We start from the raw sequence: 257,300 nt of genomic DNA on the forward strand, positions 1-257,300 counted from the left end.
TAAAAAATGGCCAAAACAAATACACACAAGAAATGTTATGTACAAAGTGTCAAACGCAACCTAACTATTTTGAATAATGACTGTTGTTATGATGACCGAGCATTCATTTTCTTAATTTGGATGTCATCGAACCCCGATCAAAAGAACTTTCTACGTAATTCCACTAATTGGGCATGAATTAGCCGACATGGAATCACTGCTGACGGACATGACGGACAGATGTATTTGGGAAGGCATTGTGTACTCGAACTCATATGCGTACGTCAAGTACATGTAGTACAAAATGTAGTGGTAATAGCAGTAGTATATTCCACCAAAACTACCTGGCAAAGAAGGAAGAGAATGGTCAGCGAATAACACTGATTGAAAGAATAGGTGTACATTATATATGTATATTATATATATATATATATATATATATATATATATATCTTGGAATTTTCCACGTGTTGGACTTCGAATGTTGTAATTATTAGAAGAAAGAGTCTCAAGTACGCCATGGATCCAACGATTACACAAAAAATTTTATTACAAATTTTTCGGTCTGCCTCATACCTTCGTCAGTGCAAAGACAATGATGTTGTCCATCATTGTCTTTGCACTGACGAAGGTCTGAGGCAGACCGAAAAATTTGTAATAAAATTTTTTGTGTAATCGTTGGATCCATGGCGTACTTGAGACTCTTTCTTCTTATATATATATATATATATATATATATATATATGACCGTGCATCACAAAACGAACGTAAAGTTGCACCCCTTGATTTTACGTGAGGATTCAATAAAGGCGAAGTGGGTCAACCGAGTCAATTTTGAGTTATTCATATTTTCTGAAAGAGCAATCCTATCATATTCTTTAGTTTGGGATCATAACATGAATGGGAAAGTACGTTTTCAGCAGTTTTTCTACAACCCATTTTCGGGGGGAAATAGAATGATCAGGTATGTCTTAGATTCCTCTTTTCATTTCTTGAAATCCTTTACACAGTCTTTACTTTTAAGTCTAATAACTTTTTAAAGGATAACTCTACTGCTTTGAAAGTTGGCATTAATCATGGACAGAATGTGTTAATAACACATGCTCAATTTCTGCTTAATCTGATAATCCCTTCATTGTTGTCGCTCCAGTGGTTTACATCCTAAGTTTTCTTCCTTTCATTGCACAGCTAGCACGGCTTGGTAAAGATTAAAGGACAAGTTCACCTTCATAAACATAAGGATTGAGGGAATGCAGCAATATTAGTAGAACACATCAGTGAAAGTTTGAGGAAAATTGGAAAATCGATGCAAAAGTTATGAATTTTTAAAAATTTTGTGTTAGAACCGCTGGATGAGGAGACTACTAAGGCTCGTGATGTCATATGAGTACAACAGTATAAAGAAAATATAAAGAAAATTCAACATATTTTCACTTTTTTCGCATAATAAAAGAGCACTTGACTTGCCCCTCTCTAAAGGCAATGGGAAAAATATTACCCATAACATATGTCAGTAACGAGTCAAGGGAATGTGTACTTTTTTCAAAAGATGAAATTTTGTGAAATTCTCTTTATATTTTCCTTATATTGTTGTACGCATGTGACATCATACACTGCAGTAGTCTTCTCATCCAGCGGTGACTGCACAAAAACTTCAGAAATTCATAACTTTTGAACGGATTATCCGATTTTCCTCAAACTTTCAATGATGTGTTCTACTAATATTGCTACATTCTCTCAATCCTTATGTTAATGAAGGTGAACTTGTCCTTTAACCCCTTTGAATAGACCCTATACTACAGACCCTCTTTTCTCAGTTCACACTTTTCCAGAGTGTGTGCTTTCTTTCTAGTATTTATATTCATTTCTAGTGTAATTTAGTCCATTTGAATTGCGTTATACATCATTTTAAAGCTTAGAGTCTGCTCTTTAAGAATCTACCCTCAACTAAAAATCCATGTCTGGCGACTCTTTGTTGGCTTTGTGATGCAGGGTCATATATATATATATATATATATATATATATATATATATATATATATATCATATATATATATAATATTATACAGATATTGACTTACCAGAGGTGGAATATAACATTTGAGATCCTCGCGGGAAGTTATATTTTTGTCGAGGATTATTATATTTTTCCGAAGCGCGTAGCGCTGAGGAAAAATATAGTATTCCGAGACAAAAATATAACTTCCCAAGGGAAATTAAATGTTATATTCCTACCGAAGGAAAAAGTCAATATCTGTTATATTATATGACCTATAGTACAAGAAATAAACTGCTGTATAGGCCCTAAAGCAAAACGACTAGGTCTAGAAACACTACTCCTTTGCATGAACGCGCGTACCGCATGACAACAGTGCGCTAGTGCCAGTGGTATTCAATCGAGCCACAAGTACTAGTAACCTTTTGATACGTAGATCTAACTCCGATGGCTTTCCCGTAGGCCTACCGGGAATTCGTTCTTCCGTGGAGTACGACCGTTGCCTGCTTATCACAAAGTAATTTCTAGAACAGCCGTTAATCAATCGTACGTAGGGCCTAGTTTCGTAGCGGTAGAGCCAGATTTTGTAATGAGAGATGTAAAAATAAGAAGGCTAGACCAAATGCCGCTTTTGGTCTGGGTAAAGCAAGCTTGTTGACATAACATTTGTTTGTGGTGATGTATGAGAATGTGAACTTTCTGATAATGTAGGGCCTAATCTCTTCTGCCTGCGGTCACTGGTACAAGGGCTGTTTAGACTACGGACCTGGCCCTGGTCCAGGTCCTGCGCTAGTACAAGTAGCATAAAAACTTACTCAGTTCAGGCTCTGGTAATGTAATGGGAAATCCTTTGGCTTTCCTGTCACGACTGTCTAACATTGATTGGAGTAGGAGCTATCAGGACAACAATTCTTTCTCTCTCACAAGCGAAGGGCAGCTGCTCATCAAAGCTGCCATGCCAGTTTGATGAAAACAAATCAGTTGCAATTTCGTAATTCGCGCTTGCAGTGTTCTAGCGTGTGTCAGTGTGATGCTCATTTAATACCGCTAGCGCATTCTGTAAATGTAAGTGGTATGGTGCGTGTGGTCGGTCGACCGGTCACGATTACATTCGTAAGTATGTGTGTGTGTGTGTGCAAAGCGTCTCTGTGTATGTTGCGCGCATCATAACAATTGATTTTTGATTACGTCACCCCTCCAGATATAACGCCATTTGTTTAACGTAGTCGCTGTTATATTCCATGATTGTACGTAATTTACGTCATGTTATGAAATATAACGCTTCTCATCCTTGTGAACATGGTCACGTGACAGCATTTTGACCAATCACACATTGGTATCTATATAGGTCATATAATATATATATATATATATATATATATATATACATATGTGTGTGTGTGTGCGTGTGTCCGACAGTGACAACCTTTCCTTTCATCCAATTAGTCTCGTCTTCTCTTCCTACATATCACTCATACCATCACTCTTAGTTTTTGCTCTCTTCTATGACGTGAATGTACCACTCATGCATTTTTGCATGTTTATATCAAAATTGTGGTACTTTGCGTACACGTTTTTTTTTTTTTTTTATCGAGACACAAGCATCACGTGAGGTTAGATTGAAAATGGTTCTGTAACACTTAAATTTTCTTTCTTAGTGTCCAATGAATATATACTCAGATAAAATGCGCAGGAACAACAATGCCGTTACTTTTGCAATGATACAGGCTCTAACACAGGCTTATTTTGATGTTTATTGGAAAATGAAAAACACAATATCCACTTAATATATTTATTCCGAATTACAACAAAATATTAACATTTATGAATGCATACAAATGTTGATAATGCATACAACGCGTTGGCACTGATTCGATTTCACTATTTCGCACTAGTTTACCCTCTAGTTTTAGATACTTTGTAATGTGTAGTCCTCTTATGATCCGCGTGTGTTCAAATCAATACAATGCAATTCATTTTCACATTTTTTTTCTACACAAAGCATAACATAAGAGAATTACAAATGATCTTCGTTACACATTGGTTGACTTGCAAAGTCAAAATTTAAAGTGATTAAGTACAGATGTAAACATAGTTTCAAACCAGACTTTTGTTATAAACGTTATCTATATTCAGAGGGAAAAATAATAATAATAATAATAATAATAATAATAATAATAATAATAATAATAATAGTGGCTACTTGTATAGCGCACAGCTCCACTTTTCAGCGCTCATGGCGCTTCAAAAATTAAAAGATATATATACATGCATATATACAGTCATGTTTAAACATGTCAACAAAAAAGAAAATGACAAACAAAAAACAAATATATACCAAATAAAGAATACAGCATATACCAATTACAAATACAATATTGTTCCGAACATTAATGACATACGGCAAGTACAGTCCTCAATGTGGGAGGAACATATACGTTTTAAGTTTGGATTTGAATTTCTCTGTAGATGACAGTTTCCTTAATTGATTAGGTAACTAATTCCACAATTGGTCCCATAACGGAGAAAGCACGATCACCCCATCCATGTTTTACTCTGGGTGTTTGGATAAACAATGCATCTGATGATGAACGTAGACTTCGCGTCGGATTGTATTTTTGAACTACTTAGGTATACGGGGGAAAAAGAATGAACTGAATGATGTACCAATACTAATAACAAAATCTTGAAAATAATCTTCTTTTTTTTTCTACAGGTAACCAATGTAAGGAACGGAACTGGTGATATGGAATCAAACTTATTAGTAAAAGTTTACAATCGGGCAGCAGAACTTTGCAACAGTTGAAGTTTTGTGACATCTTTCTTTTTTTTTTTTTTTGAAGATTACACAACAATGAGTTCGAAAAATCCAACCAAGAAGAAATCAAAGCATGAATAAGTATCTCAGCTGCAGATTTAGACAAATATTTCCTTATGAAACTTAAATTACGCAGCTGATATCGAACATTCCGCTGAATTTTAGTTACACGACTTCGAAATAACATTTCCTGATCAAATATATGACACCTAAATTACGGGCTGTTTTTGACGGAGTTAATGCAAGTGCTACCTATGTTGACATGATATGATTGATAATCAAATTGAGGGGTCCGCTAAAAAGCAGTGCTTGCATATTGTGAAAACTCATGCTATCGACGCCTACTAGCTGCTGATGAGGGATCTCAACAAGGATGATCAAGAAAGTAGCTAGGCATAGCTGATGATTCAACATAAACATCATCATAGTTTTAAACTATTCTTCTATCTATAGATGTTCCTTACTCCAGAGGGGTCCATATTCTACGAGCATTGTCTTTTCACTGGATCCCTCTAGTTTTTGCACATTGCATATTGTTTACTTCACTTCTGGCTTAGGAGTGAATTTTACAGACATTTCAAAACGGAAAAACTAGTATAAATCATGCTTGCGTCTCCTTGACTCCAATATATGATGAGTATCTAAGTTTCCTCTCTACGAAAAAGCAAAAATCAGAAACAACAGTTTCTTAATCCGGTCAGGAACCAAAAAAGAACTTTAGATGACAAAATCTTCCGTGAAAAGCAGGTAAAATTTACGCAAATTCAACTGATTATATAGTCATGATAAGATCCGATGTTATAGGCAAATTTAGTATCAAAATAAAGATGAAAGTCTGGAAAACAATTTACCGTGACTTGTAGCCATGACGAATGTATGTACAAGTCGCTACACTGTGAAAAACATAGCCCTATCAAAATCTCGCAAAATCTCGCACGACGAGACACCTTTCGAACGCAAAGATCGTCAACGAGAGTGCTGAATAAATCTTGCCGGATCGGCTCATTAGCATACGTGCTGCGGACTGACTGACAAGCAGCACAAGCAGCACAAGCAGCACAATTTGTCGCCAGGCGACAAATTATGCAGGGACGACAATTTGTGCCGTAACATACAAATATGAGATCGAGTACACAATGCTTTCCCAAATATATCTGTCCGTCAGCAGTGATTCCATGTCGGCTAATTCATGCCCAATTAGTGGAATTACGTAGAAAGTTCTTTTGATCGGGGTTCGATGACATCCAAATAATGCTCGGTTTATTTCTCCGGCTTTCTTGTGATTCCTAAAAATTAGTCATTATTCAAAAGAGTTAAGGTTGCGTTTGACACTATGTACATCACATTCCTCGCATGTATTTGCTTCGGCCCGTTTTTTATTTATCATTCTTATTCTATAGGATTTCCAAGTCAATATCAAACTTTCCCCAATCAATATAATGTTTCGAGCAATCAATTTCATCCAAAATGCGATTTCCATAAAATAATCAGCGTTCAAATTCGTTTTTGGCATAATAAAAAAAAACCCTCACCAATCAAATAGCAACTTGCGTCGAAGAATTTGACACTACTTCAATTTGAATTTCAATTTCAATTTACATATGTACTTTCATATTTCTCACAAATAGCACAGAAAAAATTTAATTATGCAATACAAAAATTGTGCAAGACATAAATTAGATGAAACTTCACGCCGGAATGTACAACAGTTTGCCTCGGTATAAACACAAAGGTCTGTATACATTACAGTTGAAATATGGTCATAATGCTAGAAATATGATGGGGGCTTGCGTAAAAGTAAGCTCGTACAGCCGCAGGCCCCGTGATTAATCAAATTAGGGGAATTATGAAATACATTTTCTTTTAGACCATACTACGACCGGGGGAACCGATTAAAACAAAGATAAAAAAAGATCAAATAAATGTTACTAAAATTAATAAAGCACAGAAAACCCACATGATGCAAAAATATGAATAATTAAATTACCTACTACAGGTAAGGATATTCTTGGGAAGAAAACGACTGAGATTGTAATGATTCAAGTGGGTGTTATGGTATAGATAATGGCGTAACAGTGTGGCCCCTTCTATAAGTTTATGCATTGAGTAATTTCCAAGGTATGGAGAAAGGGTGTTATTTCAGTATTACATAGTAACATTAATTTTTAGCATTTCAACCTGGCCTTTGACCCTTGACCCTATGACCCTAAATTTCGAGGAGAATCATTGTTAGGCAGGACATGCATAAATATGTACTTAATAGCTTTACGATACCTTGAGCCACTTCCGAGATACGGAGGAAGGAGTGAAATTAAGCATTTCATTTGACCTTTGACCTTTTGGCAAAAACCCTTCCCAGAGAATCTCTATTAGGTAATAGGCCTACATGCATACACTAATTTTCAAGAGAAATCCTGCAGGCATTGCACAGATATGAAGGAAATAGTGAAAGTTGACTTTGACCGTAGACCCTGACTTTTAACCCCATGACCCAAAAATTCTCATGACAATCACTGCCAATCATATTATGTTCATGTTCCATTAAAATTTCTTGAATCATTTCCGGAGGAAAAAGTGAAATTTCAACATTTTCCCTTGACCTTTGACCTCGCGGCTCGAAACTCTCCGTGGAGAATCTTTGTTGGTTAATACACGTATACACTAAGTTTGAAGAAAATACCTTCAGGCATTGTATATATATTGGGGAAATATTTCTTTATTTTCAGCATTTGACCTCGACCTTTTACCTTTGACCTTGAACGTGTGCACCCAAAAGTTGATAGGCGTAACTAACTCGCCCACTCATACATACATGCCAAGTTTCATTAGCATACCTCAAATGGATTTTTAGTTACACTGTCCTCAAAATTAATTACAGATGGAAGGACTGACGGACGGACGGACAACCCGAAAACAATAACCCCGGCGACACTTTGTGGCGGAGAAATAAAGAGTGTGCTATTGCTGAAGAAAAATTAATACGGTCCCATGACTGATCATATCTGCGTTTCCGACTCTCAGAGTATATAGAGATTGCGTTTCTTTGTGTTTTTTCCTTCCATTATCATACAAAAATATATCATGTTTTTAATGACCATACTTTTAGATTTTACACTTGTCTGCTATCCTTCAGAGAAAACGAGATTTAGGAATTACTACTTCAGGAAGGTTTCTTGGATCTATCAAAGTAGTACATAAACGTGTATAGCATCGGATTCAGAGAAGAGTTGATAGGAAGAATGAAGATGACACTCCAGGCATAGAGGGATGTCGGTATTTCGAGTGAGTTTGTCTGAGTCAAGACACCCATTAGAATGATGGGCATCCAGCAGGCAAAATCAGTTCCGATCAGAATCGCCATTCTGCGAGCCATTTTGATCTCACGTGACCGAGAGGCGGTGTTTGTGGTCGCTTTGCTTGACCGCCTCACTTTAACGAACATGACGATATAACAAACTGCTATGAAGATGAACGACAGCAAGTTTATGCAAATGAACACAATGATAGAGTAAAGCCAAGGGGGACGCTTCTTGCTGTCTAACGGTACGAACGTGACTGTAAAATCTCTGCTCCATTCGGTTTCTTTGGTTGTGACTAAAACACCCGTTTCACCAGATTTCAAGTGCAGAGGAAGGCCTATGCATACGTCTGACTGTCCATAAAAGTCCGGTATCTTCAAGTTATCGATAAAGGTGGGAACAGTGATCAGAAATACAGTCAGCCAGGTAATACATAGCATAATTCTACACCCTCTGCTAGTAATTTTCCGACCCCCGAACGGGAACACAATGCATACGAACCTATCAACAGTTATCAGTGTCAAACTTATCACGGATGCTTCACTTGAGAGAAATGCCAAAGACCCTGCAAACCTGCATAGATCTGAATTTCGCCACAGCGGCGCGCTCAGGAAATAATCTAAACCAAAATGTAAATCTGCTGATGTTATAATCAACATGTACACCGCCATGATACAATCAGCCAAGGCAAGACTTGCGATCAGTCGATTCTGGACCTTGCTTTCCTGTTCGTGACAGAGACGCAGGTATAATACTGCGCAGTTTCCAATGAGGGCAGTCAATCCCATTAACCATCCGAACACCCTTAACACGTCACTCGGGAAAAGACTGCCGCAGGTGTCAAGGGGATTTGTTGGGACTGTCGAGGTGCAGGTGGTGTTCGCTCTATTTGTCACAAGGCAGCAGAGCCGAGTATCGGAAGCCGATCTAGGTATAAAAAGAGAGAAAACCCCGATAATGCCATACTAATATCCTGGTAATAACAATAAACGATAAAACAAAAAATAGTAAGATAAATGCAGGCAATCCCTAACTTTAAGAGAGAGAGAGAGAGAAAAAAAAAAGAATGGTCATGGAGTAGATGAAGGAGTAATAACCCTCGTCCCATCAACAACAAAAAAAAACAAAAAAAAAAAAACACACACATACACAGGTACAGGTAATCGCATGATCCTTTCAAAACTAGCGCAATTTTTACAGTTTCGGCGACGCCATCGCTGGATAAGAATGCTACAACATTTCATGACACGTTATAGTAGTTGAATGATATTGATTTTTATAACATAATGAAAGACTAACTGACTTATCTCCTTCAAAAGGCGGGGGGGGGGGTAATTGTACTCCTATACTATGAAATCAGTTATAAGTAGAGGAGATCTGTATTTTTAAAGAAGATATGATTTTTTTTTTATTCTATGCATATTTACTCTAAAACGTTACACTGATATGGCATCAGTACTTCTTGAAGCTTGCCATTTAGCAATGACGGAAATTATGTTTAATCTTTTTAACATTATTGTCCGATTTTCCTCAAGCTTCATTGGTGTGTTTTACTACTATTTCCTTTCATGATCTTACAATATTTTGTAAACTTATCCTTTTGTAAAAACCTACATTTTTTGTTGTATATATTTTTACAATATCTTTCCAATATTTTACAATATTTGACAATATCTTTACAATATTTTATGAAATATAGTATAAATCTCACAATATTTTGTAAACTTATCCTTTATTTTGTACTACGATGAAATATATGTATCCAATTTCTGTAAAATATTTATTAGTATGTTCCTGTTGGAAATGGAAAAATGAATAAATGAATGAATAAATAAATCTTCTAGCTGTTCCCTACTGGAAAGACCCACAGTGTTAGACATTGTGTTGACAGTGTGTTCACATAGTCAGCTATGTTAAAACGCTCGAATTTAACAGTGTGAAGATGATTTCACGCTGTGGTGTGGTTTTCACATAGTGTTCACTTAGTAGTGCTTTCACACTGTGAATTGATGACTCATATTGTGTTCACACTATGTTCACAGTGTGGTTTCTCACACTGTGGGACACTGTGTTCTTTCCAGCAGGGAATTGCGAGGAGAAAAAGAAAAAACATAATCCTTACATAGCTGCCAATGACGTTAGCGGTCTTACTGTGTTGCTGTCAACAACGTGCAGCTCAACATTGTTTAGGAACCTTAAAGGAGAGCAAAACAGAGAAGCACGTTAGCTACTTTCATCAATCTACTTCACAGAGTATATTCTTTGAATCACACAATTTAACCTGATGGCGAAGTGCTTTGTAATTCCGGTGGAAAAGGTAGATTTTTGTTTTGTTCTTTTTGTTTTGCTTGTTTGCTTGTTCGATTACTTTTACTTTTGATTTCTTGAAATGGTAGATAAAGTAAAGACCTTTAAACATTTTTTATCATAATAAATGTCTCAGACATTAAGTTATTGAAGGGATATGAATCCATATTTCTTAAGTACATTAGACATCTTCGAGCTTTGATAAAAGATTAAAAAAATAACTAGCAGAAGGTTTTGTCTTTTTTCTACTTACATATATTCCAGTCTAGAAAGGTTGAAGAACGCGTCTGGTTCAAGGAAAGTTATTGGATTATTATCCAATGCTCTGTGATAAACAAAGAAACCAAGATATGCAGCACAAGTCATCAAGATTTCATTCTTCAAAACAAAACAAAATAAAGCAAGTTTAACAATAAGTTAATTTTGTATCCAAGTTTCCTTTCTTGTTAATCTGTATGCGAAGGTAAGTTAGAAGAGGCTGACTCCTTGTGGTAAGTTGAGCAAAAAATCAATGCTAAGCATAAAGGGCCTGCATGACTGCATGTGATTGACATAGTAGTGAGAAGCCGCTGTGGCTCAGCGGATTGCGTTTTAGAAAACCGACTACAGTGGACTCCCTTTGTAACAAAGTCTTCGAGACAGGCAGTTTTCTTTCGTTACATCGAAATTTCGTTATAACCGAACAAATAAACCACTTAAGACATACAGCTGACAATGAATTTTACTTCGTTGTAACCGTGTTTGTTACAACGGGAATACACTGTATCAATCACAAAGCCCTTGGTTCGAGTATGCAATGGTTGTGCCCGTAGGCATGACACATATGTAGTCCTTCGGAGGAGATTTCAAGCCCAAGTTTGAGTCTGCTTGCTTATGGATATGCATTAGGCCACATTTCATTAGCCGTAAGGTAGAGTAAAAAGATGAATTCAAATTAATCAAAATATGATATGCAAAATTTGTTAATGGTAAAATTCTGAGTGGGCTATAGCTTAAGACAAAGATATTTGTGGGGTCCAAAGATTATACGTTTGTTTTCACATTCAGCATAATCTTCTGTGTCATTTTTTTTTTTATTACGTCTGATCTGTTCATGTCATTCATGGCAATAAAAATACTAATAACTGCATGCAATGATAAGAAAAATTAGAAAAAGTATAATATGAATAGTACCATTTACTGCCAATGACAATCATAATTGTATTGGGTCTTACAGGTACGTCAGCATTGCCTGGCTTGAGAAAGTGTACGACTGAATAAGCTGGATGGCGTTGGTCGACAGATTCCTTCATGAAAACAAAATGATATAAGAGAATTGATGTAATCACACTAGCTAATAGATAGTACACTCCGAAGTTCGTAGAGTAAATCTCAGCTAAAGAAAAAAATATATAAGAATATGTAGTTACGTAAGCGCGTATTACAGTCATATTTGTAAAAGGGAGCTTTGCGTGCATATTAGGTATCTGTTTTAAACCGTCTGCTTGACACATCATAATACAATGTCCATAGGTTTGTGTGTGAAATCTATTCACATTGATTCATTGACATAGAAAGGGTTGATTATCCTTTTTGACACGTTTGCTAGTCGTTTGGCAGAAACTGTGTATAGAAATACCATAAGCATATATTTACGTAAGTAGTATCAAAATATCGTCATGGAACAGAAATATAAAATAAAGTCTCAGGACATATTCCTGCTGTACTTACAAGGCATAGAGGCTGATCAAGTCACTGAATACTCCACTGCTCAAGGCGCCAATCTTATTGTGCGAAAGTTCCCTAATAACAAAGAAAACATATAGATTTTAATGATAAATAAGAGTGTTATAACAAAACGTGATCCCGCGAAATGAGATTGCCAAACGTGATTTAAAAAAGTTTTTGAAAGACTGTTTATGGAGAAACGAACGGAGGAGATGACTGAAAGTGTACTTACAATGGTCATATCATTCAAGCGGTTGCTTTCATGTAAATTCGTATTCAACAAAATGTCTTCTGAAGTTTCTGAAGTATTCAATCATCGTACCGTTTGTTATGAAAAACGCGTAACTGATGCACATTTTTTTTGCAAATAAAAAAAAAATCTTTTGCAAATAAAAAACATTTTATAGGAATTTTCATGGATTTATCAAAGGCTTTTGATACCATAGATCATGATATATCAATTTACAAATTAAAAAGATATGGTATTCGTGGTTTAGCACTTTTTTGGATTATTGATTATTTATCCAACAGAAAGCAATATGTACTATTCAAGTCATCTAAATCTCCGAATTCTAATATTGTATGTGGTGTTCCCCAGGGATCAATTCTTGGCCCCCTACTGTTCCTTGTATATATTAATGATATAATAAATACATCAAAAACTCTTAAATTTATACTTTTTGCTGATGATACTAATATTTTTTACTCCCATGAGAACCTCGAAACACTGTTTAATACTCTGAACACGGAAATAGACAAAGTCTCCCTATGGTTTATATGTAATAAATTATCCCTTAATGTCTCTAAAACAAATTTTATACGTTTCAAACCTACTGCTTCACAGAACATTAACAGCAGTTATAATATCAATATTGATGGATTATCTTTAACTGAAGTAAGATTTACTAAATTTTTAGGAATCACAATTGACTCGAGTTTAACTTGGAACGATCACATTCATAATATCCACACGTCTGTCTCAAGAACTGTAGGAATTTTATATCGACTGAAAAACTTCATTTCTCAAAATTCCCTGACTATTCTATACAATGCATTGATCTTACCACATATTACATACTGCAATATCGTTTGGGGAAACTGTGGCTCAACTAAAATTAATCCAATTCTTACTCTCCAAAAACGTGCTGTACGTTTGATTACCAATTCCCGTTACTTATCCCCATCCAATCCCCTATTTCGTCAACTAAAAACATTGAAAATTGAGGATCTTCACACCTTTCAAACTGCTGTTTTTATGTATAAATATACATTTAATTGTCTTCCAAAAATTTTTGATGGCTTCTTCACTCCAAATTTCACCGTTCATTCATATCCAACACGTCAGTTGTCCGATTACCATCTCGAAAACCCCAGAATCATTTTAGCTCAAAAATCTTTAAAGCACAATGGACCAGATATTTGGAATTCTTTACCCCCTAATTTAAAACAACGTACGTCGTTGAACATTTTCAAACGAGAACTAAAAAACACCCTCATAATCCAGTATACTTCTGACACATAAATATTCATACCACCTGGTCAACAAACACCCTAAACAATGAGTTCACGGCCATAACTGAAGTAACATTCACCTCATCACACTGATACACAAAATAACACTCAACGTACAAACCAAGATTCATCCCAACACAATGCACACCGCACTGCACCGCACGCCCTTCGCACAATTACTTCCCACTCAGTGAGTGGCAAGATTTTCTTTATGTATCTCTTCGTTGTGCCCTTTGCACAATTACCCCCCACTCAGTGAGTGGCAAGATTTTCTTTATGTATCTCTTTACCTGGGGCCATCTTCCTCGTCAAGCTTAGCTTATGATGATGGTCCCCTGCATTTCATTTTCATCATTTCCTATTGCTTCCTTTCATATATGATATTCGTTCTTGAAAAAAAAAAATGTATGTAAGATCAAAACGTTACGAATATTAGCTGTGTAAATGACTATGTAAGTATTTTGTTGATTTGTGGATTTGTATTGATTTTGAAATGCAGAAATAAAAACTGAACTGAACTGAACTGAACATTTATTAGCATCAACATGACGGTTTGGGATACTACCTTCGGAAGTTTTGTTTTCAAATAATATAGTGAACCAAAAATCTCATTCATGTTTCTTATCATCATGCTAGAAGTGGCACATATTATTTAGGATTGTATATACTGTGCCAGTAAAAATACACAGGCCCTTTTCCAGCCCTTTCAGGGAATTACGTAGGCAGACAGAGTCATGGCAAAACGAAGTTATTATTTTATTTCAAAGTAGCATGGAAAAGCACAGTTTGCATTGAAATTGTACACGAATTCACGACAGTTGCGACATAAATTTTCGCCCATCACAAATTGTTGTCTGGCGACAATTTGTGATGCTTGTGCAGCTCAAATTCATGAGATTGTGTGCAAATCCAATGCAAATTGTGTGTGTGTGTGTTTTTTTCTTGCTAAATTGATCAAAATTAGATTATTTCAACTTTGAATCATTGAAATTAATCAATTCTAATGGAGATAAGCTTGAAAGAGTGTCTGCGACAATTTTTGGCAAAAAACAATAAAAAACAAAATGTCGAAAAAACAATAAAATACGTAAGAAATGAAGAAAACAATAAAAATAAAAGAAGTTGATTTTGATTGTGCTATTTTTTACAAAAAATTGTTCTATGTGTCTTGAGGAATTCTGACAGAACAATTTCAGTCTCTTTAATGGAGTTACAGGTGAAAATATGATTTCATGCATAAATTTGCATAATTAATGAACAAAAAAAAAAATTTCTATTGTATGACCATGTAATCTTGTAGTTGACATCCGGCTCTATGTTTAGGCAAAATTTTTGGGCGATCGCGCCATCGGCGGCCGAGATCGGGAGGGGGGGGGGGATCAAATTGACCCCCTCCCTGTAAAAACTTTCAAATAGCCCAGTTAGAATAGGGTTAAACCTGCCAAGGTCTTTCACCAGCATTCAGTTCTCAATCCAGGCTTGGTCTAGTTGTAAAGTTCAATGGCAAGCCCACAAGGGCCTTTATAGACCAACAAAAAGGCCATGGTGAAACAGTTATCACCGATTATTTTACAGACATCAGTGAGAATCAGCAAAGAAAGCACTGCTTTGTGTGATGTGTGTGAAAGAGGAGGATAAATTTGGGAGGAACAAAATGGCAACTCCATATAGTAAGCTCTCCGGCAATAGATGAACAAAGCACACTGAGGGTTAAATGACACATGCACTTTCATACATGTCTCTTTTTATATTCAAGAGGTTTGTAGGAACTTGTATCAGCATACTTACAATATCTCCAACTGTTTCAAACCAGCGAACGCATCTGGATTTAATTCTGCGATATCATTGTGACTCAAATCTCTGTTGAAGGATAAAGTTTGAAAACAAACTACAGCAATTGTCATGAATTCCAATGGCTCGGAGGTATTGTGTGAGTAATTTGAAGTCATAGCCTTTCTTTTCAATAATTTGCCCAAGCCTGATTGGTTGAAATTGGCACATTAAGCTTTACTCCATGTTTTGAGAAAGGAAATAATCTTATACAAATAAATCAGCAGGCAATCACTTAGTAGCTCGTGTACATCGATATCAAATATGACACTATATTTATTTCTTTTAAAATAATTCCTTTTGTGCCTTCTTCCTGTGTCAATTATTCATATCGTAACAATAATAGATTAAAATCATTGTACTTACAACTCTGTCAAGGAGTCCAGAACTTCAAATGAACTGTTGTCAATATTCCGGAGTTTGTTGTAGGAGAGATCCCTAAATTGATACGAGTGGAAGAAGAAAAACCTCTCACTGATACAAGACTGAAAACTTTTCAGCATGTAAATGTAGTAGCTCAAACCTGGTATTATGCGAAACAAATCAATCATATCATTGTACATATTTTTGAAAATGTTGGTCGCGTAAGATAATTCATGAAGTGAATAGTAAAATTGGTTTAAGAAATGTATGATATTGACTGAATTGTCTGCTTCCGTGTAAATTCAAAATCTTAGCTTGTAGTACTTACATTGAATATAAATTAACAATAAAAATGATAATGACAATAATATTAATAATATTAATAATTACAATAATGATAATGGTCATAAATGCCCACTGAAACTGCAACATGTTGCAGAAATTGCAGAATCACAGAGTGGAAATATGCTTGAGTAAGAGCAAATCCCCACAAATGCAATGTGCCTACAAATTTACAGGTTTGGTAACAAACTAGTGTTTGATTTTCAACAAACCTTTTCCTTGACGTTGTTTTCGGTCAACAGTGTATACATATTCAATTCAATTCAATTCAATTCATTTGTTTTCATTCTTCTCTTTTTTTTCCAACAGAACACAGCACAGTATAAATTGGGAATTATATCACAAACGTATACATACAATTTTGCAAATGATATCAAATGATACAAATAAAGTTATTTATTATATATAATGCATTGAAGAATTGAGAGGTCCACTAAAAAGCAAGCTTGTAGATTGTGAACCACTCAAAGGAAAATCTAACTAAATACTTATTTGCATATACTTAGCACAAACATAATTTAAGACAAGACGGAACAAAACAGGAGACACACAGCAACATGACACGACTAGACAGAATGGATGGAAAAATGGAAGGAAAAAAGGAAAAAAGAGAATGCCTACACGCTGATCAAGGAAACGAAAGAGGGAATTCAAGAGGGAATTGAAGAGGTGCTTCAAACAGCTGGTGACTGCACACAGCCGTGCAAAGATTATGATGGCTATTTCATTATAATGAATTCAGAGATTAATTGATTGATGGTTGGATGATGAACCCTGTGGTTGATGAGACTTAGCTAATGAAAACGAAACATCAGAGAGGGTTTAACAGAAAGGATTTCAACTTCCGCTTAAAAGAATATAAAGATGAATAATTTTTTATTTCGCAGCTTAATGAATTCCAGAATCTAAGGCCTGTGTATATAAATGTATTCTGAGCCAATAAAGTTCTCAGAAGGTGTCAATGAAACTCATTAAATTGCCTAGTGGGATAACTACGAAAAAAAAAAACTGGTTACGTGTAAACACTGAATTGAATATACAGGGAAGTGCATTTGCGTTGAAATTAAACATAAACTGACCAAGTTGAAAAAGATACAAATCTTTGATTTTTAAAATCTTTCTTCGAATAACCCGTCTCGTATTCTGGCAATCCCTGCCAAAACTTGAATGAATTCAAGCATCATCCATTTTGGTTCGTTTCCTGATGCAGAGATAACGAGTTCAATATAGACCCAGTAAGTATCCGATGTTTTCTAGTCATATCAACCCCATGAGTCAAACTTCAAAGGAAATGAACATTTAGGTTAGGTCTGTTTGTCTTTTGGTTACCTTATTTTTTAACCTGATTTATTTTGGCATTAAGCGGTTTAACTCGGACATAACCTATGTCCTGAATGTACTGGGGTGTTGTTTTTTTCGATGTCAATATGTCGGTCGAATTCATTTGGAAAGTTAAGACAGGTAAGAATAGGGATCATATTCAGGAGCTAATTAGAAAGGACAAAAATAAAACTAGGACGACGAGGAATACCCGAATTTAACGTTCACACGCAAAATACAATTTTCCATAATTTAGCATTAGGTAATATGAAGACAACATTCTTTTTACACTTACAAGTAAGAAAGAGTGTTGAGACCGAGAAATGTACTCCCATCAATGGCATTTATGCTATTGTTCCTAAGTATTCTGTCGAGAGAAGAAATAAAAACGTGACCTTTTAAGATGTAATGAGGACATCATTCAAATCCTACCATTGCACGAGGAAATTCATATGTGACCGCCAGGCTCAAAATCCACAAAAAGTTGCAGATAATCTTTATCTGCAAGTTTAATCTTTAAATCTTTAAAACGTCTTTCTCTCTCTTTCCTCTGACAGTTGCTCCTGCGACAATTGTTCAGGCGTCACTTATTTTTCTCCGAGGACTAATAGGGTAAATATCATGGACTCAAGGTCAATCATTGAAGGCATTGAACAACGATAGGTAATATGATACATAAAACGGCTCGTCCGCTTCTTTTACAGCATTGGCAATGGTTAGGACGGCACTTCTGGGACAGGTTATGTTATTAAAAGGGAGGTCGCGAAGTGAAGACTTGAATATCTGTCAGGATACCTGGGTATCTTTATAATCATGCACTTTTGGTGTGGGATACTTACAGCCACCAGACGTTGCCTAAACCATCGAATGCACCTGGCTCGATGAATGATATGATGTTGTTTGAAAGATATCTGTTCGATAGGAATTTACAAGGGATACCAGGATGAACGTAATGATTCTTTTCATTTCATCTCATTTTTATTCCCTACGAAAACTCAATCGCAATCAAACATTATTTTGAATACACATAACGACACAAAATCGATTCAACAATGGAATCAAGGAAAAAACTGTAACCTGGAGTGCAACAAATATTGTGATTCTTACTACAAATACTGAATCAAAATTATTGGAAATAGGACAGCTAAGAAGCAGGACTTGCCATGCTTGTAGTGTGTATTCATCTGGTAAACAAGAACACTATTGTAACACTTGCACTGAAAAAAAAAATGCAGGTTCATGCAGTTTCCTCGAGTTTAGTCATGAGTTTACGTTGTTCGAACGAGATCTTTCATTAATAATTCTTTAAGAATGACAAATGATTCTATTTATATTAATCAACATAAACAGTACGTTGTTACTTTGTGTTTTATAGACATAATTATTCTAAATCATGACTTATAAACAAAGTCTTTCATCAACAATACCTTGAAACATTGTTTTTATCATTAGTTAAAGAAATCAATAAAAATGAAACTGAAACGTATGAATTGTAACTAAGTGGTTTACAAGCAAACTCCAAAATAAGACCAAAGAAGATACGACATTCGACCGGGAGAATAGAAAAGAAAATCTGTTGTTCAGTCTTGTCTATAGACAACTGATGACGATAATGATACTGACGCACATGCAAACGTTGCAGATATGCAAAATAATTAAAAACAAGAAACAACGTAATAAATATCGAGGCAAATGGAATCTAAGGGGATGCAAATATTCGGCATTTGCTTTATACTTACAACCACCATAATCTCTCAAGTTTTCTGAAAGTGCCGTGTTCAAGTTTAGAAATGTCGTTGTTCAATAAGTATCTGCATGCAATTACATAAGAGAATGGCAACAGGTTAAAAGTAGTGATCAAGATGATGTGTGTGACGTTGAAGTGAGAAATACGTTCTTTCATACTTTTCTTTTTAATCATTATCACTGAGAGCATTTGATTTTAGTTCAGACAAATACGTCCCTTTAGTTTATTGCGTAAATCAAGTCCGATGATGTGCATTTTTTTTTTGGGTGCTCAAAGTCGAGCTCGTGGGCATTGTTTTCGTATTGTCGAGGTCATGGGCCTTCATTTGCCTATAGTACACTGTATCGAGCTGGTGGACCATATAGATCGTGGGCCCATTTTATTTGACGTTGAGCTAATGGGCCTTGTGAGTTCACTCGGTGACTAGCTCGTGGGCTGTATGGCATCATGGGCTGTATGACTCGTGGAGGTGGAGCTCGTAGCGTGCACTTGTTCATAAATGTGTGTATACAATTATTGGACTTAAAAGTGAAATGACACTAACAAGTTTTATATAATTCTGTGTTAATGGGGTAGGGAACAAATATGTCATGAACTTGACAATGTAGTCTTGTTTGGAGAAACTGTACAGATATGATATGTACTGCGTAAAAGTTGAAATTATTTTGTAATACCATTGTTATTGGTAAGTACATATACATTGTAGGTGTAAACCTCGAGACTAAGAGGGCATGTTTCCTGAAAAAAAAATCCTTTTATTAAACTTAATATGAAGTTGAGGTCTTCACAATGTTTATACATACAAACAATATATCTATATATATATATATATATATATATATATATATATATATGTTTCCTTTCTCTATTTATATGTATAACTATGAATGTGATGTATATGCATAAGTGATATATATATATATATATATATATATATATATATATATATATACAGGCAACAGGTATGTATATATACCTCGAATCTCTTCAGGATTTCTTGATGTATAACAATAACTGCAATGAAAACATCACTAGATACCTTTTGTTTCTTCTAATTTGAATAGAAATTAAATACTTACAGTCGCAATATGCTGTCATGACCATCGAAAGCTGTTGCCTCAACACTTGAAACGTTGCTGTTTGTAAAATCTCTTTTTTTTATGGAGCAATCAACAAATTAAGACAAAGTGTAAATGTTTTTTTCAAGGTCCACATTATTTGCAACGTATTCATTCATAAAAGCAATTGTGCATCGATTACTCTAATATGCTGTCGTCCGGTATAGACATGCATTATTAAATAGTCTAATTCTAATCAGAGAAGAAATCATATACAGTTGTAGTTACAAGTAACAAATTGATGCAAGGGATTCTAAATCAAGCAAAAACTAATTATCGGAATATTGTGTTTATTTTGTAGGGATTATGAACTTTGTCGCTAAGAATGACCTTGGATCCTTGTTTGGTGAAGTTTAGAGAAGACATTAAGCAGAGTCCACTTAATACTTGCCTATTATTTTCTTAAAACTTTTCTGGCTATTTTTTTTTTCTGCAACAATACTCGAATATAGACAACATGCAGCAACAAAACATGACACGATGGTTAGCGCACTTACAAGAAAGCAAGCTGTGGTAATCCAGCCAACATATCTCCTTGTATTTCAGTGATGTTGTTTTTCGAAAGATCTCTGTATAAACAATGATAAAACCGATAATGGGACCAGTTTTGTGATAAATATCACAGAATGATAAAATTTAATGACTTACACAGTAAACCTATAGGCGATTGTTCAATTTTTTGTTGTTGTTACGAAATAGTGTCTTGCAATAATCTTGCGAGATAACAAGAATTTGGAATGAAATGCAATGAGATAACCTACGGCTTACCCTTCAGTGGATTTTGACTTGCAAAAGAAGGCATACAATTACACAATAGTGACCTTTAGTACCCTCCAATATATGAACTTAAAGATAATGAAATAAAATATGAACTCATTTTTTTTTTTTAATGGTGAAAGTGTTTGTCCTCGTCCAAATGATATTTGATATCATGAACATACAGTATCTACAAAAGGAAGAGACATTTGTAGTTACACTTTGTGCATGTAGTAGCAGGTAATGACTGTTGTTTGGCAAAAGAAGGCTAAACAGGAAACAAACTTTCAAATCACACATAATATGAATACTTAAGGCAAAAAAAAAAAATGATCAGATATATTACAATATTATAAGCCAAAACAGACTCTATATCATGAACATTATGAAGTCAGTAGGCCTATGATTCTTGTATTCGATTGGAGAAAGAGACGTTTTCCTGAAGCACTTACAATCGAAAAAGTATGTGGAGTCCATAAAAAGCTGGCCCATCTATCACTGTGAGGCAATTCCCTGAAAGATCTCTTGATTTGCAAATGAGAATGAAAGGCACATGAACGAAGCGATATAAGGGCATTTGATATAGCAATGCATTGCTGCTTTCGTAATATAAAGTAAGATGTACAATTGTATTCAATTACACACAAACCTCCTCAAATTACAAACTTTATGTCTGAAATCCTTTTTACATTGCATTGTCTTCATACTAAAAAAAAAAATACATGAACTCGTTGGGATACGTCTGTAATGATGCGATGAAATGGATTATTGTTAGTATTTAATCTCTCTCTCTCTCTCTCTCTCTAAGTATATTATTTCCTTTCTTGTCATTTTCTATTAGAAACGGTAGCGTTTCGGATACCGTAACTTCTACCGCCATCGTCCTACCAAATATGTGCCACATTTGTTTGTTGGTTTTTTTTTTCAATATTGAATTCGCGCTCTCTCATTCCCGTAACCTATACAGAAATCGAGAAATCTTGAAACCCGTTCTCTATTATTCCAAAGCACATGACGGCATAGCAGAAATCTGCATCCTAAACTCATAACTGATAGAGTGAATATGTTATCATCATAACGTGAAAATAAAAAAAGAAAGGAAAAAATCTACGCACACAAATCAAAAAGCAGTTCCTTAACCCGGACATATGAACGTCTTGTTTTCTATACTCACAATTCTAACAGTTCACTCGGGCCTGCAAATGTGTTGTTCTTGATGTGATGTATGCTATTGCCTGATAGATCTCTTTTGTTCAGAAAAGGGGAAAAAAAAGGAAAAACAAATGAAATAAGACAGAAAGGAACTTGCTAGGCTTACTATAGGAATCATGGGCGAAACCTTCGGGATAAGCAAGGGAAATGTGGTGTAAATGTAATGCAAGTTGTATGCAGGAATCAAGTATAAAGCGCCTACGGTCAAATAATGAATTCCGCATGACAAAAACAAAAATCAAAGTCGAATAGAGGATGAAGGAATAACACAGCAAGTTTGCTTCTTGTCATTTTTTCACGTTAAGAAATAAAACTTATGAATACTTTATGGACATTTTGCTCCTTGAATATTTCGCATTTGTTATCATATCAGATATGTTGCGACCTCGAATTCTTTATTTGTAGACCAACTTTCACTTAATGTGCATTGTTTCTGGGGGAGGGGTATCGCCACACTCAAACACACATATACATCTAAGTGTGTATATATATATATATATATATATATATATATATATATACATATATATATATATATGTGTGTGTGTGTGTGGGTGTGAGTTATGGGTGTGGGTGTCTACAGAAAACTTACAACTTCGCCAGGCTGTCCAGACCCAAGAACGCGTTCATTTGAAGATCCACAATGTTGTTATTTGAAAGATTCCTGTTTCGTTTGCAAGGAAAATTATGTAAATTAAAAGTCAATCTGACTACTTTCGAAACATTGTATAGGAGGAGAAGTAAATGTATAACAGTAAGAATAGCATAAAATACAAGAGAAAAGAAATAGCAGTGAAAATAACCCATTTGCGTCCTTTTCATGTAAAAGTGAATACAATATCTTGTCTATGCGTTGTCGTGTTTTGTTTTGTTTTTTTAGCTTGAATGAATAACCTCCTGTTCTCTTTACTGCATGTAAAAAAAAAAAAAAGATGAAATGTGGTTCTTCACGTTGGTTGACTTCTGAACATTTTGTGTTATTTAAGTATTCGCTTTTACTTTATGTTACGCGTAATTAATCTATTTTCACTTTGTTGGTATTGTTTATTCCATTTGTTTGTTTGTCTGTGTGTTTGTTTCTTTATCGTGTTTTTTTTATTTGTTATTCTGGAGGATATGCTGCATCTAATCTTGTATCCACGAAACTTCTACAGTCTAGAATCGCTGATACTCCTTCAAGTCTAACAATCCATAGTAATATTGGACGAATGACGCGCGTCATAAATGGCATTAATGATGATGAAAGAAAAATAAATTACCCTTCCTTAACTTTCTATAAGTCTCTTTGTATGTATGTACGTATGTATTCATTAATATATATATATATATATATATATATATATATATATATATATACATATATATATATATAAACATATGTGTGTGTGTGTGTTTACGTGCGTACGTAATGTTTTTACATTGAATTCCTTGTTGACTGAGTGATAAGAACAATGAAACAGCCAATCACTTTCTTTCCTGTAAACATGATGTTGCTGTGTAGGTTGTCGCAAATGTAGCGTTCAGTTCAATACATATATGTTGTTGAGGCAGCTTCAACAATTGATATCAAATCAGGAATATATCATCTATGTGAATGGCATACACTTTGTGGGAAAGAACATCATGCGGAAACAACTAAAAAATACATACATACTTACAAGACTGTCAGGTTGCTTAGACCAATGAATGTATATGCCTCGATTAGCGTCATATCATTACCAGAAGCATCCCTGGAATGACAAGATACAGTGGCTACGCTGTAATGCTTTATGCATCGTACGTAAATATTTGGTGTCAAAGTGATTGAGGAGTATGCTTCGGGATACCTTTTTACAGTAACGGCAATGGAGCACCAGGTAGCCTATCCTCAAACATTACATGACCACTGGGTAAAGAAAAGCCAAGACTAAAACAAAATGAATTAGAAATGAAAGGGATCGTATAGTTTGGGTTGGGACCTAAGTTCAGGTTTCTAACATTTTTTTTTTTTTTTTTTGGGGGGGGTGAGATCTTATGAAATATAAAGGAGTATGTAATTTTAAAAAGAACTCAGCATTTATTTCATATTTTTTTTTTCAAATGGCTGAGATATTAAAAACAGAGTGATTCTAATAAAAGGCGGGATCCACGTTTTATTACGATCGCTTTGATTTACCTTTGTTTTGGATGTCTCAGCAATTCCAAAACCGATTTACATCAAATAAACTTTGAATTCCTCTTAGAATGGTACCCTCTGTACTATGTCATAGGTGGTTTCTTGGTATCTCGCAAAAATTTAAAAGCCCAATCCTCATTTCCATCAATACTGTACCATCCCTTTAAACCATCGCCAATAAAATCACAATATTCATTCATTTATTTAAGAAATACTATGGTCAATCAGCAGGTAACAATGCATTCTGAACAAGGTATTCTTCCTCTGTTTTCGTAGTACACGTACTGTTTAATTTCAAACATGTCTCAGAGCATGACTGCTTTTCATTTCAAAATCATATGAATGAAAGGAAACCAAAGCCCAAATAGGCCTAAAAATGTGAATTGAGTGAGTAGCAGAACACATCAGTGAAAGTTTGAGAACGACATTAGATTAACAGGTTATGGATTTTTAAAATTTCGGTACCGTCATTGCTGAATAAGAGACTGTTACAGTTGATTTGTTATACGATATTTTGGACAACAGTTTTGATATATAAAAATAATTCCACAAAATTTCATTTTTCATGAAAAGTACACATTCTATCAACTTGTTACTGATAAATGTGAAGCATGATAATATTCCCCTTGTTTTCTGAAAGAGGCAAGTCAAGTGCTCTTTCATTACGCTAGAAAAGCGAAAATATGTTGAATTTTTCTTTACATTTTATTTATAGTATTGTCTATAATAAAGTCATAAGGTTTAGCAGTCTCCTTATCCAGCAATAGCGGAATCGAAAATTTAAAAATTCATAACTTTTGAACCAATTCTCCGATTTCCCTTAAATTTTCACTCACTCATGTACACTACTTGTATTGCTGCTTTCACTCAATCCATATCTATATTTGGGTTTTGGTTTTCTTTAACTTTTCACTGATAATCTAATTCTTCCAATTATGCCCAAAAATGTGTTTGTACTTTCTTTTACAATACTTACACATACAGAACCGGGGGAATGCCTTCGAACACTCTCGGTACGATTGATCTAATAAACAAGTTCGAAAGATCCCTAGAATCAGGAAAAGAAAAAACACAGATAGATAAACCGGTGTATTCTACGTGACGGTGATGGAAAATAACCATTTTTTTTTTAATCAATACTATAGACTCACGCACAAGCGTGTTACATCTAACCAGTAAGAAAAACAGCAACATGTTTCCTGTAATGATAGATCCCACTTATCCCACTTACACGAAAGGTATAACCGGAAATTTTGGAATGAGGTTGATCCAACTGCCTGGTGAAATATCAGTAATGTGCCACCGTAGGATTGTCCTGATACAGAAGAAAATGAAGGTAACACAGAAAAATAATTGTATGGGGAATCATGTCATTGTTTTTCAATCGCAGCCAGTTTTACTGCCCCTGGCATTTCCAATATGCATGATATGGCTACTTTGTTTCACCTTTGAATTTCATTTTTATTTCATTTCAATTTATTATATTTCTCACTTGTCATATAGCACAATAAAGCACATGAATACGAAAATTATGCAAACCATCGGATATTAGATGAGAGTTCACCGGAATGTCCAAAAGTTTGTCTTGGTATAAACACCTTGAAGGTGTAAAAGATAGTTGAACTATGGTCATAATGCGAGGAATATGGTTGGGCCTGCGTAAAAGCAAGCTTGTACAGCCGCCGGTCCCGTGATAAATCAGATAATCAAGGGGAACTATGAAATACAGATATTTTTTAGACCATACTATAACTGGAGGAACAAAAAAAAAAAAAAAAAAAACACACGATCAAATAAATCTTACTGAATGAAATACATACAAGCCACATGTTGCGACAATATTATACCCTACTACAAGCAAGGAGGTTTTATACATGGAGTTCCAACTGGCTATAATTATTCAAACAGTTGTCAGATTTCTATTGATGTACAAAAGAATTCCACAGGTGCACTTGTGCCTTTGATGATCGATGTTCCAAGCCGCCGTCTTGCTGAGCAATCTGAAGATTCATTTTGAACGTTATCATAATGTTGGCCATATTTTGCCTATTTATTTATTAAATGGAATGAAATTTCACTTAATAATAAAGCATGTAAAACAAAAGTAAATTCCGTTCGGAAATTTGCGCAAAAGTGTAAATCAGAGCTGTATTATGTGAAAATGTTTAAAACTGTACCATCCTGGAAAGCTGCTTTTATCACTTTTCCACTTAATTTCCCCAAATGAAACTAATATGTAAAAATCTTCAAGTATAATTCTTTATTGATAGATATATCAGATTAGTGCCCGGGTATGTCCAGTCGAGTAATTTTCATCTTCATTTCAGCATTTTTTCCTCAATTTCTGTTCGCGCATCCTCGTGTCTGTACCACCTACCTTTTTAAGAAGGGATAGTGAAAAGTAATTATCATCACAAAGACATGTCTTCCTATGAAAGTGGCTGGTGATTTTATGCAATGAGACACGAGTCGCGGCAGATTCTGTTTGGCACATGCTTCAAATATTTTTGAGCGGCGACTTCGAACATAGATCAAAGGGAATAACTCTCTTGTTTACTCCACCTCTTCAACCTCCTTGGTGCAACTTATAGTTCTGGGGAGTTCATTCCAATACTTAGGCCCAGTGAACATAATGTTGTTGTTTTTTTCGCAAAAATTGTTCGGGTACGTGAATTTGGTCAACCAATCATCACAGTACCACTGGTGCTGAAGGTAATATGTCCTGTGCTTTTTGTGTGATTATCTTAGACATTTGAAAAATATTCGACGCACCTTTATTCATCTTTAAGCAATATAGCAATGTTTCTAATCTTATTATGGTGTTTTAAAATCCTTAAAATGAGTTAAAAGATTATGCATATTTGTGAGGCAAGAAGATTCTTCCGTAGCGGTGTGTCGATATTTCTACACCTATTGAAATACTTAAGGTGGTCGTTTGTCGTTACATTGTGTGAATATAAAAACGAAACCTGCTCATAGAATGATAATTTCTAGGTTGGCATGATAGGATTCTGTAGTTTATGCCACATCCATAGCGCCGAGGAGTTTCCTACAGACGTATAAAGTGGTAGAAGCATACATACGATCGCATCCAAGAGGTGACAAGGCTGAAATCATTTTCACTGCTCCTGTTGCTAACGTATTCTTGTTCCCTTTTAATAAAAACATAGAATAGAAATGAACAGAAAAATATACAGTGATAAAAAAATCACTCTCTAAATGGTTATTTGAAATAAATGAATAAATATATAAGCTAATTGAAAATACGTGTATGTATACGTACTATAAGTATACATTATTATGTGTAACGATCAACAGATGGAGCCGGGACTCTTCCCGAGAATACATTTTAACTTTAAATACCAATCCAACGACGCACATTTCTACGTCATTTTTCCCTCCACCTTTTCTGGCTGGAGGGCTATGAGGTCATAACTTGACCCAAGGAGGGCAGAGAGTGGACTTTATGTCCAAATTTGGTAAGTAAAAGTGCAGAAAGTGGCCGAAAGGATTGCACTTCCTGAATGACGCAGTATGACTCATTTTCAAGAAAACTTATTTCTTTGTTACCGTTTGTTTTAACTTTGATTCTCAGGAATCGTACTTTCCTTTTGTTTGAGCATAAACCACAATGTTACATAATGTATACATTTGTCCATACATATATATATATATAATATATGTATATATATATACATGTATATATATATATATATATATATATACGTATATATATTTATTTATATATCTATATATATCTATGTATATGTATATGTATATGTATATGTATATACAAGTAAGCATGTACAAAAGCAATCGATGCTGTTACAATTGCATTAACGAATGAATGCTGTTTTGATAATTTACTGACAATTTCAGCTATCAGCTTTGAGTGTGCATCATAGGAAGTCAAAGCAATGTACCTCATTCATATGTCATTGCTTGTGTCTTATGTCTGTGTGTGTTTGAAGTTATATGTTCATTATGTCCTAATACTCAGGTTATACCTATTTTAATTTATATTACCTTTCATTCGGCTTGTTACAGTACGATTGAAATGCACCTGAAGCAGACTATCAAAACATTTATTTTTACGTCAATGAGAGTAACATCACAATAAGCTGCATTCTCATGTTGTAGCATACTTACAAAAGAGAAATTGCAGCCAGTATCGTAAATGTGCGCGCTTCAATACTCTCGCTTGCAACCGTCAAAACGAGCCTACAATCAAACAAGAAAGATGCCATTTGTTTTACGGATTGGAAAGGAAGTATATTGCACATGAGATAATGGCAAAGTTTACGCTCACTATTAAGAGAATCAACAAAGAAACATGCATACAAACGTTTAAATTAAGACAAAAGAAATCCTCTAGAATTGGCGAATGCCCAGCAAGACTCACCATCGGGCAAGAGGGACCTGACTGTTAACTACATCCATGGGTACGTTTGGCAGGCTGCCACTCCAAAGATTGCTGCAGAGTTCGTCGAGAATAAGAAATGAATAGAAACAACGATAGAGGACGTATATCTTGAATTTTTATTGAATTAAATGAAAGAAAAATATGACATTACTATTTCTATTACTTATTTTAAACGCATGACTTATTGTTTAACGAAACGATTTCAAACGGGATTGTATGCATTTGCCCCTCCCCCCCCCCCATGTTCGTATTAAGAGTGGCCAAATACACTTACCTACAATAATCACAATAAGGGGAAAAAGCGTTGATTCGTAGTTTTCTTCTTCTCATGAAGATATTGATTTGCTTATTAAAACTTTCGTGTTGCAGGTAAAACGAAAAAAAAAAAAATGTCGAAGTTATTATTGTGTTTTGAAGAGTATGTGAGTTTGCAAATTAAAAAGCGAACCTTAACAGGTATTATTATCAAAGGGTTATTTTCTAAAGAACAATGTAGCAGTACTTTCTGTTTTAAATACACTCACAGCCTTGCAGTGCTTATGGAGTTTATGTATCCACGTTCTTGTAGCCATGCTTCAGTGCTTTCTCCGTGATACCTGTGAATAATAAAGTCATGAGATACGAAGCAAGTTGCAGAAAGTATTTCAACAAGTTATTATTTACATTATCAGTTAACACTAAGGATTTGCACGATAACATAATATTGATTAAGGCATCGAATGTTAACTTTTTTCAAAGAAGCAATACATTTTTATGTTTGTAGAACATGATAATTCTTGTTGCCGTTCTATGAAAAGGCATTGTTTACTGTATATAGTTATCTATAAATGAATAAAACACAAACATACAAACACACTCACACACATTCTGCCATTCGAAAAAAAAAAATCAGAAAATAGAATAATCATACTAAAGAAATCACAAGAAAGTTTATGATTTTTCGAGGGTAAATACCGTCCAGAAATTCTCTAAAAGATATAGCCCTTCACATCTATAGTCCTTCGTTTAACCATCCCCCCCCCAACACACACAAAAGAGCAATTTGCGACCCCATTGTAACTTCAGTTCTTGAACATTAGAAACAAATCAACAAATAGTGACTGGTGTCATCACACGGTCATTATCATAGGGAATTTTGAAGAACGAATGAAATATCACATTATAAAAATGACGTGAAAACGCTTAAGGTTTGGTATAGTATTGGTTGAGGTGAGAATTCAGCTTTTGACTTTTTGCGAGATATTCAGAAATTACCTTATTTGCTTATGGACTCCAATTCTAGGAGGATTTCAAAGTTTATTGGATGAAAATTGGTTTTGAAATGGCTGAGATATCAAAAAAAAAAGAGTAAAACAAAGCGATTCTAACAAAAAGTGGATCCCACATTTCATAAGGATCATTTTGGATATCTTAGCTATTTCAAAACAAATTTGTATCAAATAAACTTTGAATTTCCCTTGGAACTATAATACCTTTCATATTTTATAAGATGTTTCTCATTATCTCTAAAAATCATCATCAAATTAGTTAAAAATCTCAAACCAGATCCCAACCAAAACTATATCATCCCTTTAACTTCATTATGTTATTCCATATCAAATTTCATATCAAATTACTTATTTGTAAAATCTATCAACGTCGCGTCCGATTGACTTTGGCAATATAGAAAGGATGAAACATTTATAATACATTTGTGGTCATTGACACGCAATTTATTCACCCTACAAGAGGAACAAAGAAAAGCCTACAACTGCACATGTCGCGACTTTAGCCCCATAAATGAATTTGTTACAAATTGCTTAACATTGTGAACTTGAAATATTTAAGCACATAATCTATGTTAATGTTATGCCATGTATTCTTATATACGCAGTTTACATCTTAAAACATAGTTTTCATGAGGCAATTTTCTATTATGTAGGAAAAAACGAACAAAAAACTATTAGTGAAAAAATGGGCAAAGAAAATGGGATTCCATTGGGATTCGAATCCGAGATCTCCTGCTAGCCTGGTGCTCTACCGACTGAGCTATAGAAAGCCCTAGTTCAGTGTTCGTCCTAGAAACCCTTAATTCTCAATGCTCGAAAGGTCAGAAGCTATAGCAGTGTGTATGTGTGTGACACATACGCACACACGCACACACTTGAACCTGGCATAAACCCGAAGTATAATTCAACTTAGGGATAAATGCGAGGGGTCACCGAACAGATGCAGCTTTTTGAGTATGTAACAAACGCAAACAGAAGGAAACTGACCAGAAATGAACATAATTTATTAGTGGAAAAATGAGCAAAGAAAATGAAAAACTTACAATAAGAACAGACTTGTTAGACTTTCGAATGCTCCTCTTTCAATGTTCTTGAGATCAATGTTCCAAATGTCTCTGGGAAGGAAATTAAGAAGAAATAATCATGCACTCTCTCCAGTTGCTTATTCCCGTAGACGTATATGAGCCTACAAAACAACAACAACAAGGTTAGTTGGATAAGAATTTCCTAGGTATTAAAAGTCATGTGGTGAAGAAAGGATTTCATGCTTTAGAAAATTACTGATCTTTTCATATTAAAAGACAAACTAATAAGGAAAAAATTAACGTTTGGTTAAAAGAATAAAATATCTGTATAAATTACAAAAGCTGTTTTTCATAGAATGGTTCATTGAAGGTATTTTTCCATTTAAATGCGTAATCTCATCCTTTATGAATTTGTATGTATCATAAAATAGAAAATTTAGAACGTCATGGAAGCAACTCCAAAACGATTGTCAGGTTAAAGGACAAGTCCACCTTCATAAAGTATCTGTGCAGTCACTGCGGGATGAGAAGACTACTACAGTCTATGATGTCTCATGTGTAGAAAGATATAAGAAAATATAAGGAAAATTTCATCAAATTTCTTTTGCTTTTTTTTTTTTAAAGTGCACATTTCCTTGACATGTCACTTACGTATGTTAAAGGTAATAATTCCCCCTGCCTCCTGAAAGAGGCAAGTCAAGTGTTCTTTTGGTATGCGAAAGAAGTGAAAAATATGTTGAATTTTCTTAACAATTTCTTTATATGGTTATACACATGTGACATCACAAACTGTAGGAATCTTTTCATCCAGCAGTGATTAAGCAGAAACTTCAAAAAATTCATAACTTTTGAACGGATTGTCCACTTTTTCTCAAATTCTCACTGATGTGTTCTACTAATATTATTGCATTTACTCAGTCCACATGTAAATGAAGGTGGACTTGTCCTTTAAACATTAAGTTGGTGCATTGTGGCCTGTACAGGCGAACCATGCTTACGATTCTAAAATTTATAGGTTGTATAATGTAACTTTCTGTGTGTAATCATTAAAGGGACTGTACAGTAGTGGTTGAGGTGGGGATTCATGTTTTGAACATTCTTATGTGAGATAATGAGAAACCTCTTATGAAATATGAAAGAGCATGTAATTTTCAGAAGGATTCAACGTTTATTGGTTTTCAAATGGCTGAGATATCCAAAAGAGTGATAATAATAAAGACGACAGGCCACAACTTTATTAGGATCTCTTTGTTTCACCTTGTTTTTGGATATCTCAGCCATTTCAAAACCGATTTTCATCAAATAAACTTTTGATACCCCTTAGAATTGCATGCTCTTTGACATCTCATTGAGTGGTTTCTGAATATCTCGCAAAACGTTAAATGCTAAATCCTCACCTCTACCAGAACTGTACAAACCCTTTAACCTGTTAACACGTTCATGAACATCATAGGTTGCACTATGAAGAAAGCTAAACTGCAGGAATATGAAGGTTGGCTCTACACACTGAAGCAAAACGAAAAAAAAATACTGTATGTTACTTCATTTCAGATCGTTGAACTTAAAAATACCCCAGCCGCAAAGCAGCTGAGAAGACTCAAATTCAAATTGTCAGGCCTGATGAAAAACTAAACTTTACAAAATGTATTCCTGAGTGCATAGATATTTACTGTTAAAAAGTAAAAAGTAAAAGAACTACGTATAATTATGAGAAAAACGAAAAGAATATTCACCAAACAATTCCTAGAGCCCGTCCATAATTTTCCTTTGTTGATCAGAAAGCTAAATGTCATACTCACAACATCGATAAACTGGCCAGATCATCAAAAGCATGTCCACTTATCACAGCATTCACGTTGTTGGACAGATTCCTGTTATAAAGCCACAAAAAAAAAATCCTCTTTTAGAATTGGCACACTTATTCAGGATGAAGGGATTTAGCATGCAAACGCAACGAGGCAGAAATGTTGGTTAGCACTCGCCCGCGCGAGCGCACACACACACACACCACACCGTGTTTGATATATATGGGTCAGAATTTTGAGCGATGTACAATTGAGCCAAAACAAGGCAAAATTTAAAAAGTTGGAAATTCTCCAAATTATTCGTCTTACCTCAAAGAGTATAACTCAAGCTTTAATATGAACCCAATTATACTAGGATTTTCCCAGAGGAACAAGTTTTTATTCACCGCTGAAGTTTACCATGTCCAGAGCAGCGAACGTCCGTGAGGAATAGTACAGCACAAACACTTGAATACCATTTAACATAGTTTGCAAAGATCTGATTCAGTTCAAAATCCTAACGAAATATCTTAAGGGACATGTGTACGTGCTTGCAGAATATTAAGCTTGTACTCTTAGTCTGTACGTAATGGTAGACAACTGATGATTTAACTAAATTCGTCGTTTCTGTTCAAATATTGCTCTTCCGCTAAACACTTTCTCCACTTTACGCGCATTTTACAGAAACTCAATATTTTTACCTCTTATTTCACTATCCAATACTTTAATCCTCACTCCCAAATAATAACATACCCTTTTAAGATGTATCTGATCTAGGCAGTCTCTATAACCCAACGAACATAGTATAGTTTTCATCACGGAGGTTCGCATGTAGCTCACGGACGTTCGGACCAAACAAGATGCAGCTCTCTTGAGTTGGAAACGCATTCTACTCACAACAAACAGCAATTTCATATCGAGAACAAACTCCTCTGCAAAATCCTGAATAGATATTACCAATTCTCAATTATGTAAGCTTGTTTATCTTCTCATACTGAGGAATCAAAGAAGATAATTTTTCCATCTCTCGTAAATGAACGTACAAACGTACGTGTAATCTCAGTGACGTAGTCCATCCTTGAGAACAAATATATTTATCTAAATTTCGTTATCATGAAGTAAAGATTCAGGTCCTAAATTTGTTATCTAAAGTCTATAATGCAAAATTTGCTTATAATGAACATGGTCACAGCTAAAATTATGACAAAGAATTAACATAGAAAGACAACAGAAATGTGCTCCGTTATAGAAGCTTAGCTGGGGAGGGCAAACGAATACATTGGGAAGAAATCCCTCTATGTTTGCTCCTTGTGTTACACACTGTTACCGAAGAGAATTTGTATTATTATATTTGTCAGAAATGATAATAGGTTCGATACTGCGAAGTTTCGCCATAACAAGACACAATTAGTCCATATAACTTGGATGGATGTTTGTGACTTCGATATTATAAAATATGGTTCGTTAAAACAAACATTTTGTATCGCGTCATTTCGGAGGCTCGTTATTCATACAGTTTGTCAATACGAAAATTGATAGAGTTCGTATAATTATGAAGCTTTTTTTACTCGGTAAATGATAGGAATCTCCGAAGATTAATCGAAAGGTTTATTAATTGGAACATGAAAAATCATGTTCGCTTATCCAAATGTGGAGACACAAGTTAACAACTAAAATCCTCCAAATTTCAAAACCTCGTAATAACCGTTTTCACCTAAACGAATATCAGGCCCTTTCCACTTTTAGAAGAACGGACCTAAAAATAATGATCCTTAATATTTATTTTTCGGACTAACAAACTTTCGGAATAAGAAAATTTTTAATAACAAACCTCCTTAATTAACTGCAAACTTTTTTTTTTCATTTTCGGAATAACAAACCTTTGGACATCGGAGTAACGAATCTTAGGAAGAGCGAACGTATCAAAGTGCAACCTTAAACCTATTCGTAATCATTACTTTTTTAACATGTGTTTTCAAAATAAGCACAAAAGCACAAACAAATTGACGATCTCTCTGCCTCTTAAATGTAAAATGAAAAAAAAAAATCTTGGAAAGAATTACAAATGAACATTGCTTTTCATTGATGAGTATAAAACAGCACCATGTGATGATAAGCGGAGGATTTGTTTGTTTTCATCAGACAATAATTGTATACTGCATTATTTTTGTTCGCTTGTGACGGCATTTCGATGAATAAAAAACATAAACAAACAATTTGGTACAACGGGAGTGCACTGGCAATTCTTTTCTCTGTGTGTTGGAGCTCGATCCCTTCTCTGTTTCGCAGTCATTTTCATTCAACTGCTTCCACGTCCTTTTGAAACTTTTCCATTTTTTTTATTCAACACATGCCCATTACAGACTTCTTCAGTCATTATCCTACAATATGTGATTACGTAGCACTTTTCGGATTTATTTTGGTTTGTTTTGTTTTGTTTTGTTTCTGTTTTCTGTTTGGTCGCAGCATGTCCAGGCTATTGAGGGAATGAGAGAAAAATCGTCATGAAGAGAAAAATAAGAATGAATTAAGGCATTTAATATCATGACAATTACAGCGAACGTCCGTTGTGGAGACCAAAACTGGATGTGTTCTGTTTGAGACGGCAGCTACCATACTCAAAAAATAAACACTTGGCGCACCTGTCATTAAAAAGTGGCACTGATCATCTTTCTCCTACTATGTACACTTGTAATCCATTGACTTATTCTATATACCAACGAACATCCGTGACCAAAACGTTTTCCTTTTGTTATTACAAGTAAATTGAGTGCTGAACGTTATTCACTTTTGGGTATAAGCGGCTCGGTGATTTGGTAATATTTTCAACTAACATTAACTTTATGTGCAGTAATATATTTGTAATTATCAGAAATTTCCTTTCTTGGACAGAACGTCCGTGAGAGAAGCTTTCAGAACCTGTAACAGTACAAATTGTCTCCAGATCCTCATTAGAAAGAAATTTAAATGCACAGATATTACAGATTACGCAAACTTCCATTTTCCTATAACTTTGTTTTCAGTGTTTAGCTGTTTTTGTATAATTAGAGTGAAAACAAGCGTAAAATTGTGAGTAAATTTTCAACTGTTTGTTCATCATGATCACATAACGCCATAAAAATTCTGAAACTACTGCCCTAAACTCATTGTTTACTTTGTAAAACTTTATTTGTGGCTATTGGAGCTAAAAGTTTTAAAGAATACAGGACACTTTCCGGACAAGTTATCCCTATCGAAGGGATTGCATACGTCACGGACGTTCGCTGGAATTGTCACGGACGTTCGTTCTACTGATAGGGTCATGTTCCAGGACGGATAACTAATCGGCAGAGAGTACCTAGCCTTCCTAACTCTTTCAAAAATTTGAAAAGGTATTGTCAATGCAAATTATAAGAAATTTGACATCCTTACAACATATGTATTGCTCAGAGGGGGATCAGGAGATGAATTTTCAGAGAAAATATTAATTATTTGCTTGGTTTTCGGTGAATTGCATGGTCCAAAAACTGCGGACAAGCCTCAGTCCGCTCCCAAAATAACATGCAGCTCCTCGGCTAGAGAGCCAAAGGTAAAATGCACCTTCGTCATCAAAGCAAGATGTTTCCCACTCGAAAATATTTTAATCATCACGGACGTTCTTTTTTTCTCGGAGGTTCGTCTAAAAATATAATTTCGGTTCCTATTTGACAAAGGATGGACAGAAACTCAAAACAAACATATTATTATCGTGTGGCTAGATCTTAGTTGATTACGACTCAGAACAATATCACCAATAACGTTTAATGGTATACGATCTTTATTAGAAAATAGCGGAAGCACGTCCGTGACGAAAAATGAGTATAATTTTGCATAAAAGAATATTACGTCCCATGTACAGCCAGCAGACGTACAATTTTTGCAGGATATGTTCATTAGGTGGAACACCAAATTTCCGTATACATTACAGTTGGGACAACAAAGTATAATTTGCAGCAGCGATAGAAATAAAAGCACCACGGACGTTCGTCTGTTTAGGACTTTGATATTTCAATTGTTCTCTGTGATTTTATACGTGCTCATAAAGTTCTTATAATTTTGTGGTTCATACCCATGATATGTCAGATCCAGAACATGGTCAGATATTAGATGCCACGTACGCTTAAAAATGCACATCATTAGTTTGAAAAGCAGAAATTATTGTGAAAATAGCGTTTTTACCGTATTTTTACGCTTTAAGTCCTTGTCAAATGAAAAATATCAGGCAAAAGTCAACCAAACCATATATTTCCTGAAAGGAAATTTACCAATCTTTGAGATGACATGAAAAAATCTGGTTTCTTAGATCATCCTGGCGTCTTCTAAGGGAAAGAATGTCACAAGGTGCGAAAATTGGCAATTGTACATCGTTCAAAATTCTCACCCATATATATATATATATATATATATATATATATATATATATATATATATATATTTATATATACATACATCCATATATAATAGTATGCATGACTGACTGATGTATATACCGTATGTCCCAACAAAATTACAACGGTACCCTACGTATTGATAACTTTAAAAATAGTGAATAAATCCAAATACAATTTCAGGGTATGAAACTGCCATCCACATCTTACATAAAATCCCATCCGATATGCTTCAGTGGTCAAAGAGAAATGAAAAGTTTTATAGAGCATGTCAGGAATCCCATCCCTCCACGTTCTGTCCATTATGTTCGCACATTATGCAATTCTAAGAGCATTCAAGTACTAAACTTGAAAGACATATTGGAATTGGAAAGAACATATTGGAAGTTATCAATGCAAAAATCTGATTGTATTTTTGGGGGAACATACTGTATATGGCTGTTAGTAGAAAGCGGAATGCTTTCTGGTAAATCAGACAATATGACAAATACGGTGGTCGTTTGATATACAGTAGAAGTAAAACGTAACAAAACGATGTCTGAGAACAAACATTTGCCATTATCACATAACGTTATCACATAGGCAAATGACGTCAGAGGTACGTTACAGTACTTACAACATCATCAAGCCATTGAAATGATCAAAGAATCCCCTTTCAATCTGTGTAAGGTCATTGTCAGCGATATCACTGTGAATCAAAGGGGAAATACAAAGTGAATGCATTCCGTCGAAGGCTTTTGCCTGTTTGAACGTTTTCGTTACACAAGCGTATAATATACGTCCAATGCTTATTGCTTCTGAATCACTGTGTCCACAGACCGGAAAATGTTTTTGGGACTCTTTTGCTTTAGGATAGAAGAGGAGAGAGAGGGACAATTTTTCGGTTGTGTATGTAGAACCCACCGTGTCATTTCCTAGCGCTTTCACAGTGACAAGAGCGGGAAAACGCAGTGAAAAATAAGGATTAAAAAAGATGTATAGGCGTATACTGAGTATCCCTCGTTTATAAAAAGACACATGTACCAATTTGGCATATACCATATAAACTGTTGATTTTGTTGATGACAGAGAAATTATGGCAGTTGAGGAAGAGAAACCAAATACAATGGGACTGCCAGCAGTACGAAACCTTGCAATTTGACATGTTTTGCAAATGGTGTTCTTTTGTTGAGTCATTATGATTCTTTTTTTAAGATGAAAAAGGCGTGATATTTCATTATTTATTCATTTATCTATTTATTTATTTATTGTAGTGCGTCAGTCATGACGTAGAAAAAACACAGTCCTTATATCTGGGTTTCCCTAAAGGTACATTCCCGTGCGAATTTAAAATGCACGGATTGTTTTTTTTTTTTCTTCTTCTTCTTCTTTTACTTGATAAAAATGGGGAATGAAAGACTTACATTTTGCGCTGGGATGTGTTTGTGTGGATCTTGCGTGTCATAGTACGATAAAGTGAGTACAACATAAAGAAACCGTGACCCCTCCCCCCCCCAAAAAAAAAAAAACAAACAAACAAACAAACAAACAAACAAATACGAGCGACAAGCAACAAAAGCGAATTGTTCTATATTTAGAGCCTGTAGTTTTCTTTTGTTTTTCGTAACCAGTGTTTCGTAGTTTCTGTTCACGAATGGATCATGTTATGTGCATTTTTTTGTTTCTCTTTTTTTTTTCCGTGTTTTCGCTGATGCGGAAGTAGAAAAGGGCAAAATGAAAGGGGAATAGCAAACATGTCATGTCATATCAATTGCATTGACACATTTGTTGTTGTTGTTTAAGTTTGGATAGAATAATAGGAGTAGGCCTACTTCGTACTCTACAATCACCACCTATCAGGTATTGCGACTTTTTTAAACGACATTGACTCAACGATCAATGTTTTTACTGTCAAATTCAAATTATACTGTGCTCAATTAGCTCGTTCAATTCACTCTGTATTTCATTATTATGTACGAAAAAAAAAATCAGAAATAAAATCAAAATCAAATCAAATCAAACGACTTCTGCAAACTAATTATATAATCCACGGGCTAAAATGTAGACCTTTCTAGAAGGAAAAGAGGAGCTCAAAATATTAATATAATGCACATGTTGGTGTTCATTTCATAGATATATACTATCGAAATACTGGTGAGTTTGATTGGTCTAATTACTGAGTAATAGATATCGATTTCTTTTCTATCCTGGTGCGACTTATGTAAAACACACAAACACACACACACACACACACACATATATATATATATATATATATATATGTATATATATATGTATATATATAATTATAAATTAATATCATAATAAGTCCAACATAACATACATATCATGGGTATTTGCTGTGGAAATATAAACCTTTGATACCTACAGTGCTAACAGTCTACCTAAGCCCTGGAATGCTCCGGGTTGGATTTCTGTTATACAATTATATGCAAGAAAGCTGTTGAGAAAATAAAAAAGGAGAGATGATAAAAGATACATTCAGTATATGAATGAGGACATAAGTATTCACAAGAAAATTAACAGGTTTCCAATTTCACAGATTACCCAAGTATGCCAATACAATGACATGAACGTTTTACGTATTCAAACGTCATTTAATCGTCATAATTAATTGTGTATATTTTTATAATTATTATAATATTTATATTGTCACAAATGGCCACACTAGTAGTTATGTACATGGATGATGTACTGTATGCATGGTTGTGTATGCATTATGTGTATGTATACAGGTTGACCAGATTAATGGAGAATTTTCTATTTGGTATAGCTACAGTACATGCACGTGACAGGAAATACATTTTAGCTCACTCAATCTAGAATGATCTCTCACCCAGTCTAAAATGATCTAGGAAGTGCTTACATATTTGGCTGAGTGATGAAAAACAGGATGATAAACATAAATTCAGGGTTCTGGAAATCTCTTGAAGTCACCAGTATATGCAAGTGGTAGAATAGTGATGTAGCCCCAGGTTTGAGCAAATTACAGATCATTCCAGAAGGGGTGAATGGACCTATATAAGCCACAAAAATTCTGAAGTGGGCAGAGTATCCAACACCTCTGCTCTGAGAGTTACGTCACTTCTGGCTCTGAAGCGACTTCTGATAGTCAGTCCTGTGATACCTGCTGATCTGTTATATTTGTGGAGATAAGGCTTGGGAGACATTTTGCCTACAGAGAATTAATTTGCCAACATTGGATATAGACTCCAGTTTTATGTTGATGGACATTGCGGCGTAAAAGCTGTGACGGGCTGGATTCCTAGCTGGATATTATTAGCTGGATCATCATTCACGCATCGACTGGACGCGGTCTTCATATAACGTTTGGATTCTGCACGTATCGCTGTGGACTTATACCCTGGATTTTTACCCTGGATCTATACCCTGGATTATTGTAACCTGCGCCTCTTAATTTACGTCGGAGGAATCATTCATCGGTGCATCAAAGATCATTCATCTGTGCATCAAACATCGTCTTTGGACATTTCCAGGGAATTACATGGACCTTGTGATTTAAGAATTGCCTGTAATGCATGTAAATTGTCTTTTGTGCGATCATTCTCAGTGTGATTTTGGTCGTAACAACATGCATATATATATATATATATATATATATATATATATATATATATATATAATGTATATATATGACCCTGCACCACAAAACAAACAAAAAGTCGCCAGAAATGAATTTTTAGTTAAGACCATATTCTGAAAAAGCAGACTTTAAGCTTTAAAATGGTGTATAACTCAATTCAAATGGACTCTTCTAACCTGTCTAAATATTTGAAAGAAAGCGCAAACTCAGGAAAAGTGTGAACTGAGAAAAGAGGCTCTGAAGCACAGTGTCTATTCAAGCGCTTAATCTTTACCAAGCCGTGCTGGCTGTTCGATGAATGGGACAAAAAACAGGAAGTAAACCACCGGAGTAACAACAATGAAGGGATTATCAGATTAAACTGAAATTAAATATGCTTTATTAACACATTCTGTCCACAATTAATGCCAACTTTCAAAGCAGTGGCATTATTATTTCAAAAGTTATTAGAGTTGAAAGTGAAGAGTGTGTACAAGGTTTTTCAGAAATGAAAAGGGGACTCCAAAGACACACATAATCACACAATTCTACCAAAAATGTTCAAAATAAACTGCTAAAAAACACACTTTCCTGCCCGTTTTATGATCCCATTTTTTTTTTCATAATGTAGAAGAAGACTTGCTCTTTCAGAAAATATGAAAAAGTCAAGATCGGCTAGGTTGACCCATATCACTTATTTTCAGTCCTCACGCAAAATCAGTGTGTGCGATTTTTTGTTCGTTTTGTGATGCACGGTCACAATTATATATATATATATATATATATATATATATATATATATAATTGTGTATATATATACGTAAGTAGAGTGTGAACTGCAATATGGCTGACAGTGCTCAACTATATAGGAGCCCATGTAGTACAATGTATAGTAGGATGGAAGGCGTTGCTTTAAGCAACGCCTTCCATCCTACTATACATTGTACTATACATATATATACATATATATATATGTGTGTGTGTGTGTGTGTGTGTGTGTTTGTGTGTGCGTGTGTGTTTGTGGATATAGTGTACAAATTAAAGCAAACAGACACACTAACATCGCCGCAGCGGTGTCCAGGCCCTTGAATGTCCCACTCTCCAGAGATGAAATACGATTATGCGACATATCCCTGTGTTCAAATTGATGATAAAGAAGACTCGGTTACCGTATGTATTAGTGTAGAATAATCATAATACAGTATAAGTACGTAATTACCATTATTACATACTGTTATCTATTGTAGCATAAGGATTATTTTCGTATGATTAGAGAAACAGAGAAAATCTTTATGATGAAATCTTTATAGAATATCTTTGTTTTATAGGTTCAAAAAAGCTGTCATATATAAGAGGGTAATAAAAAAAATAGAAAAATAAAAGACACGCTATATTTTTCTATTAATTGAATGGGAATACGTGTCCGCATTGATTATGATTGTTTGCGTTGTCCCAACGTTTTGAAGGACACAAGCGTAAGTAGGAAGATCAATTTTGAAATATATATTAAATCTTCTTGAAGCAATAATCCGTTTTCGCATAGTTTTACAAAATTTAATGTGCTAAAGTTACGCATAATTATTATGTGACAATGATTTCTACCAAACATGCAGCCGGAATACTTACAATCCTTCTATCAAAAGGCCGTCATTGGCGCTGAAGTCAAATGATGTAATGTCGTTCTGCAAAAGGAGCCTTCCGTTTAAAAGAAACTATCAATGCGCAGCAAGTCAATGATTTTTGTCTGTCTTCTTAATACGTAAACATTGTTCCCCACTTCATTTCATCTGTTTATTTAAACAAGTTTGCATTAAGTATGGTGCAATGTATTGCATGGTTATGTCAAAAAAACAACAACAACAGGTTAATAGCAGTACAGGTCTTATAGCCTTCAGAGTATGATAACTTTGACGAGACTATCAACCATGTCCTTTTAATGATTATGTCAAGATTTCAAAGATACTGCTGATCGTTATTTACGTTTGCGCAGAGTTGCGTGCACATTTTTCACATAATACCTCATGTCAGGAAATAGAGGGGGGGGGGAACCACACATACACAGGAGAGAATTACCGACAGTTTGGGCAAAATGTACCTCCGATGTACAACTACACTCCTTATGGTTATTTCGAATGTAGATAAAATATGTTCACGTATATTAATATGAATGTACGTACATACGTTGTGCATTTTCTTTTAAATACTTACAGGAAAGAAATTCTTTTGGCACCGGCGAATTCCCTGCCACCAATTCTTTGGATATTATTGTCCGAAAGATCCCTTTAGTCAGAGGAATTTAAAATGGAACATAGAATATATATAAAATGTATTGATGCAATTAGGACACGTTGCCCTCATGGTAAGCAAAGAAATTATTAAAACACACACGCACACACTCACAAAGTAGTGTCAGTAGATTGCACATCTTTTTTAACACAATGTACAGAATTTAAGATCACATTATGCTCACAAATATGAATATTGACATTATTTCAAAATTATTATGAATTACTTACAAGAGTAGCAGTGCCAAGCCACTGAATGCGTGATCCTCAATTAGTGTGATACCATTGTTCGCCAGCGTCCTTATGTTGGAAACAACAAGAAAACATTAATAAACTTGTGAATTTCCACTTATTCCCGACAAGGTCATTATCCTATTTCCACTTTTTAACCAAAGTAGTTCACAATAGTTTTACACAACGACAGTCACATTGATTCACCAACACGAACGCTAACCTTTTGCGATACATTTTCGAAATTAAAAATATAAATCTCGTCAGTGATATGAAATTAGTTGATATTATTTTTGCGTTGTGTTCATGGCAGTAAAAATAAAGTCGGAAGAAATAGAATGATTGAGAAGAACAAAATACATAACGTAAATGCGTAATGAACAAAGAAAACAAGCAATTATGAATTCAAAATTTCGAAATGAAATATTATCATATTTATAGATGTGGTTGTTATTTTGTCAAGCTAAAGAAAAGAATGAATCGTTTGATATTTATCACCGAATATTATTCATGGGTTTGTAATGAAATGATAGGAAAGTTTCTTGACGAGATGATGTCCTTCAAGAACTTTGAATCATAAGTAAAAAGCGAGCCTTAGAGGATTTTCAGTTAATGTCAATGGATATCAAAACAAATGGTAATCTCAAACACAGGCACATAAGCCTAAATTCTATTACATGTCGCATTATTGGAAACATGTTTCACCAAACCTACAAAATTCGGGAAAAAATACATTAGTGATTTTTATCAAATTTTGCCCCCACAAAAAAAAAAAAAAAAAAAAATATATATATATATATATATATATTCGCTTTGGATTGCTTTGTAACTCATGAAAATTGGATGTTTAGGAAACACCGAAAAACAACAACAACAACAACAACGAAATAACATTAATGCACATGGAAAAGACATGAAAGAACACACACACAACGTTTCAGGTTGAGTGTTTATTTAGGTGCGTTATTCCGCTCTTTCATTGCACGAGGAATATTGGAGGGGTTCCGAAATACGATAAATCAATGTTAGGATATTACAGAAGCAAATATTAGATAATAGTAGACCTATGCCCGCTCACAATATAATTTAATGTGATGATGCCAAAGTTTCAAAGTTACTGCTTACTGGTTTCAAAGTTTTAATGTACATTTATAATGTTAATTGTTTCAGAAAACACCTCATCCCAAAATGCATATTTCCGGCCTACTAGAAAATCACCTCTTGCGAACTTACGTGGGCTTTGTAAAGCTGGGTCACTTTTTGGTGTTGCAAATTTCGGTCTAAAAACAGAGTGCTCATAGGTCAGAGGGTGATGGCGTTTCAAAGAAATCAGTTATCTCAGTCAGTTAGTGGAAATATCAAATATCATTTTAAGAGCATCATCCTTTTCTCGACATTATATCCCTAGAAAGCAGACCTTTTTAAATTCTTAATCCGTAAAAAAAAAATCAAATTCCATACAGAAACAAAGTAATACAGGACTATACTTACAGCCACAGAAGGTTCTCGAGGCCACGGAACAAATGTTTTCCAATCTTCTTGATTTTATTACTCGACAGGTCTCTGACACAAAGGGAAGACGAGGATATATCATCAAGCATAATGTATGCACTTTTCCTCGCTGTGCGCTTCAGTGTAAAACATGAGTAAGTATTGAAAACGATACACTCATAAAAAAGTAGACGTTTTGCCCACAAATACAACATATACACAAAGCAACAAAAAAAAGTAAACATTTTTTCAAGTTTATATTTCTCACAGAAAATTCGGCTAAAAGTTAATGTATTATATACGATATGAAAGGTAATTTCATTGACTTTCACCCTGGAGGGTCAATAAAAAGGGAAACTTAACGCATGAATGAACACCTTTGTTTTTCTCTTCCAAGGCACAAAAGTAAAAATTGCAAAAATGAACAAGTTATCATTTATGCGTAAGTGCTATTCCATGTAACCATGGTAACGATGAGAACAAAAGATAAATTTAACACAATAAAAACATGAATTAAGTTGCAAAAATAAAACCATTATCCCTGCAATGTCCTTGAAGCCAAAAAGATTTTTAAAAATAATGGAGGTAAATGAGGAATCTTCTGTCAAATCCAGAGTCAAATGAAATGAGAGAGGAAGCAATATTACCACCGATTTTTCAAAATTAGGAAATTGAAAATGATATTCGGTTCTTGAATTTTTCTCATGAATTTCTAAATTACTAATTAAATGAATGAAATAAAGATATTATGTTCTTTGCGCTTTTATTCCCTGTGTCATTTGAAGCCATGGGCTTGATTTGACAAAGAATTCTTATTTCCCCCCCTTAGTTTCCAACTTTGATTTTGTTTGAAACAAAGAGAACGAAAACTTATTTTTGCTATTTCATTATGTCTCTTTTTGTCTTAAACTGGTCTTTATTTGTCATTGTTATCTTGAAGGGCATATGAAAATGAAAATGAAAATGTCAATTTATACAATTTTTACTTTTGTTATTTGGAGTACAGAAACGAATGTGTTCACTCATGCGTCAAATTGTCATTTATATTGACCTACTAGGTTGATAGCCAATTAAAGTACCTGTAATATGGTATACTTTTTTTAAATAATACATTGATTTTCATCAAAATTTTCTATGAAAAATATGAACTTGAAAAAGTGTTTACTTTCTTCTTTTGCTGAGCGTACATATACATATATCAGGAAGAGTCTACATACCATTTGATCGTACAGGTCTGCAAATTGAAAAATAAAAAAAATAAGGCTCCAGGGTAAAATTATATTGACTGCGTGCATTAAGCCCGTGATGCAACGTCAGTCTCGTGGGCCTTGTTTGTCTATAATATAGCGTCGGACTCGTGGGCTGTATGACTCGTGGGTGTTGGACTCGTGACGTGCACCCACCAATAAGGAGATGAGTTTTGATGGATACACTTTATTACAAGACAGCGAAATCATTCTAAAAATAGTTTTCCTTTCTAGTGCACCGGCGTATAACGCATCAAGAAGACCAGTGACATGCTCGCGTTTGCCAACCTGACAAAAAAAAAAAAAAAAAAAAAAAAAAAAACTTTCCCGCTCGGTTCTGAGCTCGTTGGAGGTGCAGAATTTCAACGGCCATGATTTTTTTTTTTTTTAAAAGTAAGAAATTTACATCGTTCAGATATAAATACATGGGCAGCATGCCGATATACTTCCTTATTTATACATGGCATGTCTAGACGCGTAAATATGAGCGTCCGAACAGCAAACGGACATGCTTCCTTATTCATATTAGGGCCTGGACAGATGCGTGCACATAAGGGTCAGGACAACTTGTCCGTATGCCTTTATGGCCTAATGTACGTGATATATTATAAAACTGAAATACAATGATGTAACATGCTTGTCCATTTTCATAACGGAATCAAATGCGACACCTACTGTGTATAATCCTGGTGATCCTGGGAAAGAAGATATTATAAACTCATACAATATGTCATGACATTGCCGATTTCAAAGAGGGAGCGCTTAACTTAAGGATAAAGCAAACACATAAACAATGAATTCGGTCTTTTGGTCCTTTAACTTCTATATATCAGCTGTACATATTCAATTGCAATGAGCTAGCACATGTACATGTCGTTTGGATAAAAAAAAAATCATCCAGTCACTGAGTTGAATGATAATTTCATACTTTCGTAAACATCCACTTTCAACATACAAGCCCGTTCCTATACGGCTGCAACAAAATAGAGAAAGGAAAACAAATCATATATGGGAAATTCTCCTTTTTCTCTCTCTTTGAGGCGTGTTGATATTTTCCATGACATTAACAATATCAAATATCTCTTGACGGCTGTAATTATTTACCAGGCCTTGGTGGTCACTACATTGATTTAAAAATGTGTAGACAGAGTAGGCCTACGATATATCAGTTACCACCGCTCCTATGTCTCGGAGAGCCTAATGAGATCGTAGACATAATGGAGGAGAAAATTACAAAGTAACGCTAATTTTTGTATGTAGTATCGTTAAGTTTTTATTCCTTCAAAAAACAAACAAACAAACTTTGTTTTCTTTTATGAATCAACTTCTCCGTACTCACAGTGCTGTGAGACTTCCACCAAGTCCGTCAAATGCGCCCTGTTCGATTACTTTGATGTCGTTGTTGCTTAGGTAGCTTTTTTTTTTAAAAACACGATTATTGAATGGAAATAGAAAGAACAAAGGGAAAAAAAATCACATAAACAATAAACATGATATAGACTAAAATACTAATATTGTGCAGGCTTTCTGTAGGGTTTTTCACTCTAACAACCCTCATGTGGATTAAAATAGAGGAAAACAGTTTGAGATAAGATAGGTGTACACTTCAAATCATCGCCTTTACCTGTATACTGCACTGAATGCACGCTCTTGTAAAAGTCTGCCGGGGGAAGGGGGCTTATCAAATTAGTTTCTTAACAGAATAAGTACTATTTTGATAGACTTGGTAGATTTACAGTAATAGTCGTATTCTTATATCAAATAGGACTTTAACTATATCAGTTTATATAATCAGACTGGCAAAATTATTAAAAACCAATATCCGACTGTTCATCTTTGCTGGACTATTCGATAGGAAACATAAGTTTATTCTCCATATACCAGGAAAGTACTTGCTGATATTGCCAGTGATAATCAATTATTCAGGCAGTCCTACGTATGAAACGAAATAATTTGTTCACATGTTGTGTCATTTCTCCAAATTGTATACTTATTTTTAATTTCCTTCATTTCTATCATACAAAGGATGATGAAATACAAACATACATGTTGATTGAGTCAGTGCATCAATATTGGTAAAATACATCAGTGAAAGTTTGAGGAAAATGGAAAATCCGTTCAAAAGTTATGAATTTTTGAAATTTTGGCGACGAGACCGCTGGATTAGAAGACTACTGCAAATAATAATGTTTTAGCAGTCCCCTCCATTTCCGACCTTTTCTTTGTTATGATTCAGTCACATTCTGCCCATGTATTTCTTCAACTAGTATGTTTATTGATTCATGTAGACAAATGACGTGTATCTAAATTTCATTTGGAAATGTCAAAGTTACATTGTACTTAATTTGTTTATATGAAATTGTCATATTATATGCTTTGGCCGGAAATGAAATAAAAATGAAATGAAATGAAATGACTTAAGAGATAAGTCGACTGATCTCACATTATGCTACAAAAGTGAATAATATGTTGAATATTCTTTATATTTTCTTTATATCGTAGTGCATATGTGAGTGATGTCATGATCTGCAATAGTCTTTTGATCAAACGGTCTCGTCACCAAAATTAAAAAAAAAAAAAAAACCTTTTGAATGGATCATCCGATTTTCCTCAAACTTTTCACTGATGTATTTTACTAACATTGTTGCATTCACTCAATCAACATGTATTGAGGTTTCATTCTCCTTTATATAAGCAATTAATTTCACCAATTGTGATTGACTGGACATTGCAAATAGGATTCGATTCTACAAGGAATTCATTCTATTTTTGCAGTGAAATAATTACCTATATGAGCAATTGAAATACTGACTTTTACTATATGTTTTGACTTGGTTGAAAAAAACGGTCAAGTTACTAAAGATCTGACTTCAATAGGATTAGAATGAACACCGGCCCGATGCTGTTAAACTTTCAAGGAAGTTAACGACAAACTTGTAAAAGGAATGACTTTCTGAACATACATAGTTTTCACCCCGATGAGTTCTCGCAATGCCCCTCGGTCTATTGTTGATACGCTGGCGTTCAAGCTACCTCTGCATAAATACCAATAAAGATCACGGAGCAGGACAAATAATTACTTATTTTCGATACAAAGACACAATGACAACAATCCAGGTAGACGTAAAAAAAATATGGCACTGATGATCATGCATAAATACCAATAAAGATCACGGAGCAGGACAAATTTCACTTATTTTCGATACAAAGACACAATGACTACAATCCAGGTAGACGTAACGATTAGTAACTGAAATCATTTAGAGCAATCGGAATTCAAATGCGCTGGAGATTACGCTACTTGAAGTTATTTAGAGCAATCGGACTTAAAGATATTTAGAGCAATCGGAATCAAATGCGCCGGAGATTACGCTACTTTATAAAGTATTGCTCCAGCGCATTTGATTCCGATTGCTCTAAATAATTTCAACTACTAATCGTTACGTCTACCTTGATTGTTGTCATTATGTCTTTGTATCGAAAATAAGTGAAATTTGAACAGTGCATCTGATTTTTGTACTTAAATGGTGTAAATCAAAATCTCAGCGAGTTAAACACGTTTACTATTATTTATAAGGAAGATAGTGTGTAAAAAAAAAATGATATTCACTGTTATAAAAAAGAGAGTAATGTAAAAACAGTGGTCCTAAATAGTTTACAACTTGACAGAAAGAACAAACAATTAATTCACATGCATTTTCAAGTAGAATCTTTCATAGCTCTGAGGTTCCTTCATTTCTTTGTTTATTTTTGTTTGAACATTTTATTTCAAGCGATTCATCGTTCATTAATGTAACCAAGTGAAACTAAGAAAAGAAAAATGGCACTGATGATCATGATGATCCGGCTCGCTTTTACTATTTTCCTTCTTTGTTGATATATACTACCATCCATACAGTTTATAAAAGAGGCATCGGAATCGGACAAAGGGCATTACTTTCCCAGATACTTTGTTCTCAAAGAAAAAAAAAACTTTGATACAAACGGGTTAAAAAAAGACAAGCAAGAACACATTGGAGCATTTGCCGAGTGCAACACTTACCGGTACTTATTTCATTTGAGGTACTCACGTGCAGTTAAATTGCTTACTATCTGACACTGGCTGCCAAACCGGACACAGATCTGAATATCAATTGAAGAGTTTTGATAAAGATTGAGGATATGGACGATTCTGTCGCTGGTGCTCTAAAAAAACCTCTCTCTTTTTCTGAACTATGTATACATGCTTCTTTTCATAATATTTTTTCTACAGGGTTGCCTCCTCTTTCGTCTCTTCCTGTTGTGCTGTAATGACCCTGCTGGAAAGAACACAGCGTCGTACAGTGTGTTCACATTGTTGGCTATGTGAAAACGCTCGAATTTGCCAGTGTGAAGATGATTTCACACTGTGGTGTGGTTTTTCACAGAGTGTTCACAAAGTAACATTCGGTTTCACACTGTGAACTAATGATTGAGAATGTGTCCACAATGTTAAAACGTTCGAATTTAACAATGCGAACAGATTTCACAATGTGTTCACAATGTGTCCACACTGTGTTTCACATGGTGTTTCACACTGTGGGACACTGTGTTCTTCCCAGCAGGGCGAAGCTATAAGATAATGATACTTATCTGTGATAAAAACATTAAGATATCTTTAACACTGAGCTCACTCCAGAAAAAGAAACGTCCCGAACAGTCTATCTGAAGAACAATCGTCAATTTCCTGTCCTGTCTAACATGTGCGCAATTTAGCCCTACATTAAATTTATTTGCTGGAACCTATGCCATCACATTTCAGTCATAAGGGCTTAAAGAGCAACAATGGGGAGAAGTGCCGCAAATATACTTTGTGGTAAGGATCAATTACAAACCAGACAAGTGTATCTAAATTAAGACCGGAGATTTGATATCACCCCAGGTCCTTAAACCAAGACCCGCCCGGCGATCTTGATTTGAAGTGCATTGCAGAATCATTCCAAGCAAAACATCTTAAGCGCCATAATTGTTTTTAAATAAAGTCATAAGATAATAAATATGCGATCCGTTTAGATGGCTGGGCGACTCCAGCATCGTGCGTGTAAAAGTCACTGATGTTTATAATTTGGAAGTTGAGAATGGACTGTCCCAAACTTGTCCTCTTCTTTTGCAAGTTTACTCCACTCTGTTGACGTCTCTTGAGCTTCCTTTCTTTGTTTGCATAAAAAAAAAATCATATTTATCGATTTTTTATTTAAATGTTATCACTAATTGCATTATTAATCATTAATGTGTAAGAGAACTGGAGGGAGATAGACATGAGATAGACATTTTGAAAAAAAGAAGGCATTATGATACACTACAATGCGAATATGAAATTAAACACATAAGCAATACTATCAATTCGGCCAAATTTCTTATTAATTGAGGGTATATTAACCATTCATTATCATTATTATGTTAGCATACAAAAAGATACCATCCTCCTTTTAAATTCCATTTCATCCTTAATTATATTCCTACATCTATTTCAGAGGAAGGTGTAAACATTTGTCTTAAAATTCTGGTGGTTTTTCTTTGGAGGGGGGGAATTGGGAGGGGGCAATGATGTGATCTAATGATCTGATGATAATGTAGTAGTATTTCGCAATACTGTAAATGTCGAGTTGTCATCATCCTCAACTTGTCACCCTTACCATCATCAATGGTTGTGCGTTGTAATTACTCTGCAGAATTTTAGGGAAACAATGAAATCCATTGTCAGCCGGACTATAATATTCCCATTCGGGTTCAATCGTAGCTCTAATGGTAGTTGATTTCGATCACGAGCGTGAAAGATAATCGTATCATATCTCAACAGAGCACATCGGTTTGCGGTAGTAGTATTGGAACGTATAAGAACGTAGCTGCACTTACCAAATCGGGGATCCCGATCGTAACGGTCGTGTTTAATAGATCGGTACCAATTGTGCACTCAATCAGGAAAATCCTATATCGGATCGTATTTGAACGGGAGACCAAGTCGTGACGGATTGCATTGCTCGAAATAGATCAATCGTGATCATATCGCATCCAAGCGTACCAACTCGTACGAACCCGTGTATTGACTCCCATTACCTCGTATCCAAACGTTAAAAAGTTAAGATGAGTTGAACAAAACTCCCTCAATCAGTTACGAATGGCCAATCGTGGCGTTCGTAACGGATTGCACGAAAGTGGGAAAGCAGCTTTAGCGAAACATGCGGTTAATGGTTTTTGGCTATTTTAAGATTTGGACAGTTTTTGTTTCTTAAATGTTCGAAATAGATGTGATGTAGAGAAGACATGAAGAGTTTAATCGAAACACGGATTAAGCGCTATCATCAAGCATTTTAAAATCCAGCATCAGATACGGAAAATAAAAACCTTTCCAGTCATGCCTTACTTGTTTACATTACAAGGAACATTCTTGGAGTAATGAGTAAGAATATTTCTTATTTTCTTATTTCATTTGTTATTTTTAACGACTTTAATCGCAAATACTACAAATTAAAGAGAATGGAGTTAATTTATTTTGCGATCAAACCCTTAACCCACCTGTCAAGGAAGCGAGGCATGCGGACAGCAAGCCCATCATGATCACCAGCAGGGATCCAAAGATCACGGCACCATCCATTTCGCGATGTCACACGCTGACGGTTAAACGACAAGTGTGCGAGACATCGATTGGTTGGAATAATGAGGTATATAACATCGATATTCACCGAACTGGTTTCTGACGACACCCAAAAGGAAATGATGATATCCGCCTGGGGCGTACTTTTTTCCCGGGGGGAGGGGGAGTATTTCATAAGACTATCTGGGTCTGCACTTTCTTTGTCACTTTTTTTTTTTGATAATTCTTTATTCGAATTTCGTTCAATTTCATATCACAGAAACAGAAACGTTCACAGAAACAAAAACAAAACATACAAAGACAAACTGCATTATACACAAACATTGTACAAAATAACGTCAATCTTACACTAAGAACAAAATGCAGTAACACCAACATTGTGCAAACTAATGTCAAACTTACATTGTAACTCTTTTAACCAAGGAAACGAAATCCGCTATTTGTTTTTTTAAACACACACACACACACACACACACACACACACACACAATTATGCACTCACACGATAATAACATAATATATAAACATTGTTTTCTTTTTTCTTTTTTTCAGAACAAGGTCATGGGTAATTGGCACATAATGTCAATTGTTAATTCATCGGTATGAACTAACCCTCGACGCCAACTCCGTCCACCTCCTCCAAGTAAATAACTACATGAACATAAAAAAAGAAAATTACAAAACAACTGCAAAAAGGGGTAATAAGTATAGAGACATTTATTTTCTTTTTCCAATGGAAGTAGAGACAAAATTTAACGAAGAGTACCATTTGCGGAACCATAATAAGGGGTGCAAGTCACGAGACAGAAACCCACGAGTCATACGGCCCACGAGTTATACAGCTCACGAGTCATACAGCCCATGAGGTATACCATGGGGCCATGGTTATACAGCTCACGAGTCATACAGCCTATTAGTTCGACACTAAAGAAGACCCACGAGACCGACACATTAAGCCCCGTGTTGTATCTGTCGAACTCGTGGGATGTTTTTACCTGGTGTCAAACTCATGGGATTTATTTAGTTTTGAATACTTTGTAATTTGTAGCCCTCTAATGATCCGCGCGTGTTCAAATCAATCCAATATATTCTCATTTTTTTTTTCTTGCACAAAACATAACATAAGAGAATTAGATATGATCTTGATTTCACAATATTTGACTGCAAAGTAATAATGCAAAATGATTAAGAATTGACAGCATGTACAGATGTAAACATAGTTTTAAACCAGACTTTTGTTGCATTAGAGAAAAAAAATGAGGGGTCCTCTAAAGAGCAGTGCTTGTATGCCGTGAAAATTCATGCAATCGACCCAAAACGTTGACTTTCTGAATTACCAAAGTAAAATATACAGAAATTCAAAACAGGACAGACATTACAGGACAGACAGAAAGGACAGAAGAAAAAACAAACAAACAAACACAGAAGCACAGCAATATGGCATATTTGTGATTGCAAATGTAGATGTAAATACTAATGCCTACTAGCTGATAATGAAGAATCTCAACAAGGATGATCAAGAAAGTGGCTCGGCATAGCTGATGATTCAACATAAACATTATTATAGTTTCAAACTATTCTTCTATTAGATGTTCTTTACCCCCAGAGGGCCCTACATTCTACAAACATTTCTTTGTCTTTTCATTGGGCCCCTAGATTTTTCGTAAATTGCATGTTATCATTGTTTACTTCACTTTGATCACTTTTGTATCCATGACAAAGTATAATTAATATAAGGTTCCACTATTGTTGTATATCAGTACTCTTCATTTCACATTGTCTTGTTTACTTTATTCTCTGCAACGAAAAAAAAAAGCGATATGCATTGATGTATTTTTGTCTCAAAATGAAATAGATTTGAATTGATTTGAGTTTGAATCGAATTCATTTGACGACAAAGAGTCAACAATGACCTTTGAATTTTCGAACTACAATTCCCTGTTGGACAATAAGAACATGTTTTGTAGTACTGGTTTAGAGTTTACTGCATTAACACGTGATTAAAATTTAGAATGAAAATTAAAATTTACAAAATTTACAATTACACGGGATTTACAATGTATGCAACCATCTTAAACTGTTTACCATTGGGAACAGTGATTTAAAAAAATGCTCGAGATATCACATCATTGATGCATATGTGTAGGTCAGTTGTATCACAAAACATCCTACCATATAACAATTTCGTAATAAAGCCTAAAATATAAGGAGATATCACTATTTTCCCATTAAACAATAACTGTAGAGGGTTTACATTTTAACTATTGTTCATATTTTGTACATTTAAAAATAATTTACATCAATTATTCTAATTCAGATTTTTACATTGGTTGTTTCTATCCCTAACTCACCTTTTAGAACTATTTTGAAGTACTAAAGCTGGGTTTTTGTTTTATCTGCAAACTTAATGGTAAATAATGATTTTAATACCCATATGGCGTTCGTGACACTCACTCAAGATGACGCTGAATACTCGATTCCCCAAATGTTGCGTTCACTTTTGATGAATACCAGCGGGGGTAAATGTCTGACTTATTTTTCAAAGGCATTCAGGAAATAAACACACATATACGCACCTACACACACATACACACACACACACACACACACACCCAAACACACGCACACTGTCACACACACACACACACACACATTTACACACATGAATCTCGACCACACATCACCGATTCATAAATGCCATGATAAAACTATGTAGGCACAAGTTGTATACACTTCTAAACATTGTAATTCCATACAGCATGACTGAAAGATTGCTCTTATATACAGCATTTATGATAACCATATGCATCATAACAATTCGTCTAGTTTGCTGATAAAACCCTGCATGTAGTGGATATAAATTCTATATAATACAATATTCGAAACTATTCTGTATCTTGGGAGCTATTTGTCAGAGACTTTTTTTTTATCTTCTTCCAGAGACATTACCCATTATAAGGCCAAGTTTCACGATTTCTTCCAGTAAAATCAATATAATACTACACAGAAGAGGTGTGAGTGAGACGGCGACGAAAATTAATTGAAATTAAGACTGTCAGTTCTTGTTCCCCGTTGGCGCGCTCCGCTTCAGAACTGGTCATTGTCTCATTCACCTTCTAATTCGAGGTTGCCCCTTGTGCATTTGGGTTGAAGTAGCCCTTCTTGCGGACGATGAACCCCCTTTCGATGCAGGAGTAGGCCATGTCGATCAGGGAGTCCTTGGGTTCGTATGGGGTAATACCGAGAACCTGTCGAAGCTGCAATACATACATAAACAGAGAAGTAAATCACTGAAAAAAAAACAACAACGGGGCAGTATTTAAACACAGAAATTCAGTGATATTGATATAATTACGACCATCAACACCACCAATACCGCTAACACCACCACTACCCCAACACCACCAACACCATGCACCAACACCATCAATATACCACCACCCCAACACCACCAACACTTGTTTGTTTGTTCATTTTCCATCTGAGAAGATGGCTGGATAGCCCATATTCAGCTACGTTAAGCTGGTCTTCCATGGGGTCCAGTTGGAGGTGGGGGACCACTTCACCGGGTTAAAACACCCTGCTCTTTGCGATGAATGAATGAAGCGGGATCTTTTACGTGCATGAATTTTTGCTCTCTCATACACGGGACCTCCATTTTATGTCCTATCCGAGGGACAGAGTGTTTTTGCCTCTTGCTAGAGGGGACGGTATGCTCACACACAACATTGCTCAGTCCAAACTCGGGTTCGAACCCGGGCCGCGTGATCGTGAGGCAGACGCGCTACCGACTGAGCCAACTCACCGCCCTCACTATGCACCAACATCATCAATATACCACCACCAACACCAACACCACCAACACCATGCACCAACACCATCAATATACCACCATCACCGCCACCATCAACATCATCAACACCATCAACACCACCAACATATTACACCAACACCATCAATATACCCCACCACCGCCACCATGCACCAACACCGCCGCCAACACCATTAACACCACCAACATCTACCACCACCACTGCCATCACCACCGTCATCAATAGTCGTCAGACTGATAGTAATCACCATGGAGACGGCATTCTCACCCTGGTGTCCTTGAACTCTGTCTGGCAGTCTATGAGTGCGACTGCGTACTTGAGGGCCCGGTCGAACACGCTGGCCACCTGGAGCAGGAGCTTCGGGGCCGTAGTCGTCGGAGGTTTATAACCTGTGGGTTCGATGAGTTCGCGCAAAGTTGTCAGTCACTCTCCTGGTTTTCTGGTGCAATATGCATGTTGGTAGACTTTTACAACTTGATACATAATGAGCTGTATACACGTGTAAATCTTTACACGTTATACTTTGGCCAGTGTAACGTACCCGCTGGTTCCTCAACTTTCTCAAATCGAACCATTAACTATTCAATCCAGAGTGTATTCTGACAACGGTTTGACGAAATATTGTTGGTATTTGAGAATCAGTTTGTACATTGTCCTATTCCCATCAATATAACGTTACAAAGAAAGTGTCCCTGGACAGATGAGTAGAATGAAATTTTCTATAACACCTTACTGCGTTGATTCTGGTAAAATTCACGGTCCATTCAAATGTTAAATTGACAAAAATGCCTATTCAAGTTATGCTAGGGATCAGAAGAAGTAACAATTTACGCCCTTGGTGCTCATATAGCGTAAATGTTTGCAGTCGAAATTTCTCTCACAGTTCAAGCTCCAAGAAAGAAATTAAACGACACCAGGGGGTGTTTCATAAAGCTGTTCGTAAAGTTACGAACAACTTACGAGAGACTGGTGATCAGTTGCGATGTGCTATACTTACTAGAATTTCAATAATTCACCACAAGAACTGATCACCAGTCGCTCGTAAGTCGTTCGTAACTTTACGAACAACTTTATGAAACAGGGCCCAGATAAACTTCGGCGTAAAATGTGGGAAACCATGCTTCTTGGAACAGAGCAACAAGAATTGTCCAATGTCACATCTTAGTTAACGATTTCCTCTTCTTTTTTTTTTCTTTTTTTGGGGGGGGGGGTGATATTTGACTGTCAATACTTCATGTATTGCTTTTGATAAAACACAGAGTTTACTTTTTTCACCTAAATGACGGACATCTTCAGACAAGGAAATAAATAAGATATCGGCGCGTCAAATTGACTTCCATGTGACCTTTATTTGAATGAATAACGAGTTATCTGACATTCGTTTATTGCAATATATTATTGTTATATCAATCATAAAGTCAAGCATTTGCAAGCTATGATTGAAGATGTTAAACCTATTGAATTGCTGTTGCTGTTGTCTTGTCGATAAAACATTGTCACGCGGTTATTCGAGAACAGAATCGCAAAACGAGTAAAGCAAAATAGGACCCCTTTACCTTTGTCCCTGAATTCCTTGGCAAGAATATCCGACATCTCCGAATACCACAGTGTGTAGGGAGACACGATGTGCCGGTGACCTGTCAGTTGATCAAGAACAGCGGGAAAGATATACAGATATATAGATATACATAGCACAGAGAGAATGGGGAGGGGGAAAGGGAGAGCGATCGACTGCTGTATAGATAACGTCTGTCAAGCTAATAACGTTTTAGAATAGATTCAAAACTCTATTGCAACCACAACAAAAGTTTTAAAGTTGTTTTTTCCCTGTTGACTCTCAAACATCATTCTTTTAAGGTCATCACAACAAAGGATCAACTTCGTTTACAGTTCTGTTAGGCTTTTACTTACACTAGTTTTTCACAAACGCAATGGTGAAAACAGGAGACAACCAACTTGAGCACGAAAAGATACTACATAATAAGCTTTTAATCTGCAACAATCTTGATTAATCACTTACGTAACCAAATGAAATTTATATTATCATCATTTTCCCACTTACGTTTGTCTACGCTGATAGTCTTGAAGTTTGATGGGAGGTCTTCTTGATCTTATATTTTTTTAACGTGAGGGCGCCAAAGATCTCATCAGCCACTTGACAACGGTTGCTTTCAAACCCAATATAAATGAGTAACTTCATATGCCTGCTAAAATTGTCATGATTTCGGCATTATAACTACCTACATGTTTCCTCCCTCCAATTTCATTTCTTTTGTCTTATATATGTCTCCTCTGGCATACACTTACGTGCCATGTGTCCCAGATGGTGATGTTCACTCTTCTGAAGTTTCATTATTCCGAATTATTGCACACATATTTCCTATACTTGTCCCCCAATCCAAAAAATGACATAAGGTTTGCTAATACGAATATTTGTCGTATTTTTTTTTTTTGTGAAGTTATTCCCAAGGTGCGATATTCCGAAGGTCTGTGAAAATTCCGAAAATGAAATAAGGTTTGTTATGCCGAAGGTTCGTTAATCCGAACAATTAAATAAGGTTCGTCAGTTTAAAAAAAAATATGGAAAGAAGGTGCGTACGAACGAATCTTCGCAATTAACGAACCTTACTTCATTTTCGGATTGACGAACCTTCGGAACTACGAAACATCACCCGTCCTGGACATCCCTATCCATGTACGGACTCACCCGCCGCTTCTGGCAGTGTCATGGCAACGACGTGGGCTCTGGCCACGTCGCGCACGTCGCAGACGGGAAAGTTGAACCTGAGGAGCAGGGGTGGGTTTCGCTCCATGATCCTGTTTATGATATCCACGCTGGTTCCGGGAGTACCACACAGCACGGGTCCCAGAACGAGGGACGGGTTGATGGTGGCCAGCTCAAATTTGGATCCCTCTGGCACAGGAAAGATTGCGGCAACAATTTTACAATTTGACATCTTAAGGTATTGGTTTGGTTTTAAACTGTCAAAATATGATCTATTTATTTTACATTTTCAGTCAGGCTGTGTCCCCAAACTTTATACTATGAAGGATCAACAGCTAGGTCATGATGTGCAAATTTTGAACAATAATTATAGATAATATATTTCTCGTATTCTGCGGTTTATGTCACTATAAGATTGGATAAGATTGCGACAACATATCTAGAACTGGATTCCGTCAATGAATGACTTCAAAAGTACATCTAAAAATCGAATATATTCTGTCATCAATTTATACTTGCGCCAATGGCAAACTTCCCATGTGCGATTGTTTTGAATGTCCTAGTTGTGTGACAAAGATACAAGGAAATGTGCTTCCTTAATTCTCGATAGAGAAGAAATGGTACAGTCAACCTCTCCCTAATCAAATCCCACGAGAGCTAAGGAAAATTCTCGAATTCGAATTCCACAACAGAATTCATAACATGTCAGTATCCATGCGGGTTAGAATCTTTCTTCGACTTAGCCAATCTTCAACGTATGCGAGATCAACTTCGGAGAGGCTGACTGTGTTAAGCTCGCACCTGGCAGCTTCTCGACAAAGTCCCAGGCAGCCTTCTCGGCCAAAGCCTTGCTCTTCCCGTACGTATCCTTGAGTGGGCTGTCGAGATTTCTCCAGCTGCTCTCGTCAAGTACTGTTCCTTTAGGATTGACCATGTCTGTGGTTTAGAAAGTAAAACAAAACAAAATATTCTCAATCAGTAACCAATTAAAAAAAGAAGGCAAACACACACACACACACACAAACACAAGACGACGACAACAACAACAACAACAACAGCAACAACAACAACGAGGAGATATCATGCCAGGTAATTTCTGGCTTAGCTTCTTGAATGACTGACAAACATCCCCTCCCCACCGAAAAAAAAAAATCCGCATATATTATACAAACGTCATTAAACATGCATTGATACTTGACTGTGAGATTAGTTTACTTTAGATACAAACGCTGCTTCGTTTTGTTTTATTCTTTTATCAAGTACCGAGGGAATTGTCCACTGAATTTTCCAATTAAAAAAAGGTATTACTCATGGCAAAACAAAGGCTTAGATATTTTTGCATTTTAAGTGAAGCGCATTCAATGATCATCATTCAAAATACGTTGCGCGTGATACATATTTATCGCAGTTAGTCATATTGTTTTGATGTAACGTTGAAGTATAGAGACATTTACGTATTGTAATTGATGTCACTGACTGAGACAAAGAAAGAAGTCCTCATCTGCAAACAGTGATCTGGCGGAACCATGGTGGAGACAACATTATTTTTCTCGTACCAGTGACCGCAGCGCAAGAACTCGTGATCACCACCCGCCGAACTCCGCCAACGTCTGCGCACGCCTGGAGTACAGTGAGCGTGCCCTCTACGGCCGGTTTCAGAATTTCGTCGTCGTCTCGCGGATTTTGTGAGGGGAAGGGGCTGGCGGTGTGCAGGACGTGCGTGCACCCTCGGACGGCTCTGAAAGAGGCACGTTTTAAAGGCATAATTTACCTTTTGCAGATGAAACAAAAACCCAGCTTTAGTGCTTCAAAATAGTTCTTAAATAAGCATTAGGAATAGAAACAACCAATGTAAAAAATTGAAGCAGTATAATCAATGTTAAGTATTGTTGAATATACGAAATGTGAACAATAGTTATAATTAAATTGTTTCTAGACTAAATCGTCTACAGTTATGGTTTAATGAGAAACACAGGGATATCTCCCTATATTTTAGGTTTTATTGCAAAATTTTTATATGATAAGATGTTTTGTGATACAACTGACGTACATATATGCATCAAATGTGAGAACTTGAAATTTTTTAAAATCACTGTTCCCAAAGGTAAACTGTACTTTTAAGGTACTGTTTACCATTGGGAGCAGTTATCACATTTTATGATGCACATCTGTTAAGTCTGTTGTATCACAAAACATCCTACATACAAACATTTCGCAATAGAACTTAAGATATAAGGAGAAGTCAAAATTTTTCTCAATAAACCATAACTGTAGACGGTTTATTCCCAAAACAATTTCATTATTGAAAATTTATTTGGACTTTGGACCCGTAGTGCAGTGTAGAGTCTAAAGGAGTACGGAAAACGGTAAATTTTTAATTGTTTTATCCAATATGTATCTTACCTCCTATATTTGATATGTAGTCTGATTAAAGGCATAATAATTTGCAGATGAAACAAAAACCCAGCATAAGTGCTTTAAAATAGTCCTAAAATGTGAGTAAGGCATTGAAATAACCACTGTAAAAATTTGAATCGGTATAATCGATGTTAAGTATTGTTATACACAAAATGTGAACAAGAGTTATATAAAGATGTTTCCAGACTAAGCCGTCTACAGCTATGGTTTGCTGAGAACAATACTGATATCTCCTTGTATTTTAGTCTTTATTGCGAAAAATTTATATGGTAGGATGTTTTGTGATACAACAGACCTACACATATGCATCAAATGTGATATTTTGAAAACAATTTTAAATCACTGCCCCCAAAGGTAAACTGGACCTTTAAGCATTCACATTTAAACCAGAAACCAAGAATCATTATGCATGCCATTTTTAAGCTGAATTTCGAAGTAACCTTGTCCGTCGTAAAAATGCTAAGGCAGGATCGACATTTGCCTAGTCCCACCTAATTAATTATCTGTCTGACTGTCTTACCCGTACTTCTATGGGCCCACAGTGAATGTTTATTCTGTGCAAGACGTACGTAACATTTTTTATATCCTACATTATTATTGTATGATCAGCTGAACTACTCTACCAATTCAGAACTTTATACGGAAACAAGAAAAAATGCCAGATACTCGTGGAAGCAACAGAACCTCAAACGAAACCAGAAAATGGCATCGGAAACAAGCCTGCGCCCTCTGCCGATAGTGACCTTGAAACCCATGCCCTTCTAAGTCGTATTGAGAGTGTTGCTGAGTCTGCTGTTGGGAGGGCGATGGAAAGAAAAAAGAACCACTGAAGTTTTATCAGCACATGTAGAGGAGAGAGAAATGCTTTCGAGAAATCTTGGATGAGAGGTTGGCATCCCTACACGAACTGGAGTTTCCTCTCGACAAAAAACAAAAACAAAACAAAAAAAAAAAACCCTCCAAAACAACCAGCAGGCTTCAAAAGCAAAATGTTGAGATCACTAGCGAAACCTGACCTTACACTTCACGTCGCAGAATCATCTTGAATAATATAAGCTTAGAAACAACATCAGGATCCTTGGCGTCGAGGAAAAACCTAACGAAGTTACTGACAGCATTGTGTGCGACATTGCTTCTCGTCTCGATGTCCGCTTTTCTCCTCAGGACATCGGCAGGTGTCATCGAGTAAGACGAAGAAATCAGCAATCCTCTGATACCAGCACGTATGCTGGTGCTGCACAGAAGGCTCCACTATGCCCCGTTATTGTAAAACTCCATTCATACAAATTTAAACATGAGTTTCTTAAAAAAAAAAAAAACAAAGACGGAAATTGCAAGAGACAGGGATTGTATATAGTAGTTGAGGATCTGACCAAGCACAGTTAGAGATCTCCTCCATCAAATTTCCAAACATCCACATGTTTCCTCGTCATGGTACGTGGATGGGAGTATATTTGCCAGTATGTGCAAAGCCTCAAATGGTCGTGAAACTAGGAAACTAGAAAACCGCAGATATCCGGAGCTCTGACCCCCCCTCCATCTGAGACGTAATCATGATCATGCTGTAACATGTACAGCTTGTCTATCATTGTCTGTAATTCATACTTTTATGGTTTCTGGTTTTAGCCAATTTACAACATTATACATCATTTCAAAACCAAATTTAATGAGTGTATTAGTTTGTCTATTGTTGCCTGAGTTTGATTGTGTGACTGTGTGTGTGTGTGTGTGTGCGTATGTGTGGTTAGCGTCATATTTTCGATATGCCTTCTATCAATAACTATCAAACGACTGTAAATCAGTGGCGAATCCAAATGGGGCGCACCGGGCGCGCGCCCCCTCTTTGTTTTTTGCTAAAATAAAAGAAATAAAAGTAAAAAAAAAAATGGAGGTGGGGTGGCGCCTCCTTTAATTTTGTAAAGGCGCCTCCCCTTTTGACGGAATTCCTAGATCCGCCCCTGGTATGGATATAACTGCATTTACTAATATTGCTTGTCATTTGATTTGCTTAAAACTGGAAGTGATACTATTGATAAATGTCTTTACTTGCCTGAAGAATTAAACAATCATTCTCTACAACAGCTGAGGTTAAATGAAAAAAAAAAAAAAAAAAACGTAATACATTTTCCTGTATGCATGTAAATACAAGTATCGAAAGCACTGGAAACATATTGATTATGTCATATTTCTTCTTCACGCCTTTAATTTAGTGCAATAGAGATTACAGAGACATGACAATTTGATTTTTGTTACATTGATGTTTTTTATTTTTATTGTAATGATGGTGAAGAAAGAAGAGGATGTTTAGTTGAAATTTTTATTAGCAATGATTTAGATTTTATACACAGATCTGAAATAGACATTACTATAATTCAGAATTTGTACGAAGTGCTTTTGTTAAAGTTAAAACTGGCCGTAAGAATATAATTGTTGGTGTAATTCAAACACCTCCAGGTTGTTCATTTAACACTTTTTAGAATCATTAAACCAAATTTTGAAAATTGTAAATGCTGTAAATAAAAATATATATGTAGATTTTGATATTAGTCTTATTACTTCTTCTACTTGTTTATATGTTAATGATTTTTTTGATGTTTTTACTGTCAGTTCTATGTATCCAATGATCTATTTTCCCATTCGTATAACAACAACAACAAAAAAAAAGCTCGTTGCTAGACAATTTTTTTCAAGTAACCTCGATCATATTTTATCAAGGGTCGATTGATCCTGCATAGCTGCAGACATAAGTGACCATTTACCTTTTTTTTTTTTCATTCAAATGAAGGAAATTAAAGCAAGAGGGTTTATCCTGAATACATTATTAGAAAACGTGATTTATGCGAAGCAAATGTTGACAAATTTGTGGATAAAATATCGAAAGTAAAATGGATCATCGGACATGAAGACCCAACCCATAGTTATAATTGTTTTTACATCAATTTCACGAATGCTACAATGATTGCTCTCCAATAAAGGCCGTAACACCAGGTAAAAGGTCGAAAAAACAAATCTTGGTAGTTACGCAAGATGTGCAAGAGGAAAATGTTACTCTACAAAATATACCATAAAAACTGTACAGAATACAGAAGTGCGGTGTACATAAAACACAAAACATTAATATTCATGATATGACAATAAAATGATTGTGATGAAATGATTTTATTTTTCTTAATTAAGTAGATGAAATCATCACACTTCTTCTGGTGGAATGCACTAAATTACTGTAGGACCTACTTGCAGTTTAACTGGAAATTCCATGCTAGCATGAAGTTAACTGGAAGTATAAAAAAAATTGAAATAAATTGGCATGATACTGTTAGTATCATATGACAAGTTTTAAAGTTACTTTAGCTCCAGCAAGCAATACACTTTAAACGAAGATGTTCATTGAATGAGACAATGATGTCATCTTTCACTACCTCATTATAGCTATATGAATGAATCTTACAAGTACCAAATTGATCAATTTACTCTATTTCCCTGCCCCACAGAAGTAATCAACTCTTATTCAATGATATGTATATATATACAGAAGACATGTATATAATGTTAAATAACAAATTGTAGATATTTACATATTTTCAATAATCATATCAATGACAATAATATAAATAATGCAATATTAATTGTTTCTGTTATCACCATTATTATCTCTTTTATCTCTTTTTTTTTTGGCGTCTGTAAGTTATGCTACATCAAATTCAATTTGATAATTTAGGATTTAATGGAGTATATTAGTCCAGTACAGTGCATAATAAACTTGACCTATTTACTATTATACAATTTCACTTGATATCTGTAAGTTATGTTTAATCGAATTCAAAACGCACCTATAAAAATGCTTAATTTCAGTTTCAACAAATCAGCCTAGTTACGTGTTGTGTGGTTTCATTAGCAAACAAACAAACTTAGTTCGATGAATGCAACCTTCGGCGCTGTTTCCTGCCACTGGCTGCCTGGTGTGTACCAAAGGTGAATACTTCAATGGGGATAGGTGTGAAGTGTGTATCGGCTGCGGAACCGGGGGAGGAGAGTTGCTGGGGGCTGCAGCCCCTCCCCCCTTCCCCCCCCCCCCCACCACCACCAATACCCGTGTAGGGGGGGGGTAGGAGAGTGGAGGCGGAGGGAAGGGGGTATCAGTGACCTTGACCTTCTCCCAGGTCCCACAGCGCCCCCATTCCCCCCCCCCCCCCCAAAAAAAAAAAAAAAATGTTCGGGGGCGGGGGCTATTTTATTTTGTGTAAATATTATCTGCTACCTGACGCGCTAAATGGCACCTGATTATAAAATGGACGTCCAAGTCCACGGTCACAGCGAGCGGCGATAGAGAGCTATTGTCCCTGAGGTCGCGTACTGCGTACCTTGTTTGTGAGCATTTTATCGTACCAGCAGCCACTATAATGAAATAATTATATGCACTTCGCCAACAAGTGCGTGATAATTCTCCCGTGACTGTGTTTGCTCTTGATGGACTATAATTTTGAAGAGGGAAAATTCCTAGATCCCAACCTGATCACTGCTACCACAATTACCTATCATACATATCATGTAACTAAACTAATCAGCTACCTATGATTATGAAAACATGAAACACCTCCCATGCATTGCATAATCAGCCATTGGACTGAAGTAAAAAAAAAAAAAAAAAAAAAAAAAAAAAACTTTGATTAACCACTTAAACCTTGAACCCTCTTGTTGGTACTTTAGACTAATATCATATCAAACCTGCTTTGTTTCCTATCGTGTAGCCAATGTGCCTCATTGTGACGTTCGATTGTGTATTACTCAGGTCCTACCGTGTATTGCGTATACCAGTGGAGAAAAGTTATTGGAAACTTTCGGCATAATCTCGTCCGTGCTCATAGTTACCTCTCCGGAAGACCAAATTCGTCATACTTTTCAAAAAGATTCAAACCCACATTATCAAATAATCGTAATATAATATGATGGTATATCTCTACTATGTAAAATTGTTCTCTTTCACATCAAAACACTATTTAATGAAATTCTTATTTGAATTGCATCCTATATCAGGCCCATTATCACAATGAAATCAATAATCTAATGAACAAAAATACCATGTATCATACCATGTATACAAAATCGATATAAAATTCTGCATAAATCTCAGAAAAGGTTATCTTCATCAACTTCAGCTAATCAATATCTGCTTGATTTTTACACAAACACCTGTCCTGCTAAATCACATTCTTTTTGACATACTTTTTTTTTGCAAATCATGCCATATTATGCAAAAGTTATATAAAACTATAAATCTTAGAAAACACACACAAACATACACACCCTCACACACCCGCTCACACACACAACACATGCACAAACGCACATACCCACTAAAACACATTGTAACCAGTCAAAAGCGCTTTTCTCACAGGGTACACGAATCATATAATTGGGAGTAGCTCACTCTTTCCATCCTTGCGTTTTGGTCAAGTCGGCTTCCACCAGCTCCAGTTCATGGGCAGCACTGGGGCAGAGTCCCTTCAATGGTGCCACCTTCTTTGGGTTAGTTAGACTCCTCACAGTCCCTCGAACCTTGTAGCCGGCCTCCAGGAGTTGCTTCACAATGTGAGTGGCTATGTAGCCCGACGAGCCCGTCACCAAAACCTCTGTTAGCGGTAGATAATTATCAAATATGAGCACCTGCCTCCTTTTTTAAGATGATGTTAATGATATCATGCTCCCTATAAGAGGGCTATACTGACATTGTTGTTATCAAGATTACCCATGCATTGCCAGGTACCCATTTATACCTGCGTCAAGAGGGATGCGGATGAACTCACCGGGCGGGATTCGAACCCCAGACCTTCTGTTTTAAAAGCCAGAAGCGTATTCACGACGCCACTGTTAGACGCGGTGTGGTTTGTGAGGGTAGAGTCAGTTGGTATTAATAGTGATCGTTGATGGTGTTTAATGAAGGAATCGTTTCATGCTTCACATCTTAATCTGTGCATGCATCATGTAGAAATATGAAGCACATGCGATAGGCAGTATGTTGTTGTTGTTGTGGGTTTTTTTTTTTGCAAATAGCCACCGAAGACAATCAAATTCAAAACAACTTAGAAGGCATTTTAGATCTTGGCCAGACCAAAGCTGTTTAAACCACGTAGACTGGTAACTGATACAGAACATAATATGTATGGTATAGAATTATGTATATAACTGAATGATTATTACTCTTCCCCTCTCGTAAGCCAATCGACCAAGCCACTCGCCCAAGCCACTCGCACAATTTCTAAAATTATATGCCGTTATATTTGCTATTTTCAGAAGATATTGCGCCTCTATATCTCACATAATATGTCAGGTGTATAATATACTGTCTAGTTATAAAACAACTACCATTAGCCTATCTACACAGAACTTATGCTCAGAGAATCAACGTATTTTTAGAAGAAAATTGCCTACCTAAGGCAGGTCTTCATAAACACAAAAGAAAGAAAGAAAGAGAGACTAAACAACCTGCCTGTATACATTATAGCAGCAAGCACTCCCATACAGACAGGTACATGTAGTATATAACTCATTAACTTACTTGAAATGACACCAGAGGAGTGGGAATATATTCTTACTTACTAATTGTGTCGTCTGCTGTCGCCATCCCAAATTTTAATCCAAGAGCTCGATAAATGAAGACAAGGTTATGGTGAAAGTGTAGTTACACCATGTCCCTAGTAAATTTACTCCGCCTGTGCAGACTCTATGAGCGGAAAGCCGCAACTGCAAACAGTATGTATACCGTGATGTGAAAAATGCAATAGCGCGACACGGAATTGTACGCGCCTGACACCCTCTGTTGTTTGACACGAGAAAGCTGGTCATAACATGATTGTGAGCTAAGCCCCACAGTCTTTTCAGGCGATTTGATTGTTCTCTACCGAGCTCATATCAGGGGGTCTTCAAAGAGCCTTTGATATCGATCGCAAGTGTGTTGAACAGTTCCTCAGCTTCTCAATTTTAATCCGAACTATACTTTGTTCTTAACAAAGAATAAAGAACAATCCGAAAAATACCGAGTGTAGAAAAGCATTACGTGGGAGACTTCCCTATCTTTTCGCCAGATCTTTCCATGATAAAGGTCAGATTAAGTTGATTTGCCAGTGGGTTTTTTTTTTTCTCTAACAGATTTTATGTCAAAGTGAACTTGACTGCCTGTTAGAATCATGCAAGCAAACCAGAGTCCAAGACGTTAGTGTCAATAGAAAAACAGTGTACGTATACGATATGTCAATAGACGGAGAAGAGATTTGTTTTTCCTTGCATGATTTTCTTTCTTTTTCCTTTTTTTTCCCGTTTTTTTTTTCCCCTCAGATCAAAGCTATGTGAATGTTAACTTTAAATCAACTCACATACTGACTGACCAGGAATCCTCTTCCATGATAATGATGACAATAATAATGATGATAATAATAATGATGATGATAATGATGATAATAACAACAATAATGATAATATCAGAGAGACAAGAGTGATTACATACATATTTTTCATATATTTTTTTTCAGCTCAGAATCAACTCAATCAATTCTGAATGTTGTGACATAATTGTCTCATTTTTATGTTTTTGTAAAAAAAAAGAAAAACAAAGCAAAAACAAAATAAGAAAATACATCATTTGGATACAGGAAGTAACTGAATTGAAATGACAATGAAATATCTGACAGACAGGAGCAAAATGCAGAAAGAAATATCATATCGGCAGAAGCAACTTGTCACCAGATCACAATCATGATGTGATCTGGCCAGTCCAACTATTAACATGATTAACCCGCTCCTTACGGGAGCCTGCTGTACCAGATTCCCGTGGCGTCAACTGATAAAAATTAGAACCCGGTATACCAGGTTCCCAAAATAAATATTATAGACAAGATTGTTTGCATTCTGTCATGCTGCCAAGAAAACTCGGTTTGATAAAGAGACCATCAATATTTATTTTCTTTCTGTATGAAAATTTTGAGTATCGCAATATCATTTAGCTTTTTTTCCAAAGTAATGCGCGCTTGTTTTGCCATAAAATGTAAATAGCGATCAAGGCTGAACTCAGTAGATTTCTGTGTTCGCTAACCCCATTCAGGTACCTCTTTTGTGTATAACAAAAGAGTTGTGAGCCCATCAGCGCACACTGTATTCATACCTTGTGCCCGATCGAAATTCTGCATTGTGTATTGGCACATGAAGTTGACCGTGGAAATTGGGTATATGTGTACCGCTCGACTGCTTTCGCGCAGGTGGATTACCAACCTGTCCGTTCTCTATCGACGTGAAAAAAGAATCTCTTTTGCAACGGAGGCACTCGTAGAATTGCGTGAGGAACGGAAGTCACTTGCTGTTTTGAGTACTCGTCTCCCTCCCTCTCTCCTTCCCTCTCTCCATTTCCCTCCATCTCTCTCTCTCTCCCTCCCTCTCTTTCTCTCCCTTAAAGTGTTTCTTAAGGTTATGGCACCCACCGTAATAGGATTGCTTAAAATATTTTATCTTGTTTTCTTTTTAATATTTCAGCCATTCCAAGACCAATTTTCATCAAATAAACTTTAAATTCCCCCTAGAATGGAATGTTCGGTAAAATTTCAAAAGTGGTTTCTTGGTATCTCGCAAAAAGTTAAAAGCTCAATCCTGATCTCCACCAGGTACTATACCATCCCTTTAACAATATTATGATATACTTGTGCATCGATTTTCTTCAATTTTGCAGCCAACATCACACGCATTTACTAGTAAGTATGTAACCTCTTCCACTCTCCGACATAATGATTCCGTATATCGTTTAAAAAGTAGCTTCTAAACTAGACGGATCTGAATCCTTCATCATAAGATTTTTATATTTTATTTCAATCTTATTTTCTTTTCTTTTTTTACCTCACACTTGCTTTGTAACGTTGTAATTTGTGAAGTTACTTTATGTCTATATAAAAGAAGCTATGATGGAAAAGAAAGGTTAATAACCATATCAATGCTTTTTATCGCCGTATATACGCTCGGTGTTCTAAAAGGTCAACTTCAGACAAGTACAAGAAAAAGTAGATAACCCGCTGTGCTAGAAACAATGAAGGAAATCTTCTTTTCAAAGGCGTTGTCATCACAAAAGCCATAAGCGAGCTCATGGCTGACTGCCTGCTGAGTTCTCATCCAAATTTGATCGCATTATAGACAAAAGGAGACAGTCGTCGTTTTTAGTCATTAAAGTATTGAAAAGGTGAAGATTGCTCTTGACCTTTTTTTAAGACGCTTGTAGTTGCATATCTACATCTGCTTAGTTTTAAACATCGACAAAAAAAAAATGACAGTATCAGTCAGGAAAACAATTGAAAAGCAGATTACATCAGCTCAACTTCAATTTGAAAAGGCGACGTTCAGATATCTATAAAGAGTGCCAAAGGGAAGAAAAATCGTAGAATTCTGAAATAAAGGTGGAAAGGAAGAACGGAGTGGGAAAAAGAAAGAAAGAGAGAGAAAACTGAATGAAACTGTCTTCGTGCTGAAGTGACAACAAAATCACCCTTACTTTCATTCAAAGAAAAACAAAAAAAAATAAAAAAGGGAAGAAAGAGTTATACAAACGTTCAAGGAAACTTTATCTTTAAATTTTTCATATCAGGTCAGTTGGTGGGCAGGCGCAGTGTGTTTTCCGCAATGATGACGGCGCTTTTGCCATTTTTCTCTATCTTATTTTATTTCTTTTTTTATAGTCGACGAAAGATATAAATGCGATAATCCAAGCTATATAGGAGGTATGAACTTACATCGATGTATCCGTGGGACCTGTCTGCTTTGCAGCCATAACTCTCGGTGAGTATATGCTATACACTATTTACTTCGAAATTTTGATTCGAAAAAGTACTCGAGGATATGAATGTTTACGTCCCAAAACTGTCATAGAACATAGAATGACATTATGCTACTCCAAATTACTAGACTGCTGGTTAAAATTCTCTGTAGGGCTCTTCATCGCCCACGTTGCACATTACGGAGGCTGGCGCCCGATGGGTCATAGCGAAAAGTAAATGGGATCCCAAAATCTCGCTGTATAAAATTGTCGGTGTAGAATTGCACTATTCATGGGATCAATAGCTTCAACCTCGAAATTCTAAATCAAATTTTCATTAATTAACGCTATACATGCCAAAATATGACCCTTTCATAACTATGCGAGTTACTCGAACATCATCATCATCATTCTATAATTCATTTTAATCCGTGGGCAAGAAGACTCTGAATTTCGCATAAATTCATCAACTTCATGACACATGATTCATGTGTTATTGAAAGATACCACGTATAAATCCTTTCGGACGTGTCTTTCATTCCCACAATTGGTTGTTGTTGTTGTTGTTTAATTTTGTTTTCTGTCGACGTTTGGCGGTTGATTTTGTTGTTGTTTACATACAAATAATTATCTCAGAATGTCGTTTCTGAACGATGACACAAATAATAATATTATGATTCGCTTCTAGATGAAATTGAATGATTATATTTTTTTCTCATGCTTTTCATGTCGTCAGCTGTAATCACTCGTGCGTACCTTCGTAGAATATGGCTGGGAGCATCGTTCGTGTTTTCATTACGTTTATGCTGCTAAGAGGACACCACCAAGCCACCGGTAAGGACACCGAAACACACCTCGAGGTGGAAAGTGCATCGCTTGCTCCTCCGTCGACTGCCGATGTCACGTCAGTGGATCCCCCAGTCAAGATTTCAACCGTTTCGATGGGGTCTCTTCATCCAAATCATCTTCATCTCCTAAAGAATCGGGGAGAAATGTATCTCACAACTTTGCTGGAAGAACTTGTAACTCAAAGTTACGAAAGTAAAGATGTCTTGACGAACCCCACAGATGAGGGTCATCTCGATGCGCCAGGAGACATAAAAGGGGTGGAGCCAATATGGGCGTGGCAGTCAATGACCTGGACGTGGATCACGGTTGCTCAGACGACGACTGCAGTGCTGGGGATCATTGGCAACGGCCTAGTCATCTACGTCGTCTTCCGAAGAAGACACAAACGTCGCTCAAGCGACACCTTGGTCGGAGCGCTGGCCGTCGCCGACTTTTTACGTCCGTCTTCATGATTCCTCTCCCGTATCAAGCGTCTATAGTTCCTGCCTCGTGGTTTGGAAACCTGTATTGTAAGGTGGTATATACGTCACTTTTCATGTGGCTTTCTATCAATGCATCAATACTTACTCTAACTCTGATACCACTCGAGATGTATCTTGCCATAGCGTTTCCACTCAAGTTTAAGATGGTAATAACGCGCAAGAGGGTTATGCGTTCCATCATACTCGTATGGCTCTGTGCAAGTGCGATGTGCTTTGACATCGTTATCTTACCGAAAGCAGAAGGAGGGGAATGTGTTCCAAATTATTTGTCTGTCAGTACGCAACGCGCGTTAGCCCTACTATTGTACACGTTCTACTTCATAATCCCAATTATCACCATGGTGACGAGCCAAGCCCTGACATTTTGCGCGCTCAAACGTCAATCCAGCCTCAACCTTCAAGAACTGAAGAAGTCGAACCCCAGGTCTACACATGTCCTCGCTAGGAAGCGCATGTTCCAGATGTTCGTAATCGTGTTTGCTGTTTATGTAATATGTTGGGGTCCATTTGCCACGAGCAACCTGGTTCTCCTACTTGCTCCCCACTTGAAATCGTTCTTAGATTCGCCACTTGAACAAGCCTTTATTGTCCTCGCATTCTGCAACTCCTGCGCGAATCCATTCATATACGCAACGAGAAACCCCGAATTTCGTAAAGCGATAACAAATGCATGTATGTATTTATAACCGTCAACTCAAAATTTGGTTTTCAGTTGTACCGATAAAACCATTTTGATATACATCCTTGCAGCAGTTAGGAATAAAAATCATAAATAGAGGAACGTATAAATACTTATGACTTGTCAAGTTTTTCAGGACATCTGCATTGCCTCACAGTAGGAGATCAGATACAAAATTGCAAACAAGAGTATTAGAAATAGTTGAACACAAACTGATTAGACTAGAAATTCTTTAAAATTAATTTCATAAACTCGACGTTACTTCCTTTAACTGTTTCTCATATTTCAGTGCTCACCTTGTGTAATTCCTTTTCTTTTTTCCCCTTCATATCAAAACACTTCTTTTCATGTAAGTGCACCTATCCGGTGTGCCATCTGTTAATTAGTTGTGAAATGTACACTCAGAAAAGAAAGCAAACACTTTTTCAAGTTCATCTTTCTCATAGATTATTTGGCTAATATTAATGTTTTATATACCATGTTAACGGTAATTAAATTGGCTATCAATCTAGTAGGTAAATAGAAATGGAAACCTCACGCATGAATGAATACATTCGTTTTTCTCTTCCGAGGCACAAAAGTAAAAACTGCAAAAATGGACAAGTGCTATTCATGGACAAAAGACAAATTCAACACATTAAGAAATGCAAATCAATTTGCAAAAGTCAACCTATGATCTCTATACTGTCTCCGTTGATTGAATGAATTAAATGCAGAAATAACTCAAATCAAATCAAATCTGTAACCCTCCAAAGATAAATAAAGGAAAAGTAATGGAGAAAAATGAAGAATCTTATGTCAAATCCATATTCAAAAGACAGAAGAGAAGAAGCAATGGTAACAAAGATGGTAGAAATTTGAAATGTTTTTCCAAATTAGGAAAAGTTGAAATAATATTTGGTTCTTGAATTTGTTTCAGGAATTCTGAATTTGCTTAATCAAAGAACGAGATAAAGAAATTCTGTTCGTTTTATCACCTTTGCGCCTTACTCCCATGTCATTTAAAGATTGAGTTGGCAGAAAATTTTTATGTTCTCCCTTCAGTTTCCCCACTATGTTCTTATTTGAGAATATAAAGAGAAACAAGAAAAAAAAAGAGAAACATTTATTTCTGTTATTTCATTCAGGTGTCTCATTGTGTTAAATTGGTATTTTGTCATTATTGCTGTCTTAAAGGGCATTCCCAAATTAATGTCAGTATGTCAATTTCTGCAATTTTTACTTTTGTGCCTTGGAGGACAAATACGAATGTGTTCACTCATGCGTGAAATGTCCATTTGTATAAACCTATCAGGTGATAGCCAATTAAATAACCTTTATTATGGTATGTGACACAATGATTTTTATCAAAGTTTTCTGGGAAAAATATGAACTGGAAAAGTGCTTACTTTCTTTTCTTTTCTTTTTTTTTTTTTTTTTGGTGAGCGTATTTGAACTAGCGGCTACAGTCACCATAAAGTCTGATTATCTGGACTGTCTCGTCAACTCGAACCAACGCAAACTTGAGATCTATGATCTAAACGGAGCGTACATAGTTTTGAAATGTTTCGAAGAAATGTCTCTTTCTGTTATACAGCAAAATGTGGCAAGCACTGAAGAAGATAAACGTAATAAATTCCGACCATATTAAAGTGATATTTCCAACATCTCTAAACTCTACATAGTTTTATCATGAATTACCACCCGTTTTCGCAATTCTGTCATTGATTATTTTACTCTGTGTATTGAATACAGTATAGTTTATGTCCGCTTTGAATAGGTTAGATGATTTTCTTCCAGTGACGTAATTGTGAGTGTAATTTCGTCTCGTACACAAAGGAATAGAAAATTGTGAAAATCTACCATTAGAAATGGTGTGATAAATGAAGAGCTTATTTGGAAAAGGGGCTAGATCCATTTTTGATGAAAATTGAGTTACTAGCATCACTGCACAGAATTCCATTTGAGTTAGTTACAGTGAAAATTTCAACTCCAGACAATCATTTGAAAAGAAATTATAGCAAAATTAGATTTTGATTTTCCATACACTTGTGTATCAAATTCTCACAAACAAACCAGTTTTTCTCTCAAGTACTAAAAGTGGATCTAGCCCCTTTTGCAAATAAGTTCTTCAAATATTCAAGTGTTATCTCAACATTAATCATGACGTCATAAAAAGGGACAGTAAACGTCAGGCTTCAAAAGGTCTCTATAACACGACATAACACACCACTAGCGTGTTTGAAAACACCTTTTAATTATCGGTTCTAACGTTTTGTTTCAAAACAGTACATGTACATGTCTTTCGTTACTAAAGGTTAACACTTTGGTACAACGATTGTATGTACAAGCATGATTTACTGAATTTTTATTCGAGAAAAAAAAAAGAAGACATGGAAAATGAATCGGAAGAGTAACTTCCAATAATTACCTTATTTTTTTTCCTTTTCCATTGGAAGAGCACTTAACATGCTGAATTATTACATCCTACTTTTTCCATATTAAACTTAAAATTTGTATATACAAAGAGTGAGAATGCATACTGCACTGGAAATGAAATTATCTATTAATGTCTGTAGACTCACAGAAATCATCTATTTACCTACTCAGTTATCATCTAATTTTTTAATAAAAATAAAAAAATATGGCAGCTTCAGGAGCATTTATGTGATTAACATCTTCATACTTTAAAACTGTTACCCTGATTCAGACCGATATTGCTTAACCTATAGTGACAATATTGATGTTTATGAATTTTTTGATTGCATCTTTCCTATGAATGTATATATAAGAAATAATTCAAAACAACTACAGCCTTCAATATACAGATAGAACTGTAACGTAGGACCAAAAGAACCATTTTGTATAAGTGTTTCTGCAGAAGAACGTAAAATCGTCTTAACATAATATAGGTCTAATATATAAATACTTCAGCGATTTACAACTTACGACATTTCACAAGGTACAATTTTATCTTAATTTCACGTAATTTCAAACCTGAAATTGAATCCAAAACACTGCCTGACAATTGTATATTACTTCATGTTGAACATGTCATCTATGTTTCCTTATCGGGAACTGTTGTATATGCTTGACGATGTTAAGGATGAGAGAGACACGAAGATAAAACATAAAAACGTCCCTTCATCATTTCATCATTTCGCACAAAATCATTGCCATCGTTACCTACTAGCCAGGGACGTTATTAAAGGACAAGTTCACCTTCATTAACATAAGGATTGAGAGAATGTAGCAATATTAGTAGAACACATCATTGAAAGTTTGAGGAAAATCGGACAACCTGTACAAAAGTTATGAATTTTTGAAATTTTTGTGCAGTCACCGCTGGATGAGAAGACTACTGCAGTGTATGATGTCACATGCGTACAACAATATAAGGAAAATATAAAGAGAATTTCACAAAATTTCATCTTTTGAAAAAAGTACACATTCCCTTGACTCGTTTGCTGAATGGGTAATTAACAGGGCTGCACACTAACCCATTTTTTCTGCCGGTCCAACCTGTCTCTGTTGGACCGGCAAATGCCCCGTTTTACAATTTTTTACTGGTCTGAACAGAAAATTTACCGGTCAACAACGACAATCTAAAAATATTAAATGACTTGCAAACTTATTTCCTTATCTTTTGTGGACGTACCCCCTCCCCCCACCCCCACCCATGTTCATTTTACAGATTAATTTTTTTTGTAAAACTTGCATTATTAATTGCACAAAAAATTTAAAAACAAATAGGAAAAGTAGAATGTTTGTTTGTGAATTACAGTGTAAAATGAAAATGAACAAGATCAGATTGTATCAAATGCGTTTGTGACTTTTTCAAAACATCGGCGCCCGAACTTGCGTAACCTGCTCTTCGTGGTCAGTTGGATTGCGACGATTTAATGAATTATTTTAGCTGTGATATTTTCTGATGCACGAGCTACAAGGGGTTCTTTATTTTTCTCCCGATAATCAATTCGCATTTGTGCACGCGTTCTTGAAAGGTACACGAAATACAGGGCCGAATTCGCAATCCTTTTTTTAGCCTATTTCCACCTCAAATATTAGCGTGATTGTGACGATTTCATAAATTACTTTGGCTGTATAATATTTTCTGATGCACGCGCCAAAAGGGGTTGAAAATGTGTCCTTTATTTTTTCCCGATATTTTCGAATTTCGTAAGTGCGTTCTTAAAAGATGTTCCACACGGCCAAATTCATGATACTTTTTAGCCGTTTTCTACCTCAAATATCAGCGGGATTGTGACGATTTCATTAATTACTTCGGCTGTAATCTTTTACTTTGCACACACCAAAAGGGGTTGAAAATGTGCCCTACTTTATTTTCCCGATAAACTCTTCGAATTTCGTAAGTGCGTTCTTAAAAGATATTCCGCACGACCGAATTCATAATACTTTTTGCGCCTATTTTTACCTCAGATATCAGCGCAATTGTGGCGATTTCATGAATTGCTTCGGATGTAACTCTTTTTTTTTTTTTTTTTTTTTTTTTTTTTTTTTTTATGCACGCACCGGCTAGAATGGTTGAAAATGCGTTCTTTATTTTTCTCCCCGTAATCTCTTCGCATTCCTTACATGTGTTCTTGAAAGGTACCGGTATACGACACGGCCGAATTCACGATCCTTTTTGCGCCTATTTCTACCTCAAATATCAGCGGGATTGTGATGATTGATTTTATGAATTACGTCGGCTGTTATCTTTTATGATACACGCGCCAAAAGAGTTTGAAAATGTGTCCCTTATTTTTCCCCTATAAACTCTTTGCATTCGTAAATGCGTTCTAAAAAGATATACGACATGGCCAAAAATCATGATTCTTTTTGCGCCTAGTTTCTCCAAACTTCGACGGGATTGCGATGATTTTATGAATTATCATTCGGCTGTAATCTTTATGATGCACCGGCCAAAAGGGGTTGAAAATGTGTTCTGTATCTTTCTCCCAATATATACTCTCTTCGCATTTCGTACATGCGTATTTTCTTATGACAAGGCCGAATTCACGATCCTTTTGGCGCCTATTTCTACATCAAATATCAACGGAATTGTTGCGATTTCATGTATTACTTCGGATGTAATCTGTTTTGATGCACGCACCAGCTAGAATAGTTGAAAATGCGTTCTTTATTTTTCTCCCCATTATCTCTTCGCAATCCGTACATGCGTTCTTGAAAGGTATACCGGTATACGACACGGCCGGATCTACGATCGTTTTTGCGCCTATTTCTACCTCAAATAGCAGCGGGATTGCAATGATTTCATGTATGATTTCGGATGTAATCTTTTATGATACACGAGGCAAAAGGGGTTGAAAATTGTGTCCTTCATTTTTACCCGATAAACTCTGCGCATTTCGTAAATGTGTTCTAGAAAGACACGACATGGCCAAAAATCATGATTCTTTTGCGCATAGTCGTTTCTCCAAACTTCAACGGGATTGCGATGATTTTATGAATTATTATTCGACTGTAATCTTTATGATGCACGGGCCAAAAGGGGTTGAAAATGTGTTCTGTATTTTTTTCCCCAATAATCACCTCGGATTGCGTACATGCCTATACGTCACGGCCGATTTCACGATCGTTTCAGCGCCTATTTCTACACCAAATATCAGTGGGATTGCAATATGCCATTAATTATTTCGGCTGTAATCTTTTGTGATGCATGCACATGAAAGGTTGAAAATGCGTTCTTTATTTTTTCTCCCGATAATTTCTTCGCATTTATCCATGCGTTTTCAAAATTATACACTGCATGCAGGGTCGAATTCGAGATTCTTTTTGCGCCTTTTATTGTTTGCTCAAATTCCAAAGGGATTGCGAAATTTTCATGAATTACTATTCTGCTGTAATCTATAGATGCAAGCGCCAAAAGGGGTTGAAATGTGTCCTTTATTTTTCTCCCGCTAATCTTTTCTCATTTCGTTCATGCATTCTTAAAAGGTATATATACGACATCGACATGGCCGAATTCACTATCCTTTTTGCGCCTATTTCTGCCTCAAATATCAGCGGGATTGTGTCGATTTTATGAATTACTTCAGATGTAATATTTTGTAATGCACGCACTAGAAGGGTAAAAATATGTTTTTTTATTTTTTTCTCCCGATAATCTCGTCGCATTTGTGCATGCGTTTTTGATAACCGACACGGCATGTAGGACTGAATTCAAGATCCTTTTTGCGCCTATTATTTCCTCAAATTGCAACGGGATTGCATTGATTTCATAACTCGTTATTCGGCTGCAATCTTTGATGATGCACTCACCAAATATGTTCTTTATTTGTTTGTTTGTTTTTGGTGGGTTTTTTTTTCGCCTCTGTAAGGCTCTTCGCATTTCGTACGTAAGCTTTTGAAAGATACAACGCGGCCGGTCGAATTCATGATCCTTTTTGGGACGATTTCTACCTCAATGTAAGCGGGACTGCGATGATTTCATGATTTGTTTTTTCCTCCCTAGTATTATCTCTTCACATTTTGTGCATGCGTTCTGAAAAAGCAACACGGAAGGGCTGATTACGTGATCCTTTCTGCGCCTATCTTCATTACGAGACCATCTGAACAAATGAAATTTTTCATTTGTGAAATGACTGTGTAAAATGAAATCAAACGCAATCAGATCCAATTGGAGCGCTGAATATCGAATGGCTTTTTACTTTTTCTAAAAATCGACACAAGTAAATTAGTTCTAACACATTACTGCCACGCTGCTGCGAAGCCGGGATGGCATCGATTTTGCGTTAAAAAATCGTGAGTAAAAGTTAATGATCCAGAAATGCGTGCGCTTCTATCAATACTTCTTGTCTGGCATGACCGCCGATCGCAAGCAAACGGAAAGCCGTTACACTGTACATGCTTTGCATGTATTGCATTGCATGGCAGTGCGTGAGCAGCGCTGAATGCGCAAGCGAGCGCGAAAAACTGGTCGACTGCTAGTGCTCAAAACTGTACAAATTGCATCGGTAGACATTTAAAAGGAAAACTTGCGTAAAAGTAGAAACTTGTTAAACAGTGCGATATCTTGCATTCTGTTTCTTCCTGATCGGGGCTGCTCTTTTTCTTCCTTCTGACCCCGTCAATGTTTCTTTTTATTTACCGGTCACGTCGGACCGGGAGCTTGTGGATTTCCTGAAAAGTTACCGGTCCGACATTGACTTTTACCGGTCTTTGACCGTCGGACCGGCGCCAGTGTACAGCCCTGGGTAATATTATTCCCATTGCCTTTAGAAAGAGACAAATCAAGTGCTCTTTTATTATGCGAAAAAAAGTGAAAATATGTTGAATTTTCTTTACATTTTCTTTATACTGTTGTATTCATATGACAACACGAGCCTTATTAGTCTCCTCATCCAGCGGGTCCAACACAAAATTTTTAAAAATTCATAACTTTTGCAGCGATTGTCCAATTTTCCTCAAACTTTCACTGATGTGTTCTACTAACATTGCTGCCTTCTCTCAATCCTTATGTTTATGAAGGTGAATTTGTCCTTTAAAGCACAAATGCTTTACAAGAATTTGGCACCGTTTTCACTTCCATTTGATTATTTGTTTCCTTGTTTCCTTGCTTACGGTTTTTAGTCGCTTTTTGTTGTTGCTATATTCGTTTGAAATGCAAAACTTTGGTATTTTACATAATAGACGGAATTGGATGGCTTCAATGAAACTTAAGATAATACAAGCTTTCATATCAAGATTTCTTTTAATGCGGTTATACAGATGATGTTTGGTCATGTACATGCAAAGAGTCATGAACACCTCGAATCGAGAAAAAAAAAACTGTATCAAATTGTCGTAATAAATATATTTTGTGGAAATCATTATGCTCTTACAGTTCACTTGCCCAAGAGAGTGCCTATCACATACAATCGTGGTAAATGATGTACTCTTTCTCTTTTCCCTATCGCGACCTTTCACCTATCAAGTCGTGAGGTCATTTTGACGTAGAAACCGTCACCTCGTCCTCCTGCATATATTGAATTGAATGGAAATTTGAGGCAACTGGATTAATCCATTAACCACCATTTCATTATTAATTAGATTTGTGCAATATTAGAAAAAATATGGTAATTTTCAAATGTGAGATTATAATGATGACTCTAAACTTTTATCATGTTTGGCCAATTTAAGGACCGGTTATGAAACTATACTGAATTTGACACTTTTGACAATTCTTCAAGTGAAAAGATATGCAAAGTTAAATGACCAAAGTAGGATTCAAATGAAGAAGAAACCGATATATCCCAAATTATATGACCAAAAATTCAAATGAAGACACAAATTTTTATTCTAACATAAATCATGACACAACATCAAAACCGCTCATTTCTTCGGGTTTTTTAACAAAAACTTCATAAGTTAGATTGCTAAGTATCTGATGAATGGAACCTTGAGAGTTTTTATCTAAACAAATTTCTTTAAAAGGTTGTCTAGTCTACAGGAGCTAACACTTTCAGCATGTTTTAATCAAATTTCTTCTGCCGTGAAAAACTAACAAACAAGTCGCAGCTCCAACTGCCCGACAGTTTTGTTCCGCGTCTCCTTCGGGTCTAGCTCGTCTCCTGTTTATCCTTCGGGTTGTAGTAACCCTTTTTGCGGACGATGAACCCCTTTTCGATGCAGGAATAGGCCATGTCGATCAGAGAGTCCTTGGGATCGTACGGGGTAATGCCAAGAACCTGCCGAAGCTATTATGAACGAGATAGGGAGGCAAATGGATTAATTGAGGAATAGAATTCGTAAGAATCAACGAAATATTCAAAAGAGAAGAAAATGGCAATGCCAACAACTGATCGAGGAGTGTTCATGCAACATTTGAAGTACATTGATATGGAGTAATTAAGAGAATATATGACTCGAATTTGGACAAGTAACTACCATCGTTTTGTGTGAGACAACTTCAGTAGTTCTGATCATGGGTCGTTTCTGAATTTGCACGGTGTCTGCTCCTGTTAAAGGTCTCTGGGAGGTCTTGTGAGTAATTCAAACTTCTTTACTAATTTAAGGAGCAACATAATGGTGTGATTGTATCATTAATCTTTTGTTGAATAATGGAGTCTTGTTGTGGAATGCAGCATGCAAAGAACAGAACAGGTCCACACAGTTGTAAACATGACGCTTACATTAGATTGTTAAAATGTACCTAAACGTGGGAAAACTATGTTCTCCTTTCACAAACTAAAGTATATGTGTTTTAACTTAGCTCCGCACAGAATAGATGGAAAGTAATACATAGTATTCTTGCTCTGAAATCTCTATGCCTGCATGGTTATGTACATGCTCTGGAATCACTGACAAGTCTTTTTATCAGGTGGTATGGTATGGATTTCTCACCCTGGTGTCCGAAAACTTAGCCACACAGCCGGACAACTGAACGATAGATTTAGCACTCTGGCTGAACAGACCGGCAAAGCGGAGCACGCAGTTTGGGGCTATGGCAGTAGGGGGTTTGTAACCTATAATGGTTAGTAGAAAAAAAAAAGGATAATGTTGTACGTCAATAAATGAATATGAATACAGCATAATTCAAACAATTTCAAAGATGGGTAAGTTTCCTTCCAAGCACTGTAATTGCCATATTTCATCTTATCTTATTATCATGTATTACCTTAAAATGTGTAATTTTAGTAGTGAATTCTGTGAATTTATGATGTGAAAAACCGTATCATTTTCGAGCTGCGGGGTTACTCGCTGATAATAAACCATATCCTACATACGTATTTATATGACTGTAGGCGACTGAGATTTTTCGATTGAGATTATGTGTGATTATGATTAATTATTATTTGACAGGAGTTAACTCTTTCATATATTCTGCAAAGTATGTGTTGTGTGTCTTTTTTTTTTTTCTTATACTATCATACATTCATTTGCACATACACTTTGTGCTATGCTTTATAGAGTGTACTTCTTTACTTTTTGCTTGAATACTTTGTATTATGTGTCGCCTTTGTTCGATATAAAATCAAGTCATTGGAGTGAGTTGGAGTAAATGATCAGTTTATGGACAAATTTACGTGGATGCACATCAAGTCGTTAATAAAGGACATAGTGGATAAAACATGTTATCCTGGACAAAATCTAGTCTCTGAATATCTCGTTTTGTATTTTAAGCTTGTCATAACTTATGTACTTCTAGCACGGAAGTGCTAGGAGGACCTAACTCTATACATGAGCTCTATACATACATGACCTCGGAAAACGTTCGTATGTCAAACAGTAGATATACGCTTCCATTCTCAAGTACAATTACGCTAGATGGTGACGTTTCTTAATCTGAAGGTTCGTTAAACCGAAAAGGAGATAAGGCTCATTGATCCGAAAATAAAAAGAAGATGTTTACTAACTAATGTTCGGAATTACGAACCTTAATTCGTTTTTCGGATTAAGGAACCCTCAGAATAACGAACCGTTTTTTTAAATTCGATTTTCGGATTAACAAACCTTCGGAATATTGAACCTTATTTCATTTTCGGATCAGCGAACCTCGGAATAACGAACCTTCGTAATAACGAACCTTCGGAATAAGAAAATGAAGCCCTTTACGCATACATTGACGCATGGGAACTTTGTTAATATTGCAGGTAGGTATAAGTGAACTTGTGAGCGTTTTGTTTGTGTGTTTCCCCATACCTTTGTCCCTGAATTCAGGGCGAAGAATCTCGGACATCTCTTTGAACCACAGGTTGTACGGTGAGATGATGTGTCGGTTACCTGTTAATTCATAAATGAAGATGACCAAAAAAAAAAGAAAAAAAAAAGAAAAAAAGGAAATAGAGAAGGTAGTCTGAAATAAAAACTATAGCAATTTCTCGCTGAGAAATGACAATGAATAAGATATGGCAAAAACCATGAAAAGCATTCAACACATAACCAGACATATCTGAAATTCGCCTTCAAATAGTCACTGTCCATTTCAGTGCCCCCTGATTGCTATTTGCGAGAAAGCGGAAATGCAGTTTCTAAAATACACCATGACATTATATTCCTTCTCTTTAAATTCAGAACCGTACAGTTCATTTGTTTTTCGTTTTTGCATATTTTACTTGAATTTTGTTGCTCTATAAGTCCCTCCGTGTATAAGAACCTGGACTTCCTCCTTTCCCTTCATGGACTTACCCGCTGCCTCTGGTAGGGTCATAGCGATGACGTGGGCCCTGGCCACATCGCGCACGTCACAGACGGGGAAATTGAGTTTGGGCACGACCGGCGTAGCGCGCTCCATTAATGTCTGAATGATCTGGACGCTGGTCCCCGGCGCACCGCACAGAACGGGTCCCAGGACCACCGATGGGTTGATGGTGGCCAATTCAAACCTGGACTCCACTGGCAACAGGGAAAAAGGTAAAACGAGACTGAGAATAAGACCCTAAGGCGTGATCAGGAGCGATTATCATAGACAATCAGGTTGCCTCTTTGCCAGTTTTCCCTCATGTATAGAGTTAGGTCCTCCTAGCACTTCCGTGCTAGAAGTACATAAGTTATGACAAGGAGGTATCACACATAAATCCTTCGTTATGTCTCTTTGCATTTCTGTACTGCATGCGCTTGACTAACATAAATGAATGAAGCAGCTGTAACACTTACGGAACCCTGAAATTTTAGTTTAAAGTCAACAACAAAAGTTACTTTCACTTGTATAATTATCATTTTACAAGAACATAGGAACGAGTAATAATTCAGGAGCAGTGAATTCGGTGGCACAAGTCAGTAATTATGTTTTAGTTAGTTTTCTTCGTTCCATACAGAATGGTTTGCAATGGAACCATTTTGGAACGTTTACATTCATGCATAAATGTTACACCCCTCCCCCCCCCCAAAAAAAAAAAAAAACCAACAACAACAACAACAACAACAACAACAACAACAATTCGATTGAAAAATGAAACATCTACCAGTACCTGGCATTTTCTCCACGAAGTCCCAGGCAGCTCTCTCGGCCAGAGCCTTGCTCTTTCCGTATGTGTCGTTCAGGGTACTGTTCAGGTTCCTCCATTGACTCTCGTCTATGGGCGTTTCGTTGTTCTCCATCAAGTCTATAGGAAATCACCAAACCACACATAAATAGGAACATTGACGAATTATCATTATATATATACATATATATATATATATATATATATATATATATATATATATATATATTTGCGTTTGTATATTATATAAACGCACAAAATGATATGTCATACATTATATATATATATATATATATATATATATATATACATGTATATATATTACATAATATTGTGTGTGCGCGCGCGTGTGTGTGCGCACATTATAACAGATAAAGGATGATGAGAGTATGGAGATATTATGTCTGGATGGAATAAAGCGTGTAAGTAATCAAATTACTCTGACACCTGCGTCCACATACATAGTGCTCTCACGCTTGTTATTCATATAAACACCTGCATTAATATCACGCCCCCTATGAAGTTTTTTTTTCTAAGTTATTACGATAGAATTATCTTGACTGCAAGACTTGAATCGGCGAGAAAATTAAACACTTCGTCATCGACGCTTGTAGACAACTGAAGATGTATATCATAATAATGACTTTGCTGAAAATACTACCAACAGAGTCAAATTGTAGCGCATGTGCTTACATCCTGCTTGCCTGAATTTCGCAACAGCAATTCGAACGGGAAAAGACCATGTCAGGTGGTTTTCTTTAATATTTGAATGTCAAAGTCAGAGTCCTATCAGGAGAATTGACTTTGATTCACTTCGACTGGCTTTGTGGTCTCTGACGGCGACTATTAGCTTTCGAGTATGAAATCATAATTCTTCGTAATGAGATGTTCATACCAATTTCATTTTTGCATACAAGATTAGCTACAAATTTCATGCCCCATCTCACCTGAAATAGCTGCGCAAGAGCTCGTGACTATCACCCTCTTCACTCCTCCGACATCTGCGCATGCCTGGAGAACCCTTGTTGTGCCCTCTACGGCGGGTTTGATGAGCTCGTCTTCATGCTTCGGGTTCTCCAGAGGGAACGGGCTGGCGGTGTGGAGGACATGGCTGCACCCCTGGACGGCCCTGGAGCGAGCAAAATCAGACACCGTGTCTGGCATATCAAACATACACTGCAAAAAGTCCGGTGTTAAATATGAAACACCGAGCTGGTGTTAAATTTCCGGTGCTCATTCATGGTGTTAGATTAACACCTCCGGGTGTCATTTCAAACCTTAAAATTGTTTTTTGAATAGTTTCTTAGTTACTGCAATTCTTGTTAATTTTGAACTTCAACAAGACGATAAAGAATTTTCCGATAAAGTACTTGATTTTTGAAAAAATCTGTAAATACATTTACACCACAGTAACACCAGTTGGTGTGGTCCCCTATTGAAGCTGGACGGGTGTTATACCATTGAAATTAACATTACCAATATCAAATCAACACCATGCGGTGTCATTATTGAATTAACTCTAGCGCAGTGTCAAAAATATCACCAGCCACAGTGTCAAATTAACACCACGAAGTGCCAGGCGAACACTTTTTAACACCGTCACAATACATTTTCTACACCTGTGGGTGTGGTCCTCTATTGAAGTTTGATCGGTGTTAGATTTAACACCCATGGTGTTAAATGTAACACCGATGTTTTTACAGTGTATCATACAATCATACAGAGATGTGTTGTGGCCCAGTGCATTATAGTTCACTGCTTTTTCAGGTAACTCCGGCTTCGATCCCCGGTACAGCACTGTTGTACGTTAAAGCAAAATGTTCTCACACACCGACTCTTTGTACACAAATCGATTGGTAGCTATACTCAATCGTAGGAGGCTATGGGTTAATAGGGGTGGATTCAGCGTGATTGTGTGGAAGTATGCCAGCCCGGTATGCCAGCCTGGTAACACCGCTTACCAGACAGTAGAGTGAGTGTACTGAATAGACAATGAAACAATTTTGGTCTTAAACTACAGTATGTATAGGTCCTATACATGGTTTTAATTCCTAAACGATTTTCAATTTCACTTTACAGTCAACCAATCTGCACTCAAGATATAATCATCTTTTATTATGTTTTGTGGAAAAAAATGAAAATGAATTCTTCCAAATTGAACAGGTTCGGGTGTCCTTCGAGTGGGAGGAGCATTAATGATGTACCCTGTAGTCGGAAAGTCATGTCCACGTGAACCGCGTGTCTGATCATAATTGAATAAAACCTAGCACAGTTTGAATTTTGCATGAGTATTTTCACTGTATATTTCAGGTTATATAACAATTGAGTACTGTTACTCTTGTGGTAACTCTTTTTTTTTTCTTGGGAAAACAGTGTCCATCGGTGTCAGGGAAACTGCACTTTGACCACAACATTGATTTTTTTTTTCAAGAAGACCTCAGAAATGACCTTCCCATGTAGTTAGTACTCGACGAACGACTCCTCAACTACAGACCAGTAGGAATTCAAGTCCTGAGTTTCCGAACAAGTATGTACTTTTAACGACATTTTATTTACACAACATAATTATGGTGCACAATGTGAGACGGAATGCGTTCATGAAGCACATCAGAACGCCTTGGATATTAATCGACCTCGGGACCTTTGCATTTGCATCTAATTCACCGTCAGATACCGGCACAATCATGATAACAATATTGGGTAAATACGATTCGGACAGTATACACTGAGGGAGTGCTTTCCAGTGATTGTGTACATTGTAATAATGCAAATGGGCGTGCGCAAACATTTTGATGTGTATTGCTATTCAACTCCAAACATTCCAGAACATGCCATTTTTGTCTTCTATTTTTTGCAAGTCATCTAACCACACATACACACGCGCGCGTGCCCACGTGCTCTGAGGGCTTATAACCACAACGCGGATGTTAAATGCTGGATAAAAAGTTGTCACATAAACTTAGTGGCATGAATGGATTGATGAGAAGCTTTATCTAAAACTAATGCTGTTAAAAGTTTACCAAAAGAAGTTTTTAAAAAGTTTTAAAAACCAACGAAATATGAAATCCTACAAATAGCGTAAAATTGGGGTTTTATAAGCTATGTTCAGTAAAGAGAAAAAAAAAAAAACAAGAACAGACTTTTATAAAGATCATAATTAGGAACGCATTCTGTCATGGAGTATGCACAAACGACAAGGAAGAGAACTGTATAAACACTCCGATCACCGAAAATTCCAATAGAGGTTTGTAATTATCACAGGAGACTCGTCAGGCTAAACGTTGTGACTCTGCAAGGGCATCGCATGGAAACAAAAATAAAGAGGTGTGCAGTATAGGTAATAAACTTCGCTCCCTCTTATTCTCACTCAATTGAATCCCCTTTTAATACACACCATAGTCGTGTGTGTGTGTGTGTGTTTGTTTGTTTCTTTTTTTTCCAGCGGCATAAAATATCATTCATATTCCTTATGTTTATCTTATTAATTTTATTTATTTATCTATGTTTCCTACTAAAACATCGCAAACTTACTCTTTCCATCCTTCATCTTTTACCAAGTCGGCTTCCACCAGCTCCAACTCGTGGGCAGCATTGGGGCACAGTTCCTTTAATGGCGTCACTTTCTTTGGATTGCTTAGACTCCTCACAGTCCCTCGAACCTTGTAGCCGGCCTCCAGGAGTTGCTTCACAATGTGGGTGGCTATGTAGCCCGACGAGCCCGTCACCAAAACCACTGGGCGAAAAGGATAATCATACTATGCATTCATTCATAGTGTTAAACTCTTAAACTAAGGTCTGTATAGGTACTTAGACTACCGCTACGCAAACTAAGTCACTGCCGCTCTTGCCACATCGTGTATCGGAACCTTATCATTTCTTTTTCTCTGTACCATTCAAGAGTACGTAATTGTGTTGGCTGTGAAGAATGTTAAAGCTTTGGCAATCATTTTTTTATTTCACATGAAACTGCATCAATTCATGTAATGCCTTGGCATGGTTATAGGTTTGACGGCCAATCAGCCTGCCCTAGTTACAGGGCTGACCCGTGTAAACAGGCCTAAACCTGAGCCAATATACTGAGAAACGTTATCGTATTCTGAAACAAACTATGTCAAAGTTAGATGCACTCTGAGCTTTAAAAAAAAGGAAAAAAGATGGAAGAGTGTTCGAACATATGAAGAACAGCATCAGGATAATTTCGTTAGAGTTATGGCTATGCATCGTTTGAACTGTGGCTATATTCATAGAATGATACAGACCCTATATAAGAAAGACATCTTTGCATTTTTAATTGACTGGGTGCTAATACTATCGAACTATCGAACTATCGAAATTATCAAGGTACAGAGGAAAAAGAAAGAGATGAAAAAGAAAAGGAAAAAAAAACCAAGAACCTAAGGAATAAGAACAGGGTAAAAAATTTGATATAGCATATAGATACACAAGTATATACACACACATATCTAGAATCAAATTCATAATGGGTTCAATATGTTACTACTGGTACGGATGCAGTGATTATATAATGGGAGCATAAACCAGAAGTAAACAATCATAAACTGCAGGTTGATTCATCATACATTAAATGATACTGCAGATAACATATCAAAGAAAATTCTAATCAGGCAGGTTATATTCATTTATTAACTTTGATTTCAATATTTGTTTGAATATAAACATACTAGAGCAATTGATTAAGTCGGTGGGAAGATCATTCCAGAATTTAGGTCCGGTAAAAACAATTTTTTTTGAGCAAGGAGTGTGCGAGTACGTGGAAGGTGAAATGAATCTCTTTTTCTAGTTTTTCTGAAACATGTGGGTAAATACGTCAGGCAAGCCGTTGGCTGATAACTGAAACATAAATGTGCCTAAGTTATATAAAAACAAGTCAGCAACCTTAAGGAGTCTGTTCTCAAAGAAAAAAATAATTCGTGTGACAATAAAAATCGGCTAAATAACTGATCGAATAGCTCGTTTTTGTAGTTTGAAAATTTTATCATTGTGTAATTTGGCACAGTTGCCCCAGGCAAGTATACCGTAACTGAGATAGGGTAAAACAAGCTTTAAATACAATTTTTTTAAAAATATACTTGGGAAAAAATGTTTTAGCTTATTTAAGATCCCAGTATTTCTCGAAAGCATCTTAGACAAATAATCTATGTGATATTTCCATGTTAATTCATGGTCAATATAAAGACCTAAAAATTTTAACGATTCAACTTGAGTCAGACAATCATTATTCATTTTTATATCGCCAGGCAAATGCGTTGAAGTGACATGGAAGAGAAATCGAGATTAAAATGTATAACCGAACCAAGAATGCAACGAAGCGCATAAAAGAAATAGAATAAATGACTGTAAAGCGGTCCTTGCAATGCAAGACAAACGTGTGGATTTGATATAATCTTTTTTGAACGTTTTCCAATATTGATTAAGTTGTGTTATTAATTGAACGCAGGGCTGAAACTCTTCCATTAAACTTTTTTCTCCTAACACATGCACCCCCCCCCCCTTCAAGGGAAAATCCCATAGAAACAAACCCTTACACTGGGTATAATAATATGCCAAACGACACCTAATCAGTTGTATCAGCACTCATCGAAATCTAACCCGAAATCATTAGTAGACTTGCTAAGGGGGTAAACGCTGCATTTTTTAGTACAAATGTCCTATTTGGCTCAGATGTTCCCAAGGGCAATTGAAAAATTTTCATGTAAAGAGACAATCTGTATCTATGCAAATAAGCCTTAATTTGCATAATTTATACAAAAATACATATAAAAATTATAAAAAATATATGTGCATCCAGCAGAAATGCATAATTTTTTAGTTGTATTCTATAGAGTAAGTGGAAACAATTCCTGCAAAAATTGATTTCATACCTATGTAAATAAATATAAAATTTGCATAATTACGCAAGTTATTGTGTAAAAATCTGCATTTTTGAGAGAATTTCTAAACTATCAAGTACTGGATCTTGTATTACAAAGTTTGAACCTGGGATGGACGTTCCTTGGGTCAAACGTAAATGATTCATCTGAAGAGACAAACTGTCTCTATGCAAACAACCTGTTATTTGCATAATATGCATATCAATACATACACATCTATAGATAATCAGAACAAACAAAAAGCCTTAATGTGACATGTCTTGAATCGCTTTGGACTTAATATCCAAAAAGCTGATAGAATAAGACAATACTCTCACAACAACACTTTTCAGTTGCATAAATTGTTTCCATATTATTCAATTAACTTAGGCATTTTATGCATAGATTATGTAAATAAGTACACCAGTCGTGAAATTTCGAAACATATCGATCTTTGAAATTATTTTTGCTATCAATATTTCCTCATTGCATAAATGCTTCGCAAGGTGGAAAAAATAGCAATCGATAGTGACACTCTTTAAATATGATTATGTAAATTTAAGAGTAGGGCCTACATATGAACAGAAGCAAATCGGAACAATATTGCTTACAAAAGGACTGTTTTTCCCTTGCAAACAGTACACAACTGAGGTCATGGTTAGAAAATCATTACAAAAAAAAAAACACACTACCATAGTGAAAGTGTGAATTCTGATTTTCATTGTATTTTGTAGGCAATCAAGAGGCTTTTTACATCAAACTGATTATAAACTTGTGCAAATTATGTGGATGCACGGGTATCTGCACACATTAAGAACTTACAAGCTTGAGTTAGAAACAAAGTCTGTTTCTGAAAAAAAAAAAAAGTTAACCCAGTATACTATGAGCTACTATGGCATGGAAACTATGCTAGGAAATGTATATACAATAACCTTTTGATAAGGCAATAATATGCAAAATTGTCATGTGAAGAGTAGGACCTATAGGAGATGTTATACTTTAAGTCAAATAATCTCAGTCTCTCACTTAAAATCAGTCACTTTCAACCATAAATCAAAGCAGAAATAATACGTTCATAGCCATAAAAGAGTATATTCGATGGCTCTTACGATATACTAGGATGTGATTTGTCAACAGATCGTCACAGACTACTGTTTACGAGGATCGTAAATGTCATATTCTCCCTGGTTGTGATTGTTTTCCCTTTTTCCAAAGAATGTTATTTTCCACCACATATCAGCTAATACCTGTATAGATGATCATGACCTACATGATCTTGAAGCTTTTTCCAAAAAATGATTATGTTAACTGGTTTAGTGTAAAGATGTCAGAGGTTAAATTAAAAGAAATACATTGGTGAAAATGTAAAAGGTAAGAATGTCAGAGGTTATACATGTGTGCATCAAAATTAACTTCCATGCGACCCATACATTAAATGTAATGATGGTGCACGTGACTATACCATGTCACTGAATTCCATGTCCTTTCCTACTTCTCAAGAGGAAACAAAAACACTTGAGAGGGGAGGGCTTAACATTTTTTTCGATAATCAACAAAGGTATCACTGTCAGGTAGAACATGAACAAATATGTACATATTAAGTTTCATGATACCTTTATTCACATTCAAGATATGAAAGAAAAAGTGAAATATAGCACTTTCATCACAGCTATAACATTTTGGCAGGAAATTTCCCAGAGAATATCCATTAGGTAATACATGTATATAATCATTAAGTTTCAAGAGAAATCCTACAAGTATTGCAAAACCATGAGGGAAATAGAGAAATTTTGAGGGCCCAATTTACCTTGATCTTTGACCCCTGACCTTTGACAAATGACCCCTAAATTCCCGAGAAAATCCCTGCCAGTAACAAGTTCCATGAAGACACATTGAACCATTTGCGAAATACATTGAAAAAAAGTGCAATTTTAGCATTTTCACCTGAACTTTGACCTTTAACCTCTTGACCTGAAACTGTCTGGCGATCGAATCTCATTTTGGTAGTGTATGCAGTCACTACGTTTGAAAAAAATACCTTCAGACATGGCATGAATATGGGGAAAATAATGAAATTTTAGCATTGACCTTGAACTTTTTGACCTTTGACCTCATGCCGATTTTACTTAAAAACTCCTTAACCACTTGCCCCATTATACGTCATCTTTGGACCAGGTTTGGTGAAATTTGCATAATCCAGTCTTGAGTTATCGCGTAAACTGATACAATTTCTTAAGTCGACCTTGACCATTGACTTTTGGTACATTCGGGTATTAATATGCACAATATGCTAATTAGGTGGTATTTGCATATACAAATAGTGTTTTGATAATTATTACAAACCATTTCCTTTTGACTAAAGGAAATGCATAATACTTCCATAGTTTTCATCATAAAATGCAGTTCTTAGACTGTAAGAAAAACTTTGAAAATAATGTTTTTACTTTACTTTCTTAAGTATATTATGTAAATTAGCTGGTAATGAGGATTCAATTATTCAAATTCTTTCCTCATTTTGTTTCATAAAGTGTTTCTAACGGGTTATATCTATCTAGGATGAGATTTAAGGGAGTTTCATTAAGGCTTCATTAAGGCTTTTTGCTTATAGATGTGTAGGTATTGATATGGATATCATGCAAATAACAGGTTATTTGCATGATATCCATATCAATATGAGGCAGTTTGTCTCTTCAGATGAATCATTTACTTTTGACCCAAGGGACATCCATCCCAGTTTCAAACTTTGTACTACAAGATCAAGTGCTTAATAGTTTAGAAATTCTTTTAAAAATGCAGATTTTTGCGCAATAACTTGCATAATTATGCAAATTTTATGTTTATTTACATAGGTATGAAATCAATTTTTGCAGGAATTGTTTCCACATACTCTATAGAATACTTCTACCACATTAGGTATTTCCGCTGGATGCACATATATTTTTAAATAATTTTTATATGTATTTTTGTATAAATTATGCAAATCAAGGCTTATTTGCATAGATACAGATTGTCTCTTTAGATGAAAAAATTCCAATTGTACAGAGGAACATGTGTGCCAAATAGGACATTTGTACTATAAAATGCAGCGATCACCCCCTTTTTCGCCCTTAGCAAGCCTACTACATAGGGAAATAATTTCATGACTTACTTTTGACATCACCCGATGCCGCCATCTTGAACGTCTGTTGAGAATGGTTGATAGCGAATCAGTTGTTGTAGTTAAAAACAATGAAGATGAATTACCAGTCTCTATCTCCGTCTCGCAGCGTTGTTCCCAAGCGCATTGAACATGACTGCCTGACGCGCACTATAAGGGAGTACATATACGGTCGACTATCTCGGCTTCTTCTCGCCTCTCTGGTTGTGGTGTGTGTGACGGTGTATTGATATATTAATGTTTATATAACGCCTGGAGAGATCCTTGTCATTTGATTGGTTGTTTGACATTGATCATTCGGCCCATTTCACTATGACATCATCATCCGTGCAGTTGTGGCTCCATTTACCGTGCAATTTTGGATCCATACGATTTGGTCCATTGCACGCTCGCTGAGAGCCCGGCACACACGCGTGTAAAACGCTTGCGTTTGCAGTATGTGTATGCGACAGCGCGCTAGCGTAAAGCGCTCAGCGAGCACTCTCGCGATCTCTCTCTTTGTTTCTAAATTAATAAAACATCAAATGACAAGGATCTATTTTAGGCGTTATATAAAACAAATAATAAATGTTTTTCATTCGTGCGATGGACAGAATATTTCATTCGGTGAAAGATGAAATGTTTGATCCATTCAACTCGGCTGCGCCTCGTTGAATGGATCATTTCATCTTTCACCTCATGAAATATTCTGTCCATTGCACTCATAAACATTCATTATTTGTATAATATACTTGCTTGCTCTGATTGGCTACTGACTACTGGTCGTGTTTTCCGCTCCATTCGTTCGGGTTTACCGAGTACTCGCAGATTAGAGACATAGCAACGCCGAAAATTCCAAAGTAGGTAAAAAAAAAAATCATACGCAGTATGTGCATACGACGCACACAATCAAAATGATATCAATTTATTTTTAGTTTCACCTTCAGTGCTTTTCGAAATGAACGGAGCATAGCTTCGGTTGAGTTGAGACAAGCAATTAAAAGGTTTGGGCATGCAGGGATATTCAACGAGCCTAATGCACTAGCTACATGGGCAGTGAGAATCTAGCTCCTTATTGATTACATGACGCTGTTTTGAAAATGAGAACGTTCTGTAGATGGAAACAGAAATTGAAATCTGTTTATAATATTGAGGCATTTCTTGTCCACCACTCCGTCGGTAAAATTCATCTCTATTTTAGTGTGTATGTAGGAAGATGTGAAACAACCTAATCATTATGGATATTACATAAAGTGTTAGAATATATCAAATCATGGAGCTTCATGATTAAATGTATCATTTAAAGCAAGAAAATTAGTTTATCGCCCTGCGGGCTTGTGAAGGTGACACGTTTTGTGTTCATCTGCTGCTTTATGTTCACCATGGACTACTATAGAAATAAAAATTAAAAGATGACATTTATATCGCAGCAGTTTTTTGTTTTGTTTTGTTTTGTTTGTTGTTGTTTTTTGATAGGGTAACATTCGGCTTTCAAATTAACCAGTCTTATCAATTTCTTCATCGCAAGTTTAAAACTCGAACTCAATGATTGTCCCCACGTTATGTTTACGTTAGAATAATTATATATATACTGTATATTATATATACATATATATATATATTCATTTATTCATATATTTGTGTGTGTGTGTGTGTGTGCGTGCGTGTATGTCTATGAATATATTGCATTCATGACTATGTTAATTATTGTACAGAGTGCTGTCAAGGGTGAACAAATAGGAAAGATAGAATCATCCACCTGCCTGAAGCGAGGACATCTTATCTCCCTTATGATGGGGAATATGATTTATATTCCGTATGTATGTAATTATGAATGTATATATATATATATATATATATATATATATATATATATATATATATATATGTAATATGTATTTGATACCATACGTATTAGAACATTATGAACAAAATTAATGGTGAAGGAAGTTCAATGCTTCTGGAGGAGAGATATATAACAGCAATAGTGCATATGACGACATCACAAAAATAAGTTGAAAGACTGTGACCACGTTTTTAAAAACGTTAGAATTTACATGGTCAATTTTAATGTCCGTGGCCGTAAAGATGAGGATATAATGATTTATCTCTGTTACCACAGATTATTATCTCTCTTTTCTCATTTTCAATTTAATCATTCCCTTCCGGTGATCAGGAGGTCGTGGGTTCGAATCTCGCTCGAGTATGTACGCCCATGATTTTTATCATGGCTACTACTAAAAAAAGACTGATCAATTCAGTGCTTATTTACGTCGATGCAGGGCAATTTGTCAATGAGTTGCAATGAAAGCATCTCGACGCAAGAATTTCATGAATTTGAATTTGTACGCAGTACCCGCTGCATGCTATAAGGATTAGAACCAACACTTGCTGTCGGGCGAAAGCTCGGTGGTCTAGTGGAGATGACGCCTGTCCGGTGATCAGGAGGTCGTGGGTTCGAATCCCGCTCGAGTATGTACGCCCATGATTTTTATCATGGCTACTACTAAAAAACACTGATAAATTCAGTGCTTATTTACGTCGATGCAGGGCAATTTGTCAATCAGTTGCAATGAAAGCATCTCGACGCAAGAATTTCATGAATTTGAATAATATACGCAGTACCCGCTGCATGCTATAAGGATTAGAACCAACACTTGCTGTCGGGCGAAAGCTCGGTGGTCTAGTGGAGATGACGCCTGTCCGGTGATCAGGAGGTCGTGGGTTCGAATCCCGCTCGAGTATGTACGCCCATGATTTTTATCATGGCTACTACTAAAAAACACTGATCAATTCAGTGCTTATTTACGTCGATGCAAGGCAATTTGTCAATCAGTTGCAATAATCATTCCCTTGTCTTAAACCTTGCCTGGACGCAACAGTATTAAGACGTTACGATATCGACGTATGCACAAAAAAAATGGTTTTCATGGTGGCTTTCAATACTAAAGGGTCTGCTCGAATGCGTCATGCAATAATTACAGATAGAAAGCAAAATGCCAGATCCCCCTCCCCCCCCCCCAAAAAAAAAAAAAAGTGCTGAGTCATTGCGAATAGAAAGGCATGACAATCGCATAGGTGTTGTGTTCATGGAGCCGCTGGAGCGTCACATCCACCAATATTTCCTGTGGCGAGTTAATTGTTCGGGATCAGAGGCTATTGTTTACACCACAAAAAGTAATAATCCATTCTCATTTTCTGGCATTTTGTTTTGTGGGTTTTTTTTTTGTGTGTGTGTGTAATATAGATAGATGTTCAGATTGATGGTCTGAATTATAAACTTTAATTATCATTTTCAACATTTCTTCCCCACTTCAGTGTGTGTGTGTGTGTGTGTGTGTGTGTGTGCATGTTTTTCTTTTCTTGGTTTCAGTTTTGTGTTTGTATGTGTGTGTGTGGAGGGTCAGTTTTCGGTGGGGGGGGGCAATTGATTTGGTGAGTAGTTGGAGGTAAACAGGAACAGGGGTATTTACGTCGATGTGGGGCAATCAGTTGCAATGAAAACATCTCGACGGAAGAATTTCATAAATTTGAAGAACAGGGGTAAGTTTTGATATGTCTGTACAGAGAAGTGTTTGTGGTGGGGTTGGGTTGATGTAGATAGGAAGTAGTAGGGAAATGGTGTGTAAGTTAGGAAATACGGTTTGTTTTAGGAATACGCACATGTGACAGTGGAGTCCCCCTCTCTTTATTTCTTTTTTGAAAAAAAAAAGAAACTAATCAGAAAAAAAAAAGGAAAGAGGGCGCGTGCGTCCCCCTTTGATTTTTTTTCCAAAAAAACAATCTCCATCTTTTTCAGCCGATTGTCGTGGCACCAGACAATTGCGCTGAAGCCCCCCCCCCCCCCCATTCTTTTTTGCTTTGTTTTGCTTTGTTTTGTTTTGTTTTGTTTTGTTTTTGCTTGTCAGCCGATGAAACCCAGAAGTGGCACCAGAAATATTTTGCCTCCCCCCCCCCCTGCTTTTACGGAATTCCTGGATCTGTGTGATTACTCTGTTTTATATAGTACGACAGATATGGGGTAGGGTGATAGGTTAATGAATTTCGTTCGATTAATTTATTTATGAGTTTTTAGTTTACTGCAGGTTTTGGTGGAATGCTGTATTCTCAAGTAAGCGGTTTATGTAATGAAGCAGATAATGATTAATTTGATGAAGTTGATCAGGATAGGGTTTTTTTTTAAATCTAGGATTTATGCAGAATTTTATATAACTTTTGCATATATTATGGTATGTTTTGCAAAGTTTAAAGAAAAGAATGTGATACAGCGGAATATAAGTGAAAAGAATACAGCTGCTTATTTTTGGTTCATATCAATTTTATTGTGAAAATGAGCCTGCTATAGAATGAAATTCATGTAAAAAATATCATAAATCATGTGTGTGTGAGTGTGTGAGAGAATGAACCGCTTTGCTATTTTGGCAATCCTCATCTTATTGTGAGTCCCTTCTTCGTGCAACAATAATTAGAAACATTGTGTACTGTGCAAGAATTTCAAATCTCATTCACAGAATGTCAAAAAAGAGCTTGGTCAATGTAAAAACAATACTCACTGATTATAGTCTGGTAGTAACGTAGTTTTTACTCCAGCCTTCAAAAGAATACAACGTTTCACATGATTTACCATAATCTGGAAGTGCGTTCCATAGGTTTGGACCATTTTTCTCTTATGGATTTTTGTGCCATTAATAGGTTGGGATTTTATACTGGATGAAAATTTTGCAAAATGCGAGTAGGATTAGAATGAACAGTATTATTCAACTTGAACTTGTATTAGTATCTGAATGCTTGAAATGAATCCCAATACAATCTCTTTTACCAATATTAAATGAAAATCAATTACTACAGTAACTCTGCACTAAGTGTGCACACGATAACGTACATATCATATATCACTATGTGAGGAAAAAATAATGATATCATTTGGCATAAAGTATAGATTATAATATGAAGTATAATGAGAAAATAATATATACATAACGCATGACCAGATCCAAGAAAAAGAGCCGATATGATATGCAAAGGTATATATGAAGACTACAAGAGATTAGCATACAAATAAAGAAGATGTTTCTACTATAACATTAATCATGACACACTTGCAATAGATGGTTGAGTTAAACAACTAAGTATATTCCGGGTAAAAAGTACACAGAATCAACCACAGCTTGATTTTGTTTGTTTGTTTTTTATATAATAATAGATGCATAGATCCATGAGAGTGTCGCTACGTCAATACTTTCTCTAAAATTTTATTTCGTCCATGAAAGCTTGCGTCTTTCAGCATGTTGTCTTCAGATGTTTTTATTTTATTTAGTTTTTTATTTTTATTTATTTATTTATTATTTTTTTTTTTTTGCTTAAAAACCAGATCCAACTGCTCCAGAGTTTTGTTCCTTCTCCTGTCGGCCTAACTCGTCTCCTGTTTATCCTTCGGGTTGTAGTAACCCTTCTTGCGGACGATGAACCCCCTTTCGATGCAGGAGTAGGCCATGTCGATCAGGGAGTCCTTGGGGTCGTACGGGGTAATGCCAAGAACCTGTCGAAGCTGGTGTATTGACGTAATATGGAGGTAAAGAAATTGATTGAGGAAGAAAATGGCAATGAAAACAGCTGAAGGAGTACACGCGCAGCATTTTGAAGCATACCATGACGTCACAAAGAATATCTACGACGCGAAGTCGGAGAAGCAGCTACTGTATTGTGTCGTTTTGTGCGAGACAACTTCAGTAGTTCTGGGTCCCGTTGCATAAAACTTTTTTAGCAACCTTAGAAAATTCTGGCTGGGATTTGCCCAACCTGAATTTTTTAAGGTTGCTAATCTAAGAATGTAAAATCCGTTGCATAAAAACTCTGGTTGGGAGCTTCCAACCGGAATTTTGTGATTTCAACCAGAAAAAAAAAAAATCCGGTTGGAGTTTTATGCAACGGGCCCCTGATTATGGGTTTATTTCTGACTTTGCATGACGTGCGTCCATGGTGATAATAGTTCCCGCGCTAGCATGCCCCATCAAATCTCCGGAAGGTCTTGCGCGACCCACGCCCCTCTAACAAATACACAGGGAGTAATATATGTACCCTAGCGTCCTTACTTTATTCAATCTTTTGTTGAATAATGGAGTCTTAGTGCGGAATATCAGTTACAGAATACACCGTGACAGTAAACATGATGCTTTACATTAATTTGTTTAAAAAAAAAATACCTAATCGTATGAAAAGCTATTTCTCTTTTCACGACATAAGATATGTAACGGATGTAGCTCCTCAGTGAACAGATGTTCAGTAATAATATTCTTCTTCTATGAACACTTTGCTTCTAAATAGTTTTGAATATGCACCGAACATTGCTGAAGACTTTGAAGGTGTTTCATTTTTTTTTTCTATTCAAGATAGTTTGGTATGACTTTCTTACCCTGGTGTCCGAAAACTTAGCCACTTGTCCAGACAACTGAGAGATAGTTTTAGCATTCTGGCTGAACAGTCCGGCAAATCGGATCAAACAGCCGGGGGCTATGGCAGTAGGGGGTTTGTAACCTATAACAGGAAAAAAATACAGCATAATTCAAAGGGGAATTGATATAGTTAGCACTGTCATTTCCAAATGGATTTGTTGTTTCCTTCAATGTTTTTACTTTTAGTAATGTCGTTACTGATATTGTTGCATCATGTGGCTTCTCTATGTTTTCTTTAATAACATTTTTTGAGTGTTTGTGTTTGTTTGTTTTTAATCATTTCCCCTCAATCATAATTATGATCTAAATTGATATGTGTCCTCCATATGTTCCTATAAATACCTCATTTCATCCTGGAAACCCCCATCAAATTTCTCTTACTTTGAACATGGCCCAACACAATACTGTAAACAGACCTTTGTGTTTTATATTGCGAAAGACTGTTGTACATTTAGGTGAAGTTTCACCCAATTTGTTTTTGTTTTTGTTTTTGTTTTTTGGTATTGTGTAAAGTGTATTCTTTCCGTGCCATTTTCATGTGAAATATGAAAATGAATTGAAAATGAAATCGAAACTGAAATGTGTAATTTTATTCCACAAGACCATGAGTGTGACTTATGTTCTAACTTGACAAACTTTAACATTGCGGTGTGACCACTGTTTTCTTTGCCTTTGGTGTTATTACTATATCTATAGGCAGATTCGCATGGACTCAACTTGTGAAGTGCTTTTTTAAGGTTTTACTTCTGTTGTTAGTGTTCGACGTGTTTTAGTCACTTTATATTTATTCATGCTTCTGTCTACCCGTACATGGTTACATTTTCGTAGTTTATTGATAACAGTTTTGAGGGAAAGCATATTACAAGCTCTGCATTTCAGCTTCCCCTACATTTTCAACATAACGCAGTAAATTGCATGTCTACGTTTATTCATTTCTTCCTCAATTCATGGTGTTTATATATTTCGACGTATTGAGAATATGCATTTTTATTTTCATATCATTTGTTCTTTTCTGGTGCTATGTTTGTACATTGTCACTCTTTGTTGAAAATGATATAGACGAAACGAAACGAAATTCAAGTTGGTCAATGAGGATATACTGGATAAGATACAAGTGTATCTCATCCATGACAAAATCTAAACCCTGAAAGCACTAATCTGTGTGTTAGATATTATACTTGCAATAACCATGATAATGACATGTGAATACGTACTCAGACCTTCCAACCATACTGAATTTGGAGGAAAGAATCTGAATTTTGACCATTCCCAGCTCTTGTTTCAACAGGAGTTTCCTGTTTTTTCTGGATAATTTTACTACACTCTTATATGGGTATTGTTATTTCTTTCCTACTTTTGAGCCAAATCATCCCTGTTTTTTCAGTCAGAAAGGTTGGGAGGTCTGCGTACTGAATGTATATCATCCTTGCTGAAAAGAACACAGTGTCCCACAGTGTCTCTTCAAACTGTTAAATTCGAGCGTTTTAACAGTGTGAACACATATTAATTGTAAACCAGTTTATGAATTTGTGTGTATTCATGGTCTGTTATGGTCAGTTCCTGGACAGTATTCCTGTGTCTCCCCATACCTTTGTCCCTGAATTCGGGGCTGAGAATCTCGGACATCTCTTTGAACCACAGGTTGTACGGTGAAATGATATGACGGTTACCTGAATCATAAATAACAGAGGAAGGTTTGTTGTAAAAATTGAAGCAACTCAACTAAAATGATCATAATGATAAATTGGTAGATACAAAAAAAAAAACAAAAACACGAAATTACAGTGAATACAATATGGTAAAAAACATAAATGAAAGCCCTTATCATTATCCATTATTTCAAATTAAACCATCATTCGAAATATTTCAAATATTAACGTTCTTATTTGCAATTCCCCTTGATTGTCATTTGCGTCAAAGCGACAGAACAGTTTCTAGCCAAAATGATAATGATGATGATTATAATGACAATAATAACAATCATCATCATCATCATCATCATCATCATCATCATCATCATCATAACCATGACATTTCATTTTCTATGAATTCAGTAACGCTCTAGAACAGTGCAGCTTTGTTTTCCGTTTAGGATTATTGTTATTCATATTGTTGCTCTATAACAAGTCCCTCTGTCTATAAGAAACTAGACTTCCCCCCTTCTCCTGGATGGACTCACCCGCTGCCTCTGGTAGGGTCATAGTGATGACGTGGGCCCTGGCCACATCGCGCACGTCACAGACGGGGAAATTGAGTTTGGGCACGACCGGCGTAGCGCGCTCCATTAATGTCTGAATGATCTGGACGCTGGCCCCCGGCGTACCGCAGAGAACGGGTCCCAGGACCACCGACGGGTTGATGGTGGCCAGTTCAAACCTGGTCTCAGCTGGCATAAGGTGAGAAGTGGAAAGTTTGAATGAAAATAAGGCCAGGGAAGACAACAGGAGCGATTATTATCACATTGATGATAGACCATATAGATATAACTATTTGCTTTCACTGGCGTTAAGGGCCTCGGCACACAGAGCACGGTATACGACAACTGTCCTGTTTTGTTTTTTTGTTTTTTGTTTTTTGTTTTTTTTTATATGGTGCGCCGAAAGGAACCATGTCTGGTTCTGGTAAGAAAATCAGTAATTCTGTACAAAGTCACCCAAAATTGTATTCTTATATCAAAATCAAGAGCAGCAAAATTACCTGTCGAAGATTTATTTTGTAACTAAATTATTTGCGGGGAAGTGAGTTTGTAACTTCATCAGACATGGTTCCTTTTCGCGTACCATATAGCAAAAAAAAAAAAAAAAAAAAAAAAATCCGGACCGTTGCCGCTACCATGCTCGATGCGTCGAGGCCTTTACAATTTGGTCTACCTAGCACTTTAATGCTATGAATTATGTCTTTTTGCATTTCAGTATAAAAATAAAGCAGCAGCTAACACTGAAAAGAAACCCAGAGGCTATAAGTTTAAGGATCACCACCAAAAGTGGCCTTCATTCGCGCCATTATCATTTCACAAGAACATGGGAGTGAGTGTGATAGTTTATAGAAGCTATATGATTTCGATGACTTCTGCCATTGGAAAACATTGAAGTGTTGGCAAATTAAGGAACAATTCATTTTCGGTTTGTTTGTTTATTTGTTAGTTTGTTTGTTTGTTGATTTTTTTTCACACCGGGCATGATAAAACGATTCGATTGAAAAATGAAACGTCTACTAGTACCTGGCATTTTCTCCACAAAGTCCCAGGCAGCTCTCTCGGCCAGAGCCTTGCTCTTTCCGTACGTGTCTTTCAGGGTACTGTTCAGGTTCCTCCATTGACTTTCGTCAATCGGCGTTTCGTTGTTCTCCATCAGGTCTATAGGAAAGCATCAAACCACACCGAACAACCACATCACATGCAAAAATAAACCTCATACAAATACGCATTACTCTATCCCCCTCCCCTCTGTTTCTTCTCTCTCTATCTATCTACCCATATCCATATTATACACATATGAATATAATATTATGATATAAATATTATATGTTTACTATAGCTATATCAAAATCATATAGATAGATATATTCTCTCTATGTATAAACATAGGTACATATACGTATACTGTATAATATATATGTTCAATATCTTATATATTGACTATCATTGTTCATTTCAAGCAAGTGCCTTTTTTCATTCAAATGTCATTGACTAATATTTAAAAAAAAAAATCTTTATTCACATTTGCATTCATCTCATGTCGTGTCTCATGTAAAGGTTCTACACTTGTCTTCCTACATAACTACACTGTAAAAACATGGGTGTTAGATTTAACACCACGGGTGTTAAATCTAACACCGATCAAACTTCAATAAAGGACCACACCCACAGGTGTTAAAAATGCACTGTGATGGTGTTGAAAAGTGTTCACCTGACACTTCGTGGTGTTAATTTGACACTGTACCAGGTGTTATTTTGACACTGTACTGGTGTTAATTAAAAAATGACACCACATGGTGTTGATTTGATACTTGTTGGTGTTAATATCAATGGTTTAACACCCGTCCAGCTTCAATAAGGGACCACACCAGCTGGTGTTACTTTGATGTAAAATTATTTTCACATTTTTTCAAAAATCTAGTATTTCAACGTAAAATTCTTGATCGTCTTGTTTAAATTAAAAATCAACAAGAAGTGCAGTTACTAAGAAACTCTTAAAAAAACAGTTTAAAATTTGGAAATGACACCCGGGGGTGTTAATTTAACACCATAAATGAGCACCGAAAATTTAACACCAGCTCGGTGTTCACTATTTAACACCGGACTTTTTGCAGTGTACAATTTATTGTATGATCTCATACAGTCTGTATAGCTTATCCTTCACGCTTGTAGATAATTTAATGTATATTATACAATTTTGTTGATTTCAGGAAGTAAATGTCAAACTGCATCCTTGTACTTTATCCTTGTAACCTGTTGGCATGATAAATTTCCATTTCCAATTTTCGTATTAAACAATTACGAGTCAGTTTGATTTGCTGTGGCCTCTGACGCCTGTTATTATCTTTCGAGTATATAAAACAAATAATACACTTGTTTTCGTTTTGTAATTAAACATTCATACCAATTTCATTTGCAATAGAGACCAACTGCAAATTTAACATTTCAGATCTTACCCGAAATAGCGGCGCACGAACTCGTTACCACCACCCTCTTCACTCCTCCGACATCTGCGCATGCCTGGAGAACCCTCGTTGTACCCTCTACGGCGGGTTTGAGGAGCTCATCTTCGTGCTTTGGGTTCCCCAGAGGGAGCGGGCTGGCGGTGTGGAGGACATGGCTGCATCCCCGGACGGCCCTGGAGAGAGCCAATCAGATACCGTGTCTGGCATATCAGTCAATATACCATATACCATCATACAGCCATGATATGTGGGGTGGTCCAGTGAATTGTTTCTAAAATTTACCTTGATGAAATAATACATTTTCAGCACAGCATAATCCTTATGACCCAATGGCCTTTGACCTTTGACCCCCAAATTGATTTTGGTTAAAAAACAAAAACAAAAAAAAGATCATTCGTCGCAGAGTAATCATTAGATTTAGCGTACTTCATTTCCTTAATGAACTCCCCTATGACCTTTAACCTTTGATCTCATGACCCCAAATTGTTCTTTGTTTGTTGTTGGGTTTTTTTTTTTTTTTTTGCTCTCTTATCTCATCATGAACATACCTCGAACATTTTGAAGAATTTTATTCAAATTGGTTATATCTTGAACACAAACAGAGAGACAGATAAATATATTGAACAGAAAACATAACCTCTGGCGACCGCTGGTTTCATTTGCTGGTAACAATGGAAGAAAGAATGCTTTTCTTAGGCAAATCCGAACGACTTGAACGAGATTCATTGACCTTTGACCATTGCAACAGGCTGTATTGCATTCGCCATATTGCTAATAACAATATTCGGTAAAATATAGTTCGAACAATCTTTTCTGAGATTTGCTGGAGTATTTTTCCAGTGACTGATGTGCACATTGCAATGATACAAATTTGAGTGCACAAACATTCAGTGTGTATTGCTAACTCCAAATAGTCCAAAACATGTGGTTTTCTTTTTTCTTTTCTTGCAAGTCATCTAATCATACACACACACACACCAGTGCGTTCGTGCTTTCAGGTTGAGTACTCGTGACCACAACGTGGAAGTTATCATTGCTACAAAGCCATGACAGTAACCTAATGGACTTATGACACGTTTATAGTGTAAATGCTGAATATTTTACTGTATTAGAAAATCACATGCAGGATATAGAGTTCTATATCTTAAAATTGGACTTCTTTTCTTATCACTGTTATGTAAAAAGAGAGAATACATGAACAGACATTAATTGTTCAGGTCATTTCTTATCACGAGAACACTTTATCATGGGATATCCAAATATCAATCCTGGATCAAATGAAAATTGATAGAACTTTGATAATGAAAATTCTTGTCACGAAGAAGTCTAATTGAAGTTTCATCACGTAAGACATATCTACGTTAACTTTTTTGACTCTATACAATGGGATCGCATTATAGAAACAGAAAAAAAATCGTTGTATATAATACTAGACTTCGCTTCATCTTATTTTAACTAAATTGCAGCCCATATTACACTTACACATTTTACGCATTATCATTTCAACTTTTCTATAGGCATTCGATGACCTGCTGTACGGTTTTCTTCGTATTGTCAGTATTCAGATTGTTGCTGATGCACCATGTACTCACTCTTTCCATCCTTCATCTTTTACCAAGTCGGCTTCCACCAGCTCAAGCTCGTGGGTGGCATTGGGACAGAGTTCCTTTAATGGCGTCACTTTCTTTGGATTGCTTAGACTCCTCACAGTCCCTCGGACCTTGTAGCCGGCCTCCAGGAGTTGCTTCACAATATGAGTGGCTATGTAGCCCGACGAGCCCGTCACCAAAACCACTGGGCGAGAAGGATATAAGATTATAAGGTCTGCTGTCATAGATTCGCAACATACAAAATTATTACGTCATTGCCCCTCACGAGGCATCCCCGTTTAGGACGTGCAAGATGGGATATTATCTATTATTCCCCTTCGTGTTCTAGTATTTCAGGGCCATGGATCGACAAGAGCAAAAGAGGCGAAGAAAAATCGTCCATGTTCAACATTTTAAACTTCCCGCTGCGCTACCATCACTTCGTATATCAAATCGAACCGGCAGTGTAGGCGATACAGAAGTAGCATCGAAATAAAAACATGATTATCCGAAGGGGCATTAGTAACGAATCGATGGAGATGTATTGAAATAAGATAGCAATCATGTAAATGGCATCGAGTCATCGAGATTGAAAATTATACAACGTATTTCGAACCAAGAATTCAATACAACGATAACAACTACCTATAGCAATTTGGTGTAACCCACTCACAAAAGCACTACTAGACATGGGTCAGGGTATTAGTGAAAATTGATTGTGTGATACATCCTATCTGGAGCCTTTTGCAATTGTGATTCAGATGTGTTAGTAACTTGATTAGGGCTGAAACTCTTTCGTTGACCGTCTCTCTCTCCCCATACCTGGACCTCCGCATCATGAAATTAGAAAAACAACAATCAAGAGAAAAACAAAAAAGCGTATACTACGTTGGGTATGATATGCCAAACGACCCTCAGATGTATCAACACTCATCTAAATTTACCACGAAATCGTGAGAAAAAATAACATGGCTTACTTTTGACATCACCCGATGGCGCCATCTTGAAACGTCTTGTTGATAAGGCTGATAGTGAAGAAGCAGTTGCAATTCACCACGTGGATGACCAGCCTCTATACCTCTCTCGGAGCTTTGCTTCCTGACAATGAAATCAACTGCTTGGGGAGTACTGGGGTCGACCATCCAGACTTGGGTGATGGTGGTGGCGTTTGTGATGGTGCGTGTGTATACATATAGGCCCTACTTGCTGGCTCTCATTGGTTAAACTGACCACCGGCTGTGTTTTCACTTCGTTTTGTTTGAGTCTATACTCTAACAGTAGTGGCAAAGTCCGAGAATTCATAAGAAGATTGATATCATAATGCAGTATATGCATAGGACACACGTACTCAAATATTGATTAATTTTTTACTTCCACCTTCAGTGCTTTTTGAACGTGGAGGGAGTGTAATGTTTACTAGATATGGGACGATTAACGTATGAGGCGATTTAGGTATGGGCGGGGAAAAGACGTTCAGCGAGCCAGAATTCATCATTGCAGGCGACAGTGAAAATTGTGTAGCTTCTAATTGATTACATGACATTCTCTTTTGAAATTGAGAATTTTCTTTAGACGGAAACTGATCCTCATGAGAAGATATTGAATTCTGTGAAAAATCTATGACATCAAGGCATTTCTTGTCCACTACTCCCTCGCTAAAATCCATCTTTATCATATTTTGTATATATGTATGAAGATGCAATCATCCTCATGATATTAAAGAAGTGCTTGAATATAGACAATGCATCGTTAAATGCCCCTATCGCTCTACACGGATTTGTGAAGGTGACCCTCTTCGCTGATAAAAATTTTCCGTGAAACTATACTGCTTACACGGTTCTCGATCATCATGAACAACTACATGTTATTGTATAGGCATATCAAAATTAACTGATTTATTTGCTTTGATAGGGACCATGATTACCAAATTAACGTTATCAGTGTCCACATCATAAGTTCAGGTGTGTGTGTGTGTGTGTGTGTGTGTGTGTATGTGTGTGCTTGTGTGTATTATTCAACCTCGTGGAGTGCTTTCAAAGTTGAACGTCTGCCTCGAACACAGGTAAACATCCAACTGAAGAATGGACAGAGTTCAACGGCATGTAGGGGGAATATAATGACCTGACTTTGCGTCTCCTAATCATTGTTTGTGAATATAAATACACGGCATTAAATGCAACAAAAAAAAAGATAAACCCATTTTTATGAATTGGAAATATTATAGATTTAATCTTTTGAAAATAAGGAAAATAAGACATGAATGAGATAATTTCTATATCTTCCGAAAAAAAAAAATATTACTATTTATAACGAATGCAGTTTCAATGTAAAGATCTAATTTTTCTATATGTGATAATGACCTAACTTTTAACAATTCGAAAATGGCATTTCATTTCATTTATCTCATTCCTAGCAAGTCATTTCACAATCATGATACAGGAATATATCGTGTAAAGAAATGCAATCATTATAGGTCTACTGTGATTTTATTGTATAACATACACAATGCTGTTGAGAAAAAAAAACACTATGAAATGTTAAAGAGAATACAGTCCTAAGGGGAACTGAAAGTTTTGTAGTGTTTGATGAAAATTGGTTTTAAAATGACTGAGATATCCAAAAACAAGGTAAGACAAAGCGATCATAATAAAAGTCGTGGCCCGTCGCATTTTATTAGGATCGCTTTTTGTGGGTATCTCAGTCATTTCGAGACCAATTTTCATCAGTAAACGTTGAATTCTTCTAAGAATTTCATACGTGTTCTTTCATATTCATAAGAGCTAGGTTTATCATTATCTCACAATTAGATAAACTGACCAGAAAAGCCTCATCTAAACCAAAACTGTATAGTCCTATCATTCCTGCTCGTGCCCATCAATCTAAAACGTGCATGGACAGAACAATGTAAAAGACCTTATGATATCAAGATAGGCAAATAATAATTGTGTTTTTGTTTTGTTTTTTTATGGAGGCCTGCAATAATTCTGAAGGGTCTCCATATGCGTCATGCATTAATGCCCTCCCCCCTCCACCAAAAAAGAAAAAGAAAAAGGGACGACCAAAAACAAAAACTGCTGAGTCACTGCTTAGAGAAACGCAGAACAATTTCCACGTGACGGTACAGTGGCATCACAGTCACTAATTACAATTAATTGTTAGGGATTAGAAGGTATCTCTAAAGTAAATAGTAATTCATTCTCATGACTTTGGTATACAAGGTGGAAAAAAAAATAGTGCCCGGGATTTGTTCTTGGGAATTTTCCTGTGTGTGTGTATATATATAATATGTGGTATGTGGTACGTGGTATGTGTGTGTTCCTTGCGTATCACATCAGCCATCTTTACTCAAAGATATCCAAAATGGAGCACAGACTCTCTCAAATAATAATGTAACAGTGATTTGGAGATCGCAAGACGATAATAAAACAAAACCCATAGGAATATAGAATAAAAAGGGGCAACAAAGTTCAAATGAAGAAGCGTAGACTATTTTTAAGATCAAGATAATTACTGTTAGACAAGTCAAAATGAAGAGAGCTTGCTATGTGAAGTATATTCTGCTTTGTAGTCCTGTTAACGTACTTATATTTTTTCTTTAGTTACTATTACGTATGTTCACACGGCGTAATCACTGTCAACCAATTACGTGTGTATCGTGCTAGTGAATTATCCACGAGTCATGAATGTTAAGAGTAGACAGTGGAAAGACTTTCTTACATTACGTTCGAGGTGGATAAACTGACATGCAATATCAAATCACGCCAGTTTCCTGACTGAATTGTGAAGTCAACAAAACTTTCGCTGACCTTGACATTACGACTATCACTGGATTTGGCACTTAACGAATTTCACAAACCATGTACACCACAGTTATTTATTTGGTTTCACGAACAAAGAGCCGATAAACGCAACCATGGGAATTCGTAAGTATGATAATACCCACATAATAGCTGATATCAGTTTTAATGGGCTTTTGTCGCCGGTCGAAAGGGTAAAAGAATAATGAACAAACAATTTTTTTTTTTTGATAAGCCCGTGCCAGTTGCGGTTGATTAGCATTCTATTTACTGTGTGATACTATTCATACTCAGTGTTTGGACAACTCTGGTGTGGACCAAAGTTCACGGGTACGTGTAAAATAGATCGTATGCGAGGCGAAAAAAAAGTGCTGAATCATTGTTGCGTATTTGACGGTATGGGAAGTCACACTCCGTATAGGCACCGACATGGTTTCAGAAAACACATGCGAAGTCCATGATATGAATACAATTTGAACCACAATCACAGTGGTGGACAAAATGGAGTTGAAAACCAAGGCATTCTCAATAACCTTATCATGCACTATTTCATTATGTTATTGTATTACGTGATTTTTAACAGTGTACCTTGATTACATCACATTCGTGTATACAGCTGTAGTCGAGAGTAATGTGTTCTTATTTGCCGAAGAAGGAATTAAGATAGTCAATGTGTGTTATGTTTTCCCAATAATGATTTCTGTGGGAAAATGAATAAAATTCATGCATCATATTGTCTCGTTAACAGGTGGAGTGCAACACCGGATTCAGGTAACTTATGGTGAACAGAGAATAAAAATCGAATACATTGTATGTCGTAATCCTATAAATTTCATTTCAGTCCGATGTGTCATAACAAAGTGACGGGATGAATAGTGTCATGTATTTTCCCTATATCAGTAATACTGAGTTGATAGGAATATGTTAATTAGAGGTGGTGATGACGTCATCACGTTATAAGTCTCGCTTTGAACTTAACACAAATCTGAATGAATTAGAAGAACGCTTATAGAAAAGTGTCAGCAGTTTTTGCAGTAATTGAGTGTTAAGACTTTCTCTGGGAATGTTCAAAAAATTAAAAAATCATGCTGGGGCTGACTGGGGGGGGGGGGGGAGACGTTTAATAAATTTATTTAGAGCATCAAATATCAGTCGGAATCCAAGTTCTTGAAAATATTGTACGTTTGAAGAGAGAACTTTGTAATTTGGTTTCGATGAGTACAAGAGCAAATTTCAAACTAAAACAGACTCGAGACCAATAGCTGTGTGGGCGCCCTCAGCGACGTAATGTTTCAGGCATATCTCTATGGTTTCAAAATTACAGATGGACGGCAAACACCATTGATGATAACAGTGCAAGGTGCTTGCGTTGTTGAGTGACTGAAAAGTGTGTGTGTGTTTGATTCCATACAGCCAACTCTTCTCGCAAAAGTAGTGAATAGTTGAGAGAATGGGACCTTTGTTAATTGAGGGAATGCAGCAACAGAACACATCGGCGAAATTTGAGGAAAATCAGACGATCCGTTCAAAATAATTATAAACAAAGACATTTTACAGTTTTTGTCCAGCCATCACTTGATGAAAAGACTACAACACCTTATGACGTCACGTATGGGCAACAATATACAGAATTGACATAAAAAAAAAAATTCAACATGATTTCACTTTCTAGAAAGAGCACTTTCCCTAGGTGTTTTTTTTTTTTTTTTTTTTTTAATGAGGGGCATTTTAATGTTACGCCAACGTAAATGTAACAAATCGAGGAAATGTGTGCTTTTTATCAAAAAAAAAAAAGAGGATATGTTGTGGAATTCTCTGCATATTCTTCTTTATAATGTTTTCCATACATGACGTCACGTGCTCTACTGATATCTATTTACACGACCCACATGATTATCAAAAGGTTTGGGTTCCTTTAAGGGTACGATTGAAACGTCGGAGCGTCAAATATCGACGTAACAAAATGCTGTACATTACTTCGCTCGCCCTGAAGGAATAGTAACGATCAAACTTCCTTAATTGGCTGGAACAAAACTAATCACTGATTTTTATTACAATGTGATGGCGTCACTTACATTTGATGACGTAATAAGTGTCATTGCCCAACAAGTTTTCCATTGCCGTGTACACACGTGTGTGCTATAAGTCTGCCTTTTTGGATAAGTATGTAAATAACGATATCCGTTGAATCAAATTAAAATGGACTTGTGAGTCTTCACTTGTATAATACAATATGCTAAAACCAACGAAAATATTAGATTCAATGAGATTGATCCTTCTCAATTCTATATGACCACGATCAAGATCACTGTTCCTTGAAAGCATGTGTAATTTCAAAATTTTCACAATTTTCCTGTCACTTTCTTCGAATTTCTAAGAGACTGTCACTACTCTTATGATTTTTTTTCTTCAAAATTTTCAAATGCCAACTTAACTGCTTAACAAAGACCTTTAAATGTATAGCCTTTCCTAATGTCCTACAAACCCGATGTTCGAGCATATTTTTGTTATGTAATCTCTGCCAGCGGGATGGTCGCTACCAGTCTAAAAGGTACCACACGTCCGCATGGTACTACACGCGGAACGCGCACCTGCTCTGTAAATTACACGAATCCGGTTGGGGCAGGCTGCATCGCTTGATTCGGTATCAATGACTACATGGACCACAGGCACGACAGGTGGCGCTTGCTACTTTCATCGCGAACGAAACAACTGCAGCCGGGTTGAAAGACACCGAGTGGTCGTCTTTCACGAGCCACACCATATGCACACACACGCACAAAAAAAAAAACACACACACAAAACAAAACAAAAAGGCGTCGTAACTCAGCGAGGATCGCTTGAACTATGATATCACAAATTTCTTGAAAAGGGACAAAATGATATTTCTAAAGTGTGTCATGTTTTTGCTAACTTTAATACCGTGCAGTCGCATCTCGATAAATGATACATCCTTAAATTTGATCGTCATTATTCTAGTCAAACAGCCCCAGTCCGTCTCCCTGCCTCAAGCGCGCGCGCGCACACACACACACACACACACACACTTGTATACATAGGCCTACAGCCTTTTTCGTTTTTCAATAATCTTTATTTGATTTCTATGATTTCACATGACAAAAAAAAAAAACCACATCTTGATGTATAAACACAATATATCTCCAATCAGTAATGTTTGATCAACTAAAGAATAATAAAAATTAAAATAAAAAAATCACACACACATAGACACACACACACGCACACACACACAAATTTACCTCCTATAAGCTGAAATTTGTGAGAAAGAAGTGTTAGAAACCAACAATTACAGACAAATTTTAAGTAATAAGACGCTTTAACAGCTACAGCACCTGCCACAGCAATATTGAAAGGTTTGGGGAAAAGGGGGCTGGAAACGTAGAAGACGAGCATATTAAAATATATCTTGCTATCTGATAATTCCAAAACGCTGCTGTTTACGCAACATTACCCATGATATCCACGTGATTGCAGACTGATTCATGCATTGTAGATAGTAATATCTGAATTATTTATGTCGTTGAAATATACAACTTTGAGAAAATCAGTATTCCTTCACCTGTTGTTTATTTATCAATGAATACACTGTACATGCTGTAATTGTGTTTTGGTGTTTGTTTGTTTGTTTGTTTTTTTTTTCTTAATGCCTTGGAGAATCCTATAGGCACCGAATATATTCCATCATCTACTCGGATCTCAAGTCCTGTACTTGTACAGAAAACGACTTTTTTAAATATTCAAGTTACATTTCGTAGAGTCTACATTTCTTTTGACAATATATTGGCGTTCAATATTGTGGTGCAGGTATAGCAGTATAGCAGTATAAATTGATATTTCAGAGAGCAGGAAGGGCTGGTCAATGTGCCGGACGGAGAATTCACACATGCTATTTTTTTTTCTTTAAATAAGCAAAGAAGATTCGAGAAGTTACATTGATGATACGTGAAGGGGACAGAAGTGAGTGGATTACGTATTCTTCATGATTGTCATAGGGGTATAAACCCGTTTACTGTCATGAAAACCTCAATCGTCCTTTTAAAACAGAGATTTTTGCTTAACAACCCGAGACGTTTTGTTGTCTGATACTTGTCTAGTATATCAAAAAGAGAAAAAAAAAATGCCAGTAAAGAAGACTACCATTAAAATTGAGATGCACCGAATGCAGGCCCGAATATGAAAGCTAGTTAGGATGTCCTCTGAAAAAAAAGAAGAAAAAAAAAAAACTCATTACGAGATTTAAAGACATGAGCAAACCTCGGGTTCTGCAACATTGTGACCAAGTTAAAGGACATACCAAGTAAGTTTGTTGTTGTTGTTGCTGTTGTTGTTGTTGTTGATGTTGAATAGTCGGAGTTATTGACAATTGAAGCAAATTTTAAACGAAGGAAAATAAACCTAAATACACTGTACGAGGATCTCATTGGTCATAACATTAAATGCATAATGATTTCACTTGCAGAGAACATCTAAAATGTCTAAAATGTCAACACAGCTTTCATAGACTCTTTCCAGTCGTTAGCACTTAAAAAGCGGGGTCTAATTATTGGGAGTAAGTCAGGTGCACACCGGGTTGAAGAAGAAGAAGAAGAAGAAAAAAAAAAGGTTAAACAAATTGATGACCGGAAAAATAGCCAGCAAACAACAACGACAACAGATTGGCCAGCTGCGATGGCAGGATACGCATGCAGTCAGTCCGCAGCACCCGATAATTCGCTCGTATTTATTCAACTCGTATGCAAGCCCGCTCTAGGCTTGCATACGTAATGAGCTGCGTAAGGGGATTTTGTCCTTGGGCTTTCGGCTACAAAAATACACCTTATGCTCACAAATTTGGTATCAAATTCAAGGAAAATATGTCAACTATCGTCACATGTTACTCAAATTATTGTAAATGAAAAATATCATCGCGTAATTTGAGCTTGAAAAATGATGAAAAAAGTAATTCGTGCAGTACACGTTCAAGACGTCAAAAAAATATCAAATTCACCATGCGTCTCAATGAAAATGCTTTATTTGGTAGTCCATCTCCTAATCTTTGTATCCATGTAAATATCTTGACAATTTGTTGCTTAATCCGGTCAGGAACCAGTAAAATATACATCGATGTCAGTGCTGATCAGCTTGAAACCGTGTAATCTCAAGAGTAAGCTCTCTCATTGGACAGCACTTACATTCAGCGCTTGCATTACGTCATTACGCTGCTACATAACGGTTTCATGCCACTTGCGGTTTCTTGGCACGCGTGTAGTTCAAGCGCTGAATGCAAGCACTGTCCAATGAGAGAGCGCTTTCGCGCCACAGTACACTTTGTGTGGAGCATACTTCCGGCTTAGGAGTGAATTTTACAGACATTTCAAAACGGAAAAACTAGTATAAATCATGCTTGCGTCTCCTTGACTCCAATATATGATGAGCATCTAAGTTTCCTCTCTACGAAAAAGCCAAAATCAAAAACAACAGTTTCTTAATCCGGTCAGGAACCAAAAAAGAACTTTAGACGACAAAATCTTCCGTGAAAAGCAGGTAAAATTTACGCAAATTCAACTGATAATATAGCCATGATAAGATCCGATGTTATACGCAAATTTAGTATCAAAATAAAGATCAAAGTCTGGAGAACAATTTACCGTGACTTGTAGCCATGACAAATGTATGTACAAGTCGCTACACTGTGAAAACCATAGCCCTATCAAAGTCTCGCAAAATCTCGCACGACGAGACACCTTTCGAACGCAAAGATCGTCAACGAGAGTGCTGAATAAATCTTGCCGGATCGGCTCATTAGCATACGTGCTGCGGACTGACTGCATGTGAGTGCATGAATGCTGTTTGCCTGTTTCCCAAGTCGATGGGGCCAATACACGGCGGAAGAGTTCATTTTGTGTCGAGGAAAACTGTTGTCATACATTTAGTAACCACAGGTGATTCGTATTGACAGTTCACATTTTACATTAAAGATTACATTGAAGATTTTTTCCCATGATGGTGATTATTGGCTCATGGTTCTTACGGGTGTTAAAACGTTACTAATACAAGTGTATTGTAGCTTATATTTACAATTTCCTTTCGTTTTTGAGTCGATTGAATGAGGTGTTTTTTTGTGTGTGTGTGTGTTTTTTTTTTTTGTCCACAGTATGTTAGCTTTGGGGTTTTTTTCTTTTCCCTAAAGCATGGATAATGTAGCACGTAACCAAATCGGTTTGAAACTCTTCATGCATGCTTTTGATTCGTTAATTACTTTTAATTTTCATCGTACAGTAAACCATTGTGTACTCAAATTCATGTATTATTCTCTTACATTGTGTAATGTTCTGTGGAAGAAGAAAAATGAAATATAAATTGAATGGGAATCTGTGGTGTGTATTATTTTTGTTATTATTATTATTGTTGTTATCATTATTATCTCCCTATTTTGGTCGCAGCGGTGTTGATTTTACATACGAGTGTGAATATTTTGGAGAACTCTTTCAAAGTTACAGTGTCACTACGGCGGAGAGATATGAGTATTGTACAAAACTATTAATATTGCTGCATTCTCTCAATTCACATGTATAAGAAGGTGAACTTGTCCTTGAAGAAACGGGTCCCAAGAGAATGCAGGTAGCGCCTTCCTATTAGCAATGGCTTCTATGAACCATCTCACATCAACCATGCCACTTTGCCATTGAACTTTTCTACAAATCAGATCGTCATCTGCAGGTGTGTAGTCAATTTAAAAGGAACAATCGCCGTCATCAGCAAGCACAATTCCATTGGCAAGGATGATCTGCGTGCACTTTCGTACTTCGGTACAGACTATACCAACTATGTTTGCGTGTTCCGAGGAGTTTCCTTTACACGGCACAGTAAGAACCTCCTTGGTAAGACACAGTTGACCTACAAGATTGGTCATTGCAATTGACTCAGCTTGACTCCCTGGCTCAGTTCGCAGTCACGTGTTGCTGGATTGTTTCCTCGGGATATCCTAGTCATTAGAGACCAATTAACGTTCAACAAGACCATGCTTTATCGAATCTATGCAATGCCGCGCACTATAGCCAGGAAATGTAAAAACAAATTGTTCCATTTGAAGTCGCTTGCACTTGTTCAGATCAGGGAGGTGAGTCAGATGCTCATCCATCGTTGTCCCAACCGGAAAAAGTTCAATGTCCAACTTCCGTTGACTCGGCTTCTTCCATGTTCCGCAGGAGACTGGCTGCCTCGCGCCGGTTCTTGTTGGACATGATAGACGCCCCGACGGCGAGAGACGAGATGACCCCGACCAGGGCCACCGCAGTGGCACCCACTCCTACCATCATCCGCCTCGACACTTTATGGTGTCGCGATCTCTTTTGGTAGGGGTCTGACAGCGTCCCTTCCTCGCCCTGCTGGTGCGGTCTCAGCCCACTCTCGCGGCCGATAGAGTCGCCCGGGCTTCTCCAGGAGGTGTCTGCAGCAGGCGCTACTGCTGGTAGACGGCTCGGTGCGTGTAACGTCGCCTCGGAGAAAGATTCGTCACTTTCGGCGCTACTCGAATCCGCCGTTGCCTCCGCATCAAGTGACGTCACAACAGATAGTTCCAGTCCGTCCTTGACCGATTCAGAGAGGACTTCAGTCTCGACAATAGACAAATAATCCTCATTTGCTAATGTTGTTAGCAGTGCTTGTTTGCCCTTGGTTGTAGTTTTCTCTTCAGTTCGTCTTGTTCTGACATCCGGTACGTTCAGTTCGTCCGAAGTCATAAGGGAACCAGCTGCAAGGAGCAAATAAAATATGATAAAGATGATAATAACCAAGATATAGTAATAAAGCTACAAATGAAAATCATAAAGATAGTACCAAAGATTAAATAATAATATTAATGATGATGATGATATCAATTCAATTCAATTCAATTCAATTTTATTTCCATTTCCATTGAATAAACAGAAAAAATATATATACAATACATTTACAGAACAAATTTATAACAATTTCAAGGAAAACGTACAAGTGGTCACGAGTAACAACAGAATTTCGTTTCTAAGGTATATACCTAATACAAAGATTAGAATGGAAATGGAGGGTCCCACTTTAAAAGCAAAGCTTGTAGGGTATGGGACCCTCAAAAAATACGTACACAAAGTCAAAGAAACCAATGTCAACTGACATGAAATTAACTTAGGAAGGGGAAAAAAAGAAGAAAAAGAAAAAGAAAGAAGAACAAAGGAAAAAGAACAAAAAAGGGGGAAATGAGACTATGGTACAACACACGCCATCGTGGACACAAGCATACTGTACTTCATGATGAAAATGCAATAACAAAACAATACAACGCTCCCTGGTTTGAAATTGCGATTGATTGGGTGCATATGCCGGTATGAATGCATAGGAGCGGATATAAAAAAAAAAAGAGAGAGAGAGAAAGAGAATAGACTCACTGTTACTGGTACAATAAAAGAAATATCTGAGGTAAACTTATGTTAGACAGATTGTTTTCCATAAAAGATGATTTCTGTGTGATATCTTAATACTTGTAAAAACAAACAAACAAACGACTTGATTGAGAGAATGAAACCGAACCTAATTTGGTTGTATATCATAAGATTTCAACAGAAAGAATTTTAATTTGTTCTTAAAAGAATTCAAAGTTTGTGCTGTTATTATGTCGTTGGGAAGTGAGTTCCAATACTTTGGCCCCTCGTAGATGAAGGTTTGCTGAGCCAGCAAAGTCCTAAAAAATGGCAAATGAAATTCGTTGGATTGCCTTGTAGGGTAATTATGACCAGATTGATTTTTTGAAAACATTGATTCAAATATATGTGGGAGATTATTTTTATTGTAATTATACATAAATTGTCCTAAATTAAACAAATACAAATCTTTAATTTTAAATATTTTATTTCCAAAAAAAAAAAAAAACCGGATCAGTATGAGACAAATATGCAGTGTGACATATAATACGCAGTGACTTCTTTTGTAGCAGAAGTAATTTATCCAAAAGAGTTTGATATGTATTTCCCCATACAAGAATACCGTAATTTAAATAAGGCAATATGAGGGATGAATATAATGTAAGCAGGGACGACAAAGGAAGACAAAATTTAATCTTGTTGATTATACCGATGTTTCGAGAAATAATCTTACATATACTATCAATATGAAATTTCCATGAAAGCTTATTATCAACTGTTATTCCCAGAAATTTGATATAAGAAACATTTTCCAGTGGTGTGCCATCAAAAATAATATCAACAGGTAGTGCCTCAATGAAGTTGCTGAAAAGCATATATTTTGCTTTTTGAAGATTGAGAGATAATTTATTAGCTTTTATCCATTGAGCAACTTTTTCTAATTCAAAATTTAATGTCTTTACTAGGGTAAAAGGATTATTGTGCGAAAAAAACAAATTTGAATCATCCGCAAAGAGAATGAAAGAAAGAATATCTGATGATTTACAGAAATCATTTATGTAAATAAGAAACAGAAGCGGACCTAATAAACTTCCCTGTGGGACCCCACATTTAACATTTAACATAACATTTGAGAATTGCAACCATTTTAAGAGACATATTGCTTCCTGTTCAAGAGGTAGCTCCTGAACCACTCCAAGGCCTTCCCACGGACTCCGTAATGTTGCAATTTATTAAGTAAAATATCATGATTAATGGTGTCGAAGGCCTTGGAGAATTCCAGGAACAAACCTATGAGATGTGAAGATTTGTCGATAGCATGTGCTACTTTTTCTACAAAACTCAATAATGCATGTGAGGTGCTATGTTTTTCTCTAAAACCAAACTGAGTATTTGAGAGTATATTATTGAATTTCAACAAAGTAAGAGTTCTTTTGTAAACAATTTTTTCAAGAATTTTGGACAATGTACATAACAAAGAAATTGGTCTATAATTATTAACATCTAATTTGTCACCTTTTTTAAACAAAGGGATGACTTTTGCTATTTTCATACTTTCAGGAACAATACCATAAAAAAAGAGATAAATTGAATATATGAGATAAAGGATCCGCAATTGAAGATATTACCCCCTTCAGCAGAAAATTACTGATGTCATCGTGTCCAGCACTTTTTTTTGGAACGAAAATCAGAAACAATATTGATTATCTCCTGACTATATGTTGGACTAAAAAACATTGAGTTTAAATTTGGTGGACCTAAAAATTCAGAAAAATGTTTATTTGAAGATGGAATTTTACTTGCAAGATTTTCCCCAATGGAAGAAAAATGATTATTTAGAATATTACAAATATAATGAGGATCTTCATAAATTTTATTATCAGATCTAATCTTAGTAATATTCGACTTGTTATTTGATATATTCATTGCTTGCTTTAAAACTTTCCATATATTTTGCATATCATGCTTATAAAATTGTAACTGCTTAGTATAATATTTTTTCTTTTCAATACGTATAATTTTCGTCAAAGTATATTTATAACTAGTATATTTCAGTTTTGATTGCTCAGTAGGTTTCATTTTAAATTTGTAATATAAATTATTCTTTCTATTTATTGAACGCAAAAGTGACTTAGAAATCCAAGGTAACCTGGGTACCTTTTTATAGTTGGATGACTTTTCTCTTCGTTTTGGAATATGAATGTCCAAGAGTTGAGTAAAAATATGCATAAAATATTCATAAAGATATGCATAAAATATTCAAATATTAATAATAATGAAATAATAATAATAATGATAATAATAATAATAATAATAATAATAATAATACAATAATAATAATGTTTTAAATAATTGAAAGAGATATCTGTACTTTTACTTTAACTAACGACAGTAATAAAAGCTCAAAGGGGCAGGGGTTGTCTTGCGGCTCCTTGTTGGGGTCGCCTCCCCCCACCCCAATTTGTCGACCTTTTTATACTTCACATCAAAGTTTAAATACACATGTACGTCTTTTATCGGACTCTTTTCTCCTTCAAAGTGCATTCATTTCATGATTATCAGATATTCAATAGTCATAAATAATGCAGTTAATGATATAGAAGCCCCATCCCCGTCTCTTTCTCTCTCACACTCTCCCTCACACACCCACCCACACACACACAGACACAATCACACGCATGCATACAAACCCTCCCTAAGACTAAACATTGCATTTGCTGAGACAATTGAATTTCACTTGGCAATACCACCAGACTTGGCACGTACTTTAATAGGACTAATCACTCGGACAAGCACATCAGACACAGAGTACATGTATTCTCAACGAAGCGTGTGTGTGCATGTGAGAGAGAGAGGGGGGGGGGGGGAGGGAGGGAGATAGAGAAAACCCGCCGACATCGAAAAAAAAAACGCATTCTATTTCAAATCATTCATTATGTAATGTCATAAAGAGAAGCGCAAGGTCGCACATTAACTTGGCAATGATAGGCGTGCAGTGCTACCGTACAACTCGTTTATCAGAGTGCACGTTCGATACTAGGACAATGTTCATATCATTGCCAAGTTTAACAAGCGTATACTCATTTGCAAATACCTGCATACACGGAGCTATGCAACGTTGCATTTGCCTTGTCGGCACTTTACAACTTACAGCTATGTATAAGTCATAGTTGAAGTTAATGGTGGTTAAACGGCAACTCTAATCCATGTTCCATTTTGGCGCGAATAATGGGAAAATGTTATACGCAAACAGAATAGTAAAAATTAATTACAGTTGGACAGTAAATATGAAAGTTGTAGAATCTTTTGTTTTGGGAAAGCGATAAAAATATTTAATGGTCAAAGTCAGACATGCAAATTAGATAAGGCGATGACGTCATTACCTCCCAATTTTCCCAGAAATTTTGTAAGATAGATATTTAATGAAATCGTTCTTTTTACCAATGAGAGACAAATTTAAAGTTACACTTCTCCTGACAAAGTCATAATTTCTGGATCTTTTGAAGTCTCTAGATCGATTTTTTAAATCAATATAAATTGATATAATTCTTATTAGTTTATTTTGAGAGTCTCGTGAAAAGGAAAATTTGCTGCAAACATACGAGAAAGAGGTGAGAGCTTTGTAATGCATTCTCACGTTTTCTTGTCCCCGTCTCATTATTGTATGAATGAAAAAGAGAAAAGGAAAAATGATTCTGTATTTTCGGGGGTGGGGGGGGGGGGGGGAGAAAAAATCAATCATGCTAAACGCTAAACATTGCATAACACTCAGCCCACACGTTACTGCAAAGCTCACATCAACATCATTAATAAGGGGGTGGGGTATCTTCCTCTATCGGTATTGATGATACGAGCATTAGTGGAAAATGAAAGTTATTATAATGGTGGTGATGATAATGATAACAATCATTATCATCATTTCAACTATGAAAATAATATTCACAGGATGCTTTAAAATCATAATGTGCTTGATTATTAGATAATTATGGTCGGTACAATTATATAGTCACTTGGTCGACTTTCGATTATAAAAAGTAGAGAAAAGTTAGTGATAAATCCACTCATAAGATCAATTCAGAGATAAACTTACCAATTATCAATATCGAAAGGCAATATCCGAACGGTGACATCGCTGCGGCCATATCTCACTTATTCCAAATCAAACAAGTCAAACGGAGAAGCAGACGGAAAGCGACGTCATTCTGATGAGTTGCCTTGAACATAGTGTGCAGCGATAGATCCTTACCTCATCAGAACTTACTGACGCGTCTAGTCCTATCGATTATGACCCTTTCCTTTTTATGTCACCCCTTCTTACTGGCGTCAATTAACGAATTGGTAATTCCTTGCCAGACGAGGAACGCCTTTCCAAGAGATTGTGTGGAGTATGTGTTCGAGGGAGTGTGTGTGTGTGTGTGTGTGTGTGTGTGTGTGTGTGTGTGTGTGTGTGTGTGTATGTGTGTGTGTGTTTCGTGCGTGTGTGTACGTGAGTGTGAGACACTTTGCCATTTTGGCAGTCCTCATTTCATTGTAAGCCCCTTCCTCGTGCAATCGCATTCGAGTTAGTAACAATCAGTAAAACTGCGTGTTCATTGCAACATTCGTGTGGGCTGAAGGACCCCTCCCCCCTCCCCCCTCCACACACACACACACATTATATATGCACACACACACGCACCTCTTGCTATTAAGAAACACAAATCGAAAAAAAGAAAACCTAAGAAAACCCATAATGCATAACGAAGACGTGATGCAGTTACAAAAAGTGGGAAATAATTATGAGGAATACAATCCATATGAGTTTTATTCGGTTGATAGAGAGATTTACAGTTGTATTTCGTTGAAAATTTCTGTAAATATAATTTGGTTTCAAGATGTCCAATCAAGACAGGTGTACAAGCTTTTTATGTCAAATATTATGCAAAATAACTATACACTATACGAATTAAAGATGATCACAATGATTTTACATTCTCAAAAAAAAAAAAAAAAACGCTCTTAACAAAAGTCAGGAAATTTCAGTTCAAATTATTACATGCAGTTATTTATACATATGAACAGCTTTTCCAAGTTCGATTTTGTTGAAAATAATCAGCTCAGCGGTTGTTGTTTTTTTAAGCAATTGTATCGCCATGTCTTTTGTTAGTCACATTAATATGACAGAATCGTGCAAGTTATGCTGAGTCGAGAGGAAGGTGCATTCCAATGTCTTTTGTTAAACATTTCAGTACTTTAGCAATGATTGACAGATGAGGTCATCTCAAGAATATTAATATTGATTGGTTTGGAAGGATTTTTTGTGGGCGTTCCCAAGTAATCTGAAGAAAAATAGAAGAAAAAAATCGTCAAAAATATATGAAATGTTTCTAAATATTTGTTTTACCGCAAAAGTGATGTTGAGGGTATCATAAATCAACACTAATCAACATGCATTTGGATTTCAGGGCCCCTTTAAATCAAGACTCTAATCAATAATCACTTTGGTGTGCTTGGCAGCAGATCCTACATGACAACAAAAAAAAAAAAATCAAAATACATGATACGACAGGTATGTAATGTATATCATAGGAAAACACATATCACAAATCTACTGGTTTTCATATCAAAGCAAATGAGCAATCATCCCGAATGTATTGCGAGCAAATGCTAAATGGTGGAAGATAGTCCCTTCTGAGAACTATGATTAGCTTTCAAAGACTCATGTGACACTATAGCAAGGTTATGTTCTGTTCGAAAGACACATTACATGGAGTGATACATCAGAACAAACGACTGTCACTGTAACATGTCCTTGACGTCACCTTTCAAAGAACAGACAACCATTTGCACATTGACAAACACAAATATCACGATTTTAATGTGTAGGTATGCATAGGTTCAGAGGCTCTTTTGAATCACGAATGTGTCCCAGGGATTTTCAAACAGCACAGCGCCGCCATCGTCCAGCCGACAACACTCCTCAGAACGGAGAAACGCCAGGACCTCGTCCAGCAACGCCTTTGGGGCAGTGCCCCGGAAGTCAATGGTGTGGGTCAGGAAGTCCAGCAGATTGCCGCCTTCCGAGGAAGAAGCGTCAAAGACGACGTTGATGTCTGCTGCAGACGGTTGGTTATGGACAGCATACGGGAACTTGAGGGAGTTGAGAGCCTCTCGCACTGCGGTTCCGTCGAAAACGCTTGTACCGGTGCTCTGTCCAAAGAGGTCGGGGAACCGCCGGGCAAACTTACTGTTACTGGACTCTCCTGATGCAAGTAAGAAGACCATGAAGAAAAATGAGGGGATCGATGAGATGAAATCGGAACTGCGCGCATCTCAAACAAGAATGACATTACATTCCATTCTCGAGATGTACATGTATCTACAATATTCAATAGGTTGAGGCTGAGTCGACATAGCACTGACTTGCAATGGATAAATTGTCTTACTTTCAAACTGCCCTCTATTTTCACTTGATAAAGAAAAAAGCTTGCGAATTAATACAATTCGTGTCGTCCATACATTTCAGTAATGCATCAATAAATTCTTCCCGATTAATCACGTTACCCTCTCCTCATTCCTTTCGATTTATGACAGATCCGGTTAAAGAAGGAAATGGATAAATCTACACCTTTTTACATGTTTTAAGAATGATATCATTATTATTACGTTGTGCAGCTCTCGACAAGCCGTAACCATCTGCCTTTGGCGCTCTGCACCAGACCACTTTACGATGTTCTGTCTTAACGAAAGAAATTATGAAACCTGAAATGAATAAATTTTGAACAAAAAAAAAATATTGGGTGGAGAGTTCGCTTTTAATAAACCTGTGGTAACAGCAACCATGAGTATTCCTCCGTTCTCCAGCAGCTCGTCGTGAAAGCACCGCAGCGTCTTCGGCAGCGACTCGGCGTAGTAGATGGAATGGACCGAGCTGATCAAATGGTGTGTGGACGTCTCTTCGTTCGCCAAACGGAAAGACTCCGTGAACTTTTGCATAGTCTCTTCCCTCCATTCAAACTCGACACCTGCATCCCAACGCACGTACAAAAAAAAAAGGAAAGTAATGAAATGACCAAAGAAAAGATAGGCAAAAAAAAAAAAAAAAACACGAAATGAAGGAAGACTTTCGATTTTGGGTTATACCCGTTCGTTTGTTTGTTTGTTTGTTTGGTTTTTTTTTTTTTTTTAGAATAATACTTTAGTGACAGATATAATATGAAATAATGCATAGAGTAGTCATCATGACGTCATTCACTCGTTTCTTGGCGCTTATATAGACTTTCCTAAAACAGCATGATGATTAGTAGTCTTCCCTATCCAGGGTAGCCTTTTTCAGTGTTCCCACTGCTCTACCAGAGGGGGCCCTGTCATTATGACTACCCTAGCGTTTCCACAGGTACTCATTTATACACCTTGATTGAGAGGGACATGGTGGGTTTAAACATCTTGTCCAATGACGTAAGCACTGGGCGGGAATCGAACTCGGGTCCTCCAACTGGGAGTCGGGAGTCTTATCCACTATGCCACAGAGCTCCCACTATTAGGATAATCCCAAACCTTTGTTCACTTATTAAGAGAGGGAAGCACTTCACGAAAATATATGAACAGGTAACTTCACAACGAGCAAGAACATCGATTGACTTGCTTACATCACATCAAAATATGTAAAAATCATAATGAATGGTACGATTTGGTGTTCTGCACACTCGAAGTGGTGATGCTCATCACGATAAGTTACCGCATTGAACTCAAAGGTCCCCTGACATCTGCTACATGTTGTCTACAGATGTACATAGCTCTACCAATCACCAATTCAAGAATGTTCTCATGAAAATATAAACCGCCGATTTTTCAATCAGTATGTAGCTTTGGAGCTAGAAAACAACAATTTTCTTGCCTTTCGTGATGTCATTAACAATAAAGTCAGTTGAGATAAACGTCGCAACGTATGGACCTGTCTTGCCTTGTAAGCTGGTGCACCTGGTTACGACAAAGTGCATTACTTTACCATAACGTGTCGCTGTACTTATCTCAGCCAGCTTTACTGTTGATGACATTATAAAAGTCAGGAAAGATTTTTTTTAGGATTAGATCTTGGCGGACGAAGGAAAATGAAACAAAAGCAATAAATTGATGCCTATTTCAATTATACAATATATCCTGAATGTCATCACATACGTGATAATTATTCATAGTAGTAAAAGTCATCATGGACAAACTAGACCAGAATTTGACGCCGGATGCCTTTAAGGACACAAAAGTGGAAAGGTACCATTATGTTTGATCAGTACAAGGAGGTACATGTATCCACTCCTGGAGTCAGTAATTGTGCTCTGTACGTATCAATCATACCTGTAAGACTGTCTCTGTCCTTTTCAACGCTCGTCTGATACTGGCGAATGAATGCATGTGCCGGTTCTACGACAGTGTGATGTAGGCGATCGAAGCGCTTCGAGAGCTCCTGAAGCTGCGCACACTCGAAGTCCCCTGCACACAAAATACAAGAAACAAACAAACAAACAAACAAACAAATAAACAAACAAACAAACAAACAAAAAGCAAAGAATCAATTACACATCTCTGATGAGTGCAAGTTATACCTTTAGGGTGACACTATTCACACCGCATGTATGAAAATAATATTTTGATTTGGCATAATTGACATTGAATTATTTTTGCCGTCTGGTTTATAGCTTTCGAAAATGCTCTGTCGCCTTAATGCATGGTAACATACTTTGAGCCAATAATGTTTTATACAATGTACATTTGTTAATCTGATTTTATTACCGCTATAGATATAGTGGACAAAGTTATAAAGTGTACTTAATTGACATGTTTTTTGTTTTTTGTTTTTGTTTTTTGTCAGCAACTTGAAACCTTTCAAAGGTCTTTTCTATGATGCATCAGTGTAATTATATTCTTTCCAACGATATTTTTTCTAATGACACTACTGACCTATAGCCAACAAAATCATCTTTAAAATATTTTAACTCTACTTAAGCTGGTTACACACAATGTTTGCATGAACCATACCAACCTGTCCCACTGCCGATTCCCAGCGATCGTAGCGACTGCCCCTCCGGAAGCGGCCGAAGTTTGTCGACGACCGCCGAGGGGAAAACGTTCCTCGTCCATTCTCGGTCCACCTTGGCCTTTCCACACTTCTCGCAGAAGAGCTGGAATGCCTTCTGGTAATAATCCCCGTTCGTCGTGATGCTCCGTAGTGTCTTGCCAGCCATCGTGCGCAGTCCCGGCTACTTTATAAAGCTAAAAACGGGATTTCAAGCAAAGGAAAAAATAATCAAACTTCAGTGGATTTTTTTTTCCCCCTGGTGTAACTTATTGAAAAAAAAAGAAATATTAGCAGTAAAAGATACATTGCCCTATATAGTTTGGAAAGTGTATGCGCATGCACTGAGTGTTCCCTTTTAGAAATTTGTCAGATTTTCTCCTTCTCACATACTTTTTGTACAACAGATGTTTGTTTGTTTGTTTGCTTTTATTTCTGCATTCAATCAAATGCAATTTGAATGCAAACTTCAAAAAGTACAAAGACAAAGAATAACAAGTGCAGTGAAATAAATCGATAACAGTACATAAATAGATTCACATAGGTGATTGCATTGAGCAATGTTGATACACAGAAACATGAAATAAAATATACAGTATTTTTCAGTAAACAACAGAGATAATTGAATGCAGGAGACCACCATCATAAGCGATTAAACTTGAAATGGATGGAGGCCTCATAAAATGACTATCCAACGACATAACTCTCTTGGAGGAAGGTGATCAGGTGAGTGCAGTGCAGTTGCAGGTGAGAGTGCAAGATGCAGTTGAAGGAAGAAAATAGAGATTGACAATAAGATGACAATCTATACTATAAATATTTGTTAGCTCAATTGGTTTGGAGAATATAATTGTATCAAATATCGTTTAAGTGAAGCTTTCAAAGAATAAATACTTGAACAAGACTTTATATTATCCGGGAGATTATTCCAAATATCCGGACCCGAATATCTTATAGATTTATGTGTCACTAATAATTTGGGATTCAAAAGGTGGAAATTTCTACATATACGAGTAGGGTACGAATGGACAGAAGTATTGAACCTAAACATGTTATCAAACGATGATGGAAGTTGATGATGTATATATTTGAACATAATTACTGCTACTTGAATAATATTCAAATCAAAAACCTTCAATGTTTTAAGCTCATGAAATAAAGAATCAGTATGAGCCAGAAAATGCGATCCTGTACAAATACGTATAACTTTCTTTTGTAATTTAAATATAGAATTTATTTTGGTATCACTGATGTATCACTGTCTTCATAGATCTATGGACTTCTCTCCTCCCCCCCCCCCCCCCAAAAAAAAGATACTCACACTCGCACACACCCATACACCCATGACTGCGAAATTGAAACTATCCAGACTAGCAATCCTAGCATATACAGAAACGTCCGAGTAAAATTGAGGATTGTGTTTAAAGAGTCTGCATTGGCTTATTTGACTTGAGGTGCCAAATTTTAGCAGTCTTCGTCTTCAGTGAGTCAAAGACTAATTCGTGACATAGGCGGGCAGGTCAATGTACGGCGCACACACGCCCGCATACAACAATACACACTATTGTGGTTTATGAAAATAATGATTATACCTCATTTGGTGAATCCTCGATTCGGATTGGTAGAAACTGAGGGCATAAATTCAACAACTGCCCCATAATTATTATATCGTATCCAAACTGTCCCATAATGTTCCACAGTCCCAGATAGTATACTCCCGGAGTATACCATCAAACACGTCCTCGTTTGGTTTGTAGCAAATACGGCATGGAATCCTACTGTAAACGTTTAGCTTCCATACCGCGAGAGGTGACCGTTGCCCAGTACGATCGCAACGCAATAGTCTGTGATAAGCATACGAGACAAACATTTGCTCAAATTTCAATAGAGTGTATACTGGCCAGCGCGATCGATATATCGACCAAGTAATTTTTTTTTTTTTTTTTTTTTTTGGGGGGGGGGGGGGGGGATTTCATTCAATCTTTAACCCGGATATGAAATGCTTTAACACGGGAGAAGGGTGATACAGGTGATACAATGCATTGCCCCTAACCTTCATGAAATATCTCTCGGAGTAAACTGTTCGGGTCATAGCATGCAGCTGAGATTCCTTGGGGATAGGATAAAAACAACCATGACCAGAAACTTATGTCTGTACAGCAATTCAGCGACAACACCCTGTTCATAAGAACGTGGCTCCGTGTAATAACACTCTTCGCAATGGGAAACTACACAGGTCAAGTTCATACTGTATAGCCAGTACGTGCGACTCAAGTATAGGCCACACTGCGGAATCCCTTCGCATGCATATCGCTGTTCGACTGATTTCGTCATGTCTTGTAATAACCACGACAGCAATGTGGAAGGTTGCACAATTCAGAAACGGATAGATAAGTATACGCAAGCGTCACATTTCTATAGGACCACGTCCTGGATATATTAGATTATTACCTTCACTGTACCACTGCCCGTTCTTGAACGATCGCCACAATAATATTTTGCGCATAGCATTATTGAACCCTGTAACTCTGGTCAGGCCAGTTAATATTTTATGAGCCGAGGGGGAAAAAAAAAAATCATTTATGAGGTCATTGGTAGAGTTATCTGATAAGACATCGAGGTAATCTGTTCGTAGGTGTGCACTGAGAACCGGGTCTGCAGGCACCGTGCTTTTTCTTCTCCTAAGAAATAGGATATTGTTCAAGGCTTCTGCCAAACGGATAGTGCAATTGCCTCCCCATATTATGGTTGAGTTTGAAACATATAAGAGCTGAATCAAAGTATTTAACAAGCAGTATGGGAAAATGCACAGAAATACAAAAGAAAAGTAATGAAAGTATATTCCACCCAGTTTTTAAGAACCATATGCCAAACATAGACTATGGCGTGATGGCTTGCACACAAATCTTTACTCTCTCTTATATGGTTGTGTAAGACATGCTACACTGTAAAAATATCGGTGTTAGATTTAACACCACGGGTGTTAAATCTAACACCGATCAAACTTCAATAAAGGACCACACCCACAGGTGTTGAAAATGCACTGTGATGGTGTTGAAAAGTGTTCACCTGACACTTCGTGGTGTTAATTTGACACTGTACCTGGTGTTATTTTGACACTGTACTGGTGTTAATTCAAAAATGACACCACATGGTGTTGATTTGATATTTGTTGGTGTTAATATCAGTGGTTTAACACCCGTCCAGCTTCAATAAGAGACCACACCAGCTGGTGTTACTTTGGTGTAAATTTATTTTCACATTTTTTCAAAAATCTAGTATTTTAATGTAAAATTCTTGATCGTCTTGTTTAAATTAAAAATCAACAAGAAGTGCAGTTACTAAGAAACTCTTCAAAAAACAGTTTAAAATTTGGAAATGACACCCGGAGGTGTTAATTTAACACCATAAATGAGCACCGAAAATTTAACACCAGCTCGGTGTTCACTATTTAACACCGGACTTTTTGCAGTGTAGTAATTCATCTATGTTCTTTCTACCCAATCAATGAGGAGTTAAAATGAGATAACAGTTTAAAAAAAATTGGGTGCATAACACAAAATCGTCAATCAAAATGATTTTGCGGCTGTGAAGAACAAATGTTATGAGGCAGTCAGGGTAGTCACGGCAGTGACATTACTTACTATAATTTGCATAATATACATGTACAACTGTATCATACATAGGCTACAAGTATGTATTTATATTTACATTTATTATTATTATTATTATTATTATTATTATTATTATTATTATTATTATCATTATTATTATCATTATTATCATCATTATTTTCAATTATTATTATTATTAGTAGTAGTAGTAGTAGTAGTAGTATCATTATTGTTGTTGTTGTTATTATTATTATTATTATCATCATCATCATCATCATCATCACCACGAGGGAATCTCGTGTGGTGTTGCGCATTATGAACACTGTGTTAAGTACACAACGTGTCGTATACTGATGTTCCTCGAAAATACTCTCTCGTAGCATTAATTGTGTCTACAGCCACGTCCCATCCCCACTCTTGCAACCCGCATTTTCAATTAATTGCATTTTAATTACTACTTGTTTGACCATGCTTATTAGCTGTCACAAATCCTATGTCCATCGTTCCGTGTATGCCATTTACGTAGAATTTGTGACGCAAAGAGCCCCCTGCTACTGTATGCTTATACTGGTGTCTCCGATACGCAATTGACATATTTTGTGTCTTGCTGGATTATAATTATTATTAACTGCAGTCTTTACAATGGTGTCGTTAAGCTCCCGAAAATGATTAGTGGAAGAAGGTTTGCAGCAGTTGGGCATGTTTACATTGTAGCAATGACGTGGGCACAATTATTGACGATGATATAAAGCGAAAGTTTCATGTGCTTGGAGACTTTGCTTCTTCAGAGGTTAGACGGCCGAAGGGAATCCATCCAGCAGTCAGGATATTCTCAGCAATGTCTCACACCATGTCCGTTTTCACCATGAATGACTCTGTGACGGAGAGCTTGCAAGATGTGTCTTCGTTTTCACCCATGAACGACACTTTTGACTGGTTCAATCTCGGCGAACGACACAATCATGGGTTTGGCATTTATCTGGGATCATGCGCAGTCGCTGGCGTGATATTCAATTCTTTGAACTGCATCATTCTCCCGAAACTGGACGATGTTTCCTTCGTAAGTAAACTATTCTTCGTGGCTCTGTCCGTGTCGGATCTCGCCGCGTCACTCTTTCTGTTCTTTCAGATCGTATTGTCCTCTGATGTCAAATCTCCAAAGTTAGAGCAGCGTGTCGTCTGCGTGAGCACCGGGTTCATTCTGAGCGTCCTTCCCACTCTTTCGGCTTCGTACCTTCTCATGATCAACATCGACCGCTTTGTGGCAGTCTGCAGACCGTTGCGGTATCGCCTGTTGATGACGAAACGCAGAGGAGTCGGCTTTCTCATCGCAATGACCATCATACCACTCTTTTCCAACGCTTGCCTGCTTCTTATAAGGCAGGAAGTATATAGCCCAATAAGATTCCATCCTATTCTTGGTCTCTGTCACGTTATACATTCGGTTGCGTTGCTTGTCATTGTCCGATCTTCTTTGGTGATGGTTGAAGTCGTTATCATCGTAGCACTCAACGTCCAAATCCTCCTCGTTACTCGCAGACACATCGAGAAAAGAAAACGCATGCAATTGGTCATTGCAAAGCAGCAGTGCCCGACGAGAGAAGAGGCGGGAATTCCTGAAACATCTCGGCTGGAAAAAGTTCGCGCCCAAGCGAAAGCTTCCAGGAGGAAGGCCTTCCGCTTCGTGGCGGCAACGACGGTCGGGTTCATCTTTGCTGCCTTACCGGAAGCCGTGTTGGATGTCGTCCTCGGTCACAGGGGCGGCGTCGATAAGATAGACCTGACCGGACACGGCATCTGCTTGCTCAGAATTCCTGTTCTTCTCTCAATGTCACACTTGTTCTGGAATACTCTCATATATGTGGCAGTCAAGCGAACCTTTCGAGTGCATCTCAAAGAGTTATTGTGTTCTCCTTATCACTATTTGTGTGGTCGTGTTGACCGATAGTGCAGAAATTACGTTTTACTTCAAATTATCACAAGAGTTTTACCTTCTTCCGCTTTTATTTGATCTAATGGAGAGTAGTACTTATCTAGGTAAATATAGGAGTGTGTAATACACATACATACATACAACCACTGGTCGCGAAAACAGAATGGGGTCATGGGCGGCTGCAGCCCCCTTCCCTTTATGGCTCTTCAAAAATGTTAACAGTACCCTCCCCCCCCCCAAAAAAAAAAAGGAAAAGAAAAAGAAAGAAAACATTTGAGGATATTTTGTTATTTTCGTTATTATCATCATTTTTTATTATTATTTTTATTATTATTATCATTATTATTATTATTATTATTATTATTATTATTATTATTATTATTATTATTATCATTGTTATTATTATCATTATTATTATTATTATTATCATTATTATTATTATTATTATTATTATTATTATTATTATTATTATTATTATTATTATTATTATAATTACATCCATTTATATTTTCTGATAACTTTTCCCCAAACACGTAGGGCCTATGTCATAAGGATTACTAAACGCTGCATAGCTTAACCGACAATACAGCGTAATAGTCATTCTGTTACTATGAACACTGCACAAAGCGTCCTTCATAATTGCACTTTTATGGCAGTGTGAGCTAACGAGATTGACCACCATGTAATACTGACACGGCAGACAACGATAGTATAAAACTTGTTTTTCTTTTTCCATGTCTGCGTCATGGTGTGCGTGGAGTGATCACGACATTAGCATAGTTAAAGTGATTCTGAAACATAATTCATAAATTTAAATGATTGTGGGAAGTTATACGTATTTTCTTATCATCGCTATGCACTTGTGACATTGCAGTACAGTTCTCAATCAAAGGCGCGCATTTTTTTTAGCCAATGTCTTTCGAATAGATTGTAAGATTTTTTTTAATCTTTCATTGACGCGTGTTTGCACAATTTTTCTGCGTGCCCTAAATCCAATGGCAACTTGGGAGAAACAACACACACACACACACTCACACACACACACACACACAGGTGACAAGGTTCATATTGCGACCAGTACAATGTAAATAATGATTATAAATTATAAAAATTATTATGTTTGTTATCATAACCTCTGGATTTGGGCCAACATTTACAAAACAGCATGGAAGAGAAACAAGGCCCCCATGTGACGTCAGTGTTACCATTTTGCACGTGACCACAGCAAAACAGTAAGATCAATAACATTTATGAAAACTTGTTCCCAAATTCTTCTCTCAGTATACCCTGGGGTTCTCTCCAGCAAAATGTTTAACATCTATCTTATAATCTCTTGTTGTGCGTATGAAATTCTGAAATGAACAGTATTTGTGTCATCTTACGCAGAAAACTCATTTGTGCAGGAACCCTCACAATTATCATCAAAGTTCTAACCCGTTTATAATAATCACCTACTCATCCCCCACACCCTTCTCCTGCACATTAATCTAGGTAGTGACAGTATGCAAGAGCATAGATACAGTGTATAATGACAGCTAGTGTGAGCCCGGCTAATTATCTCTCTCCCTATTTACTCTCTCCCTCCCTCTCAAACACATACATGACATAATTACTGTATACTCTCTCTCTTTCTCTGGCTATCTCTCTCTTCTATCTGATACATAAGTTGATGTATGTATGTATGTGTGTGTGTGTGTGTGTGTGTGTGTGTGTATGTGTGTGTGTATGTGTGTGTGTGTGTGTATTACTAGTCACATGCTTCAAGGCTTTCTCTCGCTCTGTCTCTTTCTTTGAGATATACATGCAGAAGTTTTGCCATTTATTTCAGAGATACAATAATGCATTTTTAGTGGTTCCTGCAAACAGCACTTAGAGGAGGAATGGCCGCTGCGTCCCATACAAAATAAAAAAAAATGATATGCACAAATGCTACCAATAATAACTGTCAGATCTCTATCACCTGAGTAGTACGTATTTTGTAACTTGGTGATTTGTTTTGAACAAAAATATACGTCCTGTATGTATATACAACTAATGAGAGATATATCTTTAAGTATCCAGGACTATGAATTTGCAAAATCGTGTTTACAATACCTGGTATTTATACTATAGTATAGTATAGATTTATACTTTAAAATCAGTGATGCGTGTCTGCATTTCGTTTGAACTTTAACCCACAAGCAGTAAAGTTTTTACAGTAAAGTCGTGGAGTGGTCAATATTTTTCCATCGTTATCCATTACAATACCAATATTGAACAAGGATGATGATAACGGCTCTCAAAAAAAGAAAGAAAAAGGTATCGTTTCAACTGAATATCTCTTGCAACTGTGCCATTTTATATTACGTGTTTTTAATTGTTTTGATCGAAATTGGACTGTAACATGGATGTGGAAATGCACCTATATAGGAGCATTTTTTTTAAAAGTTTTTAAACGATTTTTTAAACAGATCCTCCCCTAAAAAAATATGTGTATTTGTGTGTGTGTGTGTGGGGGGGGGGGGGGGGGGGCTGCAGTTTCCCCCCCCCCCCCCCAGCTTCCTGGTCGTCAAGCTGACAAAGGAATTCAGGTTGTCAGGATTCTTTTTTCCAACGTTTGAATACATTTTGAAGAGTTTGATCGCAAAAAAAAAAAAAAAGTTAACTCCATTTGTGTTAATTTGAGATAATTTCAATGAAAGCTGATAAGAAACATAGTACTTAATAAGAAGATGTGGGAATTGTTATCATGAATTTAAGAATATTCTTTATTATGTAACAAGTGAGGTATTACTGGAAAGGTTTTGCTGTACTCTACATCAATATGTATTAGATGACGGACTTACTTTAGTTTTGAAAATGGTGCTTAACCCATCGTGCAATCAGTCTCTTCATAATACAGTACAAAACACGGAACTGTAAATTAAGAACATGATCTCAAGTTCCATGGTTGTCGAGTAGAATTATGATTACATGATTCACATCTAAACCAGATTTTTAAAGCATTCATCAGAGAGAGAATGACTGTACCAGTGTACTATGCTTTAAGCAGAATTTTGCAATTTGTTATTTTAGTTCAAATCAATCCAGAAATTCTTATATATGTTTGTTGTTGTTTTTTCAATTAAACACAGACTGTAAATGCCTTTCAGGGTCGCTACGCTTTCAGGCTCTACCTTTTTAGTGTCTAACTCTGTGTGATAAACCCCATCAAGTATGTGAGAAAAACACTTGAGAATACAATTTCTATTGCTCATCGATTTTGCAAGCCTATGTAAAGTTATATCGTACAGTATTATGATGAACCCTTATACTTTCATGTCTTGAATATGTATTTAATTTGTAAAACTTGTGTTCGTGAAAAGTTACAAAACCATAAAATGGAAATTAGAATGAAACGATTCGTAGTGCATTTTACTGCATCCAATGTCAATCTGTGTGTACAGTAAAACCTTCTGAACCTTCTGAACCTTCTGAAAGTTATAGCCAGCAGGGGCAGCACACTGCATATCGCTGACTTTGGTGTTGAATACACTTCAATAACAATAACAATAACAACTTCAAGAACACTTGTCACTTGTCAACAAATTGTCACTATATTTTGATTCTTGATTACCCGAGCAAAGTATTATTGAAGGGATGATTATGGTATTGGTGGAGATGAGGATAGAGTTTTTAATTTTTTTTTGCGAGATACAGAGAAACCCCTCATGCAATGTTACAGAGTATACCATTCTGAGGAGGAATTCAACATTTGATGAAAATTGGTTTCGAAATGGTTGACGTATCCAAAAACAAGGTAAAACAAAGCGATCCTAATAAAAGTTAGGTCCCATCCTTCATTAGGATTGCTTTGTTTTGGATATCTCAGCCATTTCAAAACTATTTTTTATCCCCCCAAAAAACGTTGAATTCCTCTTGGAATTACATGCTATTACATATTTTATAAGAAGTTTCTCATTATCTCGCTCTCAAAAAAAGTTAAAAACCTGAAGCCAGGTCTCAACCAAAAGTATACCATCCCTTTAAGCCATTGAATATGGAAGCCGGTGCGCCATGTAATAGATCTAAGGTAACTTGCTGGAGAGTGGTTGCAGTTTGAAGAAATAATGCCTGATAGTTATCACAATAGCAAAGTCGAAAGTGTACAAAATGATTACAAATGTTTCCATATCCAGCAGTTTCAAGAATGTACATCTGACAAGAACGTGGGAATTCGTAATGTAAACACACTTACCTCCCTATCTTCTCCTTTCAAACAGATCATAAAAACATATAAACATGAACTATCAACGAGTTTGTGGTTTTAAAAGTGTTTTATTGCTCGCTAACACTGTCAGCTGACTGTCAAAAATTGTCAGACTCTGGAAATGATAATTACTGAATAGAGCATGCCGATCATTGTGACTGACCAGTGTTAAAATTCATAATCATGATGCCAACTATGTGACTACTAAATCAATAGTGGCAATATATGCTATCGACAATAAATGATGCAAACGTTATAACATTGTTATGATATGAGTAATTATGATGAACGCGAAAACGATATCATGACCATGATATCGATACAAATCCTTTCCATGTCGTCCATCTTGTCTGTAAAGCCACAATCGCATAAAGGTCAGTGCATACCAGTTTTCTTCCTAGACTTGTAGATCGTTCTCAATGTTCGTCTGTTGCTATAGTTCTTTATCCTTTTTATTACCGCACTTTCAATATCACTTTGTATGGTGCCGCGTTCCGGGCGAGACCGCCACAGGATTCGATGCTGAGGGAATCGGGACCGTTGGGGGCCTCCACAGTGAAGCGGTGCAGGATGTGCGTGACGAACATGAAGCGTTCTGTATGGGCGAGCTTCTCGCCAATGCATGCTCTCCTTCCTGAAATAAGATCGAGGATGGATAGAGTTTGGTGGTCCAGAATCCGGTCAAAGAGAGAGAAGATACGATGTTCGGGGAAACAGGAGGGGCGAGAAGAGATTTTTGGATGAGAGAAAGCAATGAAGAGTAACAGCAATTGGAAGGAGGAGTTGTATGTCGGAGACAAAAGAATGGAGAGTGAGTGATGTTTAGTGTAAAAGCTTGGCGAGAGGAGATCAGGAACGACATACAATGTACTTTTACCAAAAAAAAAAAAAATACAAATTAATGTCAATTCATAATGTTCAATTTCAATCTGCTTGTTCTTGAAGGAGAAATTCGAGAGATTTAGATACAGATGTCGAATCTTCTTTAATTTGAATATTGAAGCGTATCTGCCTTATATCGGATGTTTATTAAACTCTGTACACCTTAAAAAAATTGTAATAAGCTCGAAGTAGGAAATATAGCTGAAAAAAGGGGGGGGGGGGTACAAGAATATTATCTTTTAACACTTCTCGATTATAATTCAATTCAATTCAATTCAATTTTATTTCCATTTCCATTGAATATACAGAAAAAATATATACAATACATTTACAGAACAAATTTATAACAATTTCAAAGAAAACGTACAAGTGGTCACGAGTAACAACAGAATTTCGTTTCTAAGGTATATACCTAATACAAAGATTAGAATGGAAATGGAGGGTCCCACTTAAAAAGCAAAGCTTGTAGGGTATGGGACCCTCTAAAAATACGTACACAAAGTCAAAGAAACCAATGTCAACTGACATGAAATTAACTTGGGAAGGGGGGAAAAAAGAAGAAGAAAAAAAAAGGGGGGGGGGAAATGAGACTATGGTACAACACGCGCCATCGTGGACACAAGCATACTGTACTTCATTGTGAAAATGCAATAACAAAACAATACAACGTTCCCTGGTTTGAAATTACGATTGATTGGGTGCATATGCCGGTATGCATGCATAGGAACGGATATAAAAAGAGAGAAAGAGAATAGACTCACTGTTACTGGTACAATAAAAGAAATATCTGAGGTAAACTTATGTTAGACAGATTGTTTTCCTTAAAAGATGATTTCTGTGTGATAACTTAATACTTGTAAAAACAAACAAACAAACAAACAAACGACTTGATTGAGAGAATGAAACCGAACCTAATTTGGTTGTATATCATAAGATTTCAACAGAAAAAATTTTAATTTGTTTTTAAAAGAATTCAAAGTTTGTGTTGTTATTATGTCGTAGGGAAGTGAGTTCCAATACTTAGGCCCCTCGTAGATGAAGGTTTGCTGAGCCAGCAAGGTCCTAAGAAATGGTAAATGAAATTCGTTCAATTGCCTTGTAGGATAATTATAAACAGATTGATTTTTTGAAAACATTGATTCAAATATATATGGAAGATTATTTTTATTATAATTATACATAAATTGTCCTAAATTAAACAAATACAAATCTTTAATTTTAAATACTTTATTTTCAAAAAATCATCATCAAATAAATATAATCAAAATATAATCAACTCTGGTACGAGTAACGTCATGTATGTTAATACATCTTTTGTCTTTTATCTTTTTATTGAAGCTACATCGATGTAATTGACCATTTTTTTCATGTTTGTTTTTGTTTTGTTTTTTGTTTCTTATGTTTATGTTAATGTTCTGTATACCTTTTGTATAAAACTGATTCATGGTCTCTGAAAATAACTTAGATTTCAATTTTACATAATTTTTGACAACGGTGTACGCGCGCCTAGAGGCCTTACTGGCTTTTATGTGTACACCATTTTCCATTTACCTTTTACCTGTTGTAATCTGAAACAATTTATGACTGTGATTTGATGTCGTTGTTGAGGTTTTTATATATATGATTGTTTGTATGTTTCATCCTGTAGCACAGGATGCTTTATGTTGTCTTCTGTGATTTGAAATGGAAATAAACGAACTGAATTGAATTGAATTGACATCTTTGATCCAGATTGATTGATCAAATGCCACCTGGGTCAAATAGGGTCTACTTTAGAGAAGAAGCCCATTGACAATATACAGAGGTGGTTCCAGCAGAATTACAAAATGAAAGCTCAATGGTGACATCAGATCTAGATGGCACTTACCTATCCCAAATTGTATGTTAGCTTTTTCCACCAAAGGAGCAATGAGTTCGCCATTTTGGTTCAGAAATCGATCCGGGTTGAACACTTCCGGGTCAGTAAATATTTCGGGGTCGTGGAGAACCGCGTACAGGTTTCCGATGACAACCGTTCCCTTGGGGACGTCGAATCCAAGGATTTTGGTGTCTTCTTTGGCCCCATGGGGCACTCCTGCAAGAAAACAAAGTCAAGACGCTGAAACCGTCAACTTAAATGTTAGCATTCCCGTAACACAACTTGTTACCGAAGCCGCCTGAGAACATCCTGTCAAGAAAAGGCATAATGTATCCATGAGGCCAGGGGGGGGGGGGGTGTTTCATCAACGTTTGTCGGCGCTGACAACTTGAATCACCATAGTAACAGTCAGTGACCAGAGCATCTCAGCCAATCAAAACCAAGGATTTCGCTGAAATTGGTCAGCGCCGACAATTGTCGGCGCCGACAAGCGTTGATGAAACACCCCCAGATGTCACGGTGAGCACGACATTAATGTTCAACAACTTTGTGACAGATTAATAAAATAAACTTACTCATCTCTTTTCGGAAATGGAAAGGGAAAACAAATATAAAATCGTAATGTTTGGCGTCACACGTGACACATTTCATTAAGCATCGCCCTGAAATAATAGCTTGGAAAGATAACCTTGTACTTGATTTTCCCACCCTTCGTATTGGTGAATATGGTTTTCATGGGCGGCGATGGAACCGGTCATCAATTGAAGTATTGAAAAAAAAAAACAGGGACATTCTCATGATAATGATAATTATGAGGGCACATGGTCTGATTAACACAGAGCAGCTTTTTTCAGAGTAATATACACACTGTTTCTCCAAGAGGGCCCTACCATCTCTACACTCCCAGCTTTGACATGTACCCATTTTTTACACTTGTGTTGAGAAGGAGTATGGGGTTAACAACTGGTCGATCTTGTACACAGGTGCAGAGCCTTAACTCTTATTAACAAGACGGTAATAGTGTATACAAACCAAAGGGCCCCGGGCACGGGTGCCGAAGACTCTCCGCAAGAAGAGCTTGAGTGTAGGGCAAGTTGGGTCTGTCGAGCATGGTTGGCATGCGACCACGCCCAACAACGTGATCCAGCTCCTCTTGCACTTTTCGCTGAACCTCTCTAAACTTCGCGCAGTGAAGGAGTGTCCATCTTATTGTAGTGGCTGCAGCGAAAGAAATAGTGGAATTGCTTTCTGTCAAACAGGGGGTAGTATAAGCTGTATGTGGTCTTAACCCATTGAGGACGGACTGGTTTTGCTACAACACGCATTTCCCATAGACACCTACCCGAGTACACTCGGGACTCGTCCTCAACGGGTTGAGTGCACTCTGTGGGAACGGGGCAGCATCAGTACTGTGGAATTGTTGGTATCTTCGCCCTACTTCATTGTCAATTCTTTCGTCTTCTGTCATGGCGATAGTCAAGAACTGTATATTACAAATGATATGTTTCTCAAGTTTTGATTTCTTTGAATTATTGAGGTCTCCTCTGGGTTGCTTACGACGTACAAAAGGGAAGTTTCTGTTGCAAGGATTACACACAATCATCTCTTGAATGCTGTGGCACTTTAAAGTAAACGGCAAGTCATCGATCATGATAACAAACAGCCTTGACAGCACCAGTTTTTTTAATCTCCAGATAAACAAGAGAAAGACTATATCTTGAGCTGTAAAGAAAGACTGTATACACTTTTGTTGTTTTTATCTTTTATTCATCTATTTGCTTTTATAGAGTAGTTGTCTTTTTGTGTGTCATTGTAAAGTGCCGGAACCGTTTTTAATCTCCTTTTGCCAGTAACTGTTATCTCGAAATCATTTTGATATGGTTTCTTTCTTTGCTTATAACGCTGAGAGTGGTCAATCCTGCCAGAATAAACATAGCGTCTCACGGTGTGTTCGCGGTGCGTTCACTAATAATTTGACCCTGTGAATACACTGTGTCGAACGCTGGACCTTCTGTTATACACAGTGTGTTCACATGTGATCACGCTCTGTGGTTCACACTGTTCAATATATTCCAATCTATCACCATTTTTTACACTGTGTTATTTCAAGTAGAAGGCGTGCCCTTCATTAACATTTTTTTTCTTCTGTAATCCCAATACATCCTCTACGAGGGTAACTTTATATTGGCGGGACGAACACATAACGTTTGCTGTTGGTTTTTGTTTTGTTTTGTTTTGTTTTTTGTTTTTGTTTTTGTTTTTGTTTTTTTACCAGTGGTGTCTGTTCCTGCTGCAAATATGTCGGCCATGAAATGGATCAGTTGTTCGTCGGTGAATCCACCCATCGATAGTCCCTCGTCGCTCCCTCTCGCCATCGCTTCTTTTCTCTTCTCCATCTCCAGTAGGTAGGCGTCGATGAGGTCGCGTGGTTCTCGGTCGACGTCGAACGTAGTCCTGTGCTTGGCGCACTCCTTAGTAAAGAGCCCGCTCTCTAGGCGTTGGGAGGCCTCCCCCAGCTCGCTGTACCCACTGAAAGGAACATATTTCATGAAGTCCAGGTAGTTGACTACGCCTATACAAAGAAATAGAGAAAAAATGAAAAGGTATTATGCGAAAAGCAGATTACAATCAGCAACATGATGGACAAGTTTCTACATGTAGAAAACCTTGGTTGTTTGTATCAAATGTTATCGGGTTAAGAAACAAACGAGGATATACCGTCATACGGTATATTATCATTCAACATTGTTTGCAGATCAAGGGGAATAAACAGATTTGTTTTAGATTTTGAAGGGTATAGTTTTGAAATTGTACTGGTAGGCCATGTTTCTTCCTGATTTTAGTAAGTTTTCTACAGCTAGAATTTCCGATTTTTAAATTTGATAAATTGACTGAATCCTACGTGATTTATCGAACACGCTACAAGACTGCCAGTGTTTTGTTCAATAGAGTGATATTCTTTACTCACCATATTATATGCACGTTGTCATGCAAATCAGCTTTTTTAATACAAAATAATGTTGGAAAATAAGAAGAATTTTTATTTTCATTGGTGTGTGTGGTTTTGGTGCAATTCGTTACCTTGCAATAAATCATTTTTATTCGCTGATTAGCCTCAAATCTGGGTTTTTCTCCTCAGCAATCTCTTCAGACGAATGTAAGTGTTTTGCGCGTAGCTGTGTGTGTTTGTTTGTTATTTTGTGGTACTTATAAAACCTATGACCCTTATCAATCGGTTTTGGACCATATACTAGCAATACTGTAATCAAAAACGCCCTGCGTGTCATACTTCATATTATATAGTATGATACGCAGGGCGTTTGGTTTCTTGCATGTGCACTTAACCTAGATAGATTATGGGTGGATACTTTTCCTGTTTTTGTTTTTGTTTTTACCTGCCACATCGCTCAGCTGGAAGATTCTGTCAATCATATGGACGAATTCCCTGAACTCCTCGTCTTCGTACGCAAATCGCCTTCCGAACACTATTTTGCAGATGACGTTACAGACCATCATTGTGATGTCGACGGTAGGATCGAAGGGCTCCCTCTTCGTCGTCCATCGGTCCAACATTGTGCCGGCCTCTCTCACAATCTCGTTGTATAGGAACCCGTCGTGGCGTCCCATACCGCAGTTCCGAAGGGCACGTAGGGCAAACCGCCGTTGCGCTTTCCAGTGGTTGTCAATATAGCAACACGCAACACCTTTGGATAGACAGGCGGCAATGGAGAAGAACTTTATTAAAAAGCAAAAAACTTCGAAAAAAGAAAAAGAAAAGGAAAGATGATAAAAGAAACCTATGAATAGTTTGCAAGGAAACTTAAGCATTATTGTTTGTTTGTTGTTGTTGTTGTTTTTTTGTTTGTTTGTTTGTTTGTTGTTGTTGTTGTGTTTGTTGTTGTTGTTGTTGTTGTTTTTTTGTTGTTGTTGTTGTTGTTGTTGTTTTGGGGGGGGGTGGCTTCCAGCTTCGTTTCTGGCTTGTGGCTCTCAAGAATTTGATGAAGTTTCAGTTCACAATAATTCCACACACTCCCATAGTCAGACGCGACTGCTTCCCCACTAAAATTATCACTGTTTCCTCTTTCGCTTCCAGTCCCACCCCTGGTTTGACTTGCCCTCTGCAATGATTATAAAAGTAAAATGGCTAAAATTGCTCCACTGCTATAAGCATTACTGCTATTGGTAAACATTATTGTAGCAGAGAACTCAGCGATAATTTTCTTTCTACTGTACTTATGCATCTAATTCTGCTACTGCGGTGCTTCTGACAGAAGTGCCGTTGTTATTTTACTATCAATAATCGTCACTATCATTATGGATAATAACAAGTCGCATCATACTGAAAGTGGAAAATACAAATAATCATTGTTTTATTTTTCATTCGAATTTCATTCAGTCATATCAAAATCATATTCACAAAGAAACAAATACACACACAAACACACACACACACACACACCTACACACACGCACTCACGCACACAAATGAACTGGTAACAGCTAGTATTCCCCTCAGTGATGCTACTTGACAGTGATATAAACTCGTATACATGTGAATAAGAAAGAAATTATGCATATTCATACAAAGAAAGCATACAAAGAAAGAATTAAAAGCCTTGCAACCCCGTTTACACAAGACTCTAATAGGTGATTTCTTCTTGATCAAAACCATTGATACTAACTGATCGCACAAGATGAATACAAGCAAGGAAAACATTACACAAAGACCCGTTCAGTAAAGAATAATATAAGACTCATACATCATGATTAATTTACTATTGATCAAACGAAATCTGTAATTTTTAAACATATCGCCCATCCTATCCCCACGTCCCCATGTAGTCTACATGTGTGCAAAAACAAACTGCGATAATCGCATGTGCGTTTGCTGTTTTCATCGATCAAAGTCATAATAAAATGAGAATGATTCAACGATACCAACAACAATGATGACGACTGTCACAAACGTCACCATCTGAATTTGACAAGCAGGGCAACGTAGGCCGTAATCCATTGTCAGCGTTGGGTTATTAGGAAACTGACAATTTTCTTTAGGCATGTCTCAGGCTAAATATCAAGATCTTAACCAATTTCTCATCTTCACCCCCATTTCTGCTGACGTCGCTTAATACAGTGGAAGACGTTGATGGGTCGTGTAGATATTATTTTCCTTTATGAATGTTGCTATACGTCGTAAGTTCACAAGTACCTGCAGACTCTTTTCACACAATTTAGACATTGTTTGGTCTTCTTTAATCATTCACTTGGCGTCTTTAACCTATGTTGTCTTCAAGTTCCCGTTCTTCCCAATGATGATTTTCTAGCTACTGGTCCAAGAATCAAACTGTCTGTCAATATCGTGCTACAAGGAGCTCAACGTGAGACCCTATTTTTCTCCTCCTCCGTAAACCTTGCGGCTTCCGTTCCCGCTTTTGGTTTGTTTCCTATTTTTCCTTTCCGCTTCACAAATCCCGCTCCTGTTCTACGAAACAACGTAAATCTCACTACGCAGCTGTTATAGGGCACCTAAGCCCATTCACAATACAGTGGACTCCCGCTATAACGAAATCCTCGGGACCGGCAGTTTTCTTTCGTTATATCGAAATTTCGTTACAACCGAACAAATAAACAATAGAAAATATAGAGCTTATAATGTTTGGGTCCGAATTTTTACTTCGTTGTAACTGGAATTTCGTTGTAACCGTGTTCGTTATACCGGAGTGCACTGTAATCTAATCCCGACTGATGTTTACCGTTCCCGCTGCTGTAGAGTTCGAAGACGGAGATCCGTGGTCGATCGCTTAGGCTGTCATCGCTCCTCGAGAACGCCTCCTTCATCGTCTCATAGTCGTTGAGGAAGACGGCCCTGTGGTTGCCCAGGTTCCCGCTGAACACCTTTCCGTATCGCTTCGACATCACCTCGATACTCTTCGCTGGATTCTTGGGATCGAGATAGGGCAGCATCCCGAGAACTGGAACACCCAGCGGTCCGGGTGGTAGGCGATACCGCCACCAGCTCGCCTGATGGACGTACCATATCACGGCGATGATAATCGCAGCGAAGATCAGAAAAACTGTATACGAGTCTTTATCGGAAATCATGTTTCCACGTCCAGAAACCTGTCGCAAAAAATCCAAAACTGTCGCAGTTAACAGTCGATCAAGAAGTGACTGAGAGCAAAATGTTCAAACTTTATCGTGTCGGCAGAGCGTGGGTTTGGTTGCTCCAGAAACTGCGAGGAAGGTATGATGGCGTTTCTTAACACGGCCGTTGTGTTATGCAATAGGAAATCCGAGGCTTACGGTTTTTGTCATCACTGGTGTATGGAGAATTTCTAGTGGCAAAGGATGGTCAACAGTCTTCTTTTGTCAACCTCAATCTATTTACGGGCCAACATTTCGTGTGGCTGAGATTGGCGGCGATAAGGGTTGGACTATAAACGGTTCTTGATCCTGATAAAGTAAGGTTAAGCAAGCATGGCTATTATCATCAATCCATGATGCTGTCCCCTGTCGCCGTGCATCTTTTCGCTACCAATCACTGTGGGGTATAAAATAGGCACACCATTTTTGTCTCTTTATGTATAGCATCGAAGGCAATGTTTCTAAGGTAATCGGTGATTATCATCCTGTCATATCTAGAGCGTGACTTTTTACGGTCTCTTTTGGAAAGTTGCCATCTCATTTTTTTTTTTTCAAAAGGAGATGAAAGAGGATAAATACCCACATGCATGTGCAAAAGGATACACTGGTTAACAGTCTTCACATTTAACAAGGTAACTAAAAGTAGATAAACAAGAATTGTTGATCGCAATCGGAACACTGTTTGGAGACTGACATAGAAAGGGTTCCTCGTCTGTGTCTACTTTCATAGAATTGAAAATTTTTAAACCTGATAATGTATTTTATTTCTGTTTTCAAGATACTTAATGACTTAGCACCGTATTACCTGAATGATCTTGCCACAAAACGTCCTATATATTATGTCACCCGTCATTCTACTCTAAATCCACTGTTCATTCCAAAGCCCAACACCGAATTTAAAAAGCGATCCTTTTCTTTCATAGCACCCAGTATTTATAACAAACTCCCAACCCACATTCGAACAGCAACAACACTCATCTCTTTTAAGACCCAAATACAATCAATCAACTTGTAAGTGCAGATTTGACGCGAATTCTGGTTTATTCATTCTTACAGTTTTGCGCACTAACTGTAGCCACAACTGTTATGTGGCAGGTTGGTTACCCTGTCTTGTTATGTAGCATATCGTTCTGTTATGAGCTTATAGCAGTTTAATGGTTTCTGTTTCGTTTGTTTGTTTGTTTGTTTTCCTGTTTAGTTGTTATTGTGTTTTGACTTGGTATATTTTGGTTTTGATGTAATTACTTTTTTTTTTGTTTCGATGTGTATTGGTTATATTTATGTTAACAGGGCTCTTTTTAAAAGCAGGCCTTTCGGCTCTGAAAAGACTACCCTGTTTTTAAAGAAGACTGAATAAATAAATAAATAAATAAATAAATAATGTGAAGGGCTCATTTTAACACAGATTTCTTTCAGTCTTTGCCCTGCTATATACAAAATGCGTATTAATTGAACTATGTTCACTTACAACAGAAAACAAATGCGTGTTTTAAAAATGTTCGATTCATGTTTAATCAATAAAAGATTTTCATACAGACAGGATACAAGTTGACGAATACCTTACATTAAATATTACTTGATCTGTCATTGCACTGATTGAACTCTAATAATATACTTATCAAAATGCATAAAAGAAATGAAATTCATAAGCGTGTGCAATTTTGTCCAATAAACAGATGACATTCATAATATATACATAACATATGTCACCGAACTTAGTTGATCTCTATACCTTCACATGAAATATCATTTAATATATATATATATTTGTGTGTGTGTGTGTGTGTGTGTGTGTGTGTGTGTGTGTGTGTGTGTGTGTGTGTGTGCAGGTCGATGGAAACTTTTTGATGAGATGACATCGTCACCTGGTCTATCTTGCATAATAGCAGCAATAATCGCAGAATATGACCAGTTGTTCCTCTCGGCAATAAATAGATTAAATGAATGCACGAGGTTGTGATAAGTCTAAATTCCTACAACGTTATGATTTTTAGGACGATTCTAGCAAAACATCTGCCATTGTCTTTGTCAGAGATTTTTGTACTGACAAAAGAGCAACTTGTTAAGTTGTCTAACTATGTTATTCGTGTATCTTTTAGATCCCGGTTAAGGTACAGAGAATTCATGTCCAGCCCCCTCCCTAAGAATCTCTCCGATAAACTTATATCAGGGAAACGACCTTCGAAACCACTAATCTCTAACTACAACATACTGACCTAGCATTAGACAGCATTAGAAACATTATATGTGACAAAACAGTTAATGTGCCGATGAGCAGCCCTCAGCGAAAAGAAGTAAACAAAAAAAAAAACTAAACACAACTGTACACGCCCTCTTGCTTAGTCTCACTGTTTCTTCAAAAATGGGAGTACTTATACATAAATATGTGTGTGTTGTTGTTGTTATTATTATTATTATTATTATTATCATCATCATCATCATTATTATCATTACCATCATCATCATCGTCATCATCATCATTATTATCATTCACACTCGAAAAGAATTATGGACTAAGGGGAAACCCGTAGATGATTCTGGAGGAATCACGCCTATTCTATTGCGAACTTATAGGACATTGAACTCAATGATTTGTCGTTTTCAACGCAAGATCTCTTCCAACCCGTTGCCAATTTTGACAAACACATCTAACATAGAAAATTCTTAAGAGTCTGATGTAGGCTGTGAGCAAAGCGTAAGTCAAATACGGGTGCTTGGATCAATCAGAGAAAAAAAAGAGAACCAATCCTGGGCATACTGGGATTTATCAGTTTGTCTTTAAGATAAATTCTTAAAATAGCTTCACGATTCCACCGTTACCTTACGCACACTACAAAGACAGGTCAGTGTAAACAAGCCATGGAAAAAATATAAATATATCGCCCACTCGATATCAGTTACAACCGGATGATAACAAAAACTTTTGTCAGCATCTATCTCTCCATGAAAACAGAAAAAACTAGAGATTGTAATTTGTCATTACTGACAAATTAAGGTGATCCGATTTTTTTTTTTGATCAATGATTCAAGTCCTGATCGCAATAGGCATGACCATGCAGGTTTCATCTGTGTTGAGAGACATTGGCCATGTGATGTTTGGATTCTCATTTAGAAAAGGGAGTCATATCTGTCATCTTTGGTACCAAATTCTGTATACACTAGATAACGAAGATACAGCAACAAATACATAATTTAGGCATGACCATACAGGTTTCATCTGTGTTTAGGGACATTCGCCGTGTGATATTTGGAATCTCATTTAGAAAAGCGAGTCAGACCTGCCATCTTTGGTACCAAATTCCGTATACACTGTAACGAAGATACAGAATGAAGTATATTTGACCATTGACCCCACTTTGCACAGCCAGGATGGCATCTAAGCAAAAAGTGGTTATTTCGTAAAATGATTCTTGTAACATGGTCTTTGCGTGTGCAAAATATGGAAGAGATAGGACATGTATTCACTAAGATACAGAATGAAACATTTATGACCTTTGACCCTAATTTACATACCCAAGATGGTGTCTGATCAAGAAGTTGTTATTTTATGAAATAATGTACGTGACATGAACTAAACATGTGCAAAATTTGAGGGTGATAGACGCTGTTTTTCTTGAGTTATTGCAAAGAAAGTTGCAGAAAGAAAAGAAACATCTCAATACATTGAAGATAAGTTTTAAATTCAACCACGTTTTTTAACGTGATCCCGACATCGTATGAAAAAGACGAAGGGTAAAATACGATAGCGCAAAGTCTCAGCTACAACATATTAAGATCTGGGAGAAATTCACCGAAGCATAAGTGAGCTATTGCTCGAAAAAGATAGTCATGTCAAATTTCATTTGCAGAAAAACTGCACTCCCATAGAGATAACACGTCATAATGAAGATACAGAAAGAAGAATATATGACCTTTGACCGCACTTTGCACAGACATGGTGGCATCTGAGCAAAAAGTGGTTATTTTGTGAAATGATTCTTGTAACATGGTCTTTGCGTGTGCAAAATATGGGAGAGATAGGACATGTATTCACCAAGATACAGGATGAAACATTTATGACCTTTGACCCTAATTTACATACCCAAATGGTGTCCGATCAAGTAATTGTTATTTTATGAAATAATGTACGTGACATGAACAAAACATGTGCAAAACATGGGATTAATAGCCATTGTTGTTGTTCATCTATTGCACAGAAAGTAGTAGAAAGAAAGAAAAATAAAGAAAAAATTATGTTATTTTTATAGAAATTTGAAGGAGAAGCATGAAAAAAATCAGAAAAAGATAAAGTTAGGAAAGGAGATTAAGACTAACTAAAGAAAAAAGAAGAAAAAATAGTGTTTAAAAAAATCTAAAAACAACTGGCAGGGGAGAGCATCGAACCAGGGACCTTAGGATTACGAGTCGGATGCGCTATGCAATGACCTATAAATCATGCTCCATAGGCCCTGTGTATTAAGCAAAATGACGCTGCATCGAAGCCACATGCAATTTTCAACCAAGTTTTTCGACGTGATGCCGACGTCGTATGAAAAAATGGAGGGCACACTAACGATAGCTCAAAGTCTCAGCTACAACATACTAAAATCTCGGAAAAATTCACCGAATCATAAGTGAGCTAGTGCTCGAAAAAGATAGTCATGTCAATTTTCACTGCCAGAAAAACTGCTCTCCCATAGAGATAACACGTAAACTGGTCAAATTTTACAAGGATACTTTCAATCCATTTTTACGAGGTGATGACGTTATCCAATCAAAATGTTGTTTTTACATTAATGAAAGAACATTTCATGAGCTACAACATACTGAAATCTGGGTGAAAATTGGCGAAATTTAAGTGAGATACGCTCGAGTGAATTTGAAATTTGATGACGTCATTTTGAAAATTTACTTTGTTTACTTTATTAAGAAATTTGATATCTTTTAATCATTTTTTCAGTATCGCCAACTCACGAAATGACATGTACCATTCATCAGCTTTTAGAATATATCAAGAAAATGGGGGGTCACCGTCCATCCTGACGAGTAAAATCCGATTTAAAATTGGCGGTTTTTTGGCATAGTTGCACTGTGTATCCCCATTGACGCACGCGCGGAATTTTGAATTTGACGGGCCCGTATGACGTCATATTGAGTCGGATCGACTTGAAACTTGATAGAAATATTCCTTGACATTTTGGACATCCGATCCGTGTGAAAAAACTGAAAATTTCTATTGCATATGAGCTGTGCGTGCGTATATGCGCGCGCGCGTACGCGTCCGTCCGATTTTTTCAATTTTTCAAAAAATGCTCCAAATGGTCTGAAACGTGAGCAAAAAAAATTTGAGCTCGATTTGAGCATACAAATATTTCAACGCGCGCGTACGCGCACGTATCAAGAGAAAATGTGAATTTTGAGAATATGAGTAAAATGCGCATAACTTGAAATATATGTGACGTAAATTTCATTGAAAAACTTCATTCCATTAATGAGATATGATTGAGAATGTGTTTTCATATAATGACGTCATAGTGACGTCATGGTCGACTGATCACTTTGATTTTAGTTCGATTGCCGTCTTTGGGACACGATACATACATGGTATAAGTTTGATTTTGATAGACATAGAACTTTCTGAGCTAACCTCTGCACAACTTTTGGGGAGAAATAAAGAAAGAAGAAGAAGAAGAAGAAAGAATCCGTACAGATACAATAGGTGATCCGAGAGGATACTCGGATCACCTAAAAAACTGATCGTTTCGTCAGCTACGTGGACACAATACAATTTACTTTGATTGCCTAAATGATCGATTCGGATTATATTTCCTTTTGCCTATACTTCTAGCATGTTTTATCTCACCTTCCAATAGCTTGCTTTGCTGTTCATTCACACTCCGAATTCAAGCACTCAAAGAAAGAAAACTAGAAAATGCCATAGATTATGTATCGTGTATACAGACAATGTATAATAGGCCTAAATAAATGGTACATATCAATAACACAATGGCGTAAGAGCTATCCAATTGTCACTGATTTCATACGGTGCCAGGTAAAAATGTTGGTGGTAGGAATACCACTCGCGAGTAAAAACATCAGGAGTAAAAAATGTCAGACGTGCAAATGTGAAGGTAAAAATGTCAGAGGAAAAATCTCTCGGGGATTCAGATATCAACGGTGAAAATATCAGGGGTGAAAACGTCAGGGATAAAAATAATATGCTTATTTCAGCAAAGCGTACTTGGGATTCTGATTATATCCAAGAATTGTATATGAGCACTTGCTTTGAAGACACGTTTCGCTGAGCAACAATCGGCTACCTCTGGCGCCTTTTCTACGAGGAAGGCTGGTAGCCTTTACAAGGTTGTATTAAAGAAACGCTCCTATCTAAACTAGTAGGCACGTTCGGATGTCGGATTCAGCGTGAATTATGCCAACAATATTTACACGCACCGACATAAGATATGAAAGTGGCTGACAAACCTCTGCCTGACACTCTCTTGAAAAGTTTTTTTTTTATATGAGGTAACCATAGCAACCGTGACGACCGTATGTTCTTTTAAGTATAACCATGGACCGACTATACATGGACATTCGTTAATGCATGCTTCTGTCTATGTGAAAAATGTTACAAAGACACTATAAACATTCTTCCCTGCTTTGATCTCATGATCTCCGCCGCCGGCAAGCCAGAGCAACAGACAACGCAGCTTTGAAAACTCTGTAAACCAAATGCGCAGAAGATAATAACTTAAATCAAGGAAAACGCATGCGCTCAGGTATACACTTTCATTAGAGAAATGCAGTTGCTTTTCAACAGAAAGCTAACTTTTTAGCTAATTGATTATGATTTGTAATCTCATTTTCCATCTTTTCCGCACATTTTTCCGAGTAAAAAAAAAAGACAGTAAGGGAAGCGGACATGTAGATGTCTCACTATTAGGCAAGGTCGTATGTGTGAGCGATAGCGAGCGAGTCTAATTTCCAAGTAAATGGCACGAAATTAGTCATGTTCTGACGTTTGCTGCTTCTCATCATTGGCGTTTATTCATAGACGTTTCAGCCTGAAAAGGCGCATCAGAAATCCCCTTAACGTAAGTTTGATATTCATTTCATTTTGGGAAATGCTGTGATATCTGTTAAAAGGTACCGACATTGTATGACATATTGTATTGTCTATATATGCATTATTCATTCTTTGTTTGAACATTAGTTCCATGGATTGTTATAGGTCGGACGACCGTAGGCAATATGTCTCTTTGAAACGAGTGAATTGTAAGTGCCTATAACCAACTAAGAAAAAAAAAAACAGAAAGATAATTTTCCGAAATGTGCACATGACCTGATTATGGCCTATTATCACCAAGTTGCACCAGGAAAGCGCGCATGTAGTAATTATAATAGTGTGACTATAACAACAGTTTTGAATGCCAGGTACATGATTTGGTCAAAGGCTTCTGAATGCAACAATACGTTGTGAAAGCCGAGACTTAAAGAAACCTATTTTCAGCAGACCTGTCCAAAATTTGGATTGATGAAGTGTAATTACGACGCTTTATCCTCGAACTAAATTTATTGAACTGCCATTTATCACGTGACCAGGTGATATAAATCGCTGACCATCATTGTTCGTGTGCTTGTGTGTGGTGTTTTTTTTTTTCTCTCTCTCTCTCTGATTTTTGACATGATTAGAATTGTACTCAAAATCTATATTAAATACAAAATGATGTTAGAACTCAACTCACTTTGCAACTGATTGACAAACTGCCCTACATCGACGTAAATCTATTATGAATTTGAATCACGAATTTGAATCAACTCACTTTATTGCGAAAACTTTCCATACGGACAGCAACATGCCGGCCATCAGACCAATGCAGTTAAAGCCTATGAAGGTAATCTATAATCACGTGTAATACATTGTACTGTCCAACTCACAATCCTAGAAGTTTCGAACTTCGATCTTTTTCCGGACTCTCAAAGTCTGTCAAGACTTAATTAATATGAAATATCAGTAAGAACTGTCAGATCTCGCGAACTGTATGCTGTGACTCCTCTCAAAGGTTCCTCATTAGAGCACCGAGGTGATGATGTCAGTCTTATGGTGGAACCATGCAGGTGCGTGTATACACTCTGACCAGGTGAGGTTGTTTAGAACCAGTTTCCATGGCGATGAATGACTATGACATCACACTTTGGTACCCTATTCCAATTTCCGTTTCATAAAGTCATTGTGAAAGCTGTCAATTTCAGAATCGCCCATGCGACTGAAGCTTGTAATCAAGCGTTGGGATTGGAGCTGGGTGAAAATATCAAAATAGTAGCGTCATGGCAGCTGCCAGGAACAACGCAAGGTTCTATGCTGGTGATGAGGTACACTTGGTTGTAAACCGACATCGAAGCGACATTGTCCTGTGATCAGGTTGATGATATCGCAGTCTCCAGCTCTCTAGAAGACCAACGTATCTTCTACAGTCATGGAAATTGATATGGCACTCTTTCAATACATTTTACCAATAAAATCCGAAATAGCCTGTTAAAGATGGAAGCTCGGCGACTAGATCAAAAGTGACGACACCAATAAAAAGTACAGTATCTAGCTGACGAGGAGCTTTAAGGTATTTTAAACGCTGGAGCTGCTGGAGGCAGCAGGAACTGGAGTTAGCTAGCTTCTATCTCCGAGAGACCAGCACAATGATATATATTATGGCTGATGAAAACTCCCGAGCACTCCAGGAGCTACGTGAGGGAAACGTGTGATTACTATCATAACTTTCATTATGTATTTGGTTTTCATTTCGTTTTGTTGGCTCGGGAGGATTCCTATCAAAACAGCGTCATTCCTTTCAGATCAGTGTTGATTCAAAACATCAAAGTGCGCAATTCCTTGGCCAAATAAAGAGTACACGCAGGCGGCTCTGAGGTTGATGAGGGCGCTTTTGAAGGTATTCCATCTGGTGTACAATTGGAGCTGAAAGCCGAAGTACTCTGCTTCCATTTGTAAGGCTCTACCTAATATAAGTTGATGGATTCTGGTGTATGAGCCTAAAACAATGGACCCAAAAGGTTAAGTTCCATCCCATGAAGATGGCTTCGGAACATCCGACATCTGGTGACTCATCTAACTACCATGTGGATGACAGTGACGACATACCATCCTCAGCGGTTATTGTCTATGTCTGCGTCATAGTTGTCACGTCTGTCACGTCTGTTTGTCTAAATGTTATTCACTTCCGAACACTGCGTTCTTGGCAGGACATGTCGTATTCGGCTCGGATGATCTTACGTACAGTGGCAGTCATGGACATCTTGATAGCCACTCCATTTCTTCTCCTCGTTCCAGTGGTTTCCAGCGACGACTGGCATCTTCGCGAGCCGTATTGTTTTGCTTGTAGCGGATGGCTAGTTCTTGCCATGTTCTACTCCTTGAGTATGCGCGTGCAGCAAGATCTTGATCGCCTTCTGTCCGTAGCAATGCCGTTTTGGTACCAAAGGTTTGCGGATCCAATGAGGATGTGGGCATGGACGGGTATCAATCTTTGTATTTCAGCATTGGTTTTTGCGCTGGTTGCCGTTCATGTAGCGGAGCCGACGGTAATGTACGAGACTGCAGCTAGAATCTGTTCCGTGGATTTACGGGGACTGCGCGGCATACACTTCGTTGGATTCGTTTTGGCCACGATATGCCCCGCGACAATAATCGATATGGCGTACTTTGGAATGCTGGTCATAACTTACAGGCACGCCAGGAAAATAAACGCGCAAGAGACAGCGGTGGTGCGTGCTTTGGGACCTCGTCAGGGAGGACTGTGGGCCAAGGTTGGGTACATGAGGAGGGCGCTATCCATCGCAATTCTTTCTCTCTCTGTTTTTGTGTTGTGTCATGGACCATTATGGTTGTGTCAGTTTCTGGATGCTAGTGGGACTCCCGCTTCGCCTCATTTGTACATGACGAGTTTTTGGTTGTATCTCAGTCACACAGTGTTTAATGCCAGCTATTTGTTGATATTGAAGAAAGATTACAGAACTGCTTTTAAAAGAGAACTCAAAAATTTGATCACGAGAACATATCGTCGGTAATACTAGTACAGACTTGTTTAAGATAACATTACCCTGTAAATAATGGCCCATCATTGGCAATAGTAATGTTGACCCATTTTATATTAAATTCATTAGTCACTTGTACATAATACAGGCAACTCCCGTCAGAGCGAAGTCCTCGGGACTGGCAGTAATACACACGTATTATCGAAATTTTGTTAAAGCTGAAAAATAGAGTACATAAAGATGCATAGATAACTTTGAAACGTGGATTTTTACGATAATAACTTTGAAACGTGGATTTTTACGATAATAACTTTGAAACGTGGATTTTTACTTCTTTGTAAAGCAAATTTTGTTATAACTGTGTTCGTTACCACGGGAGTGCACTGTACTTTGCAGGGGCAGCAGATTTTTTTTTTTTTTTTTTTTTTTTTTTTTTTTTTTTAATGTGCTCGTTGGTGTGGAAGGGGGTGGGCATCACAATGCTTTTGATTTGACATATTTCTTTATCTTAATGATCAATGACCATACACTGTTTGTTGGCACCAGTATCTTGTCTCTGTTTACCCCTCCCCACCCCCACCCTCTCTTTCTCTCTCATTACTCAGCATGGCATCATGATCATCACAAGAGGACATTATCTGTTACAGACTACAGGAGACCAACACATAATTACACAAGATCATGTGTATCAATATTGTGTTTATTTTCAAAGGAGAATTTCAGCTATTTCATTGTTTACACCGAGAAGGCACTGGTGCAGAGTACACTGCCTTCATTAATCGACACAATTATACACAAAACAAGCGTAGCAAGTAGCTTTCAGAATTGCTGTCATTGTGTTGTCTTTTTTTATGCCATAAGGTTATGGGGGTCAGTCTAGTTGATTCATATGAAAAGGAATAGAGACTTCTCACCCTCTCCCAAGTTTTATAATTGGGAAAAAGTCAGCACAAACAAATCAAACCTCATTTCATTTACTTCCCTACCTCGATCCTCGTTCAGCTACGAAGCAAGTTCATTGACAACACACAGCCAGTCATTTGTTTTCTGCTGAAAGCAAATGCAACCTGGTGTAGCACAGGTATAATATCACAACTTGGAAAAGTCTTGCATAATCTACCAGGGTAGAAACTTCAGTGTCAAAATTAATGTGTGACTTGTCTGATATGGCCAACAAAACATGATGATCGATATGTCTCTGTAATGCTTGGACTTTTTACAGCAGCTGTTAATTAGAAGACAATAGAAAATTGCTCCCAAATTTTAATGACCCATTCAAGCTTGCAGCCAGGGGCAATGATGGGATAAAAGTGTCATTCACTATCTGATGAAGACACCGCAGTGGACAGCACAAAGGATTCATCAGACCATTACTGGCATGTCTTGTAAACACATTCTGTTCTTTTTAGATCTGTTAATAGACTAGTAAGTGTGACCATCCGGCTCATGACCAACAAAAGTAGGCCTAAATGAATTCTTGCTTTTCTACATGGTTTCAAAGAGTTAGAGTTGGACCACCCTCACCCATTCAGAAAGTGAGTGAAATGTTCGATGGAGAGTTAGGAGGTACACTTTCATAGGAAAGGGAAGAAAGATTAGGGCCCATTAGGGTCACTCAGGCCTGCAGTGCAGAGGTATCAGTGAAAATCACAGTGAAAGCAGCACCTATCCAAAAAAATTGGCCCAGAAAAACTGGTGAAATCCCCATTTCAGTTTTGTTTTAAGTCACACAATTTCGACAGAAGGTAGTTGAAAACAGATAACCCTCCAAAGTAAACAATCTTTAACAACTTGAGTCAGTCAACCCAAATGACTATTTTGGTCCATTACAGAGAACCCTACTCTGCAACCTTTTTGTGGGTTTTGAGCCAGGCAGTGATATTCGTCAGTCAAGCACAAAATTACATGTTACTTGATGATGTCAGAAAGAACATGAATTCAGGACTAGGACGTTCTACCCTTCATCCTTGTACACAGTACAAATCATGTAATTTTCACAGAAATCTATATTTAGAAGTCTGACATAATTGGAGCTCACTTCTGATCTACAAATTTAAAGAGGTGGTATACACGCTATCTCCACCTTTCAGAAAATGCTCTACACTGAAATAGCTGCCATTCTGCGCCAAATTGTTCTGAATTGACATGAAAGCTACAGGTATGACTTACTAGTTTGTTTGTTTGTGGGTTTTTTTTTTTTGTATTATTGATGACAAATACACTTGAATAGTCGTGAAAAAAGGAGGCAGCAATTTCCACACAGACTAAATATCACAGTAACACATTCATAAAAACACATTGCACTTTCCACATAAATTTGAAAAAGACATGATTTTTTTCTTAATTGACACACTATCAAGTCTGAGAAAGATCAAGGTGTTATTTGATTTGGAAGAGGGTGAAGGTTCAATCAAGTGATTCCATCCAGATTTGATGGTTAGGGGCTTTTCGGTGATGGCTTTCTAATGATTGTAAAATTCATATGTACAGACACCATTTCCATTGGAAATATTGTAAGATCTTACCAAATTGCATAGAGGAAAGGCTGCTGAATTACAGCTAGACATAGTGTAATGAATACCAAATAAATCATACAGTCAAACCTGATCCAGCGACCATCTACATGCATCTCTAAAGACAACCTGCCCAAAGTGACCATGTAGACATCACTCACATAGAAAATGTGTAGTTGAAAACCTTGTGTATAGCAACCACATGCATAAAGCCACTTAGCGCGACTACAAATTCAGTTTTCATTGGATGACTGACAACTCCGCACAACCACCCAGCAGTGCATGGCAATAGAGCAACCTGCCATAGCTATGTTGGCGGTTGCATTAAACAAAGGCCACTGAAATTTGACTACAAGGATAAGGCAACGAGTGACTGTTTGAAGGGGCAGGCTGACTGGTTGACACGTAAAAGATGTCCTCCACAATGGCCATCATATTGAACCTATCTACAACGACCACCTGTCTATAAAGGCCACATTTTGTGTCTCCCCCGAGTGGTTGTTGCCTGTGTTGACTGTGTATCTCTCTGTGAGTGGTTTACTGTGTATCTCTCTGGTTTGCATGAATATTAAAACAGACACTGAAATGATGGTGTACATTGGTAATGTGTTAATTCCACATTGTGCAAAGTTACTGTATCAGTTTAGGGCAAGAAGGTCATTAAATCCAATTTGAAGGGAACAGTAAGTTACTATGCCCTTATTGTGCCCTGTCAATGTAAGGCTAGTTTTATTCCATTTTTTTGTTCAACCCAGATCACATGCAATGAACAAAGTATGTATAACAAAAAGAAAACAAAAGCATTTATGCCTACTAACAGGAGAAACACCAGGTAAGAAAAAAAAAAAGGTTTTAGAAAATTAGAATGATAGCTTTCCATACTTTTGACTATCACCAGTCATACAAATAGAACATCTACATTGTACACCAACATTGTAATCTCAGAGGAGGACTCATGTTCTCAGAACAGGATATACATTGTGTAAGTGGCAAGCTAGACTGCTGTGAGGTTTTTGAAACCTGTATTCTTCACCTGTCAAATCTAACAATTTCACAGGTTTTGAGAGGTCTAAAACAGTTTTCTGCCCTTGCAATTGTCGAAAAAGTCATCTCTGATAATAAATTCTCATTTGATATGTTGGCACTCTCCATACAATTACACAGCATGTAGTGATTTTCATCATCCAGTCTCACTTTCAAAGCTCAGAATGTCCAGTGCAGCACTACCTCTTTTTCAGTCTCACAAGGATGGTAGCATTGGGCGTCAGCCCATTCTCTTCCAAGGTGGAATCAAGCTCCGTGTAGACTCGATTGGGAAATGTGGTCACCAGATCGTAGTCCACAGACTGCGACTTCCTGTCGGGCCAATGCATTTAAAAACAAAACATAAATAAATGATAACAAAATGCGAAACAGAAGTAACAGACAGCAAGTTATACTTGTAACATGGGTGTATTACAAATATATAGACATCGGTATGAACATGTTGAATACAAACGTACAGTTCATAGAGAAAAAGAATGAAGGGTGATATTAGACATGTCACCTATCAGAGTACAATCGTTATCATCAACAGCCTTGGTACTGGACAAGGATAATTTCTATTTGCAACTCTATCTACCTTCTATCTTTCAAATTGGGATTGGGGCCTTGCAAGTGTGCTTGGTTGTTATTACCATTATTACAATTATCATCACTATGTTGTCCATATTATCACTGATGTTATCTTTGTCACTATCTTTGACAATTTGTTTGTTTGTTTTTGTTTTTTGGTTTGGGGTTTTGTTTTGTTTTGTTTTTTTGGTATGTGCGTGTGTGTGGTAACCAATATTGAAGTAGAGGCAAAGTTTGAAACCTTTGTCACGTTTCATGACTACATCTTCATACAATGCATGAATGAATAAAAAATTTTAAAATGGCAACTGCATTCTCTGGCTCCATATTTTCAACTGACTTTTATAGATTTCATCAAAAAACTGACATGATCAAAGCTGTGGGGTTTCTGTCGTACAGCCCACCTTTCCTTGTCAAGATGCATCCGCAGATCTCGGATGGTGTCCCTGAACCGCAGCTTGAGGATGAACGTGTGGTCGCCCTTCTCCGACTTGACGCGGAGGGTCGTCACTCTGTTCCTCGGAGAGCCCCTCGCGGACAGCGGCCTCTCTGTACCGTGACCCTGCTTGCCTGACATAGCTCTTTCTCGGATGTCCTGAACGATAGGGGTGTCCACGACGGTAACTGCGTTGGGGATTGTCTCCTCCTGTACAGACAAGATAGGCCAAATGGGACAAAAGTGTGATGACTTGTGGTTCTCCTAAATCCTTTCTGTGCCACGGACTTTGGATAGTATATAATGGCTCTGTGTGGTTTTCTGTACAAATAGGCACTCGAAGAACACCAAGGGTTAAGTACGACATATTCATCTCTCAGTTGTGACCTTCTATTATGGTGTAAGATGAAAGCTTATGATAATTATTGAAGTCATGGCAATGAGTTTAGTATTTCCACTGAGCAGGCAAATGGAAGATTTCTACAGTATTCCAGGAAAACATGAGAATACAGAAATACTTTTCATTTGCACTGAAAGATTTCACAGTAGCCTTAACTAGAGCTTTGAAGCATGTCATCATTTTGATATCAAATCTATCTCCAGACAAAATTTGCTAGAGAGCATTATGTACATAACCCTTACTATATTCCCTTAATAAATGTTGTAGGTTGTATGTGTGGATCCCTTCAGAAAATTGTTGCTGTATTTTTTTTTCTACAAGACTTACACACCATTCTCAGAAGAATATGAAACCAGAATGTGCATTAAAGTATAAATGACACATATTATAACCAAATTTCAACACCTGAAACTTTCAAACTATATTGCAATATCTTGATCACTGTGAGCATCACAAACATATCATAAATTGTGAAGTACATATCGTCTGTTGAGAATGAGAAGGGCGTTAAGTTGTCTTGAACACTATGGGTTTAGTGGCAACTTAATGCCCTTATCATTCTCAACCGAAGATATCATAAGCACACAAGTTTTGGGAGTTTTCCTTTACAACAAAATGCCAGGTCCATTTCCTTTCTCATTCTGCCTCACCCTTAGCAAGTCAGCCACTGAAGATTGAATGTCCAACACTTTCCCGTCGCTGGTGACTGTCGGGCGAAGCTTATTAAGGAACTGGTCAACGGACATTGGTTCGACTGCAAGAGGATGTGTGAAGTAGATTTGTAATTAGGAGACAGGACATAGATATCAGTTTCTTTGTCCTTGCGGTGATCTGGGTACAAATCCAGTAGGATAAACAGCTATTACACTATACACACATACAATGTATTACATAATGGGGGAAAGCCATATCAAATTTGAATAAGATGCAACTGAAAAATGATGTAATTTTCTGAAATTCCTGCATCTACCAAAAAAAACAAAGGAAAAAAAGATGGAGACAAAATTTGATTTGTAAATTTCAGTGAGGAGTCTCATATCACTCGATGATTTCTTGTCTTGTTTCAATTCATTCATTCATGGAAATTGACAAAATTATGGCTTTAAAAGTTAGAAATAAGCACTCCATAATTGGCTTAAGAAGAGCCTTTCTTTTCTCCTTTCTTTTTTGTAAAGTTTAATCTTGTCACTTTTCAGGAACAGGGGGCCTGGAGATTTAAGTCATATCTTACTTGGGGGTTTACTGGTCTCTCTCAGTTGGAGTGGTGTATGACCCTCACTCACTGGTGGCCCGCTGCTCTCCATACTGGTAGCCTTGTCGAGGTTGGAGGGTACCAGTCTGGAGGGCAAGTCTGTGTCCCCGCCCAGGGTGAATCCCGTTCCCGGAAAGTTCTCCTCCGCTCGCTGGTCCCGGAAGACTGTGTCCCGCTGGTCGTTGACCTAACCACAACAACAACAACAATGGAAGCAACAGCAGCAACAACAACAACAACAACAGTAGCAGCAGCAGCAACAACAACAGAAGAAAAAAAAAAGAAAAGTCACAAAACTTTAAAGAAAGCAGTGTGGGGATTCTTAAGCAGAAAGTAAACTGGGCTCATTGCATATTAACCCTTCTATGGCCAAAGGAAAGACATTAATGAGTTACAGCAGCAGAATTCTGAGATGATGGTTGTGACGGGTTTAAATGACTTCTGTAGCAAAACTTGACAACATTGTCTTTGTGGCTATAGTGTTTAAGATATGAAGTTATAGAGCTGTACGTCTACGGTATGGATTCTTCAGTTTCAGTCACAGGAAGACTGTGAGAGACTAAAATTGCACAAATTAAAATAGTATCAACCTGAATATCAAATTTTCATCAGTTCTACAGACCATGGAAAAACTTGAGAAATGGTGCAGAAATATGACATGATCACAAAAAATGTTTAAAAAGTAAACAAGACAAAACACGGAAAAGAATCTAACGGTGCCAAGTGTAGTTATCAAGAATACTATACTCGGTACACTACAGGTGAAGCAAATGAACACCACGTCATAAAGTGCTCTGCTATTAAACACCAAACTCACTTTGCCAGGTACAATGTCTGGGTAATTCCCCAGGGCTGGGATAGCATCATAAAATGCCAAGTGTACTAATCATGAACACTGCAGTTGATACACCAGTATCAGCTGGAAACAAGGAAAAGTAGAAATTACGCGGTGCGTAATATATGTCCCCGCCGGAAGTAGCATTTAGTAGCAAAATGTACAACATAGGTAAAAAGATCAAGGTCACAGGTCAAAGAAGTCAAAGGTCAAAATTCTGTGTAGAAGTTTTGAAGCCCTCACCTAGTGCCATCACATAAAGCAAACGGAATCGAAATCGGGTTAGAAATGGCGAAGGAGTAGCATTTTGTAGCCAATGTACAATATAGGTCAAAAATCAAGGTCAAAGGTCAAAGAAGTCAAAGGTCAAAATTCTGTGTAGAAGTTTTGAAGCCCTCACCTAGTGCCATCACATAAAGCAAACGGAATCGAAATCGGGTTAGAAATGGCAAAGGAGTAGCATTTGGTAACAAAATGTACAATACAGGTCAAAAATCAAGGTCAGAGGTCAAAGAAGTCAAAGGTCAAAATTCTGTGTGGAAGTTTTGAAGCCCTCACCTAGTGCCATCACTTAAAGCAAACGGAATTGAAATCGGGTTACAAATGGCGAAGGAGTAGCATTTTGTAGCAAAATGTACAATATAGGTCAAAAATCAAGGTCAAAGGTCAAAGAAGTCAAAGGTCAAAATTCTGTGTAGAAGTTTTGAAGCCCTCACCTAGTGCCATCACATAAAGCAAACGGAATCGAAATCGGGTTAGAAATGGCGAAGGAGTAGCATTTTGAAGCAAAATGTACAATATAGGTCAAAGGTCAAGGTCAAAGGTCACAACTGAAATTCTGTGTAGAAGTTTCAAAGCTCCCATGTAGTGCTATCATATAAAGCAAACAGAATCAAAATCGGGTTAGAAATGGCGAAGGAGTAGCATTTTGAAGCAAAATGTACAATATAGGTCAAAGGTCAAGGTCAAAGGTCACAACTGAAATTCTGTGTACAAGTTTCAAAGCTCCAATGTAGTGCTATCATATAAAGCAAACAGAATCAAAATTGGCTCATAAATGACAGAGAAGTAGCAAATTGAACATTTTGATCACACACGGACGCACAGACGGACGCACAAACGGACACACAAACACACACACGTACGGAGCCCGTTTCATAGTCCCCTGCTCGAACTCGTTCGGCAGGGACAATAATTGACATGTACATCTTACAGCATTACACTAACACCAAACTCACATTGATGGGTACACCGTCTGGATATCGGGACTGCAGCTCTGATGGGAAATAGCCTTCCATCAAGTCTTGCATACATCGCTACAAATGAGAAGGATTGAAGAGAAGAGTAGCTACACAGTGTACTTTGAAGTGAAACAGACGACTACCCACATAACACTACCAAGGACAAAATGTACGCAACTACATTTCCATGTATCATACACAATCACTTTGAAATGTTTGACAATGTATAATTAAAGAAACTTGAACACCCATTCTTTGTTATTTTTCCAATACAGGGAAATCCCATCATAATGAGGTTACCAGGACCACCGATTTTTACTTCGCTATGAATGTACTATAATAGAAACCAGCTACAACTTGTGTATTAAAATGCAGTAACGGAAAATGGGGACTAAAAACGACAGTATCTCTATAGTGAGTGCGTTGTAACGGTGTTTCTCTGTAGTCAACATTCACAACAGAAATTCACTGTTCAACATGAGATCATGGAGAACTAAAGTGATGATGTCTCAGTATTTTGTTGTAGCGTAGTGCTGTTTACACACAAAATACCATTGCACAAGGCTTCAGGCACTGGGTTGGAACCGGGTACAAGCATGGTTAGCAATCCTCATTCTCACATATATTCTGTAATATGTGAGGTTATTAAGAACCAGTTTCCGTGGCGATGAATTGCTGTAACATTACACCTTGGTACTCTATTGCACATTCTCTGTGATTATCTATTGACAGACATATCATATGAAAATGTCCTTCTATGGTGCACACTTTATTATTATTGTGTGCCCGTCTGGTGTATGATGTGCCCAAACGGACCTTAACAAACATGATTCCAACAAATTGAGCCAATTTATTAAGCAGTCACCTGTGTCTCCGGCTCTTCGTAGGACCGGAACGGCCCGCTGAACATGAAGATGCCATTGGCGAAGAGAGTCAGGGGTATGGAGTCCACCGTCTTAAACCGTGCCCCGCCCACTGTGTGCTGGATTTTCTTCTCCCCCTCCCCGGCAAGCACGTTCAGCTCCCGGATGTTCTTCAAGACGAGGTCAAAGTCCGGAGCGGCCCCTTGACCCGATACAACGGACACACCTGACACATGATGGGAAATTGAGAAGAAAAATGAAAATAAAAAACTAAAATGAGTACCAAACTGAGTATCAAAGAGAATGAATGAATGCATTGTTAGTTTCATTTTCCATCTGAGAGGATGACTGGATAGCCCACATTCACCTGCACTAGCTGGTCTTCCATGGGGTCCAGTGAGGCAGGACTACTTCACCAGGTTAGGCATCCTGCTCTTTGTGATGAATGAATGAAATGGTATCTTTTACGTGCATGAGTTGTGAGTCTCTCACACACTCTCTGAGGGACAGAATATTTTGCCTCTGACTGGGGGGGGGGGGGGGGGGGGGGGTGATCACACACAACACTGCTTACTGTAGTTAGACTTGAGAATCGAACCCCGTTCCTTTGAATCTGGAGGTAGATGCACTACCAACTGAGTCAAATCACCGCCCTTTGCATAAACAAAGAAGGAAAATAGAAAAAAAGAAAAATGCAAGAAAAGGAGACAGAAAGAGAAAAAAAAAGAAAGATATATGAAAAGACAGAGTGGGAGAAAGTAATCTATGATTCTAAACCATCTTCTACCTGGTCTCCACACAGACTCTGTGCCAGCAGTTCTTTTCTCTGTTAAGTCTTCGTACAGCCCCTCGACCTTTGAACTCTGTGGGTCATCATCTGCATGCGTCCCTCCAACCCAGACCATTCCATAGTCTGAAAGAAAGTCCTTCAAGTTCAAAAAGATACGACAAGGCGTATTTACGTTAATATTGTCATCTTAAACATTTGCAAGCACCTACCTTTAACTACTACAACAATACCTGGTTAAAAAAAAAAAAAAAAAAAAACATTGATAACTACAACTAAAATGATAATGATAAAACTACTTGCTACTATTACTACTACTACTATTACTACCACTACTACTACTACTGCTACTGCTGCTGCTGCTGCTGCTGCTGCTGCTGCTGCTACTACTACTACTGCTACTACTACTACTACTACCACTAAATTGCAATAATGATGATGATAATAACAATGAAAATCACTACTAGCAGTAGTATAACATGCAGTATCATTGATTATCACAACAACAAAAAAAACCTCCACAATATTAATGATTGCAACACTATTGATGGTGACATAGTCTTATTTATTCAGGACAGTATCTTCATTGTCCACACTTCTCCCAATGTGACTTCTCATTGGTACACATGTATGACCGCACCAGTACAGCTGAGTCAGGGGCGACAGGGCGTGACTGACATATTTCCTCCTTCCAAAGATGCACACACTGGGCCTGATATAAATTGAACCTAGGACCTTATGTTCAAAGGTATCACAAGTTTTACCCATCACATCACGCTATGAATGCGAATCTGTCAGCGCACCGCGAAGCCTAGCATTTCAGCATCAGAGACACCAACTTCTTGACATAAAAAAACATACAGAATATCCTTTTTAAAAAAATCAGATTCTGGAGAGGAAAATCAGATGAAATCATGAAATCTTGACACTACCATTAGCCCGTTGGCCCTGGGACAAGTAAAATGTCAGAAAAAATGTTTCCCTGGTAAGAACAGGCAAGTCACATGTTTCTACTTCATCAGCATTGATGAGAAAATTGTCAAGCATCCGCATATTTCCTGCGCATTTAGGCTCGTCATTCAACGTTTGTGTAGAGGTTGCAGGAATTTAGTAGTACATCTTTCTATAATTATGATGACACGGCTCTCCAGTTTTCTGCGGTTTATATTGGCTTTTTGTTTTTTATTTGAAAGATGAAAAGTTGTACTTTCAAGAGACAATATTGTATTATTCAGGGGCAGATCCAGGAATTGAGTAAAGGGGAGGCGCCTTTACAAAATTAAAGGGGGGAGCATGCACCCCCCATATTTGTTATAATTTCTTTTGTTTTAACAAAAAATAAAGAGGGGGCGCGCGCCCGGTTCACCCCCTCTGGATCTGCCACTATTATTGTATTTCACTCTGTTTTTCATACTAAATACTATAAAATCGTATTGGTTGGCATCTCTGCTGCACTCATGCATGATGTTTGTGGTGTGCCCTAGCAGCACACTTCTCCCCACCATCCTAACCTACCCACCTCCATGTCTTGTATTTGCTCCTGGAGTGACTGGCACTTCCTCTCAAGCTCCCTCACCCTCTGAGACTCCACGTCCGAATCCCCTACGGGGCGGAGAGAAAATGGAGAAACACCATGACCAAGCCTCAGTCAGCTGATCTTCTTGCTACCATTCAATTTCACAGTGATTGTCAAGTGATTAACAACTTCAAACCATCATATCAGCATCTTTCTCTGGCTGTCCACTAGTAATTTCATGTTGTGCAATACCATTACAAGAATGAACTTCATTTTACGTATTTTGTATTTTTCTAAAAACGTACCTCACACTACCACTATGCACCCTTGCAAAACAGGCCTGAATAGCTACCGTGTACGAGTGGGACTATCTTGCTCCTCCGCTTATTGGCAAAGAGAAAGAGTATGCATGAAAGGTAGCAGATCTCTCTTAAGACCTTTTTCTTCTAAAATACACTTACATTGTACATTTCTTCAAGTAGAAAACATGCACACTTTGAATAAGTTATTACACAGGGAATGTATTCATGAAATGTCTGAAAGACAACAAAGATTTTTCTTCCCCCAAAGAGGAGCTACAGAAGGGGATAACACATTTTTGTTTGTCACAGACAATGACAATCTGGATTGAAAAAAAAGGCCTGGCATCTTGCTTCTACAAGAATAATACACTTATGTTTACCTTACTACTGTATACGCCATATATTTCGCGAGTCTAAATCTTCGCGAATCGGGAATTCCCTACTATTTCGCGAGTGGTTAAATTCGCGATCATGGAGTCCTGTACTGAACGGAGAAGTGTACATGCGTATGTCACATCCACATTGGGATTAGAGTCAATGTTTTCATGTGTCTTTAATTTCGCAAATAGCACCTGACTCGCGAAATTTGTGAAAATAAAAACCTCGTGAAATATTCGGTGTATACAGTATTAGATCCATCACTCAAACAGACAGTCTGAATTCACTATAAAAAAAAAAAAAAATTACTCTTTAATATATTAAGGAAGAAATTTGATGACAAATGGTGTCTCACCATGGTACTTCTGCATCAATTTTAACTTCTCTTCAAGTACATTATTTCTCTTGTCCTGTGGTGAAATGAAAGACAAAAAAAAAAACATATTCAAAGGAGTTCTGTTGAAAGATAATGTGACATCATAAAAATCAGTTACACTGTGTACTGTACACCATATCTACATGTACATTTTGTTCTTACAAATATCATGAGTGAGCTGATCCTGATAACAATATGTAATCATTTCCATGATGGGGAATCTGTAAAATCACTTCATAAAAAGTGATAGCACTTATTTCCCATGTTGTCGCTGTGGTCACTGTTATGACATATGGTAACAAAATAGAAGGTGTACATGTCGTATGCTGTAGTATTCAAAATCCTAGGAATATGACTTGATATGATTTCTTTATACATCTAATGTCATAAGTTTCTCAATTTCAAAAAAAAAAATGAAAGCATTTAACACAATAAGAAAGTTTTAAGAACATGATGCAAAAGCTACGGAGCATGTCTAGGCTACAGCACAAACCTCTACCTTTGTGAGCCGAGAACTGGTTTGTTGCTAACAGTTTGAAGACTAGTGTCAATTCTTGTCAAAAGTTGGGAAATCTTTTCCACATATTAAAGAGGCTGATGATAAATTCTGATGCATTGAATGTTGAGGAGAGAGAGAACAAAAAGAATTTTCACAATGCACAAGGCAGTGTGTCAGACAATACGAAAACAAGGACACAAAAGAGCGCACATTTGACAATTGCCATGCTGCGATATCAAATCAACAATGCGGATGATTTGAAGCGCCCAATGACCTCTCACCTTTTCAATGATTTCCTTGGCATAATATTTGACCTGCAGCTCCAGTTTGGCAATTCGGCTCATCATGCTCGACATCAGGTCTAGATCGGAGGGGGCTGCAGAAAAGTGGGGTGTGTGTGGTGGTGGTGGGGGGGGGGGTGTAGGGGGTGTGGGGGGAGGGGGAGTAATAGGGGAGCAGAGAAGGGACAGATTTCAGTCACCTGCAGAAACTTACACTGTATTAATCCCTGACAGGACTGAGGGCATGAAACAACTTCTTGCAGATGTAGTGTACAGAGAGAGATTTGAAGTAAAGAGCTGAAGCTAAAAACTCAGAGATACAATTGTACGTATTCATAAGGGAATACAATGGCAGAGGAAATTTAAGATAATCATTTTCAATGCATTTTCATGTGCCTTTACACCCTCTTTCCACAGTAGCTCTATCTAAATGTCTGTTCTAGTTGTTTTATTTTTTTTTTTCTGTATCATTCTCTCCTCTTTAATAGGGCAAGTGTCCTCACAAGTGCCATAATGTACATGTACATGGACAGAGTCACTGTGATATCTATGTTTTCCCCCTACAGTAGCTCTATGTTGTGTACATGTGACTAGGTCAAGCCCCCTTATTTCTGTTCCTTTCTGTGTAGGTAACTGTGTATCTCTGTCCACAGAGTATTTTCAAATCTCCCGAAAATCTTCGCCTGGGTTTGATTTTGACTCTAGTTAAGGAGATTACACAACTTTAACAAAAATGTCATTCACTTCTCAAAACATTCTACTACACAGAACTGTAAAAGTGGATATGTTTGCGAGAGTAATTTTTTGCTCTTGGCTGGCTAAGATGAATTTTTGCGTGCTTTTAATTACGCAGAATCAACACATTACATAGTGTTGCATATAACAGCAGGCAAAATATATTTGCATGCTTTTATTTTTGAGCAACTTCCTGGTTGCCCGAAATGTACAAACAAAATCATCTTTTACAATACCCCCCCCCCCCCAAAAAAAAAAAATACACATGGTGTTTGAGAACAAGATCATAAAGTTTCCCCACAGGAGGCCTCCTACCATTCTTCTTGTCCTTGGAGCTGATCTTGGGCAGGTGATTGACCTTTTGACCTGGGACCGACCCCAGGTCAGTCCTGATGCTGGTTGTGGAGAGTCTGGATGAGGTTCTGTGCAGAATGTCATCCATGTCATCGAGATCAGGGGTGGCTGATTTGGGGGAAAAAAAATCAGAACTAGGATCAATTTTTCTCTTAAATGCCTATTAAAGTATTTGATTAAACACTCCAAAATTCTGTTTAAAAAAAAAAATGAATAAATCAAAGCAAAATTAATACAGTTTAAATCTTTTTCATAGGTTTCAATCAAAGACATCCTGCCCAACTGGGCCCCGTTTCATAATAACAAAGTTGCTACATGTATGAAAGCAACTCTTTGTGGCATGGCAATTGTCATGGTAATAACAAGAATCCAGCTTCCTGATTGGCTGTTGCTATGGAAAGCTACCATTCTAGCAAGTGTTGCAATCCTAACATCTTCTATGAAATGGGGCTCAGTTAGTATCCATGGTCATGTGCTGGCAAGTTGTACGATCACTGAATAATACAACACTACACACAAACACTGTACTCTGGCTATTCTGGTCAATACTGCCACAAACACTGTCATCTTATCACGACACGCATTTTCTTCTTCTTTTTTTTTATAAATAAAAAACTTAAAACACACATTTGATGTCTGTAGTACCAGTACAGTGTACCAGTAAGCCATCAACAGTGTCTATTTCATTGTAACACTACATATCATGGAACAATAAATCACTGCAAGAGTGCAGAATGCTGAGATGTACTGTAACGAAGACTTTGCAGCATGTACTAGATGTGACAGATAACATTTCATGTGTCACTCACCAAGAAAGTCTGCTGGTTGATTCCTGAAAGGCACACTCCTTTGCCTGTAAACAGCAGGGATACCAGAGGAAAATAAAAACAACTGCAGCATTACCATACATTGTACTTCATTTTTATTATTAGATTGATGTTGTCACCATATTTGTAAACGTGTACATTACTGTAAAAGTGGACATTTTCGCGCATTTATTTTTCATGCTTGGCCCAGTAAGAAGAGTTAACTTGTTTTTTATTCCGCAGAATCAAGATAGTAAGTACTGGAATATATGGCAAGCAAAAATATTTGCATGCTTTTATTTTCGCGCTAGTTTCTGGTTGTGCAAAATGCGTGAAAATTTTAACACCACAAAAATTTCTACTTTTACAGTAAATGCTTTGGGAAAACTGGCTTTCTGTGATATAATGTATGATACCATGTCCATGTAGTGGTGTGTTTGGAGTTAAACAACAGGATAGGTTACATGCAACATTACAAAACAACATCAACAGCAATAATATATGTTGCCTACCCAGGTGGTTGCTTGACCCCTGGGAGGGGCATCTTTTTGTTCTTCCGAAGGCTTGACGATGGGTCACTCATTGTGAGATGATACCTGGATGATAGAAGAAAAAATGTCAACATTCTTTTATTGATATTCTTATTTCATTTTTATGACAACACTCTTCTGCCTCATTATCAAGGATGGGTCAGGTTGTACAGGTTTGCTTAAAACAAATGCACAGTGAAGATGAACTTCAGCAAACATTTTTCATGCTAGATCAACAGCAATTAATCTGCGTGATGTGTGGACCTAACGTTAAACAATATACAATTTTGTACTGTGTGTATTCATTTTATACCTCGGTAGTATTATAGCTATCAGATGGAAAAGGCAACTAAGAACAGATTCAGAGAACCTACAAGAGTATACTGGACTAACATCCCTGCTTAAACTCCAGACACTTATACAACACAGAACAAAACTTATGCCTAAAGGCTATATAATTCATTCTACGGGCTATTTACCAGGCTTGTAAATTTTAACGGATAGTAAATTTTAACGGATAGTCTAGACTATCCGTTAAAATTATGTCATGTGGTATATTGGTAGTCATGTGATTCAAGACGTCAAATAATTTATCATTTATAGCTTAGAACATCTACTGTTGTAAGAACAAACTTTCACTGCCAACCATTTGAGCTGTTATCATGAAAAATAAATTCTCCTTCCAGTTTTAAAAATAATGGAAAGCCCTGGCCCTTGGTAATATAGATTGCACTAGGCCTACAGCGTTTTTAAGGGGTGGGACTACGTCAGCCAACAGTACACGTCAACAAGGGTACTCACGAAAATCGCCTTCTGATCTAGACATCTACCTCAAATCGTTACGTTGCCAAGAAAGTCAACAAAAATAGTTAAATTCAATGGTCACGTCACATGTGGTTAATTCTGTTCCCTTAGTATTCCCATACAGTTGAGTAGATTGACCATACTACTCGAACTTCAAGAGTGAGAAAAATCGTTTCGTTCTGCGCAAATGAAGGCGTCTGCATCCAAGCAACAACAAAATGATTAGTCTTAATCCGTACCCACTATTTGCACATCCCCACACGTAACGTCCCACGAGCGTCGTAAGAATTCGAATTGATGAAGCACGTCCCTAGAGACGGACAGGGTGTGTGGTACACAATAGCATGTATACAAACCCCCACTCCCCTTAATTACAACTATGGTGGCAAAATGGCAGATGGTTATGGATATGAGCCTGAAGATTAAAAAAAAAAAAATATATATATATATGTATATATATATATATATGGGCAAGTCCAAGATATTGCGCACCTTACGTATGGGACATTCAGAGATTTCAAACCTCTGAAAAGTAATGAAGGAGCACTTGGATTTTATTGTTTATCATCAGGAGGACTGGTATCCCTGAGAAGAATATTGTGTTTAAGTTTGATATCATTTGACCTTGGGTTAATAGTTTTATTAAGAAAAATATGCCAACTTACGTATGGGACCAGAGAAAAACTGGATTTTTCAAAATAAAGTTTGAACTGAAAATTCTCTGAAAGTACCTTACTGATCAAGTTCTGTTTGGAAGTGAAGAAAGGTACAATACTGAAGTATCTTTCAGCAAAGTTTCACTGCAAAAGAATAAAGCATATTTTCATGAAGTTGGTTTAATTAACGAAAGTACACCTTACGTATGGGACATGGCTCAACTTACGTATGGGACATTTGTCTTTAGTGCACAAATGCATTCATGGGAATGACTTTAAATTTCCCCATAGTATCATATTCAGTTCCACAAATCATGCTACAACATGTAACAAATGAAATAGATTTCTAAGTGGGTACTTTCCCGGTTCAGGTACCTAGCAAAAGCTAAAATAAAACAAATAAAAGTAATTACCAATTTACAATTAAATGTCTTAGTTTGGATTCCGTCATACATTAACACTGTCCTCATGATGTCTACACATACAGATATAGTATACTGACACTCTATTTCTAGCCCATTTGTAATTACTCTAGTCAATATTTTTTCATCAAGTGAAAAAAAAAAATGAGCGAATTCTAGCTTGTGACCTTGATATAGCATACATGTACATGTACAATAACTAATTTGTAGTCTTGATAATTTCAACTTCAGAATCAAATGTCATGTACAATGTAATTTGCAAATACAGTTTGAAGTGGGTACTTTCAGTAGCTCTAGGCTTACCTTGCAAGTTGTCTAAGTTTTTTATAAAGCTTTATAATTGTTTGAAATGCAGCACAAAACACAACAACAAGAGTACTTCATTTTGCTCTGTAATCATCATGTTTTGCCATGTGAATTTTAGCTGAACTGCAAAATCAATCAAATTTTAATGAAAGTTTTAGATTTTAAGGAGATAGAAGAATGTATGTACCAATGCTGTTTTTTTTTTTTTTTTTTTTTCAAATTGCTTGGCTTCGTGTCTATGAAACCAAAGACGACAAAATTTGTGTTACTTTGTACATACATACATGCTTGTGTAGTGATACAGGAAAGATTATCATTTGCACATTCAAATCTAGATTTGAAACACTTAAGTAACTCACTGATCTGCAAATTACAATTTTGAATAAATTCTTATAACCTCATTTGATCATACACTACCAGATTGCAATGTATGTTGATAATCGTGTAGATGTGGGGTACAAAGTAAGTATGAATTGATGAAGGTGTCTCAGAGCACATCTGTCTCTTCAAACACAAAATAGAAAAGAAAATTGAATTCCCTATTTGTTTGTGTAATTTGTGTTTTTTAGCACTCCAACCACAGAACCAGTATTGATATTGTGGTTTATAGCAAATGTAAACTATAGTCTTCATTTTACAGGATTTTCAGAAATCATGTTCATGACCTTGATAAGTCATGACATATTCTGAGGGTGAGCAGTTGAAATATTAACAATCATATCAAAATAAAAAGTATTCTCATAGGGTTTTTCCTTTGCTATTAACTCTAGTAATGACAAAGTTACCTGCTCACACCTTCAGTGATTTTTCTTTTCAGTAAGACCTACAGTAAACCTCGGATAAGTCGACGTCGAGTGAGTCGAAAATCACTTAACTCGAAGCAAAATAAAAAGTCCCGATTTTTCCCTATGTATTTTCTCTAAGAAATATTTGGATAAGCCGAAGTACGAGAGTCGAATTTCGGCTGTGTCGAAGTAAAACATTCAGTCCCTTTTGTACAAAATACACGTAGTTTACATCACTTGAGCCGAAGAAAATTTGTCTGGCATTCTCATGACATTTAGAGGAGAACACAAAAATCGGCATGTCGCAGAACCCCGTCCCTGGCCTGCTGCAGGTAAGCATGCTCACTCACCGTACCGCTCTGCACGCATGTCGAATACATACACATGTATACATGTATACACACAGCACATCGATTCATATACTTTATCCATACACACAGCACATCCATACTTTATCCATGTCAAGCCAGAACTCCTTGGTCAACCAATTGCTGCTTTAATATTTTAGTGACAGGCCAAGTGGGCGGAGCTTGTTTGTGCGTGCCCGGCTGGCTGTATAGTTTTGTTCAATGGAGGTGGGATGGGCCTGGGAGAGTGTTTGTCTCAGGGTAGGTTGACAGAGATGGCTACTAGTTGCACCATAGACATAGCACATGCACACTGCCACATTAGTGCAAACATTCGCAGAACTACGTTTAACTAACCTTTAGTATTGATACAAACTCCATGTTCAATTTAGAACAAAATAAGAACATTATCTTCAAGAACAGACAAATTTGAATGCAAACACACACACGCAAGCACACACACACACACATGCATGCAAATGTACTATGATACATGTACATAACTGTGAGTCGAAAAAAAATCGACTCTCGCGAGAGTCGAATTTCACTTAAGTCGACACATTTTTGTCAGTCCCGAGAGCTTCGACTCATGCGAGGTTTACTGTATAATGTTGTCATTGATGCGCGCTATAAGCACAATTGTTTTGATTTCGCTTTTGAGGCTGTACAACCTGTGGTACATGCTGAACAGTGTACTGCACCTAAAATGACACTCAGAGAATCCCATTCTTGGACAAAGTCATTTTGTAGAGAGGTAAAGTTGAAAATGATAACTGAATTAAGAAAATGTCCAATATCAAAATGTTCATGGGGAATGTTAATTTAAGACCAGCTGCACAGCCTGTAATGAAAATAAGAAAATACAAGTATAAATGAATATTCTTTATTTTCCTTTCTTAATCATAGAATGACTCAATAATGCTGTTCTTACACTCTCCCTGAGGTCAACTGAGTAGGAGAGGCAGATATATAGACATATCCTTCAGAGTAGGTGCAAAGATAACCATTAACCAAACAAATGTAAGGACATAGGTCCCTATAGCATCCATGTCAAAAGGCGGTTTTCCCATTCACTTTGCATGTAATGTCCCATACGTAAGGCATTTGTCCCATACGTAAGCAAACTTTAATTAGTTATAAGATGAAGGACTAATTAAATTTCCTCATTTAGTTTTGCTAATCTGGAGTTGAAATGAATAAATTAGAACTTCCTAAAGTATGATTGGTCAATGTTACAAATCTTCAGAAAAAACTTAAAAAAAACATACTCAAATCCTTACGTATGGGACACTATGTTCTGGGAAAGTGCATAATTTGCATAATTAATGTGCTGACCTTGTCTTACCAATTGCAGATTATACTAACTCATACAGGGGTCATGTCCATAAAGGAACTAGGTCAAGGACAAATTCAACTGATTTTAGATGAATATTTATAATTTGTCCCATACGTAAGGTTTGTTTTTGATTTATGCAAATCAAGGCCATATTTCTTGCATAAATTTGCATAATTCAATATTTTCTTTGCTGGAAATATATGATTTAACTCTTTGGCTACAACATGATATCAATAACTTTTTGATAAAATCAAGTTGAATTTTGAGCATCTGAGGGGACATTATCTTGGACTTGCCCATATATATATATATATATATATATATTGGCACCTTAGGGAGACATATTGGGGGGAAGTGTCTTCATTAGGGAGACAACTGGTCATTAAGGAGACAATTTTCGTGTCTCCATTGCGTAAATTGCCATTGAACATGTATTTTAAAATTTGCATATAAAACAAATGGAAATGTCTTCCAAATGACCCATCTAGGAGTATATATATATATATATGTGTATATATATATATATATATATATATATATATATATATATATTCCAACTTGGCTGCTGCGATCAATCTTGCTTTTCATTCCGTTGATTCGATCTAGAAAGAGTTCGTGTGACTATCTTATAGATTCAGAAGACCTAGAATATCAACGTACCGTATATTATACCCCCAAAGACTGTTTGGATTAATTACCCTACCCTATGAATTACAGCTGGACTGTCTCTACTCTTTAAAAAAAAAAAAAAAAAAAAAAAAAAAGACCAACAAAAAATAGCTCAACGAGCCCTGCCTGAAACAAAACACAAAAATAAATTTCAAAGATGATTCCTTTCCATGCCCCGGGGGAAAAAAATAGTTACAATTTTAATTCTGTAGATTTATAGCTCAACAGTATTGTTCAATCCTATATCTATTGTCGACCATGTGCACTATCAGTTCACTATATTTTTTTTAAAAGAAACAAAAACAAAAACTCAAACTCATATTGTAAATTTAAATTCATGCTCCAGCCACATCTGCCTTTGAAGACATTAGAGCTCCTCTTTCCATGAAAAAGAAAAAAAAACACAACAACCTTACATAGTTTGTCAAAATGATGCAATTGTACAAGCTTTGTTTTATATGTATCAGGCCTAGTGTATTGTCAGCAAGACATCTAATTTGCTCGTACGAGCTTTGCACAATTAATTTCTATCTTCTACTAGTATTGAAATGGAAATTTTTTCCTTACCAACTTACCGGTACTTCAAGTTCTTTCTTTGAATTTTTTTCTTTCCTTTTTTTCTTTTGTTTTCTTTCTTGAGATCCTTTCTTCCTTCCTTTTGAATTCTTTGCTTGTTTGTTCGTTTCTTTCTTTCTTTCTTTCCTTCTTTCTCTCTTTCTTTCTTTCCTTCTTTTTTTCTTTCTTTCTTTCTTTCTTTCTTTCTTTCTTTCTTTCTTTCTTTCCTTCTTTTTTTTCTTTCTTTCTTTCTTTCTTTCTTTCTTTCTTTCTTTCTTTCTTTCTTTCTTTCTTTCTTTCTTTCTTTCTTTCTTTCTTTCTTTCTTTCTTTCTTTCTTTCTTTATTTCTTTCTTTCTTTCTTTTCTGCATGCCGTTTTCATCATAAAAAAAAAAAAAAAAGACTCGATAACTTCCTACATGCACTTGATCGTTAGGGGGCGGGCATGCACATCGCGTATTTTTGCCACAGAACAATGTGATTTTTGCAATTCATAAGGTGAAAATGGCGTCGAACCGTAGCAGACTATCATTAATGAGCGACTGGCATCGCAGTTTGAGGTGAGGTTACAATGTCCTTGCGTAGACTGCACTGTCTTTCACAGCTTTATCATAACTTGTGTATGGCTATCTCTAAATCTTGTGTAATTTTTGTGTCATTACAGGGAAAATGAGGGAGTTGCATGGATAACTTGTCGAACACCGGGTAAGTTCGCTCCGACGACGCGGCTGAGCGGCATGCTGTTGGGAGTGCAGGCCGACGGTGCCGGGGTGACAGTTCCTGCCTGCCCGGTCTCTTTTCGCGTAGGCTCCCTACCTGAATTATGAAGACCGTTGAGCCATGGAAATTGTGTTTGTTCTGTCAGTAGGGCTAGGGGTTATTGTTCATTAAGTTAGATGTGTAAGACTTCTGAACGGGCCTTTTGACTGTGATGTGAAATGGCAGGTGATGTCTACTGATGACGACGGATCTACTTTTTAGAGTGCATTCTGCTTCTAAATCTGAGACTAAGTCCTGTACAGCTGTCTTCTAAGTACTGTAAATATGCCATTGCTTACACTGTATGTATGTTAATGCACTCCCAACAGTATCTGCAGACTACATTGTACCTTCTTCCTATTGTTTAGTATTGTCAGACAAGGCCCTAACCCCGGCCCTGGGGCTCTGTAACCAGTAACTTAGACAGAAAGATTCGTCTGTCCGGAGGACTCTTTTTATATTTTGCCATTAACGCTGTCCTCCGTGAGGGGATCCGTGAAGCCAGACGCAGTCTCCGCGGAACATTCCCCGACGGACTGATACAGACCGATCTTTCGGTCAACCAGTAACTATACACAGCCCAGTCGCTGTACATGGTACGTCGCGACAGGGCTGTACGAGCGCGACCGCCAACCACTAGGAGAGCGACGTAATCGTATCATGATAGCTTTGAATTTTGATACTTAACATCATTTTTGTCACCTCAAACTCATCGAGTATACTCTTCAATATTTACTCTACATCTGATGCTATCAGTATTCAAATGTACGCAATGAAACTTACCGAAATTGATCATCATATCCAGCATGTCCAAACGGTACACAATCTTTCACGCCAGGCCTAACTATACACAGCCCAGTCGCTGTACATGGTACTTCGCGACGTACCATGTACAGCGACTGGGCTGTGTATAGTTATGTAACCAGTAACAGTGTTGGGCCAATGTGATTAACATTGAATAACAAGGCCCATCTTTTTACATAGTTTTATCATATTGATTCATTGCACAGCTAGATTCTATAGTGAAATCCCTAGCTAGGCCAGCCAGTATCATTTATAGTAGTACAGCAGGTTACGTACCCCATGTCCTTGTCCACCCTCTGCTGCCACCTCCAGTTTAAGCTCCGCCTGGGGTCTTTACCATTGCAAATTAACTGTTTTACTTTGCCCGCAAAGTACAGAACTAGTTAGCATTTGCCTGCTGTTATGTTTAAAGCATAGATTAAACAATAGTGAGTGCAAAACATGACTTTATGAAAATATTGGCTTATCTTAAAGGGAAGGTCTATGAAATACTTTATTTTCTACTCTCACAACCTAAAACGTTTGATAACATGAATAGATTTCTAGCCAACCATATTATGTAAAATAGATAAAGTTGTTTAGAATGTATTGATTTTAATCATTCAGTACCTTGGAAACTATATCTATTTGGGGTTGAAATCTGAACTGTACTCCTTATAAATCATTGTGTTGCTGTGGCATACATCTATGTATTTGAATGCCAAATTATGAAACAGATTATAGAGCTGAGAACCATAGGTAGTGAAGGCAGTAAGCCCTATCTTGTTTTAGGAAACACTTCACTCACTGTGTCAAGTTGATAGGTACATGTACATGATGTATTTAAAGAACTGGTTATTCAGTATGTTGACATGTGCATCACTGTGAATTTTCCATCTTCTTATGATATTGAAGGTGAGAAAACTGTGGAAGGTGAGCTGAGGTCACAAGGAGTCAACGACCAAGGAGTTCCAGATATCATAGCATCTGAGGGTTTTGTGGTATCGGAAACAACAAAGGTACATTGTAACTATGGTAGTTTTGGTTTTGAGTTTTCATGTCTGCTGTCATTGAATTCCAATTGTTTCATTTCATTTGGGGTTACTTTTCAGTTGACACTGCTGCTCTTTAGATATGACATTGTAATACTGAATCTAGAAAGTAATTTCACTCTACTGATTGTTATACCTCAACTGCAGTATATTTCTGGAAAGTCATCTTCTTTGTTTTTCTTAGTTCAGATATTTCTGTGTTTCTTTGAGATATAAAATGACTTTTAAACATTAATTTCCCTGCTACAAAGGCTTGTACATAGTGAAATCTTGTAAAATCTTGTTACTCATATATCTTTGTATCATTTTTCAGTAGAAAATCAGTATGTCTTCTATTACCTTCAAGTTCGAACTTATTCTCATAACAGGATCACATTTTTGCATATGACATTAAATCTGTTAAAAGAAGTTTCTCTTAAATTTTTCTTTGAGATGTGCATCATAAGGCTTTTCCATACAATGTGATTTGTTATTAACAAACGTCATTGATGGATAAGAATATATTCCATTTGAATATTTTTGTTAATACTTGTTTGTTTGTTTGTTTTGTTTTTTTTGTTCGTTTGTTTTTGTCAGAGGAGTGTCATTGTATCATGTCCAGACAAGAATGTCTCCACCCGGTTCATTGCTCCAAGCACCTCAATGGAGGACATCCACCAGAAGAGTGTAAGCAAGATAAATAATGGAAAATGAGCACAGAAAATGGGATTCCATCAGAATTCAAAATCCTGATGGACTCCCATTTTCTGTGCTAATTTTTCCACTAATAAATTATATTCATCTCCGGTCAGTTTCCTTCTGTTTGTGTTTGTTACAAGATAAATAATAACACATTGTTGTGTTTCTCTCTTCATCCAACCTGTGGAAAAGAAGACTTTGAGGAGCTAGACCTTTTACTTAATGGGTTTTTTTTTTTTTTTTGTTACTTGAAGATACCATACCTTTTGATGTTGTCAATGTCATTCTCATTGTATGCTTCACCCGTGCTGCTGATGGACTGCACCACATCATACACATTCAAATTTTAACAATAAGCACACTGCTGCTCTTAATGGACAAATGGAGGGTTTTCTGAGAACTGCCTTTTCTTATGTTCCTCCCTCCCCCCCCCCCCAAAAAAAAAAAAAAAAAAAAAAAAAAAATCACACAAAATGAGAAAAATATTCAAATGCAAAACCTCATCTGTAAATACACAATGTAGCAATGCACCTTTCAGTGGGCTACTACCTGGGTAATCTATGTACTTTTATTACGGTATACAAAGAATAACAGACAAAATGCACTTACCATATTCTCTTTGCTTTTGATGCCGAAGGCATCTCTAGTCACTCTGAAATGTGACCTGCTACAACAAAAGAATCAGAAAGTCGGAGGAGGTCGATTTTCTGAAAACGACATGGCATTATGCCCTTACACTTTCGCTTTAATGTTATATATAACATGACTCATGAAAGTACTCGGTTGTGGAGATATTGATGATTTTAAGAGAGCATGTCGAGTGGTTTATGAAATCAGCGTTTTGAGAAAACCGACTTCAAAGTTTTCCTTCCGATGCAATCGTGATCAAGGGGAGGTGAGAAAGTTTTTACCTCTGGACAATAGAAGGTATGCCCCTAGCAACCTCCGTGATGTGCATTCAAGCTTAGCGCCATTGGTCTATGCACAACCAATCAGTAATCAGGATGCCACACACTGACCGATAAGATCACCCCCTCATTGCTAGGGGCAGAGTCTATCTGCGGCGCTAAATCCAAATAGTCAGACATGTTTCTGTTCCGTTGAAAGTCAGAAAATCATGACCCAGTAAAACGCTAATTTCATGCCCTTTGGTCATTTAGCTTCGAAATTTTGGCAGATGATAGACGAAACATTAGGCAACATAATTATGCCAAAAACAGAAATTTGATGCTTTTGACCGATTTTGATGAGCTGACTTCAAACTCGATTTTCTTGGCTCTGCCGTCAGCGACTTTCGGATCCTTTTGTCATGGCGGGTCACAAATGCATGCATAAACAATTCGTTGTGTTAATGTTGCACATAAATTGCATTGCAGCCATGACAGCATACATATTAGATAGGTTGTTAAAAGCAGAAATTTTCTGCTTATTAAAACAACCCCTCCCTGCCTGACTTGGCCATGCATTCAAGTCACTGACCTTTCAGAAGATTCTGAATTTGGTGTTATAGAAGTATTGTGATGTAAGAATTAAAATAGAAATGTAAATAGTAATGTAAGAAGGATCTGGAAGATCTTCTGCTTTTCTATTTTTAAAAGTCCAGGCTACAACAGTCAATCATAAATGCCTAATTTTTATGAACTCATTTATTGGAATGCACATTGGTGGTTGTGACAGGTTGTATCTTTGCAACCCTCCAATTGACCTTGGGGCAAAATATTTTCAGATTTTTTTCGTCAGACACTCTGGGGAACATTTGGTGGGATTTAAAAAAAAAAAAAAATGGGAGGGGGTCTGAAAATTGGATGATTTAATGTTGACTGACTTGTGCAAAAAAAATCCTGCAATAATCATTTCATGCCTTGGATTTCTTCTTTCTTAGATCCACAGCCTGGACGTGTCTGCTGGAGGAGCCCTTGGCGTGTCGGCCAGCTCTGACGGCAGTCTCAGAGTTTGGGAAACCAGCACTGGAATCGTCAGGGTGAGAGCTGGGGTCATGACCTTTCTCAACTTTTTATAAAACTTTTACATTAATTTTATCTCTCTCTCTCTCTCTCTCTCTCTCTCTCTCTCTCTCTCTCTCTCTCTCTCTCTATCAGTCAGGTGCTTGTTTGCATCCCAAGTTATATATCATTCAAAATCCAAGCTGTCGTTTATCTGATATGTTGAGGAGAGAAAACAAAACAAACAAAAGAAAACAGCAAACCAAAAGACTGTTTGAAAGATATCTCTGCTGGATATGTAGACTGAATTTCCATAAGGGTGTCAATAGAAGTGTCAATGTGTGAGTACTAGATGTAAAGAACTTGTTGACTGGCCCTTCTCTGTTTTTGTTTTTGTTTTGTTTTCTTCCCACAGAATTAACTATCTGTTACATATCACAGCTATATAAATGCTAATAATCATACATTGTACTTCATGACGTACCAAGTTTTCTGGTGAATGTGGTCAGGGTCAAATCAGCATTTATTTAATGCTCAGCAAGTTACAGCAAGAAACCTTGTAGATGACATCATGTCTCAAAGATAAAAGAAATCAAAGTAAACAATTTTCCAGCATAAGTGTCACAGGAGGCAAAATTTTTGTGAGTCATTAAAATCGCCTGTGTTGGTTGACTCGCAAAATTCGTGAAAATGAAAACACTGCAGAATATACCACATACCGTACTCATATATCATAATTATGTTCTATATTTGTACAGGATGTGCTTATGGTGAATTTCATGTTGAAAGAACAAAGCTGAAGGGAGTCATTAGGAATCAAATTTAGTGGCAATTCACTGCTGGGACTCCTTGTCAAATCAAGTAGATATATAGTTTCACTCAGATATTCTACCCTCTGCATAATTCTGTGTGAGGAAATGACATATTAGATGGTTGACCTGGAGAACCTGTCTTAAATAATGTATATTATGCAGTGGCTGTAATGCGGTTTAGGTTTGTTTTCTTATTCAATTTGGCATTGTTTATGTTGTGTGTTTTTATCACCACTCATAAGAGCTTAAAGTGTCCCACTTTTCACCTATAGAGGGAGCTAGAGGGGCATGCCGGTGAGGTGGTCACCTGCCGTTTCTTTCCCTCAGGCATCGTAATACTCAGCGGCGGACTGGACACCCAGCTGAAGATATGGTCAGCCCAGGACGGCAGCTGCCCGGTCACTTTCACTGGTCACAAGAGAGGTGGGAAGACATTCATAGATAGTACACTCCCAGTCCCTCACTCCCGACCTCAATTGTAAGCCTGCAATTGTACATTAATTTTTCAGTCTATGCCTTATGACTATCTCATTAAAGGGATGATATAGTTTTGGTTAAGATGGGGGATTCAGATTTTAACTTTTTTGCGAGATAATTGGAAACCATTTATGAAATAATAAAGAGCAACAGTTTTAAGAGGAACTCAATGTTTATTTTGATGAAAATATGTTTTGAAATGGCTGAGATATCCCAAAACAAAGTGAAACAAAGTGGTCCTAATAAAAGGTGGGTCCCACCTTTTGATAAAACCTCTTTGTTTTTGGATATCTCAGCCATTGCAAAACCAATTTTGATCAAATAAATTTCCAATTCCTCTTAGAATTTTATTCCCTTCTATATTTCATAAGTGGTTTCTCATTACCTCACAAAAAAAAAGAATGGAAACCTGAAGCCCTATCTCGACTGAAACTACAATGTATATCATCCCTTTAAAGCCCACCAAAAGTTGGATGCATATGGGTAATTCCATGAAGTTGGGGCAGTGTCCATGTAGCATCGTGATATTTAAAAAATACATTTCAGCATAACTCAATATTAATTATGCTATACATTTATTGTTTGTAGCCACGGCTTTACATTTGCATTGAGACCACACATTTTCCTGGAAATGTTGTGCCATTCAGACTCAATTTTGATGAAGTTATTAAGCAATATGTAACAGTGTCCTGTAGCATCGTGACGTGTCCATGTAGCATCGTGATATTTTAAAATTTGGTCCTAAGAGACAAATTATGGCAATTAGCTTGACCAAAATTTGATGCAATATGCATCTACAAGATATGAATGAGATCGCTAAATATCTCAAATTTCCTGTACACAGTTTTAATTCTAAAAGAAAATTACAAAATGTATCACAATGCTATGCGGTGTCCTTTTTTGTGACATTTGGTGGACACCGCGTAGCATAGTGACACATTGTGTAAATTTTCTTGTAAAAGTAAAACCATGGAGCTAGCTCCATGTTAAAACTGTGGAAAGGAGAGTTAAGATATTTAGCTATCTGACTAATCTAGTAATTATGCATATTACATCAAATTTTGGTCAAGCTAATTGCATTAATTTGTCTTATACACGTAGGACCAGATTTTAACTATCACGATGCTACATGGACACGTCACGATGCTACAGGACACCGTTACATATTTTTTTAATAACTTCATCAAAATTGAGTCTGAATGGCACAAAATTTCCAGGAAAATGTATAGTCTCAATACAAATGTAAAGCCTATAAACAATATATGTATAGCATAATTAGTATTGAGTTATGCTAAAATGTCGCACTTTGTGCCCCAACTTCATGGAATTACCCATGTCTATTGACACAATGTCATTTGAGCAGCAGAGTTTTTCTTCTGGCACATCATAGAAAAGTAAAAACATTGTGTTCAGGTACCCCTTTTACAACAAGTTTGAGCAATAAACTTTTTTCTTTTGGTACAATATGTTAGAAGGAAAAAGAAAATGTACCAAGGTACCTCTGTAAAAAAAAAAAAAAAAATGTGTCTCATTTGAAGAAACTTAGCATTGCATGTCAGGAAGAGATTAAGCCCCAAGGACAGAGATGAACATCCTTGAACGTTGGATGACTAAAATGTTCAAGGATGTGAGAAGGAGATCACCTTACATTGTTCTGTTACATTTAAACTAACTAATTTTAACAACTAAATAAACCTACTTGTATGGATGTTTAGTAAGAAATGTACATGTACCAGCATTAATGCAAGGTAAATTAAATGTCACAGACAAATGTTTCCTTTTTTCCTTTGTCTTCTTTTGATGATGATGAGAAACAAATTAAGTTTGATTATTTAAAAAAACAACAATTACATTACATTAAAGCGTCATTTAATAAGATGCAGTAAAGTTAAGCACACATCTTCAAAAATTTTCTCTAAACCTTCAGCCGTGTAACAAGAGAAGACTAGAAATTAACAGTTTCTGTCTCTTGCCTTGTAAAAAATTGCAAAATGATATGTGACCTTGCTTGCAAATTATGCAGGTATTCAGGACACGGCAATTGTTGACCGAGGGCGCAATATCGTATCTTGCTCCCTGGATGGGTCGGCTCGTTTGTGGGACTGCGGCCAGTCGAGCTGTCTGGGGGTCATAGGTCAGGGGTCGGATGCCGTCAATAGCTGTGCGGTGGCTCCAGCATGTCAGGGTGTTGACCTGGGATCGGCTGACACTCCACCTTGTAAGTTGAAACCCAAACAGCATCATTGCAGGCATTTGCAACATTTTCATTTTCATCTTGCCTCTTGTTTGTGTTTGCAATGAATTATATACTGTAAAACGTTTTTATATTTATGATAAAAATAATATTGTGCTTTTGACTATTGATTATCCGGTATTTGGTAACTTTCTCTTCCTTTTTTTTTTTTTTTTTAGTCAACAACCATACAAGTTCTCTTTAATGTGTGTTGCATCTAATTTCTCTTCCTTTTGTTCACTTTAGTTACCACAAAATATGTCAATATATTTCAATTCTGTTACACGGTTGTGTATTTTGTGTCTTTCTGATATAATGTCATCATTGTATGCTATTACATTCTTAAAATGATTTATTGAAATTGATCATGAAAAGATCAGAGATGCAAATTCTTGATTCACTTTAATGGAGGAACTTTATTCTGCAGGGTTTTGAAAACGTCATGGAAACATTTAATCCCGCATGTGTGGTTTCCCCAATTTCAGCTGACAGAGAAATCGGAACGGAGGGCAAACTCCTCTTGCTTGCCCGAGAAGGGGGCAGTCTGGAAGGCTACGGCTTGTCCAGTAGGCAACAGGTAAACCTGGAGAGGGTGGAGGGGAGGGGGGAGGGAATACCTCTTTCATTTCTGATAGTTGATATTCCTGCTTCACATGATTGGAGATATACAATGTTTTCAGACGTTTCTCAGAATGCTATCGAGGCCTTCCGTTCCAATATTTGCTAGTCTGTCTGTATTGAATACATAATATGTGTAGAGTTTAGGCTCTCTGGATACAAGGTTGTATGTCACAAGAGGGTTAAAAAAGCAAACAAATTTAGAGAGATGAGTACTATGAAGTTGAGTATAATTGCAATTATATCATTTAATGAGGTTGTAAGTTTTGGAGGGAAAAGATTTATCATGAATACCTGATAATACTGGATATTTGTGTGTGTTTGTCCGGACATACCGATGTATTGATAATTGTATCAGTCTGCATCATACCATTCAGAGATGTGAAAAAGGGGAAGATAGCATCACAACTCCAATGAAAATGCATATTTGTATTGAAGACAAGTATACAAATCAATAGAATATATAGAGAAAGATATTTGACAAGCCTACAGCTGGTTTTGTGGTTGTTGGGAGCAGGCTTTGTCGTGGCAGTAGGCCCAACATATGAAATTGAAATGTGTTTGTACACCACGATCCTGTGTGGTCATTTAACCCATTGAGAAATAGTCCTGAGTACACTCTGTACTTGGGCAGGTGTCTGTTGGAAATGCTTGTTATACTAAAATCAGCTTGTCCTCAATGACTATAATGGATTTCGTGGACACTTTTAGGTGTTTCGCCTCCCGTGCGAGGCGGCCATGGATTGCTGCACATTCTTGACCTCCGAGATCGTCGCTGGGGGTTCGCAGGATGGCAAGATCTATCTCCTCGACATCAGGAACACTAGGTGAGTATTTTTGCAATGAAAATCAAGTTAACCTTCATGCACAAAGAACAGGAGACACATGCACACTAACTGATCACGGTTTGTTTCTTGTCCAAATTAGAGCTCTCTGCTCACTTATGGCAGAAAATGATCATGCTAGGATGTGCATGTCATCCAACGAGGATATGAGAATTTGAGATTTTGATCCATCTGTGCCCATGAACTCGCAATAATCTGCCCTGCCAGTTCATTCAAATTTATATCTTTATTTGTGATGTGTTATTACAAAATCCATATACTTTTGGGAAAAATAATTTGTTTAAAAATAGTTTGTTTTGGGGGAGATACAAATTTGTCAGATGCTAACCTTTAAATTGATATATAATTTGCCCTACTACGTTACAAAGAATATAGTATACATGATGTGTCATGCATGCTTACCCGGTCAAACTTTGCATATAATCCGTGGACTAGGTTTAAGCTCTCTTTATGAATTGTGAGTTTGTGGAAGCAATTGATGATAATATACTTCATTTTTGACATGAAATTTTACAGGGATCACTTTACATTTAAAACTGTAGATTTCTAACAAAATGTCAATCTTTTCAGTCAAGCCACCTGATTTTGCAAGTTCTTGAGCATTGCTGTAAAAGTGGAAAGTTTTCGGGGTGTGGAGATTTTTGCGCATTTTGTGCGGCTAGAAGCTAGCCCAAGAATAAAGGCCTGCAAAAATTAATGTTCCACTTATTAATGTCTTGATTCCATAAAAAAACATGCAAAATTTATCTTACCCATCCAAGCACAAAAAAAAGAAATTACTCACATGAAAATATCCATTGTTACAAGTGATGTTTTTCTAACCACTGATTGCTCATGTTTAAAAAGGATATTTAAAAAGAAAAAAAAAACAAAACAAATAAAGACACAAAGCAGATGACTGGGGAATGTTGTAAACACTTAGCAACGGATTTCTTGAGCTAACTGCATCTCATCATTCCCAATGCAAACTTTAACTCTTTATGTGCCACGTTCGCACGTCCGACTCAGTCGAAGGCATGCCAACTTCGCATATTCTGCTCAACAAACAAAGCCGCCGAAACCGATCGATAAATCGCTAATCCCCCGGTACAATGAAAGCGTTTCTCGCGCTTTTGTTCCTCTCAATTACGGCTTGCAGTCTATGTGGTGATTAACTATCAAGCGGTGTCCCTAACTAGATTTGCGTTTACATTCTAAGTTTCTGTCATGGTTTTATGTGCAAAAGTCATGCCTTTACAGTAATGTAGCAACTGGTCATTTAAAAGAAATATTGAAAATAGATTTGTCATACAATGTATATCGAAGCAAAGTTTGGCATTCCTCTGACACTTTGCTCACTATTATGTACAGCTTAACAGAAATTTGAAGAAGTTATACAAATTGGAAACACAGAGTTCTTTCTCAAAGCATGACTACCTTAGGGGGTTTCCACCATGGCGCATAAAGAGGTAAGGAAAGACAATGACCTTTGTAATACTGTGTGTGTTTGTGTGTTTGTCCTCCTGCAGCGGACCACTCTCAATATTCCAGCAATCAGCCTCTCCTGTGCAGTGCATGATGGGATACAAAGATGGCTTCATTGCAGGCACAAGTAAGACTCGAGCTTTAATGCTCTTCCTAGTTTTCCAATATCATCACACTAATCTCTGCCCTCTAAATTGGCAGTGTAACAAGAGATGTGATGACAAGTCAGAATTCTCATAAACACACACATACATCCACAAAACATATTTTCACATTCCACTCATTCTACACATTTTTCTTCAGAATGCAAGGTCATGAGTTGTACAATGTCTCAGCCAGTTTCTCTGGGAGGGACAAAGGATGATATTTAAGTTGTGATTTTTGCTACCAAATGCTGGTATCAAAATTTGGTATTTCAAAGACGAAACTAAAGAAATTCAGACAGATTTCCAAAGGCTATCGGGCATGGTTTTGGCTCTCTCTGGTAGCTTGACTAGTCTCGTGTAGCAACCCTCTGCTTGCTCCTCTTGCAATCACTACAGTGAGAGGGCCTGTGACAAAGACTATACCCCCATGTACCTTTGTATTTTCTTGACATTGTATTTTCTACTTCATCACTGTGTGCACTCAGGCTGAAGACTGGAATGCTGCCCCCTTGTGACCAGTGTGTTACAGTTGTGCAGTCCTTGTCTCCAGTGTTTTTCTTATAATCACGTATCATTTTGCACCAACACGAGCTAATTACAGGATGTGTACATAAAACTCAAAAGCATTCTCAGCTATGTTATGAAGCAACAATGTGACACATTGTTTGTTCTTTTCATTGTGATATGAAAAAAGAGAAAGAAATTGAAGGTTAGGTGATACAACACATCCCATACTCCACGATTGCTCAACAAACCATTTCCAAATGACTCACTGATATTACAGTATGACTTCATAGATTGGAAAAAAACAACAAAAAACATGATGTTTAATACACTAATTAGGTTTTGTGAGTAATAGGCTGCAAATATATGAGGTATACTGTAAAAGTGGATATTTTCGCGCGACTAATTTTTCGCGCTTGGCCGGGTCAGAAGAGTTTCGTGTGTTTTTAATTCCGCGGAATCTAGACATCACGCACAGGAACATAGGGCAAGCAAAAATATTCGCGGGATTTTATTTTCGCGCTAGTTTCTGGTTGCGCGAAATGCGCGAAAATTTCAACACCGCGAAAATTTCCACTTTTACAGTACCAGGTGGCGCAGAAGAAAATAGAATGTACATTGTATAATATGTCTTTACAGGTATTCATCACTGAGAGAAAAGATAATAGGCAGAAATATAGAGAGAGAAAGAGAGAGATAGAGAGAGAGAAGAAAATGAGAGAATAACGAGACAGTGCTTATAAGCTTCTACACATTGTGTATTCATGCAAATGGATAGACATAATGTGCCTGTATACTGTAAAACACAATATATTCGCGGCATGAATTTTTCGCGAATTGGAGCTGACAGCCTTTTTTGCGGCATGAAATTTTCGTGAACTGCCACTGGCATTCAGTGCATATAGTGTAGACAAGAACTTTCGCGTGCATTTTAATTTCGCGAATCTTGGCGAAATTCGCGAAATTAAAATGCATGCGAACATATTCCTCGTTTTACAGTATAAAAACACACTCATGGACTGATCTCACAGTTTATTCTCAAATGCTGCCCTCTCCTGACGAGATGTGTCCATGCACACTGATGCAACCATGATACTCTGTCATTTTCATGTTGTGTGTGTGTGTGTGTATTTTTTTTTTTTTTAGTTTTAGCTGTTTGATTATTTTTCTGTATTTTACAGCAATTTCTAATACAGTTAAAGGAGCATATTCACATGGATCAGCACTAAAGTTCAAAGTCTGCGATGAAATATGGCATACAGTCAAACCTGTCTATAGCAGCCACCCAAGGGAGATGAGAAGAGTGGCCATTATAGACAGGTGGCCTCTATAGACATGTTATCTGACTTTTTGCTTGTCTTGCTTGCGTGTAGGTCCTACATGTATTGTTGTTGTATACATCTATCAGTATTTACATACAAGTACATGTTCTTGTATGTGTACATATATTCATGTGTTTCATGCATTGAACAATGTCGGTATTGATTGAGTTGTTACACAGTAGCATCCATGCAGCAAGCAAGCTTTTCATGAGTTTATTACCATGGCTGAGTGGCGAGTGAATGTGGCAGTGACGATCACTGAATTATTGTTAGCCATGCAGAGCAGAGAAATGCTGAATTATTGGCTCAGCTGTGGCTCCGTATGGGTCTGTGGCTGCTATAGACAGGTTAGAGTCTACCGAATGAAAGAAAATTGGTGGCCGCTGTGTGTCAGACAGGTTGCCATTGTGCACAGGGTCATTGATATGGATTTTTTTTTTTTGGGGGGGGGGGAGAATTTTTTTTTTTTTTTTTTTTCAGCATATGGCAGCTGGCTGCTATACAGGTGGTTGCTAGCGAGGCAGGTTTCCCTGCATGTTTATATAGTGATGAGTTGAACATGATGATGTATTTACCAGTAATGATAAAGAATATTAACTGTAAATTTGGTTTCAACTAGTATAATCAGCATCATCATCAAATATGGCAGGAGTCTACAAAGCCAAACATTGCATGTAGAATGATAGGAACAGTACTTTCTAAATGTAATTTTCAACTCGACTACGGATATACCTACCATGCACTGGATATTCTGTACAGTTAATAAACAGGTTGCACATCATGTGGGCCGGCATTAAAATCCACTCAATATTAATATGACAATCATCTCCCATTCATTAGTAGAAATATCAAAGGAAGGCCTCTCGTTTTTGAGCAAAATATTAGATGCCCGCTCAGATCATGACATGGAGAAAATTGGGGGGGGGGGGGGGTTGGGATGGGCAGAGGGATTGGGGAGAGGAAACAAATCCATTAACCCTTTTCATGCCAAGGACATTGCTCAGTGTGTACAACCCTCTGTAATAGGTTTTTCTGTGCCAGGTAGCCCTCAAAGCACATAAAGGGTTTAAACAGGCTGAAAATAAGATGTTTTCTGGGTCCTGAGGGTCGTGCCCCAGTTTAGCCTGAGTACATCATCCTCCAGAATTTGCGTGTTGACCACTGCCGAGGAAAGGTATGATTACTGAGATTTGCTACTCGCCTTCTCTCCTTGGTCGGCCGGGCGGAGGAGGAAAGGAAACTAGGCAGGCTTTGTTCCCTGGGACCTTGACTAACCTAGTTTGGCTTGCAGTTTCGTCGATATGACATAAAAAAGAACAAAAAATAAAAACAAAATGCCTGTGCTCGCCGCCAAATGTATTTCCCCGAGATGATTATGCAGTCTTTATGAGGAGGGAGCAGTACCCTGCCTAAATCATATCACTTTTCTCTGGAAATTATATGTACATTCTAGTGAGGCTCAATAGTTATTTGTGTGTGTGCGTGTGTGTGTGTGTGTGTGTGTGTGTGTGTGTGTGTGTAATTCATATTGGTTTGGGTTTTGTTTTGTTTTGTTGCTATTATGCTTTGAAAATGTTGTTTACTAGCGTGTGTGTGTTGGGGGGGGGGGGTTCACATGTCAGAAAGCATGACAGATTTTGCAGCTTTCAGATAAAATTAACCATACCTCAGGCAGACTTATTCGCTTTTTTCATATGGAATTTGTAAACAGGTGTTTTGCCACCTGATTATTATGATATGCATAAATTTGAATTAATTTCTCCTTTTTAGTTTTCAACGGGTCATAACAAGCATCTACTTCAGTGGCTTTAAAATCAAATTTTAGTGAAGTTTGATTATTTTAGTATAGTTATGTGTATGTGAAGGAGTACATTTGTCAGGTTGCTATTATTTTACTTTGTTTTGTTTTGTTTTGTTTTGTTTTTTGGTTATGTCATTACAAACATTCATTCCAAGAGTAAAGCATTCACAGCAACCTGGTCTCCTTTTTATAAAAAAAAAAAAACAAAACAAAACAACAACAACAACAAAGGAAGGTTTTATTTTTTTTCATCTTCATCTTTCACCTTCCTTATGGCTGTTGTTGTTGAATTTTGTTTTCTCAGCAGTCTTTGTTGTTGTTTTTTTTTGTTTCCGCGGCGATATATATTTCCCCAACAGTGGTTTGCCCCAATTTTGACAATTAGCACACGGCGTGAAAACGTGATCCGAGCCGGTCATCTCCCCCCGAGGTGTGAAGTGGCCAGAGCGAAAGAGAGAGTGAAAGGAGGAACCGAGAGTAAGAGAATGAGGAAGGAGAGGTGGTCAAGGTCGCCAGTCCAGTGGCTATCGGCTATCGGGTCAAGAAGAGTAATTCCATTAGGAAGAGACTACACCTATACGCTGCCATTTCCCCAGTTTGTTTGGTGTGTTTTGTATCTTGTGTTTTGTCTGAGCGTGTCTTGCTTGTATGTGTATGTTTGTTTTTGTTTTTGTTTTATCATGATCGATCTATATTTTCATATGGGATGCTGAAGTAGCAGGTGGCTGCCTTTTTTTTTTGGTGTGATTCCTGTCTATTACCTTTGTCTTCATATTTGAAGTGTACCAGTATCCTGAGTATAATGTTTGCTTTTGTAGAATGTACTCATGTTTAATATAATTTGCCCTCTGCAAAATATTAGAATTTTTGTCACTCCAATTTTTATATATTTGGGTTTAAATGTAAATTTTAAAGAGTATACAAGAACAAAACTGACTTGAAGTAGACTAGTTGATCACCCAATTCTTTCAATCGAACAATCACGCTATCGATATCTCTTCTTTTTTTTTCCCAAATAGGCCTAGAACAATAGTGATATGCAATGCATGCATGTACTTCCATTGATATCTCGCTATTGGAACTGATCAACATGGAATCTCGATATTAATGGTAAAAACGTATGCTTATAGCCATAAAGTGCACACATCAGTACCTGCAACTTACAGAGCAGAACTTAAATGCGCGGAGCACAAGTGCCAAATTGTTATAGAGATATGATCTGATTTATCGAAATATGTATACTTTCAGGGGCTGTCAGAGGTGAATTATAGCAGCTGTCTTTTGTGTATTCTAGTGGCACACAAATTTGATTTCTAGGGTATGGGTACACTTTATCATGTAGCCCATTTCCTTTTCTCCCCAATTCACTCTGTCTCACTGTCTGTGTCTGTGTGGGGCTCTGTCTGTCTCTGTCTCTCTGGGTATCTGCCTCACAGAGTCTCTGTCTGTCTGTCTGTCTGTCTGTCTGTCTGTCTGTCTGTCTGTCTGTCTGTCCTTATCTGGGTGTCCACCTTGCCACCTCTAATGATACCTGGGTCATTTTTTTTTCTTAACCCATTGAGGACGGTTTGATTTTGCTACAACATGCATTTCCCATAGACACTTGCCCGTACTCGGGACTCGTCCTCAACGGGTTAAATCTTATAAATGAATCACACAATCTACCAGTTTTGTGGTGGATGTATATAAAGGTATAGTTGTATATTGTTGTTCTCTTTAACCCAATGAAGATGAGCTGATTTTGCTGTAACATGCATTTCCCATAGACACCTGCCCGAGTATTGACCGATTCGGGTTCGTTGAGGGCAGCAGACATTTTATGGCACTGGGCGCAGCCATGAGCTCAAATTGCGGTGTCTCAGCCAACCCCCCCTGCTCTCCCCCACCCCCCGGGCAACATGTTTATCGCGCACTTGTAACAAAGGTTCGCGCACTAAGCAAGCATTCGCGCACTCAGTACGAGACGCCCATTGGCTAAAGCAACCATGCATCCGTTTTTCATTCTGCGCGCGTGCTAATGTAGGGAGAGGGGTGGGGAGTGGGAAGGGGGGGGGTCGGCTGAGACACCGCGTAATGGCGCTGCCCATGCCAAAAATACACATAGCGCGTCACAGAATCGGTCAATACTCGGGACTAGTCTTCAACGGGTTAATATACTGTCCATCTGTCTGTCTGTCTGTCTGATAGGCTAACTTCAGTGTGTACCTTTTTGTCTACTTCTGCCTGACTGTCTACCTGTCTGTATCTCTCTCTGAGTGTCCCCCTCACCTTGTTGCTCTGTCTGCCTGTGTCTGAATATCTTTCTGTCTGTCTGTCTGCCCATGTCTGACTGTCTGTCTGTCTGTCTGTCTGTCTGTCTGCCTGTCTGCCTGTGTCTAACCGTCTTTCTGTCTGTCTGTATCTCTCTGAGAGTATCTACCTGTCTCCATCTCGCAGCATTTGAAAGTCACTATGCTGCTCTGTCGGTATCTGTCTGTCTGTCTGTCTGTCTGTATGTTTGCCTGTTTCTGTCTCCGAGGGCTTCAACTTTATTATGCGTTTCTGACTCTGTCTAGACCTCTCTCCCTTCTTCTCTCTCTCTCTTTCTCATTATCTCTCTTACCTTCTTTTTTCCCTCCTTGCCTTTCTCTTGTCTGTTCCTTGTTGTCGCTTCCTGTCTTCAAAGTCACAGGTAACATCCCACAAATCATAAATTATACCTGTATTCCTCAGTTCTACCAACAAATTTTCTCCTGAAGTGCCTAGTAACATCATAATAAGTTGGATTTGGATTGATAATGGTGGCTGAGCTTAGCCCATGATGTGTTAACTGCGGAAAAGTGAAAATGCCTAGATTTCACAATGTTACAGCTGGACACTCATATCCAGAAGATTGCTGTCATACAATCTACAGATCTGAATTTGTTACCCTGAAGTATGTCCTTGTTTGGAATTCACAAAGAGTCTCTTCTTCAAGTTCTTGTGAATGTACAGTTTTTACCTTCATCGTTTCCTCTTTAATCTTCTTTTATTTCTTTTTATCAGAGTGCTTCCGACCTTTCTGAAGCACTTACCTGTACTCAGAAATCATCCCATCTCTGTGATGTGAGGTATGGTTCTTTATAGAATCATACTGATCAAATTAGATATTTACTTCTCTCCCACAGAAGGACAAGATTTATTTCTAAGAATGAAGATCTAATCAACAAGAGTTCTAGTGATTTAAAATCAATTACTGAGAAAAGTAGGCATATTTATGGCAAAGTTGATAGTCTGCCATGGCACTGAGGTGGAAACTCAAATAGTCTGTCATGGTCAAGCTGACTCCGATGTTGACTGTGTCGTGCTTCTAATTGGTTTTCTGAGTGAAATATCACAAAATTCTTATTTTAGGGATAGCCTTATTTTAAGACATTGTTAGATATTGTTGTGCTCTTACACATCTTCCCAATTGAAGTGCCACCATAGTCACTGACTGTGTTATACTGTGAGGCCGTTTCAAACAGCCCAAATTGTCTGATCATTCCATTGGTTGCTATTGTGTTAGTGTGAAGTGTGGCACAACAGTAGCAACAACAACAACAAAAAACTGCCAGATAGCAATGCAATCGAAATCTTACGACAGACCAAGTGCAGCACTGACCAAATTATAGCATTGATCCAGTCACGATCCGCATTGTGTTAACTCTATAATGTGTCCAGACACTTCAGCTGTAATTTACCATGCTTTCTCATCACTATTTTAATAATTTCTTTGAACCTGACCTGATTGTGAGTTTAATAGCCAACCTATTCATGTGTAGCAACGTGCTTCTGTCCAACAGAAAGGTCATGATGACACAATAGGAATTAAGAGAATTGGGTCATCTCTACTCATTTGCAATTAGTTTCTAGAAATCTGCACCAATAGGTGAAGAAAGCATAGTAAGGGTTAATTAAGCAGTGTTAACCCATTCCTCACGCAATTCTCCGAGAGCCTTCAATGCCCCCAAACGAGATTCTTTTTGCAGGTCGACAGAGAGCGAACAGGTTGGTAATCCACCTGTGCGAAAGCAGTCAAGCAGTACATGTATCCCCTTTCCACGGTCAACTACATGTGCCATCAAACCATGAAAATATTGATTGGACGCAAGGTATGAATAGAGCGTGCGCCGATGGGCTCACAAATTCTTTTATACACAAAAGAGGCACATGAATGGGGTCAGCGAAAGCAAAAATCTACTGTACCCAACCTTGATCGCTATATACATCTTTATACGAGTTTTATAGCAAAGCAAGCGCACACTACATTGGAAAAAAAGGCAAATAATCCTGCTATACACACAGTTTTCATACAGAAAGAAAACAGATATTGATAGAAGAATCTTTCTATTAAAGCTATTTTTCTGGGCAGCATAACACAAATATGGATTTAGGCTATGAATGCGGGCACTCTTGTTGACATTTTGGGAACCTGGTTTACCAGGTTCCCATATATCAGTTGACGCCACAGGAACCTGGTATACCAGGTTTCTGTAAAGAACAGGTTAACACCACGTCTAGATTGGTATATTACCGTCTGCAGAAAATGCTGTGCCGGAATGCATCCCAACAACCACCCATATAGACTGCAACATATCAAAGAACACATCCCTTATTCACCAAGTATAAACCATCTGAGCACACTTGCCCAATTTTCTTTTGTGTCACTGCCGCAGACCCAATGATTTGATAATGGCCTTGCATCACTCTAGCTGATCCTTTATCTGAGATAAGGTGTCAGCTGTTAACACGCTGTCGGCAGTGAATGGTTAAATTCTTTCATAACAGGCATCTGTTTCTGGATGCACTGCCAAAACTTCAAGATATTGCAATCATGCATTAAGGTATTAAAGTGTTTTGTTGTTGTTGTTGTTGTTGTTGTTGTTTTATTAAGGCATTTCAAGCAGTTGTTTCACATCAGGGTTAGATATTGTTTTCAACAGCAGGTATTCTATTCTAAATGATAGTTTCGAATAAATACATTGCTTTGTATGTGGAACCATTAATTGGTTCCAGAACAAAAGTGGCATTAAAGAAGAAAGCTAAATCCTTGTTTGTTTGTTTGTTTTTATTGTGCAGAGTTTGTCAAAATGATAACTTTGATGTTTATGAGACTGTGATATTGCCATGTAACTTTCATTGTTCTTTTTATCTAACCCAAATCATAAGGCATACATGTAGATTTTTTTTTGGAAAAATTTGCAAGAATATATCCATATTCTCTGTCCTCAAATGAACATAACATCCCTGATTCACCTTACACTGTGTCATGGAGAAAGAGCCTCATTGAGAAAATGTGCAATAAGTGATATTTTGGATACAACACCAGTGACCAGTTATGTGCAACTGATGTTATGATAGCATGACAGTCGAACCTTTTCTAACATGAACAAGATATTGCACCGGAGAGGATTCTGCAACATTTGAAAGGTCATAAACATTCTTGTTATTAACCCACTGAAGACTAGTCCCCAAGTATAGACCGATTCGGGTTCGTTGAGGGCAGCAGACAATTTGTGGCACTGGGCGCAGCCATGAGCTCATTTTGAGGTGTATTAGCAGACCCCCCCTCCTCTCCCCCACCCCACGGGCAACATGTTTATTGCGCACTTGTAACAAAGGTTCGCGCACTAAGCAAGCATTCGCGCACTCAGTACGAGACGCCCATTGGCTAAAACAACCATGCATCAGTTTTTCATTCCGCGCACGTGAGAGGGGTTGGGAGAGAGGAGGGGGGGTCGGATGATACACCGCAGTAATGGCGCTGCCCATGCCAAAAATACACATTGCGCGTCACATTGGAAAATGTGGTTTAAAATGAAATCAGCTGTTCCTCAACAGATTACTGTAAAACACGATATATTCGCGGCATGAATTTTTCGCGAATTGGAGCCGACAGCCTCTTTTGCGGCATGAAATTTTCACGAACTGCCTCTGGCATTCAATGCATAATTGTAGTGTAGACAAGAACTTTTGCGTGCATTTTAATTTCATGAATCTTGGCGCTTGCGAAATTCGCGAAATTAAGATGCACACGAACATTCCTCGTTTTAGTAAACCTGATTCGTTAACATAATTACCTTTTTGTCACCGAATGCATTCTCCCAGAGCTGTCTTCCATAGATTGAAACTTACCCTAAAGGTGAGGATTTATCACAAGGAATGGGATGGGGATGGAGATGGGGGGGGGGGAATAAGGGGGAGGGGTTGGGGCTCAGGAGTTGCATGAGTTTAATCCCAGTTTGATGGTATTTGCCGAGCTCCTCATCTGTATGTAGGTCAAGCCTCGGGCAAATGGATGGCTTTCTCCAAACTCCAAGGCCAATATTTGCTCCACGGTAAGAAGAGGCATACCACCCGACATCAAGTGATTATTCATTTTTATCTCTCCTCCCCTCCTCCTCCTCCTCCTCCTGATCAATTTTATTTTCATCTCCCTCTTTCTCTCTCTCCCTCCCCATTCTCTCTCCTATCTCTCTCTCTCTTTCAGTCTATCTTTGTACCTATCTATCTGTTTCTCTCTCTCAAAAAAAAAAAAAAAAAAAAAACCCTTGTAAATTCTATGCTCACACATATCCTGTCAATACACATCCCCTTTTGGTATTAGACGTTTTTATCACCATCGCTCACTTTGTTTTTCTCCCGTGAAGAAGAAGAAAAAAAGGAATCTTTGTGAGGAAATTGCCTGTAGACATATATTTCAAACTGAGATAAAATTGTATGAAGGAAAAGAATAATGAAGAGGAAAAGCTCATGTTCTGAACAACATGTTTTTGTACCCCATGGATATAACCTTCCAGTGGATCTTGCGTCCCTTATCTTACTTCATCCCTGCATGGATATGATATCAGATATCAGGTGATCATCTTTCTTGGAATCATGTTTTTGTTTTGTTTTTTGCTCCTGTCTGGTTTGTTTTTCTTTTCTTTTTTCTTTTTCTTTTTTTTTTTGCCTATACATGGACCCTAACACATGAGATACACTGAAACATTTTTTTTTGCATTTTTTCTTCATGTATAAGAAGTATAAAAACTTCCTATATTTCCTTATTTTTTTTTTGGGGGGGGGAGGGGAGCAACAGGTATCAGAATTGTTTAATTGAAAGTGTTCTCTTCAGGTCACTTTTAGCAAAATAAAAGGAAAAGTGAGAGAAAATAATACATCAGGAGACTGATGTATTATTGGATGTAGTTGAATCACCATTGCTCTGAAGTGTAACTATATATAACCTGTTGATAAATGAGTACTATCATTATATATTGTACTCTGTCAGAGAAGTCAGACATACAATGTTCTGTGTTTTACTGTACAATCTAAAAATAATAGGTTCAAGTTTACACCTTTACCAATGTCATTCTAGGAGAACCTTTACAGCCTCCTCTACAAAATCATTAATGTAGAAAAAAAAAAGAAAAAGAATTATAAAATCCATGTACACAAAGAGCATATGGGCTGTGATGCAAGAAAAGGGCCCCTAGAGCATAAAATACAAAAATTGAGTTTTCACCACCAAATTGTAGAATGAATTCTGACAAATTTAGGATATGTAAACCATTTTTCAAATTCCAAGTGCCCCAATCATGAAATTTTTTAAAAAGCATGCTTTGCCCAAATACTGCCACCTTTTGATCCTCCTATGCATTTGCGCGCCACTAGCTAGTAGATCTTTTTTACGCGTTATCGCTTTGTCCCGTGCCGTTTTGTGGCGTTTGTGCATGACAGCGCTAAGGGCCCTTTTCTCGCGTCACGGCCCATATAAATTCAGCGAATCTATACGAATAGTGCTCAGTGGGAGGAGCTTGTTCTTCTGTAAGCCCTCAGGCACTAAAGGGTTAATTATAAAGAATACAGCTCTGATGAGAAATGGAAGAATGGAAGTGAGTTGATGCAAAAGGAGCAATTTTTGTCAGCCAGTGCCTCAGGATTATATCACAGGAGTGTTCATTCGTGCTGAGAGGCTCTCACAAGACAATTTTTCTGCTTTTAAAACCAGAAATATTAAAACCTTTTTTAGCCCTCCCAAACATGAATTTTGGAGGAAATGATCTGAATTGTGACCATTCCCAGCTCTTGTTTAAATAGGAGTTTCCTGGGGTTTTTTTTTTTTCTAGATAATTTTACTTCACACTCCCATGGGAGCTGCTCTTTTCTTTCCAAAAGACATCTTTTCAACATGATAAAGGTCTAACCCATTGAGGATATGGGCTGATTTCGCTGCAACACACTTTTCCCATTGACACTTGCCCGAGTATACTCGGGACTCATCTTCAACGCGTTAAAGGAGAAGAAATGGAGTAAAAGAATGAGAGTAAGATAGAAAAAAAGAGAGAGAGAGAGAATGAGAATGTGATAGAAAGAAAGAGAAGGAGAAATAGAAGGAGAGAGTCCTGGAGGGAAAAGGGTTAATCACATTAATGGGTCGCTCCTCCCGCCCACAAATCCTACCCACACACTCTTCGAGGAACAGCCAATTTCTTGTTCCACTTTTCGCGTGTCCTCGAGCAAAGAGCCCCCCCTCCCCCTCCAGACTTTGCCTATTTGCATTCGGAGACAAGCGCTTGTGGACACTGCGCCATCCTTAGCGCCCGGAATGAGACACGTTTCAGGAGGGTATTACTTCAGCCTGACATCGAGAATTGGGCTAAGCATGCACTACGAGGGTGTCATCTTTCCTCTCGGACGCCAAGCCCCAAAGTTTTCGACCCCCGTCTTCTCCCAATGTCCACATTCGTGCGCCGCGCACGTTAAAGCGCGGATGCGGTTACAGTCGTGCGGTAATACACTGCCCTTATGAGAAAGAAACTGTCATGCATTTAAAGGGTGTGTACAGTTCTGGTTTAGGTGAGGATTTAGCTTTTAATGTTTTGTGAGATATTCAGAAACCACTCTATGAGATGTCAAATAGCATGCAATTCTAAGGGGTATCAAAAGTTTATTTGATAGAGATTGGTTTTGAAATGGCTGAGATATCCAAAAACAAGGTGAAACAAAGAGATCCTAATAAAAGGCGTGGCCTGTCGCCTGTTATTATTATCACCTTTTTGGATATCTCAGCCATTTGAAAACCAATTTTCATTAAATAAACATTGAATCCTTCTTAAAATTACATTCTCTTTCATATTTCATAAGAGGTCTCACTTAGGAATGTTCAAAACATGAATCCCCACCTCAACCAGTACTGTACAGTCCCTTTAAATACCCCTTTGTGAAAGATGGCTCAAGGTCCATCATATTTGGGATTACAGTATAGTAGAACAAATGAACCCAAATCTGTAATGAGAAGAGGAAACAAATGTGGGTTCTATAGAAAAGTGAAACTACTGACATCATTGACCATGGATAGGACCAGCAAATACAAGTGTATTGACTTCTCAACAGGATTGTCAAAATTCTGCATCCGACACAATATCCTTGATTTAACAAAATCTTTCAAATTTGCATTGTATCTATCATGTCTTTGTAGCATGAAAGAGCTCTGCCAAGCCTTTATGTTTACAAAAAAAGAAGAAGAAAAAAAAGATAAGCTTACAAGCTTTTTTTTTTTTCAATTACAAAACTTATACTGCAGCCTTTCCCAAAGGACCTTGGTTATGTCTATATTGTATCTGTCATTTTTTATGACATGAAGAAAAAACACCCAATTAGTCCTGTGAATATGATGCACGAAATGAGGCATTACCGTTGTAGCTTGGACAGTAGATCGTGAACACGAAGTGTAGTTGATCGTTGCTCATCTATCAAATTGGCAGCAATATCACGAGCGAATCATACAAACAGCCAGTGTTGGTTGCTTCACCATCCAGTGTAAACAGTGTAAGGTGTTCTGTCACAAGGATTAATGTTTATTCTGTTTCAAATGGATTTCTTGAAGGAGACACTTCATACACAAGTATCTGACAACCTATCCACTTTAATAATACAAAGTCTTCCACACAAGCTGAATCAAAACTGAACATGATAGCAGGACAGATTAGCTTTGTATATTCACTAGTCCAAAATTAGATGGCCAACTTGAGATGTATTTTGCTAGCTGACTGTTTCAGATTTAAAAATTGCTGATTTAGGTATCATTGATGTTGTGATGTTCACCTTAAATTAAATGATCACACAGCACAAAATTTCTGTACACCTAAATTCAGACACATCGTGAGTGCCTCAAGGCATGGAAGTCGTAATTTCCCTTTTAAGGGCCAGCCAGTCCCATCTCCATAGACAGCCTTGCCATTTAAAATATTCAAGAAACTGCAGATGCTAAGAAATTGAAGCAAACACTTCGAGATAACCGGGCCGCTTGCAAGGCGCCTTCCCTCGATTCTCCTCGATTCTAGAAGATGTGCGTGGAAATGAATCCCACCTATTCTTCCTTCCCCAGCCCCAACCCCACCCCACCCCCACCCACCTTCTCCATCTGACAAATTGTTCCATTCACTTTTTCTTTTTCCATGCTGTCATTAAAAAGCTGGGAGGTAAGAAACACACTGATCATTGATTTTGATAATCATACGCTTGTCTGAATTCAGTCGTATCAGCATCCAGGAGGGAAAAAAATGGAACTGAAACATATTACTATATATTAGAACACTGAATTTGTATACTGATATGTGCAAAGAACAAGCACATGTGAATGCATACTATGTAGAAATTAAAGAGACTGTTAATTTGAGAGAAAGGTGAAACATATGAAATACACAGAAAGACACACACACACACATACACATATATGTATATGTATATACTGTACAGTATATATATTATATATATATTATATATATGGAAAGAGATAAGATATATGTAGTATTTTCTATGTACAAAAGTAATTGGCTTTGAAGATTTTGTGTAAGGTAACATTAACTCTTTATGGGCCACGTTCGCATGTCGGACTCAGTCGACGGCGTGCCAACTTTGCATATTCTGCTCAAACGCACAAACCCCTTCAAAATGATCGATAAATCGCTAAATGCCACAGTACAATGAAAGCTTTTCTCTCATTTCCTTTCCTCTCGCATATACAACAGTGTAGCTTGCATTTTGTGTGGTGATTGACTATCAAGCAGTGCTTCCTACTGGATTTGAGAGTAAATTCTAAGTTTCTGTCACTATCTTTGTGCAAAAGTCCTGCATTTGCAGTAATGTAGCTATTGGTCATTTGAAAGAAAAACAATCACAGACTTGTCATACAATTTACATCAAAGCAAAGCTTGGTATTTTCTCTACAACTTTGCTCACTATACGTCCAGCTTTAACAGAAATGTATGAAAGTTACATAGATTTGAAAAAAACAAAATGTTTTCTCAGAGCAAGACTACATTAATGTCTCAGAATAATGTGGCACACAGGGGGTTTCCACCATGGCACGTAAAGAGTTAAAGAGGATTCTACTTCTTGTCCTGTTTGAGAAATCTTCCCCGAGGTGTTTTTTTGCCGTGGCAGAAGTCCGCTAGGCGGTGTGCATACAGTCACCCAGCTGGCAAAGACCGATGGCTAATAGCTCGGGCATCGCCTTGTTTGCTCCTTGGGGGCTCCGTAGCCCAGCTTCTTCACCCCTGTCCCACATCTCTGTTTGAGTTCATTTGTAAGCAGCGAGGATCTAATTAAACTGGCCTGTATGTACAGGGAAAGGCTGGAGAGACACATCAAGAGAGATATATATTTATAGAGAGAGATATATAGAGATAAAGAGAGAGAGAAAAGTACAGGTAGTTTGATTGGTAGATAAATAAAGAGGGAGAGAGACAGTATAAGATATTGATATAATTTACTAGAATGTGTAAGTGCAGAAGAGATATATAATATATAGAAATATATAGAAATATAATAGAAATATATAGATAATATATAGAAATATATATATAATAGAAATATATAGAAATATATAGAAATATATGTACGTTCTTTTACGTTCTTTAGTTATGTGAGAAATAGAGAGAATGAGAAGAAGAGGCTGAAGTATTGAAGAGTGATAGAAGGATAGAGAGAGAAAGATATGGGGAAAGAGGAAAAGATGGATAGATAGAGAGTGTATGTGACCCTGCATCACAAAACCAACAAAAAGTCGCCAGACAGCGATTTTCATATAAGGGCAGATTCTGAAAGAGCAGACTTGACGCTTTAAAATGATGAATATGCTCAGCTCAAATGGACTCTCTATTTACCTATCTAAATATTGGAGAGAAGGCACACACTCTGGAAAAGTGCGCTTTGAGAAAAGAGGCTATATATAGTGAAGACTAAAGACAAGGGGCTGCATAAGTGCTTGCTTGCCCGGGACCAGTAAAAATCAAAGTCGGGCAAGTGATTTGGCACTCGTCAGATGGCGTCCGGTCGGGCTGTATTTGAATCAGGCTCATGTGTTGAGATCAAGGGGTCATTTAAAGTACACTGTACATTATAGTACTTGTTTCCCCTCTTCATACTTATGTTCAAGATACATCAGCATTTGTAAAACTGAGTTGACACAATTGAGACCATTTCTCCATTGAGCTTCAAGGTCATATAATTGTGCAAGTGTTGTGAACACTTAGGTACGATTTTGCATAATTACAATGTGTATGTTCAATTTATGATCATTTGTGTGATGCAGCTCAAGGACATAGGATAATTATTATCTATTATTTTGGGGGGAAGGGAAGGGGAGGGTTCTCATTTGTATCACTTTGAAAACAAACAGCTTAAAGGACAAGTCCACCTTCACATATACATGTGGATTGAGTGAAGGCAACAATATTAGTAGAACTCATCAGTGAAAGTTTGGGGAAAAGTTATGAATTTTTAAAGTATCTGCGCAGTCACTGCTTGATGAGAAGACTACTACAGTGTATGATATCACATGCGTACAACGATTATAAGGAAAATAAAAAGAGAATTTCACAAAACTTTACTTTTTGAATAAAGTGCACATTTCTTCGACTTGTTATTGACGTATGTTAAGGGTAATATTATTCCCCCTGCCTTCTGAAAGAGAGAAGTTAAGCGTTCTTTTGTTATGTGAGAAAAATGGAAATATGTTGAATTTTCTTTATTCTTTCTTTATATTGTTGTACTCATGTGACATCACAAGCTATAGTAGTCTTCTCATCCAGCCGTGACTAATCAGAAACTTCAAAAATTCATAACTTTTGAATGGATTGTCTGATTTTTCTCAAACTGTCAATGATGTATTCTACTAATATTGCTACATTCTCTCAATCCTTACTTGTCAACTTGTCCTTTGATGTTTGCATTCTTGTTGATTCCATTCTTTTAACTCAACATGGTGAAGTTCTTCTGAATGTCATTCAGTCAATATTACTGAAATAGAGGTTTATGTCCATCCACGATAACACATGGACTGCTGCCAGGTCTTGTTATCTATGGGTAGCTTGTGAGACCTTCAACACTTCGTTTAAAAAGAGTGTGAATACTGCCCTCCCTGCAGCGTCTTGTTTGTCTCGCTCTCGAAACCAGAGCGTGAAGGTCGCGGGTTGTGGGGAGAGTGAGATCTATCTAGTTTGCCGCTATTCGAAAGTGATCTCCCGGCGTGACTCCGTGCAATAGTGTCACCTTGCCTCCCAACAACCAAGCATCCCCAGTGTGTGCTGTTTGCAGCACGTAGCCACTTTGCAACAAGACTTGGGTGGGGTGGTGGGGGGGGGGGGAAGAAGCAGAGAAGGGGATGGGGAGGATTTAATTCTTGCTACATCCCTCCCTCCCCCACCCCCAAATAAAAAAAGTTACGTGCATTCTTATTTTCACTACTCATGACTTTAATACAATGAGGAGGCCATAGATGCAAAAAAAAAAAAAAACCTGTTCATTTGCTGGACCAGGTTTGTATGTGCCAATCAAAAAAAAAAAAAAAAGAAAAGAATGTGTGGTGATACAAAACTGCACATCAATTTGTAGTGATTCTCGTAATATGAACTATGTTTGTACAGCTAGCATTCTTATAGATGAGCTATCAGACGTGTGTGGCCACTGAGCAATGAGTATGACAATGTAATACAGAGCTCAAAATATGATTGTGCTGTCCATGTGAAATAATTTGAAAATACACGTACTAGAACTTTGAGGGAGAAAGAAGTAAAAAGTTTGTTGCTCTTGAAATCATGATAGTATATTGCATCCCTTTTTGATTGCTTCAGGAAACTGTTTTAAGCTACTAAAATTCTTGCATCTGATTAGCTGAGGGTAAATTTGTCAGTGAAAATCACTTACAAAAAATTACTTGGTGAAATGCCCCTGTGAGAATATTTTTACAATGAAATAGAGACGAAATATACAGTCACAAATATTGCAAACTTATCGTACCATTGTGCACCTGACAAATTTGATGTCTTTGCAAAATTGATTTGGCAGTTTGGGGTTTCAGTTTCACATGAGCGATGGGTTGCAGTTAAATAGACACTATTCTAATGTGAAAAACCACTTCATGCTGGCATTGACTGCAGTAAAAATAATGTAGAGTCCAATGAGCAAATAAGCTTCACAAGATCAGAAATGATAATGACCCGAAGCCACAGAAATGTTCAAAATCACTCATTTTCTTTAAACAGTGATATCTGTCACAACCCAAATTAAAGGTGCATAGTAGTCCCGGTAGTGTAGAGGGCGCTGTTGATGATACTGCCAATCACCGTTAGCATTGATACGAAGATTGCCGAAGTTGAGCTGTCATCAAGAGTAAAGCGCGTAGGTGTTGCTAAGTAACGTTGCCTTCATTGTCTTCTCTGCGCATCATGCAGTCTGTAGTAATGCCAGGGTGTGTGCATATGTGCTTCTTATTATGACATCACAAAAGAAGTATGCTAAAGCTGTCATCCCCATCAGCCGAATCATGAGCCGAACTGTGATCGGACCACTGACTACAGTGGATCGGACTTCTTCGGACTCAGGGAAGTGGACTACAGCGTAAGCACTAAAGGGAAGTCGATAGCATAGGTCTCTATAGGAAACTTGCGCCGTGCACCCGCATACACATTTGACTAGAACACCGGGACCATGCACCTTTAAGCAAATGTGTGGTAGCAATGACGCAAAGACCTGACAGTTCTATTGATGGTGTGTACACAGAGCTATCATAAAAGTCACACTTTTGGCCGAGTATTTCAGCAAAGTCAGTCTAAGTCTTTTCAGGCATCATTGCTAGATCACCACACTTCTCTCTACATGATGATTATGATGTGAAAATATGACAGGATGACTTCCTCTGTCATAATGAAATATGAAATATAATGAAATATTTCATTTCATTTAATTTCAATTCATTTCATTTCAATTCATTTCATTTTATTTCATTTCATTTCATTTCATTTCATTTCATTTCATTTCATTTCATTTCATTTCATTCCATTCCATTCCATTTTTTTTTTCATTTCATTTCTTTTAAAGATTGTTTGCAAATCAGTGAAGATTTGTGATGCATCGAAGCCATCACCTCATATACGACTGTACATATGTAATATATATCATATCATCTCATAATGTTCATATGACTGACCATAAGATACTATTTTCTGATTACACATCAACCTTTGCAAATTTTAATATTTCATGTCTATCTGATCTAATTTTTGGAATGTTTTGTTTCACAGTGTCATCATTTATGTAAATGCCAGCTTGAAGGCAATATATTTGTAGATATATAATTATACCTATTATATTGTTGTGTTCTGTTTGGGTACTGTTTTTATGTTGATGTCTATTTCAGCCATAACTGGGGAACTTCAGTATGTCTATAACAATAATTGGTTTATGCACTGATATAGCAATGCACCTGACTCATTGCATAACCCATTGAAATATATTTTCTTCTTATTTTGGTTGCCTCCCCCCCCCCCCCCCAAAAAAAAAAAAAAAAGAAGAAGAAGAAGTTATGACTGACATAAGGTTTACAGTGTTTTAAAACTTATTTGCTCTATATCTATCATGTAATGTGGAAAGTGAAAGAGTACCACATCCTGCTTTATTTTTTTCTTTTACTGGTACACTGTTGCATCCACAAGGTTGTGATGTTTTTGAGCTGTTTCTCTAAATAATGTGACATTGAAGATGCCATATTTTCTTTGTGCCCCTAATTTTAGTGACAAATCCTATGACGCAAGAAAGGTCAATGGTTCTGTTTGTGCTATACATGTCCAAAACCTGCTCATATCTCATTATCTTGCAGAAGGGATGAGTCCATCCTCCTTGGTCCGGAAATAGAAAATGAAGGCAGATGCTTCAAATGTCATTGTCAGACATTTCATATTTCTTTTATATCACTTGTTGAGTAAAGAGTACATATGAGAAGGAAGGTTCTCAATTTTTTTTTTAAACTTATGCATAATTTGTAGGGTGTATATGAACAGCATTGCAGGGCAGTTTTCAAAGTAAGATGATGTATTATTTGAATTTTTCACTTCTGCCTCACCTTGTCTCCCCTCTCCCCGCCCACCCCAGTATGGAGCAGGAAGATGAGTTTTAAAGAACAACCTGGTTCAACCAAATATTTACCCAGTGAATGCACCAATATTTGTAAAACACATTGATCAGTGAAAGTTTTAGGAAAATTGGACAATCCTTTCAAAAGTTATGAATCTTTAAAGCTTCTGTGCAGCCATTGCTGGATGAGAAGACGACCATAGTTTGTAGTGTCACGCATATAAAATGATATAAAGAAATTGATAGAGAGAATTCCATGAAATTACATTCTTAAAGAAAAGTGTATATTCCTTTGACTTATTACTGACACATGCTATAAAGGGTAATATTGTTCCTACTGCTTTCTGAAAGAGGTAATTTAAGCACTCTTTCAGTTTGCTAGAAATAGGAAAATATGTTGAATACCATTTATAATTATTTTCTTATATCATTGTCTTGGGGTGATAGTGCAAACTGTTTGTAGTCTTCTCATCCAGCAATGGCGGCACTGAAACTTTGAATAGGAAATAGAAACTTTTTACACATATTATCTGATTGTCCTCAAACTTTCAATGATGCCTTCTACCAGTATTGCTGCAATCACTCAATCCACACATATTATATTTTGGGTGCACTTGTCCTTTAAACTTCAAAAGCCCTTTACAGTACGGTAAAACGTGATATATTCACGGCATGAAATTTTTGTGAATCGGAGCCGACAGTCTTGTTCATTGCGTGAAATCTTAACAAATTGCCAATGGCAGTCAATGCATATAGTGTAGGCAAGAACTTTAGCATGCATTTTAGTTTCGCGAATCTTGGCTCTCCTGAAATTTGCAAAATTAAAGTGCACACAAACATTCCTCGCATTACAGTACCTCCAGGTTTAGAAGAGAAGAAATGGTTAGAAAGTCAGAAGCATTTATCTGCATGGCCAGACGCAGAGGGTAGCCCAATTTCTGAAATTGTCGCACTTTCCGCACTGAGCGGTTATGATGATCTTCCAGTATGCATGAAAGAAGCAAACCCCTACCAGGGTATGACAGGTTTTTTTTTTTCATCTTCTTCTCTTATTTCTTCTTCTTTATCATCCTTGTTCTTCTCCTTCTTGCTTCATCTCTCGGAGGCAGTGTCGCCAATCACAAAGATGTTCAGCCAAACACACACTAGACTTGATTGGGTTTCGGACCCCTCCCGACATCTGTTAGGGCCCACTTTGTATTGATGAGCGAAAGGCACCCCTGTGTGTGCCCTGGGAGGCACCAAATGATAGGCAGCCATTGATGCGCTCCTCTGGTGTGTATATATTTGACTCATCCGTTTCCATGGAGACCATGTGGATGAGTGGCCACCAACTGGCACGTAATGTTTACCAGCCTGTCACTCGGTTTGTGATTCCTGTAATTAAAATTCTCAGAAGATAAAAAAACAGCAACCTCTGCCGAGTTGTCATCAAATCTTTCTCCAATATCAAATGTCAGTTATTATACCCTTTAAGAGATTCTGATGAATACTAGCGAGGTTATGATGTTTGCACGAGCCATCTTGTCAGAGTAACATAAAAATGTTTTGACAGTTCCTATAAACAGTTAAGGATACTTTGGTGCGCATAAATAACAGTCAAGCTCCGCAGCAGGCTTTCACTTTCAAAGCACCGTGGGATATCTAAAAAGATTGACACAATGTGATGCACATGTGATACTCAGTATCTCAGAATTGCTCGAGAGATCACGTGTAGTGATCATATTGCAAAAGGGGCTAGCTTTCAACAAACAAAGAAGAAGATAGTTATTATAGTGGTCATGAGATACTCCCTTAAAATTTCACTTCCAGATTTAAATTAAGTTCGTCTCATTTCTTTTCTTTCTTTTTTTTTCTTGATAGCCAAAATTTGACACTTTGCTGTAATGATTCCAGTGGATGTATAGCATGATCATGTGATGCATGTGGTCAGAACTTGGCTGGCTTACCAGAGATTTGCCATTAACCCTTTCTCTGCCAAGAAGCAGGCCCCATCCATGAGTTTCCATCAGAATCAGTTGGAGATAGCTGAGACTCCTGCAATGTAAGGGTTAAGATATCTAGCTGCATTGCTGTGTTTTAATCATCATGATTAAAGTGCTAATCCAGAATTTTTGGAGGATTGAAAGACCGAGAACTCTAGTTAAGACCAACAATTTGTATCAATACATGTATGTATCATGAAGACTGCACTAAAACAATTGCTAATTACTCCGATGTGGAAGTACAATTTTTACGCAGCTTGCAAGTTTATCAATGTGAGTCTGTGGCCCTCACCACTTGGATTTCGTCAAGCCATCCAATTAAGTTTTCATATCCCATTTCAAAGAAAATGCAAAGTGGTTGATATGAAGTCTGCGAGAGGGAATGGGGGTAAAATTGCGCCGAGTCCTCCGAAGATTACATGTCAGTGCATAATCCCCTCCGAGTGTTGATTTAATTATGACATATCCTGCCCGATAGACCGATGCCAATGCCACAAGATATGGTTGAATTTGACCAAGGAGACTTAATTGACAAGCCGTGAGCCGATCCTGCGTGATTCCAATGACTAGTGGGCTCAGCCCCAAGAATTCTGGATAATTAAAGACGCAGTCGACATTCTAAATGGCTATCCCCTGAGTTGACTATAAGTTACACTGTTGGTGTCAAAGCAAGTGGACTGTACTTCGGTGGCCTTCATTGGTAGATCAGTGACTGTCTGACAATTATCTTCTGTTTATAAAGTTTCGGATTTCTTAGCATAGAAGGAGAATAAAGTGGGTTAAATACACGTTTCAGTTTCACAAAGTACTTTGATAATTGTGAAGTTTGTGATTCAATGCAGACACAAGCCCACTATCTTTCACAGAAGCCTATAGCTTCTGTCCTGTCCAGTAATTAAGAGATGAACTTCAACCTTACATACATGTACCTTGCTTATAACTGTAAAAACTCAAACAGCGGCAGCACGATTTAATTTCTTGAACAACGTGTCGACAACACTGTGCTGGTCCTCAGTGCGAGCTCCAATTGATCATACAGAAAACATGGAGCGTGATCTCTCTCTCCAAACTACCTTAGTTTGGTAGATTTTTTCAGCAATTCTTGCATGTTAGGAAAAGAAGAAAATATAGAAATTTGATTTCCAATTTATTTATATTTTAGAATAAAAGGATACAGTCCGTTTACAAGTGTACTTGTTACTGCCCCATGTTGAGTGCATAATGCATGCGTGTGTATTTAACCCATTGAGGACTGGCTGACAGTTTTGCTACAACATGCATTTCCCATAGACACTTGCCGGAGTATACTTGGGACTAGTTCTTAACAGGTTAAAATGATTGTGTTTGAATTTTCTCTGTCGACTTACCCCCACAAACATCCGCTTTTCTGTAGGTTCCCCCACACATAATTCTAATTATCCAATACAAATGTAACATAGTCTAGACTGATTTAAATCCCTTTTTGTAATAATTGAAATATTATCCAAAGTCTGTATTCTCTGAATTTTCAAATATTTGTTACTATTTATTAATCTCTGGAAGTATGATACAAATGTAATTTGTGTGGAAACTTTAAATGAAATGAGGTGAAATGAAGCCAAATGAAATGAAGTGAAGTGAAGTGAAACGAAACAAAATGAAATGAAATGAAATGAAATGAAATGAAATGAAATGAAATGAAATGAAATGAAATGAAATGAATTGAAATGAAATGCAGCTAACTTTGCATGAGCAGAATATCAATTGGGTTCTCTGGTTTATTTGAAATGGAGGTTTGGAGGGTAAATGGGGGGAGGGGGTGGGGTGGGGAAAGATGATTATCCACAAGAATATGTTCCGGGTTCACTGTCGTTGTTTGGAAAGGGCTTCATATTTCCCCCGTGACAAGAAGCGCTTTCAGAATTGTCTGCACGTAGCTCTGATAGAGAGAGAGAGAGCATACTCATTTTTCACTTGCCTAAAGCAATCATCTTATTAGAACCATCAGTCTCAAGAGGTATTAAAGTAAATGATGTCAGTTAATACACAAGGTTCTGGCATCTGAGGGAACCAACATCTCGGGCAGGAAATTAATGTACAGAGAATAGATTCAGAAGCCATAACAATGGAGGAGGCATGTGGGTTTACTTTATATGCCATATATTTCTGGGGTTTTTTAAATTTTGCACAAATTTCTTGAGTTGAGTGCTATTCCTTTATGTTAAAACAAGCGAAAAGAGTATTGACTCTAATCCCGGCATGTATGTGGCGTGTAAGCGTACTGAAACAAATCAGTTGGAAGTGATCACATTTTAAATGGCAAAATGTTTTATTTACCATCACTTTTCCTATCTGAACAGACTTTATTCACACAAAGAAATTTACTTCTATGAATTCCTGTCAATAAGTTGATCAGTAGTACATCATATTCCCGTGGTAGTTTCCAGATATGGTATGAGATGAAAATGCTTGTTCAGATTGTTGCTCTTGTTGTTTTTTAGTTTTTATTCCCTGAAACATCAAAAAGTTTATTAAAAGTAAGCATCATTCCTCTCAAACTACAGTCCAAATTTGATTTACAGATGGAAATGATTTAGAAACTGAATCCTTTAAAAGTATTGTTTACCTTTGGGAGCAGTGATTTTTTAAAAATGTTCGAGTTATCACATTTGATGCGTATTGTGTAGGTCAGTTGTATCACAAAACATCCTACCATATAAAAAATTTGCAATAAATCCTAAAATGTAATGAGATATCACTATTTTTCTCAATAAACTGGAACTGTAAATGGTTTATTCTAGAAACAAATAAGTCATTATAACTATTGTTCACATTTTGTATATTTATCAATACTTAACATTGATTGTACTGGTTAAAATGTTTACAGTGGTTGTTTCTATCCCTAACTCAAATTTTAAAACTATTTTGAGGCACTAAAGCTTGGGTTTTGGTTCATCTGCAAATGGTAAATAATGCCTTTAATGCATGCACTCATAATAGAATGAATTTGATGTCTATGCCTAACTCTGCAAGCTCAATTTCAAGGGGAAGCGATATCCGATGTGGTTAAACCTTTTTAACATTCTACTTCTACATCTCTGGAGTAATTCAAGGTTTCATTAAATAATCACACTGACAGAGCGATGTATGTTTTGAGCCAAAACTCGATAGCTGCAGGCCGCTTGGCCGCATTTCATGGTAGGGCCACGCCTTTGCTCTGCTTGCCCAATCTTGTTTCTGAGCTACGCGTGGAGACAAAGATTTCATTTTTACATTTGGAAGGCAGTAAATATGCGATTTGTGGATTGTTTAACTCTTTTGTGTGCTACGTTCACACGCCCGACTCAGTCGACAGCGCGCCAACTTCGCATATTATGTTCAAACGCACAAACCCGCCAAAACCGGTCAATAAATGGCCAAATGAATGAATGCAATGAACGCGTATCTCGCGATTCCATTCCTGTCACATGTAGCTTGCATTTTATGTGGTGATTGACTATCAAGTGGTGTTTCCTACTTAATTTGCGAGTAAATTCTAAGTTTCTGCAACAGTTTTGTGTGAAATAGTCATGTCTCTTCAATAATGTAGCTACTGGTCGTTTGAAAGAAAAAACAATCATAGATTTGTCATACAATTTACATCAAAGTAATGCTTGGCATTTTCTATACAAATTTGCTCATTATATTCACAGGGTAACAGAAATTTATAAAAGTTCCATTGGTTTGACTGACAGAATGTTTTGCCAAAGTATGACTATTTTGAAGTCTCACAATAATGTGACACACAGGGGGTTTACACCGTGGCACATAGAGAGTTAACATAAAACCTCTTGAAGACTATTCCTGAGTATATTTGGGCAGGTGTCTAGATGGGAAGTGTGCTACTGCAAAATCAGTTCATCCTGCAGTTCCAAGAGCATGCGAGGGCTAAACTTGGAAGAAACGGGCCCATGACAAGCTTTACAATTATCCACATTTCTCTGCGACCACTCAACCAAATTGAATGGAATTTTCAGCAAAATGTAGGTAAGATGTTATGTTTTTAGACCCTGAAATAACATTCTGACAGTTTAATCATATTGAAAGTTATCAATGCGTAAATCTGATTGTAATTTTTGGGGACATACTGTATATCTTTATTATATCTCTCTGTTTGTTACTTTGTAAAGGCATTTTCCACGTGACTACCTTTTCCACAATTTCTTTTCTATGACTTTTAGCCTTCATGTCTGCAATAGACATGGTTCATAGCCAAGTAGGTCAGTGTCAAAATATGAAGAGGTGTTTTTATCCTTTCATTTTTTTTTTCTGCCATATTTCACCATAAATGTCACTGACCTCGTTGGGGAATGTCTGTCACCACCGTGTCTTTACAGTTGAGTTTTTGCTCTGGAAATGGTCAGATTATGCGAGTACTTTGCCATTTTTTTTTAAATGTTCTTTAGCTGTCATTTCATCCGTCAATCCTCTCTGATCCACTTTTCGACCCCTTGCCACAAAAAAGGCTTAGTGCCCGTGCCAAGCTTTCTGTGGGTGTATTACGGCTGTCTGCCCGATCAAGCAGGGCAGTGACTGCTACACTCTGGCGGCTAAAGTTGGGACAACCCTCAAAATAGAGGGCAGCAGTCACTGACTACTTTTATTTTGCTTGTGTTGTTTGTTTGCTTGCTTCTGTGGCAATCCTCCCATGTTTCAATGAAGTCTCCATACAGTAAAAAAGCCTGATTCTATGGTCTGTACTGGATTGAAGAACATTGAGCAGAGCCCATTGACATCTTTGTGTATTTTAATCAATGTATTGTATTTTTGGTTTTGTTTGTATTGTTATTTTTGTTATTGTACAATGTATAGTGATGTATGTGTTTTTATTGGGCACAGACCAGCGGAAGAACAGCCATTGGCTGAAGCAAGTTCTGTGCTAAGATGAAATAAACTGAACCGAGCTTTTATTCATGCCTGAATTTAGTTGTATTAAAGCCAAATCCATAGCTTTACAAGTACACATTGTACAGTGTATATGTACCTGTACATAGTATAAGCTGAAGTGCAGTAATTATGTGAAGAGTTTGTTTGCAAAAACCGATAAGTCCATTTTTGAAGATTTTGAAGTACAGTCTCTGTCATAAAGTACAAAATAATTCTTTTTAAATGATATATTGTTCTCTACATATAAAGGTACATTTTTGAAGTTATGGTCAAAAGAAGCAAAAATTTTCTTATTATTCTCTTTATTTTTCTTGACCTTTAATGGCAAATATCTCCATTTGACAGATATGGACTTATCGGTTTTTGCAAACAAACTCTTCATGTGGTAGCATTCTTTCTTCCTGTGATATGCATTGTATTGCCATGTATTACTTAGTCCTACTACCAGTTTAGAGAGGTAATTGATATATCTTTGCCAAATAACATTTGATGGACATTTGACAAACACATAGAAATACTGGTTACAGTTCATAAGTCAGAAGTTTATATTTTTTTGAAAGTTCATTAATCCGAAAATGAAATAAGGTTTGGTGTTCAGAAGATTTGTTAATCTGAAAATGAAATAAGGTTCATCATTCCGAAGCTTTATTCATCCGAAAATGAAATGAGGTTCATCAATCTGAAGGTTTACAAATTTGGAAAAAAAAAAAATCTCTTTATTCCAAAGGTTTGGTAATCCCCAAAGAAAATAAAGTTTGCAATTTTGAAGGTTCATTAGTACGCACCTACTTATCATTTTCGGATTAACGAACCTTCAGGATAAAGTCACAAATGTTCAGATGTACAAACTTATTTCATTTTCGGATTTATGAACATCTAGGTATGGGAATGTGTGTATTTTAAAATAACAATAAGGTTATTTCTTTTTTTGCGATGCGTGGCGATTAAAGAGCAGTCACCCTTTGGGTTTTGTTGGGTTTTTTTTTTTTAAGTAAATCTCATGAATGTGTGTGAAATCATGGCCGGGAATACAATTTTGCAGTCTGTTTGGGGATATGATATGAATACTGGTTATTTGCAAGAAAAATAACCATATCTTTGTCATAGAATTTACAAGTGTATATCACAGCAAAGCTTAGACTTTTCTCTACATGCTGCACTGCTTTTCCAACATAAATGCTTCTATGAAAAATGATGCAGCTTTGAAAAAACAGAATGATTTCCCAAGGCACTCATGCTTTGCAGTCTCAGAATAATGTGGCGCACAGGGGGTTTACTCCTTGGAGTTAAAGAGTTACATCAACTTTACTAGAGCGCTTTGAAGGCAGATTGGCACAGAAAAACCCGTAGCATTTCACACACCATCTAATGACCCTGGCACAAAACAAATTAACACTCGAGTCTTAGTCCTTTGTGGATACTATCCACTGAGGAATCAACCATCCCTTTCCCTACCCTTCCTTTCCCCCATTGTGCAACTGCCGATCTCTCTTTACCTGAGGAAAAGGATACACTCAGCCTTGACCGAGAACATCTGGGTTAATTGATCCGGCTACTTGTAGGACATCGCCCCCTTTGCGATCGTCGCTGCAGTCTTGCCACGTAAGGAGAGACAAAAACCAATCTATCTAATAACACACCACATCCAGCCCAGCCCCACCCCTCCCCCACCACTACCACCAGCATCACTGTCTTAATAAGTCACAACTATCCCCCTTTTTATCCAACATCTATCACCTTGAACCCTTTTATCGCGTGATCGCGTTACTGCCGTCTTGCATGCCTTTTCTAGCTTCCATAGAAAAAGCCTTTCATTTTTCAAGGGGAAGAAGGCATTAAAAAATTTTGTGCTCCATAAGGAGTCGCTGTTAAGACACCATCAAGGGGAAAAAAAAAAATGTCTGAGAGAAGAGACAAAATTCTAGCACCAATTTTCTTAATTCCATTAGCCTGGAGCAAATTGTCACGTTTTAGTGAAAGCTCGTTGAGAGAAAGAGCAAAGCTGCACCTATTTTTGTTGATTTTTCTTTAAGGGTCTTTGGTCCTTTGTTTCCTTTTTTTCCAGTGTTCCAGATCGTACATACATGTATAAAGATAAGAAACACTTTATATTAACCCATCAATTCTCACAACTCTAATTTTTGGAGTTTCATGCTGTATCTCTCTGGATTATATTCATATTATTCATAGTGTTTCATTAGGTGGAGCCAAAAAATGGGGGAAATGTTTTATGTGAAGCCTTTGTTGTTCATAATTATGATCAAATGTTTCATTTGCAGAATTTCAACAATAACAGAATTTGCCAATATCTACCTCCACCAAGGAAGGATGTTACGTTTTCATTCCTGTTTGTTTGTCTGTGTGCAAAATAACTGAAAAAGTTATGAACGAATTTTGATGAAACTTGCAGGAAAGGTTGATATTGACACAAAGAACAGAATGAGTATATTTTGTAAGTGATTCGGGAATTTTTTATGGATTTTTGAAGAATTTTTGTATCCTTTTGAAGGTAGGGTCAGTGAATTTGGGAGTTCAGGCTGCACGTATTTGAGGTTTGCATTGGCACACTAGAGTGCATACTCTGCTCAGCGGGCAAGGTGCTGCTCAGCTGGAAGCTGATGATGTAAACAAAAGGATTTGTTATTGGGAAATGGGACAATTTTCACCATGCATGTGTGAGTAGAATGGAAGAACAAGATCAGTGGTGGAAATGAGCTTCTTGGCAGAGGTCTACGCTCTCAGAGTGCTTCTCTAGTTTATCATGAAAAGATGATAGTTCCTGCATCCTGGGACTCCCCTTGGACTCATTTTTTTTTTTTTTCTTTGGGGGGGGGGGGGCGAGTCCAGTGCCTAGTGGTTACGTATACTCTCCACGTTCACATTAGTCCCCGCAGCATGGCGAAAGTCCTGTCCGGTGGGACTTTATCCTCAAAAACAATAATGAGAATGCTCACTGGGATTTGTCCACCTTCCCTCCACCCCTTGTCCCCGGGAAGCAATTCAAGTTCGAGAACAAAATGTGGAGGGGAGAGTGACTTGTTGCGTAATTTAATGGTCCGGCTGTATTCATCAAATGTGCGAATGCGCAATGTCTTGTTTCAAGTGGCATAGCCGCCGCCCCCAAGCCCCGATTGCCTCCGCAGCTCAGGGGACAGTTGAGATAGCAGTGTGAATGGTCAGTCGAAAAAATTTAGATAAGATCTCCGGTGACTGCTATGTCCCCTCAACACAGGATCTGATGTGAACTTGGAGACTGTCTTCCATGTGTTACGCACGCATGTGCTGATATCACAGCAAAGTTATAGAGAAATTGTGCCATGTTTAGTAAAAGATGGTGAAAATGATTAAAATGCCACTATGATTCCTACATGTATATTCAGTTGTTGTTGGTGTGTGTTTTCTTTTCAAATTCTTTAAAGGATGCAGAAAACGTGGAACCAGTATTGCTTGGCACAAAGACCACAGTATGCGGGAGATGATGTCGTTGATACTAATCATATTCGAGATTGTCCTTGGAAGGAGCATGATTTTTCTCTGCGTGTGAATGGGCAAAAAAAACAACAACTGAAGTTGAATCGTGATTCCAGTTGCAATTCCTTTCGATTTTTTTTTCTGCGTGTGAACAAAAATTGAAAGTTGAAATGCGATTCGAAACGCCATTCAACTTTCCATTTTTCTTGCGTGTTAATGGACCTGTTGAGATTTTCATGTTTCACCTATTCACTTTCAGCTAAAGGTGGATATTGTTTGAAGTAGTAACCTATACCATATGCTGTTACAAGTACTGATGAATATTGCTGCAGCCAATGTTATAACCATCAAGTGGCCTTTACCATTGAAATTGATATCACAGTTTTTCCTTTTTTGTTTTGCTTTTTTTTGTGGTATAGGGCTTGAGTTTAAATTTAGATTGTCTTTTCCATAAAACAAATGTTTGAGAATGTCCTTGAAGCCACTATTATTAGTACGGTATTGTCTTTCTATTTCACTTTCATTCCTTGATGAAGAAATCTGCATGAGAAGCTGTCTCGTGGTGTTTTCTTTTCAGTATTGTCACAATAATTCTCCGGAGGCAATATTGTGGACTTGCTTGTCATATCTCTGGATGTCAAAATATCCTGTCTTCCATGGAAAGCCCCGCCGGCTGAAGATGACTCAAACTTTGGATCCGCGCGTCCCGCGGTATCGATGTCGCTGGCTGACTCAGTCTGCGGAGCGTCCGATGCGATCATTCTCAAATTTCAGTCTGCTCCGTCGTATTTCCTCATGGGTGTATAAACCATGTTTTTTTTTTTCATGTGAGGAACAACACCTAATTTATGCAGTGTTTCAGAGCAGCAATATGTATGCCCATTACTGTTCTGCCAAAATATTATTAATTTGATTTCTGAAGGCCTTTTATTTGCCTGGGCAGGCATCTTGTATAACTTATCCAAGTTTTATTTATTCATATTACGCACACTGACCTGGGGGCATTTCATGAAGCATTTTGTCAGATATTTTTTGTGACAAACTGATATAAGCTACTTAAATCCTTGCATCTGATTGGCTGAGAGCAAATTTGTCTGACAAATTTGTTGGACAAAATGCTTTTAAACTGCCCCCACCCCTAGTATTTTGCAGTGTCGCAGTCCTTCATGTTCCTGACAGTTAAATGGGGGGAAAAAAATCAAGTGAATATGGAATTATGTGTAGGTGATATCTATTAAATCTATTCAGTTACTGCCAGTACTTTTTTAGGATATCTATGCTGACCGAAAGAGAGAGAGAGTGAATGCAGACAGAGGGCACTGTAAAGGCATAGACCTCTCACAGCCGAAATCACCTGATATTACCCCTTCTGAAATTCATTGATCCACCTGTAACCATGAGGTTGGAGGACAGGTGCGCAAAAACGTGTGTCTTTCTGTTTGCTTTTTGTTTGTATTACCGCTGTATCCCTTTTCAGTCTAGGGGTTCAATCTTTAGGATATGTATGCATGGTCAATATATGCAAGTTTGAACCTTACAAAAACTGTACAAATTTAGCACGATCCTTGGTACATACTTTAGTGACATGATGTTGACATTGCAGGAAATCTCTAGGTACCAAAAGGGCTTTTTACACTTGTAAATTTTTGCTTAGTCCCATACCAACGGTGGGGCTAAGGGGGGGGGGGGGGGGGCCTTAGCCCCACCGTTGGTACGGGACTATCCTTAGCCCACTTTCTGTTTACACTCGTTTTTGCCAAAGTGGGCTAGCCCCACCGATAGTCCGGTACTATCTGGCCCTGCAAAATAGCAGGGTTAGCACCGCAATTGTGGTGCCAAGCAAGTGAGTGTAAACAGAACGAAAAAATAATCTGGGGCTAAGCGACGGAGACGAAGTCCGACCCCCACTGACCAATCAGAAACGAGGTAATCAAGTGCTGCCGGTGCGTGCGTGTACGCGTACAGTGCACAGCGTAATCATGAATATTCATGTGGTTTGGAAAGTCCGGGGCTAAGAAATACGAGTGTAAAAAGGTCAGATTTCTCCTTAGCCCCGGACAAGAGATAGTATGGGACTAATTGGCCAGTGTAAAAAGCTGAAAAAATTGGTACGGGACTAACGATAGTCCTTGGTCAGAGAAAGTCCGGGGTTAAGAAACACAAGTGTAAAAAGCCCTAAAGAGTGAGTGCTTATAAAACCCATTGAAAACTATTCCCAGGTATGCTCAGGCAGGGGTTTATGGGAAATGCATGTTCTACAGCAAGTCATTTTGTCCTCAATTGGCCAATAATTTGCCATTATCTTTTCTTTTTTTTTTCACCATTCTATCTGGCATTAGGGATATGATTATACCCAAACTGCTTAAGGCTTCAAACACAACACAAAGGCACCATTATGACTGTCACAAACTATTGGCGGATTCGAAGGGGAACCTGGTGTGCAGCAAACCGACTTGCCGAGTTTGTCGAATTCATGCAATCAACAGGAAAAAGTACTGAAGCCTAGACAATCGTTGAGGAAGGTTTGGATGTCACAGAGGTGTATTTGGAAATGCACCTGAGGGAAGATGGGATGACTTGACTGAAGATATTGAAAATGTACTAGCGTAGAGATAGCAGCTACTCAGATCACGAATGCTGTCATGACAGTAAAAACCCGAAAGAAGCAACAGAAAGCGTTCGTAGCCACTGTTACTAATTTTCCCGCGACAATCAAACTCGAAAACCATCAACAGGTCCATTGCAGGTCAGTAGTCAGTGAAATTCTCTGGAATTGTGTCATACTACTAGCCCAGTCACAAATGTTGACTTGCCCCATGGGCCAGTAGATGTGCAAGCCTTTATGTGGAAAGCAAAGGAAGACCAAACCACACAGGTGTGGATGGAGGTAAACCCACTCATGGTGAAGAAGTCTCTACACATTACAGCCTTTGCTGATCTATCAACCGTTGTCATTCCACAGACACACCGTGATGATATGCCTCATCGTCAGCCAAATTAGCTTGGGGGGGAGGGGGGAGTTGTCATTTGTTTACCTTAGGCCTTTTTGATGTGCAACCTTGACTTGGCAGTAACTTGCCTGAAGAGGGCAGGCTTCAAGTCGGGTGCCCCTCTTAATTATGCATCATACAGGATATAAACCTGCTCATGATGGGGGGGGGGGGGGGGAGGGGGGGGAGGGGGGGGGAGGGGGGAGGGGGGGAGGGGGGGCAGGGGGCAAGGAAAGGATGGAGCAAAAGAGAGAGAAAGAAAGAAGGGGAAGAAAGGTAGGCAAACAAGAGGGTAATTCATGTTTAGTGTTCGTGGTTCTCAATTTGTCAGGACCCCCAAATTTCTCTGCAGTTTTGATGAGGACCGGTATCTGGAAGCTATGTACTAGACCTTTAAACTTTAGAAGGAGTTGATTCTCCTTTTTTACACTTAACCCGTTGAGGACGGGTCTCGAGTAGACTTGGGCAAGTGTCTATGGGAAATGGGCATTGTAGCAAAATCAGTCCATTCTCAACGGGTTAAAAAGCAGTTATTATCCCTTTTTAAGAGAAAATTTGGGATTTTCCAAGTTGGAGATACTTTCACAGATTGTTAAAAAAAACACAATGATACACGCGTATGCCACATTCTGTACTTTTTCACGTCTGTCAAAGTTTGTATCTCGATCTGTGCAAGAAGGCAACCCTGCTTTAGTCATTGAATAGAGATCCTGCTTCTTCTTTTCTTTTCTTTTTTTTTTGGGGGGGGGGGGACTGACAATAAGCACTTGTACTGCAACATCATACATGTCACCCATAGAGGGCAAGCTACGTACATCAGATCGTTAGGACACCTGACCCAATTACTAAGACAGGCAACTCAGGACTCACAAAGTAAACCATGACATGTAGAAGGTTCCCTTCCTATGTAGGTCTGAGATATACATCGCCACACCCAAAAGCATGGGTCGGCCAACTTGTTATCGGGTCAAGTTTGGTAGAATCTTGCTGATGCTTCAAGGATGGAGCGAGGCAAACTACAATCTAGCACCCTTGTGCACTGAAAGGGTTAATTGCGTGTCAACTGTTCTGGCCACCTGTCTGTTCCTTGCTGTGGCTGGGCGAGTTGGTGGAAATCATCTTAAAGCCAAAACATAGTTCTGGTACGCCTACAAAAGTTGTCAAATTTCACTCCCAAATGTGAACGTATGCCTAGGAAATGTGCGGAATAACGCTGTAATAACAAGATATTCGATTCGATAGGTAACGACGAAAATGCGAAATATTAACCAAAAAGGTTCAGTCTCAGAACTTACCCGAACGGGGTCAGGCTAAACTCGGACTCAGGGATAACTCGGCCTCGCTTTGACGGCGGGCTGAGTTGTATTGGTTGTCCCTCTGGATTGTACAGTGTTGTACCATGAGAGCGGCCTGTATAATCTAGCGCTTCGCGTTCTGGCTACTCGCATAATGGTCCGAGTTGTTACAACGCGCGCATAAAAAAACCTTTTGGCGCACATGCAAAATTAGTGTGCACCTATCAAGCACCTCTAAAAACAATCAAAGACGCTTGATAAACAACAACAAAAACTTCAAAGACAGCGCGTCTCAGCAACTCAGGTAATGTGCGTATACGCTTGAGGACCGCGCGCTGTCAATTTGTTTTGTACAGGATTAGCACGCACTTTCCTGTCTGTTCAGTTAGGCCTCGTTTGGTATTATACAGTAGAATATGGCGATCATGAACTGCGTGTAAATTGTCTGAAATAGGGTCGAGTTTTCCCTGAGACCGAGTTAGTCTGGATCCTTCCGGAATAAAAGTCGGTTTTCCAACTTTTATTATTTTTCTCAAAATACTCCAAAACAACTCATCATCCTGGCAAATCGCATCAGCCAGGTAAGTTTCTTTGTAGACTCTTTCGATATATTGCACGCAAACATGAAATGGTGCCAGACGGGTTCTCAAACCCTTACCAAAACTATGTTTTCACTTTAAGCCGTTGAAGACCAGTCCCAAGTATATGGGCAGGTGTCTATGGGAAATGCGTGTTGTAGCAAAATCAGCCTGTCCTCAATGGGTTAAACCAACCCAGCAGCACCTTTCAATGTTGAACCAACTATGGAGTATCCCAGGGGTCATTGTTAATGTGATGCAGTATTTGGTACCCTGGGATACCAAATGAAAATTTGCTTTTTTTGTTGAATTATTTATTTCTTTGTCAGCATTGTACCCTAGGTTACTTGTATAAAAAATCAATTTTGCACTATTTTGCACAAAAGTGTTTTCTTGTTTGTGATTATGCAACAATATATGCATGCTAATAATAACTTTTTTTCTCTCATTTACATGCTCTGATGTAATCTTCACGGTTTAAAAGTTGACATGGAAGGAATATTGGCGTTTGGATCGTTATTGCCGCGCCGATTTATGCCAGCGCTGATGATGATGAGAAAATAGTCGCCATGACGACATTGCACAACTGTATGATAATGGACACAAGATGGTGCTACACAACGCTAAACCCCGAGTTACAAGGTACCCCGGTGTACGGCGTGCCAAATCATGTACAGTCCACTGCGAAACCACTACTTTGTTCAATTTGACTTTTACTAGTTGTTCTTAATCAACTCTTCCTTCATACACATCTTTTCTTTTCTTTTTTTTTATTCTCTGAAAATTAGATAATTCTTTTTTCTTTTCTTTTTTGCAGTTTTGAATTTGTTTTCCTCCAAGGATTTCATTTAATCATGAATCTTTCAGGAAACCAAATCAGGTTTTCTTTTGATAGCTTGTGAGAGAAACACTCAGGTGCAATCTGATAAAGTCATCCAATCAAGCCCACATATGGGAAGAAAATGGAGCAATCAAATTATTGTGCTGTTGCAAATCTGGGCTTTCTTTATGTTTTGTTAAACTGCATATATATATGTGATTGGATTTGGGCCGATTGAATTCATTTTGCAGGGCGAGCATGATGGGAACAATGCTCATGCAAAAGAAATGTCTCATCCTCTCTACGTCCATTTTAAGTAGCAATCAGGGGAATGGAGGCACATTTTGACTCGTTTCTGTCTTCTTCGAGGCCTCGTATGATTAGTTTTGGCTGTCTTATTGTGTTTGCTTGAGAGCGATTTGATAAGTGTGAGTAGCTTGTCAGAATTCAGATTGAACGGACTGATCGGCATCTTCATTCTGAATGGAAGCAGAGACAATCCACGTACATTGTATGTTGCACTATGTAGATCCTTTTAGTTTGATGGAAATATAAAATGAAAGTTGTAAATGTGATTCAATTGTTCTTCTCTCATCTTTTTATTTTGTAACATTTTATTTCTCCTTTTTTTTTTGGGGGGGGGGCAGTTAATGATGTATTTTTAAACAAACAACAAACCAGTTATGAAACAGGGAGAAAAAGTGAGAGGAAAAAAGAATTGAGATCCTGCAGGAATATATGCATGTTTTCTTGATATTTTGAAAATGAACAGCGAGATTTCTCTGAAAGTTACAGTGGCCTTGACACAAATTTGGAAACTTCACTTATCATTTCGCCCCATTATCTCTTGTGAATTTCCCAAATGCAAATTATGCAGCGCAGATGGATATTGAAGATGAGTAGTCATATTCCCAGATCCGCTGAAAGGGGGAAGGAGCAACCCATTCTTCGGGTCATTCACAATTTTCTCTTGACTTATTAATCTTCGTCTCGTACCCCCCGCTTCTAATCGGCCCTTTTGTGGACGAGACAAAGGGGAGGAGGAGGAACAGAGTCAGTGAAATGGTGAATCTCTCTCGTGCGAGCGCGTCGAGATGAAAAGGAGAGCAGAACTGTAATGGTCAGGGATTACGAGTTAATGGCTTGACGGGACCCCGAGTCCTGGCAGAATCCACTTTGTTTAATGAGCGCCACGTCCCCCATGATCCATTATGAATCAACCCTCGCGTCCCACCACAACCCACCGACAGCTTCGGCTGTCTTTACCGACATCTTATCTTTCAATCAACGAGACCTGTATTGAAGAAGAGCTGAAGCAGAGATCTGCATTAGTCCCCAATTCATGATCGCAAATGATTGTACTCTAAACTGTAATTGCCTCTCTACGGCAACAGATATCACTCACAGATGAAGAAGGACTGTTTGGACCAATAGTTTAAAAGGGGATGCTTTTGCGTTGCTAGAATCTGAAATTTTGAGAAAAAGTGGCATGATATTTTGTTCATAAGATCAGAGAATCAATGAGCAATGAAATATCAAACCTTGTTACAGCGCAGATAATACAAGGAGATTTAAATCTTATGCAAATGTTCAGAAATTATAAAGGAGGAGGCTCATTGTTTCTACAGATGTTTCATACAGATCCATGAGTCAATTTTTCTGATAAGTTCTTTTTTTTTAATGGTCATAAACTTTTTAAGATTTGCCGCTTACTTGTTTGTATTTAAAAGCAATGATTAATTTCCCCTCTCCATACAACTCCCACAAACACCAATTCCTCAAGTTTCTTCTCTGTGCTTAAGGTATATGTAAAGTGGGTATCTCATTGAGCTAGAGACTAATTGGCGACCTGGTGGCAACTCGAGTCTTCCTGCCCGTGGAGTGGTCGTGGAGACATCTCTGCGATGTCTCCGCAACTTCTCCTGGAATGTTGTCGTGTCTCCAGGGAGTTGTGAGAGAATCAAACATGTTCAATTTTTTTCAGAGACTCTTTCCAGTCTCCAGCTGGTTGCAGAGACGCTGGTCGTGGAGACATCTCCATCTAGTCGTGGCCAAGCTCCGAAATTCTGACCTTGCTATGGACTTGCTAGTCCAGGGCGGACAAGGTATTTTGAATGAAAGCAAGATATTAATCAGAGGGATGAAGGTTCAGGTGTGAGTTTCTTCAATTTGTCTCCCTCTACAAATGAAATTTGTTAAGATCGCAACTGATCTGTAAATTAACAAACATGTTGGAAAAAGTAATAATATCTTGCTTTCATGTAATATGCCTTGTCCGCCGTGGACTACATAACATAACAATGCCAGAATTTCGGAGCTTGGGTATTTGTTCCATGTTCATCGTGTCACTGCCGGCAACCAGGGACAGCCTGGTGGTAGTGTCGCTGCCCAGAATGCAGTAGATGATAGGTTCGAGTCCCACCGCTTCCTTTTTCCAACATGTTGGTTAATTTACAGATCAGCAGTTGCAATCTTAACAAATTTCATTTGTAGAGGGAGACAAATTGAAGAAACTCACACCTGAACCTTCACCCCTCTGAATAATATCTTGCTTTCATTTATGTCCTTGTTACTAGCATTTGAAGGCCAGGGGACTTTGCACTATGAAATAAGGAGTGACATACACTTCTAGCAAGAGCTTGCACACTTGTAGCGAGAGTTCGTGCACTTTGTAGCAAGCATTTGCGCGCTCAGAAAGCGTGCATGCACTCAGCAAGTTTTCACGCAACAGACAAGACAAAATACAGCATATTATTGCGCAGTTCTTTACTGCAGTAGCCCTTGGGAAATGCTTACACCAGTCTGTATGTTTAATTGAATATACTCTGATATTGCATATAAAAATCAGCAAACAAAAGTATACGCTTTTAATAATGCGCTGCCAATATGCCTTATAAAGATAATACAATGCAATATGCATTTTGTAATGAAAGGATTTTGATGCAACTCTTGAGACATGGTTTTGGTGAAAGGAACGGTGATTTTGTGTGTAGTGGTGATCTAGAGCATGGTTTTAATCCAGGATACATATCATACATACTTTTTTTTTTCAAGGATGCATGCAGAATTCTGTGATGTCAGTGACCCCACTGGCCTTGGCAGAGGTTTGTGCTACACACCGTGATATAGAGAAGATCAAGCTCTACAACCCGATACCAACAACTCAATATCCCCCAAAATTGCAATAGCGCCCTTCTGGTTCTCAGCTGACATTATGCTCTTTGTTTTTGCTCTCTTTTGTGGAACTGTTGTGGAATTTTGTGGAATTGTGGAACTGTAACTTTTCTTCTCTTTGTTTGTTTGTTGTTGTTGTGTTTTTTTTTGCAAAATTTCTCTCTCATCTCTCTTATTAACATATTTTCTTCCATGATTAACATTTGTACCTTTCTACTCACTCTTCCTCTCTCTATCTCCTCTTTTTCTTTTTTTTTCTAACTCATTCTGTCTGCCTCTCTTTATTTTCAACATTCTTGCCTTTCTATCTCTCCCATTCTCTCTCTCTCTCTCTCTCCTCATTGACTTTCCACTCACAGTGTTTGCTTGTTTGTTTGTTTGTTTGTTTGTTTTATTGTTTTCTTGTTTGTTTGTTTTGTTGTTTTCTTGTTTGTTTGTTTGTTTGTTTGTTTGTTTTGTTGTTATCCTTTAATAGTACCAGTAATTCTTGTTTTCCATCTGTGCTACTTTCTTCTCTCTTTCTTTTTTCATCTTCCTTCCTCTTTCTTCTTTTTCAAACATTCTCTCCTTCTATTCCTCCTTCATTCAGATCTCCTTTCTACCACCGCCATTTCTATTTTTGCCATCACTATCTGTGAAACTCATTTTGTCATCACTATCTGTAAAACTCTTTATACCCCCTCTGAAAATGATTTCAAAACAAAATGAACATAAAGAGTAAACAAAAAAAAAAGGACTGAAAAGAAAGCTAAGCTCCACATCATGAAGAGCATGGGTTATTAGGAGCGAAAGGATCAAATAGAAGTCAATACGGAGGAGGAAGAGACTTGTAGAAAGGTACCGGAGGTAAGCGAATCATTCAATTCATTAATTTTCTCGCTAGAGCTCCGCCCTCCCACGGGATGGGTACACGACCCTAATCATTCACTGTACTTGCAGTTTGTTGATCAGTTCTGTAGATTCGGATTGACTTGAGCATACTGGCACAAAAAAGAAAGCTGTTCAATAGATATATTTCATCCACATCATCATTTCAAGATAGAGGGGAGATTACAGGGGGAGAGAAAATGTATATGGTAATATGTTTTCTCTCTCTGATCTATAATCGTTGATTATCTAGATTGGATACATGTTTCATGCTGGCTTGAATGCCTGATGTGAAATAGGTTTCATTTATACATTATGTCATTGTTTGATTTCATATATTTCTGCTGAAACAATCAGTGCCTGAAGAGAAGATCGTGGTTAAAAAAATCGAAAAAAATAGCAAAGCCGAATTCACTTGTTTTTGTATGCTGACAGACCAGACCGATAAATGTGCTTAAAGTGTGATATAAGTCCATCTTTCATTTCCTAACATACTTTGTGAGATGTATGTGAGGATGATTTGTCCTGTTTCGTCAGCGTTTGGATGGTAAACCCGTCAGAACTTTGTTATTTTATGAAACTACTCAGATGTGCTGCAGCAGCTGTATCCTTACTCGTAAGTTAGTGTGATAATGCATAGATTAATAGCAGTATGTAATCATTTCTCAGTTATGATGATGATATTAGATGACTGACATTTGGCTGGAGTATTTCATGAAAGGCAGTAAACATGCATTACATCAAAACAAGTTTTAGGTGCAGAAAAAAAAAAAAACCTGAGTAAAATTTATGCAAAAATTGGTGCTATTTCCACGGCTGTCAAGTTTGATACCCATCCACATGTTTGCGACATATTCATTCTGATGCCTCCCCCAGTTCCAAGGTCTTCACGATCCTCAGGAGCAATCCCGTAGGTACATGAGTTGAGGACGCTAATCAACCTTTGCCATTCCACAGTGCATTATTCATCCCATCTCTCTGGATTGGTAATCCACCGCGACCTTCACCTTGGTCCGTATCTCGTCGACAGCATGCTTGCGATGCCGACCTTCCGCACATCATTCCCATTCCCCAAATTTGTCATATGCAGGGCCCAAAGGCTAGCTGCCAATCGAGGGGGCATTGCCTTTTTTTCCAGCTCTACATAGAACTTGACTTTGAAGAAAGTTGCAAACGATATTTTTTTTTCCTAAAGTGAAAGGTGTCTACTTTATCATTAAACTCTTAGAAGCATTCTTTTCTGGGTTTCAATGTTGTAGCACACGTATACCAAAGATGTTGGCGCTAGATGAGTTAAGCACTCAAGAAGACTAGAGAGAGAGTTAGAGAGAAAAGCGAGAGTGATCCAATTTTTCCAGGTGCCCCATCAGAATGCTGCCCTTGAACCTGGGGCACGAAGTGGCATCGCTCTCTCTCTCTTCCCTCTCTTCCTACTCCAACTCTTACAGCCAAATCCGCCAGTCCCTATCAGAGCCAGTCGCTGCTGATTTATCACCGACAGCATCCTCCTCCAGCTCTCTTCTTGAGACTCGCAAGGGGCTTACCGTTAACCCCTCTATTCCCACAAACCATGATTCTATGGTTTGATGCCATTTCTTTTTGTACCAATACATAACTAGAAAAGCACTTGCAGAGCAGACCTCTGCCAAGTAACTCATTTCTACCTATACATGCACACTGACAACCACCCTTATTTCCCAAGGATATTTTGTCTTAGAGTCTACCTCATCAGCTTACTGCACACTGCACACTGCAAACAGACAGACAGACAGACAGACAGCCAAACAAACAAACAAATGCAGACACAAGAGATGACCTCCTTGGCAGAGGTTACTATTCACCTTTGGTATTGCATAATTTTGAGTTATGATTGTCTCTCATTTGCTGTTGTTTGTTTGTTTGCAGAATTTTCAGTTTTTGGTGGCAAATTTCCATTCTGGAATGTTATTCTTATTGCATTAACATCACTGGAGTAAAACACTGTCTTTAGTTGTTGTTTATCTATAATTGTTTAATTAGGTTACAGAATTTTTAAAAGCCTCTTTCTCTCAAACAAAGAAAGAAAAAACAAATGTTTCTTGATTTCAGAGCACATTTCCAAAGAGTAGAGTTTCTGTTTCTGAAATTGGCAAATTTTTCAATCGACAGCTTCCTTCTTTTTTTTTTTGTTCAAATTTAAGGAATTTGAGTAGTTCCAATGAATCTTCAGTATCAAATATGAAATGAAATTCACAGTTGCCATTTTAATAATGACAAGACAAAATAGTTTTTACAGCAATATTCCCCCTGCACTTGATTGGTTAAACAGGTTAGGAGAGGAGGAGGGTTCCAAGAATGTTCTCAAGAAGTATCATGATCTGGGAAAAAAGGGAGGAAAGAATGTCAGGCGTCATCTATTGTTGTCTGCGGTTTGTCTTGATGTCTTTAGCAAGGTGCAGCTGGGCCTCTCAGACAGCAATGGGTCTTTGTATATCTCACAGAAATGGTTTGATAGCAATGAGACCAAAAGCTGTCGACTTGGCTTACAGAGTGCTGGTGGGAAAAGAAGAATGGGTGGGGGGGGGGGGGGATTCTCTCTCACTGCATGGCATTTCAAAGGAAACCAAAACCCGAATATAAATGTGAATTGAGTGTAAGCAGTCAGTATTCGTAAAACACATTAGTGAAAGTTTGAGGACAATTGGAAAATTGATTTAAAGGTTATGAAGTTTGGTGAAGTCACCACTGCATAAGAAGACTACAACATTTCATGGTGTCGCCTATGGACAACAATGAAGAAACTACAAAGAAATTCAGCTACTTTTCTGGCATAATAAAAGAGCGTGTGACTTTAACACCTATTTCAGAAAGCGGTGGAATAATATTGCCCTTAACATTCAAGTATGTCAGTAACAAGTCAATAAATTGTGTACTTTTCATGAAAAATACTGTTTAGTGGCATTCTCCATATATTTTCTTTATGATATATTGTTGTCCAAACATAATGTTATGAAATCTAGTAATCTTCTTAATATGAAGCAAATCCGGCACCAAAACTTTAAAAATTCTTAACTTTTGAATTGGATTGTTGACCAATTTTTCCTCAAACTTTCGCTGATGTGTTCTCCTAACTGTTGCTGCTTTCACTCAATCATCATTCATATGTTTGGCTTTGGTTTCCTTTAAGGGTTGAGAGTACACAGTGATCATCTATTATACCCATCACCATACCATACCTGAGCTGGCAAGTCTTACTGATTCTGTATACTGTAGCTGCTCCCCATGAACAGGGATTATCTGTGCATCTCCTGACAAGAGAAAACAGATAAAAGTCCCCCTGATTTGGGAATCAGTTTTGCCTATTGAGATGCATGTCAAACACAAGTACCTCCCTGATTGCTTTCTACTTCACGTTTGGTTGTTGACTATTGTACTCTTGCTCTGATGTTTTGTTTTGTTTTGTTTGTGTGTGTGTGTATGTGTTTTTTTTGTGTGTTTTTTTTTTTTCTTTTTGTTTTGTTTTTTGTTCTTTTCTCTTTTTTTTTGCGTGGAAGTGGGTTACATCATTATTTAAAAGCTTAGAGACCGGATAATTAAAAAAATAATAAAAATAGCAAAGCCAGGAAATCAAGATTCGGTGTCTCTATGAGGCTTTTGTGCTGATTGGTCACGCATATTCCAAGGTTGAAAAACGCATTCTCTCTCCCCATCAATCATTTCTGTACATCCGTAAATTTTTGACAAATCCAAACATGCTCTGCATTTCAGAAAGAGGACACATACAAAAATGATATGGAGTGCATTGCCGGTCCTTTCAATGTGTAAAATGCATCCGTACAATGTCCTAGATTGATGAAATTGTGGTATGTGTTCATGCAGCAGGCTCTTTTGTTTGATGATAACACTTGTTCAATTTTCGTAGGACATGTCTATGTCACCTTTACAATTATCCACTTTCCTAATTTGCTTCGTGTAAAAAAAAAAAAGCACAAAAACACAAAAGGCCCAAATTCTCCCTGAATGTTGTTGCTGGAGGCATTAGGTATGTTTTCTGGTTGTTCGTCCGTCCGCTTGTCAGTCTATATCATAATAATATAATAATAATAATTATAATAAGGTCTTATTTACCCAGGGTAGCCTCTTCAGTGTTGCCACTGCTCTACCAGAGGGCCCTGCCATTATCATTACCCTAGCTTTGCCAGGTACCCATTTATACACCTGGGTCGAGAGGGACATGGTGGGTAAAAACATCATGTCCAAGGGTGTAAGCACTGGGCGGGATTCGAACTCGGGTCCTCCGATCGGGAGTTGGGAGTCTTATCCACTATGCCACAGCGCCCCCATCCAGATCTTGTTACTGGGATTTGAGGAAAACATTCAGTAAATGATCTTACTAATTGGGAGCTCCAGATATGCTACATTATTTTTTTTTATGCATGATTAGATTTCTTTTTCACAAGCTCCTTCTTTTTTCATTTTTTTTAACACCCTACCTTCCTCTTCTTTCATACGTGTATTCTTGTTATTTTTTTCAAATACATTCTTGTTTTCTAAACTTGTTTTTCTATCGCTCTTTTACTACTTCCCTATTACACTGTGTTTCTACTTCTCGTTGATTCCCCTCCTAGTTTTTTTTTTCTTCACTTTCTTCTGCATTTTTCCTTTTCATCCTCAAAAAGTCTTAACCCGTTGAGGACGAGAGCCGAGTATACTCGGGTTAGCATCTACGGGAAATGCGTGTTGTAGAAAAATCAAACCATCCTCAACGGGTTAAGAATGATAAGATGTTGCACAACACATGATATAGGAAGGTCATTTTACTGGAGGGATCAAATGAAAACTAATCAATTCAGAGTTGTACAATGTGATCACATTTAGAATGCTGCTCAGAATCCTCCCCCTCCCCTTCCCCCTCCCCCTTATCACCCTCCCCATGCCTGATAAATTATTATAATGTCAGCTTGGATGTCACACCCAACATTCAGCCCCCTTGTTCTCCCCAGTTGTTTCTCAATATACATCTACCACCAGCTGCCTCAGCTCATATCTAAGGAAGATTTCCAGAGGAAGACCGGTATGGGTGTGTCCCCATCCCCCCCCCCCCCCTCCTCTTTCTCCTCTTCCTCCTCACCTCCCCTTTTCCCTTCCCCTCCTCTTGAGACGGATCCAGGAATTCCATAAAGGGGAGGCACCTTTACAAAATTAAAGGGGGTGCATGCACTCCCCCCCCCACTTTTTCCTTTTTATTTCTTTTGTTTTAATAAAAATTAAAGAAGGGGCGTGTGCCCGGTGCGCCCCCCTCTGGATCCGTCACTGTCCTCCCCTCTTCCCTTCCTCCTCTTTCCCACCCCTTCAGCCTCCTCCTCCTCCTCTTGTTCATTCCCCTCCTCTTCCACTTCTCCCCCACTTCACATACTCCAGATAGCACACTTTCTCTTAACCGTTCTCTGTATATCTATCCCTTTTCCTTAATTTTCTTTTTCTTCTCTTCCTTTTCCCTTTTTTTTTCCTCTCCCTCAATCCTTCTGTGCTCCTCTTTTTCTTCTCTTTTCCCTCCCTCTCTCATCTAACCTCTTTCTCTGTATTCTTCTCTCTCTATCTCTCTATCTATCTCTCTCTTTTATGAAGAGAGTTGAAACAGTATATCACGCACGGCTGATGTTCCCGCTCCCGTCCCTGTTCGAGATTTGGGTGAAATCTTATCTCAAATAATCATTTGCATCACGCCGTGGCCAGATGATATTGACCGAGATTAGACGGAGTGGAGTGGGGGGGGGGGGGAGAAGAAATAATGAAACAAGAGCTGGAATCAGGCTAGCAGCAAGAATCTGGGGCATTTTGAGAGGTGATACTCTTCAGCAATGAGTCATGTGTGTTAAAAGGTTAAAGGGAGAGTTTCCGTTAAGGCAACACTCACAGGTGCGTATGTGACTGCCCGGCTGAAAACCACCAAAAGTAGGCCAAAATGAATTTTCCTTCCCTATTTTTTTACATAGTTGAAAAGAGTAAGCTCTAAGCTTTAATGTAACTTGTTCAATTGGACCATCCAACCCATGCAAAAAGTGATTGAATAAGAGAGAGATATGAAGTGCAGTTTGGTAGAAAAGGAACCAAAGAGTATTTAACTCATTGAGGACGGGCTGATTTTGTAACATGCATTTCCCATAGACACTTGCCCTCGTATATTCGGGACTAGTCTTGAAGGGGTTAAAGATTAGGGTCAATCATGCTTCCTGTGCTGAGGTATTGCCAAAAATCACAGTGGAAACAGTGTCTATCTATAAAATAATGATCCAGAAATACTGCTAATATCTGGATTTTATATTGGTTTGAAGCCGCCAAATTTTAACAGTAGGTAGAGAAGAGACTACTCTCCCAGGTAAGACAAACTTTAACAATTTGAGTTAGTCTACCCTAATGGCTATATCAGTTCACAACAGAGAATCCTAATCTGCAACTTTTGTGGGTTTTGAACCGGCTTATCACATGTTGTATGTGCTATATCTTATTGGAAATGTCATCATGGAAAAAAAGTCCTTTCCATTAATGTTTTGAAATGTTTTCAAAAAACGTGAAAGGATGTTGTCAAATTTGGGCAAAGGCTTCGAAAGTGCTTCATGTTATCTGACCTTCCATTCAGCCAAGCACCTATTAGATGTTACTTGGCAAGCACCCCTCCGAATGGCATTCACGTAATTTCCTCCCAACTTGGCATTGCTGTCGGTCGAACAATCCTCTAGGACATGTCCCTTGCGGCAGTCCCACCCGGAAGGCCAAGGTGATACATGGGGGATTAGAGGGGATTAGCTAATCCCTGTTCATTGACAGGTTCATTGCAGGATACCTTTGCCAGCTGGCAGAGCTGGGGAGCAAGCTGACAGAAGGACAGCGGGAGCCGACAAATTATTTCCAAGCTTGAAAAATGTGTCTCGATCTCAACATAGGTCCCCTTCCAATATATGGGAAAGAACAGGAAGAGCTTGACAAAACTGTAAAGAAAAGTAAATTAGATCTTTCTTTTAGGCGTGTAGTCATAGGAAGGTGGGTTGGCTTAGTCGATAGCGCGTCTGCCTCATGATCCTAAGGGCCCGGGTTCGAACCCGAGTCTGGACTGAGCAATGTTGTGTGTAAGCATACCGTCCCCTCTAGCAAGAGGCAAAACACTCTGTCCCTCGGATAGGACATAAAACGGAGGTCCCGTGTACGAGAGAGTCACAACTCATGCACGTAAAAGATCCCGCTTCATTCGTTCATCGCAAAGAGCAGGGTGTTTAACCCGGTGAAGTGGTCCCACCTCGCATCCAACTGGACCCCATGGAAGACCAGCTTAACGTAGCTGAATTATGGGCTATCCAGCCATCTTAGAAGGAAATGAACAGACAAACAAGCAAATCATTGGGATGAATCACAAACATCAAAATTTGTGCTATGCATCCCATCCATCCACACGGCAGAGAAATTTTGCGATGTTATAGCGGCAGAGAAAAATTGCAAAATATTGTAGCTGTGATGCATTGAGTGATTATCTTCTGGAGTCTACTGCATTCAAAATAGACTACAGTGTATGAGGTACAGTGAGCCTGCTTGGCTGGCCTCACTCGTGGCTGGGAAAGGAGATAAGTGACCAGAACGTCCCAGCTGAAGTCGGGCAACAAAAATTGGCAGTTTTCTGCAGTGAGGCTGAACATTATGACGACAATCACCTACAGTTTGAACAAAAAAGTTGCTCTTTGGCTTATGACAGTTCTTCTGCTTATGGTTCCAATGGCTTCTGGCACAGTTGCTGAGCAATTTTTAGAGCGAGCTATGTGCCATTTTTTATTTTTTGGGGGTAATAGATACAATTTTTGAGAATGGCCCTTACTCAATCACAAGCATAACAGAAGCTTGACAGGCTCCTGAACTCCCCTTTTCCCTTTCCTTTCCCTTCAGTAGAGAACCAAAGTGACAAAATGATGTGGGGTCTTTTGTTATAATAGCTTGGGTTGGAACCAGGTGCACTCTCACACACTTGGACCAGGGGAGGTTGTTCAGAACCAGTTCCCATGGCGATGAAAGGCTACCGATATGACATCACACTTTGGTACTCTATTGACTTTGTAATGATATTTCACCATCTTTTCTTTCTTTTCTTTATTCAAGTGTGCAGCATTCCTCTCACTTTTGTGGGACATCCTATAATAGCTTCCAATAATTTCTCCCGGATTTGCGGCCCTTCATTTCGTATACTGGAGGCCCAGTTTTGTATGACTCTACTGTTTCTCTATTCCGACAAAAAATTTGCATGAAGGATGAGAGAGCACAGCTACCATTAACTCCCCAAGTTTAGACTTGTGATCGGGAAGACTCCGGGGAATTAGATAAATCATTGATAAATGACCCCGTGTGGCCGGGATGGGTGACTCATCCCGCAATGTACGTCTCTTTCTCTTGATTTTCGGCCACGGAATGACCTTGAACCCGTCGGTGTTTCCAGTTCAAGCATTCCGTCTCCGAGTGTCACCATGCATAACTCATCACTATCAGCATCTCCGAATCATGCAATATGCAGAGCCATCTATTTCTTCTAGCTGCAATCCAACTTGTCATCTATAATTCAGTGTAATTTTTGTTTGGTTTTAGTTTGTGGGATATATGTATGTGTGTGTGAGTGGGTCTCAAGTGCTCTTCGATTTTTAATGAAGATACATATTTCAACACACTCGGTGTGGCTGCACACAAATCGGGAAAAACCCGGAATATGTAAGGGCAGCCAAGTCTCTGATTGTGCAAAAAGACTCCCAGAAATCTCTCTGTGTCCAGATTTGGAAATAATCTCTTATTAAGATGAATGTAACCCTCGAGTCTCTTCCTCATATCTTTTGGGGAACCACCCTGACTTTGTCGTGGGCATGCTGATAGCCCAGTTCCATGACATATGCTCCTGCGACAATTGCCCCCATGAAATATCTGCACGCTAAACCAAACATAAATTTTACTCACAAACATAACCCTAACCCTAATCCTAATCCTCACATCAAACTAAACCTAAAACCCTAACTAACCCCCTAAGACCGGAGCGATTGTTGTAGAAGCATATGTTGTGTCACCCTATATCCCTGGGTATGTAAACATATGCAGGCAGACACCTGCAGATACCATAGTACAGATACAGTCGCTCAATCCAAAAATGAAATATGGTTTGTTGATGTGAAAGTTAAATGAGGTTTGTTATTCCGAAGGTTGGCTAATCCGAAAATGAAATAATGGTCATTATTGCAAAGGCTCACCAAACCCAAAATGAAATAAGGTTTGTTAATCCGAAAGTGAAATAAGGTTCGTTATTCCAAAGGTTTGTTTAATAATCCAAAAATAAGAAAAGGCTCACAATTCAGAAGGTTCCTTTATAGTATACATCATCTTTTTTTTTTTTTTTTGGATTAATGAACCTCGTTTCATTTTTGGAATAAGATGAAACAAAATGTGGCAAAGATTGATGAATTCAAAATCAAACTACTCGACCACTCATGTCTGGACACTAATCTGACACATTAATTTGCAAAGAAGTATCCCAAAATATTATGCCACTATCAGTTTTATTTGTTAGAATTAATCAGAAATGTGATAAAGTCACCTTTCCAGGAGGGTACAGACTCAAACACTTTCACAAAACACAGCTCTGATTTACACTTTCGTACACATTTCTGAATGAGCTGAAAAATCTACCCAACATGATATTAGAGTTCAAAATGAGGCATCAGATTGCTCAGAACAAAAAAGAGAGAATGCGGCATCAAACTCCAATCATCAAAGGCACAAATGCACCTGATTGTGGAATTCTTTTGTGCATCCACAAAAAACTGACAGCTGCTTAAATAATCATGTAGTCAGTTGGATCTTGAGCTCATGAACCTCCTTGGTTTCAACGGGCTTATGTGCAACACATTTCCTAGCATTTGTGTGATTCATTCGTACATTGTAGCAGCAAGAAAAGAACAAACTTAACCAAAACCATTGCATAATCACATATATATGGTTTCAAATTACCATAACACTTCACTTTCCATTTTTTATTTTTAGCAGCAACAAAATAACAGTTTGTCCCAGAACAATAATGATCATACAAAATTGTTTATTGCTGTAACACTTTTAGCATTCTAGTATACTATGTAGATTCACATTTGTAGCGAAAGAACAAAATAATCAAAACCGAAAATCACATATGATTCTTAGTCTCCATGAGGGTAAGTTTAGGAGCTAACCAGCAATCACTCCATTGTTCACTAGTTCACTGTGATATTCAACCCTCCATCTTATGATCATTTCAGTTTAATGATTCATTGAATATTTTCAAAAGGACTCTCAATGCTACATAAGTGTAGATGCATTACTTGTACACCACAAGAACATGATTTCCAACATGGATGCATCCTATTTTACAATTAGCAGTCACAGTGTATTGTCATTGTATCTCACAATGAAAGCAATTGCTGTCTTGATAGTCGACATGATGCTTTAATACGTGATACCAAAGTAATAGCTTTAAGTATCTCATTTGTGTCACACATCTTTTGTTTTCCTCTGGGGGGCAGGGCAGTTGGAATTACGGCTTTGTCATCTAATACCTTGTCAATTAACAGATCAGTTAGGCCTATATAACCAGTGATTTGGAGGTTTTTGCATATCAGCAATATTGATGATAGACAACGGTAAATGATTAAAGTAGGTTCAATTGAAAGAGAATGTTTTATTCTACCTTATGAAACACTAGACGTGACTGATACATTTTACACTGCAAAGAATCAGTACCAGAAAAAACAACTTGTTAGATTTAACTTTTATATGCCCAGATATTAATAGCCTAAACTTGGCAAGCTTTTTCATCAGCATTATAGTAATCCATCCGAAGCTTGACCTATTTGCAAAGTTAGGAATCCCACTCAAGTGTGACAGTGTGCCTGAGTCCAGCAGGAAGGCCATGGTAACACTATAGGGATCCAAAGGAGTATCAGGTAATCTCTATACACTGACAATTAGTTTCCATAGACATTTTGTGCCAATCAGCCGAAGATAGCACTCTTGCATTAGCTGCCAATTTGCAAACAAAGCCTATTAAGGGTTAGACCAGCATGTTACAATGTAAATGCTTCCTTTTTTGCAGACAGAAGGTCATAACTGTCAACTGATAGCACTGTAGACATCTAATCTCAGACTCAAGGATGTCAAAGAGTGGGAGGGGGGGTGGGAATCCTTGGTGTCAAGATGCAATTTCACGTTTTGCTTTCATTACTTGACATCTTCAGAAAAATCATTGAGAAGTAATGGCCAGGCCACTTAAAGCTGAGCACGCAATTATGTTTAGACCTTGATGCAAGAGACATGCTTCACTGTAGCAGTTGCGACGGTGCAAGAATCACCAGCTTTTTTGATCGGTTTTGATTCAACTTGTTAAGTTCTGTAAGTGATTGGAAACAATAATCAATGTGTGTTTGAGTTTGTGCACATATGAAGAGTTTGATCACGAATAGGTTTAAGCGCCATTTTGAAATATTTAAACCCGTTCTGTACGGGAACCTGGTGGCCTACATAATATGTCTATGGACATTTCAGAATTCAGTATGGAACAGGTTAAAGTAAGTCCATCGTCAGATGGAGCAAAATCAAAACTTTCCAGTAATACATTGTACCTCACTTGTAACACAACAAGGCATATTTTTAAAGTTACATCTATGATGAAAAATATCCCACATATTCTTAGGTTTGTTTCTAGCAGCTTTAAAGGGGATGGCTAGTAACTGATCAGTGGGAATGCTGGGGGATGATTGTTCCAGTCCTTGTGGGATTCATTTAAGAGTACATTATATATCTATTGTTGTGTGAAAATTATTTGCGTCAGAATGGTCTCATATTCAAGTAATATGCAGTTTAATGTTTCCAGGTTAGCATGCCTGTACAGTGACATATACAATTTTTGCGATAAAGCCTAAAATATAAGGAAATATCTGTATTTTTCTCAATAAACCGTAACTGTAGACGGTTTAGTCTGGAAGAATTTTTATTATAACTATTGTTCACATTTTGTGTATTTAACAATACTTAACATCGTTTTTTACTGATTCAAATTTTTACATGGTTGTTTCTATCCCTAACTCACATTTTAGAACTGTTTTAAAGCACTAATGCTGGGTTTTTGTTTCATCTGCAATTGGTAAATTATGCCTTTAAATATGCAAAACTTCTTACACAGAGCTAGCTCTGGCCTTTAAATCTGAAGCTTGCCATATGTAGGCGCCTATTTTCACCTTGAAAAGGTGACAAGTAGCATTGAGAGGATGCAACACTCTGTCCGTGAAATGATTGATGCTACTGTATTTGCTGCACGTAGGTAATCATTCTCACTTCACACCTTGTTGTTTGATGATTTACTCTCCTTTCCACAGGGGATGGCAGCTGCTTCTACTTCGACCGCCAGACGGAATCTCTGAGGGAGTTTACCGGCCCCGACTGCGACCCCGTCTACTCCGTGGCCGTTCATCAGGGCAAGCTCTACACGGCGTGCCGCGACGGCGCTATCCGCCAGTACAGTCTGACAACATGAGGATGCAATTTTCTCGCTTTAAGCTCATTTGGTCATCAAATTGGCAACCAGCTTGCCTCCAGTTAGAGCACCATTCATTGTGAGATGTGGTTTCTGAGAGGGGTTAATTAACCCATCAAGGTCCGGGGGATATTTTTCAGCTGAAATAATCATCTCGTCATCATCAAATCATCAAATTGGCACCTCTGAATTTCTCTTCATGTCTTCAGTAGGCCTATATCTTGGAGACAGCTTAGATGGAACTGAATCTGCACATACTGGAGGATATATTTCCAGAAATGTATCAACTTAAAGATAGACATGAACTTTAATGTGTTGCCATTTTAAGAATCCAATGAAGTGTAAAATTCTGCATCTTAAACAAGCAATCAGTTGTTATCGTTTTCTTGTTTTGGTTTGTTTTTTGTTTTTGTTTTGTTTTTGTTTTTGTTTTTTGTTTTTTTACTATACAATATTATGCACACTAGATCGTAAAAATGATGATGAGTAGACACTGCACCAAATCATGGAAATGTGGTTCCTGGGATGTGAAGGGTTAAAGAAGGTCACTCAAGGGACTCGATGAACTCTAAACAAAAGGATGATACAAGTAGGATACGTTGGTGGTGATTGGATCACACTGTGGGGTGGGGGGGGGGGGGGAGGTTCCATTCTTGTTTAGGAATGAACTTGGATAGAAAGTCAATGCAAGGCAGCAGGACCTGACTGTGTCCAGCACCTTCTTTTGAAATTCTGGAGGATTCCCTCTTATCTGCACTGGACACCAACTGTGGACACTGACCACAAAATGGTGGTCAGCAGCAGAAATGTGTGACTTTAAAGCAGAATTTCACTCCATACTCAAGTTGAATCTGATAAGTAGCAGTACAAGTTTCATCAAAATCTGACTTTCATGTAGGTTGCTGCTGTATTTGAGTTATGTGGGGGTTTTTATGCCTCCGCCACGAAGTGGTGCCGGAGGCATTATGTTTTCGGGTTGTCCGTCCGTCCGTCCGTCCGTCCTTCCGTCCGTCCGTAATGAATTTTGTGGACAAGGTAACTATCAAAACCCGTTGAGGTATCCTAATGAAACTTGGCATGTATGTGTATTAGGGGGTGAAGTTGTGCCTATCAACTTTTGGGTGCACATGCTCAAGGTCAAAGGTCAAAAGGTCAAGGTCAAATACATAAAATTTCACTATTTCCTACATATATATTGAATGCCTGAAGATATTTTCTTGAAACTGAGTGTATACATGTATTACCCAATTAAGATTCTCTGGTGAAAGTTTGGGTCATGAGGTCAAAGGTCAAAGGTCAAAAGGTCAGGGTCAAATACATAAAATTTCACTATTTCCACCATATCTATTGAATGCCTGAAGATATTTTCTTGAAACTTAGTGTATACATGTATTACCCAATTAAGATTCTCTGGTGAAAGTTTGGGTCATGAGGTCAAAGGTCAAAGGTCAAAAGGTCAAGTAAAAATATTACAACTTTTTTTTTCTCCATAACTTGGAAAATTGTTCAAGGTATCTTCATGGAACATAGTATATACATAATATACTGACTGGAAGTGATTATCTAGAGAATGTAGGGTTCATGGGGTCAAAGCTCAGGGGTCAAAGGTCAAGTGCAACACTTCAAAATTTTACTATTTCCCTCCTATCATGCAATGCCAGCAGGGCTATTTTTTTTTTACACTTTGTGTATGCATACATGTGTAACCTAATAGAAATGGCGAACTAAGCTCTGACCTTAGTTCCTTCATTGGACGATCTTGCCTCCTCGGATCATGCCCGACATGTCTGACACTGACCTGATAGTCGACCAACACAATTCAGACCCCAATTCTGATTCATCAGACTGCAATCTGACACACTTCGGTGGGTGGCTTGAAGCAGAAAACATTGCTTCCGACGAGTGACCAATGAGAAAAATCTCTATGGAACAGGGGTATAACAGGTGTATTGGGTTTTGAATTCACTGAGATAAACACCTGCAAAGTAATAATTATTCAAGTAATCTTTCTAACTGGTGCTGACAGCAGTGAGGCATTCATTAAAACCTAGTACTTGGCAATATCAATATCGAAAAGTTTGCTATGCACGCATTGCAAAACAAGGAAATGGATGCTTCCTCAAGTGTCATGCCATTGTGGTCACCTGGTCTACCTTTTCATTCTTTGTCCACTCATTCACTCTTTGTTTATTCTTTGTTTGAACATAAATTCCACAAATTGTTACATTGGGCAAGCTAATATATTATGTCGCTTTGAAAAGGAGTGAAGTGCCCATTCAAACCAGCTGAGAAAATAGAAAGGGCATTAGTATTTTTACATAAAACATTTTTCCTCTATCATGACAAACTCTTAAAACTGGCTCCTATGCTGCTTCCTCATCAGGTGACTGGCACGCTGGGACACTTTAAAGTGGCCAACGATGGTTTGTCTTAAAGGACAAGTTCACCTTCATTAACATAAGGATTAAGAGAATGCAGCAATATTAGTAGAACACATCAGTGAAAGTTTGAGGAAAATTGGACAATCGATGCAAAAATTATGAATTTTTAAAACTTTTGTGTTGGAACCGCTGGATGAGGAGACTACTAAGGCTCGTGATGTCATATGAGTACAACGGTATAAAGAAAATGTAAAGAAAATTCAACATATTTTCACTTTTTTCGCATAATAAAAGAGCACTTGACTTGCCTCTTTCTAAAGGCATTGGGAATAATATTACCCATAACATATGTCAGTAACGAGTCAAGGGAATGTGTACTTTTTTCAAAAGATGAAATTTTGTGAAATTCTCTTTATATTTTCCTTCTATTGTTGTACGCATGTGACATCATACACTGCAGTAGTCTTCTCATCCAGCGGTGACTGCACAAAAACTTCAAAAATTCATAACTTTTGAACGGATGTCTGATTTTCCTCAAACTTTCAATGATGTGTTCTACTAATATTGCTACATTCTCTCAATCCTTATGTTAATGAAGGTGAACTTGTCCTTTAAAGTGACACGCCGCTCCATATTCATGTCGACTGCACTGACAAGACTTTGGGGCAAACCAACACAACATTAAATAGTGATGGTTTCGTTAGATCTGGACAGAGAATTAAGAAACTTATGGGACTTCATTGTTTTAGCATGCTTTTTAGGAGTCATGTGAGTCACATTGCCATAATTATCATGCATGCTTATGAAAGTTGTGGTATTATTGCTTCGACACTCTTTGCTTGATAGTTTGTCCGTGAATATGGCAAAGATTCGTTCTCACTGCCAGCTATGATCCCCAGAACTTGACAATGGCAAACTGACTCAAAACTAATTTGATGCAGAGGAAACTAATTCGTGTTCAGGGATTCAAGACAAACAAAGGAAATTGATCTAAAATTTGCACAGAAGTTAATAGGAGACCTGCGTGGCCGTGACATCATCATCTCATCTGTAGCTTGCCAATGTGACTGCGACAAATATCACTGTCTTCTGAACACGCGTGAAAGCGTGAGTCTGGAACTCCCTGGTTTTTCACGAGATGTACACGTAATAGAATTGTTTCAGTTCTATTCTGTTGATTGAACTCTTTGTTCATCTATTAGCGTACTGTGAAAATTGAGTGGATTCTCACTCTATCCTGAGCTGGCATAAGTGGATCCCAATTCTTTTGTTTTTTGTTAACAAGGAAACAAAACTTCGTAGCGTTTCTTACAGAGATAGGCATTCCAGGGTCGGAGCGTATGGCTCTCTCTATCCAGGGTACCCTGAAATGTCACACGTGATGTATTTTTGCAATCACACCAGCACAGCTGCAGATCAGATAGGCTCTTAATATACCCTGCAACCTTGCAATGAAAGCATTTCCTTACAATGAGTTGGCCAGTCCACCGACAAATTGTTCAAAGAATAAAAATGTTGGTCAGTATCAGATGGCAATATCTCCCCCCCCCCCAACAATAAATTTGAAAGGAAACCTGAACTGCAGGAAGTTTCAGCCAGCAATGTTCAGTTTCAAGGCCTCCATAAACAGAGTTTCAGTTGACATTATTCCCACTATATCCGGGTTCAAAGGAGGTTAGTTGCATTTCATGAGGCCTGAAACTCACTGCTTTTTTTTTCTCTCTTTAAGTTATCTTTACCTGGCTGTGGTCGAACGATGTGACAACACATGAAGGGCATGTTCAGGCAAGTCCCTACTGTATAAACATTGCACAAACCAGAATTTATACTCTCTGAGAGAAGAAACTGATATATGATGCCCACTGTTTGAACTAATCTATGACAAGCTTTACTCAGATATTAAAGGGATCACAAACCCAAAGAGCAATGTGGATTGAGTGAAAGCAGCAACATTAGTAGAACACATCAGTGACAGTTTGAAGAAAATCGGACAATCGATGCAAAAGTTATGAATTTTTAAAGTTTTGATGTTGGAACTGCTGGATGAGGAGACTACTAGAGGTTATGACGTATGAGTGGACAAAAATACAAAGAAAATATAAAGGAAATTAAACAAAAATTCACTTTTCTAGCATTATGAAAGAGCACTTGACTAACCGCTTTCAGAAAGCAGGGGGAATAATTGCTACTCTTAACATATGTCAGTATCAAGTTGATGGAATTTGTAATTTTCATGAAAAATTCATTTTTGTACAATTTTCTTTATATTTTCTTTATATTGTTGTCCACTTCAGTAAACGTCATAACCTCTTTAGTCTCTTCATCCAGCGGTTCCAACTCCCAAACTTTAAAGATTCATAACTTTTGCATTGATTGTCTGATTTTCTTCAAACTTTCACTGATGTGTTCTACTAATGTTGCTGCTTTCACTCAATCCACATTGCTCTTTGGGTTTGTGATCCCTTTAAGGTAAAGATGCTGCAGAACATGTTCAGCCATAGCTCTGTACTAATTGTATTGTCTGAGAAATAATAAATGAAATGCACTTATCTGTGACAAGTGTTGCAATGTATCCTTTATCAAATAAATCAAAATTGAGGCAAGTGGTATGCCAAAGCCATGCTTTGGTTTTCCAGAAAATGTTAGTAGCTGATAGGGTTGGTTTGAATTGTATAGTTTTTGTCTTCATGGTTACATGTAGGGTAGTCTGCATTTATCATTATACAGGTAAACAATATTTCCTTGTCTTCTTGTTGATTAAGTCTAATTTTTTATTTCACTTATGTTTAATGAGAAGGTACATGGTAATACTCTACAATGTCTATCAAGTTAATGTCACATTTGCTTTATTGTATGATTTTGTACCTGATTTATGATCAATATTTAACATTAACATGACTCTATATTGTGACTGTGAAAGTGAAGCAGAATTTAGCTCCACTTCCTCTGTGCTGGTCTTGAATACCGTGATAAGATGTAGAAACATGTTTGAAGATATAGATGCACTTTCATCTAGCACTGTACTATTATGTCCATGATAAACTTTGTGTCATTGTAGAGCTTCTGCATGACTTTCTTTGGTCATGTTCAATTGCTATTTCATGTCACTAGTGCACGACATTTCCGAGAATAAAACGTTTTGCCACGTGAAGATACCTTGCAAATGCTTCATGGTAAAGAAAGCTTTCCTTTTTCTTCATTCATTTTCAACAGACAATTTGCTCACAACATAAAAAAAAGACAAAACTGTGCAACAAAATGCATTTACCTGTAAATGGTATACAGACATTTACTGTTATAACGAAGCCCTCTGGACTGGCAGTTGTATGACCGAACAGTTAAGTGTGTAAAGATATTTGAACAATAAATTTAGGACCTGAATTTTTACTTCATTGTTGTGAGAGTGTAGTTATAACCATGTTTGTTTTAATGAGAGTGCACTGTATTCAAAGATAAATATATAGTGTGAACATAGGTCATTTGTGTGGCAAAAACTTTAGTAAGAAGAAAGAAAAAAATCTTTACTCCATCATTTTGTCCTCTTTTAAGAGAGAAAATGTGATGGTTAGGTTCTCAAGTTTCTAGACATCGTCTCGATATTGTTTGGATGGCATCATGTTCACATCTCAGAATAGATGATCCTCTATCTTTTAGAATGGTTCAGTGCCCTGAGAAAGGAAGTACTGTAATGGTATAGCTTTCTTAGAGAGATGGAGTAAACTCAAAGAGCAGGGCAGGAAATCTTCCTGTTTCATGTGTGTTTAAAGGACAAGTTCACCTTCATAAACATAAGGATTGAAAGAATGTAGCAATATTAGTAGAACACATCATTGAAAGTTTGAGGAAAATCGGACAATCCGTTCAAAAGTTATGAATTTTTGAAGTTTTTGTGCAGTCACCGCTGGATGAGAAGACTACTGCAGTGTATGATGTCACATGCGTACAACAATATAAGGAAAATATAAAGAGAATTTCACAAAATTTCACCTTTTGAAAAAAGTACACATTCCCTTGACTCGTTACTGACATATGTTATGGGTAATATTATTCCCATTGCCTTTAGAAAGAGGCAAGTCAAGTGCTCTAAATATGCGAAAAAAGTGAAAATATGTTGAATTTTCTTTACATTTTCTTTATACTGTTGTACTCATATGACATCACGAGCCTTAGTAGTCTCCTCATCCAGCGGTTCCAACACAAAAATTTTAACAATTCATAACTTTTGCATCGAATGACCAATTTTCCTCAAACTTTCACTGATGTGTTCTACTGATATTGTTGCATTCTTTCAATCCTTATGTTTATGAAGGTGAACTCGTCCTTTAATCATGGACCTACTACACAATATTGACTATGAACGGAGGTCTGTCTTTGATCCCATCATCACCACCGCCATCTGATTAAGTGCATCTTAATGAGTACATTCAGGTGCTTGGATAATGGCGATTGTGCAATCGTGCATCGTCACTAACAAAAGAACCATTTCCCTCATTGCGGTCTTGTTTCGCTGATGTGCCTTTTTCAGACAGAAATTGTCTTTGAATAAATACAGATGATGAGGAGCAGCAAAACCTGAGTACATGGCAAATTTTGTGTCAAAAGATGGATAATTGCTGATTCGCACATTTTCGCACATGCATAAGACCTTGCCTAATGGCAAGATATACCTGTTCTCTACCATTACCGTCCCTTTTTGCTCTGGAATAAGCTGGAGAAAAGTGAAATATTGAGATCACAAATGATCATCATTCTGCCAAAATGTTAGCTTTCTTTTAAAAACTGCCTGTTTCTCCCAAACGAAATTGTTCGCGGCATGATTTCTTAACATACACCACAACTGCACGTTCACTTTACTTGATTTTTGTAAGTTATTTTCTTCTGCGCATATAGTTTTAGATTTCTTGAATCTCTGTCTTGTTCTTCTCCCGGCTTGCTGGCAGTGAAGATCATGGGATCAAAGCAGTGAAGCATGTTTTAAAAATATCTTTGTGGGGCTTTTGAGATGTATAGGTGCATGAATTGATTAACGATATGATGAATGTCTGTGTGTGTAGTAGGTCCATGGTTTAATGTCCAAGTTTTTCTAGGTCTTCTTCTCCATAGATGATATAATGTATTTCTGGTTCTTCACAGTGACAAATCATAATCCTATGTCTGTTGCTCAGTGTGTTATGATATCAAGCTAGATGAAATGTTGTCAGTTTTGTACCTACCTTTTCTTTACCAGTGTATGTACTGACCAGATTAAAACAGAAGATAAATGGAATTCAATTTAGAAGTAATCTGTATTGAGCCAATCTAGATATATATATGTGCCAAAACAGAAGATAAATGGAATTCAATTTAGAAGTAATCTACATTGTATATTGCAGCCAAACTACATAAATACATACCAATATATTTACATATATATATGTATATACCAATATATGTATATGCTAAAATGTACTGCAATATGGACCTTTTTGCTAGTATGTGTTCATACATTGTTATATCAAGGTAATGTAGTTTACTACACTGCAGTTTTTTTCCCCACATTTGAATCCAACAGAAGGATGATGTCATTGCATATTATAATTCAGTTGATGTGCACAGTGATGCCATTCAATTAGGCCGTACACTTTTAAATTCCATGTGAATATCAAAGAAAACTATTGATTCATCAGCAAGATGGGAATTGCATCTAACTAGGCCTGATAGACCATTAACCCATGGTCCCTGAGGAAAAGGTTTGCCCACTTCTCCCTGTCATTTCATGCACACAAACATTCCTAGTCCTAGCACTCAGGAGGTTGAGAGACTGACCTCCAATATTGCCCCACCCATCTACCTAGAGAGTTTTGCTGGAGTCATCACAGGGTAGGCCCATGTGTGCTGGAATGCAGGTCGACCAGTTGGGACGAGATGATGAGTTTTCATCGCATCTCATCCCACCACACCGTATCAACCCCACATCCTTCTCCTCCTCTACCTCCTCCTCCTCTTCCTCCTCCTCCTCCTCCTCTACCTCCTCCTCCTCCTCTTCCTCCTCCTCCTCTTCCTCCTCCTCCTCTTCTTCCTCCTCTTGCTTCTTCTTCCCCTCCTCCTCCTCCTCCTCTTCCTCTTCTCCTCCTTCTCCCTTTCCACCTCTTCATCATTCTCTATCTCCATCTCTTTTTTCCCCTCCTTGTCCTCCCCCTTCCTGACTCTTCACATATCTTCCTTAATCTCCAAATTCAATTTAGCAAAAGTTACAAAAATAATGTCCTCATTATTGCTATCATCATTGATAGTGTTGTTATTTATTATTATGTTTATGATGATGGTGATAATGAGGAAGATGATGATGATGATGATGATTAACATCCTCATTTTTATTATTATCATCATCATTATCATTATCATCTTCATCATCATCATCTTCATTATCATCATTATTATCATTGCTGTTGTTAATACATGTGTATTACATTTTACTATTTTTCTATTATTGCCATTATCATTATTTCTTCTTTTATCACTGAGCTTATCAGAGTGTCTCTGCTCAAAGTAATATAGGTCTTATGAAACCCATTTCCAGTGGGAGTCCTTCGAGTCCTTCACAAAGTCTATGAATATTTCAGAATCTCGTATGAAATGGGTTAAGTGTGATGTGAGTGCTGCCATTGACAATCTATACAGCCAACATATTCTAGCAGACGTATGTTTGATGAAATATAGGCCCTACATCAATGGGACTCCATATTACTGTATATGCTGCGTCTCCATCACGTTTCCGGCGGCCACGGCAATCACGTTTCAGGCCAACGTGGACAAAACGGGATGGACGTGAGACAACGCAGGGGGGGGGGGGGGGGTGAGGGGGAGATGGGCACACATGACAGGCCCTAGCTGTCAGATTTATAAACTGTCAAAATATTTGCTACCGCAGTCACGGTGCTGATGATAAACTTAGTAGGCCGTAGTAAAACGGCATGAACGCAGAAAAAAAAAAGAAGGGACAGCACTTTACAGGTCGTAGCATAACATGGATGCGGTCCGTAGTGGGACGCGACGGAAAATATTGTGTAGTCTACCCTGACCAGACGCCGTGGAAACGGCATCTTTTAGCTACATGTTCATTGGAAAGAAGACTGGAAGGAACAAGACTAGAATACAGAGAGAGATAGAGAGACGGGGAGGGGGGAGGGGGAGGAGGGCGGGGAAGAGAGAAAAGAGAATCCACATACCCACCCACGGCGCACTACGTTTCGGGCAAACAGAGCCGCCGTGGCCGCCTTGGCCGCCACCGGGAACATGGTGTAAACGCAGCACTATGCCCCAGTCACATATAAACACGGATGCTCAAGGATCTACACGGTGATCCGGGGACGTCCGGGGATATCCGGGGAGATCCGGGATTTTGATATGACTGTACACACGGTATCAACACGGCAGCTACACGGATAAGGCCGGAAGAACACACGGACACACGGCATCTACACGGACCATCCCGGATTGCTCTGCCAACACGGCAATCCCCGGATGACGCCGGATGTTTTTGACCTCCAAAAGTTGCCGTGTTGGCCTCCCAGCGTCAACACGGATCTCTCCCCGGATCAGATCCGGGGTGGTCCGGGGTGATCCGAGATGTCTATGTGACTGGGGCATTAGTGAATGAAAATAACCCAAAGGGAGTTCCTGGTTAGCGCATGTCTCATTTGACCCCTACACCACAGACTTTCAAATAACATGGAAAGGACCTGTGACAGAGCATTTTTTGTTGAAGCTTGCCACCTTTGTAATCAATGTCAGTGAAATGCGTGTGCAGCTTTTGTTAAACGTTATTGATGAATCACTTTCACCTGTGCGTTCTAACAAGGTGAAACACACAACTTAACATTCCAAATCCTCATTTCCCTGAGGATTCTTTTCGTTTGAAAGTCAATGGCAAATACACAAACCTTCTCACTTGACCTTTATTGTGCACATGCGCAAATCGCAACCATGAACTCCCTTATCATACACAAGCACACTGTAAAAACATATACATTAATCATAACCATATGGAGGCTGACAGTTAAAAAGTACCTGTACACAGAACAGACCACCAGTATATATTTTTGAAATCACAACAAGTTTGTTTTTCTTCGTTCGCAATGGCAACATACAAGTTTTTGAAAGGAAAGGTACATTGAAAGCAAGGGAATATTAAACAGATGGGTGAAGGTTGAGGTGTGAATTTTGCTCAATATTTGTCTCCCTCTATGCAAATGAAATTTGTAAGATCGCAACTGCTGATCTATAATTTAACAAACATGTCGGGGGGAAAAAAGAACCGTTGGACTCAAACTTGTCATCTGCTGATACAAAAAGGTACATTCTTGGGTGTGTGTGGTTTGTTTTTTTGGTTTGTTTTTTCAAAAAAGAAAAAGAAAAATGAATTAGCTCAATTATGATATTTGCGATTTTTGCATTTCAGCCAAATGTGCTGTAGTTTTATTTTGTGTTTGTCTTCATAATGTCTCTCACTATGCTTCAATTTAACTCTTAATCTGTGAGAGTCGGTCTAGCCTTGCCTACACCCTTGTGTTTTGTGTTAAAATATAGGTGTGTATAGTACTATGAGAGGTAATAGGAGAAGGGACATTAGCCTTAAGCAGTTAACATCTTGGTTAATTGTATCTGTACAGTATGTCCCCCCAAAAAAAATACGACGGGACCCCCCGCAACGATATCTTTAAAAATAGTGAATCAATCTGAATACAAATTCAGGGTATGAAACTATAACTCATTGCCCACATCTTTCAGAAAACCCCATTCGATTTGCTTCAGTGGACTAAGAGAAATGAGGAATTTTGTAGAGAATGTCGGGAATCTCTTTTGTCCAAGTTCTGTCTATCATTCACGCTCTAGAGCATTGAATTGCTAAAATTGGAAAAATTAGACTCATGACATGCTTTACAACAATCTACATTTCTCTGTGACCGCTTAACCAAATTGAAAATTGAATGAGGTTTTCTGCAAAATAGAGCTAAGATGTTATATTTTAAGGCCCCGAAGTAGCACTTAGACAGGTCGATCATTTTGGATGCTATCAATTCGAACATTTGATTGTAATTTTTGAGGGACATAATGCAGTATGTCCCACAAAAATTACAATCAGATTTTCGCATTGATAACATCCAATATGATTATCTTTTTTCAATGCTACTTCCGGGTCTTAAAACATAACATCTTAGCTCTATTTTGCAGAAATCCCCATTCGATTTGGTTAAGCGGTCACAGAGAAATGGGGATTGTAGTAAAGCATGGCATGAGTCTGATTCTTCCAAGTTTCGCACTTCGATGATTTTGTGCGTGAACAATAGACAGAACTTGGACAAAAGAGATTCCCGACATCCTCTACAAAATTCCTCATTTCTCTGTGACCACTGAAGCAAATCGAAGTGGGTTTTCTGTAAGATGTGGCTAATGAGTTGTAGTTTCACACCCTGAATTTGTATTTAGATTGATCAACATTTTTAAAGATATCATTGCGTAAGGCCCCGTTGTAATTTTTTGGGGGGACACACGGTATTTGGGCATATCTGGTTCTTGTTAACTTATACAACTAATCATGTTTTCGTACACGAAGAGTATCAAAATATTATTTGAAAATGCAACTATTTTGTAACAGCAGTCGGATGTAGGCGGAAGCAATTGGCCTTGAGGAAATGTCATGCGGATTCAATATTTCAATTTCATATGATTATTATTTAGTTGTTTTGACATCCTGTCTGGCGTTTATTTTTACCTGTGTGTTGAGTGGGTGTCTGCGTGTCTTTGAACAAGGACAAAATGGAATTACGAACTGAATGAAATGTCAAAGGCGCAGTAGAATAGATATAATGGTGTTTACGTGCGATCAAAACTCCCCTATTTTATATATCCATATACATTATTTCTGGGACAGTTTGGTGTGTGTGCGTGTGTGTGTGTGCGTGTGTGTTTTTCACGTAAGTTATTATTAATCTCACAAATGAGATGCTGGGGTCTGTGATATCAAGTTATGATTTCTACTTCTATGAAAAAAAAAATGTACACAGGAAGAATTACAATCACTTTTGTTAACTTATGTCCAAATTATGTTAATTTGTACAGTAGTACCAGTTTATAGTGATTATTGTCTTTGTGTTATTTGAATGGGAATGAATAAAAACGGTGATTGTGTGTGGGATATCTAAGAATATCAACCCCCTGAATACAAAAAATTATTTTTTTGTTAAGCGTTAATACAGCACGTTCGGTTTTCTAAGTTACGAGTTAAGTTCAAAATGATTGTCTAAAATGTCTATAATGTGGGCCCGGGATGTCGGCATTGCTTTTAACGTTACACAGTAAGACCTCCGTCGTATGTGGAGCTAGAAACGCAATGATATACGCAGAAGGAACTGGAACGTGACCGATTTTTCCAAAGGCAATGACACTATACTTTTAAGATGGGATCATGTTCCAAGGTCGCCCAGTACCACCATGTTGCATATCGTCGACAAAAGTTATTTATTAAAGAAGTGTTATCGAACCGTATGGGAAACCGTTACACGAGAATTTAAAAGATCGTGGCACAAAAGGATGAACCTATAACAGAACAAAGCAGTGATTTTTTTTTTCTGGGAAATTTCGTTTTGCCAGTGAAGCGGTCTACATGAAAGAGGAAGAAGGGAAGGAAAGATCATCATACAGTATATAAAGACAAACATACAGATAGACATACAGCGTATAGATCATGTACCATTTTATGTATGTGTGTATGTATGTATTTATGTGTATATATATATATATATATATATATATATATATATATATATATATACACATACATACATACATACCTCATGATGTTGCCGAAGAAATCTTTCATTTTCGGGATTTCTGTCCATGATTCTTACCATAATTTTTGTATAAGAGCGAGGTGTCGAATAAGTTCAGAAGACATGAGGAGGTTTGCCTAAAATTTACGTGGAGCAACATTAATGGAAGATGATACATATTCTAGGCAACTACTTGCTGTTACTGACATTGCAATAGTTAAAATCATGAGAAAAGATTGATTGTAGTTGTATTATGATACCAGTGACGATGAAGAAGATGGAGATGGTAACGAATGGCAGTATGATAATTGTCCTCATAATAATTATTCAAGTTTTGTTGACAGTGATGATGTAAGTGGCAATGATAATGCATCGATAGCATAACAACCATTAATGCCTGCTTCTGGACCAATCCCTTTACTTAAATGGTGTCGTTAGATCACCAGTGAAGATGCGGGGTCCACCACCACTCTCCGCCATCTGGTATAATTGTCCTCCACCCGTCTCTAGGATGTTACTGGTTTCATCCCCGCCCACTCTCGCCGGGGATGCTGTCCTCCCACAATTTCCGTCGTTTTCTCTTTCCTCGTTCTGCGGATGATAGTGGTACTATATTGAGGCTGATAATTTCTATTATCTCTATTATCTATTATCTATTATCTCATTACTATAAAATTCGATATAGTATACCATGAGGTTGTTCTTGTGTGAGGATGCGCTCATGAGATCACATGGCTTTGTATGTTTTTACAAAATACCGCGTATTGTGATTTTATTATGCATACCTGTATCATATAGATTTTTCAGACATTCACAAACTGCTAAATGTTTCCTTGTTTGCTAAAGCCCGCGCAATTCATTGCATAATTGTTCGTGTTTATCTCTTTGTAATCAGCTTTTTACTGC

The 257,300-nt window shown here is 37.5% G+C and overlaps 8 protein-coding genes across 8 annotated transcripts; 1 reads left to right on the plus strand and 7 right to left on the minus strand.

Moving 5' to 3' along the window:
* Positions 1–7,943: 7,943 nt before the first annotated feature.
* Positions 7,944–52,817, minus strand: LOC140242995 (G-protein coupled receptor GRL101-like). Its single transcript, XM_072322734.1, has 12 exons — positions 52,739–52,817; positions 50,275–50,326; positions 19,213–19,284; positions 18,313–18,384; positions 17,769–17,840; positions 15,815–15,886; positions 15,407–15,478; positions 12,110–12,181; positions 11,614–11,685; positions 10,653–10,724; positions 10,215–10,286; positions 7,944–9,019 (listed from the first exon to the last, which is right to left on the minus strand). Exons 1-12 carry the CDS (start codon positions 52,815–52,817, stop codon positions 7,954–7,956), a joined length of 1,845 nt encoding a protein of 614 aa, XP_072178835.1. The 3' UTR covers positions 7,944–7,953.
* A 3,116-nt stretch (positions 52,818–55,933) lies between these two features.
* Positions 55,934–68,415, minus strand: LOC140242877 (uncharacterized). The gene is made up of 8 exons (XM_072322623.1): positions 68,391–68,415; positions 67,222–67,423; positions 60,932–61,113; positions 60,177–60,311; positions 59,358–59,564; positions 58,207–58,287; positions 56,918–57,039; positions 55,934–56,074 (listed from the first exon to the last, which is right to left on the minus strand). Exons 1-8 carry the CDS (start codon positions 68,413–68,415, stop codon positions 55,934–55,936), a joined length of 1,095 nt encoding a protein of 364 aa, XP_072178724.1.
* Positions 68,416–82,130: 13,715 nt separating this feature from the next.
* LOC140242907 (uncharacterized) lies at positions 82,131–94,539 on the minus strand. The gene is made up of 8 exons (XM_072322654.1): positions 94,515–94,539; positions 89,028–89,229; positions 86,444–86,625; positions 85,482–85,616; positions 84,700–84,906; positions 84,214–84,294; positions 82,915–83,036; positions 82,131–82,268 (listed from the first exon to the last, which is right to left on the minus strand). The coding sequence occupies exons 1-8, from the start codon at positions 94,537–94,539 to the stop codon at positions 82,131–82,133; spliced, it is 1,092 nt and encodes a 363-aa protein (XP_072178755.1).
* A 5,373-nt stretch (positions 94,540–99,912) lies between these two features.
* On the minus strand, positions 99,913–108,207 carry LOC140243018 (uncharacterized). The gene is made up of 8 exons (XM_072322759.1): positions 108,183–108,207; positions 107,209–107,410; positions 105,608–105,789; positions 104,175–104,309; positions 103,134–103,340; positions 102,544–102,624; positions 100,915–101,036; positions 99,913–100,050 (listed from the first exon to the last, which is right to left on the minus strand). The coding sequence occupies exons 1-8, from the start codon at positions 108,205–108,207 to the stop codon at positions 99,913–99,915; spliced, it is 1,092 nt and encodes a 363-aa protein (XP_072178860.1).
* Positions 108,208–125,248: 17,041 nt separating this feature from the next.
* On the minus strand, positions 125,249–126,370 carry LOC140242996 (histamine N-methyltransferase-like). The gene is made up of 2 exons (XM_072322735.1): positions 126,199–126,370; positions 125,249–125,637 (listed from the first exon to the last, which is right to left on the minus strand). The coding sequence occupies exons 1-2, from the start codon at positions 126,368–126,370 to the stop codon at positions 125,273–125,275; spliced, it is 537 nt and encodes a 178-aa protein (XP_072178836.1). The 3' UTR covers positions 125,249–125,272.
* A 12,195-nt stretch (positions 126,371–138,565) lies between these two features.
* On the minus strand, positions 138,566–147,061 carry LOC140242997 (cytochrome P450 2D28-like). Its single transcript, XM_072322736.1, has 6 exons — positions 146,713–147,061; positions 144,355–144,663; positions 143,232–143,531; positions 141,992–142,177; positions 140,969–141,175; positions 138,566–138,853 (listed from the first exon to the last, which is right to left on the minus strand). The coding sequence occupies exons 1-6, from the start codon at positions 147,059–147,061 to the stop codon at positions 138,675–138,677; spliced, it is 1,530 nt and encodes a 509-aa protein (XP_072178837.1). The 3' UTR covers positions 138,566–138,674.
* A 10,750-nt stretch (positions 147,062–157,811) lies between these two features.
* LOC140242488 (UBX domain-containing protein 11-like) lies at positions 157,812–173,659 on the minus strand. The gene is made up of 14 exons (XM_072322221.1): positions 173,649–173,659; positions 172,830–172,913; positions 172,321–172,364; positions 171,473–171,619; positions 170,423–170,517; positions 169,622–169,676; positions 168,590–168,672; positions 167,071–167,209; positions 166,286–166,509; positions 165,418–165,495; positions 163,324–163,531; positions 162,743–162,846; positions 161,661–161,902; positions 157,812–160,998 (listed from the first exon to the last, which is right to left on the minus strand). The coding sequence occupies exons 2-14, from the start codon at positions 172,898–172,900 to the stop codon at positions 160,866–160,868; spliced, it is 1,623 nt and encodes a 540-aa protein (XP_072178322.1). The 5' UTR covers positions 172,901–172,913; positions 173,649–173,659; the 3' UTR covers positions 157,812–160,865.
* Positions 173,660–179,230: 5,571 nt separating this feature from the next.
* Positions 179,231–243,451, plus strand: LOC140242751 (proteasomal ATPase-associated factor 1-like). The gene is made up of 11 exons (XM_072322509.1): positions 179,231–179,286; positions 179,391–179,431; positions 181,184–181,287; positions 181,897–181,986; positions 183,881–183,979; positions 185,026–185,176; positions 187,254–187,448; positions 187,949–188,040; positions 188,793–188,908; positions 190,435–190,517; positions 243,045–243,451. Exons 1-11 carry the CDS (start codon positions 179,231–179,233, stop codon positions 243,200–243,202), a joined length of 1,185 nt encoding a protein of 394 aa, XP_072178610.1. The 3' UTR covers positions 243,203–243,451.
* Positions 243,452–257,300: the final 13,849 nt, after the last annotated feature.

The sequence above is a fragment of the Diadema setosum genome, chromosome 19, assembly GCF_964275005.1.
Source record: "Diadema setosum chromosome 19, eeDiaSeto1, whole genome shotgun sequence".
NCBI lineage: Eukaryota > Metazoa > Echinodermata > Echinoidea > Diadematoida > Diadematidae > Diadema > Diadema setosum.

Bases quoted from the DNA above. Each gene is read 5' to 3' on its own strand.
- LOC140242995 (XM_072322734.1), bottom strand. From the start codon at position 52,817: ATGGATGGTGCCGTGATCTTTGGATCCCTGCTGGTGATCATGATGGGC. The intron at 15,479-15,814 runs GTAAGTACAATG...ATCCTTCAACAG, and splicing joins CTGGACTCCTTGACAGAGTT to AGATTTGAGTCACAATGATA. The intron at 9,020-10,214 runs GTAAGGATTATG...TTTTATACCTAG, and splicing joins CTAACGTCATTGGCAGCTAT to ATCGGCTTCCGATACTCGGC.
- LOC140242877 (XM_072322623.1), bottom strand. From the start codon at position 68,415: ATGGCGACAGCAGACGACACAATTA. The intron at 61,114-67,221 runs GTGAGCTACTCC...TGCCTCTTTCAG, and splicing joins AAAACGCAAGGATGGAAAGA to AGCCGTCCGAGGGTGCACGC. The intron at 56,075-56,917 runs GTGAGAATGCCG...TATGTATTGCAG, and splicing joins CAGAGTTCAAGGACACCAGG to CTTCGACAGGTTCTCGGTAT.
- LOC140242907 (XM_072322654.1), bottom strand. From the start codon at position 94,539: ATGGCGGCATCGGGTGATGTCAAAA. The intron at 84,907-85,481 runs GTACTGGTAGAT...CCCTGTTGCCAG, and splicing joins CTTCGTGGAGAAAATGCCAG to TGGAGTCCAGGTTTGAATTG. The intron at 82,269-82,914 runs GTGAGAAATCCA...CGTTCATAATAG, and splicing joins CTAAGTTTTCGGACACCAGG to CTTCGGCAGGTTCTTGGCAT.
- LOC140243018 (XM_072322759.1), bottom strand. From the start codon at position 108,207: ATGGCGCCATCGGGTGATGTCAAAA. The intron at 107,411-108,182 runs GTAAGCCATGTT...CTTCTCGCCCAG, and splicing joins GCCATCGGGTGATGTCAAAA to TGGTTTTGGTGACGGGCTCG. The intron at 105,790-107,208 runs GTGAGTACATGG...GGCTCTCTCCAG, and splicing joins AAAGATGAAGGATGGAAAGA to GGCCGTCCGGGGATGCAGCC.
- LOC140242996 (XM_072322735.1), bottom strand. From the start codon at position 126,370: ATGCAAAAGTTCACGGAGTCTTTCCGTTTGGCGAACGAAGAGACGTCC. The intron at 125,638-126,198 runs GTTTATTAAAAG...TACTTGCATCAG, and splicing joins CATGGTTGCTGTTACCACAG to GAGAGTCCAGTAACAGTAAG.
- LOC140242997 (XM_072322736.1), bottom strand. From the start codon at position 147,061: ATGATTTCCGATAAAGACTCGTATACAGTTTTTCTGATCTTCGCTGCG. The intron at 144,664-146,712 runs GTAAACATCAGT...GTCTATCCAAAG, and splicing joins ACTCTACAGCAGCGGGAACG to GTGTTGCGTGTTGCTATATT. The intron at 141,176-141,991 runs GTTTGTATACAC...GTTTTCTTGCAG, and splicing joins CCCGTGCCCGGGGCCCTTTG to GAGTGCCCCATGGGGCCAAA.
- LOC140242488 (XM_072322221.1), bottom strand. From the start codon at position 172,900: ATGAGTGACCCATCGTCAAGCCTTCGGAAGAACAAAAAGATGCCCCTC. The intron at 169,677-170,422 runs GTGAGAGGTCAT...ATTTCACCACAG, and splicing joins CCAAGGAAATCATTGAAAAG to GACAAGAGAAATAATGTACT. The intron at 165,496-166,285 runs GTGACTGCTTAA...TCTCATTTGTAG, and splicing joins ACGAAGAGCCGGAGACACAG to CGATGTATGCAAGACTTGAT.
- LOC140242751 (XM_072322509.1), top strand. From the start codon at position 179,231: ATGGCGTCGAACCGTAGCAGACTATCATTAATGAGCGACTGGCATCGC. The intron at 187,449-187,948 runs GTAAGTTGAAAC...CCCCAATTTCAG, and splicing joins ATCGGCTGACACTCCACCTT to CTGACAGAGAAATCGGAACG. The intron at 188,909-190,434 runs GTGAGTATTTTT...GTCCTCCTGCAG, and splicing joins CTCGACATCAGGAACACTAG to CGGACCACTCTCAATATTCC.